This window comes from Stegodyphus dumicola, chromosome 3 (assembly GCF_044657685.1).
Source record: "Stegodyphus dumicola isolate Sdum_Otavi_A_Nest chromosome 3, ASM4465768v1".
Taxonomy (NCBI): Eukaryota; Metazoa; Arthropoda; class Arachnida; order Araneae; family Eresidae; genus Stegodyphus; species Stegodyphus dumicola.
In genome coordinates, this window is record NC_140770.1 from 252,135,627 (window position 1) to 252,423,984 (window position 288,358).

The 288,358-nt window shown below is 33.1% G+C and overlaps 3 protein-coding genes and 1 long non-coding RNA gene across 8 annotated transcripts; 2 read left to right on the forward strand and 2 right to left on the reverse strand.

Moving 5' to 3' along the window:
- The first annotated feature begins 16,566 nt into the window (after positions 1-16,566).
- On the forward strand, positions 16,567-38,748 carry LOC118197806 (uncharacterized). Of its 2 annotated transcripts, none has more exons than XR_015040441.1 (5): positions 16,567-16,711; positions 19,665-19,747; positions 22,648-22,764; positions 27,893-27,982; positions 28,587-38,748. It is a non-coding gene; the product is annotated as an uncharacterized LOC118197806 (long non-coding RNA). The 2 variants fall into 2 exon arrangements; XR_004759656.2 differs by lacking the exon at positions 16,567-16,711 and adding an exon at positions 17,208-17,367.
- A 53,751-nt stretch (positions 38,749-92,499) lies between these two features.
- Positions 92,500-169,100, reverse strand: LOC118197805 (basic phospholipase A2 nigroxin B-like). Of its 2 annotated transcripts, none has more exons than XM_035369345.2 (5): positions 169,082-169,100; positions 129,075-129,183; positions 100,139-100,271; positions 98,794-98,909; positions 92,500-92,926 (listed from the first exon to the last, which is right to left on the reverse strand). In XM_035369345.2, the coding sequence occupies exons 2-5, from the start codon at positions 129,127-129,129 to the stop codon at positions 92,730-92,732; spliced, it is 501 nt and encodes a 166-aa protein (XP_035225236.1). In that variant the 5' UTR covers positions 129,130-129,183; positions 169,082-169,100; the 3' UTR covers positions 92,500-92,729. The 2 variants fall into 2 exon arrangements, with proteins under 2 accessions (XP_035225236.1, XP_035225235.1); XM_035369344.2 differs by lacking the exon at positions 169,082-169,100 and adding an exon at positions 129,286-129,304.
- Positions 167,352-243,078, forward strand: LOC118201233 (uncharacterized). 3 transcript variants are annotated; one of them, XM_085814050.1, is made up of 7 exons: positions 167,352-167,500; positions 201,075-202,241; positions 204,376-204,528; positions 209,838-210,002; positions 221,397-221,532; positions 225,178-225,281; positions 242,792-243,078. In XM_085814050.1, exons 2-7 carry the CDS (start codon positions 201,780-201,782, stop codon positions 242,912-242,914), a joined length of 1,143 nt encoding a protein of 380 aa, XP_085670176.1. In that variant the 5' UTR covers positions 167,352-167,500; positions 201,075-201,779; the 3' UTR covers positions 242,915-243,078. The 3 variants fall into 3 exon arrangements, with proteins under 3 accessions (XP_085670176.1, XP_035229183.1, XP_085670177.1); XM_035373292.2 differs by lacking the exon at positions 167,352-167,500 and adding an exon at positions 189,420-189,546; XM_085814051.1 differs by lacking the exons at positions 167,352-167,500; positions 201,075-202,241 and adding an exon at positions 189,498-189,546.
- Positions 243,079-269,906: 26,828 nt separating this feature from the next.
- On the reverse strand, positions 269,907-271,301 carry LOC146998320 (F-box only protein 39-like). The gene has a single exon (XM_085812497.1). The coding sequence runs from the start codon at positions 271,299-271,301 to the stop codon at positions 269,907-269,909; it is 1,395 nt and encodes a 464-aa protein (XP_085668623.1).
- Positions 271,302-288,358: the final 17,057 nt, after the last annotated feature.

Here is a 288,358-nt window from a genome sequence, read left to right on the forward strand (position 1 = left end):
TGAGAATTAAACAGGTAACTCTACATTCTGCCAAGAAGATTAAGAAAAATCAGAATCTTGTTTCATTTAAGAATTTCTGTAAAAGTATATTTGCAATATGACAGCCAGAAGTTATGATATAATCCAGGGACCAGTGAAATAACAAAAATCATATTCTCCCCTCAATGAATTCTTTTATTTAACAACAAAAGAACTAATTTTCCCAATGTTTAACAGTTTTACAGGTCATGACTCTAAAGATTCAAATGATGAAAATAACATGAAGATTTAGAATCTCAAATTTCTTTCAAGATTCGAGGGATTCAAAGATTGAATTATCCCATCTCTAATACCATCTATAAATATGTTGCTTGTAATGTAGTTTTGAAAAAAGGTTCATGTAGGAGAATATGACACCGTAAAATCGTAGGGTGTCTGAATCCTTTGTTACAATGCTTGCATTTAAGAGTCTATAAGTATGTTGCTTGTAATGTAGTTTTGAAAAAAGGTTCATGTAGGAGAATATGACGCCGTAAAGTCGTAGGATGTCTGAATCCTTTGTTACAATGCTTGCATTTAAGAGGTTTCTCGCCGGTATGTGTAAGCATATGATACTTGAGATTTGTAGCTACATTGGTGCAATATATGCAAAACTTGCATTTGAATTTTGATGAATCATAGTTATTTGAATAATAAACCATTGCATTTAGTCTGGTTGAAGGCACATAGTTATCCCCTTGCATCTCATCTAGAAAGAGAGGGAGAGAGAGAGGGAAAAAAAAAAAAAAAAAAAAAAAAAGAAATCCATTACAAAAGATGAATAATGCAATAATAACCACAAAAGAGATTAAAAAAAGGAAAAAAGAGGCAATTTTTTTTTTTTTAATCTTGAGGAAAAAATAATTTATTTTCCAGAAGTAAAAAATAAAATAATAAAAATCATTATCAGATTATGACAAAAATGGCATTCTTAAAATTCAACTTTTATTGTAAGAAATATTTTAATTATTATAATTGTTTTAATTGGACTTTATATTAATTAAAATGGTCACATTTTTAACACTGAATAACAATGACAAAACATTTTCATCAAAATAAAATGACATTTTATTAATTAACTCCAGATTCAATAATTATGTATTAAAAACATAAAATTTTAAAGCAGGTATAGTGTACACACATACATGTATAAGCATAAAAGTTCAGGAAGAAAATTTAGATTACTATAAAACAGAATATTTATGAATATAGTAATTTATTCCTTTTTATGTAGAAGGAAAAATAAATATTTTATACGTTAGAAACAATTCATCACTGAGAGTCATCAAATATAAAAAACAGTTTAATGGGCATGATTTATTACACTATCTCCATAGTAATTAAAATTAGCTGGCACCATGCGATAACCAGGTCTCGTAACTGTAGAATTGAATCTTATATTCTTCATAGATGCTTGTAATGGATCTGTGAAAAATAAAACTTTAATGTAACACATTACTATCATAATATATTTGACTAAATCAATTAATTTAAATATACACTCTAATTTTTATTATAATAATAAATCTGATGTAGACACAAAAATTTCCTCATACGGCCTATTAAATTATACACATTTTTCCTACAATTCATTTAAACACATTTCATTCCAGATATATTTCTCATTCAATTAATTCAGTTCTCACTTCGCGGCAAGGCAAAAATGTATAAAACTCAAAACAACTTTATTCAAAATTGTACAATACAAAAAAACATAAAACACCAGATACAGTTAAAAAATTTTTTTCAATTAAAATGAGAGTTTCTACGTAAAAAGCAAGCAATTCGGCCAGCGAATAAGAAGGCAAATTTTTCTGTGCACAAAGCTGAAAGTTTACTTTCCGTTCCACTCGGCAAAAAGACATTGAAGGTGTAGAAAATTATTTAACTCTAGTCTACTAAGAGTTTTTAAATGTAATCAAATAGTAGTTTCATTTGGCTTAGTGGAACTTAAACAGCTTTTAAATAGTTGATAATTCTACAACTATTGTTTGTAGATTAAGTAAGGACATAAAAACCTTAACCAGAACACAAGAACAACATAATACAATCACTTTTAAAGGGGGGGGGGAAAGCACACTTTATCAATACAATAAGAATAATAAAAATAAAAAAAAAAACTGAGCTCACGGAAGTCTGCCTGTACGTACAGATAGCACACAAAAACATCATTTAAATGGATTTGGAACAACATTTCCTTTGCTTTGTACAAGGAAGTAAAGTGGTAAAGTGCAACATACAGTGATTTCTATAACAAAGCATACAATACTTTTACATGAAAATTCCTCAAATAAAAAATTACAAAGTTCACCTTCCTACTTTCCATTGTTCACTTTTTTAAGGTTTAAAAAAAAGCTGATTTGTATATAGCATACACATCAAATACTTATTTTTAATATGAAACTGGTTTTTTGAAATACTAGCATGCAAATAATTTATAACTTGGTCCCATGATTGAAGTTACATATTTTTTTACTACTGAACTGATATTTTGAGAATAAACTTATTAATTTATTAATCATGTTAATTACTCACCAAACCTATTATTATTGAAAAGCATAATACATCAAACCGACATTTTGGTTTTTAATGTGCAATTTTTTTATTGTTACTTTTTAGATACAAACACGATAATGGATTATTTTAAATTCACATTATTAAAATCTATCATGTTCAGTGAACAGCATTTTACATTAAGCATAGTAACAATGTTCATGCCATAATTTTTATCTTTGTGGTTTAGTGCTTATTACAAGTATATTGATAACAAATAATAAAGGAAAGCACATTTTTGGTTTTTGAACACAACTTTTTGACTTAGTAAATATTCGCTGAAAATTTTACAGAAGTTATATTTTTTTTTATAAATACTGAATATCTAACATGCAATTAATTTAAATCCCTAGAAATGTCACTTGACCTTTACTATGATTACTATAATATGAGTATGCATTAAAATTGATGGATTTGTTACACTTCATACTATAGAAGATACGATAAATTTTGCTCATTATAGTTATTTATTGAAAAGGTAGATTTTCTTCATTTATTCACATGTTCAAAAACACATATTTCTTCTTTTAACATAACAATACACTTTGTCATCAGTAACCTTCTTGCTTGTTTTCTAAATTGGATCAGAGAATGCATCGTGTGCACAGTTGCCATACTTAAAACATGAAATTAACAACTTTTGGAGGTTAACTTGATTAGTTTGTGAAGAGCTTTTAAAAGGAAACTAGTTTGTACCCACATTACATATGAGAAAAACATGAAAACGGAGGATAAATGCAAAGAATCCAAGATATCTATTGTTCATAAAGGCTTCTTCAGGCACTGAACTGGATTTCCTGGAAGCTTTTCACATCCTCAAAAATTAAAATTCTTTAGTCAATAATATTAATTCCAATCCAGGTCTTTCTAGCATTTTCATAATTCTATCATACATGTTTCATTACCATTTTCCTTGACAGATGACAGTGTTTCATTTCTGCTTGTTCCGGTCAAGTTTTGCCCACTGCTTTCAATATAAAATGCTTGTCAATCCTCTTTTTTTTTTTTTTTTTTTTTCTTTTTTCCCCTGAAGGTCAAGGACCTGTGTCTGATAGCTTTTTAATTGATGCAATTTTATTCAAACTGCCTGTATGTCAGAGTGTTTTTTAACCCAATTTTAAGGTTTACATTGATGTGTTTCTCTTCCAATGTGCAAAAGACCTTCAGCTGACTGTATAATTTTATGCTAGTATAACCTAACATCAACTGAATAAACTTGAAAAATCAGTTAATATGCTAAGATGAATGTCCAAAAACCATATGTGAAAGTTTCCCTTTTATCCTGAATTAAATAGTTTTTTTTTTATAGTTCATAAGAAATGAATTAAATAGTTTTTTTATAGTTCATAAGAAATTAATTTTTATATTGCCTTTACTGTTACTTTCTGTCTTCTTATTTGCAGAATACAGAACAATACTGCCTTTTTAAACTCTAAGGTTTTAAATTGCTTGCAAAATTGTCCTTAAAATGATATATAATTTATTCTAATTGAAACTCACTAAATTTTTTTTAAAAACAAGCTCAGAGCTCATAACACACTTTTATAGGTACTGCAAAACTCTGTACTGAGTTATAATTATTATATACTTAACAAAAATTTGAAGAACTAATAATGAATGTGGAGGAGAAAATCTTGCAGAAGCAGGCTTACATGATATTTTAAGAAAGGTACTTTGGGACATTTTTATGAAAAATTAATTTTGATATTAAGAAAGCTTATGATGCTTATGTGGCATGCTACATGGCATGTAAAAACTGATATTGGAAAATTAAAGGAAATGATAAAGCAAAGATTGATAAATATTAAAAGTAATTTTTTTTATGTGCAGGTCTGCTGTTAAGATGTAAATTATGCAAACATGTCTTAATGAAATTATTCAAAAGAAAAATTTCAGAAATTATTTGATTTTACACAAAATTACCTAGACCCTAGTATAAACATTACTAAGATTTCATAGGCTCACCACTTCTTTTATAAATTAAAAATTTTGTACTTTTCAATTGATTTTTTTCAATTCTAAACAGAAGCTCAAACATAATTAGGAATCCATTATTGCCTACATCAGTCCAGGATATACTGAAGAATCAAAAGACAAATGTGGTTAAAATGTAGTTTAAAATAAAATACTCAAGGCTGGCATAGTAAAAACGATGTTTAAACAATTAGGAGTTTACATAGACAGCCTCTTTGCAAAAGCTCATAACTTACTAATGTTTATATCTGATTTTTAGCATGGCAACCTAGAACATTTCATTTTAAGACCAGAATATCCCCATGAAAGGCACTTTATGATGTAAAAAAAATGCTAAGAGCATCAAATAGAGCATGCTATAGAGAAAATTTTTATATTAAAATCCCTAAATATTTCACAAGAATTCTAGGATTATTCTAAACAGGTTTCTATTTTAACATTAATTGTTCTACAAAGTGTATAATTAAAGAAGTAGTAATAAAATGTAACAAGATAATTAAAATGCAAAAAAGAGAATCCAATAAACCTTTTTTTAAATTTGAAGTTTTTATGTTAAGCAATTAAGTTTAATTCAACTCCTTTATGATGACCTCACCTCCAGAAATCACATTATAATTCTTAAATGATATTTAAGATAAAATGATTTGGGAAACACAGTTTTAAAAGATGAATTTTTTTATAAATTTACTTATTTATACCTGAAACATGATACAAATTATCTAATAATTAGATTCAGTTAGGAAAGCATAGAACCTTCCTTAGACAAACAATAATTACTGACTGATGCCAATTTTTGAATCAAAAATTAGAATAGGATTCATGTAACCACAGTACATAAATATCAAATTATTTCCATTCAGCACAAAAAAATACAGCATAAATTTGAGCGATAAGAAGGATGGAAGACATGAAGGCATTCTTTTTATAGAGGTAAATGCATTTAGAATATTATGAAACAATGAATTTCACAAAACAGCCAACTTCCCTATATATATAAAATTATAAAATAAAACTATTAAACGAGGCATGCTAAATATTTATGCAGTCCAATATAAAAAAGTATAGTGATATATTAATGACACAGAGAAATGAATACATCATCTATTATTCTCAATATAAATTATAGGTGGATTATAGGTGGATATAAATTATAGGTGGATTCTCAATATAAATTATAGGTGGATTATATATTTAGGATATTTCAGCATAGAGTACACTTGGGCAATGGAAAATCAGACAGCAATGCATGGTCAGAAATGCTTTCCTGGCACGGTAGTGTTGACCCAAAACACAAGAAACAAAGGACACGAACAGGGTGAGAAAGCATGTTTATTATGCTTAGTACAGCAGAAACCAAGAAATGAAAACAAAAACTGACAATAATTGTCATCAAAGAAAAATTACATTTTACAATAACGAAATTATGATCTTGGACCGTGATGCAGACCTCACATCTACATCTCTGGCACATGGAAGATCTGATACTCTGGAAAACACCTGGCATGGCCCAGACTTCCCAAGCATCTGCCACAATGTCTGTAACAAGTTCCTGAGCATTGATAATGAGGGTTTCATACACCAGTGTTTTGACATACCCCGGAGAAAGTGAGGTGTAATGATCTTGCTGGCCAATGCAGTAGCCCACCCCTACGAATCCAATGTTAAGGATACGCTGCTTACAGATGGAGATGCACATTAGGTTGTTAATGTATGCAAAAATTTAACATTCCCAACATTTTACCTGCACCGAGCATAATAAACAAGTTTTCTCACCCTGTTCATGTTCATCCTTTCTTGTATTTTGTGTAGTCACTACTGTTCCAGGAAAGCATTTCTGACCATGCATTGCTATGTTGTTTTCCATTGTCTAGGTGTACTCTATCTTTCCTGAAAGTTTATAACCGAATTCCTGAAACACCCTGTATGACTGCTAGTAACACATCCATGGAATATGTTCATTGCTCTATGCAAATTAAGTAAACAGAATTATAACTATTGCCAAATAACATTTAATCAAGTCATCAACTGCCCTTTCAATTGATGATAAAATCTAAAAGTAAAAGAGAAAAAAAAAGGGAAGGGAATCTGATGAAATAAAAATATAAAGGAATCAAATACACAAAAGTCTGTAAAGACTAATTTCAAAAACATACATTTAATAGTATATAAAACATAAATTTAATAGTAAAAGTATTGCTCTGAAATATTATTAATTGAATGATGAATATTTCAAAGCAGTTAATGAAACATTTACCTTGAAATAGTTTTAGCAGTTAACTCAACCTTCATATTTATTTATTTCATCAGAGCTGCTAATTTTTTACATAATAAAGAATAAACAACATTTTTATTAAGAACATAATTCATTTTTATCTAAAACAAAACATTTATTATCTTTTAAGGACAAATATTTTAACTATGAAATGGGCAACCCATAGTAATTTTTAGACAGCTTTAACTGGAATTCACCATACACATAATTAATAATTTTCTCTCTCAATTTCCAGTTTGAATCATTCATATTACGTTATTAAAAGATGTATGAGAATTTTATATATTAGGAATAGACATAATTATAATAATTGAAAAAGTACAAATAAATATATATTATACAAGAAATGAAAAATTTTACATAATTAAAAAACTCAAATACATTTTTGACTTTAACATATTAACAATCCGCATCAGAAGACATGTTATAAACATCAGATGCACGGAAATGGATGTGAACAAAAAATGAAATACACTAAAAATGCATTATGATTCAACAATATATAAAAACTGGTAATACACATAAACTTAATTTAACTACATTGGATATTTCATGGGTAAAAAGTCCTGAGTTATCACTTACTGTAGACATGAAGTACAAAATACGCAAGTGCAACTATAACCTTGATAGATATCCAATGCATTAAATCAAAATAAATGTTAGAAGTGACTTCCTAGATGCAGAAAGATAGGAACTTATTCTCAGTACCTGTGAATATCTCGTTAAATTAAGAATGGCTGATGGCATCAGCTATAATATATATTCTCAGTTTTATAGGTGGTTATATAGTTTATGTAAGCAGACCTTTCACTTCAGGTAGGGGCAGAAGTGAGTGGATACCAGAATTTCACCACTGATTATACAGGCATAGTCCTGCCTTAATTTTGAGTAAGAATACTTTGCAAAAAGGTCCAAAAGCCTCCTATATTAATAAAAATAATAATAATACAATATATAGTTTAGATAAGTTCTGGCAACAGTGAGTGTTGTTGTCATCAGGAGATTGTGCTTCGCGATACTGTCGTTCAAAAATAGCTATAGTTTGTAATTCCAATAAAAAGCATCGTATTTTTGCTCTGCTGTTTGTTTTCTCTATTTTTAGAAATACCTTTTTAGGTTATGTATTTTTTAAGAAATACTTTTTTATCCTATCCCTCTTTCCCTACCACCAAACTCTTTAAAGGACTTTGGCTTACTAAGTATTCTGAGTACCCCTTGCCACATAGACATTACAGCATGTCTAATAAAGATGTTTTCAGGACCATATACAGAGATCTCAGCATTTACTGAGGAAGCTAATCACACGAAAACAGCATAAGCCTTATCTCTTTTTCATAAGACAGTAGACACTGATTTACAACAAAGTTATTTCAGGCATTATAGGATAAAGTACAGAACAAAGTACATGCACTAAAAGGTTTTTTCTTGGAAAACTTTCTTTCTTAAACAAGGGGGAATGAAAATATTTTAATTATGAGAGAAACAACCAACAGTAATTCCCAAACAATTTTAACTGGAATTTACTATACAAATATTTCACTATTACGTTTATTTCTCACTTCTACAGGATAAGAACACTGGCAGGTGTAGCCAGTTTTTTTAAAGCTCACATTATTTCCAAATGATTATGGCTATGAAGGGCCATAATCATTCTTGGAATTGCACCCTAACCAAAACTGAAATAGAATATCTTCTGTATAATTAACATCATCATCTACTTTCAGCACTTGGGATATTAATCAATGATATGGGAACTAGATACAACTGAAATAGACCCTAACCAACAACTGAAATAGAATATCTTCTGTATAATTAACATCATCATCTACTTTCAGCACTTGGGATATTAATCAATGATATGGGAACTAGATAGTCAGATGCTTGAAGGAAAGATACAGAGATACAGTTGATTCTGTACTTTTCACTGTATATACAACCCCAATTTAGTCTACACCAAATAACAGTTTAAGGTTTCCTTCAAATAAAACAATCTATATATAACATATCAAATATTATATTAAATTTTTATAAGGCATCAAGATAGGCTTTATTTGATATTAACATATCAAATATTATATTAAATTTTTATAAGGCATCAAGATAGGCTTTATTTTGAAAGAAAGCATCAAATTTGATTATAGCAAAATTAAACAGTGAAACCCCTCATAGTTACCACTTTTATTAGACAAACATTTATGAAAATGACCAGTATCAAGAACTCTTAAGAACATATTTAAATAACAGTATTGAACACTTCTGACAGTTACCACCGCCAGAGATGACTATACTCATCTGGAACTGTAGGTGGTCATCTTAGGCAGGTTTTACTGTATTCGAAAGATAAATTACCACAGTTTGTTACTTTAAAATAGCCACTTAGAAGTTTTTGCAACCTTACCTTCATTTATGATCATAACGACTGTCATCATCTCTGTACAGAAGGAGTTAAGGGATTTAAGCTAATTAGAGGCAGGGGCATAGCTAGAGGGGGGCATCTGTCCCCGGGCGCAGAATCCAAGGGGCGCCAAACTGATGTTACATTTTAGAATTAAATGCTTTCCATCCTTGGCAAGCAGTAGGGGGCGTGAAATCTTCAGTTGTCCCTGGGCGCTGAAAACCCTAGCTACGACTCTGATTAGAGGATTCATTTTTTTCTCACAACAGTTGTTGCCATGATTATAAATCATGGTTAGAGAGAAGAAATAACCTTGAAGTGATTATTCTAAAGTAACAGACTATTCCCATATGCCTTAATATTGAATTTATTCAAGACAAAATTTTTTAAATTAATCAATTAAATGAATGTGTTGAGTATTCATATAAACTTCATAGTTTACTTAATTCAAATTCTGTTTCATAATACAATTTTAACAGCACAGGATCTTCATAAGTTTTTAAGTAAACACTTATCTGATATTCAGGGCCGTTTCTAGCAGGGGTGCAGTGCGTAAAAGTATGCGGGAGGCCAAAATCAGGGAGGCGGTATTCTTGCGATACCCTGCCTAAACATTTTAAACTCATTGCAAGTACGAGGGCCATCCAGGAAGTAGATTACGTTTCCGTCTGTGTCCGCTAGGGGCGGGGCTAGCGCGGCCATCTTGGGGTCAGAGCGTTGCGCAGCTCAGTCTGCATCTAGCCGTGCTAGTGAGAGGTTCGTGTTGTGCTCCGTTCAGATACTGTGACGGTTTGAAATGTCTGCGTTAATTGAAAATCCCGCGAGCTGCGAGGTGCGCTCAGTAATAAGGTTTCTGACTGCAAAAAACTGTAAACCGATAGAAATCTATCGGCAGCTTCGTGAAGTGTATGGGGACAACATTATCACTGAAGGTGGAGTGCGTCAGTGGGTCATAAGATTTCAAAATGGCCGAACCAATGTTCACGACGAAGATCGAAGTGGGAGACCCAGCATAGTGACCGCCGAACTTCTCGAAAAAGTCGATGCTAAAGTCCGTGAAAATCGAAATTTCACAATAACGGAACTTTCTTTGAGTTTTCCACAAATTTCGCGAAGTTTGTTGCACGAAATCATCAGCGAAAAGCTTGGTTACCACAAGTTTTGTGCAAGATGGAAGGCAAGAAGAGGTAACGAAGTGGTTGAAGGCACAGGCGGCCGAATTTTTCGACGAAGGAATTTCCAAGCTCGTACATCGCTACGATAAATGCCTTAATTTGTATGGTGACTATGTAGAAAAGTAGTATTTGAGTGTGGCTTTCATCTGTATATAATAAAATTTGTTTCCTATACTTTGTTTATTTTTTTATTCCAAAACGTAATCTACTTTCTGGATAGCCCTCGTACTTGTATATGTAAGTACTTGCAATGAGTATGAAATAAAAATTTTATTAATCAATGAGCATTTTTTTTTTTTTAAATTTGAGGGCAGCAATCTTGGGAAAGTACGTGGGCAGCCAATGGCCTAGGAACAGCCCTGCTGATATCTAAACTCTGCTAACATGTGAAAAGTAAAGATAATCTCAAAAATGATGTTCTGTTAAGATATTCTAGTTTTATAGAAATATTTTAGTAAAATTACAATTAACAGAGACAATACATGAAAGGAGAGAAAGCCTCCCAAAATAATGAATTTGAGCATCCTTTCAAAAATCTGCAGCTACTTAGAGAGAAATCACATAAAAGTACTTCACATGCTTATTTATAAAATATTAATGACAAATTTTGATGAAGATGATTATGATTGAATCTTATGATTTTTGATGAAGATCGTATGATTTTGAATTCAAGGTAATCAGGCTTCTTAAAAAGAACTTCTTTAATTTCAGATATTTTCCTTCTTCCAATGCAAGTAATTCATCACGTTCAAAACAGCAACATCTGAAAACTGAAAATATGAATAATTTTTAAAAAAAAGGATTAAATTTGGATAAAAGAAAATATGGAAAAAAAAAAAAAAAAAATCCCCCTGTGAAACATGAAATAAAAAAAAAAGAAAATAAATTTTGTTATTTTTTTTTTTTTTTTTTTTTTTTTTTAATTTAAGTATTTACAGTGAGTATCAAAAGTATGGCTACAAGTTTAAAGTAAATATAGTGCTGTCATTTTACATGTTAAAGGGAAATGGTAGTAAATACAAATATTCATTTTTTCATTTCAAATAATTTACATGCCTGAGCTTATACCATTAGTCAAGATGGTGCTGAAAATGCATCAGCGAGTTATAGTTGCATGATAAATATTTGCAATCATTCATGCTGCAATTCTGGGCAATGATCTGGCTAATAACTGTTAATTTCCCAGAATATTCATTCAGCTATTGAAACATGATTTTAATGCAGCATTGTTGCTCTACAATAGGAAAGTGAAAAAAATGATTGCTAATGAGAATAATTCAGAGAAAAAAAAAAAAAAAGAGCTTTTCAAGAGACTAACAGTTGCAATAGTATACAAACACTAGTTAGGATTGGGTGTTCGAAATGGCAAGCAGTTTGAGGCAATAAAACAAGCCTTTTTGGTACTGTTGCAAATTTATTTTTTCTCTACTATTATTATAAAAACACACAACCCTTTTTTAACAACTTAATGTAGTTAATTAAGAATCAAATTTATTTTCTTTGGAAATGTTTTGTGTATAAGAACGAGGTTAAAAATGCAATGCATTCTCCCTTAAGATGATCACCCACAATTTCAGATAATTTTGATCTTACCAAAATGTGATTAACTGTTGGAGATGCTGATTATCAAACTGCATAATGGAATTATCTTAATCAAATCTCTTCTAATCTGTTAAAAAATACTGAAATAAAAGTACAGTATATATATTAATAATGTTATGTGAATAGAATTAAAAGTTAATTACAATCAATAATGGAGCAAAAAAAAAAATTTTTTTTTTTTTTTTTTTTAAATCCTATGGAGTGATTTACTTTGTTCTTAAATTCTTCAAGTAAATACTATTTTAAAGTAAAGAAAATAGACCCTTTACAGAAAGTTGTATGCCTAAGAACAGGGATTACATCTACTACCTATTCTCAACAGTGCATTGAAGAAACATTTTCTGAAATTTTAGCTTTCAGGATATCTGACTGATTGCCTTAGACAAAAACCAGTTCTCTGGGAGAAAGCTACAAGAGACAAAGTTTTGAGTGGAATATTTTCATCTCAAATTTAAAATGCCCCACATAGGTAGACATCAATTCCACACATAGTTTGGCTAGGAACTTCCCACTGGTAGGAGAAATAGAAGCTCATTTCTCAGAAGAGTTCTTCCTACACTTAGACATTGTTAAATGTGATAAACCCATAAAAAAAAAATCTTAAAAAAAAAAAAAAAAAAAAAAAAAAAAAAAAAAAAAAACTTATATTATAAATTTTGTTTAATTAAAAAAACCTCACTACTCATACAATGAAATTTGTCAACTTGATTTTCTCCTACAGTTGATTTTTTCTTTTATAATGTAATTTGAATTTATAAATTAACCATCTTACTATTTCTTAATTACAAGTTCATCTTAATAAATTAACCATCTTACTATTTCTTAATTACAAGTTCATCTTAACATCTTAAACAGAATTAACAGCTTATAAAAAACTACTCTCATTATCCAAGATTATAAGCTCCTGTGAATTATGATTTGTATATCTTTGAGCTTTGAAATTAGACATACTGACATACTTTAAATAGTATGTCAACAGTAATGAACTGTTTATTATTGATTTTATTTTTTAACCTAAAGCACTGAGACATAACATCCTCCTCTTTGTTTTATTTATTTTCTCCATGAGTACCTAAGCTCTGGATATCAAAGATTAAGAGAAACTAAGTGACAACAAACATCATTCTCATGTATATTATAAACAATTCTTTTACTAACAACAACAGCCATTGCAGCTTATCAATTATACTAGTTTTAAAATGAAAAAATTAAAATGAATAGTTCAGGGGTGTAACAAATCATATTTAAGACATAGTGTGGTGATGCAAATCTACACGAAAATGTACACTGCCAGTTTTAGTGCTCAGCTTGAGTGAAAGTAAAAATGAGCACCTGCCAAATTATTCATGCAAGTTGGGAAATTGCGCTGGAATGGATTATGAGATATTGCATCCATTGTACTTATGGCAATGTTTTATTGCCATTAGACTTCCTCAGAAGGTCATTAGGTCCAAGAATCACAACCTTCAGCTAACAGTTAAAAACAACTTCATTAAACATTTAAAGAAGGAAAACACACACACAAGAAGCTAAATGCTTAAACATTAACACAAACACACAAGCTGATGCCAGATATCAGCAATAAACAGGCAAAAACGTTCAAGTTTTTATCCTCGTTATGTCGAGCACATATGCATACTGTGTGGCAAAGATGAATGCTGCCACTCACTGCAAGGTGGATTTCTGGTATATACTTTTATGTTTCATAGATTCACATATCATAAATACAAATTTAAACCATAATACACTGTCATTTATAAAATATACTCAATGCTTTTTTATAACAGCTGTAAAATTTTGTGGTACTTTTCTGTTTTGCAGGCACAATTGATAAAGTCACCAACAATGGTACAACTGATGCCAAACGGAATATCTTCACTAGTAACCTTTTACGCCTCATTTTCAAAACAATTCGCAGCCATTTCTTATCAAACTGATTGTTTCTTTTAATACTGGCATACAATTACATAGAATTTTTACAAGATAGTTCAATTTTATGCCCTAAGACCATTTGCAGTAATTAAGTCAATTAGAGTGCAATCACACCGCTCACCCGAAGGCGAATATAAAGAAAAGGCAAAATCTAAGGTTAAATTCATCAATTCTAATGAGAATGCACTAGCGAAGTAAAGCACTGCTGTTTTACATAATTTATGAGTAAGCTATTTGTGTGAATTAAAATAATTCTTGCATTTAAACTTGTATTCAAAATTCAGATTTAACTTGAAATTAATGTAGATAATTACTGAGAGAATTAGCTTTTTGTAATGTAGTTTATGCGAGATGAGATCACTCGGGGTCACGTGATACAAAGTGGAGAATCAGGATGTTTAACCATGAAAGCATAGTAAATTCTTAAATTAATGTCTTTTTACAAATTTATTGTCTTTATTTATTGGATTTTTACATTTTAAATAGTATTAAAATGTTTATGCCTTCAAAATAAAAAATTCTTAGAACTAACATTTGTTAAAATTTAATATGTGTATACCTATAAGTTGTTGCCAACAAAGTCTGCTTGGCGAGATTTGCGTGGGCGAAACGGAAAAGTACCAAATTTTTTTTTTTTTTTTTAAGAAATACAACAGAGAAAAAAAATAACAAAAACCTGCTCTTTGTTCTTAATATCTGCTGTAGATTCCTTTATTGCATTAGTCCGACAAATATTTTTTTATGAATAAATTCCCTCACAAAGTAACGTAGCATTAAAAATATAAGTAACGTAATAGGAGGAATTTTAAGGATATGAAATTTGCCAAGAACTTAAGCCTCGATTTCCTTGCTAATTTTTGAGAGATGCCCGCTCTCTGTACTATGTACATTTACTGTTTTGTCACAGTACATTTACTGTACTGTGAGATTTTGTCATTGTACATTCTGACAAAATCTCACAGTATTTTGAAGTTACGTTAAGTAAAAAAAATTATGCTATACTGCCAAATACAATTATATCTATTCATTTTTAATTAGCAATTTATATCGATTTGGCGGATAAGTAAAGAAAAAAACCTGCATACTTACAAATGTGCAGAATAGTTTACAGTTTTTTTAATTACTTAAATGATGATGGAATTATAATATTCTTTATTCATACAAACAATTTCACTTTTTTATAAACTACATCTTGAGTTTAAAATTTACACTTTTAAATAAAATTAATGAATTACTTATGTTACTGACATATATGCACATAAAAGCAAACTGCTGCACTTGGTATACTAACAGCTGTTTTCTGTGCTTTTTAAACTGACATATATTCAGAATGGTACTTATAGCTGAGATAAAATACGTCACTGCTTTGATCAACAAACAGTGCTTTGCTTGAAACATATATTTTTGCATAATATGAACCAGCAGTAAAATCACCTTTCTATAATAATATGACTTCAAAAATTTATGAAAAATGTATATTATTTTTAATGTATCATATAATTTATTAATCCTCATTTAATAATTGAAATTTATATTTTAAACTGTAAAGTATTTTCTTTGGGTATGTGGATAATGTTTGCCCACTTAAGATACTAAGCTTATTTATATCACATTTCCCAAAAGCAAAAGCCTAATTTATTTACCTCGTCCTCTTCGTATAGTCATTTTACATGCTAAGTAATTTCTTCATATCATAGTCTTTAAACATAAAAACTGCTAATTACTTTTATATTAAGTTGGAATGCAGATATGCACAAAGGAGATAAAAACAATGTTCGAATTCTTCCACTTATCCAGTAACAAATATTTATATACCATGTGCCTTACACTGCCAGTTGAGACATAAAAGCTATTAATTTTAAACTGAGATACAAAACCATACAAAGGAGATAACACTAAAATGAAATGTTAATTATTCATTCAAATAATATATATGTATTTTTCTTGCAGCTCATAGATAATCAGCTTTACAATAAGTGAATTCTTTAAAAACAAACTACTTAATGTAATCAATACCAACTAAATTAGTTTAATACAAATGCAATAAATGTATTTAAATTTTTGATAAGATTGATATACAATTGGGCTCCTGGTCTCGCAAAATATATCGATTAATCTATTTAATTAAATAAATTTGGGGAAATAACACCTTTACAGTAAGTCTCATTTTACAGTAAATTTTTAAATTGGCGCGTTTCTATTTCATATATATTTACTATTTACTTTCTTTCATGAATCATTACTTCCAATTATCAGCATCTTAAATTTAAAGATTCCAAATATATGCATACATAATTATCAGCATATGAGTAACTTCCAAAACTTAGCATGAAAACGTATTAATTATTTACAAACGTTTTGTTACATTTGGCTAATTTTTCATAGCACGATACGGAAAAGGTCTGTACTAACATAATCGAGCACAAAAATTAAATTTTTAAGTAACAATTTTTTTTTTTTTTTTTTACTTCATTGATAAAAAAATCAAAGAAAATAATGCAGTTTAATCAGATACATGAAATATCATCAACCTTTTTTCATTATAATAAACTTACTCTATTATGAATGGATAAGATCTTATTTATTTCTACAGGAATTTTTGCGACTGTTTTCACCTGCAAGCAAATGTAAGCACATGACAACCGTTGAACTGTAATTTCGAGTGTTAATTATTTATCTCATAGCCAAATATAATCGCCAATCTAAATGTGGGCTACGAAACGTCGACCATTGTATATGCGATTACTGGAACTCTTGCTTATTATTTAAAAAACTTAACATTACCTGCATGTAAGTAAACACGAACGAATACTGTATTATATTTGCTAGAAAGGAAAAGATTTATCTTTCTCTGCATGCAATTTTTAATTTTATGAAAAGGAAATGCAGATATTTGCTGTTTATTCTCTTTAAGCATCAAGAATGAATAAGATCTTGATTATTATCACACATGTATCGTTAATATTATAGTTAAAAATACTACTTACTGACTGAAATGAATTGTGCAAAATATTTCGTTCAATGTGAGTGAAATCTGTTCTCAACTATGATATTAATTTGAATATTTTTTTCATGAAAAAAATTAAAGCGACGTTACAAATATTTGCAGCCTTTAGGTCCAATTTTTATTTAAGGTAATTTAAACACCTGCATATATTTTATTGCGGATAACTACTGATTAAATATTTTTTAACGGTAAATAAATGTTGCTCGTCTACAATGAGACCGAATTGGCGAAATTTTTTAGCTTTGGCGTCAGTAAATCAATGACAGAAGAACATCTGTTCATGACAGTCATCAAATGTATTCAAGTCGTTAAGGAAATAAACGCCCAGTGTTATGTATATTAAAAATAATAAATATAATCTAGATAAAAATTAACTTTCAAAGGGCTTCGGTTTACAACTTGAATGCATATAAATGGATTGGATATACAAAGGAATATAGTAAAATAATTTTATTTTCCCATTATCTTTATAAACTCTGTTGTAATTTCATGCTCCTGCATATAAGGATATGCAATTTATCCTTGATTTTATTCCAAAAATTTTACTAAAAATTTAAGATGGTCGAAAATTGGCAACTGGTTTTTTAACATAAAAAAGGGCATATGTATGCAAGAATAAAAAAGATGAATAAATAAGGTGTATGAAATTTTTTCAAACAGCTCCCCTGCAGTCAGTGTCAAAAAATCGCGATCGTAACAACATAGAGCATTTTTGTTAATTTAGTGATCATACATATATATTATCATACATATACTTTTGACACTGACACTTTGTCTTGTTTCCATTTAAATTCGATACATTCTCATTAATGACAAAAATATGCATCATACATTGAAATGAATCCAAGTCAAATGTCAGATGCATAATTATTATCTTAATTAGGTGATTTTATCGCTTGTTAGAACTGATATTACTTTATTTTTGCCGAACCCGTCGTACCAGAATCTTGCACTTTCTTTTAGAAAAGAGAATTTATATTTAGAGGACTGCATTTTCTGTAAAACATAAAACATTATTTCATACATACATTATTCCATAAATAATACTGAATATTCTATTGAAATTATAAGTAGAACAATTTCTCAGGATTTAAAATTTTTCATTTTAAAGTAGTGGAATTTAAATTTTTATTCAATTAATGAACTGATTATTAATTTCTTTAAATGATATATTTACCCTTTAAAGTTTTAAATAATTTATACATGTATTTAAGTTTTTATTAAGTGATGCAACAATGGTAAAGCTTTATCATTCCAGTGGAATTATTTTCTGATAAGAATAAAACTTTGTACTTTTGGATTAATGTTAAAATCTACATATTAATATCAACATGCAGTTAAGCTTTTTAAAATGTATATTTAATCTGATTTGGCATATTCAAAGCAAGTGTGTAATAAATCTTACAGTCATGAAAAAGATCTATCTTTGTTGTATTTGTGTTTTATTTTATCTTTCACATGCCCCTTTGTGTTAAATTATATGCCCTTAAGAAATGCATGAATGAAATCTTTTAAGTAGTAATTAGCTGTGACTTTTTTAATAAAGCATATAATAAATATATGTGACTTTTTTAATAAAGCATATAACAAATATATGTGACTTTTTTTAATAAAGTCACATATATTTGTTATTTAAAAGAAAAGTGATCTATTTAAGAGATGTGGTTGAGTCCTAGTTAAGGAATTGGCATTTATAATATTCCTCTTAAAATGAGTGGTTTAAATTATTTTTATAAAGAAGAAAAATACTTTGAAAAATTTTCAAAACTAATTTCATTTATAATTCTGCATGCTTAAGATTGTTCTGAAAATATTATTACAGTAATTATTTGTTTCGTATCAACATTTACTTCTCTTTATTCAACTATTCACATGTAAAATTTAGTGCCATATATAGGATGTTTTAACCAAAGTAAATGTTTTTCATTATAGAATGCATTGTCTTTCATTTTCTGTTATATATCATTATTTACATCTTAAAGACAAGAGGATTTCAGGCATATATATAGAAGGCATACATTCATCAATATTCTTTTTTATTAGTTTTATTTTTGTAAATTGTAATTTTTTATGTACTTCATTTGCATGGTATTCCTTTATATGGTATAGTTTTGCTTCTTTATGGATGACTTTTATATTCGATGCTTTAGTTCATAGTGGATTTGAAACTCTCTCAAATCATTCAAGTAACTTCTGGCTGAAAGACAATGGTCACATTTCACTTCCCTCATCTACTTACCATCAGATTTAATTATATTATGTGCTTTTAATGGTCTTATTTTAACTGAGCCTGACATGTTACAGTCTGTGTGACATTTACCATTAAATCATAAGGTATTAATCATTAGAAATTTGGAATAGATCAATATGTGAATGACATGAAGGGGGATATTATCATGTCTGAAAGATGTGAAATATTATTCTGAGAGATGGCATGCATGGATACAGAAAACACTTTCCAGCTCTTAAGTTGTTAACAGGTAATCATGCATTATATGGTGAAAAAAATAGTTCCTTGTTAAAGTGGCCACTGCTTAAGTCTTTGGCAATGTCCAAAATTTGCATGTTACAGATTGGACAGTAAACTTTGTCTGTTGTGGTGATTAAACATGGTAACCACTTTATTAAAGAAATACCATGAAATGTGTTTGTTTTAGCACCTCATAAAGGTCATTTAATTAGTTTTCAAATCCTAAGTAGCTAACAATTACCTTTTATTTCCTGTGATTCTTTCAGATTCTGAACTTCTACTCAGAGCTTAATTTCTAAAATTAGAAGTGCCGGAGCCTATGGAAGACCATCAGCAAAGAGGAACAAAAGTAAATCAATAAATAAATGACTTTGAAAATCATTAATAATTTAAAAATTAAATAGTTGATAATTATCAAATTAATTCATAATTGCTTAATTAACAGTTATCAATTATTTAATTAATAATCATTATTTAATTAAGTAAAAATAAATTAGTTATTATTTATTAAAATAATTGAAGATTAAGGTAATTAAATAATTAAAATTAGTTAAAATGTAAAGAAATGAACTAAAATTTAATAAGCGATTTTTAATATAATTAATTGTAAAAAATAAAATTTTTGAAATCAAAATTTCTACTGAAATTGTTGTTCAATTGCATAAAAGAAGTGCCAGAGCCTTCATATTTAGGGCTCCGATACGCTCCACCTAGCATTAGTAGAATTAGAATTTATCCCCAAAACTGAGAAGTACCAGAGCCAGGCTCTGGCACAATTTCAGCTCTGCTTCCACTTTTAAGGAGATCTGCAGATTCCGGTACAATATTTTAAAGTACATTAAATTTTGTAAACTTCATATTTTAGTTTTTCATGTCTGTCCTCAAAAATCAGATACTGGACTTTTCCTCTTTTGTTCAGGAATGATATCAAGTTATTTAGCATTTTTATAGTTTATTGTTAAAGAAGTATTGCAAGTTTTCCATCTGTGGTGGTGGTGTGAGAATTCGACAGGAAAAATATGTCTGCAATAATGGGAAAAAAAAAAAAAAAAAAAAGTTTAAATGATTAATTCTACATTTTGGCTATATAGTACTTAGTTATTTAATTGATAAATAATTTACCACATTACTTGTAAATTTAGTCAAAGTAAGGTTTAAAAGTTGGAAATAATAAAAATAAATAAATAAATAAAAGTGATTTTATAAAAATGTCAGAAAATAAAAACATTTTTATTTACTAAAGTAGATATTAATTTAATTGTATTTTTGAACGTAACATATTAAAACTGATTTTACTGTCTGATCAGTTTTTTAAATCATTATTATTATAACTGGTCAAATTATAAAAGCTTTGCATGTAGTAAGCATGGAAATTTTGAGCATGATCTCTGAAACTGCATGTTTTTAACATTTAATATTTTTAGAAGTTTTTCTGACTGAAATATTGGTTCAGAAAATATTAGATGTATTTTTACTATTCTTCAAATATCAGTGAATTAAAGAAACAGAAAAACTTGAAAGGATTAGCGCTGATTTTGAGAACATTATTTAAACTTCTGCAGAGTGCTGCAGAAGTTTATTTGCTTTCAAAAAATTTATTAGTTATTTATCAGTTATTTGTTTTTGAAAAATTTGTTATGCATGCAGTTTTTTAATGACCTGTAAACTATATCATAAGTAGTGCGGTTCTTGTTAAAATAAATAATATAATCACAACTACTGTTCAGATTTAAATTATATGTGTAATTAAGTACTGTCATTTAGAGAGTATCATGTCTTTTGCATAGTATAGTTTGTAAGAAGGTATAATTAATATTTGTATAGGATATTTTTAAATAATACAGTACAAAGTCTGTAAGCTGGACTCGTCGGGACTTCGGCGATTCTGGATTAGAGGTTTTTCCGGATTATAGATCATCAATTTAAATCTGGTAAGATGGCATGCAGAAATTATACAATTAAAATATGAAACCGTAATTTATGAAATAAAGAGCAATTATGATCTAAAGGGTATAAAATTTTACAAAAAAAAGCTTAACATTTATTTTACTTTATTAAACATTTCTTTCAACGCGCGCATGCGTAAAGTTTGTGGCTTTGAGGTCTGGATTATAGATCATTCTGGATAATGGACGCCCGGATTACGGACTTTGTGCTGTATATCATATTTGCTCATGTATTTCTGCCCCGTTTTTACTAATTTTTTTATTGTACGAAAATCAATAAGAGAAAGTTATGTGAATAATTTAATTTCAAACGGATGCTGTTACAATAAGAACATAACACGTAAAAAGCATCCATGGATAAATTTTCGGTAATTATTGCAGTATTATTTATTTAAAAGGAACTTGCATTCCATTAAGAATACATAGTCATATTAACATTACAATATCTAATAAGATATCTCTATTTCTATACCCATGAAACTCACCCATTCTTACTGTTGTCTGCTGCTACTCCCAAAGCCTCAAATCATTTGACTGTCTGAATGGCATGGGTTTTTGGATTTGACATGAAGACCTGTATTTAAACACTTTTTTGTTGGGTAAATTTGTATGTTTGTTTTAGTCCTCATTTTTATAAACTTTAATTTATTAAGATGATATTTATGTAGTTAAAGAAAGTAAGAAAGCAAAATATCTTAAATTATAAGCTAATATAATATATACCAAGTGACAAAACATCTCATGACCAGATAAAGCCGGTTACGGCGCTCAGGAGGTTAGTGCTGCTGGAACTGCTGCCTGTTTAGTCCACTATATCTTGTAAGTTAAGTCACCATCATCACTGTCTTTATCACCTTTGTCTGTCTTCCCATGTGCGTTGACCTTCACAGAACAATCAAGAATATTAGGTATTCCTGTTTTTTTTTGAAGATCTTCATTGTTATTTCTTCATCAATCAGATCTCTTTCACCTGAAATCCATGAGCAAATTAATTAGTAAGAGGAAAACAACCACCACGTGAAGGAATCCATTTTAAAATTTAGCAAAACTTGCTTTCTGAACACCTTAAAGAAGGGAAAAACTATGCAAGTACTTAAAATTTTTTTTCAGAACCTTATGCTATAGCGAGGAAAAATACACAAGGGATAATACAAAAGTAAATACAGTAACATATTAAAGTTGTAATTTAAAATTTATGTTTTAGTAGTTATTAATGTTACATGTTAAGTTATTAATTTAACATGTTTTAGTATTAATGTTACATGTCTTTTGTTACATCCTTATATATCTTTATGGAATTCAGTGAAAGAAGTTAATCAACCAGGACAAAAGAAATTGCAAGAAACTAGATGTTAAATAAACCTTGGGTTAGTTATTGTTTGGAAAAGTAAATAGGCATTTTTGAATTTATTTCATTCAGGTACTGTAAATTCTATTCTAATATTTGATAGAAAAATATTGTTAAGTTTAGTATTTTCATATTTTTATAAATGCTGTAGGATTTAAATGCATTTTCTCATTTGATTATACAGTTCAAAATCTGATATCCAAAATTGCCGGTACTTGGGCAATTCCTGATTTTAGTTGATCAGTTTGAATCTGGTAAGATGACATGTAGACATGGGAACATTGAAGCTTTGCTTAAGCCATATAGAAGAATACTAACTGCCCAGCAGGGTCACTGCAGCTGCACTAGGAGGTAGAATTTAAGGGAATTTTTTAGAATTTAAAAAATGAGCTCGGAGTAGCAAAAATTAGGGCTGGCAAAATTTTTAGAATTTAGGAAAGGAAAAAAAAATTTATAATTTAAAGAAGTACCAGGCAGTGTAATTTAGGACCTGCAGAGATTACACTGGTTAAAAATTTGCATTTTGCAGCACACCATTCCTAGGTTTCGTAAGGGAGGGGGGAATTTTGTTTTATTGTTATTTTTAATTTATTCTACTATTTATTTTTTGTCTTCTGGTGTGAAGATTTAGATATTGGGCTTTCTTTTCACGTAGTGGACATCTGTATTTGTGCTCTTTTTTTTTTTTTTAATTTGGGAAATACATCCTATTGAAATGTACTACTGTACAATGTTTGTTGTTATAATGAAAGTAAAATGAAGTTTTTTTTTTAACATTATGAATTAACTTTTCTGAATAAAAATACAGTCAAAAGTCTTTAATCCCGACATCTATAATCCAGAATGATCTATAATCCGCACCTCAAAGCTACAAACTTTCTGTGCATGCATAAACGCATTATGCGTTTATGCATGCACAGAAAGTTTGTAGTTTGTATGTGCATATGCGTTTTTGCGTGCGCATAATACCTTTACACATGCGCATATGCATTTACGCATACACGTAATACGTTTACGCATGCACATTTAATGTATAACGAACGGTATAAGCTAAGCTAAAATTATCTAATTATCTATTTCAGTTAATGTTGCAGATTGCATTGTTCCTTAATCTTCTAATTGGATCCGGCTTATTATTTCTTTGCTGACTGTTAGAGCAATTTTATAAAAATAAGCTTGAACTTTTGATTATGTCAAAAAAAATTTCCAATTCTGGAGATGCCAAAGGATCTACAAAGCGAAAGCATGTTTCGATGTCCATCAAAAAAATAGTGGAATTGCTTCAAAAAATGGATAAAGGCATATCCTTTGTTTCTCTAACCATTCTGAAGTCTGTTTATCAATTTCATGCTGCTCTGCGGGGAGGGGGGGGGTGACGTCGCGGTATGCAATGAACTAGAAGTTGATCTGTCAGCACTATCCTTATCTTCAGGGCATATGTTTTTATTTTATTCACTTTATAATTCCTTACTAAACGTAGTATTTCATCTCGATGTACTCCGTCTTTGATATGATTTAAATCAAATTCCTCATCATTATAAATATCACGAATACACATGAAATAGTTTTCTGGTTGCAGTTTTCTAATTTCGACTATGCGTAATGTATACTTTACGCATGTGCGCGTTGAAAGAAATGTTTAATAAAGTAAACAAATAAGTATTAAGCCCTTTTTTTTTTTTTTTTGTAAATTTTGATACCCTTTAGATCATAATTGCTCTTTTATTTCATAAATTATGGTTTCATATTTTTAATTTTATAATTTCTGCCTGCCATCTTACCAGATTTAAATTGATGATCTATAATCTGGAAAAACCGATAATCCGGAATCGCTGAAATCCCGACAAGTCCGGATTAAAGACTTTTGACTGTATATAATCTATATGCATTATTTAAATAAATATAGATATACATTGACTATCCATTAATCACAAAAGAAAAGGAAAAATCACAAAAATTAGTTTACTCTAAAAGTTATATGTAGAACTTAATGAAACTGACCCCCAGTATACAACACATAGCAAGGTATAAAACAACATGAAAAGAAATTGTCAGACAGTAATGGTGTTATAGAAATTTGCATATGTTAAAATGAACAAATTGGATGTATCAGTTTGGTATAGGAAAATTACATTCGATATGGAGTATCATCTTCCCTAGAAGCAATGCAACACATACAACAACAATTATGGCTGCCCTGCATGCGAGACTTAACCGCATATGCAGGTTCCCACCCCCCTCAGCTCGAGGTGCGAAGGTTCAACCTCCGCTTTAGCACCTTGGAGAGTGAGACGCACCACCTGGGATAACCAGACGGCACTGGTCGTCGATGCAACACATACAGCGCTATGTGTTGCTGTCAATTATACAGTCTATCAGATCTGTAGGAAGTGAGACCCATTGCTTTTGCAAAGCAGTTGAAAGTGTGGCAAGGGTCTAAGAGGCCTGAGAGCAAGCTCTTCCTAAAGCATCCCAAGCATGCTCGATAGAATTCAGGTCTGGTGATCGAACTGGCCAATCGATGTGTTGAATTGTTTGCTGCTGAAGCTAATCATCCATAATGTGAGCCCTGTGCAGTCTAGCATTGTGCCCCAGCATAAGGGCATACATAAGTATCAAGAATGTCATCTTTATAGGGCTGAGCATTCGTGGTACCACGTGGAAAGACATGGAGCTCTTTTCCCAAAGAAATACCACTCCAAACAAAGACATTGCCTCCTTCGTATGCATCTCTATCACAAATGTTTGATGGAGGATAATGAGTTCTCTCCAAATCAAATAATGCCTACAATCACTTTGGAGACTAAACCTGGACTCGTCTGTAAAGAGAACAGCCTTCCATCCATCAGCCGTCCAGTGGACATGTTGATGTGCCTACCTCAAATGTTCCCTTCTATGATGTGACATGAGTGGCATGCAAATGGCTGGCTGCCTCACATACAGACATCCTTCGTGAAGCCTTTTGCGCGTGATTGACATTGACACCAACCTTCCAGTGCCTGCAGTAAGGGGGAATCTGAGTTGAGTTGAGGTTCTATTCCTTTGGATGCATAATAACAAATATCGACCATCAGTGGTTGGCTGTCCTTAGTTGAACCTGCTTGTTGCAGAATCTGTTGTTAAAAATTGTTACCAAAGCCTGTGAACCACAGAAGGACTCACATTTAGCTATCTGATTACTTTTGTCTGACTTTGCCCTACTTCTAGTCTCCTAATAGTTCTTCATTGCAGTTCTTCGAGCAAATGATGCCTGGAGGTCATTATTATGAATTAGCTATCCCAGATTTCTTATCTAAGTATCACAGCAAAATTTGCAGGTTTGCTCTGAAACGTGCAATTTTATGCTCCTTGTAGATGATGTATTTTGATTTTGATATAGTCACAGAAAAGAAGGAAAAAATCCATCTATTTCTGCTTAAAAAAAAAAAAAAAAATCAATGAATTGTGCAAACTTAGGCAATGCCATCTCTCTACCAAATGCACCTTGTTTTCTTTAGTGATTTTGTGACAAAACTCTGTATTATTGCAGAAATTTTTACTTCACTTTTCTCCCATAGCTGGCGAATTTTTCAAGTACATATTTTAAAATTGATTTTAAGGCAAAAAATATCACAATTTAACAATACAAACCATTGGAATCAGGAATATGAGAAAGAGAATGCATGTGGGAGAATGACGGCATTGCTTAACTGAAGGATTGTGGAACATAGTTATCTGAAAGATTGTCAATAATTGTTATGAGCATGAATGCCTGAAGAATGGTTATGTGCATGGTTGTCAAAATTTGGCACCTGGAAAACCAGCTACTTGCAATCATCTCGTCATAATTATATTAGCTTTGGATGTGGAAAATTAATTTTATTAAATGCTTTTCTTTCCCCTGCTCACAACAAATTTGAATTTATATATTCTACTTTTACTGCAGGTTAATAATTGTTGAAAGTCTCCTGTATTTCAAAATTTTCACTTCACTGTATTTTTATTTTTCTGCATAGGTACATATATAACTATAAAATAATAATATGCTAATATGCTTTTAACAAATTGTTCTGAACTGCATTATTTCAAAATTATTTTATATTGTTTGATTCTTATTTAATATTAATAACACACATAATTTTTTAGCAGCAAAAGTGAAACTTAAGTGTTTTATCCAATAGAGTGATAAATCTGCAAATGAAAGCTTTTAACCAATCGATAGAAGTAAAACAAAATTATGACTTAATTGATCTTAATTTTGTATTAATATTGAAATCTTCACACTCTTGTCATGTTTGCTTCTATCCTCTGAACATATCATTAGCCATTTTTCTCTTCATTAATGTTGTCAACATGTAAAAAAAAAATTTCTTAGAATATCTCTGTTTCTCCGTGAATTATATTTTAGAAAGATAATCTGTATTGCAGGTATAAGTTTATCAAGTTTGACTTGCTTTGGTAGCATAAACTAGCATTCAGCTCCTAACAGAGGTAAGTAAATTACCACATGCCTGAGCAGAACTACAAAATCTTAGGAGGCTTTTAAAACAAATCATTTTATTACGTCAGAACTTCGAAAATAACTGCACAACTCTTGCTTACAAACTCCAACAGCCGTCTGTGGCAAGATAACTTAAAGAAATAATAAGTTCAAATTTAATTTAAATGAGCTAGTAGTAGTCTAAGACTGCATACTGTCAAATAGCTGTGAAGTTGACTTAAAACTTTCTATCGACATAGTAATTTAAATAGCGGCAACTATAGTGCGAGGCTGAATAATACAACTTTATCTGAGCTAGCTAACCTAGTAATGTGGCCTTGAGAGGCAGAATATGCTCTGAATTAAATTCCCAAAAACGTTCCTTTGAATACTATCTTTTTCCACTTCATTTAAATTCTGGTAGGGAAATGGAAATGAGAAGTGACAGTAAAAATCCAAAATATAAAATTAAAGGTTAGTTAAAAATAATAATAATAACCCCTAGAAATTATTTAAAAGAAATTCATTTGTAAAGCATTTACAATTATTCATGGAATTTTTGTTCAAAAGGAAGAAATTTCTATAGCTTTTAGAATACCAGTATTATTAAAGATTCATTTTTGCCATGACAGTTCTATTTTTTTTTTTTTTACCTATATGACTATGTACATTTGTCTACCAATAAATTGTTATAAAATATATGTATGCTTGTGATGAATATTATACTATATTTTTTTACAGGAACAATAAAAGTTTATGTAATTATTTTGTCTAAACCAAGACCTGTTACTGAAGTGTTTCAGCAATGAAGAAGATGAGAATGATAAGAAAGTAAGACAAAAGCCTGAAAATTTTTAGTAGAACTCAAGAGGTATGAAAGGAACCTAAATAGCTGCACACAAAAGGAAAAACGATTTGCCATTGAAACATTGTTTAACATATTATTTTCAGTAATTTTACCTATACTTTTTAAAACTGTTATCTAAATAATTGGGAATTCCCAGGGTATGAAACCTCACTTTGAAGTATGAATATTAATAAATTATTATAGTTTTCGGTAATTTTAACTATACTTTTTAAAACTGCTGTCTAAATACTTGGGAATTCCCACAGAATGAAACCTCTCTTTGAAGTGTGAACACTAGTAAATTATTATAGTTTTCAAATGCTTCAGAACCATATAATTTCATTGTACGTTTTGATTTTGTTTAAATATTTTTTCTGATAAATTGCAGCTTATGTTGAAAGTATTTTTTGTTCATATTTTTGTTATGATTTATTTTTCCTAGAATTTTGTAACCAATTAAAAAAATCATTTAATGATATTTAAAAAAATACATGCATTATTAATGTTTGTTATTTTTGTTCTTTCCTTACCATCAGTCAATTATTTTGAATGTAATGAATAATATATTGAATGTGTTCTCCAAAACAGGTTATGGATCTTCTAGTGAGACAGATTTTAATGAAAACTGCAGAATCATGGAAAAGAGACTTTCTGAAATCACAAGTGAAATGTTTCAGTGTAGTAACTGCTTTGAATCCTTTCAGCTTCATACACAGTTATTAAAGCATATATGTCCTGGAAAATTGAAAAATAGCATAGCATGTCAAGATTGTGGCAAAACATTCACTCGTCAGAGTAGTTTAGTTGACCACATGCGTCTTCATTCTGGAGTGAAGCCATTCAATTGTGGCTACTGTGGAAAAGCATTTGCAAAAAAATACAATTTATGTGTTCATATGATGCGTCACAAAGGAGAAAAACCTTTTAATTGCCATATGTGTTCTAAATCATATATACAAAAAAGTGAACTTAAGTTACACCTTCTAAGAAATCATCAGTGGCTATGATTTTAGTTTAAAATGTAAAAATTGCGCAGTGTGTTGTGTAATTTGATATTTCATAATGGTCATTTATCATGTGATTTAACTTTGCATTATATTGATATTTTTTGTGAAATTTTAAATTTTCCTTTTGTCAAATTACCATTAATCAACTGATACCCATTGGAACATAAGTAGTATCAGCTATATATGATCTGTATATGCAACAATGAGCTAAGAAAATTTTAATAAAACTCTTTATCTTATGAAAAGAAAATATCAAATTTTGACCAAACATTTTACTTTTAGAAAAACAAGAAAATTTAAATAATTGTGCTTGAACAAGAAAACATTAAAAAAATAATGAAAACTCGTTAAAATTTACAAAATTTAGCAGTCATAGAAATAAAATAAAATGAGAAGTAAATTGAATTACGTGGCATAATCTATGCCTAAAGTTGCCTCACATTATTATTTTCTTCCACATCGGTTGATCTTCTAGGAGGTTCTAAGGCCAAGCAATGGTTTTCAAAAAAGCTTTTTGAGGATTAGGATGTAATTTTCTTAAAATGTTTCCAATTTAAGTATATGTCATTAAATCCAAAATATGGTATTTAATTCAAAAAAAAAAAAAAAAATCTTGTGGCAGTCCTGTTTATTGTGCCTGAAAGCTTGTTTAGCTCAAATAATAGTGATAGTTTCCATATGCACTTTTCCTGTTAAAAGCCATCTCATAAAAATCCTGAGAATCATTTTCTGGCACCTGTCTAAATTTAAAATTGCCAATAAACCATTTGACCAAGCTAAAATGAAACCTGATTTAATACTCGTAATTTTTAAGAAAAGAAAGATTAATATAAGTCGGTATGTGATTATAACATGTGTTTTTGTTAAAATGAATAAGCAAGCAAATAAATAGAACCTGAGCCTTACAAATTAGAGAAAAATTTAAAAAAGAATTCTCATGAGCCTCCTAAAGTTCACCACTGCATATACCTCAAAATCCAAAAAAAGTCTTCAGATTCAAAATTACATGCGTACCAGTTACTGCTCGCAAAATGAGTTCAGAGTGCCAGCTGAGTGAGACTGACCATTATATGGTGTTGGACTTAATGATTCACTCATTTTATTTGTAAGATTTCTGGGAATCTCTAGGCACTATGAGCAAAAGTGGTAAATTAGAAAGATGAAGGAGTCATAAAACTCTAATCCTGGCCTGAGAATCTGAAAATATTGATAGTTTGGGATTATCAATGCTTTTCGCATGTGATATAGATAAACCAACAGACCTCATTAAAAACTTTAGGTACAGACTTTTGATTGGCTTCAGGAAATGATGTCAGATTTAGTTGTATCTGTCTAGAAGTATTTGCAGTTGGATTCCATTGCTGGGCTGTAGCACATATACCAATGTTCACTACAAGAAATTTTGCCCCCCAGTTGTGGTGATGTAAAGTGTGTCACCAATGGACAGTAAATCAGTGAGAGAACTTCTTGTGAAAAGTGGAATCACACTAAATATTACGAAGATCAATGGCAGTTACGAGGGGATCACAGCTTACTAAATGCATTGCGCCCATTGGGAAATATGGCAGAAAAAGCATTTCAGTGCGAGTCTGTTTTACTTGGTTTCAATTTCATCCACTACTTTTTGTGCTTGTAACTAACACTGAATGCTAGCTAACTGAGTGATTAAACTGGACAATTCCATTCTGCCATAAAACACTTATTCATTAAGCAAGCATCCTAGCTGGCTGGTTTGAGAAGGTGGAAGTAAAAGAACTAGATTTAGCTAGCCCAAAGCTCTGATCACAATACAACTGAGCATTTTGGGAATGAAGTGAAGTAGTGGCTGTGAGTTTAACATAATTGCCCAAAAACTAACATAGAGCTATTCATCATGCTAAAGAAGGGAATGATGCAAAATACCTTTAGATAGTTATTGAAACTTAGTAGGAGAGATAGCAGAAGCTGAGATGGCAGTAAATGACAAACCTGTATTTTACCAATACCATTTGCGCTTCAAATAAGCATAGTTCTATGGGTGTCGGGTTATTATTGGCAAATTTAATCTTTGAATTTAATTCGAGATAAATTCAGTAAAGCTATTTTACTTACTAATTTTAAATTTTTTGTTTATTGTTTTTATTAGATTTATTGCTGTATTTGATAGTTTGCTGTAAAAATGTACTGTTGTTTCTATTTTTATCTGTGTATCTGTGTTTAGAGTATTAACATGTGTTTTAACTATTACATAAATTAATTTTATTGTTGACTTTGATGGACTAAGCTGGAATAATGTCATCTGACAAGAGCTGCAGTGTACCTCTAAAGGGCCGTTCAGATTAGGGTTTATCTGAGCTAATGGAGACATCTGACGTAGTTGACCTATCTCCAAAACCAGTTTTTTCCCATAGGGTAGCAAGTTGAAAAATCTGAACTGCATGCATAGCGGAGCTAGTTGACATATAAAACTGATTCCATTAGCTCAGGTAAACCCCAGTCTGAACAGCCCTTAAGTGTTCTGCAAATTTCAGAGTAATGATTTAGTTTGATTTGCATTAATATATTTTTGAATGAGTATAAACTAATTAGTCACATTAGTAGCTAATTAATTTTTGTCTATTAAAAAGCTAAATACAACTTAATTTGTATTTGCAGTTTTATACTTTAACTGGTCAGGTAGTAGTTTATAGCTAGGCTATATGTATAAGAGTGAAAAATTTACTATTTATGATGTTTTTCATGAAATCTTGTTCAAATTTGTTTTTATAAAATTAAGTAAAACCTCTAATTGTAAAATTTTATTTTTTTATCTGAAAATTCAATAGTGCATAAAACTGAGTTTATTAATTACTGTACATACTTTAATAAAGGAAATAATAAGTTTTTTAAAAATAAAAATTCAGTCAAAAGTCGTTAATTCGGACATCCATAATCCGGACTTCAAAGCTACAAACTTTCTGCGCATGCGTCGCGTTGACGCAAACGCATAAGACCTCTACGGCTGCGAATATGCATGTGTGCATTCGCATAATACGTTTACGCATGCACGTTTAATGTATAATGGATGGTATAAGCTAAGCTAAAATTATCTAATTCAGTTAATGTTGCAGATTGCGTTGTTCCTTAATCTTCGAATTGGATCCGGCTTATTATTTTTTGCAGACTGTTAGAGCAATTTTATAAAAGTAAGCTTGAACTTTCGATTATGTCAAATAAAATTACAGATATATATTTACTAATATATAAAGGATCTACAAAGTGAAAGTATGTTTCGAAGTCCATTAAACAAAAAGTGAAATTGCTGCAAAAAATGGATAAAGGCGTAACTTTTGTTTCTCTAACCGTTCTGAAATCTGTTTATCAATTTCACGCTGCTCTGCGGCCGGGGGGGGGGTAACGCCTCGGCGCGCAATGAATTGGAAGTTTATCTGCCAGCACTATCCTTATCTTCAGGGCAGATGTTTTTATTTTATTTGGTTTATAATTCCTTACTAAATGTAGTATTTCATTTCGATGTACTCCGTCTTTGATATGATTTAAATCAAATTCCTCGGCATTATAATTTGCTTCCGATAGTGAAGAAAGTGACACAGAAGTTATTGAAAATGAAAAAATTTCGATTGACAAATTAATCGGTATTCTCGGCACAGCAATTATAGGACTTGAATGGCGGAACTTTGTAACTGAAGAAGAAATTATGTCTGTTTATAGAATTAAAGAGAAAGTATTATCACGTGAAACGAAGCAACTTAAACAACTTACATTGAAAGAAATGTTTAATAAAGTAAACAAATAAATATTAAGTTGTTTTTTTTTTTTTTTTTTTTTTTTTTTTTGTAAATTTTGATACCCTTTAGATCATAATTGTTCTTTATTTCATAAATTACGTTTTCATATTTTTAATTTTATAATTTCTGCATGCCATTTACCAGATTTAAACTGATGATCTATAATCCGGAAAAATCGATAATCCGGAATCGCCAAAGTCCCGTCAAGTCCGGATTAACGACTTTTGACTACAATTTAGGAAGAATTTTCATTCCTTTAGGCAAGAAAATTCTTAAGAATTTTTGCTCCCTTGACAAGAAACTGGAAAATTATTTTTACATGAACGTAAGAATTTATGAGCAAAGCACATGGTTAAACTTCTAAAATGATAAAATATGTATCTAGCAGTTTAGTTTTCAGAAATGATTACAGCATTTGCAGTGATTAAAGGAAATTATTGTTTTATTATTATTTTAGTAAACATTAAGCTTATTTCGTATGGAATGATGAAAAAAATTAATCACACACAATCAGCATAAAGCAAAATTTTCATAGGAGATTCAAAAAGGGAAAGAAAATGTATGAGTTAACAGCAGTGGTAGCAGATGGTGTCATCTTTAGGAAATGTTTTTATCTGCAATAGTATATAATATATTTATGCTTAATCTGAACCATATTAATGTTATTGAATTATCCTTTAAGTTGTTGAATCGTAAAAAGAAGTTAAGCATTTATCTTCTGTTTTGCATTGACTATTGTTGAAATACAAGTGTAATATAAACAAAAACATTGCTCTTTCTGTTTTGAAGTGTGTCTGATTATCTTGTGTTAAATGATAATTTAATTTACATAATAAAATGAACTTATTTTCCATGCTACATGGCTTAAAAATGTTGGTAAATTGTTAATACTAAATTTCTGTTAATTATGATATGGCATATTATTTTTTACTACATTTTTTTAAAAAAAAATTGCTATTGGATTAGCTGCGATTTTGGGTTAATTGTAGATACTATTCCAGATATTACTTCCATCCTATATTTCCATATTTTTATGATTTAAATTATTGCAAACAGAAAGTAGCCTTTAATTGCTAATAAATTATAATAAAATAAAGCATTGTCATTTGATTTCTATCTTTAATTTTAAATGTTGTTTGCCAAAATAATTTTATATCATTAATAGTTAAAAAGCAAGCCAAATATGTATGTTACATTCTTTCATTTACTATCTGCTTATCCCTATTTGCTTTTATTTATTGCAGTCATATGCTATTCTTCTGAAATATACATGAAGTTGATATTCATTACAAATAAAGCTAAATATTACACCTTGCCTTTTCTGAATGTTTAAAATAAATAACAAATAATTGTTTAAAATAAATGTAGAATTGCTAACTAACTGAATGTTAGAATCTGAAGAAACAAATTATTTTAGAGAAGTATATTGAAGAAAAAAACTATTTCCCCAACCATCTGTGATAATAATTTTAATTATTTAGGCTTGTAAACTTTTGCCTGCTTAATGAAAAAAATAAGTGTAAATGGTGTGCATATTATGACGTCTGATAATAAATAAAAAATTAAAAAATATAGTATGACGTATCAGCTTTTCTAATATTAATGTAGGCAACACATTGGATATTGCCAACTTAATAAAACAATTATTTAAGCTGATTAAATTTATTATAGATTGTGAACAAGCATTACATCATATAAAATTTTGTTAATTTAAATTGACATACATGAAAATTTGAAACTTACCTTCTTTCACAGAAGCAGTTGTGAGTATTTTACAAGACAGAAATTCTGTCAGTAACCATATTTAGTGATAAGGAAACAAATATTAGCCAATTTGTCATGTTCATTCTTCATAAACTTTACAAAATCATTTTAAACCCTTCTACATATCTTATGCTTCTGTTAGTTGCTTCCTAATTTTTCACTGATGTATGGATAGTTCTGAATATATTCTTTATATTGAATTTACTTTCAAGGTTGTACAGAAAACAAAAATAAATTAAATGTTTATTATTTTCAGTTAATAAATAAAGGATTAGTTAAAAAAGAAACTACATTTAAAGATACAGTATAACTGTATGTAGTTTAACAATGTACTTTAACAGTACATAATTTGTAATTAGGGTAAGCATTGATAAAGTGTAATATGCTATAAAATTTGAAAGGAAACATTTTTATAATGTAAAATTATTTAATTACCTTCTTATACTTTTATTTAATATGTTAAAAATTCTAAAGCAGGAATGATAATACTCTATACTTTTTCTTTCAACACAGCTTGCTTATTTTATTATTATTTTTTGTTCTACGAAAGCTGTAAAAGATATTCATAGAATTGTTGCTATTTATTTGAAAAATATTATTTAATATTTCACCTATTTAGTTTTACTTTGGTTTAATGAAAGTAGGACCAGTGCTAGATAATATAATCATAAATAAATAAAAATCACAAGGATGAATAAAATCATGCTAAAATAGGTAATAATACTTGTGTAGAAAAGATGAAAATATAAGTCAGTATCACTACAGGAAGTTTAATTAAGCATTGTTTTAGATATAAAGTGTGGTTTTATTGTATTAGGAAATGACTTCTTTAATTTTCATATGCTGAAAAAAGTAAATGTAAAAATTTCTGTATATTGAAATGCGAGATTATAATTTAACTTGAGTGAATCTTCTTACAAAGATTTAATGCTGAGCCATATGTATTGTGTGATAACATGTTTGAGATTTGTGTTATAGTATTTGCATTTTATTTACACATATAAAAACTTCATGTACAGAGCTTTTTGATTATTTTCATTAACATCTGTGAAAGCAAACATTTACTTTGGCTCTTTGATTGAAATTGCATGTTTTTAAGCAAAACTGTGGGTGTAAGCTGAGATAAAATGTACCATGGAAGTGTAAATAACTGATGCATTTCTTTATGATATTTTCAATAAAGAATATTTAAAGTTCTTAATGAAACAGTAGTTTTTTGTGCATTTTGTTTCAGTTAAGGTTTTTGTTGCAAAGTTTTAATTTCATCACACAATTTTCATTTAATTTTATGAGCAAATCAATTATTATGCTTTTAAAAATAAAGTTAAAAGTGTAAATTAAGTCATTTTTTAGAGGTACTTAGCATTTAATTTCAGCTTATTATTTTTTCTATAAAATGATTTTACTGATGTGCAGAATTCTTAAAATCTGTGCCCATTTAAATATATAATATATTTTATGCAAGTATGCTCATTTAAATGTATAATGTATTTTATGCCAGCAAGTAATGTGAAGTGTATATTGTTTTCATAGTGGAAACCACATTCATATATTGAAATACTTAAATGTCTTTGTGATAAATCCAAGCCTCTATAGATATGATGAAAAGCTGTTTTTATGTAATTGAAAATATTAGTTTATTGAATATGTCTTTTATATTTTATGTTTAATTTAAGCAATAACGTTACTTTTAAAAAACTGAGAATTTCTTCTAAGTTATTGAATGTGATTTGATGTTATGTTTCAAAATTATTTGTATTTATCCCAATGGATGCGTGCTAATTTTTAATGGAATTTAATTATCGAGGATTTGATAATTTATTTAAACATATTTTAAACTCATATTTTGTGCTTTTTTAAAATTACTAAGTAATCAAATACTTACCTGAAAATTTTTTATTTAAAAAAATTATAATACCTTGTTGTATGAATTTTTAGCAGTAAATACACACATTCAAAAGAAATTTCTTATAACTCATGTAAAATTAATATAGGTTTAAGTGCTTTGTTTATAAAGATCAACTTTAAATATTTTAACAAATATCAAACATATAGTTTATATAATATAACAGTTTCATGTAGGAAATTCCTTTGGGTGAGTTATTTCCTCACAGAAGGTTAAAAAGTAATTACACAATTTTCCATACTGCTGTTTTTAATCAGTTGTTTTAGAAATGATTTCATTATTTGTAGAGTTCGGCTAAGTTTAATTTAATCTACAGTTTTCATTTAAGAAAGTATTTTTTACTGTTTTGATTTCTATGAGAACTTTTGTTATATTATATATATATTTTTGATGTATTTAGTAAGGTATTTAATTTATATAACATTTAAGCTAATAAAATGAATATTAGAATTTATTTTAGAATACTTATGTGATATATCTAAACTTTTAATTTTAATACTTACTCTATAGAAAAAGTTTTAAAAATTAAAGCATGGAAATAGATTAATGAATTGTATTTAGAATATTCATAAATTCTGAAAAATTGTTAAAGATAGTACAATAAATATTCAGTTAATTTACAACTATTCATGATTCATGTGCTTTTGTGCATTGCCATTGTTTGATAGCTGATTCATTAATCTTTTTATATCTGAAATATTTATTATTTATGACCATCATTAAATTATGTTGACCATTATTAACCATCATTAAATTGTGTATTCAGCAGGTACTCTGGGTGGCATTGCTCTTACCTATGCAAATGCAAATGAAGGAATAAACTATGCTGAGCATAATCATAACGCTAGCTTCATGGCATATTATCACTTGAATGATGGTATTATTGAAAACAATCAACAAGAAATTTTGCCTGTTCCTAAGGAGAAGAGTTTCAAATGCACTCGCTGTCATAGATCATTTAGATATCGAACAAGTCTGTTTCAACATGTTTGCGAAGGAGGTTTGCAAAAAGGGTTTCGCTGTAAAGAATGTGGAAAAACATTAGCAAGGAAAAGTAGTTTAATTGGACATTTGAGAATTCATACTGGAGAAAAGCCTTTTCGCTGTGAACATTGTGGTAAAGCATTTACTCACAAACACCATTTACATAGTCATATGCACAGACACAAAGAATAATATTCTTCCATTATCTGCCCTTTTTTAAAAGGCTGCATCTAAATACAGTAGGACACAGTTATATTACTATAAATGAACAACAACATACTATTATTGCAGCATAAATAACTTATTTACTTAATAATGAATTTTGCTACTTCACCAAGTAACAGTTATGGTTGTTATGAATGTTGCCAATCTAGTACATCAGGCTCATTTTTTAAATCAAGCTAAATATCCCAGTAAAAAATTATATAGAAATGTTTGATCATGCATTTAATTTCTCATTATTTTGATTGTTTAATTAATTGTTAATATTTTGTCTTACTGAATAAAAGGAAAAGTGCAGTTGCATTAAATGCTAAAAAAAAAGTACACATGATACATATATGTAGTAGATGGGAATACAAAGCCTATGTTTTATGACTTATTAATTTATGCAGTTATTAATTTAAAATTAAATAATTTATTTAAAAACTTGATGTTGAGAGGATTTTTTCCTTTCTTTCATCTAAGAAGATATCTTAGAGTGTCTCTTAATAAAATTTTCAGTCAGAAAGATTTTGCTTTCTAATTATCTGTTACAGAATGATGGAATATTTCTATCAGTTTCCCTTTTTTTTTTGAATGATTCACTTTCTACCTTTTCTTTCAAGAATACAAATACTTCCCCACGTTTATGGTGTTACATAACCTTAATGTGTTGATGAATCAGTGGTCTAAGTGAGAATGCTTTTCACTGTTTAAATTAATTCACCAGAAAAATTTCTGATCTTTTAAGATTTTAGAAAACATTTGGTATTATAATTTTTTTTTAACTATATATTTTTGTTCATAAAGAGTTGCTTGTCTTCTGAAAATAAAAGCATGATGAGCTTTATGGTTAACTGAATATATATTCTTACTCTGCTGTCTGTTTTGCAAAGTAATTGGAACTAGGCTGTATTGTGTTGTTAAATAACTGAATGGCCCTTTTGGTTTGAATTTGAATGTATATTTCCTTCATAGTTAAAAAAGGGGAAGCAAGAAAGTGTTCAGGAAAAGGAAACTTTCTAATATTTTACAGTAAAACTTACTATTAAAAAGTTAGGCCTCAAATCTCAATTTGTCAGTGCTAAAAAAAAAAAAAAAAAAAAAAAAAAAAGAGACAAGACGGAGAGAAAATATTTCCAGTTATTTGTAATTAAACTTTAATGCAATTATATTTAAATAAAACGACACTTAATAAACACAAAATTCTCAGTGTTTTCTGCAAAATATCATCTGAGAAAGTAACAGCTGCCTTTTTTGTACACATTTCTTAGAGGTTTTCTGTTTCAGAAATTAAGCTACATTTGAAAATAGAAGTAGCAATAAATGTTGAAAAAAATATTCTTTTTAATGACATAATGTTAGTTAAATTCATTTGCAGTTTCAGTGATTTATCAATGAATTAAAAACATTTAATATATATATATATATTTATACATTTTTGTAAGTTAATTGAAGTTATTAAGAATTTGATACAGTTGATAAGCATTATAATGGTCATGTAGGGCTTGACAAAAATGCATGGTTTGTCAAATGATAGTTGTATCAAATGTTGCTCAGAAGCAGGATTGGCAAGTTTCTTTTACAATGCAAAAAACCGATCATACATTATAAGTTTTTTCCACTAAAATGGAAGAAACTAATTTTTGAACTTATTTGTATATATTTTATTCGTATGTAACACTGTTATATTATTAATTTAAATATTTTCATTTCCTGTACAATTTAACCCTCTGAGTGGCCAGGGTTTTTGCTAAGAAAGCGCAAATTTCCCAAAACTACTATGAGAACAATTATGTTTTTGATTTTAATGTAAAAACTCTTCTGGTATTTCATACCAGGATTTTTTTTCTTTTGATATATTGCCTTAATTCCTTTGACATATTTTAATATGCACGTATATATACGTTCTTACAGATATCACAAAAAATATTCTTGCCGCTTAGTTAACTAGTCCTATTTGTATGCTAGTTATAACCTTCTTAACTCAAAAATAATACATGAAAATTGAATGTCACTTACTATAGAAACCATGCACCAAAACAAACATTTTTTTCTATTTACATGCAGTAACTTGTATTGTAATTTTAAATGGCAGAATGCAAAACAGGAGGAAAATTTGATCTAATGTGGCTGAACTTCAATCTCAACTAAATTACATAGTTCATGTATAAACTGGGGCATGTGTAAAACACTGAAATATTCCTAGAAACTAATATTTAAGTATACAAATTAAAAAAATTATTTATTCATAAAACTATAAAGTATAATTATCATTTTCTTACTAGATGAATATGATTGAGAATTAAAAAAATGCAGTTAAATACCATATTAATAAAAAAACGAGAATTCTACCAAACATCTTTCTGCATTTTTGGAGAAGATAAATTACTTTGCACTTTGTTGCAGAAATAAGATAGTTTCAAATAAGCAAAATTGTTATTAATAAATTTAACCTCTTTAGCAGCTACATAAGTGCATCACTGTACATTTTTTACAGTTTTTATCGCTCTCCTGGAAAAAAAGGTTTGTTCAGAAATTGCAAAAAATAATTTACCTGCATACTAATTAATTAAAACTTTAAATATTTGGAGTTTCTTCATAATTTCTTTTACATACGAAACATAAGAATAAATAAAACAAACAAGTAGAGGTCAATCACTTTTGATAAAATAATTTGTGCTTAGTTTTATTATTGGTGATATCATGAACATTAATTTTTCCCCCATTTTCGAAAGTTTTAACCAATGTAAAATATTGACTTGCATTTTCTTCTTGAGAGAATTTTTACAATATTCCAGTTACATTTATTGCATTACACATGATTATTTTTCTATACCTTTAACTGAAGATTGGTTTCCGTCAGTGTGTTCAGAATTTAGTGAATTTGTTAAATCACTAAATTCACATCCCATGTAAATTCCCATACATATTCATGCCATATAAATTCACATCCCATATATTTTACACATAGAATATTTTTATCAGCTGTAACATAATCCTTTAAAGTGAAATTTTCTGAAATTTTCATGTGCTTTACCATTGTTTTTAAACATTTCCCATTCTCCTTCTGTAATTATTGAGGAAAAAAAAATAACTTGTGTTATTTCACTAGTATCAGTAAATTCTTGAGTAGAATTTTCATTGATAATTCTTGTATGTTAAAATCTATTATGAATCATTCGATGTGAAATCTTCATCCCATGATATTTTCACTGTGGGGAGATCATATGGCATGCTTATATCAGACGATATTTTAGTTCCTAATCCAATTTAAATTTTCTCCTTTAGTTGGGGAGATTCACTTTTCCACATTAATTTTTCCCCTAATATTTCAATGCGATATAGTGGGATAATCAAATAATAGTAAAAAGTACTTATCTTTATGGTCCCCTCTGTCCAAAGTTTCATGCATTTTTGAAAGATACAACATTTTTATCTATGTTTAGTATTTGTATTACAAAGTTTGAACAAAGTTTAATGCATTTAAAGCAGTACAATTTCTGAAATATTCCTACTACTGAAAGAAAAAAGAGAAAGTTTCCTGTTCTTGTCTGTTTCCTCTTTTGTTGAAAAATAGATCGATGTCAATTACATTTAAATTTGCTTATGAATGGCTTTCAGAGAAAGTTAATTATTTGTTTTGTACAAAAATAGATATTTTCTGCAAAAAAAGGTGATGCTTTTCTGTTCTATTTTCCATTGAAGAAACAATACAATTTTAGCTTATCAATGGATCACTAAATTCAGAGAAAAATTGCATTAGGTTAATGGAAAATAGATTGTAATATGTATGATATGGTTTATGGAAGATGACTGTCTTATAAATTGCTGTGTAGAGAGTTATATGAGTTCATTATGTATATGAACAATGTTCATTTCCTGAACTAAGTGGAAATATCAGTGTTAAAAATGTGACATTGAGTGTGTATGTTGCTTTTCAGTATTGCTTTTTACAACATAACCTATATGTAAATATGTTATTTTAAGCACTATATAAATAATTTCTAAACTTATTTGTGAATGTAATCATATTAGGTAATTTAATTTTGCTTTCTTAATTTCATATCTATAATATGATTATTGCAAAAATATTTGTTTAAATTTCATATATAAAGAGCATTTCACTAAATTTTTCTAGATATAATTAATACTTGAGTCTGAAAAATCTTAGAGAAATTGAATAGATGTTAGCAATATGTTTCTTAATGATTAATGATCATATTCGCATGTTTTAACTAACTAAAGTTCTAGTCATGAAAGACTATCAGTCTGAATTTTTTCTTTAAAACTCAAAGGGGGAAGGAAATGTTATCAAAGTATGTTTTCATAGTGTTCGAATTTCTTTAATGTATATTTTAGTTTGTATTTATTAGTATGTTTAGTATTATTAATGCATTTATTTTGCTTTTAAAATAAAACTAATAAGTTGTAATGTTTACTTTGTTCTTAAATTGTAATTAACTCATCTAAAGCAAAATTTAGATATAATTTGAATACCAGATATTGATTTTGCAGGATGTTTGTAGATACTTATAATTAAATATTTTCCATTAATTTAATTTATATATTCAGGCAGTATTTAATAGAATGCCAGAAAATACAATGTACGCTTGATTATCTAGGCTAATGCTAGGGAAACAGGTCATAAATAATTAAAAAATGCAGATAATCCAAACTATTAAATTTTCATGCCTATTGCATGAATTTGTTTCTTAAAAAAATTTAAGTAATTTTATTTGGTTTTGATAATGTTTATATATTTGTTGAATTTTCCCACATTTTCTAAGATCTATTTTATCATTATATTTGAATCCCCTTTGATTAATGAAGTCCAATAGATTCCATACTCTTTAATGAGCTTTATTGTTGATTCTCCATGTTCAGATCTTTTGATTAATGTAAGTTTTTGTTATAATGTTAAAATGACTTTCCTGCATTCAGTATTCATAGTATGTTATTTATTCATTTTTAGTTATGAAATTTTAAACCAATTTTTGAAAGAATAAGAAAAATATACATACAAAACAGAAAAATCCGAGTGATCTACTGAAATGATGCCTTCGAATGCACACATTCAGAACAAACTGTTCACAGTAATAATTGAAACTAAAGGCACAATTCATGCGCATGCATCGAGTGTGTGTGTGTGTGGGGGGAGGGGTCACCACCACACACTAGTAATCCACAAACCATATGATTGAGATTACATTGTATAATTATTTTTCTTAATCTCGAGAGTATTGAAAATCTGTGCATTTTCTAATAAAGATAATGATGTCATGTATTATCTGATAGCTTTCCAAAGTATATTTTTGTTGTAGGTTGTGAGCTCAGTCACAAAATACAGTCAAAAGTCGTTTAATTCGGACACCCATAATCTGGAATGATCTATAATCCGGACCTCAAAGCTACAAACTTTCTGTGCATGTATCGCATTGATGCATGCGCAGAAAGTTTGTACGCATGCGTTAAAGTAAAGTTGACGCATGCATCGTGTTTAATGTATAACGGACGGTATAAGCTAAAATTATCTAATTATCTATTTCAGTTAATGTTGCAGATTTCGTTGTTCCTTAATCTTCGAATTGGACCCGGCTTATTATTTTTTGCAGACTGTTAGAGCAATTTTATAAAAGTAAGCTTGAACTTTCGATTATGTCAAATAGAATTTCCGATGCTGGAGCTCCCAAAGGATCTACAAAGTGAAAGTATGTTTCGATGTCCATCAAACAAAAGTGGAATTGCTGCAAAAAATGGATAAAGGCATATCCTTTGTTTCTCTAACCATACTGAAATCTGTTTATCAATTTCACATTGCTCTGCGGCGGGGGGGAGGGGAACGCCATGGCGCGCAATGAATTGGAAGTTGATCTGTCAGCACTATCCTTATCTTCAGGGCAGATGTTTTTATTTTATTTGGCTTATAATTCCTTACTAAATGTAGTATTTCATCTCGATGTACTCCGTCTTTGATATGATTTAAATCATATTCCTCGTCATTATAATTCGCTTCCGATAGTGAAGAAAGTGACACAGAGGTTATTGAAAATGAAAAAATTTCAATTGACAAATTAGTCGGCATTCTCGACACAGCAATTATAGGACTTGAACAGCGGAAATTTGTAACTTAACAAGAAATTAAGTCTGTTTATAGAATTAAAGAGAAAGTATTATCACATAAAACGAAGCAACTTAAACAACTTACATTGAAAGAAATGTTTAATAAAGTAAACAAATAAATATTAAGCTTTTTTTTTTGATACCCTTTAGATCTTAATTGTTCTTTATTTCATAAATTACGGTTTCATATTTTTAATTTTATAATTTCTGCATGCCATCTATTTAAACTGATGATCTATAATCCGGAATCGCCAAAGTCCCGACGAGTCCGGATTAACGACTTTTGACTGTAATCTAGACATCTAAAGAATCTACTGAATGTTTTGCAAGGTCAGGCACATTATCTTTTCAAAAATGCATTGCTAGCTACTTTTTTTTATTGTTTTTGCAGCCCTGAATTTTACAATTTGAAGCCCTGAATTTTACAATGTAAAAGCTTACTTTGTGCTACAACATAAAAAAATAAATTTTAGGAATTAATATTTTACTATTTGCATTTATTATTAAAGAATTTTGAAATCATTTATTTTGGTTCACATGAAATAAAATGAAAAATTGTTCTAAAATACCTTTAGAAATATTAAAATTCTAGTAATGGTTTTTCATGTTAAGCATCAGAATATAATCATAAAACTGTGCAGATTGGGATAATTTGGGCAATTCTAGAGTATATTCCTATACAAATATTCTTTTAAACAGGTAGAAGTTAATTTGTTGTATTTATTTAGATTAAGAGTTAAAGATACTAAGCATGAATTAAAACAAATGCATTTTGCACACATCTCTTTTGCTTCATTTCATTTTTGAGCTTATTAAGAGTTAGTGATGTTTTCCTAAACTAATAGTACAGTATCTGATTGAAAACATACTCTAACATATAGTCTTTTATTAGAACAAAGTGTGAAAAAAGAATACATTAACATACTGGCAGTATCCTTTTGTATTTATAAAATTTTATGTTAATTAGCATATCATTAGTTTTTTTTTTTTTTTTTTTTTTTTTTTTTTTCCACCTCTAGCTAGTTATGTCTTATAATAATACTAATGGATGCTCCTGTTCAAATACTTGGGTTAAATAGTAGAATCATTATTTTGATTCAAATAAGAATGTAAAATTTTACCTTATTAAATAATAAAATAAAAGGTATTTTCATGACAATTTTGGGGAATTGACTGATGCCTTAAAATTATCAGGTAATAAGACAAAAGATTGCTAACTTTTTTAAGAAGAGATTGTTAAGTTTCATATTTAAAATTTTGGCAATAAAAGATAATTTTTTGTTAATTACTTAAACATTAATACTGAATTGAATTTTTATGAACTCTTTTTATCAAAACTGGGTTCTACTGTTACCTCATTATTACGAAGTCAGCACACTAATGGATGCACAGAAATTTTGTATTTGTTAACTCTCAAACAAGTTTTCAAATATTGAATTGATAATTTGCTTAGTTATTGGCTGTATTAGAATAGATCATCAAATGAGAAAAGACTTTTTTTGTATATATCTTAGGAGATTTTATTGTAAATGTATATGTATTAATATATATTGATAGACAGGCATGTTTATTTAGTCATGATGATTCAATTTGTGTATTCAGTATTGTAGAAAACATATTTTTAATGTTTTTAATTTTATGTTAATATGTGCCATTTATGTTACGTTGTACTCTTAAGAAGTGCTTGAATATTTAAATTGTAATAATATGCAATATAAGCAAAATAAAAAAAACATAGGGTGGAGTGAAATCTCCCTAAGGTGACTATTTAACTTTCCCAGATGACTTTGTCATCTCTGTGGAGTTAGTTATGTTAGAGAATATTATTGGTGATGTTCAAATAGCTATTTATTAATGCTCTCAAAAATTCTGATTATTTAAAAAAATGGTTTGTGTGAGGCATTTCATTTTATTTGTAATTTGATACAAAATCTGCTTCGTCTTTCTTTGTTTTTTTCCGTGTTGTTTTCTTTTTTTTAGGAAAGCTATTCTATTAAGAGTAATTTGTGTGGAAAATGATAGTTTTTAGTTAGAAAAACCTTAGTGGTTTATATTAGATGCATGGTGTAGAAGAAACAACATATATATTATTTAACCACCAGTTAAAAATGCATAATTTATGAAGAAAACATTTTTAAGGTTCCATCAAAAGTTAATAATTTAAATGTATATAAGCCTTAGAGCCTGTATTATTTTGTATGAAGTTTCTGCAGCTTTCAAGCATAAATTTTAGTAGATTTAATTGAATTAAAAATATTTATTGGTATAATATTGTAAGAGAGACTTGGTGAACTAAAAAACAAAATCCATACCTGGTGACTTACTTAAATTTAAGACCGGTAAATAGTGTATAATCTGGCTAATTAGGTTTGTTGGAAGTCAAATGTTTATTTACATATTATTTGTTGCAGCCCGGGTAAAATCGGTGAACACTGGTATTTCGGTTCAACTTTCGTATACCGGGGAAATTTAACACAGGAACTCTTTTACACACGAGCAATATATAGCGGGCTTCAGCCCGCTCAGCTGGCGGGCTTGCCCGCTAGTTTACATATTATTTGTATTATGTTTTACATAATTGTTTGCAAGAATATTTTAGATTGTTTCTTTTTCTATTCAGTTTAAAAGGTTTTCGAAACTGAGTGAAATTGAAGATGTATTTGCTAATGGCATAATTTATAAAGAAATTATTATTACTTTTTCTTATTAATTTTAAAATAATCATGTTTTTTTGCCTTTTTTTTCACACATAATTTTATGCCATATGCATATTCCTATTTGTATTGTATTGTATTTTGTAAAGGCTGTCAAAAGCTGTATAATGGTCTCGTAATTAGTACTTTAAATGTGAAACTTTCCTAATCTACTTAACATTAAAGTGGTAATTACAGAACATTTATCATGTTTTTCCCATTTTTATGTAATAGAAATTTATGGAACTTTTTTTCTAACTTTAACTCTTCCTATTTTTTCTGAACAAAATTTAGATTTTACATTTATTTGATAGAATCTCTAAAAATTGTTGGTATTTTATTTTGTTTTAAATATCATTTATTAAAATATAATCTTATTTGTTAAATTTTAGTAGTAAATTTTTAATTATGATAAAATGCTACCAACAGAGTATAGAAAGAATGTTATTAATTCTTAAATGCATTCAGGTTTTCATTAAGGATAAAGACAGGAAAAAAAAAGTTCATTTATGCAGAAATTTTTTCCCCTTTAAATTTAGTAAAGTACTTTCAAAGTATTGTAACCATTTAACTCATAGATCAAAATAGCTAATTTATATCATAATTTAGGTGAATGCTGCAGTCTGTATTTGAGATACAAAATAATCACAATTGAAATTATGTAAAAATGATGTAATTTTTGATAATTTGAACATATGTGTAGTAGAACCTCAATTTATCTTTTTTGGAGAGGGGATGAGTGATTATGATTAAGCTGGGAAATAATTATGCATTGTAAATAGGTAATATATAATGAATTAATAACATTTATTATTTCAACAGGAAAATTCTGCATTAACCTGTTTTTTAATGAAAAAAATCATATACTGTTATTTTTTTTCTTGATTAAATTTTGATTGAACTGAAAATACAAGTCTTCAAGGCTAAAACTGCTTCCACAGTCAGTGCACAAAGTATGCACATCTTCTTTGTGCATACAGAAACATTTAAATATTTTTTTGTAAAACTTTTTCAATATAGATATAGTCTGGCACCATTTCTGGTTAATTTTTATCTTCTGCCTCCATATTCCTTGTGGACCCAAAATGGAAACTAGCATTGATAAAGCTAATAAAAGCTAAGAGAAATAAACTTCTTTCAATTTGCAGCAAAATAACATTTGGAAATGACATTAATACCTCAGATGCAAAGCTAAAAACCACTTGCAAAGTTACTTGTGATGTCAGTTATATAATCCAAATTGAAGGTAGTGTAAATAATAGATAAGTATTTCATTTCAAACTTTCAAACAGCTCATAGGGCAATGTTGGGAATGTGTTTTATATGTGGCTAATATGGTAAAATGATAATCTAATGAACAATAGATGCAGGAATGCAGAAAATTATTTATATAGCACTTCATTTGGGACCAAATATGGCAGTTGTTCAATGTGGGAAAATGTTCATTTTGGGAATGATAGATCGAGTTTCTGCTGTATTTAAATGGATTATAAAGAAAAGGGAATTCTATTAAATATCTGTACTAAAAACAAATTGTGGTATTTACTTTATATGACAAGAATTATAAAAGCTATGGGGCAAAATTGTTATTATCATTGTCAGTTGCTTATTAACAGGTAAAGTTTTGCAGTTATATATGCTTTATTTGTAAAAGCTGGATATCAAGAACTGTATAACTTTTTGTGTAATGTAGTGCTAGTTTTATTTAACACAGCTGTAATATGAAATGCTGGATGGAATCATTAATCATTCTGTATATCAGTTATGCATATTATTGTGTTATATGTATATTTAAAAAAATGTTTGCAAATGCAGTGGTACCTTGACATACAAACTAAATTCATTCCTTTATGTTGTCTGTATCTCAAAACTTAGTTATCTTGAAATTTAGTAGTTTTTTAACTTTATCTTATGACAAATCAATTATTTCATTCTCAGATTCAAACTTTTTGGAAAAAATTAAAAGCACTATGCATTTAGGTAATGGTTTTATTTATAAAATCTTTCTGTGTCTGCTTTATATAAAAAGGGTCATTAAAATTATTAAAAAAATCAATTTTCTTGTGACTGGTTTTATAGTTTGGTTTTGTTCTCATCAGTTGCTTCTTTTAGTATCTTTTGAAATACAAAAATTACACTACTGTAATCCAGTATGTTGTTTATTTAACATCTTCCTCAATGATTAATGCAGATATTCATTGTAGATATTGGTTTGATTTGGATGCCAACTGTTATACACTTTTCTAATTTTTTTCAATGCTGCAGGATTTTCTTTATATCACTTACTTTAATTGTTCTCTTTTTATTGCTGTCTTTATCAGTTTTGGAAGAAATTTGCTTTTTTCCCCCCTCATCCTTTTCATTTTCCTGCTTCCTTCGTAACTTCTGTAGGAAGTGGTCAGCTAAATATAGTGTTCTTCTACTGACTTGCTTTATCAACTTCTGAATGTATGACTTTATAGAAAGAAACAACAATATTTACAATGTCAGTCTTGCTTTCAAGTCTTTCCAGTTGGGCACTTTGAAACATCATAGGAAAAAAGCTTTGGTATAAAGTTGTCTGCAGCTGACAAAAATGTTCTCATTCATTTGTTGTAAAAGTCTTTAGTATCAGAAGACAAGAGCTTAATTTTGATGAAACAAAATCAAAACTTCATCAAAATCTTCTTTTAGCTGCTGCAGATGATCTGTAGCATTATGAAATACAAGCAGGACATTATCAACTAGTTCTTTTATGATGGGAGCATAGACTTCTGTCATCCCTTTAGGGGGGAAAAAAATACCTAGTTACCCAAGCACTGTTCTTAGCTCACCACATAACACTAAGCTTATGGCTATAACCATTTTTTTTTCCTTCTATTAAAGACTGGTGGATTTTTCAGAGTGATAAATTTACAGTGTCTTACCTTCAAGTCACCTCTAGAATTAGCACAAAAAAAAAGGGGGGGAATTAATTTCAGTTAAAGGAATTTCCAATTAGGCATTAATTGATACCCAGAAATGACCAGTTTGACCACAGTTTTGGTGTGTATCTTCTGTCTACTTGAAGCTAGAGACCAAAATGAAATATGAAAAAAATTTGATACCAACATGGAATGTAGAAAAAGTTCAGGTCTCTAAAAATTTCGATGTTAAGCAATTTGTAAGTCAAGATACCACTGTATAACATTATTTTTATGTCAGTTTAATAAAATTTGAATTAACACTGTAATAAATCCTGACTTTTTTATTGTCTTTTGCCTTTGAAGATAAATATTAGTTATTTTTCAAAATCTGTCCAACCTATAGTTTGTAGTTTATGGTTTCTGGCAGTATGCAAATTAAAATAAAATGTTATTTTTAATTTATAAGAAAAACACTATGATAAAAATATGAATTATTACCCCCTTATAACTAACTGGTACTTTTACTGCTGGAATTAGTCTGGAAAAAATTAACTTTGGAAATGCATTTTTAAACGAAAAAATGCGACTTATGGTAATGTTTAGAGTTATTAGAAATAGACTAAATTATGAAAAGTTTATAATAAAATATTTAAGGCTAATGGTCTTTGCATACAGAGACCCATATTATGATTCTTAATTGTTTTCATCAACAAGTCTATTAATTTGCTGCATTGCTCCATCAGTACATTTTAATAGTCTGTTGTTATAAATTATTCTCTTACACTTTCAAGTAAATAGAATATGGGAAAAAGTTGAAAATAAAATTAACTTAGGCATGGGATTCTCGTGTGCATAGTTATAATGATGCATGTTTTTGTAGAACTTTAAATTTTTTTGAGAAAATTATTTTGAATTATTTATTGACAGCAAATTTATAGTTTACATAACTTAGATGGTCACATTCTATTTTCTATGCAAATAAATTTCATGTGATACTCTTGCTGATAAACAAGAAACAGTGTGTCAAATCATATGTAAATTATCACCATTGGAGAATTTATTCTGTTTTATAGTGTTGCTCAAATTATAAATATTTCATTAGTTTTCTTAATATCATATGCATTTTCTATAGAAACATTTTTTTAAAGAAATGTAAGAAGTGTATTTCAGAACTAAAGAGAATTTTATTAACCTCATAAATGAAGTATGTAATCAGAAGGGTTTTGGTTCTTTTAAAAAATTCTCCCAAAGTATTTTATGGCTAAATACTTGCTGCAAATTATGATGATAATGATTTACATAAGTTAAAACATTTTTTCAATGTAGTTAATATCAGTTTATAAAAACATGCTTTATTCTGAATGACATCTTTTTTAATGTTACTATAATGCAATAATTTAATTGTATACCATAAGCTTTGTGATTTAGGAAAGAATGTGTAACTTCATGCCATTTGTTTATATAAAATTGAATAATTGCCTTACAACAATAAGGGTAGAAAGCCCCCAATAGTAACATTTTATGTTTTGTAACTGTTAATATTAGTACTTCTGTATATTTGTCTACTGCCTCCTAATGATAGGGGGCTCATGATATTGTCTCTCTTGAAATGCATCAGAGCTCTATTTTTAAATTAATGTCAAATAAATATTAAATTTACCATTTTCATTTGTAGCTAAAAGGTTTTATTTTCTAATGCATACACCTAAACAACAGGGTTTTAGTGCTGATCTATCATTAACTGTTCTAGGCACATTAAAAAAGCATAAGCATAAGTTAATGCATTTCTAGATTATATATTACACAGGTAGGTATCTCATTTTATTCAGCCAGTTTTAGGGTAAGCAGCTTTGCAGCTAATAGAGCTTTTTTTAATCAAAGTCAATCAATTTGTATTTTGTAATTTTATATTTATATTTTGCATTACAAATGTTAATTGTGATATAGTGGTTTTTGAATGTAGTGTTTCATGTTTATGTGCAATAATTTAATAATTTGTGTGTAAATTCCGTTTTCCTTTTGTATTAATTGAGTTTGTGCTTTTGTATAAATTTTGAAGGAAACTTGATATAGTTTGTGTGTAGTATTACATTTTGGAGAAGAGAAGTATTTATAATTACAGCTGTGATTGTTAGAAATAAATTGGGCTTTAGAAAAACTGTTTTTTTATTTATTTATTTATTTATTTTTATTTTTCCTTTTTTTAACGTTATACATAACTATGCAATAAATTTAATTAATAATAAAGTGTACATGGGAAAACCTAACATTTCCCCTCATACACTAAATTTATTGTTTCATTCTATTAAAATACATTGTTGATGCATTATTTTTAGAATATGGGATTTATCTTTTGAAGTTACTTTTAAATGAATTCCATTATTCATTACTTTTAAATGAATTCCATAATCCATGAATTATTTTCTGTTTACACTCAGAGTCGTAGCTAGGGTTTTCAGCGCCTAGGGACAGCTGAAGATTTCGCGCCCCCTACTGCTTGCCCTCATACACTAAATTTATTGTTTCATTCTATTAAAATACATTGTTGATGCATTATTTTTAGAATATGGGATTTATCTTTTGAAATTACTTTTAAATGAATTCCATTATTCATTACTTTTAAATGAATTCCATAATCCATGAATTATTTTCTGTTTACACTCAGAGTCGTAGCTAGGGTTTTCAGCGCCTAGGGACAGCTGAAGATTTCGCGCCCCCTACTGCTTGCAAAGGATGGAAAACATTTAATTCTAAAATGTCCTAACATCATTTTGTCGCCCCTTGGATTCTGCACCCGAGGACAGATGCCCCCCTTGCCCACCTCTAGCTCACTTCATATGTGCTAGTTTCAGTATACGAGACATAGGATTCAAAAATCTGGCGACACACACCCGCGTAGCAGACACACTATAATTCCTCAAACGAATTGTCATCTAGTTCTTGCTGTAAAATGCAGCTTCATACACGTAAATTACATGATCAGTGTAATACATCTGGTTATTCTGAGCTGGGTATTATATGGTTGATGAGACATGAAATGTGACATTTGAGTAGCACATGAACACTGAATTCTGTCTACATTTCGATAAATGCCTAACTGATATTTACAAAGCAGTGTTGTATGAGACATTTCGATTGGCATTAACGTAGAATTTGAACATTTGAGGGGTCTATCAAAACATTATGCAATACACTGTTGAAAACCATAATTGATTAATAAAATAATAATGAATGAGAAACCCTATTTCTCTTTGACCTGCACAGCAAGCAGGCATCAGTTGTGAGGAATTTGACACCCCTTCTTTCAAACAGAAACTTTACGAAAGATCACAGTGACAGCAGTGTGAAACTAGTAATGCTTTCTGTTATTAAGGGTATTGTTCAACTTTACTTCGACAAGTTTAGGTGCTGTTACATGACAGTGCTACTCTGATGTTACTCCATGTTTCCATGGAGTAACATCAGAGTTGGACAAACAACCTCCATGGACAAGAGTTCTCGTTCTTGTGAAAACGAGAACTCTTTTCTTTTCAGCCCTGCTATATTCATCTGAGACTTATAATTGAGGCAATCATTAATTTTTTTTTGTTTCTTTCCTGACTTGGCTCGATTTTAAGGTTCTCTGTTTTCTGCTATGAAATAAGAAGAAATATGTAATGTTGGTTGAACTGAAGGAAAGGAGGGGTTTTAAAGTGCTTCAAAGAATTCTGCAAGCATTGGCGGAAGTGTATTGTTGTGAAACGGTTTTGGTTGTCTCTCAGTGTTATAGGACATAAGGAGTTTGTAAATTTTGGATCCAATCCAACTTTTTGGTCGAAACTTTTGAATCCTACTAATGTAAATATTTCTTTTATTATAGAATAGAGCTTAATGTAAAGTAAATACAGTCAAAAGTCGTTAATCCGGACTCGTCGGGACTTCGGCTATTCCGGATTATCGATTTTTCCGGATTATAGATCATCAGTTTAAATCTGGTAAGATGGCATGCAGAAATTATAAAATTAAAAATATGAAACCGTAATTTATAAAATAAAGAACAATTATGATCTTGAAGGGTATCAAAATTTACAAAAAAAAAAAAAAAAAAAAAAAGGCTTAATATTTATTTGTTTACTTTATTAAACATTTTTTTCAATGTAAGTTGTTTAAGTTGCTACGTTTTTTATGTGATAATACATTCTCTTTAATTCTATAAACAGACATAATTTCTTGTTCAGTTACAAAGTTCAGCTGTTCAAGTCCTATAATTGCTGTGTCGAGAATACCGACTAATTTGTCAATCGAAATTTTTTCGTTTTCAATAACCTCTGTCACTTTCTTCGCTATCGGAAGCGAATTCTAATGACGAGGAATTTGATTTAAATCATCAAAGACGGAGTACATCGAGATGAAATACTGCATTTAGTAAGGAATTATAAGCCAAATAAAATAAAAACATCTGCCCTGAAGATAAGGATAGTGCTGAAAGATCAACTTCCAATTCATTGCGCGCCGCGGCGTTAAAGATAAACAAAGTTTAGATAAACAAACATTAAAGTTTAGATAAACAAAGGACATGCCTTTATCCATTTTTTGCAGCAATTCCACTTTTTGTTTAATGGACTTCGAAACATACTTTCGCTTTGTAGATCCTTTACATATTAGTAAATATATATCAGAAATTCTATTTGACATAATTGAAAGTTCAAGCTCACTTTCATAAAATTGCTCTAACAGTCTGCAAAAAATAATAAGGCGAATCCAATTCGAAGATTAAGGAATAACGCAATCTGCAACATTAACTGAATTAAATAATTTTAGCTTAGCTTATACCGTCCGCTATACATTAAATGCGCATTCGTGAACGTATTTTGCGCACGCGCACACACATATTCGTAGCCGTAAAGGTCTTACGCGCATGCGTCAGCGTGACGGATGCGCAGAAAGTTGTAACTTTGAGGTCCCAATTATGGGTGTCAAAATTAACGACTTTTGACTGTACAATAAACATGTTTTAGAAGTTGCTGACGGAGGCATAGTCTCAGCTCATGCCTGTCGGTGAAATACGGACAAAGAGGACTTCTTCCTTTCTCTCCTACATTGCGGGAGAGTGAGCGAATTACATAATCTCACGTATACAGCTACAAAGAAAGAGTATCCATTATTTACTAATGACTTCAGCGCATTTTCATTATTATTTAGTACTATAGAGAAGATTTTTCTGCGCCGAGGCTTATATTGTACTGTATAGTCAAAGTTGAATAATCCATATTTCTGAACATTTCCTTATTTCTTTCTTTTATAGAAATTTCAAGTCGCTCGTACGGTATAGTGGTTAGGGTGTAGGTAGGTGTATTTAATTATGGCAAAGCACACTAGGGCTATCTGCCTAAGAGGAGGGATGCCTTCCGTGGAGGACTTTCTAAGGGAAACTGGCTCGTATACACGTTACACATGGGGAAAACCACGAAAACACCCATGCAGCCAGCCCGTTCGCGGGATTCGAACCTCGGACCGAACTACCAGTGTTCAGCGACTTTACCGCTCGGCCGCTGGTGGGCCTTATAGTGGTTAGGGACGCCTATTACGGTACCGAAAGGCTGTTGCTTAGCAGGTAATAATTAGTTCGTGAAATTGAGCCAAGTGTTAAGATAGAATTTAACTTATGATTTGCATAAAATCTCCGCGAGTTGCTAAAGTAAGATTGGGTTAAATTTGTTTTGTATTTCAAGCAGAAGTCTGCAAATCAGTTTTAATTGTTTTATGTTATACTACTGCTGTAGTCATTTCACAGTCTGAGATTTCAGTAGAAGACGGTATGAAAATTCGTCCAATGGGTTTTGGAGGTTACAGCAGTCCATGCGTAACTAACATTGAGGTACTTCATTTTCATGCCCGAAATAAAGTACTCCACTTCAGGAAGCACGGAAGCCATCCAAAGATGCAATTAGTTATCAAACATATTCTGATCACATAACGCTAATGAAATTCTCCAGACACCTCAAAATATCTAATGTAGTAAAAAGAAAGATTGACTAAACCTCCAAAAAGCTGTCCAAACTAAGCAGGAGAAGTACTACATGGCTTATGTCTTTTTCAACATTGCACACATATTCATCCAACAACCAGGTATGTCAGGAAATAGGATTTTTCTAACCACATAGCTCTGCGCCAATCTACTATCAGGATACCGATTTCTGTAATAAAAGTGTCTGCACTCACGCTTATTCGCTGACATTCCTTAGGGCTGAGTGTTGAGCCCGAGTACGATCTTCCTTGCAATGGCTTTTTGGTTGCTCTGGGATAATGTAATCCATATTCTCCAACTTCGATCATCCGTGGTGTATAACCATGGGTGCTGGTGCTTCGAAATCCGTTGATAGAGCTTTGATATGATTGCATTTAATTTCCATCAACAATGATTCAGAGATTGAAATTAACAAGGACCGCTAAATTTGCACAACACATTTTCTGGAAGCACACTGGTCGACTACGTTCAGCTTTGAATAACCTTCCTCTGTATTATAAGTGTACATGCCTTCCAGGTTATTCTGGAGTAACCGAAAAAGCTTTCTCATTCTTTCGTTAGTTTTTGCTGCAACAGCCGACATGATCGTGAATGCGTTAGTGGCGCATATACATGCATCGCCAGTGTATTATTCATAAGCTTGCTGCTACCTTTGACGTTTCACAGTTCAATTCAGGTTTCGTTATGTAGAAAATACCTTAGTTTGTTTTTCGAGTATTTGTTGCACGAGAATAAATTCGGCATAAAAGCTTTTAATGCATGCTACAAAAGAAGCATTGCATTGGGAAACAAAGCAACTCCAAACTTTTGTCTAAAAATGGTTTAAAAAATTCTATTTTGGTAGGCAATCGCTGGGTGATGCATCATCGTCCGAGAGACTATTATTAATAACTCCGATTGACTTATTCTGTGTACCTTTAGATCGCCTGATATGAAACTATGGATTTCATCTTATGAGGCTAAGTGCATTGGCGTAAGAAGGCGGTATATTTTGAAGAGCGAATGTGAACATATAGCGATCATATGGGTTTTCGGATGAGAAATACTAATTGAGATTTATTGGATTATAGAAAAATTCCCTACGATTACCTATCTGCCTAACGAGCGTGATATTTTCGTCCAGGACTGAAATTCACAAAAGATAGATCATACAGGCAGCCAGCTCGCTGTTTGGAATTTGACCCCAAGTCAAAATACTAATATTCAGCCATCTTATCTATTCGGTCATTGGTAAATTGAAGAATCACGAGAAGCCGAATTGCGATACGGAACTAAATCGAGGAGTGAATTGTTTTTACACTAAACTGAGTATTCAGAGAAATTACGAATAGGATTAGGTGTTCTTGCTATGCCTTTGCTACATGAAAACTTTTAAATGGATAATAGGAATGACGATTAAATTGTGATCTTAATGACGTAAATAAGGTAGCGTTCCTTACTGAGGAAGAAATATTTCAAAATTTTATTTCTGTTACTGTTGGGACGACAGAGGAAGGGTAGTCACTTGAAACTATTAAGTTTTATTCTGAGGTGCAGTCTTCAAAACAAAATTCCAAATATTCCAATTCAGCTTCGAATTTCACTCATACTTGCTGAAAGTATTACTTGTTTTCCAGAAGAGTAAGTGGAATAATGAACACACTTCTACAAAGTCATCGACGATTTTGCTGCTTTAAAAACAAGCAAAAGAACTTTTTGGAATATGGGAATTAAAATTTTACTTCAATCTCCTTATATTTCGCGTTAGCATTTTACAGATTTGATTTTTTGGTGTGCATTGCGAGGGCGAGAAAAGGTTATGAGATTTTACTTGATCTACTTGTAAGCTTAATAGAAGCGAAACTTTTGCCGTTTCGCGTCTCTTAATTCATTATTATTTGTTACTTTGCAGTAAAACAAAAGATTGTCAATAACTTCATAATTTGCAGCTCTGTTTCTAAAAATATAGTCATATAGTGCTGTTCAAAGTGGTCGGGATCTTTCAAATACGCATAAATATTTTTAAACTCTGTGGCGGTTTGGGACTCAGCAATAACTGTTTCTCGAGAATATGAAATTATTTAAGTTAACATTGCATATTTCACCCCATTCCCTTCGTCATCTAATTAATTCTTGATAGAGTGAAGTGTGTGAACATTAAACCAGAGGAAAAAGCTCCCAGACTCAGCCGGTCTAGACGGCCATACACGGTTAAAAATGCCTTAAACTCCGGAGGCAATCCGAGGAGGAGCCATCCCTCAACCCAGGAGGACTTAAAATGTCACATGCGCTAAAAATTTTTCTTTTCCGGACTATGTTTAAATATTAAATTGTATTTTCGCAACGGAAGGCCCCGTAGTGTGAGTCTCGGTGAAAAATTTTCCAGGAATAGAAAGGAACCACTGCCGTATGGTCTCTATAAACATTTATGCGTGTCTTTCCGAAATATACTCGAAATTTCTTCTACCACCAAAACGTTTTCCTCTTGGTAGCTGCTAACGTTTTCCTCTCGGTTGCGGTAAATTTTCATTGAATTTAGGTGACGTGTTTTGCTAAAATGTGCAACTGACTCTTAGCGCAAAATCCAATGTATCTGCTGAGATTTTCAATTTGCCGTCTGCTTCAGGGAACTTCATGACGAAAAAGACTTGAATTAACTGCCGTTTTCAGTTTTTCGAAAGCCGTGTTCGCTTCAGTTGACCAGAATTTTCTGTTTCAATTCCCCATTGAGCCCACCAGCGGCCGAGCGGTAAAGTCGCTGAACACTGGTAGTTCGGTCGGAGGCTCGAATCCCGTGAACGGGCTGGCTGCATGGGCGTTTTCGTGGTTTTTCCCATGTGTAACGTGCATACGAGCCAGTTTCCCTTAGAAAGTCCTCCACGAAGGCATCTCTCCCCTTAGGCAGATAGCCCTCGTGTGCTTTGCCGTAATTAATTAATTAAATACAATTCCCCATTGAGATACCCTATAATCCAGGTAACGAAGTTCTTTGGCCACAAATTTACATTTCGCCGCATTTAACTTTAACCCTGCTCCTTTTATAAACGAAAACACTTCGTGTAAAATCCCGAATATGTTCATAAATTGTTTCGCTAGCAGTTACTATATCGTCTAAGTAAATAAATGTAGGTCTTCTGAGGACAGTTATTAGAATAATATCCATAGCCCTTTGAAATGTGACGGATGTTCCTCATAAACCAAACGACATTCTAAGGAAGGCATAAATTCCTGATTTGGTACTAAACGAGGTTTTAGAACGTCTTCTGGTTTCACACGTATCTGAAAAATATCCAGAGGTGAGATCTAGCGTTCGTCATATATTTTGTGGATTTTACCTTTTGAATGATTTCTAGTTATTGGTAATTAATTTTCAATAGGCATTTGCAAAACACAATGCTTTAAAATTCGTAAGTGGGAAATTATTTTTCTTTCGGCATAGTACTTCAGGGCATATAACATGCTTGGAATTCTCTGGGGAAAGCCACTGCACGACATCAACATCCTCTCAGGATCCTCGAGACATTAAAATCTTTGTTTTTAGAAAAATGGGATTGTTGTTACAAGCTATGCTAAATAACCTTATTTACAATATTAAGGCCTTTTATTTGGGCATGTAAAACTGTGTTGGCTAGTCATATTTCTTATTAACGTGACCATTCTGGATATACAAAAAGCCATGTCGTTTTATTTTTCAATTGAAGATCGCAAAACGTTTAGCCTCTGTTCGTTTTGTTATGTTACGATTGGCTGTCTCAGAGTACTGTTCATTTGCGGACAAGGCCAAACCGATTATTTTTTAAGATATCACATATATTGTTTGTTTGTTGCCATTATATCGGACACCATTCAGCTTTGTTTCATTCTGTCGATTTTAGCTCTGGAACCAGAAGTAAATGTTTTTATTCGTTGCTATTTTGAGATATGCTTGGTTATAGTTGGTTATTTATATCCACTATATTGCGAAGGATACTTTCAGTACTGCAGTTATTTGGGGAACAGAATGGAAATGATTTAGAAAATACATTTAATAGTAAAAAAGTAGGCGAAACATTTGCATCACTAAAAAGCTAGAAACGTCATTTTTTAAATTATCGATTGATGTAATTGCTTCTCTTTAAATTTCTAATTTTCAAATTCTTTGAGATTTGTGCTTATTATTAAATTGCTATTCTAATTACTTTATAGCTTTAATAAGTGGTATAAAATATATGTAAATTTTTACAAATCTTATAGGGTGGTAAACCTAGTTTCCTTTTAACTTGTTTGTGAAATAAAACTGGTTTTTCTCTTTCAGACGACTTCGTTTCAACGGATACTAATTCCCGTCAATATGAGAAGAAGTAAATGTTTTTTTTAATTTGTTACTTAAAAAAAAAAAAAAAAAAAAAAAAAAAAAAAGAAATTTTGAAAAACGTATTGTGTTATTTAATTGAAATTTGCTGTTCATTTCAAACTGTATTAGGTTGTTAGTATAAAATAGCCTAAAAGTTTCTTAATCACTTTAATTTAAATTTCTCATTTAATACGTAATTTATTAATGCCAATTTTCAGGTTTGAAATGTCGGTTTTAGAATATTTTTGATTTATTAGAGAGATTAACGTAGTATAATAGCTTAATGTATATAAACGTTAAAGGTAAATTATATTGTTTGATTCGAACATTTCAATGTTTAATATAATTTACATGTTATTACATAAGGTCTTAGTTTCTGTTGACTTGAGCAAATGTTTCAGTGCCACTGGAAGAAAGAAAGATATTTTCATACGTAGTATTGTTCGCTATTGGATATGCTCCAAAGACAGCGAACATTATCGAAAGTAATGGTATTATGCCAATCAACGAAATAAAGGAGTTATATTTCCCAACCCAAAACCATTAAAATGATCAATACGATATCCTACCACTCTACGCTGATTTCGCCCAACTGCATCAGAAGACGCTGTTTACCTTTAGGTGAAAATGTCTTCTTTCAATGCTTTCATTTGCGAAAATACTCGTATATCGAGAGAAACAGATTTAAATTCCAAGTCAATGAAAATATTGATATGTAAACCACGTATTCGTGAAACTCAAAGAAAACTGATGAAACCAGTGTTAATTTTATTTAATTTGAATGGCATATTTTTAGGTACAACTAAACTGAAATATAGATGGCTATGCAACGTTTTAGCTATAACCTTCCACTTTTTATGGCTTTTAACCACTATAACTAATTTCTGGTGTCTGACAGACCTATTATATTCTTTACATATTTTTACTATAATCATTAAAACTGTCTCACTTGCGGCTTGGTGGACGATTCGCATTAAGCAAAAATGCTTGGAGGGCTTGATGAGAAGCTTATGGAATATGACTTTGGAACAGCACATCAAATGCAAATTTTCCACAAGAATGCTAATGAAGATACTGCCGTGGCTAATGATAATTGTAACTTTCTTTCCAGTTATAACTTGGATAGCTCTTTCTCCGGAAATTACGGATAATTGCCTCTTATTCTGGACCAGTGTAAAATCTAATATCCTTCATGGAATATTATATTTTTTCTTATCCGGTTTGCAACAGTATATAAATTGGTGCGTTCCTTATACAGCAGTAACTTTTTATGTCTTTTTCTGTAAAGAAATGAGCAGAATAATTCAGAAGCTTGTAGATTCGCTGAAGAAAACTGAGCAGAGTGAAATAGATGTTCGCAAGTTCTATCGTGCTTTTGTGAAAATGATAGTGAAATTTGATAGTGCTATGTCGCTGACTATGCTACTTTGTCTTACTCGATGTTACACAGAATTCTTCCGAGCTCTTACGCTGTACTTTCAATATTCCAAAGACGTATACGAGATCAAATACATAGTTTGTGCAGTTTTTTATACCCTGGAGAGCAGCATTCTGTATATTTGCATCATATTGTTTGCGGACAAAGTACAACTCGAATGCAATTCGTTAAGGAAACAATTGCTGCGATCGGAAGGGAATAAAAGCAGTAATCCATGGAAAATGGCAGAAAATTATACGCAACTCTTCGAAGATAAGGAAGACATAAAACTTACAGCATGGAAAATGTTAAGATTGAAGAAAAAGTTACTGTTTGCAACCGTGAGTTCTTTACTAACCTACGGGCTTATCCTTCATCAATTGCATCAGTGAATAAGGCAAAAAAACTGAACCCAGAAATATTTCACTAAGAATAATACAGAGACTTAGATTTGATATGCACAAGTAATAGTACCAGAAGTGGAATTGCTCTTTCTAAAAAAAATTTTATCCATAGACATATGTAATATGAAGTAAGATTTCACTTATTTTTCAAAGAGAAAAATAGTGTAGTAAAGTTAGATAAGTGGCATCATAAATAAACGTGGTTAACACATAGTCCGTAAATTAAAAAGCGCACACTGAAAATATATGATATACATCTCAAAACTGATTTAATGTTACTCTAATGCAGTTTATTGCTTTAAAATGGCAATTCTTGTAAACTCTTGATCAATCAGATCGTACTTGCAGTCTTAAATATAAAATTTGAATGTAATTATAAAATAAAAATCCTTAGCTTTTTTTTGATGTGAGTAATAATAGCTGATGTTGCTTACGTGAAACTTTAAGTCAAATGTTTAGTGTTTTAAATGTTTTCCGAAGCTAAGAAATTTAATAAATTTACAGTAATGTTACAATATGAAACTCCATGTTATTTATAATTTTGTTTTATAGTGTCTTCTAGAAATATGACAACTATAGTTTGAATTCAGTCGATACAAAATTGTTGAAGTACAATCAATTCCTTTTCACAAGCTATATATAAATTTGAATAAAATATATAAATCTATCCTTTAAAGTACATGGATTAAGTTATCTAGTAGCACTATTTCAAATTTACAGTGAAGATTTCAATAATATTAAAATAGGGGGAAAATTGCGGTAGTAACTTTGTATCTTTACAGACCAAAAACGCTGAAGACACCGAGCCCTAACAAAATTGTGCACAATATTTAAAACTTTAAACTAATTTATTATGGTTCATAAAAACTAAATAATGTGAAATAAATATGCAAGTAAATTTTATTCTATTAAACAATTTTACTAGCTCAAAGGGGTGGTAACCCAGAAAGGCTATTAGTCTCAAAACGGCATTTTGTGGCATTTCACTCTAAATGGCGAATTAATTTTTAAATTGTTGCCAAAATATTATCACCCTGTATTATATTTAAAGAAATTAAATAATAAAGAATCTGCATAAATGTATATGTTACCGTGAAAGACCGCAATTGAAGAATGTCGACTTTCACCGGAGAATGTCAACATTCACCAAATACGTCGGTGAAAGATCGAATATTGCATTACATTCTTGTACATTCGAACCCTCACCGGTAGCGTATTTCACAAGTGCACATAAGCGTAGCCACTGAGGGAGGGGTTTCGAAAATGGACCAATGAGCTTCTGTTGCTCTTGTGACGCTCAATCTTCGTGCATGAGAGCGTACGTTGTTTACGTTTTAATTTGCACTTGTTTCGCAGTTATAAATGTATGGTGTAATAGTAGAATATCTCATAGTGCTTTTGTTCTATGAGTTTAATTAATCGCTGACATTTCACTTTCGCGATTTTTATCACACATCAAGAAAATGACTTGAGCCTCGAATATTATTACTATTAGCCTCGAATATTATGAATTTACTAACACCTGTGGATTAAGAGAACTCAAGTGTATAGTTTTTTTTTAATTGAACTGAGAAGGACTGGAAGTGTTACAATGAATCTAGTGTTTTCTTATTTCAGTGCTTACATTCTTTTGATTTTTCAAGTGTAAGAATTAGAATACCTGATTATGTCCATTGTTAACATTAAAAGCTATATGTGAATAAATTAAATGTTCTGAATAAGGTAAGTTCATTCTTTTTCATGAGTATTTCTTGTATAAACAGTATATTTAAGAGTGAGCAGTTATTAAATGTGAAATTTAACACACTAAAGATAGCATTTGAGCTCAGTTGTTTATAACATATTTCTTTCTTCATCATATTTACCACTTATTTAGTAATATTTCACGTATTTAGGAGTGTCCAACATGTGTCTGTATTTATTTCAAATTCTTGCAACCAGGCAGTGAAATCTTCACAATTGCTTATATTTGATCGAATATCGCAATGAAAATTTTCAGAAGAAATAAACGATGCTTAAATTATTTTGCACAGAAAACTGCGTGGCAAAATATTTTCAACCATCTTGCTTAAATCTTAAAGCACGCGAAAGGTCATGTAACATGACAGAAATATTACCGGATGCCCATTGGTCCATCCTTAGAAGCTATTCCCTCAGTGGCTACACAGATGTGTACTTGTGAAATATGCTCACCGGTGTATGTCGACAATCACAGATATGCTCTGGTGTAGGTCGGAAAGAGAGGAGTATACGTACACGCTTCTCATTGCAAAAGGAAGTGTTCCTTAAATAAATGTGTAAAAGCAAGGGCCTCTTGTGCAATTCAAAGTGTCATAATAGTTTAAGTTGTTGCAATAAATAAGATTTGAATCACATAAATTAGTAAGTTTTTAACTTCTATTATTTTCCTTTCTCATTTTGAATGTACTGTGTGTTTTAAGTTCTTATTTTAAGTCTCAAGTGCGTTTTTTCGCGACTTAATTACGGAGAAGAAAATATAATATTCTTATATGTTCAACATTCATCATTAGTACATGGTGAATGGCGACATTTACCGGTGTAAGTCAGAAATAAGAGTATTTGGAAAATATTTCGGACATACACCAAGCGACTATGTGAATGTTGACATTCACCGGTGAAAGTCGACATTCACCAGATTTCGGTGTTTCACCGTAACATATGTGTGCTTCTCGCATTATGGAAAAACGATGGTACCTAGATTTTGAATAACATAATCTTCCACCAGAGCATGGGCATCTGGACACCCGAATTTTGAATTTGAAATTTGTTTTATTATCTGTTTCATATTTTGTAAAACTTAAACCAATTTTTTATCAACAAACTCAATGATTTCAAAACGAGCAATGGCAACACTATCCGAAAAAGAAACATTTTTATCTCCAGCGCGCGAGATCGTCTATCGGAAATTCTAAAGGTATGCTGTTTTTAAACATTTTATTGTGTATTTTAAATTTTGTAAAACTTTAATGAAGTTTTGTTTGACAAATTCAGCGATTTCAAAACGAGCAATGCAATACTGTACGGCAAGGATGTCAAACTCGCGGGCCGCATGCGGCCCGGCCAATATATCGGTAAATAATAATATATAATAATAAAATAACATATCGACGAAGAAAAAAATGAAATGTTTATTGCTAAGTAATTAACGATAATTTATTCAGTGTTGTTAGATTACTCACAGCGAGCTGACACACACACTGCTTAAATTACAAATGCGTGTGAGTAGCTTGCCTTCAGCTACCTTCGGCTTTTGGGAGACACGTGCACTCAGAACTTGTACGCATCCCCCGATAGCCGAATGTGGCCGAACTCATTGTCTCAGTTTTCCAATCATAGTTTTGTACGATATATTGGTGCATGCATGTGCATGCACTTTGCTTTATTATTAATTATTACTTAATTCATATTGTAACGGATTTCATAGTTATTTATTTATTTAGTCTTTTTTATTTAGAATTGTAACTAGATTTGCTTCATGTTGACTTAGCAACGCAGACGATTTTTGAAAAGACAGCTGCATTTATACATCAAGAAGTTCTATGTACGAAAGTAATAAATATGGAGAATGTTTTGTCATATATAAAAAAAGTTATAAATTTTATAAGATCTCTAGGTTTAAATCAGCGTCAATTCACTGCTTTCTTGAGTGAGATAATGAATATTCGGGTTTGTCCTACTATACCGAGGTACGTTGGTTATCTTGCTCCAAGATTCTCAAACAATTCTGGGATTTGAAAGAAGAAATATGTCAGCTTTTAAAAACGAAAAATCAAGACGTAAGTTTGTTTTACGATCCAATATGGATACAAGATTTATCTTTCTTGGTTGATATAACCAAACACTTAACCGAATTAAATTTATCATTACAAGGAAAAGATCATATCATTACGAACATGTTTGACATAATTAAAGCATTCAAATGTCAACTAGTTCTTTGGGAAAAACAACTTAAAAATGAAGATTTGACGCACTTCCCGACGTGCAGCATGAACAAATCAAGTTTAAATGATACTTGTTCGTATCAAAATACGCAGAAAAAATTGCAAATTTAAGAACTGAATTTGAAACGAGGTTTAATGATTTTAGTTCCCTCGAAGACAAATTTTTTTTTTTTTTTTTTTTTTTTTTTTTTTTGTCTTCTTCGATTTTCTCAATAAGTATTGACTTAGTACCTAGCCATATGCAAATGGAGGTGATCGAGATTCAATGCAACTCAAATTTGAAAGCAAAATTCATTGAAGTGGGCGTGCCTGAATTTTACAAATATTTACCAGCCAGGTTTGAAAATACTCGAAAATTCGCATATGAAATTATTTCCATGTTTGGTAGCACTTATCGGTGCGAGCAGTTATTTTCAATCATGAAAGGTAATAAGTCTCCCATTAGAAACCGTATTAATGATGCTCACCTTGGGTCAGCGTTGAAAGTTATCACTGCAAACAAAATTTCTTCCGAAATAGGAAAGAGAATAGCAGAGAAGAAATGTCAAGTATCAGGACATAAACATTAAATTTTTCTTGTTCTTTTCTATATAAATATATATATATGTTTATTATTGTATTATTCGAAATAAATCTACGTTTCTATGAATATTGATTTTTTTTTTTTTTTTTTTTTTTTTTGCGGCCCGCCTAAAGTTAAACATGTTTGTTTGGCCCATGTGTACCTATGAGTTTGACATCCCTGCTGTACGGAAAAAAAAAAAAAAAAAAAAATTCTCTCCTGCGCGCAAGACTGTCTATCGAAAATTTCCAAAATAGGCTATTTTTAGCCTAAAGGATATTAATTCAAATGCTTTCAAAACGTGTATATGTATGTAAATGGAAAAAAAAAAAAAAACTTTTTGAGCGTAATATAAAATCTAAAAGCCTTCAGTTTTATTAGTCCAAAGGGATTTGAATCCCGAAGGACTATTAGTTTCGTTTTGGCATTTTGCTTCGGACGGATAAATGTCGGTTCACTTTTCAAACTGTTGCCATAAAATGTTAGAGTCCTGCATTATATTTGAAGAAATTAAATAATGAAAAATCTGCGTAAATGTATGTATATTTCTCACATTGTCATAAAATAACGGTACATAGAGTCATCGAATTTTGAATAACGTAATCCTCCAACGAATATGAGCATGTGGAAGACCAAATTTGAAATTTGAAATTTGTTTTATGATCGATTTCCTATTTTTTAAAACTTTGACGAATTTTTGATTAACAAACTCAAGGATTTCAAAGCGAGCAATGGCAACGTTGTGCAGAAAAAACATTTTTATCTCCAGCGCGTGAGTCTCTGTATCGGGAATTCTAAAGATATGCTCGTTTTAAAACTATTTTGCGATATTGCTGTTGCACTGGATCTTATGGTTTAAGTGCGAGGAACATGATATTTAATAAAGAAAGGTAACACACAAAATGTTAAAAAACGCCCCTTTGGACGTAATTTAAAATCTGAAACATTTCAGATTTTTTTTTTTGGTTGTTTTATTTTTTTAAATTGATAACATGATTAAAATTCAAGGACATATGCTTCTTAACAAACAGCAGACTATGGTCTGCTGTTTGTTATGAAGAACTTAAGGCTACTTTTGCAAAGACTTTTAGTTTAATTACGTTAATAGTGTTTTATTTGTTATTATTAGTAACTAATATGACAAGAAACATTATCTAATAGAACTGCTCAAAGAACTCATGGCATCATAGCAGGCAGTATCATTACCTAAATGCACTGACTATCAATATATAAAATATTTTGTTACATAAGTGTTAAAATACTTTCTGGTTCATTTTTCATTTAATTAAGTATTTATTACAAATGCATATTATTTGGTTCTCGCGCTATTCAAATACTATGCAAGGTCTTTGAAGAGGTTGGATATGGGTTTTAATTCTTCAATGATTGTTGATCCCAAGCGTATACTTGTTATTTCTTAGAAGGTGTTTTTTTAATAATTTTAAAATAATCTATGCAGTTTGGGTAGGAGATCTACAGATAACTGAAACAAGTTTTAAATACTCCTAGAGCAAAAATGCAAATTCGTGCAACACCCATTACACTTCAATTATACATATCCAAATTTAAGAATGAGCGACATTCTTAGGTGTGTAGAGAAAACTATACATGAATGAAGGTAAATACTGTAAGCTATAAAATTCTCGATACTAGAGATTATTGATAAACCGGTTTACTGGTAAATGGCGAAACGTTTTGCCAGTAAATTGTCATTATTTTACCACTAATGTGGTAAATAATATGAATGCAATCCATATACTTTTTTATATTTCTGCTATCTGTGTGTTATAAAACTGTCATAAATTAAAAATCTGATTTAAATTTTACAATTTATTGAACTTACATGTTCTTCTGATGAAATATTATCTTTACATCCAATTAAACTTAATACCGAGCAGTTTGTTGTGAAAATGTTAATTTATATATCTCTGACTTATATTGAAATTCATGCTGGTGAAGCTAGAAAATAAAACATAGTTTCAAGTAAGTTTTAAATTAAGAATACCTTGAAGAGTCGTATAAATGAAAGATTAGCTATTTATTCTGATGTTCTGCACTTCGATTTGATCCTAAGCTCAATAACTGAAATGAAGAAGAGTGCGGAATTTTTAATATATCCGATAAAGCTACAGTTACGAAGAAAATCTTGGAATTAATTGAACGCATTTATATGAACAAAGCAGATGTTACTGTACTACAAAAAATTATCTATAATACAAATTCCAATAATCCAGTCCCATTTATATCGAATTCTACTAACAATTAATCTAATAATTAAATCAAGTTTTCAAAGAAGATCTGGAATATTTTCAGGCAAAAAATATGAGGGTAATCTAAAGTAGAATATGACAGCCAAATATAGGGTAAGGTTTGCTATCGATCGGCCGGCTCCTTTCGTTGAGCCACCTACATTATTTTTTAGTTATTTTTTGTCAGTAAGTGCTACATCTCAACTGTTTAGTATATACTACATGGAGCTTGAAAATCGCCATCTGGGCAGGGAGTTTATCCACGCTCAAACAAGATTGCTTTACAAGAGAGTAAGATTTTTTTGTAGTTTTCTTCTAATTTATCAGTGTAAGGAAAATATACAATGGTGAAATAAATTAAGAGAATTTGCATATTTTATTGAATTGCATGAAAAGAAATGAACTGAAGAAGAAACCACTGCTTCTAGATAAAAATGCAAATCTTGTACTGCAAATACGTAAGCGTACACGTGTGTGTAGGAGGAGCTGGCAGAAAAACAGGCTTTATAAGCGCGTGGAGAGTAAGACGAATTGCGCTCGCTAGACACCTCGGCGAATTTCTTGGTGTTATCTTACAGGAATCGGTTAAATTCACATAGGAACAGTAAAAATGAGTAGCCACCAATGTTTAGATGATGGAATTAAGTGGCGAATTGTGGGGAGGTTAGTAGTAGCCCAATCGCAAGTCCAGATATGCAGAGAGTTTAATTTTGTATGCGTCCCAGCGTACGATGGAAAAGTAGGCGCTCAATCCCGGAACGAATTCTATTGTTTGCTGGAAGAGTCCAAGATTTGTAGGTATGGTACGTGAAAGTAGGGATGAACTAAGAGGAGAAAGGAAAAGGGATTTTGAGTATAGGCAATTTCAGTAGTTCCGGGATTGAGCGCCTACTATGAAACTAGCTCCTACTTTGTGAGCGTTTCGTTAGTAAGTATATTATTTATTATTCTTATTGATTGTCTGCCCCCTTTTTTTACAGTTACAATTTTCTACAATACCTTAAGTAAATAAAAACTTTACAGTTACGTATTGTAACTTCATGTAATACTCTGTTATTTAACGTAATAAGAGTTCTGATAAATATTAAATTTCGTTGGAATAAACAAAATTATGTAATTTCGCCAAAACGTTATGCCTTTGAGCAAATTTTAAATAAACATACAATTTTACACTGCAAACACGTATTTCTCTACGAAATACTTTTTTTTTTTTGTTTCATAAATTGATAAAAATCAGTCTGTCCTTAAACAAAATGTTCAATAAAACATGGAGGATAAAAATAAGCAGTGAAACTCCTTCCACGGTTCCGGAATAAGTCAGTGAGCATATCCATTTTCCCCCTAGTACCCATTGAAAGCCATTCCACTATCTAATTATTTCCGTTGGAAACAATTCCGGAACCTTTCCTTTCTATTCCTCTCACCTGCGTATATTGAGCTCGCCCAGCTAACAATAGCAGGCATTCCGAGATTGACGGTCTAGTCGATGGAAACAGTTCCAGGATACTGGATCGAGCAAGGTCGTTTAAGAGTCACGACGGCCAGAGAAGATCCCTATTTGTCCATTTTAGCGAGGCGTAACGGAGGGGCTACACCTTCTCAGCTCTCTCGGGACCTGTATGCAGAGACAGGAACCCGTTAACAAGGGTGACTGTTCCCAAAAGATTGAATGAGAGAGGTTTGTTTGCCAGAAGACCAGCTGTTTGCGTCCCGCTCACGTCTACGCACAGGAGAGTCCGATTAGCATGGTGCAGGCAACATAGTGATTGGAGTTCGGAGCAACGGGCGACCGTTCTGTTCAACGACAAGTCCCGTTTTAGACTAAACACCGATTTTCGTCGTACTTTCATATGGAGAGAAACCAGGGACCCACTACCTATCCTCCAATGTCAACAAAATCAACAATTATGTCGGTGGAAGTGTAGGTCTGGGCAGGCAGCATGTTGGATGACCGCACATCTTTCCACGTCTTTGACAGAGGCTCTGTGACTGCACAGAGGACTGAGAGGTATAGGGATGAGGTCTTGGAGCCTTATGTTCGTCTTTTTTGGGTGCAGTAAGCCCCGAGTTCGTCTTACAGGACGATAACGCGAGGCCACATAGAGCTCTTCTGGTCGACGAATTTCTCGACAGTGAGGATATTCGCCGGATGGATTGGCCAGACCTCAGCCCTATCTATCATGTCTGGAACGCTCTGGACAGGGTAACTGCAACTTGCAACTCCCCTCCGAGAACCATCCAGGAATTGAAAACAGCATTGCTGACTGAGTGGAACCAATTCCCACAGGCACTGATAAACTGCCTTATTTCCAGTATGGCATCACGCTGCGAGGCCTGTATGGCTGTAAGAGGGGACCATACTCCCTATTAACGCATTTCGTTTGCGTCTTCTGCAACTGCTGTTTCATCCACCAGCGGCCGAGCGGTAAAGTCGCTGAACACTGGTAGTTCGGTCCGAGGTTCGAATCCCGCGAACGGGCTGGCTGCATGGGCGTTTTCGTGGTTTTCCCCATGTGTAACGTGTATACGAGCCATTTTCCCTTAGAAAGTCCTCCACGAAGGCATCCCTTTTCTTAGGCAGATAGCCCTCGAGGCTTTGCCATACTCACACACACGCAACTGCTGTTTCAGACCTTCAGTGAGTCAGACCTTCAGTCAACAGTGTTTCAGACCTTCCCATGTGTGTCTTCCATATCCACGAACATGTGTGTCTATTATAACTGTTGAATGTTTATTTTGTTTGTATTATATCAACCTATGTTCACACCAAATTTTATTAAAAACTATCCAGTAGTTCTGGAAATCGTAAATCAAATATGAAATTCTCTTAATTTCTTTCACCAGTGTAGATATCAGTAAGACGCTAATAGTGTTTTATTTGTTACTGATAACATTTAAAACTGTGCTAAATCAGCATTATTTGGCTATGTTAACAATCGCTGTTTACTTTGTTATAAATGAAATCACGGGCGTATTACATACTGACTGCTAGTTGGCTTCAACGAGCCAGCTTGGCAGCTTGGTTGAATGGGTTAGGGGCCCAACCATGGAAACCATATCGAGGCTAATATTTTGTAACTTGAATATCAGATGATATCAATGAAGCATTATCACATTAATGAAATGGAAAATTTTCTACGACAGAGACGGAGAGAAAGGAAATTAGAAGTTGCCACCCAATTCTATGTAGCAAGACTGTTTGAGAAACCATATGGACAAGCAGCAACAGTACTTACTGCAATGAATGTTTTGCTAAAACAGAAGTTTGGCCAGTTAACAGAGATGTATTTCAAGACTTTCATTTTGTTGTAGCAGTACGGTTTGAAACAAATTATGTTCCTGTTCTAGAAGTTCCTGACACAAGCTTATTGTTTCTACAATTGGAACGTCGCATGACATGCAACCACCAGTGGAAGAGAATCAGAGCCGCTTCCAGCTGGTGCATCCACATTGTTGTCAAAAGTTAAAGCTTGAGTGAAATCTCTCTGTTTCCATCTAAATTCTCAGTATGAAAGCGCTCTGACAAAGCACAAAAAACAATACTGATAATAAGTAATCCATACAAGCAGTTCTTGGAAGAGGCTGGAAAAAGAAGAAAAAATGACTCTAAACGCCCATGAAAAGACGACTCTAAACTTTCGGATCGGAGAAGACTGTTAAAAGCTAAACTTTCATTGCCTTCAGTAAATAGGCCTACAAATTATAACAAGGATTCATAATTCTGTTGCTATCTGCTGTGATGACTTTAAGGAACACATTCAATGTCTATCGTGTAAAGTGTGGGTTCATGAGAGTTGTGCTGGTATCAGAATGAGGATCAGAGTATATTATTGCAAAAAGTTCAACTGAATTCATCAAGAACGAATAATTGATGCAGTAATTTGTGTAAGATTTATAACCTAATATTAATAGTAGGCTTAATAATTATTTTATGCTATTTGAAAGTTTTCAAATTATGGTTAATATTCCTACAAATCATCGCATGACGATAACAACACACACATGCGCTTTTCAGGCTTTAAAAACTCGCATATTCACATTATGATTTATGAGTGCAAGAAGGAATGAGGAATGTTTTTACTTTTATATTTCAAATTTTTGAATTAACTAATAATTTTTTGCTGAAAATCAGAAGGAATCTCAAGCATTCAAAAACTGAAAATGAGAGGAAAAATAATGCTAGGCATAGCAGATAACATAATTTTAAGCTTACATAGTTAACTAATAAAGGTAATTATTAATAAATATAAAGTTTTATATATATAAAAATATTATATAAATATATATAATCTTTTTATATATTTAAAACTTTATATATATATATATATATATATATATATATATATACTGTTTATACTTTATATATATATATATACTGTATCCTTACTGCTTGAGCAAAAATTTATTAGCTAATTCAGAAATACAACAGTAAAAATATTGATAATTTCTTTTTGTGGTCACGAATCATTATGTGAATATACGTTTACAACTTTTAAATCTTGAAAAATGAATGTCTGTGATACTATCGTTATGCGGAGGTGCTTTATTTTTTTCCATGGTATTTTCTACGACGATGTTTTTAAACTACGAAGTTTTTTTAACCACTTAATTTTCGACGACGATATTTTGTACTACATTGTTTTAGAACTGCGATGTTTTCTTGCCTCCTTTTTCTCCCCCAACGTTTTCTAGCACGACGTTTTCCCCTTGCGTTGTTTACTCCGCTATTTTTTTGCCTGTAATTATCGAAAAATATATAAATAGTAATATAAATGACGTAAAGAAAAATCGCCAAATTTATAACAATTTTCCTTCTGCAACAGATTTTTCTTGGTTCTACTTGGTAACTCAAACGTTCTGACAGCTAAATTTTTAGACTCACGTTTATTCAAATAATTCTGATATATTGAATTAAACACTAAATAAATTTTACTTGAATTAAAAATAAACATATTACAATAGCTTCTTAAATGTCATGAAATATGAGAATATCTAATTAAATTATTCTTTTTTTTATTAATTTTATTTGGACGCACGCAGGAAAAAATACATATATAAACAATTATAAACTTTTTTTATTTCTTACTACAACACCTAATAATTAACTTTTTTAATAAATGTAATACATTTTATGCAGTTTTGAACTTGGAGTACGAACTTTAAAATAGTAACATAATTATGCCAATTAAGAAATTAAGAATAGTACTTAGCCGTACACACACACACACACACACACACACAAAAAAAAAAAAAAAAAAAAAAAAAAAAAACGTATTGCAAAATTACTTTCAGATTTTTTTGGAGTTTCAGAATCATCCGCAATCTATATTGCTTACACTTCTAAACATTTATATGCATAGGGACAAAAAGAATATGAAACAGCGAAGAAATATAAATATGTGATAAATAACGAATACAAATAAAATTTGAAAGTTGTCCCATGATAAACGCTACAGTTTTCAACTTATCACCACTATCATTATTAACAGTTTTGAATAGAAAAATAGCAATTTTTAGAGCACTGAAAAGCAAATCTTCATTTTGTGGCTTAGGAATATTTAATAAAATTTCGCAAAACTATTTACATTATTTGCTACTTTAGAACAGCTGCTTACATACTATTTTTAATTTTTAGTCGCTAATAAGAACCCTACATTTTAAATTTTATGCTACTGTCATTACTTTCTTGTATGAAGTAAAGGAAATATTGTAATAGCGAAAAATTTCCGGTACCATATTTCAACAAAAATAACCATTTTGACCGCTCTCGAATCCATCTGAACGATGCTTTTGTGGGACATTTATACCTACGAACAGAATAAAGGTTTCTTTCTTCGGAAACGGATTGTAAAATGGATTCAGAAGAGCTGTTTCGTGATGTCTGTATGTACGTATGTATCTCGTAGAACTCAGAAAACGAAAAGCCTCAGAACGTTGAAATTTTGGATATGGGACAGTTATCACATGTAGTTGTGCACCTCCCTTTTTGGTTACCCGGCTCAGTGATCTCAGTTTCTTTACTCTTATATGTTTGTAAATTGTGCATTTTTTGCTTTAAAAATGATTGAATTATGTTGTTCTTATCTTCCGGTTAAGGTTTTTATGCCCTTTGGAAATCTGCAAGCAATATTTGTACAATTATCAACAATTTAAAAGCTATTTAAGTGCGGTTAAGCAAAAAAACATGGCGGACATATTTGTTTACATTTGAAACAGCAGAATAGTAGATTTGTTGCCAATCTAGAGAGACTAAGCTTCGCAACGACAAAGATAACGGCTTCATTTATTATTTATTGCGAATTAAATCATGCTTAATCGTTTCTGGAATTTTTTCGAGGAAATAAGTGTTTAAGATTTACTTCGTAATTTTTAATACAGATATTTTGAGTTTTTATGTATTTTTGGCTTGTCGCGAAGTGAGAACTGAATTAATTTAATGAGGAATACTGAAGCGTCTTTGAAAAACTGTTTCTTTTTTCTTTTATTTGTTTAATTTCTTCTATACATCGTACTATATTTATTATAATAATCGAATAGAACATATGACAACGATTAGATAATTCTTCAAATGATATAAATTTTGTGCACGCTGAGTTAAAATATGAACGAAATAGAACCTAGCGCCAGAGTGTCGCTAAGGTAAACAAATATAGTGAATTTTAAAGAGTGCGTTTGTTCTATTGTAGTTTAGGCGCTATCGACAAAGTAGATTTAATTCAATCCAATAAGTTTAAATGAAATGCAAGAATAAATGCGTAATATTCCTTACAAGGAAGTCATGTGGTGTACACATCAGATTTTTTCTAAAGTGAAAATTTTGTTACGAGTATATTAAGTTCTTTACGAGTATATTAAGAAGAATATATCCCTCATTTTTATTTTAGCTTTGTTTATAACAAATCTTATGGCTTAAGTAGACTAATTTCTTTCTAATAACTGAGTTTTGTTCATGACTTATGATCTAACTCTCGCAAAATAATTAATTTGATTCTTACTTGGAAAAAAAGATGAAACACTCTCATTTAATTTGGTTATTGTTAGTTGATAGTGGATTGGTTTGTTCCCCTTGACAAGTCAATTAATCTACGATCAATGACAATAGCCACCTTTTCAGTACTTTAAATTTTACATTTTATTTTTATTATTTAAAATTTTTACGGTTCAAAATAATATTTGTATACAGCTTTTAAATAATTTTCGCTGCAATAGAAATCTAAATAACTTTAAATAATGACTTAAAATACTGTTCACTTTTTTAATCTTATATGTTGAAACATTACGCATTTTTTGCTTTAAAAGTGACTGAATTATGTTGTTTTTATATTCCGGTTAAGATTTTTATGCTTTTAGTTAATCTGCATGCAATGGTTGTAAAATTATCAACAATTTAAGAGTTCTTTAAGTGGTGTTAAGCCTAACGTAGCCGCCATTTGTTTATACTTGAAACTCTTAGCAGAATAGTGAATTAAGTCATCTGTGTACTAACTCACCAAAGTGAATTAAGTCAATTTGTGCAGTAGTGTCTTTTTTGCCGAGTGGGGCCAAAAGTAAATTTTTAATTTTGTGTACCGAAAAATCTGTTTTCTTCCCGGTGGCCGAATTGCTTGCTTTTGCGCAGAAACTCTTAACTGTAAAAAGAAATTTAATTATTTTTAATGTTTGGTGTTCTATGTTTACCACTTGCGTTTAACATTGTTAAAAAGTGAATTTAATGGTAACATTATATAACGCATGCGGTAGAGTGGACTTATATTATGGAGAGTCAAGATTTTCCGTGTGTGTTATTCTCATGTGTTCAGCTAGTATTTATATTGGGTTCCCATATAAAAGTATATTCAGAGAGAATTTTAGCACAGCAATATTTTATTTTTCTGTACATGTAAAAGGAACGTATATGCAACATACTGCACTGTGGCACGTGTATATGCAGTCACGTATATATGTTATTGGAAGAGACTAACGAGGAATAAATAGTGTTTAGTAAAATAATTAAATTAACATGCATTTCAGTTTAGTTTGGGTATACGTTTATTTAGGACACCCAGTAAAATATACGCCATATAATTGATGAAATTCGGCACTAAATTGTGAAATAGCCATATAAATAGTGAAGTAGCCATATAAATAGTGAAATTAATAAATTATGCAAATTGTTTAATTTTAATAATAAATTATCGTCTCTATTCCTTAATAAAGGTTTCTTTGTTAAATAATCAACTAACTTTCATTTCTGCAATATATTATTTAAATTTATTTTACATAATTATTTCTTAATGAGTAACACTGTAACTATTTATTAATATAATTCTTAATGTATTTTATGTAACTATTTCTTAATGAGTAATATCTATTTCTACTATTATAAAATCCCATTTTCGTCTTAATTTTCGATTAAATATATTAATAAACTACTTTTGAGACTACGTATAAAAACTACGTAATAAAAACTGTTGAGACTACGTATCTTAGCAGGTACCTTTCTTTATTATAACAGTAATGTGAATTTTTTATTGTCGTTTCATTCGCAGGTTGACATACTCTACTCATTCCAGAAAAAATATTTATGAATTATCAGAACACATCAAAGGTAATGATGAAAAGTATACTTCTTAAATAAGTGATCAAAAGTTGTATTTTTTTCTAACAACTTTGTAAAAACAAATTTTGATAATTATTCCGTGTTATGCAAAAAAACAAAGAGTAGAGGTAGAAAATTTTTGGTAATGATTTTCTTCAACATGAGTGTTGGAATCAACTGAAGAGTTTTGCACTAAATAATCAGGATTTTCAAGAACATCGCTTTACGCGTAATGTGTTTTTATGCTCTTATTATTTAATTATTTTAATTGGATGACGATACGATCAATAGATGGCAGCACCAACATGGAGGAATTGAAATATGCTGGATTTTTCACAGCTGACTGTATCATGGCCTTGAAGCGAAATCAGTTTCGGAAGGTCACGTGATCGAAATAGTCGATCTCTTTCTCTTTACCATAATCCCGGAGTTAAAGTTTACCGAAATAATAGTTTGTCTTAAAATAAATATAAATTAATAAACGTGAGTAGGTCGTATGATTTACATTAAATTTTTCATACTGCAATATTTTTAAAGGCGGTAAAAATGTATATCTTCTATAATTTTTAAAACAATTCGTACTTCGTTTATGTAACTAAAAATATCATTGAGAATCACCACATGCGAACTTCATTTATGTAATTTTGATAAAAATGAAATCCATTTACGTAATCTGAATCAAATTTATTGTCAAAATAATATAAAATCCACATAAGGGGGGGGAATTCAATAGATTTATGAATGTAAATTTTAGATTTTCATACTAGTAAAATAAATATTAAGGGAAGAATTATTTTGTAAAACTCCATGCCGCTACCATCGCATCAGCTATATAAATTTTTAGAAGACAAATACCCATAGTCATCTCTCTTCACTCCATTCACTAATAAAATCTGCATATCTCAATTTTATCAAAACAGGGAAATGAATTAAAATTCCTTAAATGCTAGAAAATTTGAATATAAAGATGAACTTACATGCTTGTTGTACTATAAATAAATCTTTCAAGATAATATCAAAGAACTAAATGCTAACTGCATTCATAAAAGACAGCCATCTATTTGTACTAGTTCCAATTTAAACCAAATTCCAATCAAAATCACTTTTTCCAAACCATCCAAGAGGTAAGTGATTAGGCTTGGTTTTTTTTAAAGTGATTTCTCCAAATTACAGGTCTATTCCACTATTAAAAATAAATTCATAAAACTTGAAGCTGTACCATATACATACATGCTACATATTATACATAATCTATGCAGAAACAAAGCATAAATCAAAATAAACAATTGAGTTATTAACTGAAATTAATTAAATTTGTTAACATTTTTATATGAACATTTTATATTGATTTTGTCATTTTTATATTTTGCATAATTATTTAACATTATTTTACAAGTTATCAAACATATTTTCTAACCGAGTTTGTAAACTCATTCCACAAGTGCAAGAATCTGTTAAATTAAAGTAACTGTATGGTGTACTAACCGTATTCAAGATAACTTATATAAAATATCCTTTTGCTTTCCTGGCATAAGAAATGTATTTTCCATGTTTTTAGGAATTTCACCAAACAAGAAATATACAGTTGAAGATTTTAATAGAGTAACTTCAGATGGAAAATTTTTAATTTCCCCCTTATCTAATTCTTTAAGAAAACCAAAAATATCATCTGCTGTATCTACTGAATGAATACTTTGCAACCAGTCCTGTCAAATATTGCATTTTATCACCCTTAATTTTTTCATGGCATCATAACCTGAAACATAAACTAGCACTGCTAAAATATCAGAAGAAACATTTTCTATAAAAAATCATTAATTAGTAAATTTGAATAATCAATTAATATTCGCAAAAGTAAAGATAGAATCCTTATCATAATATGGTAAAAGGGACATTCATATTTGATTGAAATTATAATATTGTTTTTAAAACGAAGCTTCTTCTCATTTTCTAATAATTGTAGGTCATTTATTTAATAATCTGAACCTGACATTTGCCGATACATTTCAAAACGTGATTCAGGAGCATTGAAATTTTCCTAACAATATGTATTCAGCTTCATACTTTTGAAACAAACATGGAATCAATTGAATGCATCTGTAATTGTTATTAATGACTGAAAAGTTTGTGGTGATAAAGTTTCTTTTATTGGGACAGAATGTCAAATATGCTATTAGAAAGAAATAATCAAAACAAGGAATTCCTAATTTACTATTCCAAACAAATATTCAAAACAACACTACGCGAAACGTCCAAACTAATGTATTCGATGTTATGTTAAAACGAAATACTTGAATAGGATTGAGAACAGCTACAAATTTCCCCAAATAAATCTAAAAATTAAAAAAGTATAAAACGAAGTATAGATAAAAATATTATTTACCTTAGCATAAGTGATTTAAAATCACTTAATAGCAAAATATACATCCAAAAAATCCACGACCACGAGTTCACAACCACACACTACCACAAAAATACATCGACCATCTTGATCACGTGACTTTTGCGCTTCAAGGCCATTATAGAGTTGGCTGTGGGATTTTATATATGACGTGCTTTGATATGTAAGAGTATACGAATTTAAATACAGAAAAATATACACTGCCCTCCAAAAGTTAAGGAACAGCATGTTTTTCAAAGCTCATCATTACAAAAATGTCAGTACCATTTTAATTCACAATTTATATGCGTGATAGTGACAAAATTTAAGAAAATATATGCAAAAACAATAGCTAGTACTTTTATTTTATAGAAATGAATACTTAATGTAAGAGTTGGAGAAAAATTACGAACACTGTAAGTTTTATTCACGAGTGTTGATATTTAATTGTTATTAACAATTTCGTTGACAATATCCAAGAGAGTCTATCAACGTCCAGGAAAAGTCATTCACATGATTTGTTGAGGTAGCGGGCGATCGGATCGATGGAAATGGGGAAGGGAATGTCACAAGCTGATGCTCCTAGATGTCTCAATGTCTCTCGCAGTGTAGTCCAGCGACTATGGAATCAGTTTGAATCAGAGGATTCTGTGTCTAAAAGACATGTTCCAGGCAGACGTAGAGTTAAAACATCTGCGGGAGACCGTTTTTTAGCTCTTTCGGAGAAGCGACATTACTGTGCCTGAGCTCATGGTAGATCATTTTAGTGATCACAGCTACTAAAGTGTGCAGACGCCTGCACAATACAGGCTTGTACGATAGACGACCAATTGTTTGTGTCCCTTTGAGCCGAGGACACAGAGCTGCCCGTTTATGTTGGGCAGGAGAACACGTCTCCTAGACGACTCAACAATAGGCTTCTGTTGTCTTCATAGAATAGTCCAGGTTCGCATGGGAGAGTAATTCAGGTTGTCAGGTGATCTGGACGAAACAACGCACCAGATACAACCAATCCCACATTGTGAAATGACACGGTTATAGAGGTGGTGGAATAATCGTTTGAGCTGGGATCTCTCTCGGTGGTCACACTGACCTGCATGTGTTCCATGAAGGAACTTTGACCGGTGTGAGATATGGTGACGAGATCCTTCATCAATATGTCCGCCCATATGCTGCTGCTATTGGTCCGTGACTTCTACTGATGGACAACAATGCGCACGCGACAGCATCGAGCTCGGGTTAATGAAGAATATCTTGAGGTCACGGTATGGAGCGAGCGGAATTTCCAGCTCAGTCCCCAGACTTGACTCCAATAGAGCCTCTTTACGACTACCTTGGGTTGATACTTTAAATCCTCGTCCAAGGTGTTAGATAAGCTCGAACAAGGCTTACTTCGTTTCTGGTCTTTGCTTCCCATTTCACTGACCGACAACTTAATTGACAGCGTGGAACGTCACTGCCGCCAATGTATTGCAGCTAAAGGGTGTACACATTCCTTATTATAACTCATTTTTTGTAATGTTACCAGCAGATTCATCCTCAAAAAATTGTTGTATACTGTTTCTCCAAGACTGGATATCTCTGCCAAGAATGTAATGTTTTGTTGTAATTGTTTGTGTTGATCTTAAAAAGAATTCTACGTCACATTCATTAAAGAACTCTTTAGTGAACGTGTCTGCTAAATTTCTTACTTCTATGTTGCTTCATTCTCCAATTAGACATCAAAAACATGTTGTTCCTTAATTTTTGGAGGGCAGTGTGCATAAGCTTATACTAACAAAAGTACTCTCTAATTTCGTTAACGTAAAAAATTCTCAGTTGAGACAAATTTCTAGAATTTTTAGTGATAATCTTACCGACGAAATTTGCTTCCTTTTTAGCAGAAGTTCATATTTCATAAGAAAGCTCAATAAATTTTTTTATAATTTGTCTGAAATTTTTCATTTTATGTACATAGGTGTATAATTTTGTAATTTTCATATGTCCTTAAATACAGTTAAAATGTCTTCAATCTCATTGATCCTAATGCTTTTACAAGTTTCTATTTGACGGCCACACATAAAAGAACAAACTTTTATTGCTTTGGGTTTTATTTACGAAATATTACTTATAATTGACATTTTATTTACGAAATATTACTTATGATTATCAATGCCCGATCAAGCCAATTTGAGACTGTAGTAATATAGTAAGAAAAATCTGCAGTATTATAGTAAGAAGGTTGTGGTAATGCAATAAGTGTAGTAATATGTAGTAATAAAAATGGCTGTAAGCTGTACTACTATCTCTGCACTCTGTAAGCTGTAGTAATATAGTTAGAAAACTATCTCTTTATTTCTAAAGCTTCTACAAGTTTCTATATGCTGCCCACACGTGAAAGTACAAATGTTTGATGCTTTCAGTTTTATTTACAAATATTCCATCAGCTATAAATGTCAGGCCCCCCATTTAATCCAATCTGAAGCTGAAGGTACAATGTTATTTCAGTGTCTCCATGCAGGCAGCGGCACTGATTTTAAGCCCTTGTGAGAAGAACTGAGGTGGCGTGTCATAACCCTTGTTACTCACTACTCCCAAGATCGTCACAGACGATGGGAACTAGGTGTGTATGATTGTGGGGACTCAGGGCACCTTCGTGAAGATGCATGATCTGCATTCTCCCTTCTTGAAGATCACGCTCAGGGCTGGCGCTAGGCATTTTGCTCAGTGTCTCTCCAAATTCTAAAACTTTTACCATTATTAAGTTTTACTACTTGGTGCTTTTCGAAATTCTAAAAGTTTTGCACTACAGACGCTGTGGGGACCTCAGTTGAGGTCGCACAGAGCCACCTGTCATTTCTGGTTTTCAGCTTTGAATTAGTCATAATTCTTCTCATTTGAGAAGAACATAAGAGACATAAGAGAACGAAAACAACACGTCTTTTTATCTCCTGCATCAAATCTGATGCAGGAGATAAAAAGACTGATGCATTAGAGGAAAAGGGCTACATGTTAGGGCTCATTCAGAGAGATGGTGTATTTTGTTAAGCCCAAAAAGAGAGATGTAATTAAGCTTATGGCTTGCTAAGGTTGTGTTCTCAAATACATCGTGAACCCTGTATGTAGACCTATCTAGTTTTCCTAATATATTATGCCGCCTCTCATAGTTCAACGCTACGTTTTTTTGGTCTTAGAGCCAGGTCCTTCCTATAAGGCTCCAGGAGCTATTTTTCTATGACAAAACTAGGCTACAGTAGGTATGTGAAAAATCTGAATGAACTTCACATGCTACGTTTGTTCGCTGTATCTCCGGACTTATCTCTCGTCGAGTAAATCTGGGAGGATATTTATTAGTCACTTATCGCAAAAGTGAGAGCCAGCTTCCAATCACAATATTTTACAAACACAGATGCTTGTAATATAGTAAAAAAAAAAAAAAAAAAAAAAAAAAACTGAAATGTTTCAGATTTTAAATTACGTCCAAAGGGGCGTTTTTTAACATTTTGTGTGTTACCTTTCTTTATTAAATATCATGTTCCTCGCACTTAAACCATAAGATCCAGTGCAACAGCAATATCGCAAAATAGTTTTAAAACGAGCATATCTTTAGAATTTCCGATACAGAGACTCACGCGCTGGAGATAAAAATGTTTTTTCTGCACAACGTTGCCATTGCTCGCTTTGAAATCCTTGAGTTTGTTAATCAAAAATTCGTCAAAGTTTTAAAAAATAGGAAATCGATCATAAAACAAATTTCAAATTTCAAATTTGGTCTTCCACATGCTCATATTCGTTGGAGGATTACGTTATTCAAAATTCGATGACTCTATGTACCGTTATTTTATGACAATGTGAGAAATATACATACATTTACGCAGATTTTTCATTATTTAATTTCTTCAAATATAATGCAGGACTCTAACATTTTGTGGCAACAGTTTGAAAAGTGAACCGACATTTACGAGTCCGACGCAAAATGCCAAAACGAAACTAATAGTCCTTCGGGATTCAAATCCCTTTGGACTAAAAATAATAATTTCTCAGACAGTGATTAATGACCTTCAGGAAATGCATGATTATGATGTCTATCGATCTTGTGAATTTAAAATTTCTGCGACCTTTCCTTCTTGGTGTTGCTATTTCGTTGTTGAACAATGTATGAGCATTGTCTGCACTCCTGGTCGTATTCTTTGCATTTATCCTATCGAAATTCAGAATTCCAATGACAGTTTTATCTGAAAGCGTAGCGCTTTTGTACCATCATCGAAAAATCACCAAGTCGAACAACGTTCAACTTGGGGCTATTTGCAAAGTCAAAAGTGCTATCAAAATATGTCTTAAAACATTAGAAAAATCAAGCAAATCTAAACCCTTGTCGAACGCGGAGATTTTGCATATATACGTATTATTTTAATTGTTTCTATTTATTTGTTTCAACGTGTGAATTTCAGTTATACGCGGTACGCTGCAGAACATCAGCCGCGTTCCAATAGTCCTCTTTAATGACGGGTTTGAAAATTTATTGATTAAAGAAGAATTAGATTACATTAGATAAGTCAAACATTGGTTAGAACAGCAAAAGGTTCCTTAAAGGTTCTTTAAGGTTCTCTAATTCTCGATAACGCTCCAGGACACGTCGAAGAAGCCCTTAGAACAACGCATGCAAAAGGAAAGGTTTTATTCCTTCCACCGAACACCACTTTCTTCATTCAATCGAAGGATCAAGGAATCAGAAACGTATTCAAAGCCTATAATGTCAGGCATGCTTTACATCTCTGCAAAGAATGCACTAGACGGAGGAAAGCTTGAAACACTAATGGCAGTTTGGAAACAAGTCAACATAAATATGAAAACATAGACATGGTTAACATATAACAGATTATGTTAGAAATATAATCATAGAAATAATTTAACTCGTAGAGAAATGATTTAATTTTACACGCAGAAATAATTAAACTCGTACAGAAGTTTACAGAAAGATTAAAGTTGCATGTGCATAGAAATAATTACACTCATATGCGAACAAGTGAATTCATCAACAGTGAATAATTGCAATCATCAGCCCTGCACAGAAGTTGGCAACAGTTTTAAAGGACTTCCATCGACTGAAAATGGAGCCAAGGGGTAAAAAAAGGACTTTTTATACATGGAAGAAATCGAAATTAAAGAATTAGTCGAGAATAACGATCTTGAAATGACAAATGAAGAGTTGGATGATTTTATAACACAAGCAGACGGTGAAAGCAGCGATAGTGAAGAAAATAAAGAGCTTTTAACGTACAGGAAATTTAAAAGAATTGTTAAAAAAGGGCATAGGAATCGTCCGATTTTGCAATGGTGTTTGACCCAAATCAAAAAAGAAGAGGATACTTTATGGAGAAATATAGAAAATCTTTGCGCTCCTTACCGCAAAACGTTTAATGTTGCTTCAGATATTGTCCCAGGTAAAAATTATCAGCTACTTAAAAAATAATGGTATCATGTACCTATTTATTAAGCAGAAGTAGAAATTTTATAATTTAACATTTGTTTCAGTTTTTCTTTTAATTAAAAGAATATTTGGGTTTTTATAAATTACACATACGTTTTTGATCTAAACTATACTTGACTCATTTTTCTCACAAGTTAACTTTGTTGAATGCGATTTTGCTGTGTAAGCGCAATGTATTAATGACATAACTCCTGTATTCGGCAAGGGTTTGTTGTATACATGAAACACTCAGACATCGTTTATATATTAAATTTTAAAGAAGAATGCTGAAAAAATTCAATTTAAGTTATTTTTAGTGAATTTTTGAATTTTTTTTAATTCAGAGGATCACAAACAATGAGATAATTAAGGACTTTACAGTAATATTTTTCCAATGGAAAAAAAAAAAAAAAAAAAAAAAAAAAAAAGATTACAAAATTGATTTTACAATACATTAGATTTATGCTGTTGCATACAAAAAAGTACTAAAATTAATTCTAAAAGTATATCTTTCAAAAGTTGATAAATAACAAAAGTATTTTAAATACAAAATAATCAGTAGGCTCAGTTCATTTAGTTATACGCTGCTATTTTTTCATTTCTAACATTAACTTTCTACATCTGTTTGTTTTTACAAATATGCTTACCATAGTTTCTTAAGTTTATAGTTTAAGTAAATTTCTGTAAGGAGATTTTACAGCAGAATAATATTTCTCTAGAAAGGAACTTCCACATTAAAAAATTGCAGTTAAGAGAAAAACTTACAATTGTACAAACTGTACAAATGCAGAAATATAATTATTTTTCACATGCACGGAACTTTTGAAACATTAGATACAGCTTTATTTTAAACTACTAGCTACTCTCCTTGGCGTGGAAATGCTTGCAGCTAAATAAAAAATTAAAGATCTTGAAAACTGTATTTCGTCTTCAGTAAAGAGCATGATTTAACATTCTTTGGAAATGGGCAAATTTTAGGGATTAGAAGTTTGTGGCTCTGTATTTTCGGATTTATTAGCACTCTTGGGTTTTCATCGATAACAATATGAAGAGTACATTGGAAGGGATAAATTTCGGTTATTAGTGGTAAGTGAAAGCAGCAATACACAGTTATTTTAAGAATTATTGTATCTAAGAGAGATGTGTAAATTACCCGAAGAAAAGGAAGATTTTATCCGACTTCATCTCAGTCCAATAGTGATGCAGCTGAAGACAGCATTCAATACAGTGTACAGAATAGACTACAATCCAACTGGTTTAGTAGCCACTTGCTAACATGCATACCACTGTGGCAACACAGAATCAAATATAGACAAGTTTAACTGACACAAGACATTGGCACGTGACAAAGTTAATTCACTGCATAAGGATTACTTAAACGAATCACATTTTTACATGTTTTCGAGAAGAAAGACTTTATTTGTGGGGGAAATAGTATGAGGCGGTGAATAGATCCTTACAGCAAGATATTATACAAACTAGTGGAGGTTACGTGGTGGTGTGTAATCTATTTTCAGTTAAGGGGCAAGAACTACTAATGCGCCTCATCCTTTACAGAAGAGACAAACAAAAATCTCATTCCAAACCGTTCTCATAAGTATGTGGATGAAATGTTTATTCCCCGAAATGGCTTATATCATGCGAGTAATGCAACCCTTCATAATACATAAGTGACATAAAACTGGTTTACAGTCTGTTTCTGTCGCCTGATACTGAAATCTATTGAGCACTTATAAGACATTAAAAATATTTCTTCAGCTGTGTTCAACGACATCTTATAAACAGAACTAAATTTTGGATAACCATAACACGAGCTTTACTTTGGTATTTCTCAGCGACAGCTGCAATACTTAGTTGAATTCATTTCATTCTGCACAAAGTATTTGGGAGCATGGGGGAACTACGTATTCAGCATATATTACGGTAGAAACTACGTAGGGTACTATCCTGTATAAACTTAACATAAAGTCTTTAACATCCTACTTAGCCTGACAAGAGAGTAATCGATCCGTCTGTGAAAGTGCTATCAATCCCAAGAAAGTTTTAAAATAACTGTTTTATTTAAAACCTGAAAATAAGATCAACTTATGAGTATAAATCAAAGTACGTCACTCGAGGTATTAAATAATAGGAAATTGAATTTAAAACTAAGCTACAATAATTAATAAATAGCTGGAGACTACAATGATTTGCCTAACTAAGTATCGAATAAAACTTTAAATTGCACAATTTAATCTCGCCTAGCAAAATAGTTAAAAGAGGAATACTATTTAACAGAGCTATGCAAGAGAAAGTACAAACTGCGAAGCTTCACTGCCAAATGCTCTGTCTCTAGAACTCAGGCTTAAATATGTTTATTGATTTGTATCCTAGGGGAGGCCAACTAAAGGAGAAGTGACATCATAAAGTGAAGATGATCTAAATAAATTAAAAAAAAGTTTAATAAACATATTCTAAATTTTCTGAACATATTCTGAATTTAAATAAGATCTGACCAACAGTTTTGTAAACATAGTCTTAAATAATTCCGTCTGAGTTAATTAATAATATGGTCTAATAGCAGCATATAACTAATTAAAATATTCATCAACTGTACATTTAAATTATTTTCTCATTCATATTTATTGCAACAAAGGAAATAATTAACTGATTTTCTTATTTTACATTCTGAAATAAAGATATATTATTTATACGGATATATAGTGAAAAAATTCAGCAGCTAAAAGAACGGTTACTGCCAGTTTTGATACACTATAACACTATAACATTTGATTTTTCCTGACAGGTCTGACATATGCTGAAGACGATCTATCGCCAACAAATGTGATACAGTGAACTACATATAGATGCCATGAGTTCTTCAGAATTATCGGAAACTTAGGCTGGCCTCATGAAATATGAAATGAATAGTTATTTCTAGACTTTGAGAGAAGGACTTAAGCTCATGTCTTAGAACATCCTTATGTTCTAAGACAGTATAAACAAAATCGCATAAAAAATCTGCGATAAGACACGATGTCACCATTGTCATTCAACCAACACTATTCTATATCCGACACTACCCTACCAACACTATCCTTCCAACGTCACTCTACCAATGCCTATAAGTGCAATAGCTACAGATGCTTAATCAGTCAAACGTATCTTGGAAGATGGCTTATCACCGCTATATGAGATTGCCCTGTAGGAATCTGGTCCTTTGCAGGTATCCATTTATATTAGCAGCACATAGAGCACTAACAATTTGTATTGTTAGGCAGAGCGCTTATCATACTACAGTAGCTCTTACCCATAAATTACGTTTAAGACTAGAAATCGTCTGTTCATGTGGTGAGAAAAACTCTTCCAAGTTTGTCTAAATTTGTTGTTATAGAAGTAGTACAGGCCTTATGTGGAGTATGGAGATATGTCAGTCTTATATATATATATTTATGCGCTATCGAGAACATACTGTACCCTTGGCTACCGTACCACCATGCATCATTCTCTATGAATAACTTCATAAATCTCATAGGTGCTAGATATAGAATGAGATACCCTTACCACAGAAAATACAAGAGAATCGTATTGGTGTTCAGCATTTGTAGCTTTTCGACGTAATCACGCACGCTATACTAAATTTGTATGTAACATAATTATGTCCATATAAATTAACACAGTGCTTATAATCGGCTACACGAATCTGCCTTGCAGGAATGCATTCTTTTGTATGCATTACTTTATTTCAACAGCATATGGCATCCTGCCTAACATGTTATTCTGCACATTGCTTGAAACTGCCATTTTGTGTTGATACTTTGATGTTTGTACATTTTGTATTAGCACCAGGGATGGAATTCGTAACATATCATTTCCCTGTTTTTTGGATTGAATTCAGCCTTTTGATTTTGATTAATTTTATTCTTACATGTTATTCCGTCTTTGTGAATCATGTTTTCTCGCAGCGTGATGATGTGCGAAAATCCCTTAACCCCCTGTATATCCCTTAACACATGCATTATCGCAAAATGTCAAAAATCACGTGGGGACAAAAAAAAAAAAAAAAAAAAAAAAAAAAAAAGACTTTTTGAGTCTCCTATAACAAGCTCAAACAGACCTGTCTGAGGCTTCTCCTATGTTCATTGGCTTGTTTCATTTGCGCTTTGGCAGCTGAGGATGATGGTACGGTGAAACCATTGAAACTGGTCCTGTGAAAATTTGAAAATATAACGCTGCTTTTTGTTGTTTGATTCAAAATTAACACTTGTTAGGCGTGTTATTGTTGCTTAACACACGTCATCCTCGTTTCCATTCACTTCAATGAATGGTAAGAATTCTATTTTTATATATTCTGAAATTAAGACACAATAACACGCCGAATAAATACTAATTCAGAAGTCAAACAACAAAAATCAGCGTTAATTTACAAAATTTTCACAGGACTAGTTTCGATGGTTTTACCGAACCATCATCTTCAGCTGCAAAACCGCAAATGAACAAGATAGGAAATAATGTTTAGATAAGATAAGAAAGCCTGGACAAGAATAAGCAAGTGGCGCCATCTGTTGGCGAAACCAGAACTAAAACATAATTTCTCTAAAAGCCGAAGGCAAATTTGGATTGGAATTAGGATCGTTAACTAGAACAGAAAGATTTTTATGAATGTGAAATGCCTCTAGAAAATCCAGTTCTCCAATGGAAGATGTTTTTTGAATAATTTTGGCAGCAGAAAAATTGAAAGTGTGATTTTCGGACCAACAATGTTGAGCAACAGAAGACTTCTGTGTTTCCTTTTTTCTAACATATGCCTCATGTTCTTTGACGCGAAATTTTAAGGCTCTCTTAGTTTGGCCAATGTAAATTAAACCGCACTGGCAAGGAATCCTATAAATACCCCAGGAATTCATATCCGGAATGGGGTCCTTGAGTATAGAAGTTGGAATTTTATTGATGGGAGAGTAAACAACCCGAAAGTTAAATTTCTGCAAAATATGTGCAACTTTATAGCTAATTGATGGAAAGAAGGGAATGACAACACAATTTTTATAATCTCCTAAAATAAGAGTGTGGCTTTTAGTGTGTTGAGATGAGAATTTTTTAACTGCTTGATTAATAATGTTGGGTGAAAAGCCCCTGTCAATAGCTATTGCTTTTAAATAATTTAGTTCTTCATCAAGGGCTAGTTTGGAGGAGCAAACCTGAAGAGCACGGAAAACATAGGAATAAAATGAAGCTAACTTTTGTTTAGTCGGATGACATGATTTAAAGTGTGGTGGAAGGCAAACCGATGAAGGTTTACGGTAAACTGTAGTACTGAAGTTGGATGTGTTACGTGTGACCAGAATGTCGAGAAACGGAAGAGAATTGCAAGTCTCAAGTTCAAAAGTGAACTGAATAGCAGGATCAATAGAATTCATTGTTGAAAGAACTCTATTTAAATCATCTTTATTACCTTCAAACAGGGTAAAAGTATCGTCTACGTAGCGGAACCATGCCGGGAAGTTTAAAGTTTCAAATAATTTTGATTCATAATAATGCATGTAGATATCAGCCAGGATGGGACTGAGGGGGCTTCCCATGGCTAATCCCTCAGTTTGCTTGTAATATTTATTTTGGAAAACAAAATGTGTTTGTTTCAAACAGAGTTGAGTGAGAGAAATTAGCTCATCAATTTCGATGCAAGAGAAATGAAATTCGCGAAGTCTGATTTCTAGACATCTTAATGCACCCTCCACTGGGACATTGGTGAATAATGATTTTACATCAAAAGAAACCATGAGTAAATTACGAGGAGAAATGTTTTTAACCTTTTTTACAAACTCTATTGAATTTTTTATGGTGTAAATGTTATTGTCTAATAGAGTGGAAAATCTAGAAACTAAATATTTAGCTAATGGATACGAGGCAGTACCTAAATTTGATACAATAGGGCGGAAAGGAATACAATAGGGCGGAAAGGAATTCATAAAAGTGGTATTCCTTTCCGCCCTGTTGTATCAAATTTAGGTACTGCCTCGTATCCATTAGCTAAATATTTAGTTTCTAGATTTTCCACTCTATTAGACAATAACATTTACACCATAAAAAATTCAATAGAGTTTGTAAAAAAGGTTAAAAACATTTCTCCTCGTAATTTACTCATGGTTTCTTTTGATGTAAAATCATTATTCACCAATGTCCCAGTGGAGGGTGCATTAAGATGTCTAGAAATCAGACTTCGCGAATTTCATTTCTCTTGCATCGAAATTGATGAGCTAATTTCTCTCACTCAACTCTGTTTGAAACAAACACATTTTGTTTTCCAAAATAAATATTACAAGCAAACTGAGGGATTAGCCATGGGAAGCCCCCTCAGTCCCATCCTGGCTGATATCTACATGCATTATTATGAATCAAAATTATTTGAAACTTTAAACTTCCCGGCATGGTTCCGCTACGTAGACGATACTTTTACCCTGTTTGAAGGTAATAAAGATGATTTAAATAGAGTTCTTTCAACAATGAATTCTATTGATCCTGCTATTCAGTTCACTTTTGAACTTGAGACTTGCAATTCTCTTCCGTTTCTCGACATTCTGGTCACACGTAACACATCCAACTTCAGTACTACAGTTTACCGTAAACCTTCATCGGTTTGCCTTCCACCACACTTTAAATCATGTCATCCGACTAAACAAAAGTTAGCTTCATTTTATTCCTATGTTTTCCGTGCTCTTCAGGTTTGCTCCTCCAAACTAGCCCTTGATGAAGAACTAAATTATTTAAAAGCAATAGCTATTGACAGGGGCTTTTCACCCAACATTATTAATCAAGCAGTTAAAAAATTCTCATCTCAACACACTAAAAGCCACACTCTTATTTTAGGAGATTATAAAAATTGTGTTGTCATTCCCTTCTTTCCATCAATTAGCTATAAAGTTGCACATATTTTGCAGAAATTTAACTTTCGGGTTGTTTACTCTCCCATCAATAAAATTCCAACTTCTATACTCAAGGACCCCATTCCGGATATGAATTCCTGGGGTATTTATAGGATTCCTTGCCAGTGCGGTTTAATTTACATTGGCCAAACTAAGAGAGCCTTAAAATTTCGCGTCAAAGAACATGAGGCATATGTTAGAAAAAAGGGAACACAGAAGTCTTCTGTTGCTCAACATTGTTGGTCCGAAAATCACACTTTCAATTTTTCTGCTGCCAAAATTATTCAAAAAACATCTTCCATTGGAGAACTGGATTTTCTAGAGGCATTTCACATTCATAAAAATCTTTCTGTTCTAGTTAACGATCCTAATTCCAATCCAAATTTGCCTTCGGCTTTTAGAGAAATTATGTTTTAGTTCTGGTTTCGCCAACAGATGGCGCCACTTGCTTATTCTTGTCCAGGCTTTCTTATCTTATCTAAACATTATTTCCTATCTTGTTCATTTGCTGTTTTGCAGCTGAAGATGATGGTTCGGTAAAACCATCGAAACTAGTCCTGTGAAAATTTTGTAAATTAACGCTGATTTTTGTTGTTTGACTTCTGAATTAATATTCTGAAATATTTGTAATTTCTTGAAATATATTTTTGGACTATGTCCTGATATAACCCTTTTGTAGTAATCTGTCCTTAGGTTTTGACAAGATTTTATGTGACACAAGCTTTCTTTTTGCCTCTAAGATAAGTTTTCGGAAACTGTATAAGATATTATGATTATAATTGCTGTATTTTAAGTAAAATTAGATATAGTGAACCCTCTCTAAGGTGGCCATCCCTAGTTCCAGATGTTTTTGGTCTTTTGATGGTTTTCTTAGAGAAGTAATATTCAGCACCTATGTTTTCATATGTTCTTAGAAAAACTGGTCACTTTTAGAGGTGGTCCTCTCGGGGGGTTACGGCTATGAAAGGCTTCATTGCATTTATATAACATTAACACTTCTAAAATTAAGGAAAACAAAAACAATTGCATGTAACAAATGATATCAAACAAAAACATCACGTTGATACACTTATGTACAATTTTCACATCAGCAATTAAACTGATAGATTATTGTAATTAGTTACATTCATAGAATGTAATATGTCCTGGCACACATATTTGCAGTTGACTAAGGATAAATGTTCATCCAATTCGTATGGAAATGCCAGATTCACTGCTTTTCCTGGTCGGATGCAACTGTGCAATGTTGGATATAATGCTGAATATAGGTCTGGTCCTTTTATTTCGAGGGTCATAGGAATCCTTGTAAATAGAAACACAAATTGCAAATTTTGCATCGCAACGACAGGATGCTAAGCCACAGGGACGGTCAACTTTATCTGAAACAAGGAAGAATATAATGTTTACATATATGAGAGTGTTACTGGAGTTCGAAATGAAATTATAAACATATTGCTGCTAACCAATACACCTTTTTTTTAAGATTGTACATGATTTTAAAGTATATTGATATACTAAAACCTTTTAGTCTCTAAGAAACCATACTTTTTTATTTTCCAAATATGCTGAGCTTTTTATTATATGGTTGCTTTTGGGAATAACACCATTATACATTTCTGTTAGATTCGGCAAATCCTAGATGTCAAAAGAGGATGCGACAAAAGCGTGGGTAGTTTAGAATTTTTATTTATTGTATTACGTTTTATTAATATAGTATTTAAGTAAACACTCTAAATACAAATTCGGGCACCAGCGCTCAGCGACTTTACCGTTTAATCCAATGGTGGGTTCTTCCTCGAAAGCATCTTTCAGTTGAGGAACGTACTCTCATATGCTTTGCCGTATTCAGCTTCATCTTTTATGGAAATTTACTATTCAAAGCCAACTATTAAAAAATGTAATTTATATTCAATTAAAAATATTTTTCGTAAAATCATGTATTCTAACAGTACATTTATTTTCCTCATTTGGCTGCAATTAGAATTTTATATACAGGGTAAGTCTAAATTATTTACAGAATAAGGGGATGATAATACCCGTCTATATGAGTAATAATTACCGTAGAACATAGGTTTGCATTCCACTCTGAGAAGCAGAATATCCCGCACGACAGATCGGACGTGGCGGACCTGTGGTTCGGCCTCCTCGCTCACCGAGCATCAATCCACTGGACTTTTTCTTCTGCGGGAATATGAAATCTTTAATATACGAGACGCTTGTGGACTCGGCTGAAGATGTCGCAGCGAGAATCGTTATTGCCGCAGACAAAATTAGTGCAACACTAGGAATCCTCGAGAGGGTGCTCCAGTCATTTACTCGCCGGTGTGAACTGTGCAACTACAAGCGTGGCCGCCACTTTGAGCATTTGCTGTGATTTTTTCTCTGATCAATAAATCAGATTATGAAAATTTTGGTATCGTTCACTAGCTTTCCCAACACTGTTGTAAATTCATGTTGGAATTCTGATTTTACTTTTTTCTGCCACTCAGAGTGGAGTACGATCTTATGTTCCAAGGTATTTATTGTTCATATGGATGGGTAGTATCACTCCTCTTATTTTGTGAATACAATTTAGACTCACTCCGTATATAGATAAATATAAATGTATTACGTCTTTCAGTTTTGAGATATCTGTTTCGATGCTCCATTGTTTGATAGTAAATCTGTAAAAGATTTAGATGCAATTAAAGTTTCAAGACCAGACTGTATTTAATGCAAGTATTCTAGAATTACTTATTTGTAAACGGCAATATAAAGTAATTTGTTGCGCAATACAAGCAGGTTTCTCGACAACGAGTGGTTATTAGAAACTTAAGCTTTATGTAAGTAAGATGAAAATTTGATTGGAATTAATGCGTTTATAGTTTAGCTTACAGTATCATAACGATACAACTACTATGGCTTTTTAGCTGTCTTTTGATTAAGCAGACGCAAATCGTAAATATAAATAATCACTTTCTCATCCTTTCTTCTTCTGAAATGTGGTTTTGCATATCACTGCTCTGGTTTTTTTATGTTATTAGATTTAAGTAAATTGTTAGAAGTCACAGAGAAAATTTACTTTATTTTAGACGAGCCTCAATGGTTGTAAATTTGAGCCAATGAGGTCCATGGAGCGTTGTTACTTTTCTTCAAGGATATATGCTATTCTTAGCTATGAAAAATTTGTTACTAATAATATGTTCGATAGTTCTGTTGTTTTTTTTTCAAAATAAATATACTAGAACAATAAAAAAGTTTCGGGAATGTTTCCACAAAACTCAAAATTTCAATTTACTGGTTAACAACTGTATCAAAATATTCTCCTCGAAATGCAATGCTCGTATGCCAACATTTTTCCAATACTCGAAACATATTTTTCCAATACCCGAAATATGTTTTGCAGTTGTTTTCTTCAAACTTGTCAGCGAATATTTTTGTTTTGTTTCGGTTGCTATGTTAGACTTGACACTGTGACTACGAAATGATAGTCATAACCATGGAAACAAGAAAAAGGTCATACTATGCCACTTCAGAATATTCAGAATGTCGTATTAAATGAGCTGCTTCACACAAACGCCGTGAACATTGAAAACAATATTCCTTGCGTAAATAATGTCCAGTTTCACTAGCTGGTACCGACTGCCATGATGCGTCAGCACCATGGCCATCAAAGAAAACAACAACATTGCCTTGATTTTTAACCGACTTTAATATAGTCTTTTAGGTCTTTCTTCACCTATCGAGACCCATATCTCGGATTTGATCCTCTTCCTGCTCATTGAGGAAGGTATATCAGAGCGTGGTTCATCTTTAACGCAGTCTCTGCCTTCCTTACAGATTGAAAATTCCTTAAACATGTTACAGTACTCAAAACCCCTTCATTTTGATAATGTTTTTTTCAGAGATTTTTTTCCAGCATTTCAAAAGTACTTTATAGCAGAAATTAAATTTAGGAAGTAAATGAATAAATAGATAAAATATGAAAAAGTAATAAGACATATTCTTTACTGAATGAGATTCACCATTTTAAGAAGTCGCCAATGCAACAATTTTTTATACGTTAAACATAAATTTAATTTATTTTAAATACACTTTATAAGAAGCAAGTCTCTTCTCCACCCATGTTTTAGACCAGTGATCACCAAACCGTTAATCGCGAGCTACTAGTAGCTTGCAGGACATTTTCGGTAGATCGAGTTAACGCTCCAGTTGGCTAACCCAGATTTCTCCACTGGATTGACGCTGACTACCAATTGATTGTTTCTCCCCCGCAACTGCCATTGCCAACCTCCTCTCATACTTGACTGTATACGCAGGAGGTTGTACACGTTATGTTTTTCGTGTGTATATTAGACATATGGCTAACCTTGATTGCACCACTGTGCTGACGCTTTCGACAACTGCTTATTTCTCCATCGCAACTGCCATTGTCAACCTCCTCTCATAGTTGATTGTATACGCAGGAGGTTGTGCAAGTTAAGTTTTTCATGTGTATATTAGACATTTGCTAACTTGTATAGTTCGATTTACGCATTGGTACGAAGCTAGGTCTTTTCTAACGATGGTGTGTTCAAGCAAAAAGGGGAAAACTTATCACTTTCATTCGGAATGGAAACCGATTACTTCTTTACCGAGGTAAAGGACAAATGTGTCTGTTTACTGTGCTATGCAACTGTAGCAGTTCTTAAAAAAGTAATGAATTCAAAAAATACTTCCAAAATTTCAAAAGAATTTCAATTGTTTGTCAAATCGCCTTTTACAGAGATTAATACTGAAGAGTTCTCTACTTGTGTTATGGAGCATTTTGATTTTCAAGAAGATATAGTGTTGTAGTAGATTTGGAACTGATTGATTTTCAAGACGATATATCTGTAAAATCGCTTTCCCCAAGCTGTGAAAATATTTTGCCTCTTCTTCCTAAAGAAAATGACCCAATTTTGGTCTAGGTTTGTCTCAAAGTGAAGGCAATATTCAGCTCTACATTTCTACATATGTGAGATTTTTTTTCAATATGAATAAATAAGTACAGGAACAGACTCACTGATGAACACTTGGACAACTGTATTCGAATAGTAGCCACCACCTACTCCCAACAGTAAAAAACTTGTTGATGACAAAAAAAAAAGAGTTCCGTCCTTCTGATTAAAGTCAATAAGTCTGATAAAAAAATCTGTCATTACATTTGTTAATTATTATCAACTAAACATCATTTTCTTTCTTAGTATAATTCAGTTTCAGTACCATTTTTTATATACAGTTTAATTAAAATTTATTTCATATTTACTAGAAATGTAAGTTTATAGGCAATAAGAAAATGTAAGGTTTTTTTTTTTTTTTAAAAAACTGATTGTTCTTTTGCTTGGTAGCTCCCAGCAGGATTTAAAAATGGCACATTAACTCAGAAGCTTCATAAGTTTGGCGATCACTGTTTTAGACAATGAATGGTGCATGTTTGCTCCAGCGATGTATATGTTCAGAAGTGCGAGAGTTTATGTTTGGTGCAACTGTCCTACAAGAAATATTCTGGGCAATATGGAATATTATTTTTGAATTATGCTAGCGCCATTTAAGTATGTGAGTGAAAGCTAGTTCTATAGGTTCTATATCAGCCAATGAGGTGCATGGAACATTGTTACATTTCTTCAAGGATCATATTCGCTCTTCTGTTCGTTGGCCAAGCTTATTTGTTAGTTAAAAATTTCCGTAATACTGTGCTATTCAAAATATCTTGTAACAAAAGAAAAAAAAATATGTACTGAACAACAGGCCTTGTATGCCAAAGTAACTGCTTTCCGCAGAAATGACGTTCAATTCCGTACGGCACGAACTAGGACGGATGTCATCTTTGCGGTGTATAGTTGCAGCGATTAAAAGACAATTAGTTATTTCAGCTAAGAAAATGTTACTCTGAAAATCACACGAAAATAATTGTCAAATTTGTAAAATTATTGAACGCATGTCTTTGGGCCATTTTTATAAGTATTTGCTACCATATTCTGATACTAAAAACCTGTTGTCTTGATTTAGATTTAATACAGACTAAATGATCTTCCAATTTAAAATATAGTTGAGTATGGAGTGGGACGAAGCAAATTTGTTGAAATATAAACATTTTAATTTATTATTTGACATCTTAAATTTAAATATGCACTCAAATCTAATATTAACATTATCATATTAACAGTATTAATGCACTCAGTTAAATAATTTAATTCTTAATATAGCTTTGAAGAATATTTTACATTACACATACTTTTTGAAGTCATTTTAAAAACTTTAATTAATAAAATTTACTTCCATTTATAAAGTTTAGTACTTTTAGCTATCATAAATCGTAATCAAACTTTAGATAGACTGACAGCAAATTATCGCCAGGTCTAAAATAACAGTTGAGACTTGGAAAACGATTTGGACCTTTTATTAAAACTTAAGAAGAACAGAAGGCACGTCTGGTGTTTACAACTTAGCCAACACTTCTGGCGAGATGATTTAAATAACAGTAAGTTTAAATTTACAATGAGCTAGTAGCCAAAGACTACATAATGCAATTTAACGCGAAGTTGGCTCTTAACCAAAACGGCGTAGATATTCAAATATCAGTAATTATCATTCAAGACCGAAGAATGCAGAACTTATCTGAGCTAGCAACAACTTAGTAACGTGGCCTCGAGAGGCAGAACACGCTTTGCCTTACTGTCTAAGAACATTAGTTTAAATACACGCGAATTAATTTGCATTCTGGCGCTGACACGGAAAGAAGTAAGAGTAAAGGTCTAAATCATAATAACTGGTTAATTAAAATAATAAAACTCTGTGCTTATTATGATGATTAAGCGCCAAAATACACGAAGGATTTTTGCTTCGAAAGGCATATCTTCGGGAAGAATGGTTTAATAAAAACTAGCTGGAATTCACGTTCTGTATGAGGAGAAAAAAAAAAAAAAAAAAAAAAAAAAAAGCAGAATTTCTGATGAAGAGAATTGATGAAGAGAATACTCTGACAAAGTCAGCACTATCTATTAATTTACTGATGATATAAGAGAAAATTTCTAAACTGATTTGGGTTTTCATGGATGTTTTTCCCTTGATTCATAGTTTTCAAAATACATTTCAAAATTTAAAGCTAGAATGAAAAATTGTAAAAGAATACACAGTGAATGTTTTTATTTGGTGTAAACATAATTATTATTTTTTTTTTGGTAATATGAACTTATTATTAGCACTGAGGCCATTAAGTATGCAGCAATAACAGCAAAACACTCACTGCAATGAATTTTTCCTGCTGCATATTTCCAAGTGTATGCAGCCAGATGCGGTCTTTCTTCTCCGCACACAGTATCCGAGGCCTTATCGTAGCAGAAGTCGTGCATTTTACAACATCTAAGGAAAGTATAAATTATATATTTTACGAAAGAAACAGTAAGCTTCAAATTATAAACAATCACTTATAACTTACCACATGAAAACTTATCAATCACTAATCATAAAATCACTTAACTTATAATTTATCAAATTATAAACAATCCCTTATAACATTTTACAGCATCTAATGAAAGTATAAATTATATATTTTGCTAAAGAAACAGTAAGCTTCCAATTATAAACAATCACTTATAACTTATTAATAAGGTAAGTTCGATGATCAAAATGATATATTTCATATGAAAAGTTAGTGTCGAGAAAAGTATTGTTATTTTTATGGAGGTTTTGCAACATGAAATGTTTGTTGAGCATGTCACGTGATTTTGTTTCTTTGATGCAATAAATATGTAAAAGAAGTCATTGCTTGTCATTCAACGCGAAACTTAAGTAATGAAATAGCAGAATTTCATGAGATCTCTCTGAAGAACGGTATTTTGCGTCGAAACTCTTAAATGCTTTGTATGACTTTTGAAATTGTTGCCACCAAGTATTATCGCCCTGTATTATATTTAAAGAAAATAAATAATGAAGAATCTTCGTGAATGCACGTATAGATCTGGCAATGTAAAAAAACAACGGTATCTAGAGCTATGAACTTTTGAGTAAGGTCCGTAAACGTAGTCCTCCACCCGAGTATGGGCACCTTCAAAGCTCGAATTTTGAATTTGTTTTATTGTATACTTCCTATTTTGTAAAACTTCAACGAATTTTTGATTAATAAACTTAGCAAATCGAGTAATGGCAACACTGTATGATTTCAAATCAAGTAATGGCAACACCGTACGAAATAAAACATTTGCAACTCCAGCGCGGGAGACCGTGTATCAGAAATTCTGAAGATATGCTGTTTTTAAATATTTTATAATCTTGCTGTTAAATCGGAATTCATGTGGGTTATTTGTTAAACCACGCTAGGTTATTTGTAAATTTGAGGAGCTGTTTAAAACAAAAAATAACAAAATTGGTATACCTAATCCATCTGAAATTTTAACAAAATGGAATGTATATTTGTGCATTGCTCTCATGAGGAATTTTTAAACAAGACAGCAACACGCTAAACATTAAGAAATTATATTTTCAGATGTAACTACTATTAGTACATTACAAGCAATTAATGTAATGCTTTTTGAAGGACATAATTAACGTTAAAAATATAATTCTGTATTTTTCTTATTGTAAAAACATACCTGTCGATTTTATCCACTACGGGGCCACTTCCGCCGAGTCCGCACCAGTTTCCATAATTTACAAAATCTAAGGGATTCCGACCTGTCATTACTCTCAACATATTTCCTAAGTCAAGAACAGATGAACTGCAGCCTGTAAGGAAATTAAACTTTTAGCACCAACCGAAGAAAGTATTTAAACGATTGCTTTCATTTATAATATTTCCAATAAATTCCAATAAAAGGTAATCAAGGAATACTTTTCATATGATGTATATATAAACTGACTGAACATGCGTTTGGCTATGGTTTGAGTTTCGCTTTATTTTACTTAAAACTGAAAATAATTTATAAGTCGAGTAAACATTTACAAATATTATAAAATAATTTAATGTTTTGCGTATTACCTTTATTTATTAAATATCATGTTCTTCTCACTTTAAATCATAAAATTCAGTTCAACAGCAATATTGCAAAATAATTTTAAAATGAGCCTATCTTTAGAATTTCCGATACACAGTTCGAAGCGCTGGAGATAAAAAGGTTCCCCCCCCCGTAGAGTGTTGCCATTGCTCGCTTTTAAATCGTTGAGTTTGTTACTCAAAAATTCGTTAAAGTTTTACAAAATATGAAATCGATCATAAAACAAATTCCAAATTTCAAATTTTGGCTTTCAGATGCCCATATTCGCGGTAGGATTACGTCATTCAAAATTGGATGGCTGTAGATACCGTTGTTTTATCACAATGCGAGAAATATACATACATTTACGCAGATTTTTCATTATTTAATTTCTTCAAATATAATGCAGGATTCTAACATTTGGTGGCAACCGTTTGAAAAGTGAATCGACATTTAAAGAGTTCTACGCAAAATGCCAAAACGAAAGTAATAGTCCTTCGGAAGTGAAATCATTTTGGACTAATAATTGCACTAAAATAATCTATCTACTTACAAAATTAGTAACAATGTCTTTATGTCTCTAAAACTGTATGCTTTGTATTTACAATAAATACATAATCAAAACATATGCAGAGAATTGTTTTAGAGGCCGCATATGATCCTCAGGTCGCGAGTTTGAGACAACTGCAATTCGTTTTACGTCGAAAATATATGATATATTTGATATGTAACGCTACTGTTAAAAATTCAAACCAGGGTAAATTTAGAACTGTCGATATTATGCATTTATTTGTTATAAATATAGTATATATTGTAGGGTTTATATTTATTTTAACTAACATTTATTTTAAGTTTGAACTATCTTTCCTGTCAAGCCTTACTTTCCCCTGGAACTGCCAATGCCAGAGTATGTAAATTTTAGTAGAACGCGCAAGGATTCAAATTATCAGCGGAAGTATTCTGAGTTAAATAGAAAGGAAACGAGTTCAAGGTGTGCTGTTCTTACTTCACGAGCGCGGAGGTAGTTAGCCAGAAATTGAAGAACTCCGCGTTTCGGCCTGTGTGCTGGCTTGGAAGAATTGTTAATCGTTCAAGTGATCTTCAAGTTTGCTGAATTAGCAGCGGTATTGTAAAACGCGGTGAGGTTAGTTACTTTTAGAGAGCCTCGTAGTTAGAGTCTTGTCTTTAGTTTCTTTTCAGGTTATTATTTTTATTTTACCGCCAAGTTGGCGTAGTTTGTGAGCGTCAAGAGCACGCACTTGTAATTTATTACGTTGAATAAAAAGGGACTTAAACCCTTAACAAGACTCTGTCTTTTATCCAGTCTCAACAGTCACCTCTTGGTTGCGTGCAAGTTGGAGGCGCGCAACGCTACAATGTATTTAAGTACAATTCTTAATTTTTTTTATCCTACTCGAGCGAATACTAGTCCCATTTTATTTTCAAGATGCTATGCATTGTGTTGACACTCTCAGAAATTGGTTTGCTTGCCGTTCTACTATTGAGAAGGATTTTTCAAGAATTGAATTTGATTCACGGTATGCTTTGCTTAAAGCTCTAAAAATCGAAAGGCAAGCGAGACAACGCTTATTTACTTTCTGTTTTATTTAAGTTTTGCCTCTATGTTTAGATTTTCTTGGAAAGACATTATTTATTCAAGGTGGGTGTTGGAACTAAAAATATAACTGCTGTTACTTTGATGCTAAATGTTATGCGATTTGACAAACAAACAAACAAACAAAACCGCAAGGTTTCAGATTTTAAATTGCGTCCAAAGGGGCGTTTTTTTAACATTTTATATGTTATATTTATTTATTAACTATCGCGTTCTTCGCACAAAATTCAGTTCAAAAGCAATATCGCAAAATAGTTTTAAATTGAGCATACCCTTAGAATTTCCGATACAGAGACTCACACCCTGGAGATAAAAATGTTTTTTTTTTTTTTTCTGTACAACGTTGCCATGGCTCGCTTTGAAATCCTTGAGTTTGTTAATAAAAAATTCGTTAAAGTTTTACAAAATATGAAATCCATAATAAAACAAATTCCAAATTTCAAATTTGGTCTTCCACATGTCCATATTCGTAGGAGGATTACGTCATTCAAAATTCGATGGCTCTATGTACCGTTGTTTTATCACAGTGCGAGAAATATACACACATTTTTGCATATTTTTCATTATTTAATTTCTTTAAATATAATGCAGGACTCTAACATTTGATGGCAACAGCTCGAAAAGTGAAACGGACACATTAATAGTGATTCAACGCAAAATCGCAAAACGAAAACAGTAGTCCTTCAGGGACAAAGCCGTTTTGGACTAAAAAAAAATTTGCGATTAAGTAGCAATTCAATTGTAATTTTTAAAAAATAAAAACTTTTATTTTAATAAAAAAGTTTTTTTAAACATTAAAAACTTTTTTTTTAAATACAGACATCATTTTAAATAATGTGAAAGTAGGATAACAAAAGTCGTCTGAGAGTAGTAATATTATTATAGAGGAATAATAAGCTAAAGTTTTTTCATTAAAAAAATATAATGTGTCTTACATACTAAATTAAACTTTCTGTTATATGTCTTTTTCATTCAATACTTTTTTTAACGGTTTTTTGAAAGTCGTATAAACGGTGCTTAACTGTAAAAGACACACAAAATAAGAAGTAATTTACGAAAGCATTCATCTAGCTTCGTAGAAATTAGAGCATGAATTTCTGGCAAGTATTTTACCTACAACTAGAGAACGGAAGAGGAAGTTTGTTTTATCAGATCAGCTTGCTACAAAAATGATCCAAAATGACATTATGAAGCAGTTGTTTCATTTTATTTTTCAAACTATGATATAGCACAAAAGCCTTTCAATTTTAGAGTAAATTCGACGAGTTGAATTTTTATTCGTGTTAGTGCTATGGACTAACTGAAATTTACTAGAATTTTTGTTGCGTAGACTTTGCGCACGCATATCCATATTCAGCAGTCACTTCAAAAGGACCATTAAAAGGCAGTGTCACAAGACGATCAGGACGGATTGCTTTTAGGCGATTTATTCTCATATTTACATGACACAAGGAAATGTATATTTGTAATTTATTTCTGTTATTTCAAGGAAAAATATCTTTTCCTCAAATGTATCTTTTCATAGATTTATCTTTGAAATTATTATTAAAGTTTAAAATATGCACATATTTTTAAGAAGTAAAAAGAAATGATTCTGGAATGATTTGTGAATAATTAAAGGTAAATCGAAGGAAATCAGTCACATAATGAGTTATTTATGTGTGTAATCAGCATGCACATTTAGAATTGGAGTTCGGTACATAGAAGCAGTTGTAATACATCACGCAATTATCGACTAAGGTGCAGCAAAATAACGTCAGTTTTATTCAGATTATAATTAATTAATTATTCAGATTTATAATTCCATTCATGTAAATAATCAACATTCTGAAGCAGCTGTACATCACATTTATAAATATATAGATATAGTGAATTGTTTTTTCTAAATAAGCAGATTTAGCTCATATAAATTGCCTCTCCCCCTTTTTTGTATTTTCATTGATCATGAGCCATTTCATCCAAATTAATAATTTGATTTGCTAGGAATTTTTTTAAAAACTTATTTCTGTATTATGCTTTACAAATAAGTTCTTTTTTGTATCTAGGAAATATTTTATCCCTCCTTCCAGTATGCCTTCGTGGTATAACGATAGCACACTCGGTGCTTATTCGAGAGGTCCAGGTTCGAGTCCTTGGTTCGAGTCCAGCTCCGAGGCATTGCTCATTTCTCATGTTTCCTGCTGCAAAATAACCTAATGATTCTACAGTGGCGGCCAAACTACAAAAGGTGATGGACAATAATTCGTCACCACCAGGATTTGGCAATTGGGTCCCATAATCTTCAGTCGTCCTTTAAGAGGTGGAGTGTATGAGGTATTTTCTCTCTGCTTCCAGCATACCTTTGTAGTGTAACGGTAGCACACTCGACGCGTATTCTAGAGGTCCACGTTCGGCTCCATATGAGGGCATTGCTCATTTTTCATGTCTCCTGATCTACAATAATCTAACGACTCTACATAGCTAACCCTTTTCTTTGTTTTATGTTCATTCTTTTGTTCAAGAGTCTCTCTAGTATATAATCCACCATTAGGGAGATAATAAGCCCACTGAACACTGGTAATTGTACTTGAATTCGATCTGTATTTGAATTCTAGCTTATTGGGCTAGCTGCATGAATGTTACTGAGGTTTTCCTCATATGTAATATAAATACGAATTCCTTAGGAAACTCTACAAGAAGGCATATCCCTTCAGAAAAGGCTAATTCGCTTTGCAATAATCAAATAAGCCAATCCAATCCAGTCCAATCTTTGTAAGTTGAAGACTTATCCTTATTTGTCAAAAAATATGTCTTTTGCTTTTCTTTAGTAAACAGTACTGGAGATATTTTGTTATCTTTTGTCTTTAGAATGAGTATATATGTTTGAACTTTGTAAAAACAAATTGAGAAAGCTCTGTTAACTTCCTTAACTAATTGCTTATGAGAATTATTTCGAATGAAAAAAATGATCAGAATTGAAATTAACCATTTTTTTATTGCTAAAAAGTAGTTTGATTAATTATTTAAAAATAGTATAAGTAGGTATTGTGTCCGATCGGTCTTTGTAAGAGCCTTTTAGAGATGTGCAACTATTAATAACTTTTTGAATATTTCCAAATTTCTTTCATAAAAACCGCAGACAGATTTATGTTTATTTAAAGTAATTCTTTTTAAGTTATTTAAATGGAGTTCATTTTTAATTCTCTTCAAGATTTATGCAATGTTATTGACGAAAGTTTCTTCTGTGATTTATCAAACTGAATTATCTGTTTAAATTTTTACTCCTTCTTCCTACAGAGTGTTTCAGTAATTCAGCTACGAACTTTCAGAAAAGACAGAGTACACTTAGACGATGGAAAACCACCTAGCATTGCATGGTAGGAAACGTCATCCTGGCGCGGTAGTGATGACACAAAATACTAGAAAGGATGGGCATGAACAGGTGAGAAAACATGTTTATTATGCTAAGTGTACGTAAACTGTTGGGAATGTTAATCGTTGCATGCATTAACAGCCTTGATGTGAGTCTCCACCTGAATGCAACATATTCTTAACACTAGGTCGTCAGGGGTGGTCTGGTTCATTGGCCAGCAAGATCGCTACACCTCACTTGCATTCTCTGTGGGTATGCCAAGAGTCTGGTGTACGAAATCCTTTAACAGTGCTTAGGAACTTAATATACGCACCGTCACAGCTGCTGGAGAAGTTCAGGACACGCCAGGTATTTTCTTCTCTGGACCGAAAGATGTGAGGCCTCCATCATGGTCCTAGGTCGTAATTTCCATATCGTAAAATTTAATTCCTTCTTTGACGGCAATTGTTGTCAGTTCTTGTTTTCATTTCTTGATTTCTGCTGTACTAAACATAATAAATATATGTCCGATTCGTGTCCTTGGTTTCTTGTGGAAATGTTTCTAGTGCCGGATCTATCATACTACCTACGGTTTCAAATATTGTGTCCTCTTCATCAAAAAACTTTGTAAGGTTGTAGAGTCATTAGGTTAACTGGAAGCAAAAAAGATGAAAAATATGCAACCGCCTTCGCCGGGAATCGAACCACGTACCTCTGAAATACCGGCCCAGCGTGCTACCGTTACACCACGAAAGCGCGCTAGGGAAGTGGAAGAAATACCTTGTATACTCCCCCTTTTAAAGGGCGACTAGGGTGTTAGGGGACCTAGTCGCCAAATCCTGGGTGCGGAGAATCATAATCCACTACCCTTTTAGTTCGGGCGCCACTTGTAGAGTCATTAGGTTAATTGGAAGCATAAACGATGAAAAATATGCAAACGCATTCGCCGGGAATCCTACCACGGACTTCTGGAATACCGGCCCAGCGTGCTACCGTTACACCACGAAGGCGCGCTAGGGAAGTGGGAGAAATACTTTATAAGATCAGTTGTACAAAAGTGTTTGTAACTGCAATTGCCATTCATAATTTATATCCAAGCATTTTATGTTCGGCCATCTTACTAAATGAAATTCGTCATATGAATAAGAAAAAGTAATTAGCATTTTAAAAGTGATTATTTCAAATCCTGACTGCATACTTTAATAGAGACTACTAAGTCTTCTGATGCATGAGACATGAAAATTCATCTTGGACTTTCACCAGGCTTCGAACTACGGATCTTTCAATTGCAAGCTGCACTTCTAAACACGTACACTACGAGAACAAAGATGGGGGATGGGCTAATTCCTTACATATTTACTATACATTACGTTAACATGCTTATTACAGACGAGTTCTGCTGGGGCATTTTATGACGCAAGTCATAGCATTATAAGAAAAAGCGAGATTAAGAACTTTTACTCTTTTGAATAATTATGGCTAGTGACAACTCTTCGCCAAAACTGTTTAGTCATTTAAAACTTTCTGGTCTTTTAGAATGAACTAAAAATTTGGTCTTATAAAGTTACATTTTTTCTAAAATTAAATTAATTAATGATATTTAAATATCATAGCATAAAGGCAATTTACAATTTTTCATTGATAAGTTCGTTAGTTACTAATAATTAAATAATCCAATCAGTAGAATATAGAATGAATAGTTTTAAGCTATTCAATATTTGACGTCTAACATTCATGTTTTAGCTAGCCAAACTAATTTTGAAGAATAATTTGACTTTAAATACACTTGTCAAGCACAAAAGTTATCGTTCTGGAAAAAAGTTTTAATATTTAACATTGTTCAACAAAACTCTGCTAAAATAGATAAGAAGCGGTTGAATGGCCGGGGAAGTCTCCACAGGAAAGTGGTAAAGGATTTTTATGGGCGCAATGCATACATCACAATCACCCTATTTCATTTGATAACATCCATACATTTTCTGTGACAATCCAAGAACTAATGTAAATAATGGGTGAATTAGATTACCCTTTGGGTGAATAACGATATTCTATTCTAGGTTTCTGGATATTGCTTCTATATTTTAGAACTGATTCCAAAGTTCCAAAGTTTGAGATATTCTAGGGTTTGCAAATGTCATTATGAATCTAATCAGCTTTTATCACAATATTTGATTTGTAATCTCTTCCCTCTCCAATCTGATAATTACTGCTTGATCAAGCCCGTTGACAACACATGGCTGAATGAACTTTGCAAAGTAAACATTTTATCTTCTTTGAAAATTTCGTGATTGAGATGAATTCTGACTCAGGCGTGAAGCTGCACGGAATTTGAGCATCATATCCCAGTGGAGAGAATCAAAATATCTGTTATACTACAAATTAGGGCCAAGACGACACACCAGACAGTATCTGATTATGTTGAACTGGGACATTTAACAAAGGTGTTACAATTGTTAATGATATATGTGGCACTTAGAAATATGTCCGCTGCATACACAAACATACAAACATATCAATACATTGGGCGCCTATAAATGCCACTAAAATTGTACTTAACAGTAATAAATGACAGTAAAATTGTACTAAACAGTAATAAGCATTTACACATACAGTATTGCACAGAAGTAAATTTAAGTTAGCAGCAAAGCAGCACATTCCCCCCCCCACATTCATGTATGCGTACTTATGTACACCTGTGTGTGCAAATATATACTACATAAAGTATAAGATTACAACCAGAATTACATTTAAAAAAAAAGGAAAAAAAGGGAACTGCATGAAATGACATAGGACCACCGCAGACAGCGATGCACGAAGAAACACGTCTAGGCACAGAGTCAATAAGAGTGCGGATGGTGTCCTGAGGGATGGCTCTCCATTCCCTTTCAACCATTTGTCACAGTTCGTCTTCTGAACGAGGCAGGGACAGAGTCTGCAAACGGTGTCCAATCACATCCCACACATGTTCGATTGCTGACAGGTCAGGAGAGTACGTTGGCCAGGGAAGCATCTGTATACCTTACAAAGCATGTTGGCAGATGCGAGCACTGTGTGGTCGGGCGTTGTCCTGTTGAAAAGTTGCATTAGGAAGCCCCTGAAGGTAGGGGATCGCCACCGGTCGCAGTACATTATACAAGTATCGTTGGGCCGTCATAGTGCCTGAATACGAACTAGAGGTGACTTGGAATCGTAGGTAATAGCGCCCCAAACCATTATGCCACATTGTCGCGTGGTGGGGCGTTCCACAGTTACTGCCGGATTAGATCTGTCTCCATGTCGACGCCACACACGTATGCGGCGACTGTCACTGGATAAACAGAAGCGTGACTCATCTGAAAATACGACGTTTCGCCATTCTGTCATCCACATCGCTCCAGTCCGGCACCATTCTAAACGTTGGCGTCTATGCTGTGGGGTCAATGGCAATCTTCTTAACGGACGCCGTGAGTGTAGGCCACGTTCAACCAATCGACGGGAAATGGTTCTGGTCGACACGGGAATATCCAGGGTATCTTGCACAGGCTGCAAAATCGCAGTACAAGTGACTTGCGGGACCGCCACAGCTTGTCGGCGGATGCGTCGATCTACGCGAACTGACGTCACTCTGGTTGCACCTGCACCCCTCCTTCTTCCCACATTTCCTTATTCCAACCATGTTCGCAATAACCGACGCACCGTGCCCGCATCCATGTGGGTATCAGCTGCGATTTGACGTAAAGCCCAACCCGCCCTTCTCAGTCCGATTACCATACTCCTCGTAAAATCGTCTATCTGGCTGAAAGTGTCTTCGTTGACGGCGGCCTGGCATTCTCTCCTATTACAAGTATCCTCCGGGACAAAAACCAACTTTCTTCGATAATTCGTCTGGCAGAAATAACGAAACGAATATTGCCCATTCTACACGTTCTTTCCCATATATCTTTTACTTCACGTGCGTAGGAGAGTTGTGCATTTCACATCATTCGCATTACTCAGTGACGTGCGTCTCCTCTAAAATTTGCATAAATTTCTGACCACTCCTTCTGTCGAGCAGTGTGTAATCATTTGGAGTATTTTATTACACTTAAGTTTAATGTTACTGGGCTTCAATTATACTACTTTACTATAGATTTTTATCAATAATTTTACATACGCTTATGATTTATGCCAAAATATAGAAGGTGGTCATAAAAAACCTTCCCTCATATATGAACCCTCACCCTATCCATATATGAACCCTCATATCACCTCATCCCTATCCGCTCAACCAATGGAAATGAAATTTCAGGTATTGTTATTTGAAGGTATGCGCTCGAGAATCTAATGATTTTAAATAATACAGCTCTCACGGTTACGGTTAAAGTGAAAAGTAAAATTAAAGTAAAATTTTTCGAATGGTAACACTTATTTTTTTCTTGCACAAACTGATCAGCGCATTGAAAAATGATAAATGATATTAGAACAATACACGTATGAGGAAAACTGCCAGCATAAAACATTTGTAAAGAACAGTATTGCAAAGGGCCAACACAGGAGAGGAGACTCTTTTCATTCAAAAATTTCGAAATTTTTTCACTGTAACTGTAACCATGAGAGTTCTATTGTTTTAAATCATCATAATTTAAAGCGCTTGTAATGATCATCGTGTATATATGTATATATATGTCTAAGATAAAAAATATGAAAGCAAACTTATAATTTTAATTGGCTATAACCTCTTTCATTTTATATTTAATTTGGGGACTTCATCCCTTTGTCTTACAAATAGCGCTATAAGTCTGAACTGCGTCATTTAAATTAATCATGCGATCTTACTTAACGTTTAATGCAGATACCTCTTGCCCAATCAAAATAATTGTAAACCAAAACATTTTTGACTCCCTCTCTTCTTCCTCTAAACTAGTGCGTCAATTTTCGCTTCAACTTCTCTCTGTGCACTGCTTGGGTGTAATTTCGCTGTGCTTGCTCGCTATCGCAACAGTTATCAAAAATGTAAATGTTCTTTAATACGCAGGAGTAGAGTGTCAAGTGAATTGCGGCCGCAAAATGGGAATTTAAATAAATGTGGAATTGAATCCGGCTCGACTGCTTCTTCAAAATGGATAGACGTTCTAAGCATCAAGTATCTTCGCAATCAGCATTTCTACGCATTCGTATCCCAGTGTTCTTATATCAGTGCTACCCAAATTGTGCTTTCATTACATATATATATATATATACTACCTATATTTATTCTTAATTATCCAGACAAAATACAGATATAATTCCTACAGCATCAAATTTCAAAAATAAAATTGCATTTAATTCTCAAATTCGACAGGTGTTACCAAAAGTTTCATGTTAAAGAATTATGTTAGCATTCAGAAACACATCTCAGTTTTAAGCTTTACATTCATTCTAATATTATATTTAGTGTTTAGTATGGAAAGTATAAAAATAAAAAAACTTTTACTATAAAAGTGATAATCACAAAGAGCCCCGAGTTACGAGTTTGCTGTTTGTGATTAATCATGCTGTTGCACAAGGTTTCGCAGAAGGAAATATATAGATAACTTACCCAATTTTTATCTGTAGTGAGATCTAGTCGTTTAATGAATCTATTACATTACCAGAAAATTCATCGAATTGGGAATGAGAAAGTAAGAAAGAAGCGTCTTTTTTTTTTTTTTTTTTTTTTTTTTTTTGAGGATAAAAGAAAAAAAAAATGTAAAGAAGCTGTTTTTAACTGTGATATCCAGCAATTATACATTGTATGAATGAAGTATATTAATCAAAAGGAACACTTCAAAACTTCTTAAGACCAGAAGACACTTTATTAGTACTAGCAACTCATGGTAACTAGGTGCTCCAATTTTGCATTTTTTTACACTCCCAAATAGTACACATATTGTGAGTTTAGAAGCGAATTACACTAAAAAATTTTCTCAGCCTTCGTCGGGAATCAAATCCAAGTGAGTCTTCAGCTTGCCGAACTGATAAACTGACCACTACAACGCAAGAGTACAAGAGAGGAATGTTTTCCAGTTATTTACATTCCCCCAAACTAAAAGAGACTGATAGGAAAAAATGATCCCCATCAACCGAACCCATCAGTTTGGGCTTTATTGCCAAATTATTAGTTCAGAAACGAAGCATCTTTTGAAAAGATCATTGTCTTTCACTGTGAATCCAGTCCGAATCTGCAGATGCTGTACATTACAGCAAACAGCACATGGGAAGAAGGTATTTTATTCCTCATAACCTCTTTCTAGATCGGAAGAAACAGAGGAAAATTTGCAGCTTGGAAAATCAGGAAGAGAAGGCCACAAAGTCTGAGAAGGAACATTTTTCAAATTTTTATTCATATGTAATGTAAAAAGTTAATTGTATAACTGTAAATTCTTTGTAAGGTTTTTGCAGGTTTTTGTAAGTTTTCCAAAAGTTTGCAGGTATCAATACTTTTTCGTAGGCTTATAGATGGTAGTAATTTTTCGTAGGTATTACCACACGCAGACAGACCCACGCTATTCACATGGTTCTATTTTCATATAGTCATACATAGGTAGAATGTTACTTAGTTTAATTACGCACGGGAGGTGTGTTGCCGAGTTTGAGATTTGCTGAAACCTCATTAATTGAGCAAAAATTGAACATTTCACGTTATGGTATTAAGTATTTTTCCCGCCTTCCTAGCATGCCTTCGTGGTGTAGTGGTCAGCACGCTCGGCGTGTATTCGATAGGTCCGTGGTTCGAGTCCCGGCGAAGGGATTGCTCATTTTTCATCACACCTGCTTTCAAAAATTACCCAATGTCTCTACAGTGGCGCCCGAACTAAAAAAGGTGATAAATGATGATTCTTCACCACCAAGATATGGCGATTCGGTCACCTAATCCCCAGGCGTCCTTTAAAAAGGGAAGTATATAAGGTATTTCTTTCGTCTTCTTAGCATGCCTTCGTGGTATAGTGGTCAGCACGCTCGGCGCGTATTCGAGAGGTCCGTGTTTCGAGTACTATCGAGGGCATTGCTCATTTTTCATCTCTCCTGCTTCGAAATAACCCAATAGCTCTACAGCAGGCATATATTTCAGCATGGTTAAGCAAAATTTAAATGAAACTCTAAATTCTTACACAAGCGTTTTAAAGTGCATCACATTTAGCACCACCTCTCATTTGGGAAAAGTCAACCTGATTACCATTGTAATTATCTGTATTCAAATCTATCTTCTTCTTCGGCTGCTTTTACATTTCCCCTCTGCAGTATAATTTATAAAGAAGAATTCTTCCCATTTTATCGTTTATTAGGATTTTGATCAAAACTAATTAGATTAGCATTCTAGAATTATCTTCCTGATGGGAAGGATGCCTCTGAACTGAAGGAAAATAGGTTTATATTTACATTGTACATGAAGAAAATTACAAAAATGTCCATGCAGCCAGCCGTTTGACGAGATTTATATCCGGATCGAATTTCCAGTGTTTAGCGGTCTTATCCGTTATGGCGTAGATGGGATGGTATCTTTTATTAGCGAATGCTTACGTTTAAGTTTTCAATATTCTTTTACTTATTATATTAAATTTTTATTATATTAAATTTCTTCTTCCTATTGGAGAATTAGTTTTTTTTTTGAAGCAGGAGTACACAAAAAATGAGCATTGCCCTCACAGGGACTCGAACCTGACTTCTCGAATACCCGCCGAGTGTGCTATCATTACACCACGAAGACATGTTGGAAAGACGAGAAAATAATTTATAATATATTGACAAAGAGAAATCATTGAACTCTAAAAAATGTGTTAATTCACTAATTAGAGTACCTTTCACACAAAAAAAATCTAGTTCGAAACGTAAAGTAAATTTTATGCAAAATAACACTGCTTAACAGAATGGTTTTAAGCAGACCTTACTTTACCCGTAAAATTATCGTACATAGGTATTTTAGAGTTTCTTGAACTATTTAATATATATGTTCCAACCAGTGCTTAAATTGCGCCGGAGCCCGGCTCCGGTGCTTCTCAAATTTTAAGATAAATTACAACTTTAGCCGGAGCGCACCGGAGCCCTAAATAAGATTAGCTCCTGCACTTCTTTTTATAAAATTGAACCACAATTTAAAGGGAACTAAATTTAGAATTCCTAACGTTTTAGTTTAACAATAAGCAGACGTTCAAGTAAAGTCCCCTGACTCACATGCGGAAACCTTTCCCTTTAAGAAAAGCAATAAATTTGGGGGAGTTTGTTTAGGAACGTCTAAATTTCTCGCCAAGCGATCGTATCTAGTGGATTGTTATCGATGCTTACAGTTAGTTATCCTCGCAGGAAGGAAAATTTGTGTTCTTAAATGTGCGTTAAATGACAGGAAGTACAAAAAGAGTGAAATAAACTGCTCAAGCTCGTCCTATACATCGTTTTCCCACTGTATCCGCGAATGGAGGGGGGCGTAACCAGCAACTTTACATTTAGGAGTTTGACTCATTTACCTCTGAAAACCATCTGCATGATGGCTATAATTATATCAACAGAGAGCCGCGGTCAAAGAGAATGTTCTCTCTCACCAAGATTCCCCTCATTTTTTGTTTCCACCCACTCATACTCTCATTCTGTTTCGCCCTGGAATTTTCATCAGCTATACTTTAAGCATACTTAATTTTTGTGATGATAAAAGAACTCCCCCTCCCCCTACGATCAGAACTTAAATTGGGCCGGAACCCACCGTATCTCGGCTTCGGTGCTTCTTAGTTTTTGTAATAAATCATAATTCTAGCCGGAACGCTCTGGAGCCCTGAATAAGAAGACTGCGGCACTTCTTTTACGTAGTTTAATAACAATTTCAGTAGAAATTTTATCTCGAAAATTTTATTTTAACAATAAAATTATATTAAATCGCGCATTAAATTTCAATTTATCTCTTTCCATTTTATTTAATTTTAATTATTTAATTACTTCAATCTTTAATTATTTCAATAAATAATAATTAATTAACTAATAATTATCAATTAAATTATAATTAATTACATAATAATTATTGATTAAATAACAATTTATAAACATTAATTAAATATCTATTAATTAATTTCATAATAATTAACTATTTAATTTTAAAATGATTCACGAGTTTAATAGTCATTTTATTTATTTATTTACTCTTGTTCCTCTCTGCTGACGGTCTTCCATAGGGCTCCGGCACTTCTAATCTTAGAAATTAAGCCCTGGTTCCAACACCTGTACATGCTGACCATCTGCAGACTCTTCAAACCTAATATAATTGTGAAAGGCTGAAGAAAGTGAAACCTTCCTGAGATAGTTACTCTTTGTTTCATGTGCTTTTGGATTTATTTGGAGGTGGTCTGATCCCAAAACGTAGTCAACAGTAGCATTCAAAACCGATTTTTATTTACGTTTCCAGAAAATCAGTCATTTTCAGTATCGATCTGCTTTAAATCTTGGTCTTTTTTAATATTGGAGCTTTTTTATTATTGAGTCATTTTACAATGTAATCTATTTCATCCAATTTTGGACAGTTAGTGGAAGAAATACTTGGATAGTTTGTATAATTGTTTGAAATACATGATACGTCGTCTTGAGGAAATAGTTCTGATGAGATTTTATATGCTACTTCAGTTGAAGAAACAGTGCCTCGGAAATTTGATATTGATAAAGAAGGAGGTGTGAACGTTTTATTATATACTATTTTAAATGCCGAACCAAATGTATTGGAAGTATTATTGCAAGATGATCTCCAACTGTTGATTTTAGATTGTCTGATGTTTCTCTTGTATGATGCTCGAGCTTTTTGATATTGAATTTTGTAAAAAGTTCTTTCATCGTCGTTTGGGCTTGATTTGTATCTGCGGCGAAGTGCTCTGACTTTACTTCTTTCTGTGAGTTTTTGTTCCACCAGTTTATTTTAAGATTATTTGTGAGAGAGCCTAGTTTGTATGTTGAATTGCAGATATTTATAATAGCATATATAAAATTTTCGACACTATTATTAATTTCTTCTTTTGTGGATGCTGAGTTGAAAGATGATATTATGTTTCGAGAACTATTTCGAAGCTGGGATTTCAATTTTCTATGCCCTCCATATTGAGTTTTGAATCTTCGCTTCATTGTATATGATATTTTTGTTTGAAGCTGGAAGGTGATGAAACTATGATCGCTTAGAGATTCTTGATCAGATACTGTCTAGTTGGTTATTAGAGAGGCAATAATTGGTGTAGCTAGTGTGAGGTCTATCCATCCTTGAGCAATAGTTGTATGAAAGGTAGGTGGGCTATTGTATTGGTTAAGAATAATTAAATTTTTCTCATATATGTATTCTAGTAGAAGTCTGCCTCTATTGTTATCGGTGGAGGCACCCCACACTGGGCTTTGAGCATTAAAGTCTCCTGCTATTATATGGTGCGACTGTGGTGGAAGTTGTATATTGTCCAGTTCTTGAAGTATATCTTGAAAATTCATAGATGGTGGAGCATAGACAGTTGTGCAGAAAAGTGGATATTTATTAATTTCTATTTTTACTGTGGCAGTATGTAGGCTGATATATGATACGACAGGTGTAAGAGGACCATTATATATTATTGCAAACTTTCAAGAATGTGAAAGAAGTAAATAAAGGCCAGATGGAAGTTCTAGTTTTCTATTGGGTAAAATATATGGTTTTTGGGAACTTGACTGAGTTAGGTAATGTAATTTTTGCTCTTTGGAGGTTTATTTGCAACATTTTTAATTCTGTTTTCGCATCCATTAATATATTGTTTTTGATTTGATTTTTTCTACTTCAATTTGATATGAGAGGCAGTGGACATCTTTTCGCAATGGAAAATATTAAAGTTGGTATTGAAATAGGCATTATTAACTTGACAATTGATGCATGCTGGTTGATATTCTTGGCACTGAGTGTGATGATGATGTTCGCCGCAGAACATACAGTGAGTACAATTAGAACAGTATTTGTAATTGTGGGTAAAGTCTTGACAATTAGAGAATCTTTTTATTCCATAATATTCAGTGATTCTTATAAATTGTCATCCAATGTTTATTGTTTTTTGTTTATGAAGTTGATTGAAAGCGGCTGGAGAACATTCAACAATCCACTTTGAGGTAGATTCTGTGCATTCAGAGAGTTTAAATAAGGGAGTGAATTCTTGACTTGGGAGGTTAGTTGACAAAGAAAGAAATTTTATAATATCTTGTTCAGAATATTGTGCAGGAACATGATGAAGGTTGCATTTAGGAAGTCTTGGTATTGAAGTTCTGAGCAAACAATCTTTTACTGGACTATTAAGTATTTTATCTTTTAAGTTGAAAGACGTCATTGCTATTGTGGCGTGAAACGGTAATTCCACCGCGTCTAAGTTTAGAGATTTTGACGAAATTAATATTGAGGCTATTGAACAGGAGATTCTGATATAAGTTTTCTAAAAAGTTTTGTTGTAGTATTATTATCCTTGGGGTAGATGAGAAGAGCTGTTAGTCTTTTATTAGAGTCTTCCTTATTTGTTTCTTGTTCTTTCTTGATCTTCATTGTTATAATTATTCATTAATGAAGTAGTTGGATTGTGAGCGTGCTATGTATTTATAATATGATCTTTATGTTGGCATTTGGTAATACCAGCATAAGAATGTTCATCAGTTAGGGATTCTTGAAATTTAGAGATTATTTGGTATGATTTATCTTCTGTAGTTATATTTGATTTATTTGTATCTGGAGAAAATTTTGTGGTGAAACTTGAGTGGTAGTGTCTGCTTGGGTCTTCTTATCCGTGAAGTTGAGTATAGCGTCCTTTAGTTTGTCTAGGACGTTCTTAACTTTATCTTGGAGTAAATTTATCGGCGAGGTATGATTGTTTTGGATCCTTTTTTCATTGTTAGTAATTTTATGCCCTGGTTGTAGTAATGGTCGATAATAGTTGCCTTGTCTGAAAAATTTAATAATAAGTCTTGTGATTTTTCTAAGACTGAATCTGTATTAAAATCGAAATCATAATCTGAGTTCGTATCAGACATCGCTGTATCTATGTGACTCACGCGGAAATGAACCTAATTTGCTAATTAATCCTTATTAATGTGTTGAGTCATATTGAGCTTGACATCAATAGAACATGGACCTTATAAGAAATAGACTAACCCAAACGAGTTTTTTCTCTCGTCTGAGGCGTTGCCGGTTGTCACCTTGATCACATCCGGAGGAGTAGGGACGACTTGCAAAAATTTAACATTGGTTGGCTATTGCAGCGTGTATAATTGTCAAGAAAAAGCTGGTTGTAGCGCCTCATTTCACAAATTAGAATTTCTACATATTTTTATTTTTGAAATTGACATTGATTTTTAAAAATTTAGCATATTTATCAAGCATAATTAACGTTCTAAATAATTATAAAGCTATTGCATGCTTTCAGGGCTGGATATTTTTTTAGCTTTTCCTATGCTGTAAGGAAATTTGTAACTACTTCTTTTAGAAAATAATATTTTAAATCTGAACTAATAGAAAATTTCAAATAAGCAATTTTCTCTTGCAATTTTTATGCTTTTTTTTGGTGTAAATAAGTAAAAAGTACTAAAATATTTAAAAAAGAATTTTTGAAAGTTTTGTTTAAAATTCTAAATTGTGCTGCTTTTAAAAAATTATAGATGAGTATTATAGCACAATTTCTATAAAGGAATTTTATTTCAATTATATTTCATAATACATCATAGTGATAAACACTTTTGACTCCTTACAAATTTTTATACATTTAATTCTAATATTAAAATTGTATTTAATCGTAATAATTAATTTTGCTTGTATTTTATAGTGATTATTTTTTAAAATTTATTTTTAGTTCTGCATAAGATTTTTTTTATTTACTGTTAATTTAATTTATTAGCCCAAAGCTGCTGTCGCCTAGAAAGGCTGTTAGTTTCGAAGCTGCATTTTGCGCTGTTTTACTCTAAGTGTCCGTGTCTCCTTGCAGATTGTTGTTACCAAATATTATCGCCCTGTTTTATATGTAAAGAAATTAAATAATGAAGAATCTGCATGAATACATGTATGTTTCTTGCACTGTGACAAAAACGACAGTATCTAGAGCCATCAAATTTTGAATAATGTAATCCTCCACCCGAACATGGGCATCTGGACGGCCGAATTTCGAATTTATTTTAATCTATTTCATATTTTGTAAAACTTTAACGAATTTTTGATTAACAAACTCAACGAGTTCAGAGCGAGCACTGTACGGAAAACAAGTTTTATCTCCAGTGCAGAAATTCTAAAGATATACTGTTTTCAAATGTATGTGGTTTACGGGCGAAGAACATGATATTCAATAAATATAGGTAAAACACAAAACTTCAAAAAAAGGTTCCTTTTGGGCGTAATATAAAATCTGAGTGCTTCTAGATTTTATTTTATCTTTTTTCCCCCTTTATTACGCTCAGGTAATTTTATGCTCCGAATTTTATCAATTATTAAAATAACTAATCCACTTTAATGTTAATAATTTAATGATCATATAATCAAATAAATATGATCGTTTTGTAATGGTTTTTAGTTTGGAAAATCACTGCCTGAAAATGTTCATTAAAAAAAAAAAAAAAAAAAAAAAAAAAAAAAATCAGATCTTGTTTAATTTTACCTTGTTTATTTCAAAGTATCACATACTATCAATCTTATTTAATTTTACTTTATTTTTACGCTAAATTAAGTTCATAAATTTTGTGCTTAGAGTTTTTACCGTTTTACGAAAGTAAAGATGTTTGTACAAGAATTACGCGTGAAAAAAATGCGCGAAATGCAGTAAAAAGTGCTTTAATGAGATATATTAAATCCTATTTGGAAAAAACTGTGGCTTTCATAATCTCATCACTATATAACGTATCACATTTAATAGTTAAAAAGGGTTATGTGATACAAACGCAATAGGTTTCAGTGTTAAAGTAAACCAGATCGTCCCTACTCTTTCTTGCGGACATGTCGGTGACGCGCGCCTCGCCCACTGAGTTAGTCTATTTCTTATAAGGTCCGTGGTTAATACTCTAGAAAGTGCATATAATGCGTTACCGCGCGGCCCACCCACTGGGTTAGTCAATCTTTTATAAGGTCCATGCAATAGAATTCTCTACATATGAGCTTTCAGGTGACATAAGTTTTGTCAGTACTTGAACGTTTTGTCTGCAATAAGTAATCCTTTAAATCGGAGCGCAAAAAGCTAACAACCAACACCGATGGTAGATAGTAGACTCAGTCCTTCTTCAATACAGTGGGTGTACGACCATTGTCTTGCCCGTTCTTCATATTTCTCACCCATTGAAAATATCTGGCCATGGCTTGTCGAGGACTGGTACGCCAACACTCGTCAGCCACTACGATTAATGAAATCGGTCATAGATTTGATGTCATAACGAATGAAGTATACCCGTATCTGTCCTCTCATCTGAGATCCATCGACTCGATGCCCAGCTGGATTACAGTCGTTGTTTCTGCCAGAGGTGGTAGCTCTGAGTGCATAATTCTGCACGTTGTGTACCTCAAACTATTCGCAAATCCACCTCACCATCTCAATTTAATCATGTTTTTCTCCAGTTATGCTGTATATGTGCAATAAACAAGATTCTGCGATTTGCTTTCCTTTCCGTGTAGCCATTTTAATGGTCTGCAGTAGTTGATCTTGTATTAAGTTGTTGTACATGAAATGTGGTAGTGAAATTACAGGTCACTACTACTAGATTTTGTAGTGAAATTAGCGATCAAAATATGTACTAATAGATGAAATACATTTGTTTCAACAAAATATGAATACGTTCCTGCCAGTTTAGTAGAAATCCGAAGTTGCGGAAATTGACCAAAGCGTTTTTGACACCTGCTTCATCGTTAAATATTTTTCTATCAAAAATAAATCCAAATATTAAGAAAAGATACTTGAGTTGGAAAAAATCTGGTGAATATGGTAAAAGAGGAATAATCTTATAAAGCAAGTTATTTATTTTTTTAGAGTTGCTTTGATGCATGTCGTTTCGCTTTCTCATGAAGGAAAATAACCCTAGAGCAATTGATTAATCTGTAGGGTTTATATTATTCCTACTAGCAGGTATTTTAATTTGTTAGCTTTTCCTGTCCTTTCCGATTTCCTTCGCATTTTCTCTCCAGGATGTAAATGAGTTATGGTGAACGAGAGTGTATTTAAACTGAAGTAGTGAAAAGGTTAATCAGAGCGTGTTTTTGCTATTGAGATTGCACGTTGTTATTTCTACCTGCTGTTTGGATTCTGAATCTAGACTTCGCATTATTGCCGCCGATTTCAACAACACGCCGGTGTAGGTTTCTGAGTCAATCTGCTAGGTTAAATTCAATTTTGTGTAGTCTTGAACTGCAAGCTTACCTTTGAATTTAGTCTAGTTTACTGTTTGTTATCTTTACTTCTTTCACCAGAAGTGGATTGCAGAACCGTAAGCACGCAGGATAGTGCCTTCTATAAATAACTGAGTTCAATAAAAAGGTCTTTTACTCCATCCCCTGTTGTATTCACCTTCTAGGCTTAGCGAGAAGTCATTAAAACAGACTTTCAAATAGGTCTAGTACCAATTTATGTTAGCAAAGAAAACTAGGTCTTACAGATGTAGGATGCTAAACGTGTACTTTCAGATACATCCCCTCCAATGGATGCAGTACTTTTCAGCATTGTGTTTTCATCTTATTTTAAGAAATAACACCAGCTATGCACTACCAAATAACAGTGATCATTGTCTTTCTTGAATGAAGGTTCAGTTTCGTCTCATAGTTTAAGACCTCATTAACCCCTGGTTGAATGATATATCTTTTGTCGCATGCCATGTCTTTTGATCAAAAAATGGAAGTTTGAGCTCTAAGAGAAACACAGAAGTTCAAACTCGCAATCTATGCATTAAATCTTTATCACTGAGTTCACAGGCAAACCATTTATCAAGTTTCTTGTCTTTTTTAAGGTATTTAAAAGTCATGAGAAACTGTCGAATGCTGTACGCACAATTTCTCTGAGATAGCTTGGTGAAAAAACCTACTAGTTTTTTGTATCCGTTACTTCTGATGGCTGCTGCTGAGTGTCTATGCAAATTAATTGTAATATTATTCTGTAGATTTTTTTGACAGAAATATCTACAGAATATTCTGTAGTTATTCTGTAGATATTTTTGACTGCTTCTGCTGCATTTTTATAAAATTTAACTGGTAAAGAAAACGTATGTATTTCCCCCTCATTTCGATGCTTTGTCCATCTAATGATATCGCAGCCTAGATTTCAAATCGTTTGATGAACATATGCAGTATTAATTAAATATTAATGCTGAATGCATTTACAGCATCTGATAGGTTTGCATAATATAAAAATCGTTTCATTCCTAAATACATTTTATGTGCAGGAAAAACAATTTTTAATTTCAAATAAGTAATAGCCTTTTTTGACCCATAATCACCATATAATAAAGCATTTACCCTAAATCACAATAAAATGCAAGTTTCACAAAAATACAAAATATACTTCTTCTAATATAAGCTATTTTATGAAGAATTTCTGGCTTTAGCTAACATATCCAGCAATAATACACTCACTTCCAAAAGTTGAAGATGTAAAATGCAAAAAAGTCAACAAATACTGTTTTGATTGACACAAAATTTGGCAAAAAAGTAGCATGTATATTTATGCATAAAACAAAATCAATAATTATATACAGGAATGAAAACAATATTAAATTTTTGTAAGTTATCCGATAGTGACATACTGGAGACTTAAAATAGAATTATGTATAAAGTGAAAATAAACAGCATAAAATGGAAAAAAAAAAAAAAAAAAAAAAAAAATTGATAGGGTATGTGATCCCCCCCCCCTCATCTGTATACAAAGTTTACACCCTGTGACCATGCTTTCAATTACGTGTCAACCAGCGCAGAATTAAGCAATCGCCATTCTTCTTGTAGAGCAGTTTCCAACTCAATAAGAGTGGCTGGAGGTGGGAAACGTGAAGATACAGCACGGCCGAGAGCTTCCCAAAGATTTTCAATGGGATTAAGGTCGGGCGAATATGCTCGCCACGCCATACGCGCAATCCCTTCACTCTCCAGGTAGTCATCGACGATGTCAGCTCTATGGGGACGTGCGTTATCGTCCATTAAAACAAAAGTAGGGCCAAGTGCTGCAGCGCACAATCTCACAATGGTTCTAGGACTTATCGATACCGGACAGCCGTCAAAGAATCCCGTTTAAAGATGTGCAGGTCGGTGCGGTAGCCTAATGAAATCCCTGCCTACACCATAATGCTTCCGCTTCGAATGCGTGATGTTCGGTGATGTTTTGGGGCTGATTGCGTGTTCGCTGTTCAGGTCATATCCTTATACGCTTGTCATCTGGCTCCAGAGCAAATCTTGACTCACCAGTAAACATGACACTGCCCCAGTTAGACACATTCCCATTGATATATTTCCGGCACCACTGTAATAGTGCCACTCTTGATTGGACGGATAGAGGAACAAAACCTCGAGGTACCCGGGCGTACCGTCTACTCATATGTAATCTTCGGCATACAGTAGCTGCAGATATCGCTTTACCAATGGACGCTGTAACCATAGATGTCACACGTGTGGAGGTCGCTCTGCGATTCCGCTTGGCTACAATAGCAATAAATCGATCTTTCGCGGGGGTTTTAACCCTTGGGCTTCCGGCTACGGGCCTTCGGACAACTGTATGTGTGGTTTGGAATTGTTTCCATAAACGTGAAATTAGAGAATGATAAACGCTGAAGAAAAGAGCAACATCTGTGATCGACTATCCGGCTTCAATGCTCCCCACAACACGCCAGGGCTCAGAATCTTCCATTCGTTTTCTCTAAGCCATAGAAACACGTATGTTTTGAAAAAAAAAATGTACGAAAAATTTTAAACACCTTCTATCAGCATTTACAATCAACTTCTATAACCCTTCATAAAGCTGGCTTCTTATAAGACTGCCTTTTTTGCATATTTCTTGACATGAAAGCGCGAATGGCTGCTACCTAATATATTTGCATACTTCCATCTACCTCTGCAGCCAATTGCATCCTCTTAAATTCTGATTGGCTTCCGGAATTTAGCATTTTTCTCTCCGTGCTTAACTCTTGGAAGTGAGAGTAATTGTGAAGAAAAACAGATATTTTTTAATCAGTTTTTTACAATCGAAAATGCCTAAATTGCATCAGAAAAACTGCTTATAGTGAAATTAATATAATCCTGCATTTTTGCATGAAAACGCCGCAGTATGCGCTATAGCATAAAATAAGTTTGATTCCACATATAACACGTTATTTAAGCTTGATCATGGATATAACCGGACGTTTTTGCATATACTAGACAAACAAACATAAAAAGAAATCGAAGGCGAGTAGAATCGATTCGCTAAACATCATTCCTACTTAGTCTTGAGACTTTTGTTGTAACACCTCCTGTTGGAATGAAACTTGACATCAGGCGTATAGCTATACTGCGTTGCATTACTCGAAATTATGCACCATTGCAAGATTGCTTTAAATGCAATGAAAACTATATTTCTAATATAATTTTTAGGATCTGATTACGTTTACAAATTATAATACACCATTTCCCATTTCTGATAGTGTTAGTGTATATTTTTCTTCCGTTCTCTCCATTCATGGAAACCATCAGACCTTCGCCGCCTACCCAGTGTAAGAGACTTTAAAATCTGTCAAACTGGTGTCCAATTAGCGCTGACTGTTAAACATCAGCCGATACTTTAACTATGAGTCTCACTCAACCATGAGAAACAAAGGAAATGTATGATTTTTATGTAATTTTTATTTTGTTTCCCTTAGCTTGGAATTGAGGAAGAGTGTTAAAAATTGCCATTACTTTTATCAATGCCAAGCTGCTGCTTTCACGTGAATACCAGCGTTTATCCACTAAACTACAGGTGTGATTTTAAGTAATTATCTTTTCACTGTCTGTGTTCTTTTCCCTTTTTTATCTGAATGTAAGTCTATAAGATCGAGTAATATTTGAACAGCTTGTTTTCCCAAGAAAACACTGCGCTATGCGGAATTTACAACACTTTATTCGTCCATCAAAAATATTTGTTCTTAAGTCATAAAAATTCATATCTCAGTTTATTTAGCTTAATTTTCTTGCTACGCTTTTTTTAAACATATTATTGTTCATTGGTAAGCGAGTGATAAGTTTAAATAGTTGATAAAGCAAAACATTTAAGTTATTTGAGAAATACAAGTCTACATTCTGATTAAACGAAATGCATCTGCAATAATAAGTTTAAATTAGCCAAATATTAATCTCTCAAATTATCAAAAAATATTATTTTCTTTTTGAGATCCATAGCACATTCAATGAACAGTTCAGAGCATTTGCTAATATTATGATTTTCAGTCTTAGAATAACATTTTTCAATGAAATAAATGCTGTGCGTAGTTTGAAGGACATTCGTTCTGGTCAAGATTCTGCCCTCTGGGATCCACAACTCAAATATCGCTCTTTTACTCTTTAGCTCCGCTCATATAGTGGTATAAATGTCACAGAGGCTTAGTCTTAAAAGTGTAAAATGCGGGAGTTCCATTCACACCTGCAAGACAGCGTATAAGCCGTAACCAATTATAATTAGAATAAAGTAGGAAACTTCGAATTTTATGCCAAAGCCCCTAAACCATGTTTTGTGACGTGGCAAGGTCTGGTCACTTAGAAAAGAAGCTCGGCTTAAAACCAGTTATGATATTTATACACTCGTCTGAACGAAGTCTTTCAGTCAGTGGTTTAAAAACATGCATGATTTGCAATTAAAGCTAATGAGACATTGATGGTATAGCAGAAAATATAAATAATATTTATGTCTAAAATTAAGATCTGAACAGCATTTCAGTAAATTCATAAAAAAATCTGTCTTGTTTTTTGATTCTCAGAGAGCGGCTGAAGACAAAATAGTAGTAAATAAATAAAAAATGAAGCTGGTAAGTATCGTAGATATGAGACAGTTTAGAAGAAAAAAAAAAGTTATCAAATTGTGGATATAAAAAATAAATAAAACGTACAGAAGGATGAAAGTAAGAAGACAAATGCAAATAGTTTTAAGAAAAGTGAAAAATAACATTTCTTTTATGACAAAAACTTTATTAGCCCAAAGGGCGTTAGCCCAGAAGGGCTACTAATTTTGCTTTGGCATTTTGCGTTGAATCACTACAAATGTCCGTTCATTTTTCAAATTGTTGCCACCAAATATTAGGGTCCTACATTATATTTAAAGAAATTAAATAATGAAGAATCTGCATGAATGTATGTATGTTTCTCGCACCGGTACCAAGCGACACCAAATTTTGAATAACATACATCTAGACCCGAATATGGGAATCCGGAATCCCAAATTTGGAATTTGAAATTTTTTGTATTATTGATTTCATATTTTGTAACACTTTAACGAATTTTGGATTAACATACTCAACGATTTCAAAGCGAGCATTGGCAACACTGTACGAAAAAAAAAAAAAAAAGTTTCATCTCCAGCCCGCGCTGTTCATCGGAAATTCTAAAGATATGCTCATTTTAAAATTATTTTGCGATATTGCTGTTGAATTGAATTTTATGGTTTAAAGTGAAAAGAACACAATATTTAATAAATAAAGATAACGCACAAAACGTTAAAAAAAAAGGTCCCTTTGGGCGTAATTTAAAATCTGAAAAGCTTTTCAGATTTTTTTCTTGTTGTTAAATAACTAAATCAGACATTACTGTAGATCCTGGAGAAATTATCGATGCATCAAAAAAAGCAACAGAAAACGAACACGTGCTTATCTTCAGCCAATGACATTATATTAATTTCATTTTCTGATGTTATTTTGGTGTAGTCATGATTTTTCCATGCTCTAATATCTAACTTATTTATTTTACTATACGGCTTCAGGTTATTTGTGAAGGAGATATGATTTTTCACTTTCCCTTTGAAAGTGTCTGAAGTTTAATTTCTGCCATGCTACATCCTCTCATTTATTGATCACCTGGATCCTCTTTCTCTAAATAAGAGGCTTCCATTACAGCAATCAAATATTTTCAAAATCTACTAAGCATTATGATGCTTATTTCTAAATAAAGTATTTAATTACGATACTTAAAAATATTTATAAACAAAGCTTAATTCGATATTGCTATTGACTAGTCCATTGTCAGCCCAAAAAGGCTATTATTCTCGAAGCACAATTTTGTTTTGGTTTATTATAAATGCGCTGTTTCCTTTTCATTCGAGTCTATTGTCATTCCGCAAAAAATATTAGTCTGTCTCTTATTAATTAAAAAACTAAGCTATTTAAAAGCAATAGATGCAGTTCTTAAGAATATTATTTTTTTACTTTTTAATCTGATTGAATTAAGTAAAATTGCATTTAATTCATGATACATGTAATTAAAAACATTAAATTTTCTTTTATCGAATGACATGGTATATTTTTGTCAATTTTCAAATATACAGAAGACGTTCCCATGTTAGTTTAAATGTTTATTCTTCCAGTATCTTATGCAATGTTTGGCTTTTTCACCTGGCCCATGTATGTTGATAATTTCTACTAATAAATCGTATTAAACTTTGTCAGACACCTTTTGGACGACCGTTATAATCTGAATTTCATTCAGGTTTTTTCTTTTCTTTTTCTCTTCTGGCAATTTTCGCTCCTTAGATTGGTTTGTGATAAGGCCATCTTTCTCACATGCCAGTCTACGTTTGAGCGTTTTCTGATTTTTATGTCAGTCAAGAGTTGGAATATTCATTCCAGTATGCGGCAAAAAATTGATCAACTCATTCCAATAAAAATAAAAAAATAAAAAATAAAAAATAATAAAAATAATAAAAAAACCCGAAAATTTCTGATTTTATATTATGTTTAAAAGGACTTTTTTTAACGTTTCATGTGCAATCTTTATTTATTAAATATCTCGCACTTAAACCACATAAAATTCAATTCAACAGCAATATCACAAATATTAAAAAAAAGTATATCTTTGGAATTTCCTATAGACATTCTCGCCATGCTGGAGATAAGACATTTTTTTCTCTTTACAGTTTTGCCATTGCTCGCTTTGAAATCGTTGAGTTTGGAAATAAAAAATTCGTTAAAATTTTACAAAATATGAAATATATAATAAAATAAATTCGAAATTCAAAATTCGGGCTTCTAGGGGGTTCAAGTGGAGGATTACTTTATTCAAAATTTGATGGCTGTACCGCTGTTTCTTCACAATGCGAGAAACAAAAATACATACATTCATACAGATTCTTCATTATTTCATTTGCTTAAACATAATACAGGGCGATATTATTTGATGGCAACAATTTAAAAAGTGATTCGCCGTTTATAGTGAAACGCCACAAAATGCCATTTTGAGACTAATAGCTCCTCTGGGCTACCGCCCCTTTGGGCTAAAATTGGTGTAATACATTTAGTATTTTTAGCATTCTACGTTTGTCTTTATATTTGAAATCCAGAAACACTTCGACTATGAAAATTTTAATGCTTTGGTTGTTAATGATATCCATCCTTCTTCTTAAAGACACAAAATGAAACGAAATTTATTAGATTAGAAGCAAAGTTCTTATTGAAAGAAAAGTTTTGCAAAATAAAACAATGCCTATTAGAATTTAATTATTTCTGAAAAAAAGTTTCTATATAATTTTAATAATCTCTTCCTGAACATCAGTTGAAAACAACTGCTTTGTTATATTGATTGGACCTCGAAAATTTACTGGTAATTTGAGCTTTATTATAACTGACTTCTGATGAATACAGAGTTATAGGCATCGAATACTTGATTTGTCGGAAATCAGCTTATAACTTTGAATTCTCCAAAAATTAGCCTCTTAATACGGTATTGCTGACCCATAGCCTTAAGAGTAACACAATTTTCCCCACAATATATATTTTATGGATTATATGTATTATATATTACATTGCCACAGTAAAGTAATCGAAAGAAAGAAAATATTATTAAGAAAATCGCATCGCGAATTAAAGAGATATTCTATTCTGCATAATTATATTTGTTGAAGTATTCGATTTATATATAGTTATAAGTTTACTCCCTTTTTTACAGATAAATCCTTAGTGCTATCAGTATTATTTAGTATGATTCAAAACAGTGCAAATATTATATACATTATTACCACTACATGCAAAAAATGAAATATTTTCTAACACATTACTATAGATTTAGGTTAAAATAACACGCGGAATTGGATTATTGGAGAGTCAAACAACAAGAATCAGCGTTATATTTGTAAATATTGCTTGACTAGTGTCGACGGTTTAACTACAGAATCATTGAAACAGAATTGAAACAGAAAGTCTTGCAATATTTACAAATATAACGCTGATTCTTGTTGATTGACTTCTCCACTAAACATTACTATAGATTTTGAGAAACAATACCTTATATAATATAACAATATCTACGTGTATTTATTAACATTTTAGCTTTCTTTTAGTTTTTTCTACATTTCTATGCTAAACAATTCAGCTATGGCATTAGAACTGCCGCAAATCAATAAAATGTTTTCCATTACATATATCGAAAAAATTTGACTTAAGAGTTTACACGGCGTTATTCAAGATTTATTTTTTATTATCGAAAAAAAATTAATCTAAATGCAATAAAAGTAACTTACCCTTTACGAAGAAGAGTAAAACTCCTGATGATACGGCCCACGCCAGCGTGACCATCTTTTTTTGTCAACAAAAGCGAACACACGAGGGCTGCTGGTACTGTTGGATTTCCTGATTGAAAAGTGAAAACGATTGATTGAAAGCAACATGAAAACAAGAAATGACCTAAATAAAATTTCTTGTAGTACAACTTTTTGGCGAAACGAGATTTACCAAGCGAAACTAATAGCTGTGTTTCATCAGAAACGAAGTTTTAAACTAAAGAGTCTTCAATCCTTGTTCGCGGTTTACACACGAATGGAGAAAACAGTGTCTGAACTTTTTTTGCTTTTTCCCATCTTTCGTTTATTTAGCGTTTTCTCTAGGTGAAATATGACAGTCAATGTAGAAATGAAAGGCTGTTTTATTCTTCCTTATACATGTATTTGAACGCTTCTTTTGGAGTTAATTTTGTTTTTACTAGGAAAAATTCAAACTGAATAAACATAAAAGCTTATTCATCACGTAACAGTGATCGTGACAATCTGAGAACAAATGGATTTTATTCTAATAAGCGAATGTTTAATTTTATCGTTTGTTTCAAATAGTGATGCCCTATTTTCAAAATAAACATTACACTTATATTAAGAAAATTAACTTTTATCATTTTATTGTTTGTTTATTGAATTATTTGTTACGAAGGCAAAGACTAATATATATGCATTTGTATACCTATGAGTTACATAATGAAGCGTTCAGAAGTATTTTAGAAGAATTTGTTTATAAATGACAGTTGTACTTTTTCATGCTTTCATGATTTTCGCAGATTAAAACAGGTGAAACAATTTACATGCTATTGCATAAATGATCATAATTTCTTTCTCTTTTGGATAACAATGGAAATGAAGGATAAAAAATAAGAAATATTTCCATTTTATCACGCGAAATAGTAATTTATCCAAGAAAATATTAACATAATTCTTTCACTGTCAAATAAGTGAATTATTTACTTTATTCAGCTAGGATTTAAATACAATATATCTTACCGAAACTGACTTGATAAAAAAAATTCCCAGCATAATTAAATTTTCCAATAAACAATCTTCTGCGTATTTTATACTTTATATAAATCATGCATACATAAACATATGTGCATTTATTTAAATATATACAAGACCCATATAATTCAATAATCTTATTTTTATTTTGCTTTATTTCTAAACGAAGATACTGCTTCATTTCTGAAAGTTTAATCAATAGTGACAATTATTGCATTTTTAATCTTCATATGCATATATATTATAAATATTAATGTATACGACATAACAAAAATAAAATAAATGAAAAAAATCGCAATTTTAAAATTTAGATTACAATCAAACACCTGGACGAATTTACCATTAAAGTTAAAAAAATTTAAAACAAATTTAATACAAAACAGAAAAACCACAAGATTAGAATTAGTCTGCAATCTGACTTTAGATTTCAGTTTAATGGATGAAAAAATTTTACGGCAATTTTACGGTAATTTTTCTGGTTTAAGAATTAATCCTCTAGATATTAGAAAAAATTCTGTGATATTTTGTCACCGTAAATTAACAGCACTCAGAGATTTCGGTGCTTAATAACAAAGAAAAGGCTAGATTATTTAAGGCATAGTTATGTATTTATTTCATTGGACAACTTGAACACGACGCTTGCTATAAGTATAGAGTGCTGAAGAAACATCCAATTTAGGAGTATCATAGCTATAGTTCGATAGAAGGTGCAATAATGGAGAGTGTATCGTTGATTAGCGAATTACATGCCTTTTGACTAGACCGTAAATTGGTCAGGAGAATATCCCGCTTTCGTTGTATAGCAGTTTATTGACAATGGCGGGTCGCCGATTAGCAGCACAGCGTGACTTCAGCGCTCTGTCCACGGAAACCTGTTCCAGAGCCCCACCTTCCCCCCAGAAAAAAAAGGAAACAAAACCTTCTGATACTTCAGGTTAATACGTAAGATGTCATGCTTTAAATTTAATGTAATAAAAAAAATTCTGAAAGATTTCATATTTTATATTACGCCCCAGAAGCTTTTTTTTTAATTTTTTGTGTGTTACCTTTATTTATTAAATATCGTGTTCTTCGCACTTAAACCATAAAATTCAGTTTAAGAGTAATATCGCAAAATAATTTTAAAATGAGCATATATTTAGAATTTCCGATACACAGTCTCGCGCGAATGGAGATAAAAATGTTTTATTTTTCCGTACAGTGTTGCCATGGCTCGCTTTGAAATCGTTGAGTTTGTTAATCAAAAATTCGTTAAAGTTTTACAAAATATGAAATAGATAGTAAAACAAATTCCAAATTCCAAATTTGGGCTTCCAGATGCCTACATTCGGAAGGAGAATTACGTTACTCAAAATTTGATGGATCTAGGTACCGTTGTTTTATCACAATGCGAGAAACATACATACATCTATGCAGATTTTTCATTATTTAATTTCTTTAAATATAACGCAGGGCTCTAATATTTGGTGGCAACAATTTGAAAAGTGATTCAACGTATTTAAATTTTCAATTCAAAATGCTAAAACGAAATTAATAGCCCTTCTAGTCTAACGACCTTTGGGCTAAGAAAGAAAAAATGGTGTTGAGTGACCATCTCTAAAAGATCTGAAGGAGGCGATACAACAAGAAGTTGCTACCGTTACGTCCAAAATCACTCTCAGAGTTTTGAGAAAAAGGTTTACTCAATGCATAAAAAAATAATAATAATAAAATAAAATAAATAAATAAATAAATAAATAAAACCCACACAGACGATGATATAAAAGGAAGTTATGTGTACTTCCGAAAAGTAAAAAGATCTAGATATTTGGCTTATCATATCTCATTTGGTTTAATATCTTATTTGGATTGGATTTTATTAGCTTCTTAAATAGGAGAGTTCTTTCTGAAGCATACTGCACTTCTTTCAAGTGGCAAAATTTGCCTCTTGCCACAACACCAGATTGCGAAATGAAACTGATAAAACTTCTCGAAGAAATTTTTTGAGGTGTTTCAACAAAATAAAACAAAACATGGGCATATCTGTTACACAGTCTGTTGCAGTGTGATGTTCCATTTTTTATTTATTTATGACGTTATAGCCCTTGGAGGTATATAAACTCTTAAACAATGCACCAAATGTAGATGTTTTCTGCAGATGGTAAAGCTATGAGTTCAGACTATTGTTCTAGAGTTAGCTTGTTGGTTTCCCAAAAGGGTGAGAAAAATATTCACATCGAAGGAATGTTCATTTAGAAAAACGGCTAGCTTTAATGTCCCGCAAAAGGAATGAGCAAACTACCAAATTAAATCACATGCTAGTCAGGATCTCAAAGCAAATATCACAATGGAAACCAGCAAAACCGATTCGGCCATGCTGGGACATGTTTCAGTTACTGGGACATGTTAAAACATGAAAACATGGTTCCTAATATAGGTGAAACATGACAGACATAGGTGAACAATTTCAGTATTTAGTATGATCGATAGTCTTCTTTCATTAATAATTTTTCTTTTATACAAAGGTGTGGTATTGTTTAATTCAAAGGTTGAAACCTGACCCATTTTAAGAGTAGGATATCCTACTGGAACAACATCAATACATCAGTTATACTCTTATAAGACAAGTACACGCCCAGAAAAATATATATTTGATATAAATATAGTACTGCTTCATTATTTGCGAGTGTTAAATTCTTCCAATATTTTGTTGGTAATGGAACTATGAAGGCATAAAATGGGTTCGGTGAAATACCAGCCTTTGACTCAGATTTCGATAGAATGAAAAGAAATGCAAGCAAGAAAAGAAAGTTTATTTAAGTAAACAATAATTGTATTTGATAATTAAAATTAATTTAATAAAAATGTCAGTCAACATTTAGGTTATTAGCAAGGTGAAAAGAATTGAGTTACAGAATTTTATTACCTCGTCTTTTCAAAAGGCTTTACCTAAATAGTGAAGTTCGAATGACTCTTTTAATCTTCTCTTTTTATGACCGGGTAAATCTCAAGAACGCGATCAGTCAATTGTTCTACCAAGGAGGAAAGAAAAAGAGAGTGAGAAAAGTCAGTTTGAAGTGCTTATTGAGAAATCTTGTTTAAAAGCTTTCATTCCTGTTTTATCCTCTTACGTTTCCATTCATGCAGAATTGTTATAACTCGTCTACCTCGTCTGGTGTCAGATGTTGATAATTCATGGTGTAAGATTTTTTTCGTTTATATTATTTTCATTTACTGATTCAAAATCTTCTGCTGTACCCCGTTCTGCGTATTATAATGCCTATATTTAACGTCAGTTACAACTTGTTGTAATTATTACCACCAAGTATTTATTGCGGTAAGTTCAATTACTTAGTATGGAATCCACCAAACAAAACACCCCCCCCCACATCCTATCTTGCAAACAGACTAACATTCTTCAGTTGTGAACACCAGTGGCTAAAGGATAAGATCACTGAACACTGGAAATTTAATTTGTTTTCATTTCTATCAAATCTAGGCAAAGGGGCTGACTGCATGGAAGTTTCTGTAGATTTCTCTATGTGTAACGTAAATATCAGCTAATTTCTATCAGAAAGTATTCCAAGAAGGCATTCCTTTCCTCAAGTATATGGCCACAGTGTACTTTGCCATAACATAATAACTCCAGTTGTAGTTGCTTTTCAAATGTTTTTTTTTTTTTTTTTCCTACTCCGTCATCTCCTCTTCCTAAGAGGTGAAATGGAAATGTCTGACACATGGTGCCTCGGTCTCATGCAATTCGTATAGTTACAGGATGGGTAAAAGTGTGGGGGATACCAGCAATGTTCCATCGGTCAGCTGGTAATGCCTTCTCATACTAATTTACCCGAAAAAAAAATTGCAAGCTTTGTAAGAGTTTGCAAAGAAAGGTTGAGGAGATAAGCAACTGAAGCTTTGCAAAGACTCTAGAGTTTATCTGTTATAGCACATCCTGCATTCCCACCGTACATCCCGCATCTAGTGTTTATAAAAAATAATGATTTAGGACATAAGAGATTATAATATGGTTTCAATACAACTCACAATTCACAGTTAAATTCAGAACGTCTGTTTTGATGTAACAAAAATAACAGATGAACATAATAAGTAATAGATAAACACAATGAGACAAATAAGATAACAACTGGGAACAAAATGCTATAATTAACTGCACTAATAAAACGAAAGAGGTGTCCACGGGGTCCAGTCGTTTGATAATAACAGCAAAACGCTCTGACAGTAAGAATTTGAAAATGCAAAAACTGGGAATACAGAAAATAATTTTGAAAAGAATTCAATACAATTTTAAAAAAGATACTTAAAATGGTGTGCTGTAACAGGTTATTCGATTTATAAAGTTTACAATTATTTATAAAGTTTATAATATTTACAAAGTTTATAATTAAAAAAAATATCAGCATCCAGAAATTTTGGATACTGATATTTTTCTTTAATTATAAACTTTTCAGTTTGTGAAGATTTTATATGATTAAGTTAAGGCCAAGAAAAAGTGTAATGATCAGGAGTTCCCTGTTCTCTACATATACACATGTCAGAGTTCGCCGTATTTTTTGCGTCGACATATGTGAGGAAGGATCCATGTCCTGTTATATAGTAATTTAATAAAGGATACGAGTACAGAGATGCGAAACTTCATTGGGGATTAAATTATATGTGCGTCTACCGTGTGAAGCACTATTCCACAAATCTTGCCAATATTATGAAGCAAGTTTTTCTTGTTGGTATTTGGAATTTTAACGAGTCCATGGAAGAATGATTTCAAAACCATCTGGAATAAGAGCTGCTTCTTTGCTACATTTACCTGATCATAATCAAAATGGCCACTATGTCCTTTGATCCTGAAATTTGAATTTTGTAGTTTGGAAATAAAGTAAAAAGAAAATTTATGCCGGTTACTAATGGATAGGAAGGTAAGGGATAATTAATCGCTAAAATAGCTGCTTGGGAGTAAGATTTTATCGTAAATTAGTTGAGACTTTTGAGAATGGATATTTAAATCGATACGTTTATGGATAACAATTCACTGGAAAACTCTAGAGTTATGGAGATGACTTTTCCATTTGATGATATTTGAAGCGGCAGTTTAACCATAAATTTTTGCTCCATCAATATATGCAAATACAGTAGATGAACTATTGTAATTTTCGTCAGACATGGGGAATTTTATTTTGTAGATGCAAAGTGCTGGGTGAATAAGATTGGGATTATTTTTCTTTCAGAGCTGGATGGCAGAAAGGTTTGGTTGTTAAATTCTGCAGCTTAATTAAGCTGAAGGAGGTTTGTATAGGTATATGTCTACTTCTGCACTACTGATAGTGGAAGAGTACGAGCTAAAGTATTAAGAGCTATATTTGTAGTTGCGTGATGCGTTCGAGTTATGTAAGAGTAAAAAACCTTTGAATTAAATTAAAACATTTAATCTTTCTCACTGTCATTGGTCGTGCCTAAATTCCGGCTCCGTAGTTTACCATTTTTCATATAAGAGTTTGCAGAGGAATCCGTGTTATATGGGGATTTAGGTCCCAGTTATAGCCATGCATGCATCGTAGGCAGTCAGCTACTGATATTGTACTGAAGTTGAATATTTTGTAGATGAAGAATCCAGGAGATGTTTTGGTCGATTGTGAACCCAAGGTATTTGATTGTATTTACAGACGTGATCTTTTGAATATCAATTTTTAGAGCTAAGGCATGTTTTACCCCAGTTTATGAATTAAAGACTTGAGACTTACTATTTTTAAATTTTATTATTTTTACTATTTTGAGATTTGCAATTTTTGAATTTTGCTAAGTTGGTTAAATATCTTAAGTGTTTCAGCAAAATTATCTCGTAAAATGCCTCTGGCACGACTGCCTGTAATACAAGCAATAACGCCTGCAAAAACGACAATTTTTGAGTGGTTTGCCCATGGATAGGCAATAATATTGTTAAAACTGATATTCCAGAGATCTGCACACATGCAAAACCGCTGGGAACAGCCTCTGTATTGATAATGCATAATCTCAAGGCTGTTATAAAGAATTATAGTGTTGCTGTTTCTGTTGGATGATCTTGAATAATTAGGAGCAACTTTTGAGGGCACCCTAAAGGAACGCAGAGTTTGTAAAACTGTGTGCTACCTATAGAATCAAAAGCTAAGGATGGTCTATCAAATAAAAACTCAAAGAATGGTTTATATATATGTGCTGAATAACAATATAATTTTCTTGTAGCTATTTAAAAAAAATTCCTTAATTTGCGCAGATGCAGCAACAATTAATTGCAATAAAGTACTTCAAAGGTACTACATTTTTCTAAGTGCCTCGTAAGAAACAAAAAATAAAATACAATCATAAAATGAATTAAATTATTAATTCAAATGAATTAATTCCTAAAAACGTTTCGATATGGAACAATAAAATTAATGCAGTTATTTAGAAATTAGAAAGGTCAAAATAATTAATATTAAAAGAATAAAAGAGGATTGTTTGGAGAGAACCATATACTATCGTATAACCATATAAAAGAGAGAATATGAACCATATAAATATAAGAACCGTAGGAAATATAAGAACCATATAAAAATGAATAATGGGTGTCGCTTAACGATCATGATCATTTTTGTAATTTCTTAAATCATTAAAGGCAAAGACAAGCATTGCCAGTTTGAAATTTAAATTCAAACAAAACCCAGTCTTAGATTCATGTTAGTTTTTTCAGAAAACCTGAGTTTTATTTTTACGAAGTATTTATACAAAAGCGAAATCAATATGAAGCTGAATTTTTACTAAACTTTAGTCGTTAGAGCAGGACTACGTAGCAGAAATTACTCAACGGTAGTTACGTAGCAAATAAATGTATCATTAAATCAGTTAGTACTTATAAAAGCGTCATACTGAACCTCTTGTTGACAGAAGAGAAAGATCATAAAAGAGGGATTTAAGAGTTTCGGCACTGCCCGAACACCTTCACACTATCCATGATCGGATAGTACAGATTTTAGTTCTAAACCTTGATGATGGCGACAGTTTTTATGGTTGTGATGTTTCATTATGGAGCTACTGTGATTTTCTATTTATAGTGCCTTTGCATGTTTCTAGCTGAATGACGCTTTCATAATTTTTAATAGCTAAATATAATTACTTAATACTAACTCTAATCCGTTGTCAGGAACCTATTAAAACACTCTGGTGGCGTACTCACAGTATTCTTAGGAAACGTTTTCCAGATTAAAGGTTCCCTAAAATTCGAAGCTTAGGTAGTAAAATTCAGCTCTCAGAATTATCTAAAATAAAAGCGTTTCAAAAATATATATGCAATAACATTTTTTTATATATATTACTTAATTTACATGGCAACGCTGAGTGAAAAAAATAAAATAATTCTTTTGCATGATCACGTTTATAAAATCCTAAAATGAATGATTCCTCACCCTTTGTATAAAATCACAGTTTTTATCTAGCAAAAATTTCAAATAACTCAATTCTTTTTGAAGCTACCTCAACTAATCTTCCCCCCCCCCAAATCAAAACAAACAAACAACAACAACAACAAACAAACAAAAAACAGGGAGACAAAGATCAGCAAAAGCAAAATACAACTAAACTCATTTCCCATGTCAATTTTCTTTCTGATTCTTACTCTTAAGCACTTAAATAAAACTTAGGTAGATGAAGACTAAATTCCACTTCTTATCCGTACGCTCTTTTTTTTCCCTTTCTTTTCCTTTTTAATTTTTTTTCTTATAATTTTTTTAATTTATTTATTTATTTTGTTTTGTAACGTGATGTGCGGGACCGCAGAATTTGTTTCTTTTGAGAATTACTAGAAATTTGAGAAAATATTATTATTTTCAAAACCAAAAGGAGGATAATACGATAGATGCTACGTTTTATTGTAAAACTTTCGAACGTAACATTTCTTCGTGTAATACATATATTCGTATATTATATTCTTTGTACATAAAAAAAAAATACGTGTGCAATTGCTGAATGCTGTAATATAAACATTTTGGCATGCATTACTGTTGAGCAAATTAGGAAATATATACAAATATATCCTCAAATAGGAAAACCCTTTAGCGATATTAATTAATTCATCAACTAATGTGTCGAATCGAAATTATGTTAGGTAAATGCAATAACAATTGGAACAAATATAAAGAACAGGCATAATCGCAAACAATAGGAATAATCGTCATACATTCATCAATTAAGTAAATCTGGAGTAAAAAGAAAGAGGTTAAACTACTTCAAGATAATTAAAATAAATTTCTCCGCTCTTCGTGTTCACAGATTTGATAGAGCTATTTGTTAAAAATCGCTTTTTTAATATTTCGCAGAGTTCGAAGTGTCATTCTAAATATGGTTCAGCATCAAATAAATTCTCGTTTAATGAATTATTATTAAGTTCCCTTAAGTATCTTCTCGTGTAGTGTGTTCAGCTAGCAAATGGAAGAGCCAGGATTCGAATTCAGCGGATACGTATCTGAATTACCAGATTTCTTGCTGTGAAAAATCCTAATGTTTCTACAGCGCCGTTCGAAGTAAATTGGGATGGACGATTATTCACCACTATCTGACTTCGGTCGACTGTGTCTCATTGTTCTTCCCGGTCTCCTTTTCAAGTGGAGAAGAATGTAAAGAATTAGCATATTATTCCCTTTCTCTTGCGTACCTTAGTGTAGTAAGTGATAACACACAGCTGGTTGTTTGTGACTCCAATGCCGCGCCGACATAATTGGCCTTTTAAAATTTCGCGCCATGAAAAACTCGAATGTTTCCACACCTTTAGTGCTCAATGTATATTATATTCTTCGTACATACTAATAGCTTAAATTAGCTTAACTAGCTTAAATTAGTTAACTAGAAAACTAGCTTAAATTAGTTCGCAGATAGCATCTTAATATTTGTTCTAGTTTAAAGACTAAAATTCGACCATAGCTTCAAGAGAGATTTTTCCCTTCCTAGAAGTTCTCCAAACCTAAAGTCAGCGCCTCAGAGTATTGACTCTTTCTTTTATTGAATAGGGCAAAAATAAGGTTGTTCATATATTTATTAAAATTTTATATCTCTGTTATAAAAATTTTATATCTCTGTTATAAAACTTTTATATCTCTGTTATAAAATGTCAGTTTAATTTTAGAGATTAAGCATATTATAGATATGTATAAAATTCATATCTATAATATGCTTAATCTCTAAAATTAAACTGACATTCAGAATAAGCAACGTTTCGAAACTTTATGATGTTCCTCACTACTTCGTCTATGCTAAACGTAGAGGAACCTATTGAACTATGTAGCGACTTATTGCTGGGTTCAAGTTACTTAACGATAAACTCCAGAGACGGGTTAAAATACCCTTTTGTTCATTCAAAGAAATGACAACAGATGGCCCTTTCTTGGGCTTACAGAAAAGCCTCCAATAAAATCAAGATAAGAAAATAAGAAACTATTCTAATACTAAAACTGACTGAGCCGAAGCTAGACACACTTACTTAACGTAGTTGCTCCTTATATAAATTAGCTAGCGGTTATAAAAAAGGCAAGCACAGTCTAAAGCCCCCCCCCTAAAAAAAATAAAAAATCTGAAAGGTTTCAGATTTTAAATTACGTCCAAAGAGGTGTTTTTTTTTAACATTTTGTGTGTTACTTTTATTTATTAACTATGTTCTTCACGCTTAAACCATAAAATTCAGTTCAAGAGCAATATCACAAAATAATTTTTAAATGAGTATATCTTTAAAATTTCCGATACACAGTCTCGCACGCTGGAGATAAAAATGTTTTTTTCTGTACAATCATTGAGTTTGCTAATCAAAAATTCGTTAACGTTTTACAAAATATGAAATTGATAATAAAACAAAATCCACATTAGGGCTTTCCAGATGCCCATATTTGCAGGCGGATTATGTTATTCAAAATTGGATGGCTCTAGGTACCGTTGTTTTATTACAATGCGAGAAACATACATACATACATTTATGCAGATTCTTCATTATTTAAATTCTTTAAGTATAACACTGATAATATTTGGTGGCAACAATTTGAAAAGTAAAACAATGCTTGCAGAGAATCAACGTAAAATGCCAAAACGAAATTAATAGTCCTTCTGGGCAAATTGCCCCTTTGGACTAAAAATGTGGATAGTTCTGTATTTGTTGTTCTACTGGGTCGATTGACGAAATTCAAATTGCGTTTCTCATGTCTCTAAGCGCGACTTATGAAATATATTAGATTTATGCATAGCACTGTTCTAATGTAAGTAGTCTGATACAAATTCGGACTTTTTCTGAATGACGTGTCAATTGTTTTCCATATTTCGATTCTACGACTCAAATCATGCTTAAATATTAAATTTTGCAAAATTTGGTGCGAAATTTACGGAGAAATTTAAAAATTTATCTTGGCCCCATTCTTTTTTAATTTTGCGCCAAGAATAATTCCCCTGGCGAACATTTAATTTATAGCAACCTATTTTTCTTTCTTTTTTTATTGTCCACGAGCGGAAACAAAGTCATCGTCCATACTTTCAAATAATTTTAACAAAGTGCGTAAACCACATTTGGTGTTATTATCGCTTGTAAAAAATATGCCAAATTTCAAAATGCGCCAATATATAAATTCACGTATATGTACGGAAACTTTGAAAAAAAAATGTAATTTTTTGCCGGTAGGCTTAGAAATACACCTACTTTAAGATGATGATAAAAATTTTATAGATTAGAATTCAAAATTTTTTCGAAAAATTTATAAAAATTATTTAAAAATACAAAATTTAAAAATAAATAATAAATTGACGCATGTTATTTGGAATGAACCTAAATTTCGAAATGTGAAAGGAAGAATTAAATGAGTTTAATTAAAAAAGAGAGATTAATAAATATATGTCAAACTCAATAAACATTGAGGCACTAAAATTTTGTGAGCTAATGTTTTAAAAAACTACTCGTGCGAATTTTACAAAACTTGGGCAGTTGTAAAACTTGGCATAATTTGAGTCGTAGAACCGAAATATGGAAAAAAATTGGCATGCCATTTCAGAAAAAGTCCGATTTTGTGTCAAAATATATATATTAAAACAATGCTATATATAAATCTATTACATATTCTAAGTCGGGCTTTCGAGACATGAAAAACGCAAGTTGAATTTCGTCAATAGGCCCAGTATAACGAGAAATATAGAACTCTCTCTTTTTTTTTCGCAGTGTACATGCGTACATAAAGATTCTTCATTATTTAATGGTAGAGATTGATCCTAAAATATTAGGGGTGTCTTCCTTTCGAGGGGCCCTTGTTTCGAGTTAATACAGAATATATATCATTCGATCGATTTCTGTTCAAGGTTGTACTGCCAGTTAAAAGGCACTTGGCTATGAAAAAAACATGAAAATCTACTTGCTTGCTCTCATGGCACATTACAAGGCTCTTATTGTTCCAGCAAAAGTTCTCTTTTGGAACTTGCTTGAAAATATTTGCTTGGAAAACGTAGGGCTTTCCATATTCTCGGAGAAAGAACCTTTGTTCATAAGGAAATTCAATTTATGTCTACTTAAGAGAGCATTTTTTTGGTGACATTGAGCTAACGGGGTTTTACTCAGAATCCAATGTACAAGACAAGACAAAAATCAGACAAAAAGATCATGAATGCCGGCTTATCAGAGGATAGAGATACAGAAGTTCCTCCGTTTTTGTATGTGTACAAAATAAGTACTATGAAGTACAAATTTCGCTTTAATAATTGTTAAAAATTTTCCACTTTAAGGGTGGATGATATTTAATATTTTCATGAGTTTCTTACTTTAGGTTACTATCTTTTTTAAACAAAGGCTCATTTTTTTAAATTCAAGACCAAGACGCTACTTGCACTTCTAACAAAATGCTTCATTCTAGCTATAAAGGCGCTACTTTCCTAAAATTTTTTTTTAAATAATATCGAACACTTGAAACCTAAAACAAATCTAAAATAGCACTCAGCAAATGCCTTCTAATGATTTAGATGATTGTTGTTCGACACTATTATGCCACATTGTAAGGTTTATTTTAATTATAGTTTGCCCACCAGAATAGACTTCACCATACTTAATTCACGTAGTGTTAATGATCCTAGGATCTTACTTCAGATACACCAGGGTTAATAGCTCATGCTCTAAAACGACAGAATTCAGATTTCCTCGTTTGCAAACCTAGATGGATTCTGTGCGTCTCTTCCCTCAGTCAAACGAACTACCTTTCCAAACGGCTTTTCTCGTGGTGGACCAGCACTCCCTAGAATGAACATGAGTTAAGTTCTAAGGGGTGTTGGGTGGGCAGACTATAACCAACAGGGGGTGCTGCTATAACACGTTATTTTTATGTTAACCCTTTCCTGGCATATCTGTTCTTTCGTCAATGTCATCAGAATATAAGTTAGGGGGGATTTAAATAGCAAAATGGTGTAATTTGAAAGAGAGAATTTGGAAACGCATTAAAAAGTGCTTTATCTCGTAATCCGCCCAGCTGTTGTGGATGCATCTATTTACAAGAGGTTTAGGTTAGGCTAATGTGATTAAAGTAAAGCCTCGGGGGCTACCTGTCTTATGAGAGGGATGCTGTCGTGAAGGATGTTGTGAGCGAAATTGGCTGGTAGACACGCTGCACATGAGAAAAACCGGGAAAACCCCTTGCCGCCAGGCCGTTCGCGTGATTCGAACCTCAGACTGGACTACCAGTGTTCAGCGACTTCACCGCTCGGCCGTTGGTGGGCATTTACAAGAGGGTTAATGATTTATGGTAACTGCTAGCGTTTATGCTTATACGTAGCAAATAATTTGAAGCAGAATTCCGCAGTTATTAAACCCATTTATTGCGCTGCAAATAATTACACTTTTGTATAACAAGGAGCGATTGATTAGTTGTACCTACAAATCGTAGTGTTAATAAACGTTTAGTTCAGTTTTGCTATTTCTCAGTATTTCGAAGAGTTTTAAACTTTATGTTAAAGTACGAAGACACTAAGTCATCTATAACATAGGACAAGTGAGCAAGGTGCAGTTAGGAGCCAATTTTAGGTAACATAGGAGAAGTGAGCAACGTGCAGTTAAGAGCCAATTTTAGGTTAACCTTACAACATTACGTTGGGCTGAACATAAGGAATATCGAACGGCAAATATTTCGTAAAGAGTTAATCTTATTCCCTTCTTTTTCTGTTCTGAATGGCGATGTCCTTGAGGATTAGTCAACGGCTTTGAAATTAACGATTACGTGAAGTGTCACAGCTATAGAATTGCCTGTGTTGCAATGAACTGTTTAATATAACAAAGGATATAGTTGCTTCCTTTTTAAAGCTTTCTTTCTTTTTCTTCCTTTTTTTTTTTTTTTTTTTTGTTTTGTTTGTGAAAGATCACATAAGCTGACTATAGGTACAGTTTTGAATACATGTAAGCCAACACCATAGGTATCTCATCATTCTAGTAAAAATCCTATTATAGCCCTTATTTATATATTATTATAGCCCCTATTTATATATTATTATAGCCCTTATTTATTCAAATTCATTTCAAAATTTCTTATTTTTTTTAGCCCAAAGAGGCCTCAGACCAGAAGGGCTATTAGTCTCGAAACGGCATTTTGCGTCGAATCACTATAAACGGCTGTATAACTTTTTAGATTGTTGTCACCAAATATTATCGCTCTGCATTTTATTTAAAGCAATTAAATAATGGAGAGTCTGCGTGAATGTAGGTACGTTTCTCGCAATGTGAAAATACAACGACATCTAGAGCCATCCAATTTTGAATAACGTCCGCCACTCGAATATGGGCACCTGGAAACCCGAATCTTGAATTTCGAATTTGTTTCATTATCTATTTCATATTGTTTAAACGTTAACGAACTTTTCATTAAGAATAAATTAAAAATAAAATATTTTTATCTCCAGTGCGCCAGACTGGCTATCGGAAATTCTAAAGATATGCTGTTTTTAAATAATTTTAGCTACTTTGGGGGATAATGTAAAATCTGAATGCTTTCAAATTTTTTTTTAAAATTTAGGCGAATATGCGGTAGTCCAGAAGGGCTACTCGTATTAGTTTCGCAACAACATTTTGCGTTGTTTAAGTATAAACGCCTGTTTCACTTTTGAAATTATTGCCACTAAATATTATCGCCTTGTATTATATTTAAAGCAATTAAATAATAAAAGCACCTGCATGAATGCAGGCATGTTTCTCCCATTGTGAAATGCAACGATATCTAGAGCCATCCATTTTTGAATAACGTAGCCCTCTATCCGAATATAGGCACCTGGAAGACCGAATCTTGAAGTTCGAATTTGTTTTATTATCTGCTTCTTATTTTTTAAACTTTCGAATTTCTGATTAACAAACTCAATGATTTCAAATTGAGCAATTACAATTATCTCCAGCACCCGAAACTGTTTATCGGTAATCGGGAAATTCTAAAGAAATACTGTTTTTAAATATTTTGTATTGCTGTTGAATTGAATTTCATTTGGTTTAAGTGCCAAGAACAGGATATTTAATAAATAAAGGTACCATACGAAACGTTAAAAAACTTTGAAAGCTTTCAGATTTTTTACTTATTTATTTATTTATTTTTTCACTACAGTTCATTTTTAATATCTGTAAATCCACTTCTAGAACTGAATCGATTTATCATTCTGGCCTTCTAATGACAATGCTATGGCTTAACATCTTGCACAAAAGCATCCCTTTCCTTGGGGAATACTTTTATGTTCTCCAGAACCAAATCATAATACAAGAGAAGGAGTAGAAAAGGGCAGATCCTCCTTTCTCTTTAAGCCTTTTTTATTAATATTTTGCTTCCTTTATTAATTTTTAAGGTATATTTTTATAATTTTTGGATTTATTTCGCGTATTTACATGCAACATCCACTTTTTTCGTCAATATATTCAAAAAGATTTTATATTTGGTACCAAAATTCATATAATTCTGTTTTTAACTTTGAAGCAATTGAGATAGAATAATAGCGTATTGTTATTTAAGAAAGTACCGAAAGCTTGATAATATCAAAACTAAATATAGGATACATGCTGTTCTGTCGTTCCTAAGAAAGTAATAATGAGGTCTGGTAACAAAGCCGGTACTCCTCTAACCAGGAAGAGGAAGTACTTTCATGAAATAAGGACTTAACAAGAAACTTTCAACCTCACCTATTTTTTGAGAAAATTTTCTACTACTCGTGGGTGGCTGTTTAAACCGGAAGCAAACCTAGCTTACTTATTGTATTAGTGACATTCGATTAAACACTGTTTTGAAAAGAGTGGATTGTATGCTTCACAAGTATTTTGAAAAGTAAAAAAATAAAATGCTTGGTCAAGATAATGCTTTCAGTGAATCAGGTCATTTTTGCCAGGGCTTGGTTTAAATTATTTTTTAATGGTCGGGTGCTTTATTTAATAGCCATTAGCTTTGCGCCACTACAAGGCGCCGAAAAGGTTACCATTTCATTATGGAAGCACCTAACAGGTGGCCACCCTTCTTTTAAAAATATGCTCTAAAATAAATGAAATAAAGAAATTATACACTTTTTAGGAATGAAACGTAAATATTTTTCCAGCGAGAAAAAATTAGAAAAATGAATCTAAAAATAAGGTTTAACTATAATTAATAATTTTCGACGTTAGCAACATCTATAATTTAGTCTTTCAAGTTTTTACGTGACGTTACGTTAAGTTACTAATTAGCGTACCAAAGTGTTTCACTTAATGCATCTTTGTCAAAATTCTAGAACTGAGAACCATTATCCAGCCATAAATGTCGTCAAGAGAATTCCCGGTTCATTAGAAGCTGATGTAATTTTCCCGGCTGCTATTGCTTACAAAAATGTAGAAAAGGAACGTTACGAAACGATGAATATGGACAAATCTCTTGAAGAAATATAAGTCAAAGGAGATGAAAATATTGATGATCAAATGAAAAGCAACTCGTTATTGAAAACAGTTGAAAGTCTTCCAGTGAGTCACGCTTTTGCAAAACTTTTATTCTTTAATCCCACCATTAAAAAGTATGCCTGGGGTGAAGTGTGAATTAGTAGTTGGTTACAAGACAGCAGCTGTATGTAATTTTTTGTATTGTGAACAAAATAACAGTAAAATGAAAAGAGAAATTAAACGTGATTAGACGAAGAAGGATGGAGTCTAACACAAAACATTAACAGTTGAACACTCGGAATGCTTTTCACCAGTCTATGTTTTAATTAAAGAGCATTTTTAAATCTTTTCTTTAGACACAATTTTCCTATCGTTTTCAATTAATAACAGTTTGTAAGTTTTCGTCAAAGTAACCTCAAAATATCGTGCACTTTAAACCTCTGAGCGCCATGACTGGCTTTATCCGGTCATGAGATGTTTTACACTTGATACATATTAGCTTATAACTTAATATATTTTGCTTTCTTACTTTCTTTAATAATGTAAATGTAATCTTAATGAATGCAAGTTTATGAAAATAGTGGTTAATTCCTGTTAATACATGAATTTAGCTAATAAATGCTGCATAAATACAGGTCTTCATGACGGATCCAAAAACCCGTGCCGCTCAAAGGGTTAACCAAGGCGAAAGATTTATGCTTTATTTTTATCACATTTTACAGTTATTGCGAAGTTCCTTAACATAAGGTTGTATATTCATCATCATTATTATTTTTTTTAAATACTGCTGGAGACGTGAAAGATGAGCAATGCCCTAGCTGGGACTCGAACCTGGACTACTCGAATACGCGCAGAGTGTGCTACCGTTACACCCCGTAGGCATGCTGGAAAAACCCTTATATACCCTTTTAAAAAGGGGTGTATATACCCTACATTATATACCCCCTTTTAAAGCGCTACAGGGATTAGGGAACCCAGTCGCCAAATCCTGGTGCTGACGAATTATCGTCCAACATCTTTTTTTTTAGCTCAGGCGCCACTGTAGAGTCATTAGGTTTTATTGATGCTCGAGATGCGAAATGCGAAAATGAACAGAGCCCTCAACGGGAGTGGAACCTAGACTTCTCGAATACGCGCAGAGTGTGAAACAGTTACACCCCGAAGGCATGCTGGAAGAAGGGAGAAAATACCTTATAAGGTAAATATAGAATCATATAGAATCATATTTCCATTTACTTGTAAACAAACTACTGAATACGGACTACACAAATATTGCAGATTCAATTTCAGTTCACAACAATAAAGCACATATGACAATAAAACGAGACAGAGATAATTTTTTCTCGGTTTCTTTAAAGTAACTTTTAAAGTAACTTTTAAAGTTACTTTAAGCTGGATATTAAGCGATAAGATCATTCGCTATCTTATCTTCAATGAAGTGCTAGCTGTTTTAAATTTCATTCAGAAACTTTCCTTTTGCGTTTACAACATTAGTAATTATTTGAAAAAAGCTGGTGTATACACTACATGACTTCCTTGTACGGAACATTAAATAATACACATTTCTTCCTGCATCCCATTTAAACATATTTCCTCGAATTTTATTAGAGATATTATTCTCATTCAATTAATTCAGTTTTCACTTCGCGGCAAGGCAAAAAGACATAAAAACGTAATAGATTTTCATAAAAAATTGAAAGATATAGAAAAACATAAAACACCAAATACAGTTAAAACAATTAAAAAAAAATTACAAATAAAACTACAGTTTCTACGCATAATCAAACAATTCGGCCAGCAGGCAAGAAGGCAGATTTTTCGGTGGACAAATCTAAAAGTTTCGTTTTTGTACAATAATTAGGCTCAGCCGCACATAAACAACTTTTGAAGTGTCGATAAATCTACAACTATTGCATGCAGATTAACTAAAGGCATAAAGACCTTAATCGGAAGATAATAACAACATAATTCAATCATTTTTTAAGCCAAAAATGCAAAATTTACTAACATATAAGAATAAAAAAAAAACTGAGCTCACTGAGTGGAGTAGCATACTGGGTATATATATATAGCATAGTGGGTATATATATTTATTAAAAACTAATTAGTAAAGTTAAATAATTCACAACTAATTACTAAAGTTAAATAATTCACATGCGCGAATGCTGCGGAGAATGAATTATGAATTTAATAAATACAATATTATAATCCATTCATATAAAGAAAATTAAAATTTTAAATTATGCACATTCAATTGCAAACAAAATAAATTAATTAATTATTGTTTATTGTATTCATTCCTAGTTTGCAACATCGTTAAATTCAGAAAACATAAGTAAATAAAATGCATCCATGTAAATATAAGAAAAAATTAATACAATCCTAAAGTTTTTTTTAATAAATTTTAATATGCATAAAGTTAATAATTGTTGAGTAGGCAGGAGACAGATCTTTAGATCTCTATATGCGGCAAATTAGTTCGCAGCAATAATTAATCAATTTATTTTGTTTGCCGTTGAGTTTGCATAATTTAAAATTTTAGTTTGCTTTATATGAATGAGATTATAATATTGTATTTTTTAAATTCAAATATATATACATATATATGTATTTATGTACTTTTGGTGAAGCCGAATGCAACAAAAAAGAGAGGTGCACAAGTACAGGTTATAGCAGTCCTATGTACAAAATTTCAAAGTTCTGAGGCTACTCATTTTTGAGTTATGCGAGATACATACATACGTACGTACAGACGCCACAAAATAGTCTCTTCTGAAATCATTTTAAATCAGTTTTATAATTCGTTTAGGGAAAAAGAGTCCTTTATTCTGTCCTTACGTAGAGATGTCAGGCAAAAACATCGTTCAATTTTATTCGATAGCAGTCAGATTCGTTGAAATATGGTATCAGGAATTTTTCGTGATTACAATACTTCCTTTACGTTCGTTCAACGAAGTAAAAAGAAGATTAATCATTTTGGCGTTCAACGTTTCTTTATCTTTAAGCTTCATCATTTCTAGATTTAAATTTCAAACGAGAAACATAACGATTTTTCTTTTCACTCGAAGCAGTTTCATAGTTATTAATAGCCGCAATTTACATACATTATTATTGGAAATAATTTTGAGATGTTACGAGAAACAGCAATTTGTTTATAATATTATATACATAAAGTCATAAAAAATATTGTAGCATTCTGAAGGAGAACAGAAATTCATAACAGAAATAATTTTAAAATTAAATATAAGTTTTTCGGAGTTTAAATAGCTTAGAACTAGTAGAGAAACAAAATATTTTAATGTATTAATAAGTCGAAAATAAAGCCTTCTAAATCTAATAATGTATAGGAAATAAAATCTTTTAATTTTTAGAACACTAAACTCATTATTCTCATTCTTTTATTCAACTAACTCATTCTTTGATTCCATTTGCAATTTTCTGGAGAGATATTCTGGATAAACTCGAAAATTTCGTAGATTTTACGCCAGTTCTTAATTTACCGTATATTCCGACATATAACACGCACTTTTAATACAAAAAATAGGTTCAAACTTTACGGGTGCCCGTTTTACGCCGGATGTAAAAGCGGTATATTTAAAACAAGAGAAAATCACCATACAAAAATTAGATTTTTACATATACTTAAGTGTTGTTTGTTTAAAAGGATCGACATACCTTATGAACTTAAAAATTTTCTTCATCGCGTAACATGAGAAGTTCGTCATGTTTATCTACTGTTAAATCTACAGTCATATCAACGAATTCTGTTTCACCTTCACCATCATTGTTTCTCTGATCCATAAATAAATAATCGTTATTCGTTCTATCTTTCATCAACACCAAACGTACTTCCTGTAGCACGGTATCCATCTTCTTTCGCAAACTATTGTTCGTATGCCTGAGAAAAATCTTCGAATGAATGACTTCGAAAGATAACACATGTATCTTTCAGGTTTCTTCTTAAAGAAAAGGATGCGCGTTATATGGCGAATTTACCGAAAAATTTATAAATATAGTTTGAAATTACAAGGGTGCATTATACACCGGCGCACGTTATACGCCGGAATTTATTGTAATGCACAAAGAAATCCAAAATGGAGTAAATGAATCAGTCATCATTTTAATCTAACTTCGCGTTATTATATGCAAACAAAATAAACGCAAAATATTTAAAAGAGATATGCTTACAAATAAAAGATTTCTAATAGTGTTGTCTTTTTTATTCAAATATGCTTCTTCTCTGAATCATTGCCTGATTTCAAAATAATAGTAAAAAAAAGACGATGGCAGCGGGTGTTAAATGACAAAACGACACTGAATGACTGGCTCAGTGTTATACTGCCATTAACTTTCGATTTGAAAATACTGTTTCTGCAAACGAAAAGTAATAAAAAATGGTATGACTTACGTGTTACTGGAAGTGAGGAAAGATTTAAAATAAAATTTTATTTAGATAAGTACTATTGCCAGCGCACAGGCATTATTAACACACAACTTTGGAAATTATGATAGACATTTTGCAGTCTAATGAAATAGCAGTAATGAATTTTGCATAAAAATTCAAAATAATCTCATTTCTGTAATAAAAAAATGAAGTATGATAAAGAAATTGAAATTACATCTTTTCAAAATGCGATAAAAGCGAAAACAGAATATGCAACTTATTTTCAGTCATACTTATTTTCAGTCAAACTCATCATTGCCTGAACATATAAATTTTATACTTAGGCCCCTTACAGGCATAAAGGTATAACCATGATGTAGTTGTAGAGAAAATGAGCTCGGATCTGATTTGGCATTAATAAAAGATTAAATTTTGTTTAAAAGAATGAAACTTCCGTATATCAGATATAAAAATAACGATTGTTCAGGGTAGATAAATATGGAAGAACGGATTTTTATCTTATTCTTTCAAGAATATTCTCTTAAAATCAATCATTATAACCTTTTTGTTATCTCATTTTTTCCCCTTATCAGTCAAAGAACTGCAAGTTGCATAAATTCAAATTCAGTTATTTTTCCCCCAGGGACAAAATTCGTTGTTCAGTGTTCCAGGTATTTTATTTGCAATCTCAATAAAATCATATTCATGATAAGATAAAGGTTATTCCAGTAAATCAGATCCAACGACAGATTTTCTTTTATCTTTTAATATTATGAAAATACCTTTCTCAAATTGTTTAAATTGTGTTTCAAAAAGTGAGTTTTATCTGAATTTTTTACAAATATTTTCCAACAAGAGTTATTTTATACCACTGATGGCCTAAGTAAGTTCCAGAAGAAAGGTTGAATGATAGATTTCTAACTCATCTCCATTACAGAGGGATGCAAAATAAATTTCAACAGATTTGATGGTATTCTGAAGTAATATACAGAATGAAAAGTTTCGTACATATATTACTTTGATAAATTTAATTGAAATATAATAAATGGTTTTAACGTTTTGATACCCTCCTATTTAGGTCATTTTACGTTCAAATAGATATGTACAAACAAAAAGAGATTTTAAACTTGAAATTATTTTTTCAGTTTTAACTAACGTTGAGAATTTTATTTTATGAGATAGCAACAATAGATACTGTTTTTAGCTAAGACTTCCCATGTTATTATTCAAATGATTTTTCCCACTTTTTTACTTCCTTGTACGAAGTAAATAGGAAGTATTGTAATCGCGAAAAATTTCGGGTATCATATTTCAAAGAAAATATCCACTTTACCTGCTATCCAAAGCAATTTAACGATGTTTTTGCGTGACATCTGTACGCAAGGACAGAATAAAAGATTCTTTTTCCGAATATATATATATATATATATATATATAAAACTGATTTAAAATGAATTCTCAAGAGATATTTTTGTGGTGTCTGTACGTACGTACGAAAGTATGTATCTCGCATAACTCAAAAACGAGTAGCCTCAGAACGTTGAAATTTTCCATGTAGGACTGGCTGTAGATGTGTACCTCCCATTTTGGTTGCATTCGACAGCACCAAAAGCAGATAAATATATGTATACTATATATCCATTCTGTTACTATGTATACTATATTATCCACTTTGTTACTTGGCTCAGTGAGCTCTGTTTCTTTATTCTTATATGTTTGTAAATTGTGCACTTTTTGTTTTAAAAACGATTGAATTATGTTGTTCTTATCTTCCAGTTAAGGTTTTTATGCCTTTAGTTAATTTGCATGCAATAAATGTGGAATTATCAATAATTTAAAAGTTTTTTAATTGCGGCTAAGCTTAAGTTTGTTTAGAATGACAACCATATTTGTTTAAATTTGAAACTTACCAGAAGAATGGATTTGTTGCCAATCTAGAGAAACTAAGCTTCGCAACAAGAGGGTAACGTCTTCTTTTATTATTGCGAAATAAATTATGCTTAATTTATTATGGAATTAACTTTTAAATCATTAGCTTTTTTGCATGGAAACTGCAATTTTAATTGTAAAAATTGTTTTAACTGCATTTGCTGTTTTGTAATTTTCTATAGCTTTCAAATTTTAATGAAAATATTTTGTGAAGTGAGAACTGAATTAATTAGTAGCGCATGCTCATTAGGTAAACAGCGTTGAATCGTCTGTGAATAAAAACTGTTTCTTTTTTAATTGTTTAATTTCTTTTATATATAGTTTTAGATTTATTATAGTATTTGAATAGAACTTATGGTAATTTTTCAGATGATATAACTTTTGTGCACTCTGAGTTATAAAATGAATGTTAATGCTATTAAGTGAACGTGACGCCGAAGTGTCCCTATAAATAAGTAAATACAGTGTCCCCTATAAACCAGTAAATATAGTGAATTTTAAAGAGTACATTTATTCTATTGTGGTTTATGCGCTGTCGACGAAGTACATTTAATTCAAAATTCGTGTTTAAATGAAATGAATAATATGTTTAAATGAAATGCAGGAAAATTGTACACATAATTTTTTTTTCTTTTTTAATTTAAAGATAAAATTTTCTTCGGGGTCTTAAATTATATTTGCTAAGTTTTCGGATCGTGATTGTTATACTTTTCATGTATTATTTTTCAACCACTTGCGCTACGACAAAACTTCACGGTTGCGGTGCCGTGCGCTAACAATATAACAAGTGGTAAAGTGTCTCATTTACGCCCTTCTGCGTCTGCGAGTGCAATTCAGAGCTGTAACTTGAGAAATAAACAATCTCGTTGTTAGGCGACGTGTGCACCACGTTATTTTCATTTTTGTGATAAATGCCAATCGACGTGGTGTTCACGTCGCTCGCGGTTTTAGACAAAAGCATCTCGACGTGCGTGGCACGTCTTTTTAGCGCAAGTGGTTATTATGTTCCTGATTTTGAATAATGTATTTCCGATTTATAGCACGCGTATTTCTGCGTTGTAAAGAAAATAAACCTATGTCAAAATCCCTCAAAATTCATTAATTAATGTATTTTTTAAAGTAAAAACTCCGTTAATCTGAGATTAAATTTTGCTTGATTTTAAAACATGAGTAAATTTATTATGTATGTGTATTATTATAATGGAAAATTAAATTTATATGAAATTAGGTAAAACAAAGCTAGGAATCTGAGTACTTGAAACAAGCTAATTTTAGGCAAAGTTAAACAGAATTTTTTAAAAATGTAAAATTGCATAAATGCAGGACAGAAGAATGAAAATGCTGCCTTTCAAATAAAGGCATTGTTTTTGCAGGAAAAGAAACATTAAATACATGGAAATATTAAATTAATAATAACAATATTTTTTCATTTTCTTTCAGTGTGCTGTATAAGATAAATTTAAGTGCTGCTTAAGATGCATTTGAACTTCCAGAGGACTAATAAAAAGACGCTTATAAACATTTATTGCTGCATCATAATTCATATCGAACAGCTTTGAGAACAACAACCTCGATAAATTATTCAAGAATATTTACATTCTTTCACTTCCTACAGCCATCCACATCAAAAGTCAACTGAATATATTTAGAATTCCAACAACAACAAAAAACAATTTCTACGCCTTCACAATGAATTCAAAATAATCTTTATTTTGAAAGGGCAATGAGTTTCATCTCCCACATCATAAATAAATTTATTTTAAAATCTGAAAAAGAAAATTAGTCTTAAATTTGCAAAACACACTGAACTAAAACATTATCTATTATTTGAAGCACATATTCTTCAATTTTTGATATTAAGAACGTACGTTTAGGTCGAAAATAAATTCTTTGTTTCTCACAAAATTCATCTAGAATTTTTTTCGCAAGTATTCTAAATCTCTTTGTGAAGCTGTGGAAATAAAAAGAACTTAATGTCTCTATGACGCACCTATTGTTTTACAATCGTAAGTTTTTTACATTCTTCTTTTATTCACCATTTTTGCTTACGAATCTATAATTCACGCAATTACTCAAAACGTAACAACAGCTGTTAACTGCAGACCGAAAAAAAGAGACTCTTTATAGTCTCCGTGTAAAGAATGTTTGTTTAGAATTCAACGAAGGACAACGCAACATTTACTGAGCCAGAATGGTGTAAAAAACAAGAAAAACACGAAATCGTTTCCCATTCTATGCCGAGGTAAGCAGCCCACAATGCTTGAAGGTTGCGATACAAAAACAGCTTCTAGTTGCTATCATCTGTCGAGTCTAATCGTTTCGTTTTGATAAAGGGAAAAAATCTGATGAGTACACCACATGACTTCCTTGTACGGAATATTAAATTATACGCATTTGTTTCTTGCATTTCTTTTAAACTTATTGGATTGAATTAAATCTACTTCGCCTACAGCGCATAAACCACAATAGAATAAAGGCATTCTTTAAAATTCAATCTATTTGTTTCACATAGCTACACTCTGGCACTAGGTTCACTTAACAGTATTATATTTCATTCATATTATAACTCAGAATGCACAAAATGTATATCATTTAAAGAATTATCTAATCGTTGCCACATGTTCTTTTCAAATACTATAATAAAGCTAGAACGATGTAAAAAAGAAATTAAGCAAACAAAACAAAAAAGAAACAGTTTTTCACAGACGATTGAGTATTTCTCATTCAATTAATTCAGTTTTCACTTCGCGACAAGACAAAAATACATAAAAGCTCAAAATATCTGTATTAAAAATTACTAATTATTAAAAATTAAATTACTAATTATTAAAAATTAAGTAAATCTTAAACACTTATTTCCACGAAAAAATTCCAGAAAGGATTAAGCATGATTTAATTCGCAATAATAAATGAAGGCGTTATTTTTGTGGTTGCGAAGCTTAGTCTCTCTAGATTGGCAACAAATCTACAATTCTGCTGTTTCAAATGTAAACAAATATGTCCGCCATGTTATTCAAAACTTAACCGCACTTAAACAGCTTTCAAATTGTTGATAATTATACAAATATTGCTTCCAGAATTACGAAAGGCATAAAATCCTTAACCGGAAGATAAGAACAACATAATTCAATCATTTTTATAGCAAAAAATGTACAATTTACAAACATATAAGAGTAAAGAAACTGAGATCACTGTGCCGAGTAACAGAGTGGATATATATATAAATATAGTATTTATAAACGTTTGGTGCGGCCAATTGCAACCAAAATACGAGGTGCACATCTACATGTTATAGCAGTCCTATATACAAAATTTCAACGTTCTGAGGCTACTCGTTTTTGAGTTATGTGAGATACGCATGTACGTACGTACATACGTTCGTACAGACGCCACGAAAAATTCTCTTCAGAATTAATTTTAAAGCAGTTTTATAATTTTTTTTTGGACGAAACGAGTCTTTTGTTTTGTCCTTACGTACAGATATCACGCAAAAACATCGTAAAATTGCATTCGATAGCGGTCAAAATGGATATTTTCGTTGAAATATGCTGCCTGAAACTTTTCGCGATTACAATTTTTACTTCGTAGAAGGAAGTAAAAAGAACACAAGTTGAATCATACATACTCGTAGATTTTTCTTCATTTCAAACGTTCTCTGAAGCGCAAAGATTAAAGGGTTTAATACAAATCCATTAACTGTTTAGGGATAAGTTGAAGTTTTTTTTAAAAGAACTTGAAAAAAAAAAAAACTTGTAACTTCCGCATTAAAGTTGTTTGGTTTCAAAACGAAAAGAAAGGTAGCAAATTGTTTTTGTGTTACACTTGCAGCAGTGCTCGCATATCCTCAGATGATGCGTTTCGAGACCTTCCTCGATTACTGATAGTACATTTGAGCTATTAATGAAAGCGTGAATTAAAACCATGAACACTGGTAGTTCGACCCATGGTCGAATCCTGGCAAATGTGTTGACTGCATACGTGTTTTTATGGTGGCTTTACTCATGTTTAAAATGAATATAAACCACTTTCTCTTAAAATGTTATCTACGAAAACATCGCTTTTCTTAGGCAAGTAAATTCGCATGCTTTGCATATTCGTTAAAATACACAAAGGAGTAAAACTGGATAATATCGAATGCCATAAAATAATACGATATTCATTCCACATATGCAAATATGGTAATGTGATATGTTTACAGTTTAAGGGATAAATTACGCATAGCAAAACATTAGAAATAAAGTGCTGTAAGTTTATACTTGGTCTAGTACTATTACTTAAGTCCTATAACCCTAGCAGACATATAGAGAGCTTTCGCTATGTTTGAGGCAGAACTAAAAAGTCTTAGGAGGTTATAAAACAACTTTGAATTTAAAAGAGATTTAAACATAAGTGCACAGCTTTGTGCTAAAATAACCACATATAAATAAATGAGAATAGTCAATTAAATCTAAACGTTGATCAATATTTAAGACAACACAGTTAAATACTAAGCTATAAGCTAACACAATAATTTACCGGTCAGTTTCAGGTATCGGTGGCGAGAGAATGCAAAGCCGAGATAATTACATTAACTAAAACTGGCAGAATCTAACCACGTAACCCGCAGTGCCAAAATGACCCTCTTTCTCAAGATCCAAAAACCTAATCTTAATTACACAAAGAATTAATTTGCGTTTTGTAAAGAACACAGAAAAAAGCTAAAATACAGACGCACTCTAAAAATTTCGTGTTTAAAAACTGGGTGCGTCTTAGACAACGGCGCCGCTGGCGGCAACGGAAACGCTAGCGGTGGCATTGCGACAAATGAAACCAAGGCTGAAAAAAATGTCGACTACGCATATGCTAACCCTTCGAATGCCAAAGCCTTCATTTACCTGTTTCTTTAAAAAACCAAATCGTCTGAAATTCTATTTGAGATTCACAAGAATTCCCCCCCCCCGCCTGTTCATGTGATGAAGTCTGAAATGATGGATAAAAATATGTAAAAGTTTCAAACGATATCGTTTCTAGTTCCCAACAACGGAACTTCCCACCTGAGTGCATACTAAGTTATCTTTAACTTAAAAATAAAAATAATAACTTAAATCCTTTTAGTGCAAGACGGTCTGCAATGAAACCAAACTGATACGATGCATTCGAGGCACATACACCTTAGGTCTTTGTGTACCTTAGGCTGCGTTCAGACGGCGGCTTAAAGGGCATAAAATACGGGAATTCCGTTCACACTTGCGAGAACGGGGTGGCAAATGAGAAAAGCTAAATTTGCGCATGCGTATCTACAACTGATGTGTCTACAACTTTCCCGCGCTGTTCTCCTGCTCGATTGGTTTTCCGCGTTCGCTCTGCTTGTTTTGTAACAGCGAAATCTTCTGTAGAGCGCCGCTTCGTTTTAGCTTCGCTCTGATTGGCCGACGCTTATCCCAAACTCGGCATAAAGTTGAAAACTTTGAACTCTATGCCACAAGCTCTAAATCAGATTTTGTGACGTAGCACAGACTGGTTGCCTTGGCAGCGGAGCTCGGTTTTAACCCCTTATGCCTTTTGCGCCCCCTTTAGCTTTAGGGGGCAACAACATGAGGTCTAGTTAATGGATGAGAGATCTGACAATGAAAATGAATTGTATAGTTAATAAACGCTGATTTCAATAACTTTATGTGATATTTTTTTCTTAAATTGTAATCTAGCAGACTAATAAAAATCAGCCCATCAACTAACTAATTCTTTATTTTTCTCAATTTTGGATCCCAGAATTAAGGTACGTCGTATACACGAGAGCGTCTTGTACAAGCTGGAAATATGGACGTTTTCTGTTATTTTACTAAATAAGTACAAAATATTTATAGAAAATATTATGTTTATTAAAAGGTATTTATATTATCGTAACCATTTTCATCGCAATATACTTTTTCTCTTAATCAAAAACAACTATTCGACTAGTTTTGCTACAGAATATATCGTAAAGCTCTTAACAAAATGTGAAGAGCAAAAATAGTGTAGTCTACAATAGCATTTTTACGAAATGACGAAAATTGCCTCTAATTTTAGAAATTAAATTAAAAAAATATATGCCTCAGAGTTACAACATTGTGGTGCAGTAGCCGAAACCGCTACATAAACCTCGGGCTGTGATACAGGGTTGAAATGAACTTCAAACTCAAGTACTAACAGTAAAATGAATTTTAATAAGATAAAAACATTAACATTTGCATATCTTGACAGTACAGGACTTCGATATATTCACTCCCGTAATTTCGGAATTTTGTTAACAGGAAAAATGCTTTATCGCATTATACATAGTTATACATATTATAGTTCTAGCCGGCCAACATGCCCATAGCTCTAGCAGAATAGAAATAGCGTCTCTTATGCTTTACTTTCGTTACAGGCATCAAGTTCTAAGAGTTTAAACCTGATCCATCTATGTTGCCGTATCAAGAACGGCCGTTCCCGGTTGTGAGTAAAATAAGAACATGTAAATTTACATGTCACCACCCGAAGGCGAAAAACACAAATATGCAGAGTACGATCGATGTGAGATGATAAACTTTGGAAGGTCTCTGCATTAGCAGGCCGTCGTGGTAGTTGCAGGGTAGACATTCGAAGTCCAAGTTCCTCGATCAGCAAATTAATCATATGATTCTGCAATCTTCATTAGCGTCATCGCAGCTTGGAAACCTGCTGATAATTTTTCTGCTTTGCCAATCTTATCTTTTCTATTTGCGAAAATAATAGTTGGAAACTATTAACTTTCCGATCATTAAGAAAATCCATAGCTTCTTTTGGTTCTGCTGGGGGTGGGGCTTCAGTTTCTTACTGTAAAGAGGTTTGGTGGAGTTTTCAGGATTTCTGTCTACTTTAGCCTGAATAAGTTTTAAGAAGTCTGCTTTTTTAGGTGGTGGAATCGCCTTTTGCGGGATCCTTCTTTCAAATTTCTTCTTATACTCCGCGCAACCACGATAGCTGCAAACGTGTTTTTCTTGGCAAAAAATGCCCGTTGGTTCTGCGTCTGGTTCCAGGTTACACTGGTTGCTTCGGTGGTTTTTTCCACATTTGCAGCACCTCTCTGCATTGGTGCATAACTGCTGCGTGTGTCCCCACTCTTGGGCACCTATAGCACTGAATAGGTCGCTTTTTCGGTGCAAACTTTTCTATTCTTATGTTTACACTGAACATACAGTTTAGGTCGTGTATGGCATATCCTGATTTCTTTTTCTCAAGCTCCAGCAAAAAGATGGGCAGATTTTCTGAATTATTTTTCTTACTTCTTAGGAATTGTTTTACTTTCAAGATCGGGAACTTCCTCCTTTCTAGATCCTTGAATATCGCTTCTTCAGTTATATTGTTATATTATCTGGGATGTTCTTCAACAGTACTTTCAGTGGTTTTTCCGCATTCAGTTGGAAGGTATGTTCCTTTCTTTCAGCAGTTTTGTAGCATTCTTGTAATCATCCACGCTCTTCACATTAACGAAGATTGATTTTGTCTTTGTATCAGCTAGGAATTCCTCCTCGCATGCTTGTCGCAGTAGTTCCTCAATTTTCAACCAATCAGTTGCATTGCTTTAAAGTACAATTGCTGGGGGCGTGTCTTGCTGGACTCCTCATTTACCTTATCGAGTGACTGGAATCTGTTACTGTTCGCAATTTTCATCGGTTATTGCTTCTCGGGAATTTTTACTGTCTTTTTAGGAGATATCCATGGTCCATCACTTTCTATCGGTTCTGCAGCTTTTTCTTTGCTAGGTTTTCCTTCTGTGCGGGGCTTTTTAGCACCTTTTCTTCCAACTATGTATCCGCATGTTTTTAACGTAGAAACCGCTTCATCAAATCCCATATCTCTGACAATTCCTTTAATGAACTTGATTCGGACTAAATTCATCAGTTTCTTGATTCATCAGCTGTTCTAACTGTTGTTCCGATATGGTTTTAAGCACCTTTTCCCCTTTCCTTTCGGGAGGCTTCGGGCTTCTCAAGAACTCTTCTCTTCTAGAAATAACCGGCTGTGAAACCGTAGACCTCTCCGAATCAGCATAGTCATTATAATCGTCATCGTTGAAATCCGATGTCTTGAAGAAAGAAATTTTTTTACCCTAAGGTAACACCTGTCAGAAAAATATGTTAACAATACGCTCAGTACAACTTCGCTGTCCGCCTACGTAGAACGAAAAACTTGGTCCCGTCTCTTCTCAGGAAACCACCTTTTATATCTCACTGTCTCGTTACCATGCGCTGAACTCTCGGAGGGGGAAAATTCCTTCACTCGTACAACAAAGGTGTTCGTCTCCTGACCCTGATGAAAAGACTTCTTTTATCTCTTTGTCAATTGAAGTTACCTTCCAGTTTGCATCTGGAATCATTAACAAAGGCCCCGCATTGCACCAGGATTTCACCACTGAAAATGGTAGTGTTGCAATCTGAAATCATTCATCCTAGATAAAGACCCTCTATGCGACCTTATGACAACATTAAATGCATTATAGACCATTAAATAATAAAGCATTAATATTTAAATATTAATAACGTTGAAAAGTATTCTAATTAAATGTATCCTAATCTTGCATAATTGATTTTTAAAAAATTATTCAAAAAATGAGAGAGAGGGAAAAAAATCCGCCATTGATTCCCAAAACAGACATTTATTCTTTACTGAATCAAAAGCTAAACGTGGTTCTCAGAAGCTAGCAGTGCTTGATAATAACTCCAAACAAAGGTTTGGCTTACATGCCTGAGTTTAACTGTGGCTTTCAAGGACAGTAACTATGCAATCGTGATTCTTTGATCTGGAGGTCTAGTATAAAACATTGTAGAGACATTAGGTTAATTGGAAAAGCCGGAGAGATGAAACATTAGCAACCGCCTTCGCCGGAAATCGAACCACGGACCTATGGAATACCTGCCCAATGTGCAGAACCACAACACCACGAAGGCACGCCAAGAAGGTGGGAGAAATACCTTATATACTCCCCCTTTTAAAGGGCGACTGGGGTTTTTAGGGGACCCAAATGCCAAATCCTGGACGTGGAGAATCCTCATCCAAAACCCTTTTAGTTCGGGTGCCACTGTAGAGGCATTAGGATTTTTCTTGGAAGCAGGAAAGATGCAAAATAACAAACGCCTTCGCCGGGAATCGAACCGCGGACCTCAGGAATACGCGCCCAACGTGCAGACCACACACCACGAAGGCATGCCAAGAAGGTGGGAGAAATACCTTATAACATTAACGAGAAACATTTAAGGAGCAGTTATAAAAATCATATAACTTGAATGATTTTTCAGCTAATAACATAAAACTTGCTTAAGAACTTTATTGTGTCATGCCTGACATAGCTTCAAAATATAGAACTGCTGATTTTTGCCCAAAATACAATCATTAAAAAGTGAAAAAATATGCACTGTATTTCTATAAAAGTATTTAAAGTTTTTAGTTAACTATATCACGAATTAAATGCATTTTTATTTAAACCAGTCAGAATAAAAAGAATATATATATATTCTACCAATCAGAATAAAAAGTAAAAACTGCATCTATTGCTTGCTAAGTAGTTTAGTTTGTTAATAACAGGCAGATTAAACATAAAATAATATCTTACGCTTTTTCTGAATGAAAATAGATTCGAATGAAAAGTGAAACAACGCAAAATCGCTTTGTCCTCATTGTATAATCGGTCATTAGCGCAACATTTTGGGGGCGAGTCTTATCATTCATTAGGAAGAAGGTATTACCGATTGCATCCCTAAACAGCTTGGCATAAGGATTAGGAACATCAGTTGTATATATTTCAGCATTCATATTTGCACTGGTAAAAGTCTGTAGATCCAGCTGTGCACATTTTATCAATACAGTCATTCAAAGTGATTTCCATCCGTATTATGATTGCACTTTTTTGTGCCAATGTGTTTCATGGATATTTTCAAGTTTACTGCGTGCATTTTGTTCCCTAAAGATTGTAACACTTATAATTCCTTCAAATGAAAACGATACTCGTGATAGAGCTCCAGTCCATGGTAATCAAACCACTATGATCTATGCACCGGTACAGCCAGACACGTTCAGCTGCCCGAATTAGTGGGATACAAATGTGTTTGTCATGCGCTTTTACCATCAATGTCATCCGCTTTTATGCATTCCTGGGTATATTTAGGTAATCGAATTCATATAATTAACTTCCTTGTAATCTGGTTGACGTGAATTATATAATATTTTTAGTAATAATTGTCAAATAACGGTCCTAAGAATCTCTTGGGGCACATTTCCGATGGTTATCCGTATATTTCACTGGTGTCTTTAAACCATTTGCAAATTTTTGATATAACGCTTTTGGCTACGTTTAGGATTAACGGTCCGCTACCCATATTTGTCTTGCCTCTATTCTTCCAACAGTATGTCATTTTTCACAATCCGTGAAATGTCTTCTCAACGACCTATTCCGCATTCCACATGCAAAAAGTTTATAGAGTTACTCGTGTAAGCCTTGAAATTAGAACTTGAAGCATTATTTTTCTCTTTTTACCCCACGTATCGAAGAAAACAAGGGCAAAAGTTTGTATATTTCTATGTAGCGAAGGAAAATACAGAGTTATAGAGTTTTCTTGTATTCTTCGAGAGCATACACTCTTAAAACCCTATTGTCGAAGACTGAGTTGCGAATTCTCGCTGTGCTCATAAGAATAAATACTGCAGGTGAAAGGTTTAAATAATCTTTTTATTTGAATCTAAATTAAACAGATGCACGCACTTCGTGCTCACAAATCACCACCGCTTGTGGCTACGTAACAGAAAATAGTAATGTAACAATTCACTAGTAAAATTAAGATAATCTAATGACTGTTAAGTTTAAACTAACGCTAAACCGGCTGCACACAGTAAAACCGAGCCGAGAAATATCAGTATAAAATGAAGGGTATAAAACACCGAACCAGAGAGCTAATTTTAACTCGCAGCATAAACATCGAAACTAAGACCGCTACTACCCTTTTGAACTCTTGAAACGCAGCTTAAATACTGCTCCTGAAACACATTTAAAATTTACATCTACGCCATAGAAAATTTACATCCCGGCAGGAAACTGAAATCAGTAGGAATACGAAAATCAAACTAAAATTACCTGGTAAGAATAAAGTAAAACCTTACAGAGTACGTACTGATGTTAACCTTGAGCTACGAAACAATTGCTTTTTATTGGACTTAATAGATAAGACATCTTTTACATCATAGTTGTCCCTTTAATTTTAAACATCATTGTATGCACCATCAATAGTTGCTTCAGAATCGTCATTTCACTATCGCTGAATTCATAGAAATTATCCTGACAAGGAGAGTTGAGAAACCAGTTAATGCAACTTATGTAATAAATAAGATCATCTTTACTTTCGTATATGATTCCATAATAGATCATAGATGTATATAGGTACTGGATGTGAAGGCATCATTTATTTTTTCACTCGCAGTTTTGCATGTCCTATAACAATTAGACCGCATCTAAAAAAAAATAACAGTAATGCAAAATAAGTATTAATCATCATGAACGCATCTTAGTTTGTTCCAATGTAAAACATTCATAGTTCGTGTTTTGGAATATGCACGGAATTTCTTTATTTACCTCCCGAACAGGAACTTTCTTGAAAACAATTTTTCTAAAATGTGATCCTTAGGTTTACTAACCTAATAATACATTTTCCCTAATCTTTCAGAATTTCTCGTGATTGAAACTACGTTTCAACTCCTAACCACGTGTTTGCATTTTATTTCCACTTTCATTTATGGCCGCAGGGCTCAAAAACATACTATGAAGAAGATAAAACTTCCGGGAAGAAACTTGCTGAATTATTGATCTTGTGGTACCTTATTTCTCCAGAAATCACGAGCTTTCATGATTATCTTTTGAAAAAAAAAATCTCATAATCCTTAAAAATCGAACTGTAAAACAGCTAACTGGCATGGCAACCGGGAAATTTTATGGAGGTGGTCCGTGAAGGGCAGATAGATGGCGAGAATGGCTCCAAAGGGCCTGGGCCTCCTAGGGGCCCCCGAGAATTTGAAGCCCCAAAATAAGAGACATTTTATTCAAAGAACAGGAATTTGAAAAAGAATAAAAGGCCCCCCACAGAAACATTGTCATGGGCCTCTTCTGGGTTCTCGACGTCCTTACCTTAGGCAGACACGGATGCGATAAAGATTTACGGTTGTGAAGATCCTGTTGCGTAGAGGCTTGCAAACCTCAAAAGTAGTTTTGAAGATGAGATAAGGGATTTTCTAAGCACTTTGCTCAGAAATCTTCAGAATAATAATTTTTCAGAACAGCTGAGTTTTAAAAGACGAAGTAAACAAGATGCTAATTAGTTACTTAACGCAGTTTAGGTAATTTCATGCCTGAACCAATATTTCACGTTATTTAAAACGTCCTCTAAAATATAATTTTACGTATAATTAATATTTAATGAAACCTCTTCAAGGAAGGAAATGCTTTCAATGGACAGATACATACTTTTAATGCAGCGTGTATAAAATATTTATTAATTTTTTTATTATATGTAGATCTCTCGAGTAGACAGCATGGGTGCTCTGTAGTAGATACATAAAACTTTAAAACGTGAATAAATTTTATCTTTTTAAAACAGAATTAAAATGCGTGTTATGTAAATAATTTTTTTACAATTTAGTTTTTGATATTTTACAGTTATTAAATAAGAACAGCAAGAAATATTAAAATTCACATTTCTAGTTTTCGCATGAAAATTTTTTTAAACATTAACAACAAGTTTCCTTCAATAGCCACTGCTCTAAGCAAACCTTTTTCGAAAGTGACTCTAACTTCTGACATGCATAGCGATTTAAAAAATCCTTGAGATATAAAAAAGAACACATATAAAAATATCCCGTATAAAAAATCCTTGGTAAGACCAATATAAAAAATTCTTGAAATGGAAAGTTTTCTAAGTCTTCCACAGACATCCAAATTCTTTGCAACACAGGTTGCTTCTGTTTAAAGAAGTTTTATTGCGATTCTTAAAGCGATATCGGTCGTCATAATTATAGTAGTAACAGTACAAATGCTTTGTTAGCAAGTCGAAGCATTTATTTACGTATAATATGTAACATAAAATTTTAGCTAAGATTTAAAATAGATATCTTAAACAATCAACTAAATGATTGATAACAGTTTGAATAAAAACATAAGGATTCTTAACGCGCCTAAAATTTTGCACAATGAGGAACGTACACTACGTTATTCATAGGCATTTAGCAAAGTTTCTCGAATCAACATTCTGGTTAACTGCAATTATGGAAACAAACAACACTGAATTAATGATTCTAAGGCACTTCAAATTCTTTTAGATCTCGTGTTTTTTTCCCTGTTTCATTCTTTACAGGCAAATACATATGCTAGATTTTCTATGTATTTTATTCTTTATCATAAAAATTAGTGTAATTCTAAAATAAAACTGTCTTTAAACTCAATACATAGGCCATATCACATGTTTTATAAAGTGAAAACATTATCCCAGGATATCATAAGCAAAAATACGCGAAAAGATACTTTTCGTTTGTTGTTTGCATGTTTGGTTTCCGTCGTTAAACGCGTAACGTGAGTATAAGCCAGTTTCATTAAGAAAGGCCTCGACGAAGGTATCTCTTTCTAGTTAGATAGCTCTCGTGGACTTTGTCGTATTCAAGCGTAATCTAGCCAACTGCTTTGGAAGCGGTATCCTCATAATAATCTGTATATCGGAGATTCCTGAGATTTTTCCAAAAGTTTGCAAATTCTATATGATCGAAGTGTCTCTATGCTTGAAGCTGAATCCTGGTGATTTCAAGACATATGCATCTTATAGGAACTAAAATTTTTGGATACTTTGTAGAGCGATTAGAAAATTCAGTGATAACATCTTAGCATTTCGAACTTCGGACTTCCCGACATCCAGCCAAACGTACTCCCAATTACACTACGAAAGCATAGGATAAGAAAGAAAAAAAAAAAAAAAAAAAAAAAAAAAATACCTTACATTTTCCCTATTTAAAGGCGGTCTTCGCCTTCCAGTCTCCAAATCCAGGTGGTTATGAATTATCGTCTATCACATTTTAGTTCAGATGTCACTTGTAGAACGATTAGGCATTTACTCAAGCAGAAAATCTGAAAAATCAGCCGAAATTCGAGCTGTAGGCCTTCCGATCGCCAGCGGGACGTGCTTCGATTTACACCTCAAAGGCACATGGTAAGGAAGGAGAAAAGTCCATTACAACCTTATTACACACCAGAAAATTGTCTCATTATTTCGACATCCAATATCTGCCCTATGTCAATTGATAAGTAACTATGTTTTTCCATGTTCCATTGACCGATATTCACAATTCAATTAGCCTTTTCACGAATTTTACAATTTTTTTGACTTGGCATCTTCAGATACAGTTTTTCAGCTTCTGCTTTTTGAAGGTGGCTTTGGAAAGGAAAGAAAATCCAACGCGTAGAAGAACTTGATGCTGTGAGTTAACCTCGGGATATAAATAACAAAAGAGTTCTCATTTTTTATTTTTTTGGTACAGATATATTCGTTTGATCAAAAGCAATATTTTCATTTCAAGCAAATGTTCTAAGGCAAGCCAAATTGAGAATCTTCTGTCAGATAATGGTATTTATTCAAACAATTAGGGCAGAAAATACAGCTACCTCCTTATGCAAAAAATGCAGTAACACACAGTAAGTGCAGCAGACACAGCTACCTCCTTATGCAAATTGCATATATTAATCAAAAAAAAAAAACATATTCACTGATGTGTAATCGAACGATTACACCATCACATTCAACATTTTGATTAGGAAAGTAACAAACTGTTTAATACGGAGCAGAAGTACAGTAATACCACATTCAGATTAGCATTAATCAGAAAATTAGAAAGCTTGAAAACTGGTTGATCAGAAAAAAACAAAATTAGGTTGACCTAAACAAAACTAGTTGATGAGAACAGAATCAGGACGATCAAAAGATTAGATTGATTAAAAATTACATTCATGTTGAAGTAATGAGAAAATTAGATTAACGTTGGCTTTTATAAACAATTTTTCTGCTCGTGAAAGATTGAGTTCCCAAGTAATATGAGATAAGGGTAACACAATATTCATTTAAGTAATACAAAGTTATAAGTTTGACGCCAAATAATGTGTTATTATCCTTACTCAAAACCACTACTCATCGCAGCAAGAATAAGGTGAGATTCCGCTTTTTCAAACAGCAGAAATCTTCTGCTTATTGTCTTAAATTTAAGCAAAATACATAAAATAAATAATTTAAATAATCTTTTTATAAATACTCGCAATATGGAACATTAAGAGGTAAAATATTAACAAATAGAATTTTACCTTCTATAAGAAATGTTATTGCTTTTAGAAGTTAGACAGTCCAATTCGTTGCAGATTGAAGATGCAAAACACAACAGTACGTTCTTTACATTCACTGATATATGAGATTTTTTGTGTATCTTCAATATTAGAAAAGTGTCTTGCTCATAAACGTGAAGAAATTAATAATTTAAAAATTATTAGCTCAAAGGAGCGTTAGTTCAAAAGGTCTATTAGTCAAGGTCTATTAGTCTATTAGTCTTTATTAGTTAGTCAAAAGGTCTATTAGTCCATTAGTCTTTATTAGTTAGTCAAAAGGTCTATTAGTCTTAAAACGGCATTTTGTAGCGTTTCACTATAAATGGCGAATCACGTTTTAAATTGCTTCCACCAAATAATATCGTTTTGTATTATATTTAAAGAAATTAAATAATGAAAAATCTGCATGGATGTATGTATGTTTCTCGCACTGTAAAACGACAACATCCAGAGCCATCAAATTTTGAATAATGTAATCTTCCACCCGATAATGGGCACCTGGACGATAATGGGACTGGACATGAATCTAATAATTAATCCCCGATAATGGGCACCTGGACGCCCGAATTTACAATTTGTTTTATTATCTGTTTCATATTTTGTAAGACTTTAACAATTTTTATTTAACAAACTCAACAATTTCAAAGCGAGTAATGGCAATACCTGTACAGAAATACCACTTTTATCTCCACCTCGAGAATGTGTATCGGAAATTCTAAAGATATGCTATTTTATTGTGTGATATTGCTGTTGAATTGAATTGTATGTGGTTTAAGTGCGAAGTACTTGATATTTAGTAAACAAAGGTAGCATTCAAAATGTTCAAAAAGCACTAGTTTGGGCGTAATATAAAAATTGAAGCTTTCAGATTTTTTTTCTATTTGTGTTTTTAATAATATTTCTCAACAAATGTTATTTTGCAATAGCGCAATAAATGAAATATGTTTCTGTAGTGTAACAATGTATTAAGCGGAATACGCGAAACAAGTTTCTGAAGATATTTTGATGATTTCTATTCCCTCTGTATATTTATCAAAAGTTTTATTGAAACTGTATTTTTTAAAAATATTTCGCTGCATTTCTGTTTATATCATTCTATGTTACAAAAACAATGCAGGATTAAAATGTAAATTCTTCTTGATATATTTAATTTTATTCAAAAACCTATAACAGCAGACGCAATCATTTTTATGTGAGAAGAAGAAAGAGATATCAATGTAATATTTTATATTTTATTTAGTTAAATTACTTTTTAATGGTAAACTTTTCTTCGAAGTGTTAAATTATAACCTAAAGTCTTAAGACTGCAAATTATTTTTTTCTAGTATTGCACTAATAATAATTACGGTAATAACAATAATAATAAAAATGATAATAATAATATGAATAACAAGATAAAAATGTAAACTTACCACCATTTAAAAAATGTAGCACTAATAATAATGTATGCTACGATGAAAATTAGAAACAGTGTCAGCAGGCCCAAATGTAGAAGTAAGGAACTTTTTCAATCGGTAACTATGATCCCTGTGGCAAGTTATAGCAATGCTTGCGGTATTTGACCTGTAGGAGATACTGGAGGGTGAACCCCAATCTAGAAACTTCCATGTCAGAGAGGACTGGTTGGGTAATAATGAGGGGGAAGATTTGGGGGTAGGGAATAAGTTAATTCAATGATTGCGGAACTATTTTTTCATAATAAATATATCGCATTATATTTTGCCATTAGGATATTTTTCTGGAGCAAAACATCTCTTAAAGTCTGAAAGGAGTATTCCTTGTACCCCTTTCAGAAAAATATAAAGTGGGTCCGATAAAAATAAACATAATGTTAGCCACCAAAGTAAGATAAGGATTTTCATTTTCATTACAATTTATAAAAATGAAGCATAACAAAATGAAGAATTTAAAATTAATTGTTGACAGTATTTTCATATCTTTGAATAGCACTAAGCTTATTAATAAATTTTCGCCATTTTACGAAAGCATAGGGTTCCGAAGAAAACTTTCGTAAGACTAAATAACGTAGTTTGCCTTATGTTAAGAAACTTGGATATTAATAGAAGAATGAGAAAGTAGGTTGCATTAATTTATGTAACTACAGTTCACTTAAATAAGCAATATCTGCTAGCGATCAAGCGCTAAAAATCTCTGAACACTAGTAGTTCGACTTGGGTTCTAATAGGTGTGAATGGACTGACTGTCTTTGAGTTTTCAAGGTTTTACCATCGGTAATGTAAACACGAGACATTTTCCCTTATAAAATTCTCCACGAAGGCATGCTTCTCGTGCGCTTTGTTATGTTCTAAATAATCCAAACCAATCCAACTTAAATAAAGGAACAGTTAACTAAGATTAAGTTATTTAACACACTTTTGGAAGGTTCCCAGGACTAAATACAGAAATAAAATAAAAGTAAGAAATAAAAGAAGACTAAAATTAAAAAGTCAACGTAACACTAAATAACGTATGTACAGTGTAGCTTAACTTTGCAGAATTGAAAAGACTATAAACTTTCTATATGGCTTAGAGGTAACGGTAATGAAAATGGTGAATTAAACCGAGCGGTACGAATAGTTTTAGTGGAAGGTACAAAAGTTGTATAACAGGACAAACATAATTTATTACTGGAGGAAATTGTTACTTGTATTCGTCACGTCACTACGTCTGTATTCAACGTCGACGTTTTTATCTTTTCGGTTGGCGTGAACCATTTGAAATACTCCACTACGTAGATTAACACATCGTTTTTTTTCTATTGGTATACAATCAAGACAGTTGGAGACGTCTTGGAATTTATAGACTCTAAAGCAATCACAACACCTTGTAAAGCTGTCTTCGAATTCCTAGATTTTGCATACTGGTATGGCTTTAAATCTGTAGTCTCTTTCGTAATGGATTTAAGTCATTCCTTTACGCTGTCACTACATAAAACAAACCGTGACTGATAATTTAATTTTTCTTTAGTTTTCGGTAAAGGCAAAAATCCTTTTTGGATTTCTTTCAGTTCCCCCAAATATACCAATGTAGACAATTTGTAAAGTAGTATAAAATTATGAAAATCTGTATAAGGTTTAAACAGCAAATTTCTTGCGCAAAGAGCTAAGACAAATCATGATGCGAATGTGATGGATGTGTAGTCATTAGGTTATTTTTCAAAGAAAGAGTGATGAAAAATGAGCAACGCCCTCGCCAGGAATCGAACCACGGTCCTCTGGAATACGCTCCCAGCGTGCAGACCACTACACTACGAAGGCATGCTAAGAAGGCGGTAGAAATACCTTATATACGCCCCCTTTTAAAGGGCGACTGGGGTTTTTAGGGGACCCAATCGCCAAATTCTGGGTGTGGAGAATCATCATCCACCACCCTTTTAGTTCGGGCGCCACTGTAGAGTCATTAGGCTATTTTGTAAAGCCGGAGTGATGAAAAATGAGCAACGCCCTCCCCGGGAATCGAACCACGGTTTTCTGGAATACCTACAGACACTACGAAGATATGCTGAGAAGACGGGAGAAATACCTGATAGAAGATTAGGTTATTTCATTACGGCAAAGCCTCGAGGGCTATCTGCCTAAGGGGAGGGATGCCTTCGTGGAGCACTTTCTAAGGGAAACTGGCTCGTATACACGTTACACATGGGGAAAACACACGTTACACAGCCAGCCCGTTCGCGGGATTCGAACCTCGGACCGAACTACCAGTGTTCAGCCACCCTGATAGAAGGAGAATGAAAGATAGGATGGGATGGGAGCCACTGGCCAGGTTACTGACCTAAGATTTAACCAAGCGGAGTTTGTGCCTGATCAGTGAGGAGATGGATAACTGTCAGAACCTTTTTTTTTTTTTTCACTTTCAAAAGAAAAGCTTACAAAGTCACAATTATTTGTGATACAGATCATCTGAGTTACATAGGATGTTGGTTACATAGGATATTTAAATTAGCTAAATTACTATGTTATCTTGTTTCGTGATGTTACATTGGATATAATTGCAGTTATTCTTGAAAAGTTGTACTTTATGTTACATATCGCGTTTCATAGTTTCATCTTAAGTTTCATTTACATTACACTTTATAGGATTCTTTCGATACATGAGTTATGTTAGGATGTAGTACATTACACCCTACATTATATTGTACAGTACATTATACATGGAATTACTAGGGATTGTTATATTAGAGTACATAAATTACGTCAGAATAAAAAACATTAAATTATACATTATATTATTCAATACATTATGTTTGGAATTACGTTGAATGCATTGCATAATATATAATACATTATACTTTACTATGTTCGCTTTTCACATACGTGTCTTTGACATAGAGCGCCTTACTGGAATACATAGCACATTACTGGCACTTAGTATACTGTACACTACATACATGGTACTAGTTACTTAGTGCTTTATACAATACTGGGATACATTTCTGGATTACATTATTGGGTTACATAGTATACATTACATAGTAAGAAACGCGTTATACTTTACTGTGTTCGCTTTTCATAGTTATGTCGTGACTTTCCTTTCAGTACATGTGCTTTTTAGATACAGTGCACTATATCATACATTAATTTATACAAAACATTATACGTGGAAGACATGGACTATATTACCGGATTACACAGTACATTACTGGTACTTAGTACATGGTACTCTACATACATATTGCTAATTACACAGTGCTTTACATAATGCTTTACTGGAATTCAGCATTGAATTACATTATTGGAATACTTTGAATACGTTACATAGTGTTTAGTATTCTATTCCATACTCTAAATTATTCACCACTCTGTACACGGTTTCATATAAGACAAATACATGATTTACAATTTAACCTTATATATTCTTCAATTCATTTGTTATGTTAGGATACAACATACTATGCCATTCAATTCATTATATATGGCATCTCATGGAGTATATTACACAGTCTGTAATACATAGAATACATTACATAGTTGCATATTAGGTTGCATAGTCTTTTCACATTGCCTTACCTTTCAATACTTATGTTATATAAGGATACAATTCACTAAAACATACGTTATCTTATTCAATACATTGAAGGTGGAATTACGTAGATTATATTGCATAGTATATATTACATGGAATACGTGGTATGATTACATAATAAATCATTTACTATTCATCTTACCTTACCTTTTAATACATATGTTACATTAACTCACACATTATATTATTCAGTACATTTAATTATGAAGTTACATTCAAACATGGAAAGCATGGAATTGAAAGGAATTCATTTCACAGTATTTGGTACGTTTCGGTTTACTGCGTCGTCTGGATTTCATTCACATTTCACGTTACGTTTCCTGTCGATACCTATGCTGTGTTTGAAAATGGTACATTGTGCCATACTTATATTATTCAAAATTTTATACATGGTATTACATGAAACACACTACTTAGCATATAATACATGGAATACGTTGCAGAGTAGCATAGTGTTTCATTTACTTTTCACATTACCTATCCTTACAATACCTATATTATGTTACAATACTATATTGTAGATCATACAATTCATTGCATAAACCTTACAAATTACATTACAGATTGTTATTTACAGTGACACCTTGGTGTCTGGTCACTCTAAGCCCATTGCTGGAACCTTGCTAGTTATTTTTGCTGGCAGTAACATCTGGCAGCTATCTTGTAGAGTACTTTTCCTTTACATTTGTGGATTATATTAGATAGTATACGATGCTGCAAGAGGTGTTGAGTCCATCCGTGTTTGTATCGCTCTGCTGGTTGTCTGATATGAAACGGTCTGGTTGATTCACATAGAAATGCGCAGTGATCCGGTGTACCTTGCAGTCCACATTCACATTGATCACTGTCCCTAAGTCCAAAGCGGTGTAGATAGTCTGAGAAAGGACCGTGTCCTGTGAGGAATGTCGTTAGTGCTGAAGAGTGAGACAATATATTTGTGGAGACGCTTGGGAGAAACAGAAATGTTCTGCGCCCTGTGCTTGAATTGTTACAGCGGTACTGCCATTGCGATATTAAGGCCTGCTGCGTTATTCTTTTGAGACGAGAGTCAGGGAGCGGCAGGTTGTTAATCTGGTAGATGGTGGCCGGTGCAAGCTTCTTTAGTCTTGGTATCTGCATGCTCGTTCCCTGCGATGCCAGTATGAGCTAGCAAGTGTGCCTTGAAAATTTGGTTAGCTAACTGGTTTTTCAAAACATGCAAGACTGTCTGGGGAAGGAGGGATGTCTTCGCCTAGGATTTTTGGAGTTATTTGAAAGCAACTGTCTTGTACCCACGTTACAGTTGGAAAAGCCACAAGAAACATACAGACGACCCGTTCATCGGAACAAAATTCAGAACGGATTACCTGTTCAATGATTCATGGGGTGATTTGAAAATTTCAAGCAAATATTGCTAGATATACAGAGCTACATAAAACAGCTGATTATGGTAGAGAAATGCATCATACATTTGAATGACTGCAAGTTAGAGGTTCAGAATGATATCACTGATGTCTCGTATAGCGAATACTTTCCATAACGAACGTCCCACTTCATGAATGAACTCGTAGACCGAAAAATCTTGTATAACTAGCTTAATCTCGCTTTGAAAAACCTCAACGTAAACCCTCCTTAAACAGCAACATTAGAAAGCCCTAAGAAAGGTTAGCGTCCATATCTGCTACAACGATGAAAGATCTGATAAAGCAGGTAAAGATCTAGGTCACATCCAAAGAGTGGTATCCCAGTGAGTTGGAAATGAACGAAAGGCAAATTTATTCCATGATAATGGTATGCATTACTTTACAATCATCCCTAAGATTTAATTTAACCATTTCAGAAACTCTATGAAAACCAGGACCTCCCAGAAAAACAAAGAAGATGCGTAAGAAGATCAAAGCTGTCTTCCGCTTCTAATGAAAGACAAGGAATGCACCATTTTTACTCCGAGTTGAAAATTTCTGAGATTGGGTACAAACATAGCACAAGTAAATTACTAACAAATAACTAATAACTATAGTTACTATAGTTATAGCAATTAGCTAATAAATAAAGTTTTATAACTAATAAATAAATGAATTACTAACGCTTCCAACATTGGTGGTGTTTTTAACAGACTTGGCGAAACTTTATTACTTTGTTTCAATGCTGGACTGGATTCAAGAATGGATTTAAATTATTCTGGAGTAACATACCCCAGAATAATTTTAAAAAGAGATAATTTAAAAAAGAATGAGAGATTCTCAGAACGAACGCGGTTTTTAGAACGGAATTTGTTGGTTATGTAAGGCACCACTGTGATATAAAATTCTATATGGTAGAATATCGAAACTCATAAGAGAAAATAACGGAATGGTGTAAAAATCGTAATAAAAATTTTACATCAGGTTTCAAACTAAAATCAGAGCAATCATTTTATAATTTAAGTTCCTTTTATTGCGTATGTTACTACTGAAAATACGGGGCAAAGTACAGAAGATAATTCTTCTAATCAAAGTCTTAAATTAATTCGATAGTATTGTTAAACATTTCTTGATAACACAGAAATGTCACGAAACGCACTTCTTAGAAACTTTAAGGGGTAGGATAAAGTAATCAGATAAATCCATCACATACATATTGAGAAAGATTGAATCAAAGACTTGCGAGTTAAACTGTGGACTTAAATATTTGAAGAAAGCAATAAGCTTCTGAAAATGGCAAGAAGACTTTAAAAAGTTTTCCATGCTTCACAGAAATGTGTTTTAACATGAATATGAATAAATTTAGGTAGCATTATTAGGCACATACCTTAGCAGCTAATATAACTACGAATACCATAGCTACAAATTAGATAAAGGTATTTTAAAGAAGCTATATATACTTATCTATTGTTAGCTACCTGAATTCTAAATATTTTTAAAACGTTAAAATTATTTCATTTAAAAAATTTTCAGACTACAAACCGCATAATTTTTATACAAAAATGAAATTTAATGTAAGTTTATTTCAGTTGCTTACCTTGAACATATAACACATTTCCTCAGGAAAAATTTAAATATAGATGTAGATTTCAATTTTTCTTAAATAAAAGAACTTTTCAAAAATAGTCTGATATGCCGGTTGCCTTAAGCAAAGCGCTAAGAGGGCAAAAACAAACTAAGGTCCAGTTAAAATGTTTTCCAAATGACATAAAAATGGAGCATCTACTACCGGTAAACTTGTCTAGTCAGCGGACTCCGCAATTTAATCTGCCCTTCCAAGTCCTTCTTCCTTCTGTCAGTCGGATATGTACCTCTATTCAGTAGGATACCCGTTATCTTCTTTTCTTTCCCCATTCAAATGTATAATTTCCAAATATTATCGATAGAAATTACTTTCGAAGAAACTAGTTGAGCTCTGAAAATTAACGTCCACGAATAAATCTGGAAGACAAACAATATATAACTAACGTTATGAACGTGAAATATAGTATAAATGAAATATTTCGTTATTTGCATAAATAAAAACGAATCGGGACAGAGATGAAACATGTAAATCGTACAAATACTGCTTCACTGTATTTTTACTAAACATTTTACACTAAAAAAAAGGATCTTTTTACTAACTTTTCGCTCCAATTAGATAGTAATTACGAACGTTTGAAGAATTTATCAGCGTAGTGGTGCAATTTGAGAGGGGCGGTATGGGTAACACATATAAGGCAATGTTCAGAGAATTTTAAATTTGAACTTTTGTATTTATGCTAGCACAACAACACTTACAAGTGTAAATAAGCAAGACATTTATGCTGGTAATAGGATGGATGGATTATTCAAGTATGGTAAAGACCACGAGGGCTATCTGCCTAAAGGGAGGGATGCCTTCGTGGAGGACTTTCTAAGGGAAACCGGCTCATATACACGTTACACACGGGGAAAACCATGAAAAATCCCATGCAGCCAGCCCGTTCGCGGGATTCGAACCTCGGACCGAACTACCAGTGTTACCTACTGTCTTTACCGCTCGGCCGCTGGTGGACCCTGCTCGTAATAGGAAAAGTACATAAATATTTAATACTCTCTCTAGATAGAGAATACAACAATTGTAAGAAAGTATTGTTCCAAAACTGTTAAACACATCATAATGATCCCCGTGCTGAGATATGGTATAAGAACATTAATTTCGGTCGATATGGGATAAAAATATAAATGAGTAATTCCTACAATTCTGAAAGGATAGATAAGATAGAGAAGAATCACTTCAGTTCTGCTTTGCTGGCAAATCTATATATCTTCCGTAGAACTCTCTCAGGGTTTGAAATGTTGTTTGCTGTCTTACACGATGCCTAATTCTAGGTATGCGGGGACGCGAGGTAATACCATCTAATCTCTTGGTAGAATGATGATGTCTCTGTCTCCCGTCAGCTGTCAACTGTCTTACATGAAGAACTTGTTCACCGTGACAGAACAAATCAAGAGCCCAATGGACCCGACGGATTGAGTGTGTGTGTGTGTGTGATTATGGCAAAGCCTCGAGGGCTATCTGCCTAAGAGGAGGGATGCCTTCGTGGAGGACTTTCTAAGGGAAACTGGCTCGTATACACGTTACACATGGGGAAAACCACGAAAACGCCCATGCAGCCAGCCCGTTCGCGGGATTCGAACCTCAGACCGAACTACCAGTGTTCAGCGATTTTACCGCTCGGCCGCTGGTGGGCTCTCCCGACGGATTGAGCCACGAATATTAAATATGAAGAAAGGATTCGTGATCTCTAAGGTTTGGCGTAAAGTACATCACTAATTATCTCGACAGAAATTAAATAATTCAAAGCACTTGAAATGGGAGCAATTATAGCTGTTACGAGATATGACACAAACAGAGCCAGATTCAAGCACAGGCAAACTAGGCAATCGCCTAGGTCACCAATTTTCAGAAAAGGCCAGTTTAGTTGCCTCATTAACGACAGCTAAATATATTTAATTTACATATATTTAATATTTAAATATATTTAGTTTACATTTACATTACAAATAACCTACGGTATTAGAGATGCTCAATCCGTGACTGGAAACAAACACCCAACGAAGTAATTTCAGAACATACTAGGGAACGACGCAGACTTCAAGAGTTTTTAAGTACTTCTACAAGTATATTTGCATCATTCCAATGTATTTACAGTTTTAAGCATTGTTCTTCATGGCCTTGATATTCTATTTTATTAACTGATGATCTAAACGACATGTTATTTAATAGAATAATCCTATTTAGCGAGTTACGTCGTCATTTCTGAATCAGCAAAGCTTAGCAAATTTCCTTTCAACGTAGTATTAATACCATCAAGTTCTAAATTAGATTCCATAATTCATTACTATGTTATATTATCACTCACTTCATATTAATGTGAATGTTTATAGTGTTACTTCCATAATATTATTTCTATGAACGTATTCACTTCCATGATGTGTGCTTTTGTGTTCATATCGTATATATACATGCATTAAATACAATAATTATTCCAATGACTATTTTGTTCTTAATGCTCTAGGCGGAGTGAAAGTTAAAATGAAAAAAACTGAAAGATTCTCTATTAATGTACAACCCATTTTCATTATTTCACATATATTAAACACAACATAATTTACCTTCTGACCACCTGAACAGTGATTAATGGACTATTACTTCCTTGTTGAACAATTACTCGTCCAGAACACGTATCGGCAGATTGACGATAGGGTTCACCGAAAAGAAATAGGGCAGAAACGTGAGAATTACCTTAAAAAAAAAAAACGAGAGAGGGAAAGTGTTAGAGATTAGAAAAGCTTTCAAGGATTTATTTTGAATAAAGAAGAAATGTTAATAATATAATAAGCTTTGCTTTAGTTTAATTAATTCTGAACATCGGCATTACGTAATGAATACCAAATTTTGCTACGATCAAAATACACCAGCAGCTATAAAAATAGACAATATGAGTACTCGTTTGAGAATATGCAGAACTGGGAGAGGAGAAATAAGTTTTGAATATTTCCATACAACTACTCATTTCTTACAAACATACGGGGCGAATAAACCAGCACATACTTGTAAGCGTGGAAATAACTAAAAGTTCTTTTTAGTGACTTAACAAATTGTGTTATATGCAGCCTATAACACAATTTGTTAAGGAACAATGTTTATCTTAACTAGCAAGTTATTTTAATGTTAAATTTTACCTTCTACATTTTCCATTGGATTTCACTAGAATGTAAATTAAAGTTAAAATAACGAGGAAGTCGTCATTTAGAGAGAATTCTGTGGCAACCAGTACTATGATAGCTTAATAATCTGAGAAAAAGAGCTATGTTAGTTTGACCTGGGTTCAAATTCTGGAGAATGGAGTTAGCTGCATGAGTTGGGCAACCCAAGAGATACAGTGGTTAAGCCTACTACGGTACCGAAGGGCTCGGATTCGAATCCTAGAGAAGGCACGGATGTTTGTAAATATATAGTGTCTTTACAGCATGGGAGCACTCTAAATATGTGACGAGCCGAAAATCCTCACGAGTGACTAGTGGTAGAGGAAGAGGGTGAGACCCTCGGAACAGTCCCACCCCGGGGTGCTCTTCATCAAAATTGGAGGCGTAACAGAGGGAAGTCGTACTGTAACCTGCATGGTGCTCTTGCCAACGACCGGCGCAATCTTGCTCTCCTTGCCACGATGAATTTCTTGGGCTTGCTCTGATGTTACTGTCAGACAAGGGAGTCACTGTTACTTTCAGACAAGTGACGTCACTTGTCTGACAGTAACATCAGAGTCATTACAACAACAACACATTTACGAGTTCTTTCCTAAGTGTAACGCGTTTATAAGTTAGTTGCCGTTAGAAAGTCCTCTATCAAGGCATCCTTTCTCTTAGGCAGATAGACGCTGTATGCTTTTTCATGTTTAAATAACCTAAAACCTCTTCCATCAGAAAATTTGACGACGCTCGATTTCTTATACTGAACTTTATTTAAAACTAGACGTTGTGTAGTTCATTCATTTCCTGTTTCATGTAAGTGATATTTATGGTAATACGTTGTTTCGCTTATTTTACAGTAAGAGGAAACTAGATGGAACTGAGCCTCTTTTCCAAGGGTTAGTCAGTGTCTCTGTTAATGAAAAGTTACTAATAACATATTTGGCCTTTAGTTTGTCGATAAGTGCCGACCAATCACATCTTGCTTGACTTTCTCCATCAGAGACTTAACGGCGTGTAATTTCTCAAAACCTGAATGGAATTGAATGAATGTATGTCTGCAGTTATCGCTCAAGTGTATCAAGCAGGACTAAAGCTGTAGGTGTATATAAATTATAGAAAAGCATTAGCCGTGCCACGAAAGACCGCAAATCAGATCCGTGAAAAAAAAACTTTTTTATTACGTTTGATTGCATTAATTTATCGCTTTCCGTTACGATAAATTGATCCAGTGAAATCACAAATTCTGTTGCCACTAACTCTTGATTAATGTACAAAGGATTTATTTCGAATACATAGTACGGAGGGCACAAGAATTTCCTTAACTGCATAAACAACAGATAAAATCAGTTTTGTAACAGACCTATTTAAGTGTAATTGAACTATTTTATTCACGCCATGAACTCATGAACTGTAACCGAACTATTTTATTCACGCCATGAACTCATGAACTGTAACCGAACTATTTTATTTAAACGCCATCTCGTGGCGATATGAAAAAACGTCAGTCGACCTCCAGCCGCCATGATGAAAGCTTAATATGTTATGTTATTCTCAATGTTTGATGTTCCATTTGGTATATGTTTCATTTTTATGTATATTTCTTTTGCTTGTAACCGTTTCTGTGCGCTCTGTTAATAAATCCTTTTAAAGCTAGCCGGCATTAGTGTCTATTGAGGAACGGCTACATCACATTGGCGCCCAACTAAATTTGAATCCAAAATGGCGCAACAAAATGTTTAGAATTTCTGTTTGGCTTTAACAAGCTTTTACTCCCGAATTTAACTTTTAGTTGCTGGAGATCGGCTCAGTTTCTTTTCAGGTGTGGACTACTGGTCAAATATTCTGGAAACCAATTCTGGAATTAAAATTGTCATACCGTGCTGCTAGCACATCGAATCATCAACTGGACAATTTCAACGGAAAAGATAAGTTTCGTTTACATTATCGTTTAATCTGAGTTTAAAGTTCTTTTAAACTGATTATTTATTATAAGCTGCTTCTTAAATCAAATGTAAATTCTTTACTGAAATCTCATTTATTGATACTACATAAGAGTATTAAACGAAAGCAAACAGCTTTCTGTTAACAAACGTTATTTCTTGAATTGTAATTTGTTATTTTAAAATGTTAATGCGCATAGTAAATTAATTTGTGAATAATATTGTTTCACTGAATACATGTTTTGATGTTAAAGTTTGAATACATTTATGGACGTTGTTCATTAGAATTTATTAGAATTTCGCTTCTGATTTACAGCAGCAGATATTTTCCCCCCGCGGAAATGTTTAGACTAGTGATGATTTATGATGTGTTTACGTCAAATCTTTTATTATTTTTATTTCCTTTGAGTGCTGTTGTTCCTTATTAAATGTTTTATTCTACATAAAATAAAATATTGTACTTGTTGATTTATCTTTCGACGAACATTTTGAGAAAATGATTATAGTATAATATTTTAAGAAAATACGATTGTTTTCCTTTAATGAATGCATGTCTTGAAAATATTTCTTGAAGCGAAAGAAAATAATTATGAATAACATCGAATGACTATTTAAATAAAGTAAAAGAGTTACTAAGTGTGTGTTGCTTAATCAGCTTAATATTTTGTTAAGATTAAGATTTCGAAGAATTCAGCTTAAATATAAAAGCTTATGGTAAGACATTTATGTATGTTTTGTATGTTTTGTTAAGTAGTAAACAATTTTTGAGCAATTTATTATATGTTATTTTCTTGATACAAGTTGAATTTATGAGGGCATTTTATGATATTTTTACGACTTCGAAATAATAAACTTTGTGACTATTATTGTTTACATTTATAAATACTGTTTAATAGTGGTATGTAAATGTACGAGTAACATTGTTTACATTCATACATGCTGTTTAATAGGGGTATATACATTTTACTTAAAGGTATAATTATTAATTCTAAAATACTGTATTGTGAATAAAATCGAAATAACAACAAATTCAACTTCATCTTTTCCCTCCCCCCTGACCTCTCATATAATTATGGCTTACCTTGCCAAAGCACGAAAAGAGGATTTAAAAACTCTCGCTGCAGAACTGGGTTTCACTGTAAACGACACTATGCGAGTAATAGATCTTAAAGATCTTATTGTCAATTCTGACACTTATGATGAGGCTTTTACCAGGAATCTTCTGGAAACTTTAATCGAAACTAGACAACAAAAACAACGTGAAAGCAACGATCTGGAGACACGTCAAAGAAAAGAACAAGAACTTTTATTAGAATTGGAACGTTTAAAATTAAACCTGGCAGCTGCTAGCTCAAACCCTAACTATGCCACCTTTGCTTCAAATGCAGCTATTGGAACAAATATTCAACACCTAATCCCTAAATTTACAGGAACTTCTGACATTGCAACCTACCTGCAAATTTTTGAAAGACAATGTGAGAAAGTTAATATAAAACAAATAGATTACATCACTCATCTCCTACCTCTTCTGCCTATACATATTTCGCAAATTATTTTAAGAGAACCAAAAGACAAATTAGAAGATTATTCTTACATCAAGAAGATTCTGCTACAAAGATTCAAATTAAATGCTGAATCATTTCGAATTAAACTTAATACACACCAAAAACACCCTGGGTCTTTATGGAAAGATTTTACTTACGAATTAAACAATTATCTCGAAGAGTGGCTCCATAGTCTCGATGTTACAGACTTTGAATCACTCAAAGACTTAATCCTGACGGATCAGCTTAAAAGAAGAGTCAGTAGTGACGTTAAGGAGCATTTTATTGATACTTGGGGAAAAATAAAGAGTTCATATGAATTAGTACAGAAATTGGATGATTATGAAGCTGTACGTGTTAAAAATACGAACTATAAAACTCAACTTCCTGGCAGTCGGAACTATTCTTACAAACCGACTAATCCATCCAAACACAAAGTAGAAAATCGAACAAGTGACATACAGGGAACTCATAAAACCTTTTCAAATCGTGTTCAGCAACAAACAGAGGAAAAGCGACCTCCTTTAACATGCTATGGGTGCGGAAAAACTGGTTTTATCAAGTCTAAATGTCCAGATTGTAACCCCCCAAAGACTTCAAATTCATCAAATTTTGGCACTATCCAAATCCGATCCTGTTTATCTTCCACTCGGACTGCTGTATTTCCAATTAGTATTGGTGGTGTTTCCGGTACAGCTTTCGCCGACACTGGTGCTAGTCACTCAATTGCAAGTGAATCCCTCTATCATATTCTGCAAAAACAAGATGCAGTATTTGAAAAGATAACACTACAGGTGTCTTTCGCTGATGGTTTGGTATCTGAAAAAGAGATACTTCGCACCGAACAAATCATTCTTCTCGAAGGCAGAGAGTTCAAAACTCCGCTCCTTGTGTTGCCTGATGCCAAAAATAACTCGACTCTGTTAGGAACTGACTTTCTTCAAAAAGCTAAAATTGTTTTAAATCTTGCTGAAAATAGGTGGAACTTTTCTGATGGACCTCGAAGAAAATATAGCTTCGTGAAACCTCATCAATCCCAAGTACTGGAAGAAACCCCAGTTGTTGTAAACAACTGCCAACTACGAGAAAACGAAGGACAACAATTAACTACAGCCCAACGGCTTGCAACTGATGCATTGCTTAACAAATATCACACTGTCTTCAAAGTAGGGGGAGAAACCACTAATCAAAAGCCATCTGGCTTACTTCAAATTCCAGTCTATGCTCAACGTTTTGAAACCTTGTCAATTGATCTTTTCGGTCCCCTTCCTGAAACACCGTCTGGTGAAAAATGGATTTTTATTGTGCAGGACTGTGCTACGAAGTGGACAGAACTATTTGCTTTAAAGGAAGCCACGGCCAGAGAATGTGCCACTATTATTTTGGAGGAAGTCGCCCTTCGATTTGGGTTACCCAGGAAAATAATAAGTGATAATGGTACCCAGTTTACTAGTGCTGTTATGCAACAACTATGCTATATCTTGAACATTGATCAAAGTCTTACTCTTGTCTATCACCCACAATCTAACCCAGTTGAAAGGAAGAATAGAGATCTGAAACCACGTTTAGCAATACTTGTTGGTAACGACCATCAGTCATGGAAGGATAAACTGCCATTAATAAGGCTTGCTTTGAATACAGCCAAATGTGATTCAACTGGACATTCTGCTTCTTTTCTTCAATTTGCACGAGAGTTACGAACCTTAGATGATGTAAAGCATGATATAAAAGCCGTAATTGAGAACGATAATTTTGTTTCCGAAATTACTCCATATTTGAAACGTTTTGCAAGAAATGTACAACAGGTACGAGAAAGAGTCGAATTGCATCAAGATAAACAGAAATGTTATGCTGACAGAAAACGAAGAGAAACACCGAAATTCGTTCCTGGAGATAAAGTTTGGGTCACCCTCCATCCAATCAGCAAAGGTGCACTGAAGAAAACTGCTAAATTCATGCCCAAGAGAGATGGTCCTTATGTGATAGTGACTACAAGATCTCCAACCACTTATGATATTGCCGATCCTCATGAACCAGACAAAATTCTCGGCAAGTATCATGTTTCAGCCTTGAATCCATATCAAGATCGAAATAAGTTTCAAAACACAGCTCGTGTAACTCCAGTGGTTCCCTTAAAGAAAAGAGGACGCCCGAAACGTGTAATACCACCCGAATCTGCACCTGTTGCACAAGGTGCTGGTGACGCTAAATTTCCTGCTTGTCAAACTGGAGCCCATTCATCTGATTCTTCGCCCGCTGCACAAAGTAGACAAAGGTCAGTTCCTGACTTCTTGCCGAGACGTCTACGAAGTCAGAAGGGGAGGATGTAACAGACCTATTTAAGTGTAATTGAACTATTTTATTCACGCCATGAACTCATGAACTGTAACCGAACTATTTTATTCACGCCATGAACTCATGAACTGTAACCGAACTATTTTATTTAAACGCCATCTCGTGGCGATATGAAAAAACGTCAGTCGACCTCCAGCCGCCATGATGAAAGCTTAATATGTTATGTTATTCTCAATGTTTGATGTTCCATTTGGTATATGTTTCATTTTTATGTATATTTCTTTTGCTTGTAACCGTTTCTTTGCGCTCTGTTAATAAATCCTTTTAAAGCTAGCCGGCATTAGTGTCTATTGAGGAACGGCTACATCACAGTTTTAAATTAATTTAAATTCGCCACTTATCATACGCCGTAAAGCAGTTCAAGAGAAATAAAAAGATGAGTTCTAATTATCTGATCAGCATACTAAAATTTGTGCTGCTGGTGATGGTAATTTACTGACACGCAATGCTATTCCGAGGCAGTAAAGCTGTCTTTTCTGACGTCATCAGTGTATCCCTATATAACATATCTAATGAACACGATATTTGTTGTTTATTAAAAACAGTGGACTGTGTTGCTACGAGATTTTCTCTTCTAATGTTCCAATGAGCTCTTCTCGTGACATGCCTCAACGCATAACAGTTGAAAATTTTCAACACTTTAATTATTTCTAGGCCTATTTTTATGTGTCTAGGTTTAATAAAAACGTTTTGCAGAGTCTTCTTGAATCATTCCACGATTGCGTGTTCATTCGCACGCGTACTCATCGAGAATATTTGCAAGATTCCAGAAATGGACGTGAAACGAAAATCGTGAATAATTTGCTCAGCATAAATTCTCTCTCTCTGTATATATATGTGTGTAAAGGAGAATGTCTGTGTGTTTGTTTGTTTATTTGCTCCCAATTAAAACAGTTCACTACTACAGTTATTGTCACCAAACTTTCTACAATTCTTTTCTGGGTTCTGAGAAATATCGATGTCAACGAAAAAAAATATTAGATAATTAATTAAAATATCAGAGATATTAATTAAAAACTATGAAAAAGCTAATTTTCGCCCTCATTTTTCCGAGTGGCAAGAGTTTCGCACGCTGCAGATAAAAATCTGCTTTATTTCTAGAAGTGTTGCCACTGCTCGCTTCGTAGTGTTTGTTAATAAAAAAAATCGAAGTTTTACAATGAAATAAAAATAGCATTGACTAAATACTAAATACATTTTCCGAATCCAAAAATTCGTGGGAAGCCATTTTGACTATTCTCATCTTCTTAGAACTTTAATCAGCCGAGATCTTAATTAAAAACTCTGAAAACACTAATTTTCGCACTCATTTTTCCGAGTGGCAACAGTCTAGCGCGTTGGAGATAAAAGTGCTGTATTTCGAAAAGTATTGCTACTGTTCGCTTTCAAAATGTAGAGTTTGTTATTCAAAAATTTTTAAGTTTAACAAAATCTATATATATAAAGAAGAATGCCTGTTTGTGTGTTTGTTTGTTCGCTTTATTGATTTCTGATCAATTATGATAAATGTTTTGCCACATTTAATCGACTAAATTTGAATATAAGTAAAATATTGCATGGAACTTGAGCTTTTACCACCGTTTGATTAGAAAGACGAAAATCATTAAAAACAGCGTGCCTGTTGCTGATATAATGAGAGCGAACTAGTTTATTTTTCTATCGAAATTTTTTATGTGAGTTTTATATCGCATCAGACTGAGAAAGGTGTCACTACGAATCATATTTTTTGTATCGTTATTAGAGAAGGATTACAGCGGCATCGTTTCCTCTGTTGTTTGATACATTACTATCAATCTAACTTAACTAGCATCGGGACTTTCGCTAGTGATGAATAAAGAAAATTAGAAATATGGGTGAGCATATGTAAGCTCTGTGAAATTTTTGTTCTTACTTCTTCATTTTACAATGCAATAGTAACGTTTTGCATTTCCTAAAACCTTGCTTTTTGAAAAGAGTACCTAGGCATAAAAAATATTTTAAATAAGATTTATTGATGCTGCCATTTAAAATTAGCAAATTTAGCACTTTTTAAAGGATTAGATGCTGCATAATGTACTGTATTATTGTAAAACTAACGCAGAAGAAGATGTAAAATATTTACAAAAAATCAAAATCATCATTATCACAAATCAATAATTTGTGATAATGACCATATAGTGTCTGTGTTAGATGAAGAGACTTAATGTCAAACTGAAATTTAGAAATTATTAAATTTATCGTTTGTTCTTCGTAATTTTAAATAAAAGTTAATGCATTTCAAAATATCGAAGATGACCTTCATTTTTAAGAGCCAACGATACAAGTATTTGTGTTCATTATCTGGCAAAATACTTTTTAATTCTGGCTGAATAATTTGCTCATAAAGCAAGGAATACATCTGGTCTCTTGATATGTGTATTAAATGAAATTAATGCCGAAACCAGCTGGATTTTACCAATTACTACGCATAACAGTTGAAAATTTTCAACGCATAACAGTTGAAAATTCTATGCATAACAGTTGAAAAACTATGCCCTCGACGAGATTCAAACCATGGCTCCTTCACTTACCAGCTGGATATGCTAGCCAAGTACCTGTGAAACTTCGTACTTATGTTTAAATGTGGATTGTCTCCTGATAATAATCGGCCTGTATGAAAAACGGTTTTGAAATTTCGAAATATTCATTTAAAAATGAATCTGTTCTTTTGTTATTAATTTATATAATCAGAAGTTTGATTTAGTCGTATTATTTAGTATTTTGGAACTGTTAAATATTTTGATATGTAACGTTATTTAAAATAATAGCACCGATTTCGAATGACTTTAATTCTTAAATTCAATTATACGAAGTGACAAATTATACAGGAAATGAGCGAATAATTTTCAAAGACTTATTTAACATTTATTCAGTAATACTTTTTTCAACTATAAAAGCAAAATCAAAGCAAAGCAATAATTAAGTTGTTTGCATTATTTTCCCTCGTTTTTGCTGCCTGATGTCATATTCTTTTTTATGTGGGCTTGTGGGAAAACGATAAAAAAGCACAACTTATTAAATGTATTCCAAAGGGTTAGTTGATTTGTTAATTCATTAAGCCGAGGAGTGCGAGGGCATGTAAGAATGCTTCATGGAAGACGTTTCAGGAGGAAGTGTCCCGTATTCATCTCACATGTGGTGAAAACCACGAAAATACGATGCTGTAACCTATTAAACTATCTAGAATACACGCTGATAAAAACTACCAGTGGTTCGTGGCTTTAGCAATTTGAACACTAGTAAACCATAACCCAAAGTAGAAAGTCATGTAGCTTAAGATTTGTTTTTCTTAGGTGAATCACAAACTGTGGAATACCAAGTAATCGGGTTTACAGAAGACGGTTCCAGTGCGAAGGAAACCACACCATTAAAAAAACATTGCATTCAACTAGTATTCTAAAACTCGGAGTTTTCTTTTATCGTATGGTTTACATTGCAGAAACTATTACCTTACTTGGAGCAAAAAGCATGAAAAATTTAACTATGCCCTCGACGAGATTCAAACCATGGCTCCTTCACTTATACTAGCCACTTATATCGCAAGAGTACTAGGAGGACACAAAAGTACGTATTAGGAAATTCTATAAATTCTTTAATTCTCCCCATTTAAAGAGCGACAAGGAAAGGCACGTGGTTCAATCTAACAAGTCGGCACTGACTTATTACTGTTCACCCCATTTTAGTCTGGGTGCCCCTGTAGACAGTGTTAGATTCTTCTTATCAAGAAAGCTCGAAAAATCAGTATTCCTTCGCCAGGATTCGAACCATTGATCTTTCAGTCTCTTGTTGGGTACGATAATTACTTACATATCAAGCAAAAAAAAAAAAAAAAAAAGGGGGGGGCATTTCTTTACACTAACATAGGAATATCGCCCAGACGGTATAGTGCTTAGGAGAGCCTGACTGCGATACCGATTGGCCTGGGTTCGAATCCCGGAGAAGGCATGGATGTAAAAATTGTCTGTCCCTTCATAGGAGAAGGCAAAGATGGGACCTCCATAATAAAGAGATCACCACATCTGGCCTTAGTAGTGGCCAATGCCGGCATAGGCAAGCTCCCGCCATTGGATTAAAAAAAAAAAAAAAAAAAAAAAAAAAAAAAACATAGGCTTGTAATTATCCGATGTCAAGTCTTCAGTAGCCCGATCACCGACTGTATCTCCTCCTCACTCCTCCCTGTCCCGACAAGATGACGAGCATTGTCGATTCAAGACAGAGTATCCACTACCGAATAATGCTCAATGTGCATTGTCTAACTCTACCACCAAGATCAAGCCACCCATGTTGGCAAGTGACAAGCAGCTTGAAGGCGGTTCCGTTAGTCGCTCTGATCCGATGAATGTATCGCTCCGAGGTGGGCATTAGTCTATGTACTATTTATTATATATCCGACGTTAACTCATCTCAAATCCGGTTAGTCGTTTTGAATAATCCAGAGTAATACATATCAACGTATGCGACTGAATATTATTTTTGCAATAAATGACTGTAAAAAGACCTTTTTTTCCCGTTTCATTTAATAGGGCACTCCAACAGTCTCAGTTTCAGAATTTTCAAGGTTTACGACAAGCCAGCACTAGAAACATAAACATCTCTGATCTAGATTTGTCTAATTCCTTCATGCTTTTTTAGCTATCTATAAATATAAAATATAGAATTTAGTGGAGTCGCATCAGTAAAAGCTTTCCATGTAAAATTGTCGCGTGCCTGACCTTTCGTGATGTTACTATAGTGACAAACCTGAAGAACGATACGATTCCTTTCCCGGCAAACAAATACGTCGGAGACAGGAAAGCAGAGTGTCCTCAGAATGCAGTGAGCAGAAATGGAACAGGTAAGAATAGATTATATTTCTTGTGATAACTGCTATGTAATTTTGAATGAATCATTATCTATTGATTTATGAGAGCTGAATCAACTCGGGGAATTTTGCCTGAAGAGCAAATAATGTAAAAATTGCATGTAATGTACATTATCTTCATTCACATAAAAAACAAAAAGAATAATTGTGCGATTTGATTATTTCTTTTGTCATACTATTTTTGTTAACTTTCTGGGCTTGTATGAAAATTAGTAGCTGTGGACTTTGAAATATTAAATTAGCAGTAACTTTCTACTAGAGAGTTTTAGGCAGCTGGATTTGACACTTGAATTTAAAAGAGCCAGTCGTGTGAAATGTAGTTTTCATCCGTAATGCATATCACGCAGTTGCGTTTCCATAAAAATCATTGCTATATTTGGCTTTTTCAATTTTGTTATGCACACTAATGTATAATAAAATTCTTTTTTTACAAGGCGATGGAAATGAAAGTCCTTCTGCTTATTAGTGTTTGGCATCAATAAGAAATACAACTTTTAATATCTGAAGCTCAACAGACAATTAACTTAAAACACGCAAGATTTTGGCTAGAAGCTTCACGATTAAGTATCTAGATAAATCTTAAAATGTTCTCAGCTAAAAAAACCTGTCATATATGAGTGGTTAAATCAAAAAGCTTTGTTAGCTGTACTCTTGACTCACAGTTCGAGATCAAGCGACGTAGTTGCATGATCATTTTCATAGTTTTTTCCATATGCAAAGTAAAATATATCCCAGCTTTGTTTATAATGCCTTCCTTGAGAATATTGTTCTTAGACCGACATTTCAGTAATGCTTTGGTATGATTAACTAATACTCTATGTAAGAAATAATTCTTCATGAAATTATTTGTTTTGGGAGTTCTCGTTTATGTTCAAATGAAAATTTATTCTTTGAGATTATATTTGGCTTAAGAAATATTTCGCAGTTTGTAACGAATTAATATAATTCTTTAAAATTTCTTTTATTATGAACGATTAACATAACGAGCCTGTTATACAGTGGTACAATGTTCAGATCCGGGGATAGTGCATTTCCTAATGTTCCGATCACTTCTTTTTTATTATATAAAATTTCTCTCGACAATTTAAACAGAATGGACTATATGTATTCTGTGGTACAGAAAAACCCAAATCGTACATCACGTGGTATAACATGCATCTATAATTTCAAACTAGATTTTTTAATGTTTAAGTACATTCGCCATATGAGGCGTATCCTTTTCTTTATTTAGAAATCTGAAAGATAACATTTGCAATGCTAAATCTTTTGAAGTCATTCATTCGAAAATGTTTCCCAGGCTTTCAAACAATAATACACTGAAATGACAAGTGATAAGGGGAACACTATGTGTATGGGGGGAGCAATGTTTGAGGGAGTAAATAATTGTGCAAAGATGGTGAGTTGTATTCAATGCAGATGTGAACAAGAATGTTATTCTAGGGTTTTGAGGAAATTAGAGGTAAGAATGCCCTTCCGACTCGAACGAATAAGCGGAATTATTAGTCAAGTGTTTTCTTTTTCTGTAATCATTTGAAGCCGTGGTTTTGAAGTGAACATCGAAGGCTTTATTAAATCGTATTTGCTTTAGTTGAAATACAGTTCATCTAGTGTTCCTAGTAAATATGGCTCCTTCCAAACGAAATAGACACAGTGCTGGTTTCAAATATAAAGCCATTCAGTTGCCGAAAGAATACGGAAATCGGGCTGGCGGAAGGATGTTTGGTGTTGGTGAAAGCTCCACGTGTGAGTAGAAGAAAAATGAAATCACAATAATTAATATGCCAAAGAATAAGTATGCTTTGCATAAAGGAGTAACGAAATGGCCTATCCTAGAGGAAAGTATTGCGAGCTGGGTCGTATTAAATTGCCAGAATCTCCAGAAATAGCATTTACGTTCATGTAGAAATATAATGTTTTCATGCTCATCTTTTCCTGATTTTTAAATCTATCATTTTTATATCTGGAGTATAACAGGCACCCATAAATTTCGACCTTATTTTCTGTACTAAAAATACACTATATACGGTATATGTCACTACAATAAGAAAATATAATAGCAATAACAGTGCAATAATACTAAGCATATTCGCAGGATCTCAGAACAATAACCTAAGAATGACGTCTCACGGCGACGTAACGAGTTCTGACTTCTTCTTTTTGACGAGTTCTGACTTGAGAAATTTTCCCTACTTCTTTGACTAAAACATTAAATTATTTGCTTCCCATCTTTAAGTTGTTTATTATTCAATTCACGAAGCAGAAAAAACTGACTGCTTTAAATTTTAATCTATGACCAAAATGTAAGGTAACTCCAAAATTTAGACTGATGATGACAAAAATGATGACCATTCTCCTTTATTCCTTCTTTAGGCTTTTTAACTTATCAGGTTCTGTGTTCCTCCTTACTTGCCTTGGGAACATTAAATGTCCTGACTCGGAACAGGGAGCTTACTAAAGCTATGTTCAATAAATTTGGGAAGTAGACAATACACATAGGAAGGGTATACGAAACCCTTTATTTTTCTCTCTTTACAATGATTTCCGGACTTCGGAATACAGAGACCAACCACTTGTGGTCTGAACGTAAGAATATAAAAATATTAACTAAATTCTAACTAAACTAACTTTGGATTAATAAACAAGTGTCTACTTGAAGATTGGCCGTATATTAACAGAAAGGCCGTATGTAGTACAGAGAACTGTTAACGCTACGATACGTTTAAAATTATCAAGAGGATTAAACCTCTGGCCTTGAAGGCAACCAGCAACCGAGTAAAACTGTTATGGCAAGCGGCCTGCTCCTAATCACTCCTTCCTCTCTCTTGCTTGGCAAAAAGCCACAACTTAAGTACTTGGCGTTCGCAAGACAAATTTGCATAAATAAGTTAAAGCTTTTAATTCTGGCCGGAAGTAGAAAATAAGAAGTGATAGTAAAGATTTAAAATAAAATAAACGTTAGTAAAACTTAAGATCCTTACATACTTCCCGCCAGAGTTAATTAGCTTGAAACTGAGGTCTAAAACGACCTTGTTGAAAACTTTTAGCTCTAGAATCTAACGCGAGGCCAATCTTTTACAAACATTTCTCACTAGAAACTAGAAATTTAAAAAAAAAAAAGTCGTTTTTACATTATCAACTCCATGGACAATTACTTTTCATCTGTACTGCATCTAAACAGGAGTTCTTAATTGAAATCTGGTTCCTTCCAGAGATTTATCTTTGTGATATTCAGACATCCTTTTTTCTGCCCAGTCCTGGAAGGTAGCAAAGACTACGGTTTGGTTTATCTTCCTTCTTGTGCGGGTTCGCCCTTCAGTTCCTTCCTCCATGAGCTTTCTTTTCCTTCCAGTTTGGTCACCCTTGAAGACCTTTTTAGCCTCTGCCTGTGTTCTCGGCCCTTTGATGGCAGCTGGTCTTGGCGGAACCGGGACAACTCTCTCTCGTTCCTGCTTGGATCTCGTTGCTGGCTGTTCAAATTTTCCTTGTTTCTTTGCCTCCGCAGCTGGTGTTCCTTCATCAATTCGTCGACATTTGCTGCGTAGACTCCTGTCCGATGGGTAGATCTTCCGTTTTCGAGCCGGGTTATAGTTGCCGTCATTTCTCCTGGCTCTCTTTGCATTCGTCGTACTTCTCCCTTCTTCATTCTGGGGGTGGTCGTGCTCTCTCTTTTCTGGTCGGTGGAACGGCTTCTTTTTCTTGTTACCTTCAATTTTCCAACGGGGAAACTTTCTTTTCAATTGCTCCTGCCTCCTAATGGCTTCCCCTTGTGATTGTCGTTGTTCCACCTCTGGAGCTTGTGCCTGCAGTGCCTGCCGTGCCGGATCCTGCAAAAGATCTTTAAATATTTGCATTTTATTACGATTATAGAATGGTTTTATCTGGTCAATGTTTGCGGAGCATGTTTCACCATTCCTGGCTTTTAACACCACTACAGCCTGAGTTATTTTTTCTATGACATATGGTCCTTCAAATCGTGGAAAAAATTTGGCAGTTTTATCTTCTGGTGCTGAAGAAAGTGAATGCTTAATTTTTAACACTTCATCTCCTACTTTATAAGTTACTCCCCGTCGTTTCATATCATAATAAAGTTTCTGTTTTCTCTGTGCTACTTCAGTGTTCTTTTTTGCTTCTTTTATTAGTTTTTCTATATCACCCATTTTAAATTCTGGGGCTCTTTGTTGCACATAAAATAGTTTATCTAACGGCGTTATAATCTTTCTGCCTAAAAATAACTCAGCAGGAGTTTTGCCCGTTGTATCATGTTTTTCGGTCCTAAGGGCGAAAGCTAATTCATTGACATAGTTATCCCAGCTTTTATGAAAATTTTTAACATAACTACGGATAATTTTCACTATATTTCTATTGACCCGTTCCGCTATATTTGATTGCGACCGATACGGGACCATTTTTAAATGACGTATGCCCAGTTTTTGGCACATGTCTTCAAATATATTACTTACAAATTGAGGACCATTATCCGATATAACTTTAAGGGGCGCCCCGTATTTTAAAATATATTTATTTAATATAGAATCAGTAATTAATTTCGCGGAGGCTCGTTTTAAGGGAACAATTTCGGTCCACTTACTAAAATGATCAACCATAACAAGGAGATACCGACTTTTATTTAACTGACTTTTTGGGAAAGGGCCCAATAAATCGATGCCAATTATTTCATTTGGAAATTCGGATTTAATGCTATTTAGAAACCCGGCCGGGCGGAAGTTAATATAATTAACCGCTTGACATGTTGGGCAGGACTGGACATACGCCCTTGTTAACTTTTGCAGTTCAGGAAAATAAACTGCTTCGCGTACGCGTTGGATGATTTTTCGAATACCAGCATGAGAAGCTAAAAGGCAGTCGTGTAACTCCCGCAGTATATTTAATCTAAGACTAACTGGGATAACAGGTCGAAATTCGTTGTTGGAATTTGTAGTTTTTGTATAAAATAATAAACCATCTATTAGTTCGTAATGGGCCGCCCTATTTCTTATCGCCACAATATCTTGGTGGCTAAAATTTTCAGGATCCTTTCCCAGTTCGGTTATTACAGTTTCTCGGGAATTTATCGTACATGCTGTGAGCATTGCCACCTTTACAGTATTACCTTCTTCATCTATTTTTATTCTGGATAGGGCATCTGCTACAATATTTTCCTGTCCGGGGGTGTGCTTGATTACCAGATTATACTCTTGTAACTTGAGTGCCCATCTTATTAACCTTGGGGATAAGTTTTTCCCTGAGTATAATCTAGTTACCGCCGCATGATCAGAAAACACTGTTACTGGCGCCCTTCCAAAATAGACTCGGAACTTTTGCACTGCTAACAGAACTGCAAGTACCTCTCTCTCAGTCGCGGAATAATTTCTTTGTGTTTGATTTAAAGTTCGACTAAAAAATGCCACGAGCTGCTGATTTTGCGAAAGTACCGCTCCTACCGCATAATCCGAAGTATCCGCTGAAATTTCTAAATTCTCATCATTTTCAGGAAATCTCGAAACAGGGGCTTGCGTTAATGCTTGCTTTAATTTTTCGAAAGCACTATTGGCTTCGGCCGTCCACGAGAATCTTACCTTTTTCCTTTTTAATTTTAACAATGTTTCAGCAATAGCTGCAAAATCTTTTATAAAGGACCTATAATATGAACAAAGTCTTAGAAAAGAAGAGAGCTTCTTCGCCGTATTTGGCGTCGGATACTTTTGCACAGCGATTATTTTTGATTCGTCTGTCTCGATTCCTTTCTGAGATATTTTGTAACCTAAGTATTTTAATTCAGAGGCTGCAAATTTGCACTTTTCGACATTAACTTTTAGACCGGCCTCATTTAATAATGAAAACTCCTGTCTTAAATCCTGTACATGTTGGTCCAGATTATCACTAGTAATAATGATATCGTCTAACTAGATAAATGTGGACTTTCCAAGAACAGGCCTTAGCACAATGTCCATACATCGCTGAAATGTTGCCGTGCCCCTGAAAGGCCAAACGGCATACGCAGGAATGCATAAGTGCCAGACTTGGTTATAAAAGCAGTCTTAGGCACATCTTCCTGTCTAACCCCTATTTGAAAATAACCAGTCGTTAAGTCTAAAGTAGTCATGTATTTGGTAGAAGTTATGTTCCTTAGAATTTCTTCGATAATAGGTAACGGATATACCGGATATTTAGTCATGGAGTTTAATTTACGATAGTCAATTGCAAAACGCCACCTTTTTGGATGTGTTACCGGATAATCATTATTTTTCTTACATAACACAACCGGGCTAGCATAACTACTTGAGATGGGCGTTATGATCTTTTTACGTAACATAAAAATCTCTAATGTGCCACTCTATAATTTTTTCTTTATTCTTATCATATCGGTATGGTTTGTGGCGAACTGGCAGTGAATCTCCGGTGTCGATACTATGGTTAGTAACTTGAGTAAATCCTGGAATATCACTAAATAACGAAGCAAATTCACTTACCACTTGTCGAATTTTTTGTTGCTCTTCCTTAGGCAGGTGGTCAAGGTTTAACGTTGGTGGTTCTGTTTTTTCTTCTCGAACTGGTTTCATCGATGTGCGCATGGTCTGGACGATGTAACCAAATCCTTCCAGGGCGGCAGCTGGCATTTCTGGATTCTGAGCCGCTTCTGCAGGCAGCACAGGTTCTTCTTGAAACTCGGCCACGGTTATTCTTCTTCGTCGGGCGCCACTATCAGGTTCTGTGGTTCTCCTTACTTGCCTTGGGAACATTAAATGTCCTGACTCGGAACAGGGAGCTTACTAAAGCTATGTTCAATAAATTTTGGAAGTAGACAATACACACAGGAAGGGTATACGAAACCCTTTATTTTTCTCTTTTTACAATGATTTCCGGACTTCGGAATACAGAGACCAACCACTTGTGGTCTGAACGTAAGAATATAAAAATATTAACTAAACTCTAACTAAACTTAACTTTGGATTAATCAAACAAGTACCTACTCCAAGATTGGCCGTATATTAGCAAAAAGCCGTATGTAGTACATAGAACTGCTAACACTACGATACGTTTAAAATTATCAAGAGGATTAAACCTCTGGCCTTGAAGGCAACCAACAACCGAGTAAAACTACTATGGCAAGCGGCCTGCTTCTAATAGCTCCTTTCTCTCTCTTGCTTGGCAAAAAGCCACAACTTAAGTACTTGGCGTTCGCAAGACAAATTTGCATAAATAAGTTAAAGCTTTTGATTCTGGCTGGAAGTAGAAAATAAGAAGTGATAGTAAATATTTAAAATAAAATAAACGTTAGTAAAACTTAAGATTATTACAAACTTTATTTCAGCAGGATCCACGTGCATAAATCAGGTACGTATCTCTTTCTGAAACAAATAAAATTAAAGAAAACGGACTTATATTCATGATAAAATAAAACAAGCATTTAAAGAATTGATAACAGTCTTACCTGTATACGTGAATTCAAGTATAAAAATATAAAATCGCCAACTTACATACAGTAATTTATGGGTCAAGATTGCTCTGCTTGGAAGTAATGATATTTGGCAAAGCCGTACACGTTTCAAGTTCAGTGTATTATCAGACTGATAGAGAAGTCAAGAAGGGTGTATTATGTTTTCGTCGCAGACTCCACATTTCTTTTTCCTGATGCCGGAAAGTAAACTGAGATCATGCTTACAGAATGTATAAATGAGAGATGCTCTTGGTTTCACTTCTGATGTAATCAAAGTTCTTATGGGAACGGTCCTTCAACGATATGAAAACGTTTTTGTGCTTAGTTAGTAAAAAGTACAGTGATTTCATGGAAAAAAATTTCTTCGTTTCCTGCACCTGCTCACACAGAGATTTGTTTAATTGTTTGAGCCACTCTATCAGTAAGGCCTCTAGTCCTACCCTCTGTTCCTTTCAGTATTCTGCCGCTAACTTAAATTGTCTCCAGCCATCGAGACCTACCCTAGGAATTTTGCATTTCCAAAGTAACAGCAAATTTATACGACATGGCGTCAATGAACTGAACATTAAAGGTATATTTTAAACCAATTTGTTGCCCTCAATAAATACATAACACATGTGTTACATTCCTACAAAGCATAAAATTTAGGGTTTTTTTCCCACTATTCCGTCAAGTCAATTTTGGCATTTCCGTATACGATTTGGATACGACTTCAGTTTTACGTATTGTTAGTTGTTTTGTTAGGTTATTTAAATTAAGGCAAAATCACTAGGGCTATCTATTTAAGATGTCTTCGTGGAGACTTTCAGTGAGAAACTAGAACGTATTCACATTACATATGGAGAAAACCACGAAAAAAATGCATCCATTCCGTTCTCCTGGGTTCGAGCTCAAATCAGGCAGAACTACCGGTATTCAGAGGCTTAACCATATGGCTATTGGTAGGATCATTCATTTCCATTTCACTTTTGAAAGATCTCTGCTAAAATACTTATCCATTTTTTGTATCTACTTTATGTATCTACAAAGCCATTTTCTGTATCTACTTTCTTTGATACTGGAATGTTTTTTTATCATATAATTTAACTCTGAAAAGCGTATGCGACCAAAAGTCATCAGACTTAAAATCGTAATAAATGTTCTTGTACTTTTATACATTTCCAGATTTTTTATCTCTAAATAAAACGAATTTTGTAATGCAATAGAAATAACAGCTTTCATTTAATGCTTGAAGCCTTACATTTGTGTTCTACATATTTCATAGACATCCAAATATTCCGGGCGTGTTTCTATACTGACACTTATTCGTAAATAAAATTTTGAGTTCTTAGTTTCTTAAACTTCAGCTTAGTAGTTTTAGAATGCACTTGATGTTTTAATTTGTAGCGCTCCCGTGTTAGTGGAAAATTCTTGTCAAACAGTTGTTTGAAATGTGAAGAATTATCACCAAGTCATTTCCAAAGTAAATTCCATCGAAACCCAACATTCGCTTCAGCGCTCCTACAATTCCTGAAACACTGGAAGAATGCCTCGTTTAGTACTTGTTGAAGACCAACTATCCCTAGACCAACTATTTAGATACCTTGAATTATCATTAACTCCCGTAGAAACATTAACTCTAGAAAAACCTTGATAAGTTAGAACAACCAGAAGTAAGATTGTAAGAAATCTGATAATTATAAATACTTCCTGTAATCCTGGCAATCCAGTACATTTACTGGTAACCCTGTACATGTAGTCTCCATGGGGTTTTAAATCAGGCTGTTTAGCTGTTTAGTTCCTTTGTCTCCAGTGTTCTATCATACTCTTCATTCTAGTCTATCACACTTTTACTCTAAACCTTAATCATAAATCTGGTAAACCGCATATTTTGTTGTACGAAAACCTTTCAGATATCGGACGAAGGCAGTCACATGACTGCTTAAAATTTCTACGTAAGCATGCTGATTCAGTGTTTGGTCTTCCTTCATTAATGAGCCTAATTCACAACTATTAAATTTATCATACAGGAATAGAGATTAACTTCTTTCATTAAAAGTTATTTCAAAGAGATCTGGATGTTTCTTCAAGTCCCCTGTGGAATAATGTAGAATGCTTTTACAGCCCTTTTGCTTCTTGAGTCATTTGAATACAGAAAAAGTTTAGAACCATTCGATCACACAACAGCCATCCGCTAATCACTAGTCAATGCCTTCTGAGCTTTGATCCAAGCTAAAGTAATTACTGTTTACTGGGATGAAGTTCACATTGGCTTCCTTCTCACAACTCAATTACAGATATCTATTTTATGAAGTTTTCTACCCAATATTCTGGAAGATATTTACATATGAGGTCTATTATTGACAGATTAGAGTAGTTTCTATTTTATTTAAATTCTCGTATCGTTGATTGATTAGGCAAGATATTTCTCCGCTACCCGTATTCATGATTTCTTGTCTAAACTTTTTATTTTCAGTAAAGATTGATATTTTATTTACACATATGTTAAGCTTCTTTTTTTCTAATATCTGCAAATTTGATCACTTTCTTCTGATGCAATGCACTAACCTGTAGAAAATTATGACAATTTTTTTAATCACTTGAACCTAATTTCTAAACCACTAATATTACTTTTCCTAACTACTGAGTTTTGGCTGCATCTTTGAAACGAAAGAATGCACATATGGTTTTATTATATAATGGTGATATGAAATAGTTCCATATAAAGCTGATAGGTTTTTTTTTTTTTTTTTTTTGGTTGTTGTTGTTGTCTGATGTATATTACATACAAGGGAAGCCACGAAAACCCCATGATGGCTGCTCATTCAAATTTCGTAGCTTACGGGGAAACAAAGCTGTAACGAACTGACAGTTTTGTGCATGTTTAGACATATCACAAGTTATGTTTCACACAAAAGCTGTAAAAACATAATGCGGGATATAAAACGCGTGAGAACGTGAAAATGAGCTGCTTATCAATAAATTCTTATTGGAAAAATATTTAGATTTTTAAATAATGTAATTCTATTTTAGTAAGACTAATAAACAGTGAAATGTATCCTAAATAAGTTAGCCTGATGGTATTTCGCTAAGAGTTACTTTCTAAATGATCGCGAGTTGGCCCCTGGATTACAATCATCTTGCACAAGAACAGATTAAAATACAGCAAATTTTATTTGTCCTCGATCGATGGATTACAATTAAAGCAAGAATTTACAAAAACTTTCGATACCAGATAAAATGCTGATATCGATAATAATGAGTAACAATCAGGGAATTTGCCTTGAAACGTATGAATATTAGAATCAAATCTGAAACAAGACATCAGGTTCTTCTTTTTAACTTTTCAACTACTCACTCACCAGCTTCGGATGACAACCTTTCAAATGCGGCTGGATACCGGTAGGAAACGCCGCCTAGACGGGAAAGTGGTTAGTGACTTTGACTGCCTCACCGAAGGGCACGGGTTCGAATCCCAGAGAAATTATGCATGTAATTTGTCCGTTCGTTCAAGGAAGGCAACTATGAACTTTCCCGCTTATTAAGTGCCTCCATAATAAAGAAACCGTCGCTTCCGACCTTAGTATTGGCCAGTGTCTATAAACGACTAGGACCCGCCATTAAAGGGGGAGAAAAAAACCCAGCAAACTCTTTCCCAGCATACGCTATTTGCTGGCAATTAAGAACAGCGAACCCTCGCTCAACAAGACATGGTTTGCAGTTAACTTTGGAGAGCTTTTAAACTCTCTTGTGAATGATTTAATTTGCATAATTTTCTCATCTGAGTTTATATGTGGCGAGATTCAAAGATAAGATAGGGGAGTGTTAAAATTAAGCTTAACTATTAGCAAAACTGAAAATAATTATTAGAATGAGAAAATATCGTTTATTATTTTCTTAACTTAAAGTTATACAAATTCTGATGAATTTTTAATCCATCAAGGTGACTTTATTTTCAAAATATTTATTTTAATTCTATCATGTATTATTTCTAAATTCTCTTTACAACTAGTGCTTTTTTCTTCCATTCATTATTATTGTTGTTATTATTTCTATAACTGCTATTATTTTACTTTAATTTCAGATTAAACACGTTTCGGAAGGATATGTTCGGAGGCGTACTTGAAATCTATCGTTACAAAGAAAATTGATGTTTTTCTGAAAGAAATAATTCTTAAATTCAGAAGTCAATAAATTTATTAATATTTTTATAGATATATAAATCTCCTGCCATCTTGGCCTTTTGGAAGTATGTTATATTAAAAAGAATATTTTCATAATCTTTAAATAGCTGAGTACTACCTTAAGTATAGTGTCTTCTGATTATTGACCTGTTTCAAAAACGTAGTGTTACCCTTTGAATATGACCTGTTTCAATAATAAATTTTGAAATTATTACTTACTTATAAAACATGTATTTTGTAGCTTACAAGGCATTTTGAGACTAAAACGCTGAATTCTGATAAAAATAATAAATGTTTTTGTGTTTGTTAAGATATATCTATTTTTAAACATTAGTAAAACATAACTGATTAAAGGTATTAAAGGAACCTGCATTTTTGAAGATTTAATTAAACTTTTCTCTAAATAAATATCTATGCCTGTATACTGGACCTAAACCTTTTCTTAAATATATATAAATATCAAATAATGCTATAGTTAAAATTAAAATGAAATAATATAAATATCAAATAATGCTATAGTTAAAATTAAAATGAAATAATATAAAAATCAAACAAAATAAAAAGACAGAATAATAAAATAATATAATAATTAGTTGAAGATAAAAATGGGACTTGATACTTCTAAAGATATCAATCCCAATGCTGCTAAGGGCTATATATTAGAGAAATTCACTCGGCACAAGAAAGGTGTAAATTGCATGGTAATGGAACCTGAGAAGTTCTTGATGGCTACTGGAGGAGAAGATCGGATAGTCCTTCTGTGGCGTGTCAATACCTCCCCAACTCAGTGCAAAGCTACGTTGAAAGGACATTTAGACTACGTCACATGTCTCGCTTTCCATGACAAGTTCATTCTGTCTGGATCTGCTGATTGCACTATCCGAAAGTGGTGTCTCACAAAATACGAGTGCCTTTATGTGTATGAGGGACATGAACAAAGAGTCAATCGAATTTTATGTGCCGGTGACTTCCTTTTCTCTTCTTCGATTGATCATAAAGCCAGAGCATGGACACTTCAAACCCATCAGTATGCTCCAATAGAAGAAGCTTGTTTAAAGGTCTTTGAGGTAAATATTTCCTGCCAGAATTCTTTTTCCATAATGTAATAAGCTTTTCAGATAACTTTGTGTGCTGCGTGTGCGGAAGCTGCTAACAAAATGGCAAATCAAAAGTTTTAGTAGCCCCAAAAGTTCTATAATTTGCTGCAATGATGTTCAAGTAATCAAAACTCATACCCCGGGTTTATCTCTAACTACCGAAATGTCTGAATAAGTTATTCATAGTCTTAAAAATCTATAATGAAATGTTGGTTTTACACTATCTTAGGTTTTACTAATCTTTACTGATCTATGTTTTGTGAATTTCCGACTGATTGGTAAAAATATATATGAGGGTTCTGAACTTCAGAAATCCAATCACTTAAAATTATATGCTGTTATTCATTACTTATATTGTTATAAAAATAACAGTAATATAAAGAGTTATAATATTTTATAAGTATAATATTCTGGCCTGTTTTCTACTTTTTACATCTTTCCAAACCCGCATAAAACGAATCCTGCTTATAATGAACTCCTAAATATAACGAATGAGCCTTTTGATCCCGTCAAGTTTCCCATATTCTTAATGCTATTGTTTACCACTATAGCGAACTTCCAAGAGTATAAAATTCGGATATAACGAACTGTATGCATATCTTTAATAAAAACGTTTTTTTTTTTTTTTTTTTTTTTTTTTCATTTTTTACACTTTTCCCAGAATTTTGGAGGTTTCAACGAAGAAATTACTAATTTTTATAATCATCAATGTTTAGAATATTAGGATCCACATTCCGTTAGTAAAATTTCTTTACGTTATTTTTCTTTTATCTTCTTCACCCCCACTTTTCTTTGTGTTTTAACAAAGATTATTAAGGTGTAGCACCGATCTCTTGGGGGCAAGGATATAAAAAGTATATCTTATAACACCATATAGTGTACAGGATCATTGAATCAGGAAACGTGAATAGGTTCTCTAATTCCATTCGAACTTGTTGAATTGGTGAGACAGACAGAGCTCTATTTAAGCCTATACTATGATGGACATTTTAAAATTTTCAGTATTAGGGGAAACTGAAACTGGTGAATCTCCTCAGGTTTCTTCGTCTTTGAAAAATTGAAATTTTTAATCGTTATTGATTTGCTTTGTATGAGTATAAATTTTACCCAGGTTCTATCCTATGAATAGGAATTTTGCATTCTTTATGTCTTTTTCAAGACATAGGATATTACTTATGAATACTATTGAATCTTCGCATTGCAGCATACCTATCTGGGGAAATGATTGTGTTCTCACTGAATATTAGATAAAACACGAATAGACAAGGAGACGAAATAATCTTCCGGTTTAATTTTTTCTGCAAGAGTTAATCTTTTACATATTCTTTGACTCTGCTTCTGAATAAAAAATTCATCAACACGATAAGTTGTAAATGACACTGAAGATAAGATGAACCTTCCATACACTTCCACACTGAAGATAAGATGAACATTATTCCAGAATTAAAAAATGGATGCAACGAAATCGATATCTGTTAGAAACACAGTTTGTCCGAATCTACAGCTGGTACCATATACATGAAATTTAAACTCTTGGAGGAAATTGTTGAGAAACATGGAACATAAGGATGTTGAAGAAGCACTGCTGAAATTTTCCGCCATTTAGAGAGGCTGTAATCTGCCATTGCTTCAGACAAATGCGTTAGACAAAGGCAATGAATCTGCTAGACACTGTGCAAAGTCTCGAGAAAAAAAAAAAAACGAACATGAAAATTAATAACTTCTCGTAACAATAATTGTAATTATATCTTCATCGGATTTTTTGTAAATTAGGTTTATTATTGACTTCTTTTGGTAGATGTAATAATGTTAATCTGTTCATTTTACATATTTTTGGAAGATAATACCTTTCTTATATTGGATCGGATATAGCGAACAAAACGTTGCTAACTTTACTCTCTGTTATAATAATTTTTTTTTTTTTTTTTTTTTTTTTTGGTGTACCATTTTAATAATTATCTTTTTTCTGTGTGATATAACTTTCTTTTTTCTTTTTCCATCTAAAACAAAGTTATTAGGAAATTAATTAAAATTCACATTTGAATGAGACGAGAAGTATTGAAAGGCATTTTAAAATGTATGATACTTTTTTATTTCCCTTTAGGGTCACTCCAAAGCAGTTTATCCTCTCGTTTTCGTCCCAGACGATAAGAGTTCATTAGATGGTAAAACAATCAGTGAAAAAGATATCTTCATCACAGGTTCCTCAGATAAGACAATCAGAATATGGTGCTTCAAGAATGCAAAAACAATGAATGTAAGTACCATATTTTTAAAATTTTTACAGGTATTTCTCATCATGCAACAAGCTGTTATATCTTGATAAACCCATCATAAGTTGCAAATATCATAAGGATTTCATACATCTGAAAAACTTATTAATCAAGCAACATGAGTACTCGGAAAATAAATTCACAGATTAGTTCTGAAGGCTTCTGTATTGCAGTATAAATCTTGAATATCTAAAATGAAGTGCACTTCTGTATTGCAGCGCAATATGGGGTTTCTAAGCAGCAGGCATTGTTTCGACCCTCCGGTTATTTACCAGTTCCAAGGACGCCAAAGCAATAGTGGCGCAATAATCAACTTTTCTATAAGAGATGGCTGCAGCAAAGAATATAGAATAGAGGTTCTTTGGCTAGAGCAAAGCGAACGAAAGATAGGTTCACCTCATTTACGTGGAAGTTCGACCAATGATTCTGTGACAAAACATTTTACATTAGCCAGGCAACTAAGATATTAAACAATGTTGTTTGGATTAAGCTACCTTAAATGTTGACCTAAACTATTAAATCTTGAACATCTAAAATGATTTACTGAAAACGAAAAATAGTAGGTTTCTATAGATATTCGATGTTCATGTTGATATGGATAGTAAAAAATATTTATAGACTTTTATATTTAATATTTATAGATTTTTTCTTAGCAAAAATTTTAAATTGGGTTCCCTCTTTTTTGATACTTCTACTAAATTTATTAGGAGATAATATAATCAATATTCCTTTAGTAAATAAATTATTATTATCTTACTTTGCAGCTATTTCGCAAGTATTAGAAAAACTTATTATCGAACTAAGATCTTTCTTAGCAAAAATTTTAAAGAAGAAGTTGAAATTACTATCTAAAATACTAATTTAAATTTTGACTAAAAATTTTTTTTCATTCATGGTTTTAAATTGAATTTGTGTTCCTTGGAGACGGTATATGAAAAGTTTTCTTATTATAAATCATTATAGATGCAGCCGATTGCAACCAAAATAGGAAGTGTGCAACTATATGTTATAGCAGTCCTATATACAAAATGCCAACGTTCTGAGGCTATTCGTTTTTGAGTTTTGCGAGATACGTACATACGTACGTACGTGTAGACGCCACGAAAAAAATCTCTTTTGAATCCATTTTAAATAAGTTTTATAATTCGTTTGGGGAAAAAGTGTTCTTTATTCTGTCCTTACGTAATTCATTCGATAGCGGCCAAAACGGATATTTTCGTTCAAATATGACACCGGAATTTTTCGTGATTACAATATTTTCTTTACTTCGTACAAGGAAGTAAAAAGGTACTAAGTTCTTTCACTTGTGATGGAATTTGAGAACATCTGGTAGAAGGCACTGGAGCAGCGATTCTTCTCGAATTGTTTCGGGAAAATATCAGCTTTAAACAATGCAAATTTTTTTCTCATTTCGTATTTTCTTATCCCAAGCATGATCTGTGTATGCCTATTGGCTCATCAGCTGATTAGTAGCACAGGTAGTTTGACCTAAGTTTATATTGCAGTGAATAGACTGGCTGGTTAGGGTTTCGTGTTTTTTTCTACATATAATGTAAATTAAAGCCAAGTTACCTTAGAAAGATCTCATCGAAAACATCTCGACTCTTAGGCAGATAAGGCTTTGCGTGCTATGCCTTACAATAATCTTTGTTCGCCTTGTATCCAGGAGACTGGAGATTTTCTGAATGTTTAGCTTTCTTGAAATTCGGAAATACCTAAATTCGCAATTTAATCGTTCCCAAGATTCGAGGTGCATTTCCAGAAATTTTCGAGATTTTTAAAAACATTGTTTACTTAAAAGAAATCAGTTGTTTTGACAAGGGTAAAAAAAAGGCAAGGGAGTAGTAAGTTGTTTTGTATTTTTTAATTTAATTCTTTAATATAGTACTTTTTTGCAGTTATGATAAATTTTTATTCAAATGCACATTCAATACTTACAAAGTTATTAACTGATTTACCCGATCAACGGGTTTTGTTTTTGGACCCCAAATTCCAGAATTAGAGTTTCTTTTATGTTACTTAATTTTATACAAAATAGTATATTTTTGAGCATTTTTTAAATTCAGAGTTAATTCATTTAATTCTTTAGATGGCATTTGACAAGAAATTCTAAAGAATCTCGAGATTTCTCTCTCTCTTTTTATTTCATAACTAGCAGAAGTACCCGATGCCAGTTAAATTAGACTGAGAGTAATGTATCTAACAACAAAGAGAACGATACCGCTGTAATACTTCTCTAATAACGATGCAAAAAATGCGATTCATAGTCATACATATTTCACTCTGATGTGATATGAAACCCACATAAAAAATTTCGATAGAAAAATAAACAAATTCTCTATCATTATATCCTCAAAAATGCGCGCAGTTTTTAATGATTTTCGTCTTTCCAATCAAATGGTCGTTAAATGCTTAAGTTCCATCCAATATTTTCCCTAAATTCAATTTTAGTCTATTAGATGTGACAAAAATTGATCATAATTAATCAGAAATCGATAAAGCAAACAAAAACACACACAAACAGACATTTTTCTTTATAGATATAGTGTTGCCACTCGTAAAAATGAGTGCGAAAATTAGTGTTTTCAGAGGTTTTAATTAATATCTAGGCTGATTAAAGTCGTACGAAGATGGGTACAGTCGAAATGGCTTCCCACGAATTTTTGGAATCGGGAACAATGTATTTAATGTTTGGCAACGCTATTTTTAACTCATTGTAAAACTTAGAAATTTTTTATTAACAAATTCTACAATTTAAAAGCGAGCAGTGGCAACACTTCTCAAAATAAAGCAGATTTTTATCTCCAGACTACGAGACTGTTGCCCACCGGAAAAATAAGGACGAAAATTAGCGTTTTCAGAGTTTTTTATTAATATCTCTGCTTTTAGCCACCTTTGTTAAAAAAAAAGTGGATGTCTACCTTTCTCAGAACCCAGAAAAGAATTGTAAAACATTTGTAATTGTAGAACTATAATAGTGACTGAGTTATTTGCAAACAAACACACAAACAGACATTCTTCTTTTCATATATATAGGTCATCGGTCAAAACTGACTGCACCAAATACGTTGAATTTAATTATTCAGTGCTTGATGCATGTTGAAGTATTGAGTAGCATATCCAACACTTAATTCCACACTGAAATGTTTATAAGAAAATTGGCTTTCTAAACTCATTAACACAGAACAATGACATGCGTGCGTTTTTATGGCTCGTTTTTTGTTGCAGTTGTTACATTAATATCAACTTCTTCGACATGCTTCTTTATGTCACCTCAAATGTAGGAAGTGAAATGGGACATGCAGAGTTGTAGGAAGTGAAATGGGATATGCAGAGTTTCATGAGAAAGGAGCAACGCTCTACTTTGCGAATCGTGTTCAACATGAGTTGAATCGTCGGATAAGAGGATGCTGAATTGGTAGAAATGAATCTATCATATGGTTCTCAAGAAATTCTGATCTTACCGCACTAGAATCTTCCTCTAGGATTTTTCCAAAAACTGAGGTTTACAATCAAAGAAATGATAATCTTTAACTCCTCAAGGAGAAGATCACACAGTTAGTTGTAGGCGTTATATCACATATTTCTGCTAGAGTATGGATCAAATCTGAATGTCGCCACATCTCTCATGATGCTAATGATGCACGTGCTGAAATTTATTGATTTTAATCCTGATCTTTTCGAGTGAGAGAAGACACCCGTTAATGGGCGGGAATAATGACACCCATTAATCGCCATGGTGGAAATAATGATAAATATGGCAGACATACTGGTTGCCTATTAGATGATTAGAATTTCAGGAAGCACAACGAGCTTCATAGCTAAACCATCACTTTATTTTTGGACGAATAATTTCTTCCCATACATCTTTTTGATTGGTACAGCCCCAGGGTTGCTATAAGCATTCCATTATTTGATATACGCATATCACATTATTAAACAATAGATAAAAGCTGCAAAGCGGCGAACAGATGCTAGTTAGGCGATGAAAGCGAGAAAAACTACTGCGTATTAAGCAGATGGAGTATTTAAAAGCTCGGCTCCTTTTTTCAATTTTGAATAGTGATTGGATAAGAGCTTTCGCATTGCAGATCAGTTCAGATGAAATAATGACGTAAATAGCGCAGTACAGATTCATGGAGTAAAAAAAATTGATTTTTTTTTATTGGAGTAAAAAAATGTAGTAAAAAAATTGAGAGTTAAAAGAGATATTGCCAATTAAGTTAGTAATTTGCGATTAATTTTCTTTCATATTTTATATTTTACACACACATATAGATACATAATTTTGCCAATATTTTAATCCTCATTAATTACGTAAACAAGTATCAAAACACATTTAAAATGATTAATAATATTAGTTTAACTGCAAGAAAGAAAGAACAATAAAAAGCAAATTTGCTAATAACGCGAATAAGTCATATGTCCAAAAATTAAAATATAAACATATGATTGATTTAATAAAGCTCTTTCTCAAATGCATAGATGTTGGAGACCATTTTTTGACAAAAAATCAGACGAATTTGAACCTTAATTTGGAAATTATTAACTTAAAAAATTATAAGTCATTGAAAAAACTGAACTCATCTGATTCAATACTATCTTCGAAATGGCCTTTTTATTTACAAACAAAAAGGGATGAAATAAAAAGAAGGAAAAAAAAGTAATCATAGTTACTGTTAGTTTTTTAATCTTCATAAAGGTACCAAATTTTCTAAAGCATTTTTTACTGTGTTTCGAAACTAGGCAATTAAAACAATATAAGGAGCCAAATTTTATGTGGTGAAAATGTTGATGAAATCCGATTAATTTTAACATGGAAAATAGACAAGTTAATAAGTGGAAAATAGACAAAATAACTGTTTTTTAGCATTTAATTCCTAAAGCTAAAACAAAATAAAGTAAAGGAACAAAGAAGTAAGAAAAAGGTTTTTAACACTCACAGAATCACATGCTTCACATATTGAATCCATTTAAAAAAAAAGTTAATACCGCCGAAGTTGCAAAAGAGAAAAAGCTAAATTAAGCTTACTAGAATTTTATTTGTCTGATGCTGTTGTCAGGTCTAGTCTAAGGTATTATAATTGTTTCTAAGATAGGAAAAGTGAAGAAGAATTTTCTTTTTAGAACAATATCGTCCGTTTTAATTTGCACATTAAACATGCAATGTAGTAGAACAGTTTTCTATAACCTAAATTCTATATAAACTGCCGATAGTATTTTGTACAATTATATAGTGACATAGTTGTTGATACTGTGCTTCTAATTTTACAAACGTGATTTGTTGTTATAGGTATTAAAAGGTCATACAGGCACAGTGAATGCTTTGGTCCCAGATCCCGAAGGAAAATTCCTCTTCAGTGGGGGTGGAGAGGGACTTATTTGCTGCTGGAACATCTCAACAGGAGAATGCGTTCGACAAATGACGGGACACGAGAGTGCTGTTCTCAGTCTCATTGTAAGTCTGATCTTGTTTGGATCTTTAATCCATTTAATGGGTATCAGTTGATTCTAATGACAAACGTTTAGTGTGCCTTAGTCTGACCTTGCTTAGTTCTTGTTAGTCTATGCTTTATAGAGACCGGAACAGATTTATGGTGTCGAGCTAACTGCACAAGTGTTAGAAGCTAGGATTTCTAAGTGTTTCCAAGTGCCCTCAAAATTGATAGATAATTTTAAAAATTATAGCCTGTGTCCTAAGAAGAAGACCCCAAAGTATTCAAGGGAAGTTAGAAGCTCTTTCATGAATCCGCCTTTGATGGGAGTTTTAATTTTTGTGTCGATAAGAAACGTCAGAATGTTAAATTTGTAACTCCCTTAAGAATAATATCCGTTAAGAATATAATGAGAAACTTTCAGCCATAAAATTTAGAAAGATATAGTTTTGATTATCTTGAAAATAATACGTATTATTTTTTTTTATCCACAGGTTAGATTAATCTAACAACTTTTCGCCATAGCCATCGAGTTGTCAAATGGCAAAGAATTTTCTACCAAACAAAATTACCAAAGATTTAAACACATTAACCAATTTTGCTGATGATCAGCAAAATTGGTTTTACTGAAGAAAAAAATTGCTGATTGTAGTATTGAAAAAGTTGCTGACAGAAGGATATTCTCACATTAGTTTTTGTAAATTAATGCTTTGGTAAAGTAAAGATTTACAGTAAAGATTTAGATCAAATACAGGAGTTTCTGTGAAATACTGCAGTGCTGATTATCTTAATTATAAACGAATTTACTCAGAAAGTGAATACTTACACTTTACAGACAGACTAAGCAAATCTAAACCATTATGCCGCGAATAATTGCGCCGAAAATGTATACTGCAACATGATTAATAATGCAATTGAAATAGTAATCCAGAAAATGAGAAATCCACATTTAAGTACCAACAGTGAAATGCACACAATAAAAAAGTGCTTCAGAGAAAATGCAATTCAAACAATCAAATAAAAATCAAACGAAGATATACGAAAACGTAACAAAATACTGATAGTAAGACTAAAGGCAAAACAGGAAATATATGAAAAAATATATACTTACATATATGCGTAGGCAGCTAGGAGAAAAAATTGTTATTTTCGAAAAGACGCGCTGCAGAAATTCTCGTCTTTATTGTCTTTGAGGATTTCAGAATGAAACAGATTTAAGTATTTGAAATGCTCCGAGGCAAGAGCGTTACTGTAAATATTAGTATTTGTCCTGTTTAGGAATTTTTCAATGGGCTTCCATTTTCTTATCTTCATGTAAAATTTGATTTCTGTCAGGTTACTGTGGATTTGTGATAATGCGCAGGAACTTCATCTGAAGTCTGACTTTTGCGTATTTTTTCGCTGTTGTTCAGATATGTCAAAACAGCTAATTGTTTATAAATGATGGGAAATACGAGTATTGTTATAGAAAATGTTATGTATTATTTTGTTGTGTACAATTATTACGTATTATTTTACTGTGCATAAGGTATTCTTAGTAATTATATTATTTTACTGTGAACAATGAACTTGTAATGTTCGTATTTAAGAATAATTTAAGTAAATATTTAGTACTGTTTAAACTTTTCGTTCAATTACGGCAAGCTGTTTTATATTTGGCTGAAGATGTGTTACAGTTAAAAGGGCGCGGGTGTATTTCTGTTTCTCACAAGTCGGCTTCTTGTGGGGGTCAGGGGTCGGACCGCCCAGCTGCATTTTCCTCTTTTCGTGGGATTGACCGCACATGTTTAGGGTGTGGAGGCGAGAAAGTATTTCGGCCTTTCTAAAGTAGAGAACTGGATGACGTATTTATTACCTACGGATGACGCAAGTTTAACTGAATTACGATTGAAAACATTCTTCTGTTGAGCTGGAAAGAAAGGGTCTGTCATCTGGTACAGAGTTCTGAATTTTTTCGAATTCTTGAGGCTATTTATTGCCTCTGTTCTAGTTGGCTAGTTGAGGTCCAAGTTTTGCTTAAGACTGGCTAAATTTTGATTTTATTAATATTTGATCCAATAGTGAATTAGAGGTTTTTACGTTGTGAGTGTCTATCAAGGTTTCTTAAGCCCTTGCACGGTAGGAGTAGAGGGAATTTTTGTGAGATTTGGTCCAGTTTTGATATACTTTTGAAAGGAGCGTAGCCCGCTTGTGGGCGACCGCGGTAACGGTTAATATTGTTCATCTCCGAGATACTGGCCGCGGGGACCGGTACGAGCTCATTGCGGGCTCCCTTCGGATATACTTCGGCCAAAATTGACGGAAGGTCTGGCGTTATCCCGGACCGGCAACTTTTGATTGAGAATCATGTTTTTGACGTTTTCCCACTGGTGGAAGAAAGAGGTGAATCTGAATTGCTCGCCTTGAAGTTCCAGTTTACTTTGGAAATCATCATTTCCTGACGTCTGCAGTGGTCTGTTGTCTCCTGTTGTCCATTTCCTGTTATTTTACAAACCGTTTTTGGAATAAAAGGGGTTCGAAATAAAAGGGAAGCGCTGATTTTTTTGAGTTAAAATGCTGCTGGACGGAGGATAGAGGAAAAAAAAATTTCGTTGTGTTTTGAAATGAAAATTCCTGTTGTGCTTTGAAATGAAAATTCCCGTTGTGCTTTGAAATGAAAATTCCCGTTGTGCTTCCCGTTGAACTGATTTCAGTATCGGTTTTCCTGACAGCGATGAAGTTTTGGCAGTTATTGTTTCGACGTTTTGTGACTGGATCCGGATAACTCTCCAAGTCCCTCAGACTTGTGTTACACGAATTCCGTGAGTGTACATTTTTATTTTCATTTTTGCTTTTCTTTTAATAAGTAATCGTTAGTTTTTTTGGAAGTGTAAAATTCTAAAGCTTTAGCTGACATTTTTATGTAGATTAAAATTCGAATATTTCCTGTTAATCAATCAATTAATAGTTGAGAAAGTATTAATGAGTAATTTATAATTGAGAAGGTGTTAGTTATATTTTTTAATGTTTAATTGTCATGAGTTTAAATTCTTGAGTACATGTTTAAAAGATTAATAACTGTGAGGTGTTTCACTATGATTTTTGTATAAATTGAATAATGTTAAAAATGAGATTGATATGAAAAAAAACTATGAGTAACTTTTAAAAAACAATTTTGTAGGGGTAGTCTGGCCAGCTATCTAAAATTATAATATTTGGATTATTTAATAAATGTGTTTATTGATTTAATTAGTGTATGTTTATTTGAGTTTTCTCTTGTGGTCTACTGTAGGTCACCCATATGATCATTGCGGAAAATATGGTTATTTTCGAACCTGGGTAGTAGAAAAATCAGTCTTAAGTGGTTGTGACGATCGGCTTATTTAATTTATTTTGATTTGATGAGTAGACTTAAGTGTGAGATTTATCCTTCTCTGGTGTTTTGAAGAGTTCTGTGTTGCATTTTACATGTTGTTTTTTAGGGAAATCTCTAGAGTTGTATCGATATTGATGTGTTTTAGGTTGGAGATCTGAATTAGTTTTATTTTAGTGAGGGTTAGCGTGTTAATGATTTTGTTGCGGAAGTGTATTTAACATTTTGTTTTGATAAATAATCTTTGATTCTAACAAAACACCAGGGATGAATCTTTCACATTCTTTGATATACAGAGGCTGTTCGCACATTTTTTAGAAGATTTTGGTAAGCGATAATAAAAAATCGTTTGCTGCAAAAGAAGTAATTGCAATTGTACTATGTTTCTAAAAGTCAAAATTATCGTCTGTGGCTTGAAAGTTTATTTTTTTTAAACTTTTAAAAGTTTAAAAAAGTTTTGTTTTTAAACAAGTTTAAAGTTTTGTTTTTATTCAAAATGGCAAATTTGACAAAGCACTGGTTCGAAGGCTACATTTACGCTCTTTCCGAAGAGAAATATGCATACTCCGTTATCCATAAACGATGTGAGAGTCATGGTTTTGTGATATCTAAAGCGTCGATAGGTAATATTATCAACAAGAAAGAAAAAAAAATGCCAAATTGGAGCCTCAAGTGGGACAAGAATTCCAAACAATTATCCAAGGAAAAAACGGACATCTTCGACTATTGCAAAAGTACGTTGTTTAATGTTAAAAGAAAATCCCCCTAGTCAAAGGACAGTTGCAAAATCATTAAAATGCTCGGTGTCCACTGTAAACAAAATGATAAACGTTGATTTAAATCTTATGAAAGCGAAAAAACGCAATGTGCATCGTCTTCTTCCAAAGCATATCGCTCAACGCAGGACATGTTGCAGAATTCTATATGAGAAATACTTATCCAAAGAAAAATGGAAAAAATTGTCACAATAGATGAAGCATGGATGTATTTAAATGAGTGTAACAAAAAAAAAGGACCATTTATTATCATAAAAGGGGAGAAAAAAATTTAAGTACATGGTTCAAAGAATCGAAAGAAAGTTTTTCTAAGGGATTCATGATTGTTGTTGGTTTTTGCTTATAATGGCAAGTTAAAAATAAAGAGAGTGCAAAAAAATGCCAAGATTAATTCCAAATACTATCAGGAACATATTTTATCGCCAATTTTTCTGAATGAAATACCATCGCTTTACCCACAGTGCCATCAATCTGTGAGACTCCATCAGGACAAAGCTAGCAGTCACACATCAAAATCCACTGTAAATTTCCTAAAAGAAATGGAACAAAAAACTGGTATCATGGCCATAACCTTCACTGATATCCCTACCAAATCTCCCGATGTGTCACCTATGGATTTTTGTGCTTTTGAACTTTTAAAAACTGCATTATACAAAAGTTGTCCCAAAACACTAACAGGACTCTGGAAAGCTGTTCGAGAGGAATGGGATAGAATATCTCTTCTGCCACTTCAAAAGGCATTATTATCCTGGAAATTGTGGTGTTGAAAGATAGTTCAGAATAAGGGATGTCAAATAGAACATTTAAAACACAAGAATTTTATGTAATTTAGTTTTGTGAATACAATATACATCGTCTAAAAAATGTGGGAACAGCCTCTGTAGGATTAAGATTTTGATTATGAGAGTAAGTGTTTAATTTTAGTTTATTTTTTTTATGTCGCGGCACCAAAGAGAATGTTAGTTAAGAAGTTAGCCAGCTTTAAAAGTTAAATGTGAAAGGTAATTTAATTTTAACGTTTTCTTTCTACGTAACAGTATTATATAGTTCATTGTGCAAACTGAAGCAAATATCTGAATGTTATCAATAAGAATTGAAAGCAACAAAAACAATACTGATTATGACTAAGAGAGAAAAAAGCTTAAAAAATCTGAAAACTTTCAAATTTTATATTACGTCCAAAAGGGGCTTTTTTTAACGTTTTGTGTGTTACCTTTATTTAATAAATACCATGTTCTTCGTACTTAAACCATCTAAAATTCAACAGCAATATAACAAAATATTTAAAAAGGGCATGTGTTTAGAATTTCCGATACACAGTCCCGCGAGCTGGAGTTTTGACAATGCGAGAAACATATATGCATTCGTGCAGATTCTTCATAATTTAATTTCTTTAAATATAATGTAGGGTTCTAATATTTAGTGGCAAGAATTTAAAAAGCGATTCGTTGTTTTCTAGTTGGCGACGCAAAATGCCATAACGTAATTAATAGCCCCTCTGAGCAAAATGCCCCTTTGGGTTAATAATGATAAATTCTTTGCTGAGCTTCTAACAGTCAGTTTTGCCTTAGCAGTATAAAACTTCTACTCTATTTTCATACGCCAAACATAACTTTTAGCGAAACTAAGCATTTTCTATCACAAATACATTGAACTGTAAGGAGTACTCGAAATTTACACTAGGGCAGAAAAGATTCAACAATTATGGGAAACTATCGAAACAGAAGATTGTAAAGCAATTGTTTTCTGCTACTTTTTTTTAAAATTGAAGTATTTTATAGAATAAAATGCATTGTCTGCACTATATTTTACTTGCCATTTAAGTAATGGTATAAACACGTGCAAATAAGATTTTAAATTCTTTCAGTAGTGTGGAAGATAATGAAGCAAAAGGAACAACAGTTCTGATTTCTTAAACCTTGCAAATTTAATAAGAGGAGTTTTATTTATATACTTTTAATTTAATTTTTTTTTAAATTTTCCCTTCAATTTCAAATGTCGTTGCATTTTTAGCTCAAAGGTAGTTCGACCGCTCGAACATTTTTTTTTTTTTTTACTAAAATTTCTTCGTCTCCTTCCCAGTTTAAAGGATGGCTGGCGAATAAAAGAGCGTTTTTTTAGCCCAAAGGGTAATTAGCCCAAATGAGTTATTAGTCTCAAAAGAGCATTCCGCCTAAAATCACAATACAAAGGCTGTATCACTTTTTGAATTGTTCCCACCATGTATATTATTGTCCTGCATTATATTTAAAGCAATTAAATGATGAAGAATTTGCTATGTTTCGCCCATTGTGAGAAAACAACGATACCAAAAGCCCTCAGATTTTGAATAGCGTAGTTCATCAACCGAATATGAAACCTGAAAACCCGAATTTGGAATTTAGAAACTGATTTATTGTCTATTTCATATTTTGTAAAATTTTAACAATTTTTTGATTAAAAAACTCAACAATTTCAAACCGAGCAGTGGTAACACTGTAGAGAATAAAACATTTTTATCTGCAGCGCGTAGGACTGTCTATCGGGAATTCTAAAGATATGCTGTTTTTAAATATTTTAGCCCAACCTGGTAATAGCCCAAATGCTTTCAAGACGCGTACATGAAAGAAACGTCCCTTTATCGGCGTAATATAAAATCTAAAAGCTTACAGAATTTTTTCACATTTTATTTTATTTTATTAGCAAAAAACGAGCGTTAACACAGAAGGCTGTTAGTTCCAAAACGAGATTTTGCGTTGAACGACTATAGAAGTCCAAATCACTTTTCAGATTGTTACCGCCAAATATTACCGCGCTGTATTATATTTAAAGAAATTAAATAATGAAGAATTTGCATCAATGTACGCATTTATTTTTCGCATTGTGAAAAAACAACGGTACCTAGAACAATCAAATTTTAAATAACGTAGTCCTTCATCCGAATATGGGTACATGGAAGCACGAATTTTGAAATTTCGAATTTGTTTTATTGTGTATTTTATATTTTGTGAAATGTTATTGACGTTCTGATTAACAAACTCCATGATTTCAAAGCGAGCAATATCAGCATTGTACGAAAAAAAAAAAAAAAAAAAAAGCAATTTTATCTACATGTGCGATACTAACTATCAGAAATTAAAAGATAGGCTGTTTTTTAATAATTTAAGCTCAAAGGAACATTAACCCAAATACTCTCGAAACGTGTGTGTGTATGTAAATGAGAAAAACGCCGTACAATGCTTTGTGGGTAATGTATGATCTGCAAGCCTTGAGATGTTTTTTTTTCCTAAGCTCAATGGGACGTCAATAGGTCTCGGCATTTTGCGTTGAATCACTTAAATGCGATGTAACATTTTTTAGTCTGTTGCCACCAAATATTATCGCCCTGTATTATGTTTAAAGAAACTATGCAAGGAATCATAATAAATAAGTAATAAAGTAAAGAAATGATAAAGTCATCAAATTTTGAATAACATAGTCCTCCAAACGAACATGCGCACCGAATTTGGAAGCCCGAATTTCGACTTTACTTTATTATCTGTTTCATATTATGTAAAACTTTAGCGAATTTTTGATTAAATTAACTCAACAGTTTCAACGCGAGGAGTGGCAAAACTGTAGGGAATAAAACATTTTTAACTTTAGCGCGTGAGACTGTCTACAAGAACTCTAGATATGCTGGTTGTAAATATTTTTAGCGGAAGGTGGCATTAGCTCAAACGCTCTCGAAACGTTTATGTATTCTTAAATAAATAAATAAATAAAAAGTGGGGAAAAGAAGTAAATAAAAAATCTGAAAGTTTTCAAATTTTTTATTACGCCCAAAGAGGCTTTTTTAAGGTTTTGTGTGTTACCTTTGTTTATTAAATATTATGTTCTTTGCAATTAAGCCATAAAATACAATTCAACAGCAATATCACAAAATATTTAAAGGAGCATACTTTTAGAATTTCTAATACACAGTCTCACGCCCTGGAGATAAAAATGTTTATTTTCTCCGTACAGTGTTGCCAATGCCTGCTTTGAAATCGTTAAGTTTCTTAATCAAAAACACATAAATGCTTTACAAAATATGAAACAGATAATAAAACAAATTCCAAATTTATACTTCCAGATGCTCATATTCGCGTGGAGAATTACATTATTCAAAATTTGATGGCTCTAGGTATCGTTGTTTTATCACCGTGCGAGAATTTATGCAGATTCATTATTATTTAATTGCTTTAAATATTGTAACAGCTTTAAATAATATTAAAATCTTGTAGTTTAAATAATTTAAATAGATGAACATTAAGGTATTTGTGAATGGCAATATTTGAAACCAGACTCGAGTGCCTCGTGCGACTCTCGCACGAAGAATGTAATTTATTTTTAAATGTTAGAATATGTTTTCTCTTCTTGTTTGTATGTCGCCATTTTTTTTAGTGTTAAATAAAAGTTATTGCTGTGTTCCATCATTGGAGTTGCTTCATATTGCCAAAGAAGCATCACAATATTAACAATTTCCACAGTGATATGCCGGCTCATAGGGATTCGACGCAAAATGTCAAAATGAAATAAAGCATTTCTGGGCTAAAAAAAACCCCGTTGTTTGGGCTCAGTATAAAATCTGAAAGCTTTCAGGGTGGTGTTTTTATTTTTATTTATTTCTTTTATTTATTTATTTTTTTAAAGTCTGGAATTTGAGCAACGAAGAATAATGGCTCTTACTGCCAATTCATTTTCTGTATCTTAATTTAGGATACGTTTCACTACGCTGCATTTGCTTTCATACATATTGACATGCATATTAACTCATAGGTAATACATATATCAGTGTTACTATGCCAATTAAGAAACTGTGTAGTGTCTATTACGTTTTTAAGCAGGAAATACGAAAAAGGAACGATGCCTTAGCCGAGACTCGAACTCCAGACTTTCCGATACTAGCCATATGCACTTTCCAATTACATCCCGAAAGGTGTAGGGAAGGAGGTATAAGGCATTAGGTATAAGAAAGAGGTACAAAGTTCCTTAACACTATACTCAAGGTTTGGATGCTTATTCATAATGATAAATGAGTATTTTAGATGGAAATGTGTAATTGGAAGGATAAATCTAAACCATGGTTTTTTTTTTTTTTTTTTTTTTTTTTTTTTTTTAGGTAATTTGTCGTGTAAAATTATTAACGTATGGGGAAATTTCAAAACAGGGGAGAAGAAATACATTAATTAAACGTAATAATAACTGGCATCAACTTTTAACACTTTTTAAAGTTAAAAATACTATTAACGTCTTTTGGAAGGTATAACGATACTAATAACCCTTTCTATATCAAGACAATTTTTGTAATCATCATGTTTTGTGAGATGATTGTTTTCTTTTCCTTATAAAATCAGATACAATGAACCATCGGCTGTAACGAACCAAACTTTAGGTCCCTTGAGTTCGTTTATAGCGGGATTCAGTTACAGCTAAGGCGGTCTTGCGTACTACATTCTTTGGCTGCCATATAGGATTACATAGAGAATGGAGATTGCGAGTGATCAAAATTTCGTGTCATGGTGGATTTATGTCACGAAATGTCCAGCTGCGGCATGGCAGCTTCCGCACAAATCGTGATTAGGGTTGCCAGAAAGCGGCAAGAAAAGGCAGAGTTGCCAGATTTTGGGCGTAACCATCCATTTAGCCGCATTTGGAGACAAAATTGGCGATATGCTACAGACTGAGCGAGAACATTCTAGAACGCATTCTTAGCGGTTTTCTCCAGAGTGCTCTCGAAGGTAGGTCAAAAGCTATATATACGCTGCTGTACGCGGAGTATAAGATAATGTAGAGTTCAATAGTAGTGTCTTAAGTTGAGATTAACTTCGACAGAGTCGGGAGCTGTACTTTAGTGCTTTGACGTGAAGTTAGTTGTTTTCACCATTATAGCCTTTTAGAGTCATTAGGTTATTTTGAAGCAGGAGACGTGTAAAATGTGCAATACCCTCGCCGGGACTTGAACCTGGACCTCTCGAATACGGGCCGAGTGTGCTACCGTTACACGCCGAAAGCATGCAGAAAGGTAACCTCTTTTAAAAGGCGACTGGGGGTTAAGGGACCCAATCACCAAGTTCCGGTGTTGAAGATTATCATTCACCATCTTTTAGTTCGTGCGCCACTGTAGGGTCATATGGAGTTTTTATGCTGGGGACACGAAAAATAAACAATGCCCTCGCCAGGACTCGAACCTGGACTTCTCGAATACGCGCCATTCGTCCTAACCGTTACACCACGAAGGCATGGTAGATGGAGGAAGAAAATACCCTATAGCTTGATAGCTTGAAGGATGTGATGCTGATTGTTTCAGCGTGTTTATCGTAATTTTTAGACGACCATAAAGCGTCTTTGGAACAGTTCTGTGTGATACTGACGAATAAATTGTGTTTTGACTGTTCAAGTGTTGTCATCAATTACTCCAAATCCACGAGCCCTTAGAACGCACCAATATTTAATTAAACAACATAATTTATAATATATTTGAATTTTGCTTTGACACAGATTCAATATTAATGCGTTGATACAAGTTATCAGCTCCGTTATTATCTCATTCATTTTCTCATTTCTGGACGTATAAGAGATTATGAATTTGAATCGACTCTGACTGTTGCAACTCTAATTTGCAAGTTAATAAAAGGGTGTAGTATATGTAATGAACTCGTAGGTGCGTTTTTAGGAACTTCCTATCACTAAACTGCTTCTGCGTACAATGAAACGCGTTAATTCCGAAAATTACCGTATAGAACCAACTTTAATTTTCACTTTCATTTACAAACCAAAATTATGCTTTAAGGAAAGTATAAGCTCGAATATTTTTCTTTTTCTGTTGCTTTCCTTTTTAAAGAATTTCACAGAAGATGATGAAATTTCTCAAATTTAATACGGATTTCAACATGCAGATACGAAGTGTAATAATGAAAGTGTAGTTATGAAGCAAACCAAAAAATTAGTATGGTTTCTTGAAGTTATAACTAATAAAAACTAGAACAAATTGCGATTTTCATTTTTTTAAATGGCACTTCCAGTTTACAAACTCATGATTTTACGAAATATATTAACAATCCGTACGAATATGTAAAACCAAGAGTCCACGAGAACATTTGGGAAGTGTAAGAAATTTAACTTAAAGAAAAACATAATTATTTCAATTAATCTTGTGGTTTTTGCAAAATTATGTTTAATCTGTAATAAATATGATTTTTCGAAACGTTTGAGTGAAAAATAATAAAGTCATCCAGCATTTATTCTCTAAATCATTCATAATAATTCATAATTATTTCTGATTTCAGGCCCATAATAAAATGTTGTACTCATGCAGTACAGATCAGACCGCACGTGCATGGATAATGGAGTACGGAGAATGTATAAAGGTTTACAGAGGACATACACATAGTGTAACATGCATCAAGTATTATGATGGATATGGTAAGTTACTTGATATTTCAATGTGATTAGAATGCTTTGAATTTTTTCTTTTAAAACACAAATAAATAGCCCTTATTATGTAACCTACTCGTTTGTAAAATATAAGATTTAGTTGAGAGTATTAACACTGTTAACATCCTTTATTACACAAAAATCTTAAAGTGCTAATTAGTTAGTGGTTAATAATAGTTTATTAAAAATGTTTAGTTAATAATAGTTTATTAAAAATGTTTAGTTAATAATAGTTTATTAAAAATGTTTAGTTAATAATAGTTTATTAAAAATGTTTTAGTGGTTAATAATAGTTTACTAAAAATGTGACTAGGTCTTATGGAAAAGCTATCCTCAAATTACACTACCCGACACTGATAATGCAACACCATGAAGGAATGCCTTGAAAATTACGCAAATTTCAGCGTAACCGCACGTCACCGATGAATGATGTGAAATGGACAGCTCTCCAGCGTACGTTGAAGAAGATATAAGTGAAGGAACAAGCAGAATGTTCGATTTTAGTGCTGTTGTTTCTACTAGGGAAATCATCGCAGAAAATTTGTTCTTCCTCAGAGAACACGTGTAATAGTGTAATAGCAGAGAATGCCAGGTCGTGGTCAACGGAGGCTGTTCCAGCAGACAGACGATACAGGGGTATGGTGATCGGACTGAGAAGGGCAGGTTGGTCCATATAGTAAATCTTAGTTGACACACACCTGGACAAGTCCGCAGTGTACCCGCTATGGCGACGGTGGTTGGAACAAGGAAATGTTGCAAATGCGAGGGGTACCGGTGCGCGTAATGGCAGACCGCACATTGAGTTGAACAGTGTTAAACGAATGTCGCATACTGCGCATGCCCAAAAAACAATTTGGCGTAATTACTATGTTGGCGCTATTTGAAAAGAAGATAAATACGGTATATGGTAGATGTACCGCCATCTGATTGTAAACAAATCTGGCGTTTAAATCTTCGTAGAGTATAATGTAAATGTAAATTAATTACTGTGTTAAAATACTATTTTTTGCTGTACTGCTCAAACAAGTAGAAAGCTGAAATTATTGCGAAGTAATTTGAAGCAGTGTTTGCATTCAAAATGTAAAATATAATACCTATGAAATTTTGCACATGATGCCGCGTTGTCGTGCAGTGGGACGTTCCACAACTGCTGCCGGATTGGACCTGTCTCCACATCGACGGACCTTTGGAACTGTACAAATTTTCGTTCAGAAAAAGACTGAAATTTAGGATATATTAGTTGAAAATTTATTCATTATACTTTTAAGCAATAAAAACAATTCAGGATTTACCATACGTTCCATTCGTACATACATAAAGAAACACTGAGGAATATAACAAGTGCTTGCAAATAACACTGAAGAAATTTTACAATTCCTTAATGCTAGTTATTAAATTCTTTGAAATGAAGAAATAAAAGCGCGAATATACGCTAACAAACTAAGCGAGATACTCCAGTTTACAATTACTGAATTATAACATGTAAACAAATTACATTTAAATAACGAATTATTACGAACATATGTTAACAAATATTAAATGCACTGTTATTGACAAATTACAATGAAATATATATTAGAAAAATAAGCAAGTGCAATCGGTATGGACGTTAAAATAACTAATAAGCAAAGTTCCACAACATTACAGTTGTAAACATCATTCGAACACACTCGACAGCCATGGTGATCACGAATAAGCTAGCGTAGGGTTGCTTAGTCGCCAATATTTCTCCCCGCGCCAAAGGTACACCATCAAGCATGCGCAGTAAGCGAAATTTGCTTAACATTGTTCAACTCAATGTGCGGTCTGCCATTACGCTACCGGTGCAGCCAGAGTGACGTCAGGAACCGTGGGTCGACGCATCCGCCGAAGCAGTGACGAACCCGCAAGTCACTTCTACCGCCATTCTGCAGCAAGTTCAAGAACCCTGGAAGTTCTCATATCGACAAAAACCATTTGCAGTCGATTGGCTAGTGGCATTCACTCGTGACGTCCGTTAAGAAGACTGCCCTTGACCCCATATCATAGACGCCAACGTCTGCAACGGCTCGAGCGATGTGGACGATGGAATGGCACAAAGTTGTGTTCTCAGAGGAGTTCAGGCTTCTGTTTCTCCAATAATAGTCGCCGCGTACGAGTGTGGCGTCGATGTGGAGACAGGTCCAATCCGGCAGCAGTTGTGGAACGTCCCACTGCACGACAACGCGGCATCATCGTTTGGGGCGCAATTGCGTACGATTCCAGTTCACCTATAGTTCGTATTCAGGGCACTATGACGGCCCAACGATATATGGATGATATGCTGCGGCCGGTGATACTCCCTTACCTTCAAGGAATGCCCAGTGCCCTTTATCAGCAGGATAACGCCAGATCACACACAGCTCACATCAGCCAACATACTTTGCAAGGTGTATAGATGCTTACCTGGCCATCGTTCTCTCCCGATCTTTCACCAATCGAACACATTGATTGGACACTATTTGCAGACCCTGCCATTACCGCGTTCAGGAGACAAATTGTGGCAAATGGTTGACAGGGAATTGAGAGCCATTTCTCAGGACACCATCCGTAGTCTCATTGACTCTGTACCTAGACGTGGTTCTTCGTGTTCGCCGTACAGTGTGGTCCTACAGCCTACTAAGCTGACGCTGTTATCTCTCTGTATTATACACATTATTTCGAAATAAAGATCACTTATTGTTCATTACTATCTCGCTCCGTTTGTCGAGTTTCATCACTTTCTGGCCGACCCTTCTTGCTGTTATATTTTCAATGCCGGGTAGCTTACTTATAAAATGTAATGCTAGAAAACTCAAAACTCAGAGCAGTTGTTCGATCAAACTGTAGAGGAATTAGACTTTTCAAAGCAAGTATGTGAAAAATCACAAGTACCTTTCGTGATATTTGAAACAAAACTTTTCCGTTTGTCAGTCGGGCATGCCGTCACTTTCACCACGAAGGCGTGTGGGAAAGAAGGATTAAATGACTTACATTCTCTTTCTCATTTAAAGACTGACTGGTTAGAAATAGACCCATTCTTCTAAACCCGGTGAATTGTTGTTCACTTCATTCACTTCGGGCGCCATGTTTAGAGTTGTAGAGCTATTAGGTTATTTTTTGAAGCTGGAGACGTGAAAAATGGGCAGTGCCCTTTTAGGACTTGAACCTGGACCTCTCGAATATGCACTGAGTGTACTTCCGTTACACCTCGAAGGCATGCAGAAATGAGAGAGAAAAAACTTTATGTACTCCCCCTTTCAAAGGGCGACTGGGGATTAAGGAACCCAGTCACCAAATATTGGTGGTGAAGAATCGTCTTCTACCACCTTTTAATTCGGACACCGCTGCAGAATCTGTTTAGAATCTTTTGAAGTATGAAACTCGAAATTTAATATGTAATTTATCTAATTGAAAAGGGACAATTAAGGTATTCTTTTCTTTTAGAGGGGGCAAACGTTTGTCTTCTTTTGTCATTGTGCAATGACACATTCTTATTGAAAACTTATCTCAATTTGATATTTGTCATTTTGATGTCTTTCATTATGCGTACATTTACGTATATGAAAAATATTAACACAAGGTAGTGTACCTAATCTACGTTGATTAAATATGAAACTTTTAATCTTTCTACAGTTTACACAGGATGTGCGGATACTTCCAGCAGGATGTTCAAAGCAAAGACAGGAGAATGCAAAAGAATTTTCAAAGGACATGCCAAAGCAGTAGTTCAGATTGAGGTAAGCGAAGCACATGGAGGAATAAAATTGGATTGAGTTTAAGAAATTGATCAACAAAAATTGATGTAATTGAGTTTAATAAGCACCATCTAATAATATCTCAAATTTCATAATAGAAGATAGAGAAAAAAAGTTTTAAATATTTTTTATATTTAATTTACAGATACACTCAAACCAAACTAAAAATAATGTCAGAAACAATAGAAGAAAATATAAAATGAAATCAGATAAATGATCTTTTGAATAAGAATAGGTTATTTTAATAACATGTTTCTCTTACTAAGTTGATTTTTATGCGTTGTATGAAGATAGATAAGGAAAAATAAAAATGAGAAAATCATCGTGTTTATCAAATGCAAACAGAGATTAATTACTATTTGCAGTTGATACACACGAGTACATCTCTGTTCATAAATTAATAGTCATACTCAACTATAAGGAATTGAATGAAAATCACTTAAGACTATTATTTCATAAAAGGATACGAACTATTAGTATATGAACATTTATAAATGGATACATACTTATTCTAGTCATCTTTTTTCAGATGCGAATAGAGATGAACAATATTTGTACTTGACATAACTTCAAATATACATAAATGTATTATCATAGATGAGTTTATATAAAGGAACACACATGGTAGGGTTTTAATTTTCTGAACATTAAGTTTTAGAAAACATATCATGAAAATTTAATTCGCATCAGAAATGTTATGATTAAGATAAATTTTTACTACTAAAAGTATTAATTTCATCATAGTCCATCATAGCCGTCATAGTCATCGTCATCATCATCATCATAACGACCACCATTAAAATAATTGAATAATTCTTTTCCGTGCTGCTTCAACCAATTCGCAGCATCTTTTTCTCAAAACAATTTACCTCAAAGAATATACTCCTAAACTTAGAGTATAGAACTCTAGAACACCTGCTACATGTTAAAAAATTTCGCAAAACATATCTCGATGACAGTTCTAATTGAAATGTAAAAAATATTGTCTGTCTTTTTTCGAATTAGACACCACGGAAGCTCACACAGTTTCTTTAGCGCTCCTTATATTCCTGGAACCATTAGCATAATGTCTTAGTTGACATCTGTCACTGAATGATCGTCGCGTCTTCTCATGTTGCTTGGATTTTTTGAAAACGTAGAACCGTTTGAATAAGAGACAATAGTTGGGTCAGAGGAGAGAAATCTAGCAGATAAGAAAGTTTAGATTGGCAGGGTTTTGTTTGGGATCAATGAAACTCAAAGTATTTTACTCTAATTTCCTTTGCTCGAAAGGTGATGAGCAAAGTCTTGGAAAATAATTTAATCTCGTTTGCACTGCAACACAAACTACGTTGTCACGGCCTTCCTCACTTCCTGCATTTTTTTCCACTAGCCAATGCTAATCATGCACGCCATCTAATAGCCAAATTCAATTATTGAAAACTTTCCGCACATGATAATACTTTCACACGAACGTTTCGAACAGCAAGATATACTATCGCTTCCTTAATATCAATCATAAAGCAATCATATTTTCTTTCCGTTGTACAGCTTTTATGCAGGATACTAGGAATTATCATGAACTTAGTTATCTAATGAACCAATTACAATGTTTTAGCCATAAAAGAAAAAAAAATGCATGCTGCTTTAGGAATACAATAATTACACCTGTCTTGCCTTTATTAATAAAAGTGTCACTTTTCATTTGGAGGATCTACTTTAGTGAATCACAGCGGGGTCGACATCGCTTATCGGTAGCCTTCTGATGAGATATGAGGGGACGTTCTTTGTCAAAGAATGAGTTGAGAGCCGATTACCGCCCTCTGGGCAATGCTCGAAAAAACGCGTTGAAAAATTTGAGTAATAGTAAAAATAATAGAATGCGTGTTTCAGCAAATAGAATAAATTTTTCGCTGAATAAATTTTCTGATTAGTAAAATATCTTTAAGGTTTTATTTAATTATAAACAAAAACGTTCTCGACCTTCCTCCCTGCGGCCTTTATGTTGCAGCAATTTAGCTACCCCTCTGGTATGATGATTAGTGACGTTGACTGCGTACCAATGGGTGCGGGTTTGAATCGAAGAAAAGGCATGGATGTTTGTAAGCGTACAGTGTCTATACGACAAGGACGCTCAAAATACACGGCTAGCTGGAAGTCCTCTGGAGAGGTTGGTAATAGACAAAGAGAAGTGGAAAGCTCTAGGACTGTCTTCAGGGTGTTCTTCCTCAAAACGGGGACGGAATTGCAACTTAGTAAGTGCGGCGAGACTATACTTATGCGACCAATGATGAAATTATGGTAGAAAATTTAATGGCCAGCAGTGTATTAATTTAAATTTTTCACGCAAAGCAACTAAAGAACAGGTAAATGTAGAATTCAAGTTAAATTAATTAAAGCATATGAAAATAGAACAAAGATAACAAATTTTCCCATACTTTCATTTTTATACTCTTTAATACTCTTATATACAATATATTGCAATGAAAATTCCATTTTATATAAGATCTTTAATTTTAGTTTTATTATATTAAAACAAGCAGAATTACTTTTAAACATTTTACCGTATCAGGTAGGCTATGCCAATGTAAAAATTAAAATTTAGATACAGAAACTGTTAACATTGTTTAAAAAAATATTTAAATATGGTAAACAAAATGAAAGTAACAGAGAAAGGATATAATTATCATTAAACAAAAGAAAATCATCCTTCTGATTCTAGTAGCAAAAGAAATACGGTAACCTAAGGTAAGTAATTCATAAATTTGTTATACCAATGGAGCAGTTTATTAATTTCCCCGAAAATCTTGCCTAAATTTCACAATAGTAAAATGAATATTATTTATTCAGCACTACAAGAATCCTTCTAAAAGAAGATTTCCAATTATGAAAAAAATCCGTAAGACCATCAGAAAGTCTACTGCAAATTCTTGAAATAAGAGAGCGTTTGGTACACTACTGTTAAATACTTATAAACAACAACAAAATAATGGTAAATTTCATTGAAACAAATATTAAATTTTCATATGAATTTAGTATCCTCTGTATTTCCGGCATTTTTACATTGCTTAAAAAAATCACGGAATAAAATGGTTATAATAAATAAATAGCATAAAGAATAATAATGGAATAAAATGGCATAACAATGGTTGCACAGAAATCGTCATAAATTCCGCATAATTTTAAATATTCAGAAGTAACGAAAAATAAAAATATATGACAATTTCAGCTTTGAAGAGTCTTATAGAAATAAGAAATTAAAAAAAAAAAAAAAGCTTTCAGATTTTACATTACTCCCAAAGGGGCGTTTTTTTAATGTTTTGCATGTTACCTTATTAAATATAATGTTTTTTGCGCTTAAACAATAAAATTCAAATCAACAGCAATATCACAAAATATTTAAAAGAACATATCTTTAGAATTTCCGATTCACAATCTCGTGCGCTGGATATTTGTTTTTTCCGTAGAGTGTTGCCATTGCTCGATTTGAAATCGTTGAGTTTGTTAATCAAAAATTCGTTAAAGTTTTACAAAATATGATATCGATAATAAAACAAATTCCAAATTTGGGCCCCCAGATGCCCATATTCGGGTGGAAAAGTACGTTATTCATAACTGGATGGCTCTAAGTACGTTGTGTTATCACAATGCGAGAAACATGCATACATTTATGCAGATTTTTCATTATTTAATTTCTTTAAATATAATACAGGGCTCTAATGTTTGGTGGCAACAATTTAGAAGGTGATTCGCCGTTTATAGTGAATCAACGCAAATTGTCAAAACGAAATTAATAGTACTTCCGAGGAGTCCAAAGGGGCAAAGGGCTAAAAATACTTGAAGGAACAGATTTTTGTAAGAATTTTATGCAAAGAACAGGTAGGAAGTTTCTGTAAATATCAAATTTAACTATTTATTTCTTTAACTAGTGCACGAAAAAGTTCAGTTTGCAAAAAGTTCATTATTTTCTTATCAGATAAAAGTAAGTAAAAAAACTACACGTTTACGTACAAAATTCCTGGATATATTAAAAAACGACTTTACTAACCTAGATTATTTCTCATTATCTTTTACCAGTTTTCTGAAGATTTAGGGAAAAACAACGAAACAAAATTTGATCACTTTAGCAATTAATGTGTAATTGCTAAAGTGATCAAAACTGGATGCTAAAGTGAGTAAACTAACCCTATTAATTTTATACTCGTGGTTTTGAAAACATAAATAACTTCCCCAGTTTTGCACATGAAATGTTATGCAAAGTTGATTGCTTATTTAATTTATTGAAGCATAATAGCTACTTTAATAAACCGTCTTTTTTTTCTCTAATTGGATCTTCTAAAAATTTAAATGCGGTGTTTATTAAAAAAAAAAAAAAAAAAAAAAAAAAAAAAAAAAAAAAAACCTACCTCAGCTCCACCTCTGAAAATATTTTATTAAATTATCTACCGCATTTCCATAAAATTTTTAATTTGAAGTACTAGCGTCAGGATCCTGTTTGACCACTTTGTTCGAACAACACAATTATACAGATTAACATTCAAAACTGAGGCAACCGCCAGACCTTAGGAAAGCCAGATTTCTGAAAATACTGGACTTTTTATGATTAAATACGTTGTATATTTAACAGAAAATGTTTGTCTGTATAAGTCTCTGAAAATTAACGCAAAATGAATAGCAAATGAAGTATATTAATATTCATTATCTAAAGAAAACAGAATTTTAATTATTTTAAATAAAACAGTTTTTTTTTTCAGAACTTTAGTTCGATTAAATAAAATAATATCAATTTGATCATTATTGTACCATTATTGTTCAATTTAATCATTATTATATTATTAAATTTTAATTATTATCACATATCGAATAGCTAAACTGCAGATGGGCTATCAAAATTATCAATATCATGACTGACAGTAAGAGCATCCTCAACAATATAAAATGCATCAGTTTGTGGAGGAATTGTTGGTGGTGGAGACAATACCCCTCGATTGACTTGAAGCTAAATGTAGTGAATTGTAAAGTGTAAAAGGCAATATTCTAGGTTCTGTTTCCTAGCTATTTTTCTGAATATATCATTCAGTGGCAGCTCTTTCTATTATAAATTTGTCTTTTGGCTAATAATCATTCCAGATATCTTCTCCCCTTACAAAACTTTGCTATTCCAGACCAATCAGCAACTCGGGTGACAACATACTGAATATGTCAACAGAGGTTGTTTATCTCCCATTTTCCTCATTTTCAACTCTGTTTCATTTTCATCACTACCTGTGCAAGCATTTTTCTCCAGAAATTTAGCGATATCTAAGATATCGGAATCAGAGTACTGATAAATAATAGGCACATTATTATCAATATTTATCCATTTAGTAAAAACTTGTTCATTTTTAACTGATGAAACCTCCTTAGCATTAGAATCAGTTAAGTCTTCCAAGGAATCTCTTATAAGAAGAAGAAGTTCAAGTTCCCTTAGCAAGAAGTTTCATTATAAGCTGCTTTTCTTCGGAAAATTTCACATCTGCAAAATTATTTCCAGTGTCTTCGTTAGAAGGGGAAGTGAACATTAAACCTGGCCACAATTTAAGCCATTTATTTTTTCGATGTTTATTTTTTCATAGACTTTCACGTATTGGCAACACATTACGCTGTTTCCTTCAATGTTAAATTCGTGTTTAACCTGGCTACTATAAGCTGGGGTGCCTGAATTAACTAAACTCACGAAGCAATTCATTAATGGAGATCGATTTTCACACATCGTTGAACGCATAACACCATTGTCCTGTAGTTGGATTACTGATATGCACTTCAGTGGGAGGTAGGCAACACTAACCTTTCACTAGAAAATCGGATTTTAGATGTGCCGAATCTGTTATCTAAAATAAGAACTATCGTACATTTAGGGTCTAGACCAACTGAGTTATAGTGAGTTAGTTAGTTAGTCCTAAACGCTGGTCCCCAGCCACCTAGCAGGCGAAGCCTGCCATATGGCTGTGAGGGCTATGGGCTACGGCTATGACGCCACATGGCTATGATGGCTATGAGAGGACAGGCCAATTCAACAACAAACGAACGTTAAATAACGAAACATAACAAAATAAATGGTTAAATAACGGAACATAACAAACTTAATAAACATCCGGTGATAGGTTGCAAAGCTAATATAAACACCAGACCATACAATCACACAAAACGAATATAAGAAACTCAAAAGAAATAAACGGGTTATAAAAGAAATAAAATCTTAACACGTAAAACAACTACATACATCTCAAACACTCTCGGTGAAATCAGTATATAGAGATTCCGCTTCCATTTCTATGTTCTTTCCTAATTTTTAAACCTTTATAAATTGTACTTTTAATTACTTTCAAATTTCTTCATATTACCAAAATTCATCTTACATTTATAAGTTCACTTTATTTAGATCTGTTTTTAAATGTCCTCGATACCAATATTCTTCTTATTCTCATTCAAAGTTTGTATAATATCTCTTGCAAATCTTCTAAACAATTCATAGTTACTAAATAAATCTTCAAACTTTGTAAATTTATATTTTCCTTTCAAACTCCCAGTCAGGCAACAGTCCTCGACGAAATTCTTTGAATCGCCGAATTTATTACGAACTTTACATATATCATTTTCCTGGAAGTGGAAACTTTTTAAGTAAGCAGGGAACCTTTCATGCGCAGTGAGAATTTGATTGACATCTACATCTCCTAAAATTAACATTTATTTACTAACTTTTAATAGATAGATAATTTTTGTTTCTTTCGGAGAGTCCCCCAAAATTTTCCAGTCTTTAGTAAGTTATCTTCTATTATAGTACATGTCTTCTTTTGGAATCTTGAATAAAAACCTTTTCTGCCTCAACCCTCAGGACGGCATCTTTTGCTAGTGCATAGGCTCTCTCATGCGCATAATGACTAGCTTGAGATTTCACACAATGTAGATTCAAAATATGCTTCGTTCGTAGTTGTAAATAAATCTGCTTAATTTCATTACCAATTTTATTCTTTTGAAAAGGGCGGAAGAGCGCCATAAGTGCAGATAAGGAGGCATCTGAGTATAATTTAATGCTATACCCCGCGGAAAGTTTCTTGATACAGGATAAAGGATTTTAATTGCCAGCAATTCTGCTTGATAAACTGAATTTCCTATGTTTTCCTTTGTCTTAAAGTAAACTTTTTACAATCAATTTCAATATTGTGGAAAATTGCAGTGAAGGCACAACTGACTTTTTCCGCAAACCTTGATCCATCTGCATAAATTTCAGTTTCTCCAGTTGAAATATAGTCTTTATAGTAGGATACACCGTAAAATAGGCTGGGATGGCTTAAACTCAGATCATGCTCTAAAAAAGCTTCGCTGGTTTCATTTTCTGTTTCATATTATATCTTAGGCAAAATTTGTCATAAGTAAATTTAAAATGTAGGGAGGGAGGCTGTACACCAACCAGTAGGCACGCAAATTTCTTCGAGACTGTTCTAAATGGTCTTGTAATTGCAAGTGCCCAGGCCCTCTGCAATGAGTCCAATTTCTGCCTTATCTTGACCAGCTCCTCAGCTCGATCATCCCATGTGCTAATACCATAAAGAATTTTCGATATAATAGCATTTTTGTTGTAGAGACATCAGGTTTTTTTTTTTTTTTTTTTTTTTTTTTTTGAAGGAGGCAAAATGAGCAAACGCCTTCGCCGGGAATCGAACCATGGACCTCTGGAATACCGGCCCAGCGTGGAGAACCTTTACACCACGAAAGCACGCTAGGAAAGTGGGAGAAATATCTTATATTGTAAATTATACCTCAGGGTGGGGCTTTTCTTAGAGAGAGTTGATCGGAGTAAAAGTACTTTTATAATAAATTGCAATTTTTCTGTATTTCATTGTAATGACTTAAAATGCTCTATAAAATTCAGCTTATCATCGATCAGTACACCCAGGTATTTAAATATATTCATAAATTTTATTCTTTTTTTATCATATTTAAATCTGGGGGTTCTAAATTTTTCCCTCCTCGAGAGAAAAATATACCATTTGTTTTCTAAATATTAAATTCTATTTTTGTTCAGTACTCCTCTTCTTAAAAACATTTTCAAGCAGGTTAGAAGTAGCCCCTATTTTTTCGAGGGATTCAGCTGTAATAGTCACCATAATATTATCAGCATTACAGGTAATATTCGTATCAGTTACACGTTCTTGCAATAATTTATTTCCTATGAGACTCCAGAACAGGCGGGCACTACATGAGTCCTGAGGATAGCCTTTTCAAATTTTATAATGAAGATTGATTGTATTAGAGTTGCCCAGACAAGTTAATTCTGTACTCTCCAAATAATTTTTAATTACACCAAATAGGTTTCTTGAGATATCAATTTCATTTAATATAGATAGAAAAGGAAAACCAGCTAAAGAGTCCAACGTCCCTCGGACATCGAAATAAACCAAGACCACATATTTACTATGTGGCTTTTCGCTGACTTGTTGAATCATATTGTGTAATGCTAGATCGGTAGGCATATACCATCCAAAACCATATTGATTTGAACTATTATTTTTTGTTAAAAAATGTTCAGGTCTTTATGAAATAAGCTTATCCAGTATTTTTATATGGGTCTATGTCCCCTTGTAGATTTAGGAACAAAAATCAATTTTCCGATTTTCCAAATATCAGGAAAAGTCTTTAAAACTTTATTTGCTGTAAAGTAATGTATAAAAAAGGAGAATTCATCAAAGAGAATCCTAATTAAAGTAGTCCCGATTCTATCAAGTCCAGGGGTCCAGGGGTACCATCTCTAGGGTTAGAAATAACATCAGATATCTCTTCATAGGTAAACGCTCACTCCACCTTCCCGTCGTCTTCCATATAAATATTTCGATAATCAGGATCATTAAAACCCCGATCAGATAATCAGGATCATTAAAGTGATCTATAGTCCAGCCTCAGAGTGTCTTTATCATAAAGTTCTGTGGCAGACAATTATTCTTATACAAATTACAATTATTCTTATACAAAATATCTTGTTATTCACTTTATTTGTGGCATATTTATAAAACTTATCGTAATAAATCTTGTTTTTATTAAACAAATAATTTCGAAAATCTCTTTTTGTCCTTTTAATTTATAAGGTATTTCTCCCGCCTTCTTAGCATGCCTTCGTAGCGCAGTGGTTAGCAAGCTCGAGCGTGTTCGGGAGGTCCGTGGTTCCGCTCCCGGCGAAGGCATTGCTCATTTTTCATCTCTCCTGCTTCCAAACAACCTAATGTCTCTACAGTGGAGCCGAACTAAAAGGCTGGTGGATGATGATTCTCCACACCCAAGATCTGACGATTTGATCTTCTAAAAAACCCAATCGCCCTTTAAAAGGGAGATTATATAAGGTATTTCTCTCGCTTTCATGCCTTCGTAGTGTAGTGGTCAGCCTGCTGTGAATCATCTTTATTCCAGAAGTCCATGGTTCAATTCCCGGCAAAGGCTTTGCTCATTTTTCACTTCTTCTGCTTCCAAAAAATACCTAATGTCTCTACAGTGGACTCCTGCTTCCAAAAAACCTACTTTCTCCACAAATTGCCTTTTTTGAATACACCTAAAACTATCTGAGATTTTTCCGTGCAGCTTTTGTCTTTCGTCTTAAAATATCTAATTCAGGTATCCATAAGGTTGTCCTCTTCCCACTCTTTATTTTGCGCCTTAAAAAACTTATCCTTATTTATTTTTATCGTTTCTTCTACCCTGAGGACCACATTATTCAAACTGTCTCTATCTCTAATAGTCGCGAGTTCATTTTCGAGTTGCGTAATGTCTATTCTCAGTTTGTTGACAAATTTTTTCGTTCTAAGCGAATAATAAAATTAAGAAAATTCATATAAATAGTCGAAGGTGAATCATCTTTATTGTAACTTTATTGTTAAGTTTCAAATCATGAACTAAATAAATACATAAAATCATATACTAAACTATCTCTTTGGTCCAGTACCGTAGCACCCCAATTAAAGTTCTTAGAATTAAAATCACCTAAAATTATAAAGTTAAAATTGTAAAATTTTAAACCATTTCCTAAAGCATATAAATGAGTATTCAAATCTTCTACCAGTAAGAAATAAACCGAAATAATCCCAAAGTTCTTTTGACCATTAGACCTGGAGACTTCCACAATACAATCTCGTGCCACGTCCACAACAAATTCAAGTTGTTCCTTAGTGATAATGATACCTGTTCTACCTATTTCTGCACGGGAACTCTCCAAGTCCCCAGAACATATGCATTTTTATTCTGAATATAGCAGTGCTCTTGTAAAGTAATTGCATCAGGTATATCTTTGATAATGTTGTCAACTGCAGAGAGCCTACAAGCAGCAACAGCACAGTAATTTAAATTAGAGTTCAAAATTTTCATACATAAGAAGAATTCGGAGACAAAAAGAAAATAAATATATAAAAAAATAAAATATGAGTTCACTTCCTTGTTGCAAATAGTTTACACTAAAATTGGTATGGTCAGCTGAAATTTTTATAATTAAAATCACAAAAATCACAATCTCTAAATCAATTGTATATAAAATTTAGAATAGCTGCTGTGTGTAAAAGACCAAAATGCAAGATAAATGAAAATTCTTTTTCTTATAAATATTCACCAGAGTGCAGAAATGTAAATCACAAACAAGAACAATAAGTTAAAACGTCCCAGCCGACACAAAATAAATAAAATATAAATACATTTTACGTATCAAGATGAACTTCAATAAATCTAATTTCTTCCAAATACGCAGGACATTCCTGAGAAAGAGCATCATGTTCCTCATTATATTTAGTACTGAAACGTCGATTATATTCCTTGTAATTAATACAGCGCGCGAAATCGGAAGAACACTTATAAAGCAGATGATACTCCGGACACACTCCACAAACGGTTGTATTTTCACAAAATTTTCTAGTTGCCAGAAGGACAGGCAATTAATGCATCGTTTAGAACGAATATTATTTTACAGAATAAGATTCCCAACCGATTATTATCCGCTGATCTTCTAAAATAAAATTCTAACTTTCTCGTGAAACATGAAAATCTTTATGCGATATTTCCTGTTCTAAGACTTTCACTTTAAACAATGGGCTAACATAGTCAGTGACACTTGAACATTCCATTTTTAATGCCTCTATAAATACTTCGTCCGAAAAAAAAATTAGAGACATTGTAAATAGCAAAAACCTTAGGCTGTATACATTTTTTACGTTTTGGCTTTAAAGTTGATAAAGATTTTAGTTATCAATAGCCGCTTTTTCCAATTTTCTACATTCTTCTCTGCTCTTCTGTCTAACTACCATATCCCCATTCTTCCTGAAAAAGAGCCTACAACACCAATTCCAATTTGCTTCGGATAAATATTATTTTTTACCTCATCATACACATTGATATGTTCCTCGAGGGGCTTTAAGATGATTTCTTCATTTCTCCAGAAATCAGGATCTTCCTTCTTCCTATAATTGTATCTTTCACTTAACATTTCTTCACATCTTCCTCTATCCATTGTCGCTTTCTCGTGATCTAGCAAATCATCAATCTCACAAACTTCTTTGGCAATAAAATCTAGTTTGTCTTCCTTATGTAGATCCTTTTGATTTTCAAGCATGTTCCAAATTCTTTTGCATAATCCATTCTGTGATCTTGTTACTACCAAAACTAAACGTTTCAATTAAACATTTAGAGACATGTTTTTCTTTCAAACCCTCTACCACTTTGTTACTATCACATATTATATTAAAGATATACTTTGGACGATCATGTGTAAATTCTTTTTCACACTCGACAGTAGTATTCAGATTCGGACATCTTATCAGGTCGGCAATGGGACAAATACAGTGATTCAATACATAACGATAAGAATTTCAACCCAAAATTTAGTGCATAAAATTTTATAAATTCAGTAAAAATTAAATAAAATCATGCATTGAAATAGATACTAAGCAGTTAAAATTTATAAATACATGTAGAAATAGGCTCTTACATAAAAAGCACAATAAAATTCAAAAGCCAAAAGTTCAAAAGTCTCATAAAGCTGTAAGACAACTTTCAGTTGTAAACAAATCGTCTCCTCGCTAGACTTAGCTCTATTTGAAAGTTCAGACGTTCAAAAAAACATGAAAACGATATGAAAAATCCATGGAAATCAATTTGTAGGTAACTAAAAGCATGCAGTATCATAAAAATACTCTAAACGTTATTTTCTTAGTCCTTAGTTATTTCCTACAATTCAAAATAATGTTAAAAAGTATTTAGTCGCCGCCACAATAGGGGTAGCTACACTTAAGAGTAAGATTGCTTATAAAATCCAAAATAATGTACGTAAGAGCACATAAAATAGATACGTGCATCAGGAACATCTAAACTTAAAGCAAATATCATTCCAAACACTGTATAAAAGAACTCTACAATGGAATATAAACCCCAAAATTGAGCTAACTAACTTAGGTGTTGTCTACAACCGAGTTGTGAAATCAACTCAGCTATAGACTTGGCTGAATTATAATGAGTCTTAACCATAGGAATAAAACATTTTTGAAACCAATCCAATGTTATATCAGTGGTAACTCACTCCTTCCTTTTGGCACCTTAGGGCAGGACATCGTCTTATTCTCTTGAAGGCCCTCGGATATAACCTTTTTCTAGTAACAAGCAACTTACATCTGTGGGTATCCGTAACATTATAGCAGCGCATTACTGTAAGACGATCTTTAAGAGCTTTAAGCCCTGATGGTGATTTCGCGTCTTCAGTTGCCAGATTTTATTGTTTGGCATATATGTCCCGAACAAGGCTGCCTCTTTATCATTGTACTCTTTTTCAGGAATGAAATGTTCAGCATTAACTTCGAAAATTCCTCCCTATATGCACTATCCCGCATCTTTGCCTACCGTATCCCGCCTTGGAAAAATGTTGCCAATCTTTGGAATATTCACACTTGTATTGCAATCTCAGCTCCTCATGAAACACTTTGGCTTGTTCTTTTAATGAATTACCATAAAATTTCACACCTCCATTTAGGCGGAAGTAAAACTAAATTATGAGAACTTTATCCATTTCCGAACTCTTTTCCTCCTTTATTAGCATCCTTACAAACATTTGTTTTCTCGATCCTAGTAGTCTTTCTTTCTGTTTTTAAGTATCATACAATATTGAAGAACCAGCGTTGTATGTTTCCCAATAGATTCGCAAAAACATACCGCAATTAAATGTTTTTTAAGCATTTCCACTTTTTTTGTGCTCTACAGCCGAGAATATTTACATTTTATACTGCCTGTTTTCTTTACTGAATACATAATAAGGCCATAGGGCAGGAATTAAATTATAAAATGAGAAGAAATAAGCAAGAATATCTGTTAGCTTGTGCAAGCAGGATCCAAAAGCTGAAGCAAAGCCTTCAGAAAAGAATGGTGGGATAATATGGTAAATTTGAAAGATGCTCTAAAATTCATGCCGGAAATTTGCAGAACTGAATTATCAATAGCCGAATTTTTGAATGTTAACCTCTATAACCACTTTTAAACATTCAGGCATTTCACGTTCTCACATGAAAGGAAGGGAATATTGTTCCCAGATCTAAATATAATGCTCAAAGATATATAAAAAGTGCTGTTTAAGAATATTTCACTTATTCGGCGTGTTATTGTGTTTTAATATTTCACTTGTTGTCTGAAAGGGATTATTCTTGAGATTGAAAAGTATTAAGAAGCATAACATATGTAAATATCGTTCCAAAAGTTGCTAGAATTAAACTTCTTTTAAGAGGAACGATTTTCCACACTGTTAACGTTATCTTCTCATCCATACTCTCACGGAATCTCTGTCGGACTTCGGTTGACGCCGTCGATTTTCGCATACGTTTTCGTGCTGCAGAACAGACATCAAGAGATGCTTCGAATACGAGTGATCCAGATATAGTTATGGCAAGAAAAGCTAAAATGCTGAGTATAAAATGCAATGAAACTTGAGCAGCATCTATCATCGCGTGATATTTTAAAGATAACTGGAAAAACATCATACTTGCGCTAAAAAGCACCACAAAAAAGGCATTGAAAGACAGTTCATTATCAATTTTTTCAGCAATATCTTTCAATAAATCATAACGGTATATAATCCTTTCATTAATTGTGTATTCTCCGTCTCTTATAGATTGCGCCAAGTTTCTTACCGCTTCCTTCAGTTGGTAGCAAACTAACGCATAAAGCATCGAGAATGTATAGATTGGCATATAGGAGGAAAGTAGCACTGCTGGTCCATAGAACAGTTGCATTATAATCATGGGTTCTTTCGGTAAACTTAACATATTGGACAGCATATAATTAACGATGCTCATACCATGATAGGAGATAATACATGAAACAATTTCGATCAAAATTGTTAAAATAACCCAGCTGTAAATGCAACACTCAGTTGCTTTGCTGCCTTTAAAACGCAACTGCATTATAATATTTATTAGTTTCATAAAACCATTTATTTTGAAAAATAGAGCAACTTTATGTATGAAGATCACTACAAGCATGAACACATAAACTGCGGTCCAAGTAACACTTCTTTGCGATACATAGAATATTGCCGCAAAAATATGGAATAGGTTTATGAAATTTGATACCCCTTGAAATAAACGTTTAAGAACATACATCACTTTCCTACTTTTGGAAAGGCTTCGCTTACTAAATATTCCGCTAATACAAAAGAGCACAGTTACGACTCTATATAGTAATTTGATTTTGCGATTCATGATTTTATTTTTGTAATTCAAGATAATTGTTTATCTTTCACACGCTTCTGCTGCGTAAAGGTTTATGGAAATATACTTTAGTTTTGCTTTCAAACGTTCTTTAAACCATTAGATATGGCCTTTTCTACGGATTGTAGTAAAACGAACTTTATTTTAGCATCTAGGTGCCCATTAATCCTTTTCTACAATGCATTCTTTTCTACAGGCTAAAATGAAATATGTTTCTGAGTGTTCAATAAGGCAATGAATATATCTCTTTCATCAGATTGTACCCTTACGTTTATTCATTTTAGCTTTGGCTTCCAGAGGTTCATTAAAACGGTTCATTTTGTCCTTTTTTATAAATGCTAAGGAAAAATAGTTTGGTTTGTTTTCAAATGCTCATTAATAAGTTCAATATATCATTTTTTACAGAATGTAAATATATCTACTTTAGTTTTGCTTCCAGCTGTTATCAACCTGTTCGATATTTCCTTTTGTTCAAGTAGCTTCCAGACGTTCAGTAAGCCCTTACGTATGTCCTCTTCTACAAGAAAATTTTATCATATGCTATTGTAGCATAACGCGGAACATGCCAGGGCGATTACTTGGAAATCCTGTGATCCACTTCGGACCAGACCACAGTTTAATTTCAAGAAATTCTCGCTGCAAAAATTTATCTTTTATGTATAGTTACTAAAAAATTCATTTTTCCCCGTTTAGTACTTATTTCTTAACTGTAACATTACGTCATTTGATTTTTCCACAGTTTCTGCAGAGATTAAGGTTTAGTGAAAATTCGCAAAATTAGACAGAAAGTTAGGATTTTAAAAACTGATGTCTGGGAGGAAAATCAGTTTGAAATTTGTTTCACGTACTGTTTAAGAAGAGTTATCATTGCGATGAATTAAATAGTCCTTATTATTCGAAACTATTATTACTCCAAATCGGCACTGAAAATTTACACGTTACTCCTTTAAATACGAAAACTGTATCTTTGCCAAATGTTATCTTGTTACATACACATTACTGTTAGAATTATTATAGACAATCAATCTTCTGCAAGCAAAATGAGATAGAACACTAAGATGAAACTGCGTAGCTCAGGAAGATATACTGATACAAATTGATCCAGCATTTCAAACAATTTTTGCTTTCTTTGTGAACAGTTTGCAATTATCTTAATGTTTCTAATTTATATACTGTTGCGTTAGAAGTGTCTGCCTGACGTTGGGTATTAATTTCACTAATAGGTTTATTTATCCCTTTACCAGGTACAAATTACTAAATGAAATGAATAAATCAATACATATCCATATTTTAAGCATTTTCAAATATTTTAGTGACGTATTAAAAACGCAGCATTATTTTTAAGTTGCTTAAATCAACAAAAATAAAACTGAAAACAGGAAAATAGTTCAAAATAGCTTCGATAACTAAAATTCTAGGTATTTCGAATGTGAATAAATGGAATTCTGTTGTACATAACAAATATATGTGAAAGATGTGAGATTAGTCGAACATCGGGTATTTCATTACAAGGCCTTCATTAAGCATAATAATGAAAGAAAATTTCAATTTTGATTACAGTGGAGGATGACTTGATTTGGACGATGATGAAATTAATTTGTGCATGATTTATTTGTAGAAACATTATGTTATTTTGACGCAAGAGAGATGAAAAATGAGCAATGCCAGGGACTCGAGAATTGGACCTCTCTAATACGCGCCGAGTGTGCTGACCACTACACCCCGAAGGCATGCTGAGAAGGCGGGAGAAATACCTAATACACTCCCCCTTTTAAAGGGTGGCTGGGTATTAGGGGACCCAATGGCCAAATCCTAATGGTGGAGAATTATCACCCACCACCGTTTTTAATTCGAGAGTCACTGTAGAGACATTAGGTTATTCCGAAGCAGGATACATGAAAAATATGCAATGCCTTCGCCGGGACTCGAGCCACGGACCTTTCGAATACGCGTCGAGTGTGCTGACCACTACACCACGAAGGCATGCTAAGAAGGCGGAAGAAATACCTTATATTTTTAAAATCATAGAGTTTAATGAAAACTTCTTGACACGTAGTGAATTTAATACAGCTAAGGCGCTTAAGTACACTATCCTCTATTTAGCACAGTTTTACTAAAGAACAAGTTAGAATAACTATGAAATCTTTATTCAACAAGTTAGAAAGTTTTCTAAACTCAATTAGAACAAAAATCAAAATTAACAACCTTCACAAACATTTAAAAAAAGAAGCTCAGACCAAAGTCGGCGTAAAGAAGACTAATGGCAAGAATAACACAAAGTCGCAGAATTCTAGTAGCTAGAGAATCAAAGTTAGGAACGTACCTTTCAAGCAGGCAGAACACGCTCATTTCACCCTCCAAAACTTCCTTTAAATATTTCCTTCTTTCTAGCTAATTTGAATATCGCTGCATTGGAAATTTGCGTTTTGGCAGAGAAAGGAAACGTGGTTTGATAGAAAAGGTTGTTAACATAAAATAAAAACATTCCAAAATCTTTTCTTTAATACCTGATAAATGTGATTTTCAAATAAATTAAGAAAATATACAAGTGTCCTAAATTAAATGTGAGCCACTACATTTGTCGTAGAATTGGCGATTCTGATGATTTTCAGGGATAGGATAACATAATACAGAAAATACCAATTTTTATTTAATTGAATGATAGCCGCCATTTTCATACACATGCTATTCAACTAGAACTATTAAAAACTATTCTTACCATCTTAAAACTGTACTAAAATTGTGGTTTATTTTCAGGTGGTATACGACAAAATGTATTCTGTGTCAGTGGATGGTACCCTCAGGGTCTGGGATACAACAGGGATCCTTGATGAAGAAGTGGTTACTGAGGAAGTAACAACTGACATGCCAATACCTTAAACTGTATTATTATTTCTTATTCAGTTTGCCGCTCGTTTAAGTAATTTAATAGTTTAAGTAATTAAGTAAGTTTACTTAAATCCACTTGTAACCATAACTGAAAGACTTATGTAAAACTTTTGGTCCTAAGTTACATGTTTCAATAAATATATTTTCACAACTAGGAAAGCAATTTTAGTTATGGATATTTAAAAAGTTATGTTATTATTATCAAGTAAATAGCAACTGCAAATTGAGATGACGCAAAAGCGAAAGTAGATTAAATACGAGAGAAAGTGGCGTAAGTCAGCGTGCCTACGATACAATATATAAGAACACACAAATAACATAAAAATTATATCTATAATATGTATAATTCAAATTAACTTGAAGAATTACATTAAAATTATATCTATAATATGTATAATTCAAATTAACTTGAATAATTACATTACAATAGTTAAGGTTCATACATTTAAATCAATTAAGTCAAGGTAAAAAGCTATTAATTAGCATCAATAATAGAAAAATTGCATCAAAAACAACGTAAGCAAACTTATATTTCAGACCTGGTATCCAAAGAGATCAGTTAAAGTACACATATTATATATCTCCAGAATCGTCATTTTATAAGGAACACAAATTTAATCACTTCTAAACACTCTCTTTCATCTGAAAGTACTGTGATCAGAAATACAGGAGCATCACGAAGCACAAAAATCGCCATATCCGGAGTGTGGAGTATTCGAGTTGTATATCACTAAATCAAATATTCTCCAGAGAACACAAATATTATCATCATCAAGCACCGGCAGTGCAGCATAGAGCATTATGTGACAAAACGAAAGTAGTCGTTAAGCGCACAATACACACTCTACTTTGGAACAGATAACACAAATTTGGTATCCTCAGATGCAGAAACACTTCACGAAACTGATTATCATAAAAAAATCTGCTTCCGAACAAGTTATTCTGCAATCCAAAGCAAGAGAAGTGGGATCGACAAAGACACGTCTGATCACCACGACTGTCGTACCAGCAACGATATACGAAAACTATTTCTTGAAAACTATTAAATATAAGAAATGAAGGGGCACTGCTTTAGAGCCATAACCAATACATATATCCTTCTCAGCAAATATGCTAGTCTGAATCGGTCATGCGTAATTTTATGCTCAGAGGCTCGCTTGGCATCGAAAAGCAATATGTATCGTCTTGAATTGCAGGATAACATACAATAAAAGCACATGTTAGCATTTTGTTCAGAATCTTTCTTTGAACATCTACGCTCCTCAACTCCTTCAAAGTCTCATGATCAACTACAGTTAAAACGAAAAGCAGAACGAAAGACTGAAATGGCTCATTTTATTATGCTCTCATACAATCTTCTGCAGAAGGAAAGAGAAATACGTATATAACATTACCTTTGGTTGCCACCTCCAGAGTGCCTGAAGTGGGAAAGGCTGAAATGAAACATCACTTCTAAAGGATCGTTGTTAAACAATGTCATTTTCAGTAACTTTTTTTAAAAATTATAATACAAGGTCCTCAGCTAACTTTTTTTATTTTACTTTATTGTGACAACTTTCCTGTAAATATTCGTGCTTCTGTCGTCCATTTTAATAGTGAGTAAAAATTGTTAATAATTTTCATTAAATGTTCACGTTAAAATATCAATTTAACTAGTTTATGGTTTCCCTTAGACATTAAATTCTTCAGCCACTTATTAAAGTGTTATCAGCCATATTATTATTAGCCATATTACTGTACTAGATGCATTACAATTCATGCATGTGACCCTAGATGCAACCTAGTGCGCGACAAACCCGTTTAAAGTGATGTCGCAGGCAATTTAGTAGCTGCAAGCGAAATCTGAGATAAGCCAAGAATTTTATAAAATGTTCTTGATTTGATGCGCGGATGATGTCAAGCATGTGTTGCAGCTCTTTGTGGCAGTTTCTAACACTTTCTATAACATTAGTACATTCTCTTAATATCTCATAACAAAAGCATTTTGCTCGCTTATGTATTTGCCTTTAGTTGCTATTTCTCTGCACACTAACAAATGAAGATGGTGCTACATAATTCCGATTATTTCTCTTAGTAGTTAGCTGAGTCATCCTATTTACTTTCTTATATTTAAACGTGAAGTTTGTTTCACCTGATATAATGGAAAAAGAAAAAGAGTAGAAAAACATTAAAATGCTAATTCACAAATGCGGTTATTCTAATATTGGGTCAGTACATAAATTCGTGCGCATTTTTGGTAAATTTTTAAATGATATAAAAAAACACAATTTAACATTTTAATCAATTATATATTTTCCTCCATTATCTACAATGTTTCGCCATCTTACAGGAAGATTTTTTGATGCAATTGCTGTAGAAAGACTATGGATTTTATGCAAAAAAAAATTGAAAGTTCATTGTATACATCCTGTTTAGAATTTATTTTTTTCCCAGTAAAAAATTTTGCAAGGCACGAAATAAGGTTAAATAACTTGGGGCAATATCTGGGAAATAAGCAGGATGTGGATAAAGCTCCCAATTAAATTCACTAATTTTTTGCAGCGTTGTTCGAGCCGTATGCGGCCTAGCGTTATCATGATGAAACAACACTTTCTTTATATTCACCAATCGTGGGCGTTTTTTGATCAATTCTGAGTTTAGACGACAAAGTTGTTCACTGTAAACTTCTGAATGAATCGTTTGATTTGGTTCTAACAGTTCAAAACTTCCTGAACGGGGTTCATCATCCATGCTGCATTTTCTAACTTTAAATTTTTTAAACCATTTCTGGGAAGTCCTTACACTAATAGTGTGTTCACCATGTACACTATCAATTTTTATCGCTGCAAACCTGGCAGATTCAGAACACGAAAATAAAAAAAATGTAGCACAGCATGTTTGTACTGATTACCTATATTCATCTTCTATGGGTACTAAAATGCGTTCGATATTTACGAAAGTTGGTGATGAACTGAATAATATGTTTGTCAAACGATGACAAGTTTCAACAGGTTCAAAATTGTATTCTTTTAGTAAATGCGTCATAGTGAATTCCACGCATACTCTTAATGCTCACGAACTTATGGACTGACCCGATACAATTTCAAGAGTCAGTTTCAGATTTCCGAAGTGTTTTAGATCAGTTAAGTCAGCCGTAAAATACGTAAACGTTCAATTATACTGCTTTGGAAGCTTCACTAAAGCTTATTGAATAAGAATGCATGGAAGCAGTAATTAATGCTTAAAAATATAAATACTAATAAATCAAAAAGCTGTAATTTAAAACCTGAAATTGAAGGTGTTGCAACTTTAATGACTGCTATTCAAGAGTTTTACTACAACCATACACAAAGTATAGCTATAAGAAAAGTGTAAGAATCAATGTTATATTTCTGAAGTATTAAAGTGCAGCGGTAATAAACTTAAAGCATGTTCTGTTTCCGAGAAATATAAGAGGTATAATTTTGAATCAGACAATGAGGCCCAAGCCAATCATTGCGTTCTGTAAAATGATCCAAGTTTCACAATGAAAAGTTTACGAAAGATCACAAAAACTGTTTTACCATTTTCTGGTATGAAATTCTCTTTTGCTTCAGGAAGTAATTAAGAGTGGTGTATCTTGTTTTATGTAGGTGTTACATAGAAACAACGTGGGTGAATCAAATACAAGAGAATTTTTAATATTAGCAAGGGATTTTTTATACTTGTTACCATGGCAACCAAGCCAAATCGTTAACACTTGTGAAAAATCGTTTGCATTTTTGTAGTCTTCATTGCGTTCATTTATTGAGTCGCTTGCGTTAACAGAAAGCAAAGAGTATCGAGTGCAATTGTACAATATATAATTATTTAATTTTTCTCTAATGTTAATGTCAAATGTATTGAAAACCTTATACAGATTAAATATACAGCTTGGTAATGACGCTGCACCGATATGTCATGTATGAAACTTGTCAGAGCTGTGTCAAAATAGCCGTGAAAAATTGGAATTTTGACTAATACTCTTCGGACGCCAAGTAAAAATGACACAGAAAAACATTCAACAAATGTGAAACCTTATTAATGATGACCAAGGAATAAAAGTTCACTAAATTAATGCCAAAACAGGCTTAAGTTATGAAACCGCAGAATTCAGCATTCAAAATACGCAGCAATTTCTTAAAATCATAGCAAGGTGGGTGCCTCGAATTTTAAATTCGGGTTATGGGAAAAGAAGTTTGTCAAAAATACTTGAATCAATATTTCAGACATCTGAATTATTAAGCAGAAGAAGATTAAATTTTGATGCATAAATATAAACGTGTAATAAACGTCGGGTGTACGGTTACTCACCCATATGAGCCAGTATGGAATGCCGCGTAAAAAATGAAATCGCTCTATGAAAGCAGAAACTCTATTATCCTCAGGCAAAGTTCTCTTTATCACTACTTTTCCGTGCATGTTTAATATTTTATGAAATATCTAGAGTTAAAGAGTATAATACTGTGAAATTTTGGAAATTATTAAGGTAGAGCGTCCGTTCAGAAGACATTCCATTTCGATGCGCAATGTGCCTCTTCTTCAGAACAACGCGTACAGGAAGTTTAACACAAAATTTAGAGCAATTTCTCTTGACATTTCTCGAACATAATCCCTACAGTCCGAACTTCAGCCTCTTCAATCTACCATTTCTTTGCACTTTTAAAGAAGCAGTAGGAAAACAAAAGATTTTCATTAGACGAAATGGAAGGCTCTGTAAGCATGTAAGATTATTATAGTTTTACATAACGATTCATGTTAAGATTTAGATCTTTACTGTCACTGCTCCCTTCAGTCTTCCTATCAGAATGCAAATTTAGTTTCAGAGTATTAAGTCAAGGGCTTTGGATTGGATTATTTAGACAGATATCTAGCTTATTATGGCCTCTTCTGTGGTCACATAAGCAATTTCATAATCCGTCTCCGTATCCATTGTAAGTTAGAGCATGTTTCTGTCTCTTGAGGCCACGTTACCAGGTTTCACTAGCTCCTATAAGATTGCAGACTTGTTCTTTGCATTATAATTGCCAACAATTAAATTGTTACGGCGGTGAGAAGATTCGAGCCTACTTCAGATTAAATCAATTGTATAGTCTTTTGGCTACTATACTCACTTTTTAATATTGAATTTGAAAATACTTAAATTTCATCCACCAAGCGGTTAGTCAAATTATCTTCCATTGGTGAATTAGATTTTCTAGAGATTTTCAGTAAAAAAATCTTTCTGCTCTAGTTAACGACCCTAATTCCAATCCATCTTTGCCTTCAGCCTATAAGGAAATTATGTTTTAGTTCTCGTTTCATCAATAGATGGCGCCAGTAGCTTAACTCCTGTGCAGCCATTCTTTTCTTATCTTATCTTATCTAATCGCTATATCTTATCTCGTCCATTTGCTCTTCGGCAACTGAGGATGATGGTTCCGTAAAGCCATCGAAACTAATCTTGTGAAAATTTACAAATATAATGCTGATTTTTGTTGACTTCTAAATTAATTCGCGAGACGTACATTTATGCTCCAGCTCTGATTTAATAAAAATGGGTCTTCAAAGGACTTTTTTGTTCTTTCCTGAAAAAGCGATAAATTTCTCCAAATCTGCTTAAATTAGCGTATATTAAAGAACAGCATACTCTATAAGCAAATGGCTTTACAGTTACAGAAAATTACATAGCAATACATATTAAATACATAAAAAATGATGCTGTAGATGCTACATTACCAAGAGTTTTGCAAATTGGTAACATGTTACGTACTTCTGCTTATTCAATATCTATTTTAGTTAGGTTTCACTGTTGTGGTATATGATAGGCATACAAATACAAGTATACCTAGGACAGAGTATAGACACAGGTACAGATGTAAACATGAAAGCTGAACAAATAGATCACAAATCACGAAATACATTAAATGAGTGCTGCATTAATCATAATAGTAAACACTGTTAAAAAACAAAACAAAATAAACAACGAAAAACAAGACATAATTAAATTAAGTAAATTTAATATATGTATAGACCGAGTTGCTGACGGGAAGGTGTCGGAGAAAGCTTTCGGAAAGGTTATCAGGAATCACTCCAGGCCGTCAGCGATACCCTTAGCAGTGTTAGTACAGTCTCTAATGCGGCTGAGCGCATATTTATTCTTGTTTTATTATTATTATTATTATTATTATATTTTTTTTATGCATGCCGACACATTGACTACAGTGGGTCTTTTCAAATGCGAATTCGCTGTGAGCGGACAATCATACAAACAGTGATCTGGGTCACCAGTATAGCCACAAATACATTGGTCGCTGTCTCTTGGGCCAACTCTGTGAAGATTTGGCCTAAGGACCTGTCAGACACTGTGTGAGTTGCGAAGGGCCGCTATTTAAATTCTGGTTTACGTTTTGATAAAAATTATGCAATCTTCAGCCTATGGTGCTCGACTCCCAGTAGTTTTGCCATTGTTTCATTAATTCGCGCTTTAGAGTGGGTTTTTTTTTTTTTTTTTTTTTTTTTTTTTTTTTCATATATGAGTTTGGAAGGGATACATTAGTACCTCTCACATGGGGCTGTTAGCTGCGCTTTTCCCAATCTCATCTGCTGAATTTTTTCCTTTAAACCCCGTATGGGCTGGAATGTTTTCACGTTAAGTATAATAATAATTGTGTGCATAGCTATCTGGCACACAATTATGTATCTTCCAGAAGCTCTCAAGTGACTATTAGAGGACTCATGCTTCACTATGACAATGCATCCTCGCATTCAGCGAGATTGACATCAGTTGAGTTTCTTGAACAAAAACATATCCGAGTGAAAGAATATCCATCTTATTCACCTGATCTAGCTGTTTGTGACCTTTTGCTATTTTATAATCTAAAAAAGAATATATGTGGACAACGTTTTCATTCTGAAGATGAGATTAATGAAGTTATAAATGAATAGCTTGAGGCATTTAACCACTGGAAAATTATATAGCAATACATATCTCCTGCAGCATAATCCAGCACATATATAATAGTCTCCTAAAATTTCGTAAGTGTATTAAAAACTCATGTGTATCTCAAAAATTTCAGAATGACCCTCGTATTTAAATAGCAATTTTTTTAATCTCGTTTATATTTAATTCCCCCGTTCTTTTGGCTTTTCAAGTGCGCCATAACACACTGAAGAGAACGACTGATCCCTAATGATAAGTTCCGAAAATCTTCGTTTCTGACACTCATTCCCTGAATAAAAAAGCGCATTGTGAAATGTTGAAAATATGACTGAATATTGTTTAAAAACTACGACTAAGGCAATAAAGAAGCTAATGTTCTCACAAATGGAGGAATGTTTGAGCTCTTTTGCAGTAATTAGAAAAAGTTTAGTGAGCAGAATATTTTTAAGAAAATGGAATGTGAGTTTATTTAAAGTAGAAATAAATATAATATGCCTTTTAGAAAGAACTTTAGCAAAACCAGTTACATATTTGAAAAAAAATTGAAATTTTTAGCATGACACGGCAAGAGCGAACCTGCCCTAAAGTCATTTTTGGAAGAATTTTCAAAGCCACATTTGCAGCAGAAAAATTGAAATAAGAGGAGAAAATAAATGTTCACTCAGACAGAGCTACGACATTAAAGGGGAATTTGAGCTCAATTTCCTGTTGCTATATCAACATCAGTTTCAGCATCAAATCTAGTTCTAAGTAAGGAGACAAAATATTTGCGTTTCTAAGGAAGGGAGTGAATTTATATTCATCAACATATTATCTCACCTCCCTCTTCTTATTTCGCAGCGCTTTTATGAGGGCAGAAACAAGTTGAAAAGAACAAAAATCTGTTCGATATGATTTCGAAACATATCCTCCCCCCGCAAATTGCAAAACCTTTTTTAATCGCTCTGCGTATATCGAAAATATATTTATCGCCAAAAAACGCTACTAAATTGTTGGTGATGTTGCGCCCGGATGCCTGGTCATTCTAAAATACCTTTCATTTATTACATTGTTAATGCTTTAGAAAATCTTCAAATATAATAAAAATTTATCTAAAATTATAATCTGTTCATTAATAGCTACAGGTATAATTCAGGCAGTATTTTGCAAATCTTACCAAATTTTCTGAGATTTCGCGAAAATTTCAGATTTTGTATCCTTAATATGTTTACCCACTCAAAGCTGATTGGCAAGATCGCTGATTTGTATCCTTAATATGTTTACCCACTCAAAGCTGATTGGCAAGATCGCTGATTTGTATCCTTAATATGTTTACCCATTCAAAGCTGATTGGCAAGATCGCTGAACACTGGCAGTTCGACTAGCTTAATACCGATTCATCTTCTGTTTAAAATTGTACTAATATATCCGCTACCGTCCATCACCTGATTCATCCTGTTATTGAAAAGACAGTTTCTGAGAAGGGAAAATGGTGGATTGGATTGGATGATTTCTAACCCAGAGGAGAGTTACGATTATTTGGAACTATATAGAGTCCAAATACAGGCAGTCTAAAATCGCCTTCCACGGGGTTCAGTGAGTAGCCCCATAGTCTTCAATGTTGATGTCAATCATTGCATCAAGAAATTGAAAGAGATTGGGGATACCAAAATAAGCATGCTTGCTGATGACCCAACTATATGGACGGAAACTAGTAACTGTCAAAACTAATCAAAAACACAAACAGCAACTTGAGAGTAATGTGAATTAACTTCTGAAGACTCTTCCGTCTTAGGCCATGGACAATCACATATTCATCAATATATCAAAATATATGTAACAATATTTTACTTTTGGACTGACTTTGATTTGTATCTGAATAGCTCGAAACTAAATATAAGTAGCAGGGCAAAATACCTCAGGGTTATAATGGACAGTGAGTTAAATGTTTCGAAGCATATCAGACACATTGTGATTAAAATCGAAAAAACGACTGCCTATCTTGAAACTGGTCTTTGCAAAATGGTGCTGCACCCAGGACACTCTAAATCTTTGTTTACATCACATATATAATAAAACCATTTCTTAAATATGACAGTAAAATTTTGGTTTCGGCTGCACAGACCAAATTGACTCTCTCCTGTGACCGGGGAGAGCCAGTCACAGGAGCAGTAGTGTCAACTCCGATAGTAGCTTTACAATCCCATCTTCAAACCATCCGGTTGCCTTAGAGATAAAGAAGTAGGCAGTTTATTCAATTGCAGGACTGAAAGCATCTCGGGGAGGAAATGTGATGCAAAACAGACAAGTGGGCATCCTCAGAACTCCTATTTCTCCAGTCGAGATGTGTAAAAGCCTGAATGATTTAAACCAAAATATTCTTGTTGAAAACTCTAATATACTTGTTGACCTGCTGGAGTTTTTGGAAATACCTGTAATTTGAAACAGAAGGAAAATAAGAAAAGACATACTGGATACTATTCTAAAAACAAATGCCTTGTCACAACTGCACATTAACTTTTCTGAACCAGAATGGATACGTGTATTTACGATGGCTCTAAAAAGAATAATGCTGCTGGTGAAGATATGTTGTAAATAATTTTCACTGTATGTCCTGTGGGTCAACATTTTTGAAACTTTGATGCAAAAGTTCATGCGGTCTTCTCGGCTGTGTCTAATTTGAAATCTAAGACTGAGTTTTTTACAGAGGCCATCATTCACGTGATCCCAATTTGAGCGATAATCGATTGCTATTTGGAGTTCAAGTCTTTGTAGTAAAAAATGGTAACCTAGCTACGTGTGTTTCCCGTAATTGTGCAGGTTCTGAGAATTGTTCCTTTCGACGTCAATCCCGCGTAGCCGAAACATAATGGGATTGGGACGTTAGCTGTCAGATGAACTACGAGATAGGATTTACCCTGAGAGTGATTTGAAGAACTATAGGTTTATTTCATGTGTTAAGGAGGATTGGTCAATATCAGCGTGCTTCATGTGCTGTTTCTAACCGTTATTGTGCTATGAGTATTATTTATTGTGCCTATTTTCTTAACAAATTGTTCATTTCTTGCTGGTGAGCTTACAACTTCCTGGTTAGCTGATTAGCTTACCTGGTTAGCTTCATACCTTACAACAGTACTGTGTATGAGTAAAAAGCTTTAATTACTCTATCATTATCTGAAGGTTGTAATAAGAACGCAAGTAACTGAGCTAGTTTTTTAACTGAAGAATAAAAGCACAACTCTGGAGAATAAAGCAACAACAACAACGTATAAAAGTTATTTCCGCACACTAATTTTAAACATCTTTCCTAAAACATTCTTCAGTTAAATCGATAATTTCCATGGTAACAAAGGTTAAATATATCTATTCTATTTCTTTTAGCTCGGTTTTAATTTTAGAAAAAAAAGGATGGGAGGAGAAAAACAAGAACATTTCACTACTAATAAGAGAGAATATTTTTTTGCTTCATTAATTTAAAAAGAAGGAAGGAATTACAATTAACTAGTCAAGTGCTAGAGAACTAATTTGATTCTTCTGAAGATTTATACTTGATGCTTTAAATTACTTTCTCTAAAGACATAATAAAGGGTCAAAAATAATTTTTCAAATTTCAGATCACTATGCTCGACTAGGAATTAATTACTTTGAAGCCAAAGAATAACAGCCAAGTTTATAATTATTTTCTTAACAAATTTAAGTTATTGTTAAGTTTCTTAATAATTTTTTTTAAGTTTCTCAATTACATTGAATTAATGAAACTTGAAAGCAGTTACGGATTTCAAGCGAAATTTATTATTCAGAATGTTAATTTCACTAACCAGTGAAACTTTTTCTACTTTTTTATTCTTTAGTAGTAAACAATAGTTAACTATTTTTTTTCCAAGAAAGACCGGTAAATTTTTTAGCATTATTATTTTTTTTTAGTTTTTATTATATTACAAGTTTTTTTTCCACTTAAAGGATTAAAAAAATTTGATGAAATATACTTTTTTTATTTTTTATTTTTTTTTTTTTATGTTGGCATTGGTCTTTAAATTTTTAAAAATGAAATTAAAGAAAAGAAGAATAAGAAAGAAATTATTAAAGAAAATCCTTTTTAAATTTTGATAAAAAATTATTTTTAATATTAAAAATTTATTCAATATGTTATTTTAAATTTAGTTACTGGTAACTGGGTTACTAAATTTAATGGCTACTCGAATCTGACGATAAGTACAAGGCAACCAAAAAAGCTCTTGCCGTTTTGGACAGTCAGAAAGAAAAAGTCATAAAACAAATAATAATCACCCCTAATTCTCAAAATAATCACAGTCATCATTCAATGCCTTTTGCCAACGAGTGGCTAGCTGTGTGATGCCATCGCGGTAAAATTCAGGAATCTTGGAGGCAAAGAAGTCCGTGAGGGCCTTTTCGAGGTCTGGCCGGTTGTTGAGGGAATTCCCACGAAGATGATTGTTTTAGACATCGAAAAGGTAGTAGTCTGTTGGCGCGAGGTCTGGGGAGTATGGTGGATGGGGTAGTGTCTCTCAGCCCAGTCGCTGGATGGTTTTCCTGGCCTCCCGAGTCACATGCGGCCTCGCATTGTCATGGAGGAGTAGTACACCCTTACGATTGACTAATACTGCTCTTTAATGCATGAGTTCCTGATGCACACGTTCCAACTACTGCAGTACAGGCCTGCCCTCATGATTTGGTCCACTGGCAGGAGACAGTGCACCACTTGTCGACTAGTCCACCAGATACAGAGCATGATTTTGCGTGGGTGGAGAGAAGGTCTCGCAGTGTGAGGCACAGGGTCCCATGGTGACAGCCAATGCCCAGAACGCCTAGTTGTGTCATACTGGACTCACGTTTCATCGCTAGTGAGTACTCGATCAAATATGGATGCATTTCGGTGCCGAGTAAGCAATGACAAACAGGCAGCGACACGTTGTTGCTTGTTTGCAACGGCCAGCAAGTGGGGTAACCATTTGCTCAGCTTGTATGCCTTTCCTATGCTGTGCAAATGGAGTCTGATCATTTCATTAGATACCTGGGAGTGGGAAGCAAGCTCACCATATGCTTCGCTACTATCTCTATCTACGGAGATACTTTATTCTCCAGAGTTGTGCTCTCAGGGCCTCATCGTCTAGCGCTTGTGGTCGACCGCTGCGTGGTGCATCACCTATCCCCTGACCTGAACTTCTGGAACCATTGAGTAGCGGTTCGTTCGAAGCAAGCTCACCATATGCTTCGCTACTATCTCTATTTACGGCTGCTCTCAGGGCCTCATCGTCTAGCGCTTGTGGTCGACCGCTGCGTGGTGCATCACCTATCCCCTGACCTGAACTTCTGGAACCATTGAGTAGCGGTTCGTTCGAAGCAAGCTCACCATATGCTTCGCTACTATCTCTATTTACGGCTGCTCTCAGGGCCTCATCGTCTAGCGCTTGTGGTCGACCGCTGCGTGGTGCATCACCTATCCCCTGACCTGAATTTCTGGAACCATTGAGTAGCGGTTCGTTCGTTCCGCCATCATCCCCAAAGGCCTGGCAAATTCTGCAACTTGATTCTGCTGCTGACAGGCCCAATTTAAAATCATACAGCAAACAAGTCCGAACCATAGATTTTGACGCGTCCATTTAAATCAGTCGCTGTGTGAGTTATGTTTGAAGTACCGATGCAACGCGCTTGTATGCTCTTGGTCACTGTCCGGACTCCCATCCTAACCATTTCATCGCCATGTTTGGTGACTATTTTTATGTTGGGATTCACTCTTTCAATGACATATCAGAAACGGCAAAATCTTTTTTGATTACCTTGCAGAAATCCAGAACGCTTCCTAAGACCTTCTGCCTTCCGTCTGGTCTGCTAAACTAAACTATGTTCGATACGGCATTTTATGGTCTCTGAATATCACGTTTCCCATTTTAACCTACACAAGAAACGCCTTTTCAAGAAAAATAGCTGGTTGTTGATACGGCTTTTGATGTCTTAATACATTATTTTAGGCTTAATTCTTATTTCATTACTTTTTTTTCAACTGACTAGAACATGTTTCCTAATTTTTCAAAGTTTTAATATTTTATTTTAGAAAAAAAAAAATTACTTGAATTTCTGCTATGATCAAGTGGATTTTTCAATATTTAGGAACAAAGATTGCGAAAATTCTCCAAACTCGATTCCACCCCACCCCATCCGAATGCGTGTACTGATGGAATTCATTTTCTTAAAAACAAGATAAGTCCAAAGCTCTAAAAGGCACATAAATGAGAAATTTTAATGCTTTAAAAAATAAGAACACATAAATTTTAATAGCATTTGTTCTTAATTTATCATGAATTTAATCTATTTAAATAATTCTATTACCTTTGGATATAGTTATTGATTTAACAACTTTTGTTTTACACCTTATATTGGCATCTGAAAGCTCATAACTCATGGTTGGCGATTATCAATTGATCTGAGTGATGAGTATAACTTTAATATTATAAACAAATCCAAATTATTCGTTTTATCAGAAAAGAAATTTAAATTTGTATCTTTTTCCCGAAGTTATCTTGTAATGTGTACTGGATAACTTCAGGTGGGTTTTTCGTCGAATGTTACATCGGATTTGCAACCCATGGATCAGGGAATCATCCATGGTTTTAAATAAAAACATATCAGATAAATTTGAAAATCATTATTCTTAACCTGGAATATTATAAACGATACGAAAACATTACATTTCAAGCGACAATTCGTTCACAGAAGTTCATCTCTCAAACAGTGATTAGCAATTATAATATTCACACGAAAAGTTATTGGAATTCCTGAGGAAAACCATCCAGAAACATTCAAGAGTATTCAAAAATATGAACAAACAGTCGCTGCAGAGTATTGCATTTCGCAGTCATCCTGTAACCAAAAGAAAGTGTTGCAAGCTTAAACTAAATTAGTTTTTTAATTGAAGTATAAACTAACTTTAGCAATACCCGCAACCAAAAAAGTTGAAACATATGTCAGCTAGGTGGGCGATTCCTCGTTTCAGGGTAATGTGCTGTACTGGGTGTCCCAAAAAGGTCGTTCAGAAAGTTCGTGTGGTGCTCTGTCAGACTATAACGAACAACACTTACAGAGTAAGATATGACCGAAACCTTGACCAACCACCATTAGAGGGCGATGTTTGCAGGAGTATTGAGAAGCGAAAATCGGCATGATTTCAGGCGAAGACGTTTTAGGAGAAGGATGCATCGATTCAATGAAATTTGAATGAGGAATTGGCCAATATGCATTATGTTTATGGGCTCGTGGATGGAAACGGATAAGTCGAGAAAGGCATGCACTGGGAGCGTTTCCAGAACTGTCTTTCGAATAAACCCCTATCACATCTATTATAGCTACGTGGAGCAGCGCGTCGAAAGAAACATTTCTCAGAATCCCCATTGCCATGAAATCTTTGTAGCCAAGTTACCATTTGCACTTGCTAAATAGACTTGAAGGCCAAACAGAAATCGTTTATCTCTTTGATTGGCGAAAGAGACTTTTGTTTTCAAAATTCGTGCTGTATGGATCGCTCACGGAAGCATTTCAGTATTTTCTTTTTTAACATTTTAAACTTGTGTGTTATTACGGTAGATAATAGCTAGGTTGCAACAATTAAGTTGGTGACTTTTATCTCGACACTAGTGATTCTGAAAACTAAAGGAAAAAATTAAAAGTGGTTGATTTGTTTATATTAATTATGGCAAAGAACTCGAGATTTATCTGCCTAAAGGGAGCACCTTAGAATAAACCCTGCAAAGATATTAGTGATAGTTAGTAAGGTTGTTAATGAATCGTGTACATATTATGTAAGTCATATTTAAGAGGAAATTATATAATTAATTTCAATAGTGTAACTCTTTAGTATCAGTATTCTATACTAATTTATACGTTATTTAGTTTAGAATATGTCTATTTAACCCTGATTATATAAACTAGTTACATCAGAATGGCCAAATTCAGCATATATGACAAACAATTTAAAATATATGCTGGATCTGTGTAAGTTTGCTTATCAGACATTATATATACGTGCTATTTTCTGATACCTGAGCTCCCATGAAATGCCGCCGGCTCACTGGAGAATTTGTGAAATGTCAAAAGCATTTCCTGGGCTAACTTTACGAGCCATAAATACTGTTCTGTCCATAAATTATAATTATAAAAGCATAAAAAACAGAACTTTTATGATAAAAACCAAAAATCTATATGGCTGATTTATACATCCTCTCGGTTATTCTCAAGTTACTTTTATACCATGTTAATCATACGTATCATATAATTATGTATTATCCAAAAAACGAAAAGTGTACACTCTTTAGTGTCTATGCTCATCAGTTATTTTTCAATTGTAAATTGTTTTTTACTGAAATTATTTTTTACTGTAATTTTTTACTGTGTTTTTACTGTTTTCTACATTATCCATAACCAGAATAATGTAGAAAGAACTAATGAATAGAAATGTACAAAGAACTGATGAATACAACTGCTGTCAATTGCATGATTACCGTATTTGCCAACGTATGAGACGCATCCCATTTTTGTACACCTTTTTGTAGGATAAAACTTTATTACTATCATTATAATGAATTAACGGTATTTTAAATATAAAGTAATACTTTATGCAAATACCCAATCTACCTTGGGAAAAAACACCTTTTAATCTTCTTCGTCAAAACCCAGGCACTCATCTGCAGAGCTAAATGAAGTGAACGTGAAACCTCTTCTAAATCAGCATCTGAATCCTCATACAACTTATTGTCCTTTGTACCATCCAGTGCATTACTAATGCCACACTTCTTAAATGATTTAGCTAATGTCTCTGTTTTCAAAGCATCCCATGAAGCTATCAGGTTCAGTGTTCCTCCTTACTTGCTTGGGGAACATTAAATGACCTGACTCGGAACAGGGAGCTTACTAAAGCTATGTTCAATAAATGTGGGAAGTAGACAAGATACACAGGAAGGGTATACGAAACCCTTTATTTTTCTCTCTTTACAATGATTTCCGGACTTCGGAATACAGAGACCAACCACTTGTGGTCTGAACGTAAGAATATAAAAATATTAACTAAACTCTAACTAAACTTAACTTTGGATTAATCAAACAAGTACCTACTCCAAGATTGGCCGTATATTAGCAAAAAGCCGTATGTAGTACATAGAACTGCTAACACTACGATACGTTTAAAATTATCAAGAGGATTAAACCTCTGGCCTTGAAGGCAACCAACAACCGAGTAAAACTACTATGGCAAGCGGCCTGCTTCTAATAGCTCCTTTCTCTCTCTTGCTTGGCAAAAAGCCACAACTTAAGTACTTGGCGTTCGCAAGACAAATTTGCATAAATAAGTTAAAGCTTTTAATTCTGGCCGGAAGTAGAAAATAAGAAGTGATAGTAAAGATTTAAAATAAAATAAACGTTAGTAAAACTTAAGATCCTTACATACTTCCCGCCAGAGTTAATTAGTTTGAAACTGAGGTCTAAAACGACCTTGTTGAAAACTTTTAGCTCTAGAATCTAACGCGAGACCAATCTTTTACAAACATTTCTCACTAGATACTAGAATTTAAAAAAAAATCGTTTTTTACATTATCAACTTCATGGACAATTACTTTTCATCTGTACTGCATCGAAACAGGAGCTCTTAGTTGAAAACTGGTTCCTTCCAGAGATCTGGAAGGAAAACTAGTTTAATGAAATGTTACACAATTAAATGACAAGTAACATGAATATTTATATTTCTCTTAACATTCTTATTTCATTCATGACGTTATTTAATTCTCTCCCCGTGCTCTCTGACATGTGTTGTAAAAGAAAACACCAAACACGAATGTGTTTATGTACAAGTGTTCAACACTACCGCCTGCAATCAAAACACTAACGTGTTAAAATTCAACATAACAAGACCTCATAACACACCTTATATTCATCTCTAAACCCTGAGGTACTATTCTGATAGTGGCTAACTCTGAAGTGTAGCGTCAGAGAGCCTAACTACATTCATTCAACCTTTAACACATATTCACAGTAATTTGGCTCTTTTTACAGTCACACGAATAAGTTAAAAATTTTTGGCATTACTTTCACTTTTAACATATCACAGTATTTCTGAACGTTTAACATAACAGTTCACATTGTATAAGAAATCTTAACATGCCGTTAATTTTACGCATTTTAAAACATACATTAGTAGTACATTGTTAACTTCTATTCTTTTCCAAGCAAGTGCTAATTCTTTCTACATTGAAATACTACATTTCAAAAAGTCTTTCAGACTAAAACTTCTTTCTTGCCAAAAAGTTTTAAATAAAATTTATACAATAACATTTACAATATTCAAGTATTTACACATTCCTATTATATATTAATTTTAGTTTTACTTGCGAGTAATTGAAAAACATAATACCAAAATAGGTAACAACTCATTTCTCGCCTTTTTGGCGATAAAGGTAGACCTCACATGAGGTAAAAACGTCTTGAATTCTGCCACTTGCAGTAAGAATGAAAGATTAACTTAAGGTTGCAAAGTGACATAAAGTTTTACTTATCTTTGTGATATTCGGACATTCTTTTTTCTGCCCAGTCCTGGAAGGTAGCAAAGACTAGCGTTTGGTTTATCTTCCTTCTTGTGCGGGTTCGCCCTTCAGTCCTTCCTCTATGAGCTTTCTTTTCCTTCCAGTTCGGTCACCCTTGAAGACCTTCTTTTAAACCTCTGCCTGTGGTCTTGGCCGTTTGATGGCAGCTGGTCTTGGCGGAACCGGGACACTTCTCTCTCGTTCCTGCTTGGATCTCGTTGCTGGCTGTTCAAATTTTCCTTGTTTCTTTGCCTCCGCAGCTGGTGTTCCTTCCGCAATTCGTCGACATTTGCTGCGTAGACTCCTGTCCGATGGGGAGATCTTCCGTTTGGGAGCCGGGTTATAGTTGCCGTTATTTCTCCTGGCTCTCTTTGCATCGTCGTACTTCTCCCTTCTTCATTCTGGGGGTGGTCGTGCGCTCTCTTTTCTGGTCGGTGGAACGGCTTCTTTTTCTTGTTACCTTCAATTTTCCATTGCGGAAACTTTCTTTTCAATTGCTCCTGCCTCCTAATGGCTTGCCCTTGTGATTGTCGTTGTTCCACCTCTGGAGCTTGTGCCTGCAGTGCCTGCCGTGCCGGATCCTGCAAAAGATCTTTAAATATTTGCATTTTATTACGGTCATAGAATGGTTTTATCTGGTCAATGTTTGCGGAGCATGTTTCACCATTCCTGGCTTTTAACACCACTACAGCCTGAGTTATTTTTTCTATGACATATGGTCCTACAAATCGTGGAAAAAGTTTGGCGGTTTTTTCTTCTGATGCTGAAGAAAGTGAATGCTTAATTTTTAATGCTTCATCTCCTACTTTATAAGTTACTCCCCGTCGTTTCAAATCGTAATAAAGTTTCTGTTTTCTCTGTGCTACTTCAGTGTTCTTTTTTGCTTCCTTAATTAATTTTTCTATATCACCCATTTTAAATTCTGGGGCTCTTTGTTGAACATAAAATAGTTTATCTAACGGCGTTATAATCTTTCTGCCTAAAAATAACTCAGCAGGAGTTTTTCCCGCTGTATCATGTTTTGCGGTCCTAAGGGCGAAAGCAAATTCATTGACATAGTTATCCCAGCTTTTATGAAAATTTTTAACATAACTACGGATAATTTTCACTATATTTCTATTGACCCGTTCCGCTATATTTGATTGCGGCCGACACGGGACCATTTTTAAATGACGTATGCCGAGTTTTTGGCACATGTCTTCAAATATATTACTTACAAATTGAGGACCATTATCCGATATAACTTTTAGGGGCGCCCCGTATTTTAAAATATATTTATTTAAAATAGAATCAGTAACTAATTTCGCGGAGGCTCGTTTTAAGGGAACAATTTCGGTCCACTTACTAAAATGATCAACCATAACAAGGAGATACCGACTTTTATTTAACTGACTTTTTGGGAAAGGGCCCAATAAATCGATGCCAATTATTTCATTTGGAAATTCGGATTTAATGCTATTTAGAAACCCGGCCGGGCGGAAATTAATATAATTAACTGCTTGACATGTTGGGCAGGACTGGGCATACGCGCTTGTTAACTTTTGCAGTTCAGGAAAATAGACTGCTTCGCGTACGCGTTGGATAGTTTTTCGAATACCAGCATGAGAAGGTAAAGGGCAGTCGTGTAACTCCTGCAGGATATTTAATCTAAGACTAGCTGGGATAACAGGTCGAAATTCGTTGTTGGAATTTGTAGTTTTTGTATAAAATAATAGACCATCTATTAGTTCGTAATGGGCCGCCCTATTTTTTATCGCCACAATATCTTGGTGACTAAAATTTTCAGGATCCTTTAAATACTCATAAATGTTTCTAAATTCAGTTTCCTTTTTCCGGGGGTGTGCTTGATTACCAGATTATACTCTTGTAACTTGAGTGCCGATTAACCTTGGGGATAAGTTTTCCCTGAGTACAATCTAGTTACCACCGCATGATCAGAATACACTGTTATTGGCGCCCCTCCAAAATAGACTCAGAACTTTTGCACTGCTAACAAAACTGCAAGTGAATCTCTCTCGGTCGCGGAATAATTTCTTTGTGTTTGATTTAAAGTTCGACTAAAAAATGCCACGGGCTGCTGATTTTGCGAAAGTACCGCTCCTACCGCATAATCCGAAAATACTTCCTAAAAAAATCTTCTGCCACACAGGAACACTGCGCGCCTGTATCCAGGAGTGCGGTGGCTGGGATCTTATTCACCAACACTTCAATCTTTGGAAGAGTCAAATTTTTCACCATCACTGTATTTAACTTGAAGGAAGAGGGATTTTCTTGGTCTTCGGATTTCCGCACCCTCCCGTCAGCAGAAATCCGTTTTAGTTTAAATCTTGTTTTTTCCTTTCCGTGCTTTCCTTCTTTTTCCTCTGGCCTTCAGACATTTTTCCTGGATTACTATTGAACTGTCGACGTTCGCCGGTTGTTTTTGGATACTCGGGTTTCCTTGCCCACTGATTCGCTTTGCTTCCGTAGCCGTGTTCTTGACTTTACTGTGGTCTTGGCGCACCAAATTGGTTTCGTTGTTCACAGTGGCGTCTTCTTTCAATGTCCGCCGTTCTTCTACTTTCAAACTGGATTGCTAGCTCAAATAACTTTTCCAGTGTAGTCGGATTCCTTAATTCAATAAAGTCTTGTACTTGTACTTGGGGAAGTAACCTCGGCAAAATCACTTGAATTATCTCAGGATCCGGACGGTTTCCATACAAGAGTTTGAAGACGTGAATTTTTCTTAAAATAAAGCTTGAGAGATTTTCAATTCGTTTCTGGTATATGCTGAAAAGTTCCGTTTCTAATTTTGCACGATCCCTTACGACAGGGAAGGCTTTTACTAGGGCAGTCTTGAAATTTTCGTAAGTATAGGTGGGGCTTCCCGCTTGACCCAAGAGACTTCTGCCTATACATTTGAACCAATTAAGCGCTTGGCCCCTCAAAGCGCTGGTAGCTAAGGTGACTTTCTGGAACTCATGCACGGGATACATCATGAAGTGGTCCTCCAATTTTCCCAAAAACTGGTTACCGGTGAGTTTCCATTAAATGTTGCTTCTGGTTTCATCGATGCGCGAATGGTCTGGACGATGTAACCAAATCCTTCCAGGGCGGCAGCTGGCATTTCTGGATTCTGAGCCGCTTCTGCAGGCAGCACAGGTTCTTCTTGAAACTCGGCCATGGTTATTCTTCTTCGTCGGGCCCCACTATCAGGTTCAGTGTTCCTCCTTACTTGCTTGGGGAACATTAAATGACCTGACTCGGAACAGGGAGCTTACTAAAGCTATGTTCAATAAATGTGGGAAGTAGACAAGATACACAGGAAGGGTATACGAAACCCTTTATTTTTCTCCCTTTACAATGATTTCCGGACTTCGGAATACAGAGACCAACCACTTGTGGTCTGAACGTAAGAATATAAAAATATTAACTAAATTCTAACTAAACTAACTTTGGATTAATAAACAAGTGTCTACTTGAAGATTGGCCGTATATTAACAGAAAGGCCGTATGTAGTACAGAGAACTGTTAACACTACGATACGTTTAAAATTATCAAGAGTATTAAACCTCTGACCTTGAAGGCAACCAGCAATCGAGTAAAACTGTTATGGCAAGCGTCCTGCTCCAAATCACTCCTTCCTCTCTCTTGCTTGGCAAAAAGCCACAGCTTAAGTACTTGGCGTTCGCAAGACAAATTTGCATAAATAAGTTAAAGCTTTTAATTCTGGTCGGAAGTAGAAAGTAAGAAGTGATAGTAAAGATTTAAAATAAAATAAACGTTAGTAAAACTTAAGATCCTTACAAAGCTTTGACCCCTTTACAAACGACGTATGGAAGCAATAAGTATCGACATATAAGACATACCCTGTTTTTCAGACCTATTTTCGAAGAAAAAAGTGCGTCTTATACACCGGAAAATACGGTGTTATATGAATCAGAAGGGACTTATAAAACACTTTGTGGCAGCTTTCGTTTTTAAGTTCGTACACGCACGCAAATGCACATCTAACAATTTATATATTTACGTATACATAGACAGACAGACAGAGAAGGATGATTTAGAAGTTGTTGATGTAATTTTATTAAATAAGAGGTATATTAATGAATGTATATACAAATGCTTGCATTTATAATCTAAATGTATTTCATTAATAACAAAATAACAGTAGCATACAAATTTAATGAGTATTCATACACATAAGTAAATACATAAGCAAAATTTAAAAAACATTTTCGCTTAAAAATTTATGTTCTATAACAATGATAATAGTTCTACACGGTACGCTGTGGATCAATATGAAATGTAACAAGTTTGACGAACGTTTAACGACGAAAAAGTCATAAACAAATCATCAAAAGTACAAGAATGTCATAAAATACTGTCCACCTGAAATTATAAAAGAAATTAGTATATAAACATGTTTAAAACGACTTAGACGGTTATATTATAAAAACACAGCACATAAATATGGCTTTTTTATAAATATTCTATAAATTCGGCTTCTATTTCGATCATCCAAGATCTCAAACTACAGCCATAACGGAAATTTCCCGTGATCCTTCAGAAACAGAACTTATGTCTGATTATTTGAAGTCTATGCAGAACACAGCTGCAAGCGAAAATTTTCGGCAATATTTCAATATATCCCGCGGAGCTGGGACATCGTTTCCAGAGGAGCTGGTTCTTCTCAAAACCCTCCCATTTAAACCAGTGTTACCAGAATTTCGTGGAAACGTCTCGTCTAATGTCGCTAAATGTGATAACCCCTTAAACATCCACATCGATTCACAACGAACTATATGCAACCCTACCGTGAAGTGCTGTTAGTGCATGTGTCTCACGGCTTGTCCATTTGTATCCATGGCTCCATAAAAGTAATGCATTTTCCATAAAGGTCATTTTTCTTATTACTGAATCGATGCATACTTCTCTTTCAATGACATTGCCTGAAATAATATCTCTTTCCAAGTAGCGTCTCTCCTTAGCATTCATTATGCTTCGCTGGGATGGTTGGCTGACATATGTTGTACGCTATTGATGATGTATCATGAGATTGGCGACTAAAAACACTATGAGAGAGGGAGGAGAATCAAATTAACAAGCTACAGATTTTGAAAAATAAAATTCTTCGTCTTATTGCCGGAGCCCTTTAATTTCTCAGGAACAAGAATCTGCATAAAGACTTGAAGGTTGATTACTGTAAGGATTATCTGAGTAAACTGAATTACGATTATTATCGCAACGTCGAAACAAATCAAATCATGCTGCAAATTTTCCTGAAATCTTAACCTATGAAATTATTCCATAAGATTACTTTTCCGGATCCTTCGTAACACATCTATTAAACATGTTAGATCTATACTCACAATTATTTGTTTCGTCAAAGTCTCTCTTGCACAACTTTTAATGTTAGAACATCTCCTTCTTCCTTTAAGGTATCTTGAATTTTATCCTGCGTTTTACCATGTCAACAATAGCGTACTCTTAGCTCATCAGTGTTGCACATCAGTTCGAGTTGCACATCAATTCAGCACTCTCAGCTCATCAGATCGAGTCCAGCTGGCAGTGCCTTTATACTCTCGTGTTTTGCTCATAAAAGGTTCATTTTTGCATCACCCACCTTCTGTTCTGCATCATTCATCAATAACTCTACTTTTACTGCATCTGTGTCTCTTCAGCTAATTTTTAAAAATTCGTTATCTGTAAAGTTCTTACTCAAAACGCGAGCCTCGCTCAATATACTGATTCAGGTCTCTCAACTTTTCTCCAACGTTCTATGGATCTAAGATTTATCCCTGATCATGTACGTAGTTGTAGGTATTTAGAAGCACCTTATTTTATTTTCTCAATTTTCATTGTTATTTACTATTCAGGAACAGTATTTTATTTGTTCCGCACCGTGAAGTGGCCACTGTAAATTCCAGTATTTGCCAACTTTAACTAAAGCAGAATACCTAAAAATTAAAATAAATTAAAAAACTTTTATGATAGCAGTAAGTAAGGAATGAAATATCAAACAAAAATATATTAGGAAACAAATTTGCAATAAGGTTAAGTTAATTATGTAATTATATGTTACAAAAAATTACTACCTTAATTTAAAGCAATTCGAAACTATAAACACGAGTGGGAAAACAATAAAGGCTATTTCTGCATATTCTTTTTAAGTGCCGAGTAAATACTTTCTAGCATATCTGAGCTTATCTGAACCGCAAATCAGTTATTTTTTATGTAAACAGTCATAACTACTTCTATTTTTGTCTATAAATAACGTTATATCATGTTTAGTCCAAAGGGGCTTTGTCTCTGATTAACTATTGTTTTCGTTTTGCGATTTTGCGTCGAACCACTCTGAATGTGCATTTCACATTTCAAACTGCCACCAAATACACTGACTACCAATAAGTATTTGGACACCTGTGATAGAAAAGAAAAACTAACTTTATTCAAAATCAATAGTTGGTAGAGCCTCCACGAGAGGTAATTACAGCGTGTACCCTCCGGGGCATACTTTCCACAAGTCTTTGTATGACAGCTAGTGGTATTTTCTTCCACTCGGCTTGGAGAAGACATAGAAGTTCCTTCACCGATTTTGCACGGGTAGTGGTACCCTGAATTCGGCAATGCAACTCGTCCCAGAGGTTCTCGATAGGGTTCAGGTCTGGACTCTGGGCAGGCCAGTCCATTCGATGAACTCCATTGGCACCATACCAAGCCTTGGTTAACGTCGAAACATGACAACTGGCATTGTCGTCCTGAAAGTAACAGGGGTCCAACCCGTAAAACTGCTACGACGTAAGAAGCACATTGTCATCCAAAATAGTGCAGTAGGCATCGGAGTTGAGTTTACCATGAATGGGGACCAAGGGTCCCAGCCCATACCAGGAGAAACACCCCCAGACCATAATTCCACCTCCACCGAACTTGACTTTTGGCACAATGCATTCTGGCAGGAGACGTTCTCCAGGTAGACGCCAGACCCAGACCCTGCCATCCGAACGGTCAAGGGTGAACCTTGATTCGTCACTCCAAAGAACCCGTTTCCACTGATCTACGGTCCAATTTCGATGTGCTCTGCACCACATTAACCGAGCAGCGCGGTTGGACTTTGTGATCAAAAGCTTATGGGCAGCAGCACGACAATGAAATCCAAGCAGATGTGCTTCCTTATGAATGGTATTCATTGAAACAATACTCCCGGATGCCTGTTGAAACTCCTCGCGGATGAGGGCCATCGGTTGGATGCGGTTCTTCAGAATTTCGCTGGACAGCACTCGTCGGTCTCTATCTCCCAGTTTCGCTGGTCTGCCGACTCGGGGCACATTCCCACAATCACCGCTCACCTTCCACTTCTTAATCACATAGGCCACTGTCGATTTTGGGTACTTCAGATCGCTAGATATGTCCCTTAAGGATCGGCCACATTTGTGATACCCGATAATTATACTTTTCTTGAAATCAGAGAGCTCTGAACTGCGAGGCATCTTGCATGCGACTAAAGCCGATGCGGTTTCCTACACGATATATACCGGCGGAGTCCGTGACGTACCTTAGGACCGCAGATATCGTCATTTGCATAGGTGTCCAAATACTTATTGGTAGTCAGTGTATTATCGCCCTGTATTATATTCGAAGAAATTAAATAATGAAGAATCTGCATAGATGTATGTATGTTTCTCGCATTGTGATAAAACAACGGTACCTAGAGCCATCCAATTTCGAATGACGTAATCCTACTGCGAATATGGGCATCTGGAAGCCAAATCTGAAAATGGAATTTGTTTTATTGCTAATTTCATATTTTGTAAAATTTTAACGAATTTTTGATTAACAGACTCAAAGATTTCAAAGCGAGCAATGGCAACGTTGTACAGAAAAAACATTTTTATCTCCAGCGCGTGAGACTGTGTATCGTAAATTCTAACGATATGCTTATTTTAAAATTATTTTGCGGCATTGCTATTGAACTGAAACTTATGGTTTAAGTGCGAAGAACATGATATTTAATAAATAATGGTAACACACAAAATGTGTAAAAAAAAAAAAAAAAAAAAACTCCTCCTCTTTGGACGTAATTTAAAATCTGAAACCTTTCAGATTTTCTTGAAAAAAAATTCTGTTAAATTTATCGTCATCAACATAGTGTGCACATTCCTGAGTAATTGACTGGCGTGATTGAAGTATGTATTAGATTACCATGCTCAAAAATTGTGTTCTCCGCATGTGTAAAACATAAGGCTTAAGGCGAAGCATAAGGCGAGACGCTACTCCCTTTCCGCTTTTTAATACGCCTGCGAACATCGCCCTCTAGCGGCCTCTGAGTTTTCATGATCTGGCAGACCAGCACGTACAGTTTGTAAACGTCCTTTTGGAACACCCTGTATTGAGTAGTTTTTCACAGAATCTCTAAATTACAACTTCTCCCGCTATTTAGGCTGAACCTCGTTTTGCATTATGGTGAAAGCAGACCGAAGAAGTAGAATGTGCAGAAACGAAATAGTATAAAAAGAGCTTGTTATCTGAAATAAATCTTACAGGTAAGAGATTTGAAACGGAATAACAGAATGACACCTTAATATGATGGGTTACAAAAATGTAATGAAATATCATCCCCTCCATTACCAAAAAGAAATATATTCACCGGGAATGTAAAAAAGTCAACAAAGAGCTTTGAAGTGAATGGGTTTTCTTCTTCCCACCATAAACCACTATCCTGTGGTTTATGGAGGAAAGAAGCTCAGCTGTGGTTAATTTCGCTATTCTGTTAACATAAAACTGCCTAGAGCTTTAAAACGAATTCTAAACTAATGAATTATTTAAATTTAATTTTCAAAGATATTTTAATTGTGAGATGATACAAACTGTAAGTGCGTAACAACTGCATATTCATGAAATTTCGGGAAAATAATTGAATTACTATTACTGAAATTTTTACCTCTAAGATCAACCGTTTATAGAAATGTTAAAGAAATAGCATCTTACTTGCACTCATATCCTTTTACATTCAATTTCTCGCAGTATCTGAGATTTATAAATTAGAAGTTACTTCTCTGTCAAAGCAGCAACTGTATATGCCTTTGGCGCCATTTGGAATTTGCATTAGGCTCTTAAGTTTGCCAATTTTCACAAGTAAGCGGGGTGAAGGTCTGCCTTAACAAAGGAGTACCAGTTGAAAACTGTACAGAAAATAATGCACAAAAATGCTTTCTAGAGACGTTACAGAAATTTTTCCTTACATCATTTTTTATATAGAGTCATCTTTTTATCAAATAAGGATCATTTTTTATTTTCTTTTTCATCTTATCATTTTTATACGGAATTATATCTTCACACATACACGCACACCTCACACGCAAAAAAATTCTACTAATAAAAACGATTTAATGTAATTATATAAATCAGCACTTTCTTTTATGATTTACAGTTTCACAGCAAGTTCGCAGTCTCACGCATAAAATCTGAATGTCAAAAGAAGTCTTCTTAACAAAATATAAGTCGTGTTTCTAAAGAAATTTGCCTACATCTGTATTCCTCCGGATCTCGTTTCCACTTCAGCTACCAATAACAGATTTAGTCCTAGTACTTGGAGAAGCGGACCATAGTCATCTGCAATTTCTAATAAATCAGAAGCTTCTTCTTGATTTTGGATATGTGCTATTGTCAGGTGAACTGTCTCAAGCGATTTCGGACGGTTCTCCAACCACGAATTGAAAATTATTTGAAGATCTGTCACTGGATGACCAATATAAAGCTGCAGAACCTTTAATTTGGGGCACTTCAAAAGGAATGGCAAAAGATCTGCTGCAAGATCAGTTGGTGGATGAGTCCATACAATGCTCAGTTCCTCAAGGGTATCGTTACATTCACAAGTCAAAATGTGACTGGTAAGAAAAGAAATGTCTGGTTCATCCGGAACATAAAAACTTCCATGTCTGAAATCTAAAGATCTCAACGGGATATTCTTCTGTATAAAGAACTCGGTAGCGCTTTGAGGTTGGCCTCCAGCATTTAAACACATGTCTACTAGAAGAGAAGGAAATACCTTTCGCATTTGCTTCCAGTTTGAAGAGGAAATCCTTTTAAAATGAGCCTGGAACCTCCTGGAACCTTCGCAATATATTTTCAATTTTTTCAAAGCACCTTTCATACTACTCACTTTCGTTAGACCTATGAATGCTGCGTAATTCGAAAATGCGTGAATTATTTCTTCTAATAGCTGACTGTAATCAGTTTCTATCTCTTCTACATTAAAAAGAGTATCATGCATAAAAGAAAAATCAACAACATGGTTATTTTCAGTTTCGTCAAGTAAAGTATCTTGCACGAAACCTTTGAGGTAAACGCTACGAAGTTTGCCAGAATTATTTTCACAGATAGCTTTCAAAATTTCTGCTGCTTCGAAAATCTCAAACTGGCTATTAAAGAATTCTACCATTTTTAAGTTATTTTGCACTTTTAGAAAATTAATTATGCTTTTGAATATCTCTTCATACATATAACTTTCTAGACGACGAAAATAAGTACTCATATTCACAAACGAAACAGAAATTAACTGTGTATTAGAAGTCAAAATTTGCAAAAAATTTATGAGTTGTTTCCATATGATATCCACAAGATGGATTCTAACTCTTTTGTAAATAATTTCAATATGACGGAACATATGACCGTACTTTTTAGCAAATCTTACTTCTGGATAAACTTCTTTATTGTATTCATATTCAGGGAGATAAAATTTAATTCTTTTCCATAGGCTAGGAGAACCGTATTCCTTAGACCACTTCCTGCAAACTTGGGACATTCGACATTGGTCATTTCTACAGAGATAAGAGTAAATCTTTTCAAGAGCAAGTGGCGGAAGTTCAGACCACGACTTTGAATGGTGGTCTTCTAAGAAATCTTCAGTTATCTCCATCGCAGCCCGACATTTGCTTACTGTTCAATTTCTACATTTTCCCGAAAAGAGTTCAATTCCCATAAAGCAAATTTCGAAGATCGCGTGACTCTTATTTCAGAAAATACGTTATATCAAAAGATGTCACGTGTTTAAAATTAATTTTTTCCGATCTTCGTAAATAAAAAGTAAATTAAAGCAGAATAATTTTAAAATAGCTGTCTGGTCATTGTACATCATGACCGTAATACATTTTCTTGACATCTCATTTTGCATAGCTTTATTTTAACTTAGTTTTCTCTGATTGTTTCTTCCTTGGGTCAAATCTTCAAATTAATTTTTGCCCCTTCTATTAACTCGATTTTCTTGAAACTGTTTTCACGTAGGTATTTATTGCTATGTATTAGTATTTTTAATTTTCTTTATCAATAATGTAATTTTGATGCTTGCATTCTCGGATTGGCAGCACAGAAAAGCGTTTTGATTCTAAAAGTTGAAGTTTAAAGTTTTTGTTTTGTTTTGTTTTTGAATGTATATGGCGTTATGTAAGTCGATGATAAATAAAATCTTATTCACAGTAAAGATGTTAGTTAAGTTGTCCTAGAACTTATATTTATGTACTTAAAAATTATTTAGTAATTTTCTAAATTGCAAATTTGTGATTTATTGTTAATTTTGAATTGGATGTAAGTATAACTGTATTTTGTTTAGACTATAAGTTGTATAATGAATCCTACATAAACCATGTAGTATTTTCATTTTTTTATCAATAATTTAATTTTGATATTAGCATTCTCGGACTGATGGCAACACAGAAAAAGGCTTTTATTCTAAGAGCTGAAGTATGGAATTTTTTTAATGCATACGGCATTTTGTAAGTCGAGGATACATAAAATCTCCTTTCAATATTCGATATCGATTTCAATTTATTTAGAATTGATTTTCTTTTCATATATCCGTTTTTAACGGTCAAATTATTACTGCAAAAAATTTCCAACTTATGCGAAGAGATAGATAAAAAATTTAATTGTGTTTCAAATCAGCGTTCTCGGAATTTCTGAAGTCTTGCCTAATTTTGAAAATTTCATCAAAAATACATAAATAAAATAAAATAAAATAAAAATCTGAAAGGTTTCAGATTTTAAATTACGTCCAAAGAGGGTTTTTTTTTTTTTTTTTTTTTTTTTTAACATTTTGTGTGTTAACTTTTATTTATTAAATATCATGTTCTTCACGCTCAAACCATAAAATTCAGTTCAAAAGTAATATCACAAAATAATTTTTAAATGAGTATATCTTTAAAATTTCCGGTACACAGTCTCACGCGCTGCAGATAAAAATGTTTTTTTCTGTACAATCCTTGAGTTTGTTAATCAAAAATTTGTTAAAGTTTTAAAAACTATTAAATCGATAATAAAATAAATTCCAAATTTCAAATTTGGCTTTCAGATACCCATATTCGCAGGAGGACTGCGATATTCAAAATTGGATAGCTCTAGTTACCGTTGTTTTATTACAGAATAGAGATTAAATAAAATATGACAGATTATAATTTTTAATTTATTAATTAAGGATTACCTAAAATCGAACAGAATTATTGTTCAGTCTATCCTCAATGTTTATTGAATATAAGGTTCCTGAATACAGTCATTATATGGAAATGTAAGCTAAAAGATATTTTTGCATAGATGCAAATGACTTTTGTATACTTCTTGTAGTGATTATACTTATTAAAAAGTGACATACGGCACTTATTTTATTGTTATATCGCTTAAGAACTGAAAAAAAAAAAATCATGCATAAAGCTTTAGTCGAGATTACACGAATTTCCTTCATCGAAGTTTATATGAATTCAGAAGGGCGTAAAATATATTTTATGAAAAAAAAAATCATGACACCAGATGGCAGCACTAGATATCAGGTGTTTAAATCGTATTTTTAAGAAGAAATACTATAAATCACCTTTTTTAAAATATATCTTTCTCCGCATAATAAAATGCAGTCAGGTACATGGAGGTATTAGTTCTATCTCCCATGGGCAAACAAGGTTTAATGAATGCGCAGGGATTTGCGACAATGGGTTTTCATCCGCAGAGAACCCGTTGGCGCCGTTGCATTTTTACTCGCCAAGCTTGCGGTTCATCGACGATGAGCCGAGCGAGCCGTAAACGTGATTTTTAGTGCATGTAAATTCAAGTTAGCAGATAAAACAATATATTAAGCATATTGTAGTAAAAATTCACAGGTAATAAGCTTGTAGATGTAAAACTAACCGGTTCAACGTGATATACGAAAATTGTATTAAATTCAAGTTAGTACAGAAAAGAATATATTAAGCATAAGAGCATTTATAACGGAAATAAAAATTCATTTAAAAATATAAATTAGTATTAATATACTGAAATTAACCGGTTAAAGGTGATATACGAAAAAAATTTGTCTTAAATTCCAGTTAACACAGAAAACAATATATTCCTTACTCCAGCAGTGGTTTGCTAATTTTGATGACCATGGTGATGCATCAAACTATTCTGTCATCCTAGATAATGAATAATATTTTTTTATTTCAATTTAATCATCTATTTATGTCACACCTGCCATCCTCTGAAAGGTTATTGTTAGAAAAGCATTAACAATATATTATCTTGTTAAAATTTTACGCGATAAAAATTGATTTATTCTCAGAATTTTAGATGACAATAACCAATAATAAAAATAAAAGCATTACTTAATTATTTAAAATGCACATGCACATTTTTGCGGTCTACGAAAACAAATTATTTTAGACGTTGGAAACCTCATGGTTCTTAGAGCTGTTAATAATTAAGAACACAACGTGAACAGCCGTGTTACAAATTAGCATTCACCCCTCCTTTCATCCCGAATTGAGAACCGGCATCTATCTACGAAAATATTTCTATCGATTCGTTGTTAAAAAATTCAGAAAAAATAATAATAAATAAGAGAAGAATAATATAAATCTGCAAATGCGAACAACGACTGTGATAATTCAACAAAATAAACGCAAGAGGAATGGTTGCACACTTCGAACAAGCGAATAGGATATATCCGATGGGTTACTAGGTTTGAACTGTTATCGCCAAAGGTGGCGATGTTTACATTTACCGGCTTCTCTGCGGAAGTGCTTCCGCGACAATTCTTTCTTCAAATTGAAAACACTTCTAAATTAGGTTTTAAACATTATGTACTGCATTTCAAAAAATAATAAAACTTTTATTTACGCTTATTATTTATCTACTACTTTTATACTTTAATCACACAACTAACAAAAATGTTAAGATTTTTTTTTAATGTTTTTTTATATTGCTGTGCTTAACTTTCAGTAATACGGAATATATACTCGTACATCGTGTCCATAAATGTCCTTATGCAGCTTTTAATAGCCATTTCTCGTAAATAAATATTTCAAAATACAAAAATGTCTTAAACGATGTAAATATTTATCTTCTAACTTTTTTTTTATAGGATGAAGAACGCGTATACATTTTTATGAAGCATATATATAAGAATCGGAGAACCGAAAAGTTAGATTCCATAATTTTTTCATAATTTATTTCTTTAATTTTATAAAGACAAAGCCCTTGCGTCATTTAAAACACACTTTTAGATTAAAGCATAAGTTTAAGACCAAATGTTGTGATCAAAAAGGCCGTCTAAGGACCTTTTATGGAAACGGAGTACCTGCATGTTAGAACTCGAATGGGTGCATGTTAGAAAGAGTGCATGTTCTTTACACTCCCATCAGCAGAAGCAAATTCCGTACCTATTACCTTCTTTGGTTTCAAAATCGGATGATTCAGCACGAAATTTAATTGTAAATTGTAATTTACATATCCGTCAAGTCTTTGGAGGCAGTATTGCGCCATGAAGCTACTTCCAACTTATCACCTTGTTTTATTAGCTCAAAAGCGCGTTACCCCTGAAGGGCTATTAGTCTCGAAACGGCATTTTGCGTCGAATCGCGAAGAGTGTTGAATCACTTTTCAAATTGCTGCCACCAAATATTATTTCCCTGCATTATATTTAAAGAAATTTAAAAATGAAGACTATGCATGTATGTATGTATGCATGTTTCTCGCTTTGTGAAAAAACAACGGTACCCAGAGCCACCAAATTTGGAATAATGTACTTCTCCACCCGAATATGGGAAACTGGGAGCCTGTATTTTCGATTTCGGATTTTTTTTATTGCCTTTTCGTATTTTTTAAAATTTTAATGAATTGTTTATTAACAAACTCAACGATTTTAAATCAAGCATTGGCAACACTGTACGGTCTGAAACATTTTTTGCTCCGGCGGGCGAGACTGTCCATTGGGAATTTTTGGATTTGTTTTATCTTTTTAGCCTAAAGGGCATCAGCCCGGAAGGGCTATTAATTTCGTTTTGGCAATTTGAGTTGATTTACTTTCTGCTTGATTAACTTTTCAAACATTTGCCACCAAATATTGCAGCCCTGTATTATATTTAAAGAAATTAAATCATGAAGAGTCTGCATAAATGTGTGCTTATTTCTCGCATTGTGATAAAACAACGTTACCTAGAGCCATCAAATTTTGAATAGCGTAATCTTCCTCCCAATATGGGGATATGGAAGCCCTAATTTAGAATTTGCTTTATTATCTATTTCATATTTTGTCAGACATTAAAGAATTTTTGGTTAACAAACTCAACGATTTCAAAGCGAGGAATGGCAGCACTGTACGGAGAAAAAAGCATTTTTTTATCTCCAGCGCACGAGACTGTGTATCCTAAATTCTAAAGTTATGCTGATTTTAAAATTGTTTTGTGATATCGCTGTTGAACTGAATTTTATAATTTAAGTACGTTGAACATCATATTTAATAAATTGAGGTAGCACACAAAAGGTTAAAAAAATGCCCCTTTGAGGATAATGTAAAGTCTGGAAGCTTTCAGATTTTATTTTAAATTTTATTTATTAGCCCAAAGGACTAATAAATAAAATTCTTCGCCAAAACGAAATAGGCTAACGCCTAGAAGGGCTATTGGCATTTCGCGGTGAAAACTTTAAATGTCGGTTCATTTTTTAAATTGTTCCTACCAAATATTATCGCCCTGTGTTATATTTAATGAAATTAAATAATGAAGAATCTGAATGAATCTATGTATGTTTCTCGCATTGTGGTAAAACAACGATACCCAGAGCCATCAAAATTTTGAATAACGTAATCCTCCTGCGAATATGGACATCTGGACGCCCAAATTTGAAATTTGGAATTTGTTTTATTATCGATTTCATATTTTGTAAAACTTTAACGAATTTTTGATTAACAAACTCAAGGATTTCAAAACGAGCAATGGCAACTTTGTACAGAAAAAACATTTTTATCTCCAGCGCGTGAGTCTGTGTATCAGAAATTCTCAAGATATGCTCAATTTAAAACTATTTTGCGATATTGCTGTTGAACTGAATTTTATGGTTCAAGCGGAGAACATGATGCAAGTAAAGGTAGCACAGAAAACTTTAAAAAGAAGAGCGCGTAATGTAAAATGTAATGTGTGTCGAGATTTGAATCTGGTTTAGATTAATAGTGAGTGAGTGAGCGCCACCAAGGAAGACCACTGATCTGGCCTTAGCCTCACAGTGTGTTATCTTCCTGGCAGAACTCATCTACTCTCTGCCCCGGGAACGCAGCCGAATAGACGTCTAAGAGCCTCATAAAGTCTACATGTAAGCTTGGATGTTGTTGTTCGATGAAATAGTATACTGTCAGAAACTACTTAAAATTAAGCAAAGAAGCAATCAAAAGACTGTTAAGAATCGCTGTTAGAATAAACAGAAATATGTGTTAGATAAAGTAAAGAAAGGAGGACTCAGCCTCAAAAATTAACTGCCGTGGATTTTCTGGACTTGCTAAATGTCTGCTTGTGGATGCTAATCCTGATACAACTGTCATATATTTATTCGGCTTTTGTAAAGTCGTTGGTCCTGCATGAAGGAAAGACGTAATCTATAAAATTATTGCACATAGTAAACTTTAAAAAAAAATGATTTAAAAAAATTCTAGCGCCCAAACATAATTTAACGCAGATTACTTCCTCATGTACCTGACTCTTATGTAAAAGCATTTAAAAGATTTTGTACCTATTATCACTAAAATAACAAATTCTTGCATAATTTAGTTCTTTGCGCAAACTTAAACTGGAGTTGTTTTACAAATTGAACCATGCATCTTCATTTTCTTTCGTAGTACTTCCAGACATAATAATACATACATAAGTACAAAACTGAATATTAAAGTGGAAAACTAACATTATACTGAGTACAGAAATACAGAAAGCTGATCCCTAATACCTGCATGCATAACACTTAAAAAATGCCCACGTAATACAGGAAAACTAAAATTGATGAACATAATACATAAAACTGATCATTAAGTAATGCTGTGTAGTCTAAATCCTAGCCAAGTACGAACTGACCTGCATAGTACATGCAGAGAAGTAATAAATACAGACTCATAATACTTGCAGAGAAATAATAAATACAGACTTGAGTACGGCAAAGGGAACATAAACAGAAAAGTATAGCATCGTACTCAGTAAAACTGATATTTGATTCCAAACACTTGAATGCATAATGCTGATACATAATTACAAAGAAAACCTTACCTAAATTAATTCCATACTTACTTTTATCACCTTAGAACATGCACATAATTTATAAAAAACATAATTAAGCACTTAATGCTGATCACTAGGGAGAGATCAAACATACAGCTGATCACGTAAATACAGATATCTCTTCCCTAATATTTACATAAAAAGTTGAACATTTATTAAAATTAAGACGGCAAAAATGCCATACCAAGAATAATATCATTCACAAACTTAAGTTGAGGTGATAATAAAATTTGACCTTGCCCTTCTTGAACCTACTTATCACAAACTTGTAATTTAAATATACAATTAGTAAGTGTAGGAAAAACTCATTGCTGTTGAAGATTTTACTGGCTCAATCTGGTCTTTCGAGTCCTAGACCTGTAGATTGCAAAAGTAAAATTTTTAAAGAATATAGGCAGGTTGTTGCCATAGTCCTAATTATCTAAGTTAGTCTTCGGCTGAGAGGTCCGAGGTGTGTGCCCCGCATACTTAACAGATTGATTTAGTATGACTTGTTCATTTTATGATTTGGGGACACTTATCGTCGCATTAGAGAATACGTTCTCTGACAATGGCTGATTATCGCTTGTAGCTTTTTATTTGCTGTTTTGTTTGTTCTCATATTTGCCGCCCATAGTGGCCAGTAAGCTTGACTTGGCTTTCTTATAAGGTACTGTGCCGTGTTTGTGCAGTGGAAGACGTAGTGGTCTGGATCCCCCACCTCTCCCCATTGACATCTTTCTGTGTCCCTCAGGCTGAATCTATGCAGTTAGGTCAGGAAAGGGCCATGACCTGTATAAAACTGTGTTTGACTACCACTATTTCAATTTAACTCTAGCGTTGTTTTGAGGAAGAACATATATGTTCTCCTTCCTGTATTCGCTGTGTCCCATCTGGCTTGTCATCTGTCTATCAGTTGTTTTAGAATGATCTTTTTGAGATGAGATCTAGGTAATTTATCTGGCAGTTCTGTTCTTGAGACCTTCTTTGCCGCTCATTTTGCCCGGGTGTCTGCTTTCTCATTGCCTTTTATGCCCACGTGAGCCGGAACCCACGTGAGGCATCGCCTTTCTGATGGCAGAAAACTGAGGAGGATTTTTCTAAGTTCTTGGACATACTGGCTTCTACTTTTGTAACCTTTGATTGCGTCGAGGCTAGAGGCAGAATTACTGTAAATAGTAATTTGGATAAGTCTGTTCATCTTCACATAATTAATGGCTGCTTTCATAATTAATGGCCACTGAGTTCCTACTGCCAAGTCTTCTTTTCCATTTATACACAACTGTATCACCTCTTAAAAAGCAGAAGGCACTGCCAGTACCCGTCTCGGTTTTTGAGCCATCTGTAAATATAGCTGTGTGAATATACTTTTCTAGATGTGTTTCAGGCGGATGTCCTTGCGTCACTGGCTTGTGTTTTTCAAAGTCTTCAGCAAAGTGGTGTTGTTCCCATAGAAATCCATCCTCACCTAGCCTTAACCACTCTTGCAATTCATGACTCCTTTTCCGCTTGCAGGTCTAGCGGAGGAATTCCTGGCAGAACCTGCAGAGCTGTCGTTGAAGTAGTTTTGTAGCCCTTGCAGATGAGAAAGAGCTGCAGCCTTTACATAGACAGGAGTAATCTACGCATGCTTACGTTGAGTGTATTTTCCCAGATCGCTGCGCCGTAGAGAACAATTCTTTCTGTAATTGCCTGGTACCACCTCTTAAACACCCATGGTGGTGCTCACCACTGCAGTCCTGTAGTGCATGGCATTGTGTTTGTGAGTGCGATACTTCTTTTCTTGAGTTCTTTTAAATGGGGAATCCAAGAGAGATTATTGTTGAGGATAAATCCTAGGTATTTTATGTTTGGAGAGCATTTTATTTAGCTGCCGTTAAGTCTAATGGTGGGATTTCTTTTCGTTACTCTTTTTCGTCCTATTAATAGCATGATAGTTTTTTCTGCTGAGATCGTTAAGTTTATGTCTTTGTGCCCACTGTAAGAACCTATTTAGTGCATTTTGTGTAATTTTCTCAATGTTCTTTCTTCCCAAAGTTACTAGAAGGGAATCATCCGCAAAAGCTTGTAGATGTACCCCGCTGTCCATCTCAAAAATTTGGAACGCTGAATTAGCTACTAGGTTCCACAGGGCTGGCCCTAAACAGGAACCCTGTGGACATCCTCTCTCTAGTTTATGCTGGATTATTCCATAGTTTGTAGTTACTTGAACTTGTCTATCTTCAAGGTAGATCCTTATCAACTTTAAGATCTGAATAGGGCAGTTGATTGAATCTAATGCTTTTGTTACATCAGGCCACCAGACATTATCGAAGGCTCCCTTTATGTCAATAGATATTACTATTGAGTGATTGTCTTCCTCTCTGTTCTTTTTCAGCACTTTCAGGAGATCTGCTACTACCTGTTCCGTAGATATTCTTTCATTCACGGAAGCCATATTGGTTTTTTATTAATTACTGAACGTTTATTCAGGAAATAATTGAGCCTCATTAGAATGATCTTTTCTAGGACTTTGCTAATTGTGGGAAGGAGACTTACCGGCCGGTAGGAGGTCGGATTCGAGGGATCTTTCCCCTTTTTGTGAAATAGAGAGATCTCTGCCAGCTTCATATCTTTCGGAAAGTATCCTACTTTCTAGCATGCTTTGCAGACTGAGTGGATCAGCTCTGGAAACGCATTATGCAATGCTATGAGTATTATATTGTCTAGGGCATCCGGCCCCGTTGCCTTTTTCCTTGCCAAACCATTTATGATTAAGTCTACCTCCTCTATTGTTGGTGGGAGATAGTCTCCAAGACCAGCATTTTTGCTTAAAATTGCGTCATTTTTAATGCATACATTTCTGAGTCCTTGGCGGGATCATCTGAAGGAAAACCCGTTTTCAGTATTACCGAAAGAATGTTTCTTGTATTTAGTGCATCAGGGGCCACATTCGTAGTCAACTGAGTCGGTCTAAAGACCTTACCTATGCCGATTTTTTGTATTTTCCCAAAAATTTCCGGTATTCTACTACAGTGTTCCTGCCAGGAGTCGGAGTTGGCCTTTATTATCTGTAGTTTGTATTGCGCCAGTGCCTTGCCCTTTGTATGAGAACTGTTTCTGACTGTGCCAGTCTTCTGAGCGCCCAAACTCTGCTTCTGTTTGCCGTTAGTTTGTCATTCTACCAAGAACGTTCTTTCTTCTGGCTCGGTGTTTTTTCTTATACACTTGTTTTGCTGCACTTGTTAGAGTTCCGATTAAATGCCTATAGGCATCATCTAGTCCGTCTATGGTGTTGTTTGCTTGGAAATTGAAAATCAATTGATCTACATAAGGACGAAGCAGATTAAGGAAGTTCTGATGTCCTCCATAAGCTGTCTTGAACCTCTGCTTCAGAGTATAAGTTAACTGATTGCCCATTAGATAGCTAATTATTCTGTGGTCGCTCAGAGGAGGAATGTCCATAAAATGCCATTCCGATGCTTGATTTGCTAATATTGAAGAAACCATGTTTAAATCTGGCCAACCTTCCGCCCTTATAATGCGGAAGGTGGGCGATGAGTCTGGCGTGTTTATGATGCTTAATCTATTTGTCATTGCATATTCCAAACTCTTTATGCCTCTTACGTTTTCCACTCGCACCCCCCATAAGGGACTTGAAGCATTGAAGTCACCTGCTAATAAGATTTGGTTGTTCCCTTTTCTGATGACAATGCTGATTTCTATTAGTAGTGGATCTAATTCCTCACTTGGTGGAAAGAATACATTAGTAATTTGAAGGTGTCTGTAGTTGTCTCTAGCTTAATGGTAACTGAGTGTTGCGTCTGAGATGTAAGGAGGGGAGATAGCGGACTGTTATAGATAATGACAACCTGTTGAGAGATTGACTGGAACGTCTTGCTTGTGGATGGAGCTCCTGGCAGATGACTATGTGCTAAGTGCGGCTCTTGTATGAGGGCGATATCCGCATTTTCCATTGTCATAATGTCCATGAAGTTTAGCGTTGCAGATCTAGCTCTCTGCAGGTTGGCTTGGAGAAACCTAAGTTCTGTGACTTGTTGACGGAATTGGTTACTGCCTACATCCGCTGTTGCCGTGTTTTGCTGCCTTGTTGCAGTTCCTGTCTGTATACGGGACATTTTGAAGAACTTACCGGATGACTTGCGTCAAAGTCTGTGCTATTATGCGTATTGGAGTGAACACAATTCGTACAATTTTCCTCTTCTGCCTTACACTCTTGTGTTAAATGATGTTTTCCACACTTAGTACACTTAGGTAGGAATCTGAAATTTTTACTTAGGTGGCCAAAGAATTGGCAGTTGTAGCAGAGGGTTATTTTTACGTATTCTCTAAACGGACACGAAGTAAATCCAATATAAACCCGCTTGTGATCGAGAAGCCTGTCTTTGAATTCTGCTGTCACTTCTACTATCCAGTTACAATTAGTTTCGTCCCTAGGTCTCAGGCCTTTTGGGAAGATAACTGGCGACCGCGTTTCTGGCAAAAGATCTTCAAATGTTGCTTTTATTTCCTCTACCGTTATGCCCCGGGGTAGACTAAATACTATGAGAGAGCTCCTAAACGGACGGGGAGTCCTTAGTTCTAAGTGCTGTTGTGTAGCTAAAATTTTGAATATTTACACATTAATATTTTGTAGCAAATTTAATGTAATTAAATGAATCACAGAAATCAAAATATTAATGTGTAAATATTCAAAATTTTAGTTACACTGTAAGGATCTTAAGTTTTACTAACGTTTATTTTATTTTAAATCTTTACTATCACTTCTTATTTTCTACTTCCGGCCAGAATTATAAGCGTTAAGGATTTTATGCAAAGTTTGTCTGGCGAACGCCAAGTACTTAAGTTGTGGCTTTTTGCCAAGCAAGAGAGAGAGGAAGCAGTAAGTCAACGCAGGCCGCTTACCTTAGAAGTTACGCAGTTGCTGTTCGCCTTCCAGGCCAGAGGTTTTAATCCTCTTGATAAATTAAACGTATTGTAGTGTTCACAGTCTCTGTGCTACATACGCTTCCTGTTATTATAAGGCCAATCTTCCACGTGTATTATTCTAAAGTTAAATTAGAGTTTAGTTTTATTTTTTTATACTTTTTTACGTTAGACCCCGAGTGGAGGGTCAGTGTATTCCGAAGTACGGAAGTTATTGTATATAGAGAAAAATAAAGGGTTTTGTATACCCTTCGTCTGTATCCTGTCTACTTACCACAATTAGTGAACATAGCTTTAGTAAGCTCTCTGTTCCGAGTCAGGTCCTTGTATGTTCCCGAAGAAGGTTAGAAGGAACATTGAACCTGATAGTGGCGCCCAACGAAGAAGAATAACCATGGCCGAGTTTCAAGAAGAACCTGTGCTGCCTGCAGAAACGGCTCAGAATCCAGAAATGCCAGCTGCCGCCCTGGAAGGATTTGGGTACATCGTCCAGACCATGCGCACTTCGATGAAACCAGAAGCAACATTTAACGGAAACTCACCGGTAACCAGTTTTTTGGAAAAATTGGATGACCACTTCATGCTCTACCCCGTGCACGAGTTTCAAAAAGTTACCTTAGCTACCAGCGCTTTGAGGGGCCAAGCGCTTAACTGGTTCAAATGTATAGGCAGAAGTCTCTTGGGTCAAGCAGGAAGTCCCACCTATACTTACGAGAATTTCAAGACTGCCCTACTAAAAGCCTTCCCTGTTGTAAGGGATCGTGCGAAATTAGAAACGGAACATTTTAGTATATATCAACAAAGAATCGAAAACCTCTCGAGCTTTATTTTAAGAAAAATTCACGTTTTCAAGCTCTTGTATGGAAACCGTCCGGATCCTGAAATAATTCAAGTGATTTTGCCGAGGTTACTACCCCAAGTGCAAGACTTTATTGAATTAAGAAATCCGACTACACTGGAAAAGTTATTTGAGCTAGCAATCCAGTTTGAAAGTAGAAGAACGGCGGACGTCGAAAGAAGACGCCAATATCAACAGCGAAACCAATTTGGTACGCCAAGACTACAGCAAACTCAAGCACATGGCTACGGAGAAAAAGCGAATCAGTGGGCAAGGAAACCCGACCATTCAAAAACAGCCGGCGAACGTCGACAGTTCAATAGCAACCCAGGAAAAATGTCTCAAGGCTAGGGGAAAAAGAAGGAAAGCACGGAAAGGAAAAATAATTTAAACTAAAACGGATTTCTGCTGACGAGAGGGTGCGGAAATCCGAAGGCCACGAAAAGCCCTCTTCCTACAAGTTAAATACAGTAATGGTGAAAAATTTGACTCTTCCGAAGATTGAAGTCTTGGTGAATAATATCCCGGCCACCGCAGTCCTGGATACCGGCGCGCAGTGTTCCTGTGTGGCAGAAGTCTTTTTTAGAAAGTATTTTCGCAAATACCGCATATATAATGCGGATAATACGACAGTATTAGCGGCGCAAGGAGAACAATGTAAGTGCGTAGGTAAAGTACCTTTGTATATCCGTATCAAGGACGAACAAGTAAAGGTGATGTTTTTTATAGTAAAGAATTTGCAAGTACATTTAATCTTAGGAATAGACTTTCTTTCAGACGCACAAGCTACACTGGATTTTAATGAAGCGTCCCTTAAGCTGACAATGAAACCAGTGCGTGTAGAAAAGGTTGAACCGCCAAGGTTAAATCTTGACCACCTGCCTAATGACGAGCAAGATAGAATCCGACAAGTGGTAAGTTAATTTGCTTCGTTATTTAGTGATATTCCAGGATTTACTCAGGTTACTAACCATAGTATTGACACCGGAGATGCATTGCCAGTTCGTCAAAAACCATACCGGTATGATAAGAATAAGGAAAAAATTATAGAATGGCATATTACCGATATGCTACGTAAAAAGATCATAACGCCCATCTCAAGTAGTTATGCTAGCCCGGTGGTTTTATGTAAGAAAAATAATGATTATCCTTTGGAGCATCCAAAAAGTGGAGATTCGCTATTGATTACCGTAAATTAAATTCTATAACGAAATATCCGGTATATCCGTTGCCGATCATAGAAGAAAATTTAAGGAACATAAAATCAACCAAATTTATGACGACTTTAGACTTAACGACTGGTTATTTTCAAATAGGGGTGAGGCCTGAGGACGTGCCTAAGACTGCTTTTATAACCAAGTCTGGCACTTACGCATTTTTGCGTATGCCGTTTGGGCTTTCAGGCGCCCCGGCAACATTTCAGCGATGCATGGACATTGTGTTAAGACCTGTTCTTGGAAAGTCCACATTTATCTATTTAGACGATATCATTATTACTAGTGATAATCTCGACCAACATATACAGGATTTAAGACAGGTGTTTTCTTTATTAAATGAGGCCGGTCTAAAAGTTAATGTCGAAAATTGCAAATTTGCAGCCCCTGAATTAAAATATTTAGGTTACAAAATATCGCAAAAAGGGATCGAGACAGATGAATCAAAAATAATCGCTGTACAAAAGTATCCGACTCCAAACACGGCAAAGAAGCTCTCTTCTTTTCTAGGACTTTGTTCATATTATAGGTCCTTTATAAAAGATTTTGCGGCTATCGCTGAGCCATTGTTAAAATTAAAAAGGAAAAAGGCAAGATTCTCGTGGACGGCCGAAGCCAAAAGTGCTTTCGAAAAATTAAAACAAGCATTAACGCAAGGCCCTGTGTTGAAATTTCCTGAAAAGGATGAAAATTTAGAAATTTCAGCGGATGCTTCGGATTATGCGGTAGGAGCGGTACTTTCGCAAAATCAGCAGCCCGTGGCATTTTTTAGCCGAACTTTAAATCAAACACAAAGAAACTATTCCGCGACCGAGAGAGAGGCACTTGCAGTTCTGTTAGCAGTGCAAAAGTTCCGAGTCTATTTTGGAAAGGCGCCGATAACAGTATACTCTGATCATGCGGCGGTAACTAGATTGTACTCAGGGAAAAAATTATCCCCAAGGTTAATAAGATGGGCACTCAAGCTGCAAGAATATAATCTGGTAATCAAGCATACCCCCGGAAAGGAAAATATCGTAGCAGATGCCCTATCACGAATTAGATTAGACGAACAGGGTAATACCGTAAAAGTTACAATGCTGACAGCGTGTACAATAAATTCCCGAGAAACTGTAATAACCGAACTGGGTAAGGATCCTGAGTTTGGAAGTATTTATGAGTATTTGAAGGATCCTGAAAATTTTAGCCACCAAGATATTGTGGCGATAAGAAATAGGGCGGCCCATTACGAACTAATAGATGGTCTATTATTCTACACAAAAACTACGAATTCCAACAACGAATTTCGACCTGTTATCCCAGCTAGTCTTAGATTAAATATCCTGCATGAGCTCCATGACAGCCCTTTAGCTTCTCATGCTGGTATTCGAAAAACTATCCAACGCGTACGCGAGGCAGTCTACTTTCCTGAACTGCAAAAGTTAACAAGGGCGTATGTCCAGTCCTGCCCAACATATCAAGCCGTTAATTATATTAATTTCCGCCCGGCCGGGTTTCTAAATAGTATTAAATCCGAATTTCCAAATGAAATAATTGGCATCGATTTATTGGGCCCTTTCCCAAAAAGTCAGTTAAATAAAAGTCGCTATCTCCTTGTTATGGTTGATCTTTTTAGTAAATGGACCGAATTTGTTCCCTTAAAACGAGCCTCCGCGAAATTGGTTACCGATTCTATTTTAAATAAATATATTTTAAAATACGGGGCGCCCCTAAAAGTTATATCGGATAATGGTCCTCAATTTGTAAGTAATATATTTGAAGACATGTGCCAAAAACTGGGCATACGTCATTTAAAAATGGTTCCGTATCGGCCGCAATCAAATATAGCGGAACGGGTCAACAGAAATATAGTGAAAATTATCCGTAGTTATGTTAAAAATTTTCATAAAAGCTGGGATAACTATGTCAATGAATTTGCTTTCGCCCTTAGGACCGCAAAACATGATACAACGGGCAAAACTCCTGCTGAGTTATTTCTAGGCAGAAATATTATAACACCGTTAGATAAACTATTTTATGTGCAACAAAGAGCCCCAGAATTTAAAATGGGTGATATAGAAAAACTAATAAAAGAAGCAAAAAAGAATACGGAAGTAGCACAAAGAAAACAGAAATTATATTATGATTTGAAACGACGGGGAGTAACTTATAAAGTAGGGTATGAAGTTTTAAAAATTAAGCATTCACTTTCTTCAGCACCAGAAGATAAAACTGCCAAATTTTTTCCACGATTTGAAGGACCATATGTTATAGAAAAAATAACTCACGCTGTTGTAGTGTTAAAAGCCAGAAATGGTGAAACCTGTTCCGCAAACATTGATCAAATCAAGCCCTACTTCGATCGTAATAAAATGCAAATCTTTTCAGATCTTTTGCAGGATCCGGCACGGCAGACACCGCAGGTACAAGTTCCAGAGGTGAAAAAACGACAAGTACAAGGGCAAGCCAATGAGAGACAGAAGCAAGTGAAAAGAAAATTGCCCCGCGGAAAAATGGAAGGTAACAAGAAAAAGAAGCCGTTCCACCGTCCAGAAAGCAGAGTTCACGAACACCCCCAGAATGAAGAAGGGAGAAGGACGACGTATGTGAAGAGGACCAGGAGAAATGACGGCAACTATAACCCGGCTTTAAAACGGAAGATCCACTCATCCGACAGAACTCTCCGCAGCAAATGTCGCCGAACTGCGGAAGGGCCATCAGCGGCGGAGGAAAAAGTACAAGAAAAATTTGAACGGCCAACAACGAGGTCCAAGCAGGATCACGACAGAAGTTTCCCGGTTCCGCCAAGACCAGCTGCCATTAAACGGCAAAGACCACAAGCAGAGGATAAAAGGAAAGTATTCAACGGTGGCCGTACTGGTGAGAAAAGGAAGCTTCCAGAGGAAAGCACTGAAGGGCGAGCCCGTACAAGAAGGAGGATAAACCAAGCTACTATTTGCAGTACCTTTAAAGACTGGGCCCAGAAAAGGATGTCCGAATATTACGAAGATAAGTAAAATTTTATGTTACTTTGCAAACTTAAGTTAATCTTTCATTCTTACTGCAAGTGGCAGATTTCAAGAAGTTTTACCTCATGCGAGGTCTACCTTTATCGCCAAAAGGGCGAGAAATGAGTTGTGACCGATTTTCGTATTATGTTTTTAAATTACTCGTGCGTAAAACTAAAGTTGATGTATAATAGCGTTGTGTAAAGACTTAAATATTGTAAAAAGTTATTGTATAAATTTTATTTAAAACATTCTAGCAAGAAAGAAGTTTTAGTCTGAAAGACTTTTTGAAATGTAGTATTATTTCAATGTAGAAAGAATTGGCACTTGCTTTGAAAAGAATAGAAGTTAACAATGTACTACTAATGTATGTTTTCAAATCTGTAAAATTAACGGCATGTTGATATGTTCTGTTATTTTAAATGTTAAGAAATACCGTGATATGGTAAAAGTGAAAGTAATGTTAAAAATTT

Coding starts and splice junctions, on each gene's coding strand:
- LOC118197805 (XM_035369345.2), bottom strand. CDS start 129,129: ATGGTCACGCTGGCGTGGGCCGTATCATCAGGAGTTTTACTCTTCTTC. Junction 100,272..129,074: donor TTTACTCTTCTTCGTAAAGG/GTAAGTTACTTT, acceptor ATTTCCTTACAG/GCTGCAGTTCATCTGTTCTT. Junction 98,910..100,138: donor GTAGTGGATAAAATCGACAG/GTATGTTTTTAC, acceptor TACTTTCCTTAG/ATGTTGTAAAATGCACGACT.
- LOC118201233 (XM_085814050.1), top strand. CDS start 201,780: ATGGGACTTGATACTTCTAAAGATATCAATCCCAATGCTGCTAAGGGC. Junction 204,529..209,837: donor AGAATGCAAAAACAATGAAT/GTAAGTACCATA, acceptor TTGTTGTTATAG/GTATTAAAAGGTCATACAGG. Junction 225,282..242,791: donor AAGCAGTAGTTCAGATTGAG/GTAAGCGAAGCA, acceptor GTTTATTTTCAG/GTGGTATACGACAAAATGTA.
- LOC146998320 (XM_085812497.1), bottom strand. CDS start 271,301: ATGGAGATAACTGAAGATTTCTTAGAAGACCACCATTCAAAGTCGTGG.